This window comes from Peromyscus maniculatus, chromosome 5 (genome assembly GCF_049852395.1).
Source record: "Peromyscus maniculatus bairdii isolate BWxNUB_F1_BW_parent chromosome 5, HU_Pman_BW_mat_3.1, whole genome shotgun sequence".
Lineage (NCBI taxonomy): Eukaryota > Metazoa > Chordata > Mammalia > Rodentia > Cricetidae > Peromyscus > Peromyscus maniculatus.
Genome location: NC_134856.1, coordinates 49834681 through 50123038, shown reverse-complemented (window position 1 = coordinate 50123038; position 288358 = coordinate 49834681). Strand labels below are relative to the sequence as shown.

The window sequence follows — 288358 nt, the reverse complement described above, 5'->3', positions numbered from 1 at the left end:
TAAACTCATCTGGGGTCAGAGAACAGAACAGCCACAATATTAAACATAGAGGATAGGCAGTGGTAACACACGCCTTTAATCTTAGCATTCCAGAGGCAAAGATCTACCTGGATCTCTGTGTGTTCAAGGATACAGCCAAGCATGGTGACTCACGCCTTTAATCCCAGGAAGTGATGGCAGAAAGCAGAAAGGTATATGAGGCATGAGGACCAGAAACTAGAAGCTTTTAGCTGGTTAAACTTGCAGGCTTTCGAGAAGCAGTTCAGCTGAGACCCATTTGCATGAGGACACAGAGGCTTCCAGCCTGAGGAAACAGGATCAGCTGAGGAACTGACGAGGCGAGGTTAGCTGTGGCTTGTTCTGCTTCTCTGATCTTTCAGCATTCACCCCAATAACTGGCCTCATGTTTGTTTTTATTAATAAGACCTGTTAAGATTCCTGCTACAGGCTATATTGTGGGGAACTGTCTTGGTTGTTGATTGGTGTGGGAAGGCCCAGATCATGGTGAGCATGGTACCCCTGGGCAGGTGTCCTGGGTTGTGTATGCTACTCAAGCATGAATCTGTGAGCAAGCAACCTCCCTCCATGCTTCCTGCCTCTTGATCCTGTCTTGAGTTCCAGTGCCCACACTTCCCTCAGTGATGGACTGTTAGCTGGACGTGAAATAAACCCTTTCTCCCCAAAGTTACTTTTGCTCGTGGTGTTGATCCCGGCAACAGTAAGCAAACTAGAGCAGCTCTCTTCCTCAGATGACCACACCCACAGCATGATGCTACCATGGTAAAAATCCAGACAGCCATGGCTCAGACTCGGCCTCCTCCTACCCTCTTGGCCTCATCCATGTCCTTCATTCACAGTACACAACAAGAAGCAGGAGGGGTGGGGATGGGGAGATGTCTCAACAATTAAGAGCACTGGCTGTTCTTTCAGAAGAGGCAGGTTTGATTTCTAGCACCCACATGGCAGCTCACAACTGTCTGTAATTCCAGGTCTGTCCTCCATCGGACATCAGGCATACACATGAGATGTATACACGTGTAGGTAAAACACCCATACACGTAAAAATAATAAGTAAATATTTCAGAAGAAAGTGGGAGGGAGAGTCAAAGGATGGCACTCAGACACAGCAGCCTCCAGGACAGAGAACGCCATGGCAGGTGGCCCTCTGGGGACAAATGAAAGGTATGAGTGCAACGTGGAGCTGTAATGCTGCAGGCACGTTCCAGGGTTGGGGAAGGAGATGGAGAACAAGACTTGAAACCACCCTCAGTTTGTCCTGATTCTCGTTCTTTCCCCAGCTGTTTGCCCAGAGGCTGCATTTTGTGCCTGGCATACTTGCTGGCTCTCTGGAAGCCTCCATTCCCTTCTCAGGGCATCCCAGCAGCTCATGTTCCTAACTCAGCGTCAGGTCCATGCTGGCCCTCACTGTCAAGCTAGAACTTCCAAGTCAACCCAGGAAATTCCAGGCTTTCTTCAGGGAGTGAATCCTGACACAGGAAGTGGATTGTAAAGGAAGGGAGGCTTGTTAGGGGTCATCACGAGGAGCTGTTTGTGTTTGTTATCAGGAGAAGGCATGTCAGCTTTTACTGCAGTACTTTGCAGAAGTTCTTGGAAGAGAGAGGAGAAGAAGGACATCAAAAGGAAATGGAATCTTTGGGTTTCTTTTCTCTTTGGTCTTAAGTTGCCCTCTGGTTGAGGGAAGGAAATGTGCAAAACACACACAAAAAAAGTGTTGACCTGGGAGATGAGCAGCTAGACTCCAGGGTGTCCTTGATTGATAGTGGTAGGCTTTTCACTACAGGAATTTTCTCCTTCATCTTTGCAGACTAAAGATCCAGGTCTTCCTTTGTACCAGAGTAGATTCAAGATCTACAGACCTGCAAGAACAAGGGCTCTAAGAAACCAACACATAGGGCAGTTTATTAGTTTATAATAAGAAACGATGTTGAGAGACAGAAGCTGCTGAAGTCAGATTGGCATCTGCTTCTGGTGTGGGGGAAACTTCATGGGAAGCCAAATCACCGTATGAGGTGGCTGAGAATGGGAATGAAGTGTGTGGTTGGAAATTTATTGCCAGGGCCTGTTGTGTCTCCACCCACAGCATGGATGTGCCTGGAGTGAGATTTTGGCAGTGAAGAGGCAGGCTGCTCCTTGGATAGTGCTCAGGTGGAAGCCCTGGCATCTTCATCTCTGTTACTGAACAATCTTTCGTAGAGTGAGAACATTTAATCTATCTATCTATCTATCTATCTATCTATCTATCTATCTATCTATCTATCTATCATCTATCTACCTACTTTCATCTATGTACATGTGTAATGTGCAAATTTATGTATGTATCTATCTGCCCATCTGTGTATATATGTATCTGTTATCTATCAATCTGTCAATCATCTATGTGTATGAACATACATATATCTACTATCTATGTATGCATGTATGTATTTATCTGCTATCTATTATCTGATCTACATTTATGTATATATGCATGTGTGTATGTATGCATGTATGTATCTGTCTGTCTACTCATTTTATAGTGCTCTACACACACAGTCAAGATATATTCTAATATTAGTGCCTAAGAACCATGTTGGATCTTTAATATGTTTGCAGATCTTTGTCCCAATCCTTTATGTCTTGATGACAGTTGTTGTGAGGACATTTAGTTCCTCTGAGTAATTGTTCTTTTTGCTGAAAGGCCAGGCCACATCGACAACAGATGAAGAGGAGTGAACATAAACAGAGCACTTGATTTGCCAGTCACAAAGCGAGGATGCCAATACCTCTGAGATCCTACTACCTGCTGGTGAGGTGGTATACAACTTCTGTATGGTACAGTACCATGGCGGTAGCAATGGCACCCAGTCAGTCATACAATCATGGGGATTAACAGGTGACCCTCTGCAGCACACTGTGTTGCTGGATTGTGATGTACTGCAGGCTATATATTAAATTAATATTTACTTATATTTCCACCTTATGGGATGTTCACTGGGATATAACTCCAATATAAGTTGATGAACACTAGTGTGCTGTATCTTCATTGGAGACTTTTGAGCTTTGTGTATCTGGATGTGCATGTCTTTCATTAGATTCTGGAAAATTTCACCCGTTATTTTTAAAATGAGATGCACAGAATGAGAAGGTTCACTCTTGGTGTCCCAGAGTTATGATAATTCTTTCTCACCCTCTTTGTTCTTTTCTGACCACCTGCCTTCCCATGACTTGTGTTCAAGTTCTGCATAGTCAAGATTCATTAACACCCTCTATTGCATTTATTTCATTCCACGAATTGTGTTCTTTAGTCCCCAAACATGTGTTTCCATTTTAATAATTTTTATCTCTTTATTGAACTTCTTGCTTAATTCATGGGCTGCTTTTCTGATATTGTTTTCTGTCTGTGTTTCTGTGTGACTTGCTGAGTTTCTTGAAAGCTACTGTTCTCAGTTATTTCCCAGCAATCCATGAATCTCCTTGTCTTTGGAGTTGGTTCCAGGGATATTATTGTGTGGAGTTGGAGGACAAGCTGTGGGTATCAATTCTCTCTATGAGGTCATGGAAATGGAACCCATTTCTTCAGGCTTGGTGGCAGTGTCTTTGCATGCTGAATCATCTTGCCAACTCTTTACTGGCACTCTTGAACCAAGAGAGCTTTATGCTAAAAAATGATAAGATCCCAAGAATTCCAAGGATGATTAATATGGCATCATCTCACTTGTACATGGAATATGAAAGAGTTGAACTCAGAACTAGACGTAGAAGCATGCTTTCCAGGGCCTGAGGGTGGAAGGTGTTGGTAGCAAATGTTAAAATACCTTGCATTCTAAGTGATCAACTGCATCTTCCAGTACCGTTGGAGAATATGACATCACTGTGGTTATAAATCTTTGTCTGTCTAGTAAAATGATTAAGTAAGGACTTGGAAGAGCACAAGAGAGGAAGAGATAGAGCTTAGTTAGCACTTGGTTTTAGCCTGGGCTTTCATTGGAGGATAAATGGTTGAGAGTTCTCCACGGCTACAGAGGCAAAGGCATTTGCAGCCCCATGGGCCACCTGGATGTCCACTGAGAAGATGGTCCTGGCAGCCAAGTCTGTTCTTCATTCTACTCTATGTCCTGTGCTCCTTTTCTGCCACACCTATTTGTGTTTCCTTTTTTCCTGTCATTCCCTGCTCCCCAACTCTAAACCTCATGAAGGCAAGGATCATTGCTGGCTTTGTTCACTGCTGTGCCTTTGGTATTCAGCCTCCCACTAGCCATCAATCAGCTAACAGAATGCAAGATCAAATCATCCAGAGGTGAGCTCCTGACCATCCATCAGCTGGCACACACCAACTGGATTCTATTCTGTTAAGGAATGAGAGACTGGGTGCAGGAGGCAAGAACATAACGTACTTATTTACATTTGTGAATTTGACCCTGAAATAAGTCACCAAAGTTTTAAGACTTATTTACAGTGATGACTTGTAATTTCAGTAGGCTCGTAAATGACTGCACAAGTTAAGGCTGATGAGAGATAAAGTTGAAGACTCATTGTGTTTTAGAAACAGTACAATTCTTAACAAAGAGACAGGAAACCCAATGTCTGTAATTCCCTAAAATAGGCATCCCCCATTAAAGTGGGGACACCTTCTTACGTGTGTCTGCTTAACTAGTCCCTTCCTGAAAGTTCATGCTATATTGGGGTTGGAGTGAGTACTTTAAATGACACCACAAAAGAAGGAACTGGAGAGACGACTAATCAGTAGAGGGCCTGCTGTCCTTTCAGAGGACTCACATTCTATAACCAGCACCCATAAGGCGGTTCACAACAGCTTGTTGCTCCATCCAGCTCCGGAGAACCCAACACTCTCTTCTGGCCTTTTTGGGTAACTGAATTCGTATGCACATACTGTCCCATAATAGTTACACTAATTAAGACTAAAATGCTGATGGGTTCTGGGAGAGGAAAAGTCAGTTTTCTTTAAGGGCATGGCTCCCTTCTGGGAGTCAGTCAGAGTCCAGTGGATGACCCCCACACTGAGGAGGACAGCACAAACTGTATTTGATGGATTATTTAAAAAGAAGACACAAACTTGGGGAGTAAGGAAGTGGGGTTAATCTGGGAGGAGTTGCTAGGAGTTGATAGTGACTATGATAAAAAATACAGCACATGTAGTTCACAAATAATTGATAAAAATACTTAAAAAATAAAATAAATCTTTAAGAAATAATACCACAAGGAAAAAAAACCCAAAATTTAATCCTATTTGATCTCAAGCAAACCTCAATAGCTACAGAAAAAAGAAGCAGGGCTTCTGAAGGGAGCCTTTTCCAGGAGCCTAGATGGTATAAATGCATACCATGGCAATGTTGCGAGATATTAAAGTTCCCGTTTGAGGTTTTATATAAAGAGGTGACTAGCAAAGCATATGCCCAAGCAGGCAGCCTCTGATTCCAGGAGCTTTCCCTAACATAAATAAGCTGACAGCAGTATCCTGAGTTTTACTGGTTAGATTTTAAAACAGGAAGATCTTCAAAGTAGATGAACTTTTTTGTAAAGGGTGAAAACAAAGTATTTCTTTTAGCTCTTGGAATGGATGAGTCATGGACCTTTCCCCTAGTTCTCAAAGATTTCATGGTAACTGGGCTGTCACTTTATTTCTTTTTTCAGTTTAGTGTGTGTGTGTGTGTGTGTGTGTGTGTGTGTGTGTGTACACGTACACGCACATAGGTATACACATGTTACAGTGTGTGGAGGTCAGAGGACACCTCAGGTGTGCCCTCCATCCCTCTTGTTGGACCGGTCTCTTCTATTGTTGCTGTTGCTGTTTTCCCTTCCCACTGTATACACCAGGCTAGCTGGCCCACAAGCTCCCAGGGATTCTTCTGACTGCTGTCCATCTACCTCAGGAGTGCTGAGATTACAGATTCACCCTGTAAGACTGGCTTTTTAATACTGATCTGGGGATTCAAACTCAGGTCCTCACACTCACATCTAAGCATTTTTATCTATGAGCTGACTTCCTGGCCCAAATTTCACAACTTAAACATTTTATAGGCTTAAACAAAGTAGTGAGTGTGGAGCTAGGGTTAGAATTCCCAGATACTGGGACTGGGACCTGAGTTCCTCACTGTGATAATTGACTTCATCCTACTTAACTACCCTCAGGTCCCTGGAAGAAAGAGTATTTTCTGTTGCCCATAACACAATCCAGACTAAGTTTTTCAGAAAGGTTTATTGGGGCTTATATTTCTAGGGGTACAAGATTTAGCAGCCTCATCTGCTGATGGTCTTCTTCCAGGCTGAATCCAGAGGTGGCACAGAGGATTATACAGCAGGAGTAAAGATGGAGATACACATACCACACACATGGGCACACACATGGGCACACACACACACATACACACACACATGAGGACACACACGCAGACACACACCACACACATACCGCACACATACACATTTGGACACACACACTCGAGGACACATACACATTTGGACACACACGCAGACACACACCACACACATGCTACACACACAGACATGCACACACACTACACACAGTACATGTATTTGATCTTTCTCCCTTTTTTTTTATAAAGCCACTAGAATTCAATCACGGTGCCTACTCTAGTCACCTCATCTAATACTCATAGCTTCTTAAAGACTTTTCCATACACACTTCCCTCAAATGCCAGCCTGCAGGAGGCCGTCGTGTGACTGCCTGACCCCTGTGTATAAGGCATTCTAGTGACTCTCCTTTTATAACTTATAAACTAGACCATATACGCACATAAAACCATCTTGCTCCTGTAGAGAGCCCTAACTAATACGCATACAAACATGTTGAGCCAGAGGTTTTGATTTCAGTGAACAGGATGAAGCCAACCTCTAAAGTTGAGCCATTTGGGTCTTTTCAAGTAACCATGATGGTGTGCCAATCAACACTTTACAACTTTATTATTTGGGGTTCTCTAGAGGAACAGAACTGATAGGATGAATCTCTCTCTCTCTCTCTCTCTCTCTCTCTCTCTCTCTCTCTCTCTCTATCTCTCTCTCTCTCATACACACACACACACACACACACATACACACACACACACACACACCACACCACACCACAGATATACATGTACATTTGTAAAGGGGATTTAATTTATAGGATGTGGTCCAGCTAGTCCAACAATGCCTGTCTACCAATGGAGGTTACAAGAATATAGTAGTTGTTCAGTCCTCGAGGACAGGTGTGGTGGTTTGAAAGAAAATGGTCCCAAAAGGGAGTGGCACTATTAGGAAGTGTGGCCTTGCTGAGGTATGTGTGGCCTTGTTGGAGGAAGTGTGCCACTACGGTGGTGGGCTTTGAGATCTCTTTTGCTCAAACTTCACTCAGCGTGACACACAATCCACTTCCTGTTGCCTTCAAGATGTAGGACTCTCAGCTACTTCTCCAGCACCATGCATGCTGCTATATCCCACCATGATGATAATGGACTGAACCTCTGAACTGTAGGTGAGCCACCTCAATTAAAGGTTTTCCTTTATAAGAGCTGCTGTTGTCATGGTGTCTTTTCACAGCAATAGAAACCCCAACTAAGACTCTAGACATCTCACCTGGTCTTCAGTATATGCTGAAATTCTGAAGAAATAGGTCCTAATGCCAATCAGCAAGAGTGAAAGTAAGCAGGCAAAGAGAGCAAGCTTCCTTCTTCCCATTTTTTTTTCTAGGCTGCCAGCAGAAGGTGTGGTCCAGATTAAAGGTAGATCTTCTCACCTCAAAAGATCTAGATTAAAAGTGGGTCTTCCCACTTCAAATGATTTAATTAAGAAAAAAAAAAATCCCTCATAGGTACACCCAGCCATTTGGGTTAGTTAATTCCAGGTATAGTCAACTTGACAACTAAAAATAGCCATCACGTCCATATTCAAAAGGGGCAACCACATCCCATAGTCCCATTTGGAGCACTGAAGCTGTTGGGAGACAGGTTTCCATAGCATCTCAGAGTCAAGTGAGCCAAGTCATAGCTGCAAGTTCAGAAACTTGGTATTTGATAGCTGGGTGACAGTTTGCCTTTGTCAGGAAATGGCTTGGGTTGTTACAGCTCAAGAGGTCGCCTCTGGCATCTGGTGGGCCAGGGCTCTGGATGCTGCTTGTCATCTTACCATGCACAAGACAGCTCTAGCTAAAGCATTTTCTGGACGAAAATTCTCTTCTTCTGAGGTTCAGATATCCCTAAATAGAAAATGCTGCCCAAATCAGGTAAACTGAAAATCCATCAGTGGTAATATTGATGTGTATGGGGCTCAGAGTGGAGGCAACATCAAAATGTTGGAACACAGGTGCATTCTGGAGAACTGGCTGTGATGATCCATGGGAGGAGAAAACTGAGAGGTGCCAAAGCATTAATGTGACCAAGGCTTCAGTGGCCAAAGTTTCCTCTGTGTAGAGCAGGCTGACCTGACTTTTGGGCAATGGTTAGTGCTGCTGGAATCTGGATGGGGCCAGATGGATGCTAGCTCACTCAGAGATCTTGAAGGATTTATGCAGGACACGAAGATGTTCTACAGCTATTTATTTGTGACTCTCATCTATCCAAAGCATCTCAATGCCCTGATTTAATTTCCTGGTTTTTATTCTGTTTTCAGAAAAGCATCAAGTTAGTGTACTGTGGAGAAAAGTGAATCCATGGGTGGAGCTCTTCTTGATAGATATTGGTAAGATTGTGAAACAGGGTGGCAGGATGAAATAAATTGCTTTTTAGTAGAGAAAAGTGAGCATCAAGTTTCTGCCTTTTGGAAGAAGAACAATATGACTATGGAAGAGGTGGGTGTGAAGGTGGGCGTGGCTATTTGATGAGGAGCATTTGAAGACCAAAAGCTCAGGGGCTTCAAAGAAGGAGGTAAGAGTGAGTTTGAGTGGCCCAGCATATAATGACATGACCCCAGGGACCCAAGGTAGTAGACAGCCCCTTAGAGAGATGGAGGTGGAAAGGGGGGATTATGGGGCAGCACAAGAGACCCATGCTAGGAAGATATGGTTTAATGCCAACCATTTCTCTTAGCTGGAAACGTCCCAATAAAAGGTAACAGTACATGACAGCCTTCTCTCTCTCTCTCTCTCTCTCTCTCTCTCTCTCTCTCTCTCTCTCTCTCTCTCTCTCTGTGTGTGTGTGTGTGTGTGTGAGAGAGAGAGAGAGAGAGAGAGAGAGAGAGAATTTGGAGGGGTGGGGTGAGAAAGATAAGTGAGGTTCCGCAGCAAGGAAACACACAGCCAGCAGAAGTTCAAGCCTTACCACTCCCTTATCCTGCCTATTGCTGTTTTCAGAGAAAAGACCAGTCACAGAGCTCATGTTAATAAAAGAGTTGGCCACTTGAGCTGTGTTTTATTTGTATAATAAAAGAAAATGTGCCCTTAACAAGCTAGATAATGTTTGGGGACATCTGATTCACAGAACACAGTCAGTGAGAATTGTCAAACAATAGTGATACCTGGCAGTTACTCAGAACGGGCTCTGCCTTGTCATGAGTCTCTGTGGACAAATGTTCCCTACACAGATTGGAGATGCCCTTCAGGACTTTCTTGAGGTCTTTTGGTGACACATGCAGCCTGGAGGGGTCAAGGGTCTGGGTTCTAATTCCATTTTGGCCAACCTTGCTGTAGAAGAGAGGGCAAAGCAGATGTGGGAGGAGGCATGGGGTTGGTGGCCAAGCTTCTGATGGCATCACAAGCTTCCAGTGATGTCACAGGCTTCTGAAGATAGATGAGCTTCTTGTCCTCTTCCATATCTGCTCCCTGAGAGTGTTGGTTTGGCTGTACTGCAAATATCATGTCTGTGTTGTCTCCTGTAATTCTGGAAGGACTCAGATGCCCAACACAGCACAAACACTGTTGTGGAGAGGCTTCTTGCCAAAGGGGAAGAGTTGGAGACAGCAAGGCTTGGGCTGTGTCTTAGGTAGGGTTTCTATTGCTGCAAAGAGACTCATGACCACAGCAACTCTTATAAAGAAAAAATAATTTAATTGGGCGTGGCTTACATTTTCAGAGGTTCAGTCTATTATCATCATGCGGTGACATGGTAGTGTGCAGGCAGGTGTGTTGCTGGAACAGGAGCTGAGATTCCTACATCTTGATTGGAAGGCAACAGGAAGTGGTCTGAGATAGTGGGCATGGCTTGAGCACATATGAGGCCTCAAAGCCTGCCTCCACAATGACACACTTTCTCCACCATAGGCCACACCCACTCCCACAAAGGCCACACCTCCTGGTAGTGACATTCCCTTTGGGGGCCATTTTCTCTCAAGCCACCACAGGTTGAGTCTGTTATTCTTGTCTGACTTTATCATCCTCCACTCGTCAGTATTAATGAAATGTTCAGGGCATCCAGAATTCCCCTTTCCCAGCCCTACCAGGGATGTGTAGATGCAGCCGTAGAATCAGTAATATCTGCTGTGCTGAGTCTCTGATCTTCGCCCTGCCCCCCTATCTTGGCACTAGCAAATCAGCTCTAAGACTTTACTTTGGTCTCTTTCTCTTTGTGTCCCCTGGATCTTCCCCTCCATCTTCACTGGCTTGTCCCTCATTGACCACATGTTAGTTCAAATGTTATCTCCTTGAATAGTCTGGGTACTGCTCTCCTGATTCCTGTCAATGTGGAGTAGCTGTACTCTTCCAGCAGTACCCATGGCTGTCTGCACTGGCTTGTCTGGTTGCTTATTTGTGTATTGCCTTTCTCCTTCTACAAAACATAAGCTCAGTGAAGGCCAAGGTCACCACCTTATCCTTATCATGCACATCATTGGCTCTTTGTAACCTCAGCTGCTCTAGAGGCTGAGACAAGAGGATTGCAAGGTCAAGGCTAGCCTGGGCTGGACTGAATTCAAAGCTTACCTAGGTAACTTAATGGAACCCTGTTTGTATAAAAAGTAGTAAGGAAAAGAGAGGCTGAGGGATGGCTTTGGAGTTAAGAGCACATATCAGTGGACCGGGGGTTCAGTTTTTAGCACCCACATCAGGTCCCCCACAAGTTTCTGTAACTCCAGGTCCAAAGGATCTTCCACTCATTTCTGTCTTTCTACACAGGTGCACACACACATATATATTCAAATAAGAACATTGTAGGTCTGTGGTTGTAGCTCAGTGGAAGAACATTTACCTTGCTTGTGAAAGGCTCTGGATTTATTCTCCAGCAGTGCAAAATCAAAACACACAAAACCCCCAGCATCAAACAAAGGATAACAAAAATAAAGGAACTATAATTGCTTCTGGGTTCTCATCCAATGTAGTGTCCCATCTGGACTCCTGCCACAGACACTGTTGCTGTTAACCTTTCATACAGGTGAAACCTTACCTAGGAAGATGTGGGTCTGCCCCACTTTCTGCTTGCTTCCCATCTTTGCCTTGTTCCCAGCATACCTTCTCTCCTGGTCTCTGATAGGCTGAGCTTATCCTTCATGGTTAAGAGCTCAGGCTCTGGACTTCACTGAATCTTGATTCGAATCCCAAGTCATTGCTAGCTAAACAGTGTCAGGAAGATGCCTTGCTTATACACCCACATTTCTGTGATCTATAAAATGAGAGCAGTGTAATGCCTACCTCCAGGGAACAGGTTGCAGAGTGAGCTGCCTCCTGAAGGAACTAAGGAAGTATTGGTGACTGTTCGCATTCTGTGTTGTTTTGGTCAGGGATGCTGGCTTCAGTTGTCAAATCTTTCAGAAGGAAACAGTGGCTGAGTTCTCAAGGGAGCCTAGAAGGGAACAAGGTGGTTGAGGGCCACAGATTGAATTGTCAGCTGCAGCAAACCAAAGGTACAAGAAGATGGAAGCACTGCTGAGGGGAGGTATCCAGAGAGGGCAGGAGGCATCCAGAGAGGGCAGGAAGCCCAGCAGGGCGATGGTTTGAGAATGAAGTAGGAACAGTATGTAGTACAGCTGTGGAAGATGAGGTCAGAGACATGAGGTGGGCAGAGCCTGTAGGCCCTGGAGGTCACACTAGGTGTTCGGAGTTTTATCCTCTATATCACTCATTCTTAACTATTTAAAGTCATGGATCCTTGCGGTGGTTTGAACCTTAGACTGTGGCTTTATTTGGGATTAGAATCTTGGCAGATGTAATTAAGGTAAGGATGGTGTTGAGATCATGCTAGGTTAGGATAGTCCTTGAATCCAATGACATTAATAGATAGACCTTAAGTTTAATGTCTTCATTAAAGGCAGACAAAGGTGCATAGAAACACAAGGAGATGGGCACATGAAGATGGAGGCAGAGGTTGGAATGCCAGCTATAACCAGGAGCTGGAAGAGGCAAGAAAGATTCTCTTTTGGCGCTTCTGGAGCATATACGACCTTGCTGGCACCTTGATTTCACACTTTCGCAACTCCAGGAGAATACATCTCTGCTGTTTAAAGGCACCACCTTTATGGTGACTTGTTATGGCTACTTTAGGAAAATGATACATATAACCTTAGCCAACTTAATGTCATCTATGGGTCCTGTCTCCATATTAAGACATATATGCATATAATAATTTTGCTTTAAATTTAAAGGAGGACATGAAGTTTTTCCAAGGGTCCCAAGGTTAAGAATTCTTTCTGTAGATAATGGGATGTATTTAAGCAGTGCCAATCATTTAGCTGACCCAGTTGTGCCCACATTTCAGAACAGTGATTATGGAAGGAACGTAGAGATGAATAGGAATTGAGAGCATTTCTAAGCATTGAGAAAAGAATTAGCATGCAATCACCTGCCTTTCATACCTTCGTAAAATGCTGCATTATTTTCTTCTGGAAACATTTAAATACAAAAGAAAATTAATAAGGTTGCTTATCATGAGTCCCAGGCAGGAGTCTTAATAAGATAGAAAGGAATATTGATTTTAGTTCTCAAGGTGTACTCTCAAATGATGGCATTGATGGAAAGAAGGAAGGTACCTGAGTTGACACCGCCTTGTCTTGATTCACGGGAATCAGGCAGAGACTCGAGATGAGGATGTGGAGAATGGGGAGGTTGGGCTGTTGCTTCTCAGTTCCGAGGTCAGGATGCTGATGAACATTCAGGATGTGGTGCAGCAGGTGCCATAGCCTTCCCCACTGTACTGCTTGGTTTTATGTTTCAACTTGACACAAACTAGAGCCATCAGAGAGGAAGGACCTCGGTTGAGGAAGTGCCTCCATGTGATCCAGCTGTAAGGCATCTTTTCAATCAGTGATCAGTGGGGAAGTGACCAGCCTGTGGTGGGTAGTGCCTTCCCTGGGCTGGTGGTCCTGGCTTCTATAAGAATGCAGGCTGAGCAAACCAGGAGGAGCAAGCCAGTAAGCAGCTCCACTCCATGGCTTCTGCATCAGCTCCTGCCTCCAGGATCCTACCCTCTTTGAGTTCCTGTCCTGACTTCCTTCAGTGATAAACAGCAATGCTGAAGTGTAAGCCTAATAAACCCTTTCCTCACCAACTTGGCTTTTGGTCATGGTGTTTCATCACGGTAATAGAAACCCTCCCTAAGACACCCACTCATACTTCATGATAGAGCTGCTGGGTGTGGATTAGCAGCAGTTTGGAGGCAGGAAGAGCAGTGCTGGTTCCAGAACCATAGGAAGGGAGTGTATGATGCTGCTGTTGAATGCTTTTCCTTCAGGTCTCCTGTGTTGGAGACTATGATGGTTGGTCTTCATTGTCAATGTCACGTGATTTGGAATCCCCTGAGAGGCATACCTCTGAGCCTATCTGTGAGGAAGTTTCCAAAGAGATTTAACTACCCAGGGAAAATCCACTCTGAGTGTGGGGTGGGTACCATCTCACAGGCCGTGCTACCAGATGAATAAAAAGAGTAAAAAGAGGAAATGAGCTCAGCACCAGCATTCGTCTTTCTCTGCTTTCTGTCTATGGACACCTCATCCCCTGTTGCCATGTTTCCCCACTGTGATAGAGTGTATCCTCAAACTGCGAGTGAAAACGGGCTCTTCTTCTTTTGAGTTGCTTTGGTCAGGTATTTGGCCACAGAAATTGAGAAGAGTAGCTACCACAGAGACTTAGCTCCCAGCATCCTGTCAGTGGTCTTTAGGAGTGGAGCCTTTGGGAAGGTATCTTAGAGTTTCTATTACTGTGAAGAGACACCATGACCATGGTGATTCTTATGAAGAGAACATTTAATTGGGCTGATTCGTTTACAGGTTTAGTCCATTATCAGAGGTTTAGTCCATTATTATCATGGTGGGAAGCAGCATGCACAAGTCATAGTGATGGAGCTAAGAGTCCTTACACCTTGATCCAAAGGCAACAGGAGGTGGTCTGAGACAATGGGCATAGTTTGAGCATATATAAGACTTCAAAGTCCACCTCTACAGTGACACACTTCCTCCAGCAAGGCCATACCTACTGCAACAAGGCCACACCTCCCAATAGTGCCACTCCTTTTAGGGGCCATTTTCTTTCAAACCACCATAGAAGGTATTAGGTCATGTAGGCTCTGATGTCTTCAGAGGATTAACTTATCCATGTGCTTTGTTATAGAAGTGAGTGCTATGTGGCATGCTTGTTCTGTCTAACCATGTCACACCTTGTGTTACCTTGAGATTCTACACAGGGTCCTCATCCAGCCTGCATGGGGTCCGCATTCAGCAATAAAATGTTTGCAAGATGTGGACCCTTGGCCATGGATCACCTAGCTTCTAGAATCATGAACTGACTTAACATTTTTCATTATACATTTCCCAGTCTGTAGTGTTCAGTTATAACAAAAGTAAAACAGAACAAGACAGGCTCTTGGCTACTGTCAACACCTCTCGGAATGTTGTTTTCATTCCTGGTTCTGTGGTGATGGAGAGTCTGCCTTCATAATTTGGGGAAGATTGTCCCATGGAATACTCTCTATAGAATGGGAAGTAGCTTCCCTCCTCATGCTGGTATGTATTTTCTGAAGATCTGTGTTCTTTATATATCTGCAAATCTCAGAAAGATCCAGAGCAACAGATTCAAATCCACTTGGACGAGTGATATATCCAAGGCTTGGGTTTCCTATCAGAGCCAAAAAAGTCATCATTAGGATCAAACAAGGCAGTATCAGTGCTGCAGACATGGTCTACAGCTTAGTCAGTAGCCTTTCCCACTCATATTTCACTGTAGCCAGCAGCATCCCCATTTGTTCCTAGATGATAGAAGTTGGGGATAACCCTGGGGAACAATGACTTAGATGTGGATGATAGAGAGATGAAGAAAGAAGGTTATTAAATGGGACTGGTCTCAGATGTCACAAGGAGAAAGCCTTTACCATCTCTTCATTTTGCCTTGAACATTAGCTGTGATGCCTGAACTTCAGCAACCATTTTGTGATCACAAAGACACTGACAGTTTCCAAGTAATGATCATGCAGAGATCTATCTATCTATCTATCTATCTATCTATCTATCTATCTATCTATCTATCTATCTATCTATCTATCTATCGAGAGAGTAGGTCTCCAATAGTACTCTTGAGAAGCTAACTCACTAGCTTCTTTTGTTATATAAGATAAATAGGTTCCGGCTAGTTTTTATAGATGGAAGCCTTCACCACGGATTCTAAGTGTGAAACATCATGTTCTCATCATCCAAGTCCTCAGAAACAGTGAGAGTCAGCACCTTTCCCCTTCTCTTTCTGCTGGTTTGGTTTCAGTTTGCCTTTTCCAGTGTCATTTCCCGAAGACACCCCATTTCTTTCTGCTGCAAACACTTTTATTATGCAGTTTATTTTATTCACTGCCATTGTTTTTGACCAGCTATCACCCACCAGCCAAGCTTCCCTTTCTCAAACCCAGCCTGGAGTTCAGGAGAAAAAGTAACTAAGCAAAACCATTAGTGGCAATTGTGCAGAAAATGAGCTGTAAGTAACTCTATCAGCTCAAAGCACATGGATCTGGAAGTAGATGGACTCCGAGCAGAGAATGTGCCGTCTTAGCACCTTATGAATTCTTATTTTGGTCACATCAAAAAAAAAAAAAATCAAACCTTGGCTGAGCAGTTTCCCAGCCTACGGCGAATCTAGAGTGGATATGGTTGGCAGCTTGATCAAGGCAAGAACATGAGAACAACGTGGAAGGAGGCCAGACATGGTCTCAAAATCAAAGATAGGAACACCGGAGAAGCTGCAAGTCACTTAGTGTGGCTCCAGGCACCTGTACACATGGAACCCTTGAGGGCATCAAGTACTCTGTGGTACTTGACATTCAGGACCAGTAGGCCACATATAGAGAAGGCTCATCTATGTGTAGTTCTTGTGGTGTTTGCCTACATCAGCAGAGTGTTTTTGAAAAAGTTCCTTAAATTAATTTTTTAAAAAGTGTTTTCTTGCAAACTCTAAGCTTTTTACATTTGGACCATTTCCCTTTAAATATTTGCATAGACACATTCTATTGTTGCCTGGACACTTCATTCATTTAGGGATTGTCTCCCTAAACTCTTTCTTGATTCTCACTACGATGAATGTTTCCTGCTGAACAAAACGGTTATAGACCCAAGAGAAAGGTCTATCCAATCGACTTACCTTCACGTGTAAGAGCCATGGAATGTTATACTCCATTAATGTAGTCTTTAATCTCCTAGGATTTGGAGAATTTATGTTACTCTTAGAAGAACTCAGCTGGGGCCTGGGGGATGTAGCTCAGTGATAGAACACTTACTTAGCATGCATGCTCAAGGCCCTGGGCTTGGTCTCCAGCCCTGGAAAGAAGGAGAAAGAGGTGGGAAGAATTGATGGTGACTCCAAATGACAGAAGATGTTGGAGTGCTTGGCTATGAAGAAGTGAGAACCCTTCAGAGCTGTGCATTGCAGAGTGAGCTGGCTGGGTATTGATGCCCCAGGGTGGACTCTGCTGTAACCTGGTAGTCGTGGTTTGTCAGCATGGGGCTCCAGGATTAGTGTTCTTTCAGTGACAGGAGACATACAGACCCCCCCCCTCCTTATCTCTCCTTCACCTCTCCTCCTTCATAAATCTGAAAGGGAGTTGGGGGGGGGGTAGAAATGATGTAAACACAGTGCTTGTGTGTGTTCAATGGCCCTCTCCTCTGCATTGACCTTGAAGACTGATTTTAGAGGGCCTGAAGGAACTGCACTCACATGCCCTCTGAACACCTTTGCCCTTGTTTCCTCTTTTATTTTTTCTCTTTACTTTTAGTAGTATTTTGACTTGATCTTATTGTAAAATAAGCTTTACCATTTTTAATTCCCTTTATTATATTCAAACTTGTTTATACTTTTCCAGTTATTAGAGTCTTTCTCTTTTCTGTTTAGATCTCTTCCTCCTTCCCTTCCATGAGATTTTCCTCCACTTTTCTTTTTAGCCTGGCTTCTTGCTTCCCTTAGAGTTTTTCTTTCTCTCTCTCCTTCCTTTATCTCATTTATATACTATTCTACACTTACCATGAGTGATTTTTAACTTCAAAGTACACTTTACATTTTTTTTTTTGGCTAGTTTATGTTCTGTGGTTATTTCTGGCATTTAGTAATATTGAGATTTTCATTAAAAATAGAAATGTTGTAAACGAAAAAAAATCAAATAAAACACAGTGGTGTAACATGAATTGCTTAATAGTCTTATTAATAAAAAACCCAGAGCCAGATATTGGGGTGAAAGCTGAGAGATCAGAGGAATAGAACAAGCCATCCACAAGTTCTTACTGCTAGGAAATCCTCAGCCTAAGAGAGCTACTTCCTGTATACTCACGCCTTATACACCTATCTGTGTCCTGCCATCTTACTTCCTCTCTGTGCCCAGCTACATTACTTCCTCTTTCCACCCAGCTTTATCAATTCCTGTCTGTCTTTATAGATCTCAAGACCTCTATGGTTAACTAGTGCTGGCATCAAAGGTGTGTGCCACCACTGCCTGGCTCTGTTCCCAGTGTGGCCTTGAACTCACAGAGATCTGGATGAATCTCTGCCTCCCGAATGCTAGGGTTAAAGGCGTGTGCTACTACTGTCTGACTTGTATGTTTTTTTTTTTTAAGATTTATTTATTTATTATGTATACAAAAGAGGGCGCCAGATCTCATTACAGATGGTTGTGAGCCACCATGTGGGTGCTGGGAATTGAACTCAGGACCTTTGGAAGAGCAGTTGGTGCTCTTAACCTCTGAGCCATCTCTCCAGCCCATGACTTCTATGTTTATATAGTGGCTGGCTCTTTCCTTTGATCCACAGGCAAGCCTTTATTTGTTAGAGCACAAATAAAATATCACCACACAGTGGAAAACACCAGCGATAGACTTGCCATGGAATGGAATAGAATAGAGTAGAACAGAATATCAGGGATGGAAGACAAGGTCAAGGATTTACTATATCCAGTTACCAATAAAGAACACAGAAACAAAAAAGTGAGCAAGACTACAATGTTTATGGGATGAAACCTAAGAATCAAAGAGCAGAAGGAACTGAATTTAAAAAACAAATGAATATAAAAATCTATTCAGTGGCCAGGTGGTGGTGGTGCACACCTTTAATTCCAGCACTCGGAGGCAGAGTCAGGTGGATCTCCATGAATTCGAGGCCAGCCTGGGCTACAGAGTGAGTTCCAGGAAAGGTGCAAAGCTACACAGAGAAACCCTGTCTCGAAAAACAAACAAACAAACAAATCGATTCAATGAAACAATAGTAGAAAAATTTGAAATCAAGAGAAAGAAATAGATGCTCAAGTCCAAAGGACATGCAGAACACCAAATATCATGAACAGAGGAGAACCTCTCCTGGACACATCACAGTCAAGATGCCAAAAGATAAATCAAAGAAGATATATTAAAAGCATCATAGAAAAGGCTGGAGACATGGCTCAGGGGTTAAGAACATTTGCTGCGGGCCTGGAGAAATGGCTTAGAGGTTAAGAACACTGGCTGTTCTTCCAAAGGTCCTGAGTTCAATCCCAGTACCCACATGGTGGCTCACAACCATCTGTAATGAGATCTGGTTCCCTCTTCTGGCCTACAGGGATACGTGCAGACAGAACACTGTATACATAATAAATAAATAAATAAATAAATAAATAAATAAATAAATAAATAATTTTTTTTAAAAGAACACTTGCTGCTCTTGCAGAGGGCCTGAGTCCAGTTCCCAGCACCATTATGGCTACCCACAGCTATTTATAACTCCAATTCCAGGGAGTCTGATGCCATTTCTGGCCTCCATAGGTGCTGTATTCACATGGTATGCATACATACATATATACATACACCCAGACAAAACAATCAAACACATAAAATAAAAATAAATACATCTTCAAAGCATCAGAGGGAAATGCCAACCCAGTTACAAAGGAAAACACATAAAAATGCATCTTTCCTCTTACCAGAAACCCCACAATACATAAAAGTATGGGCTAATATATTTTAAGTCTTGAAAGTAAATAATTTCTAATTAAAATTGCTGTGTCCAGCAGAGTTATCTTTTTAAAATTTAGAGAGACATAAGGACATTTCAAGACAAGCAGAATCCCATGCAATCCATGCTCATCAAGCCAACACTGCAGAAGATAGTTCAAAGAATCTTAACTACAGAGGAGGAAGAAAGACAATCCCAACAAAGAGAGCATAGGAAAGAATACAGTTCATGAGACAAACATATGAACAAAGGAGAACTAAGAAATAATTCAACAAGTCTGACAAAGGAATACCAGAAAATCACTAATATGAATAAGGGAATCATGAGTAAACAACAATGCATCTAACCTGTGGTAGTTTGAATGTAATTGGCCCCCATAAGCTCATAGGGTGTGGCACTATCAGGAGGTGTGATTTTGTTGGAGTGGGTGTGGCCTTGTTAGAGGAAGTGTGTCACTGTGGGGGTACAATTTGAGGTTTCTTATGCTCAGGATACTGCCCAGTGTCTCAGTCAACTTCCTGTCGTCTGCAAGATGTTGGACTCTCGGCTACTCCTTCAGCACCACATCTGCCTGCATGCCACCATGCTCCCTGCCACGACGAGGACTGAACCTTTGAACTGTAAGCAAGCCACCCCAATTAAATGTTTTCCTTTATAGGAGATGCCATGGTCATAGTGTCTCTTCACAGTAATAGAAAGTCTATCAAAGACAGCAGTTTCCACCCCAAATGTCCTACCACCAACTACAAAGTTACAAGGATTAAAAAAACATTCTCAGTAAACATAAATGTTCTAAACATAAATGTAAATGGTCTTTACTTTCCAAAATAAAAGACACAAATTTACTAATTAGTAAATCTAAGTGGTTTTGTTTTGTGTCTAAGAAATATGCCTCACTGACAAAGGCATTCATAAACAGAGAGTGACAGGATAGAAGTCAGTCAATTTATGAAGCAAATAGAAGCCAAATATTAGTTAGTGGAGATAACCTGATAAAGTGACTTCAAACCAAAATTAGAAGAGATAAAGAATGCTGCTACATATTAATGGATTACTACAACCCATCAAGAAGATGTAACATGTATATGCATGCACTGAACACTGAGACTCCCAACTTCATGAAACTAATTGAAAAAAAGGACAACTATGTCATGAAATAATAATAACAAGTGGCTTTAATACCTCAATCTTCTAGGCCATTCAGACTAAAAAATCAATAAAGAAAATTCTAAATAAAATCTTCTCCACAGATCAAGTGAAGTTTTTACATAAATCTATAGAATTATGTATTATTTTGTTCAATAGTTGCAGATTACACATTCTTCTCAACAGCCTATGAAATCTTTTGCTGAAATAAGTCCCATTTTGGGCATGAAATAAATCTTAAAAACAAAAGAAGTGAAATAATTTCTTGTACCTTATAAGCTTGCAGTGGAGTAAAACCAGAACAACATAGACTCCAAACCACAGAAATGATACAAGTGCTTGGAGATTGGACAGTGTACTCTTGAATGACTTTCAGATATTGAATGAATCAGGAAGGAACTTTGAAAACTTATAGATACAAATGAAAATGAACATGCAACTTTTCAGATCCTTTGGGATACACTAGAGACCATGAGATTGAAGTAGTAATTGAATCTTAAAAAAGTAAAGCCAGCCGGGCAGTGGTGGTGCACACCTTTAGTCCCAGCACTTGGGAGGCAGAGCGAGGTAGATCTCTGTGAGTTCGAGGCCAGCCTGGGCTACCAAGTGAGTTCCAGGAAAGGCGAAAAGCTACACAGAGAAACCCTGTCTCAAAAAACCAAAAAAAAAAAAAAAAAAAAAAAAGTAAAGCCAAGAGTAACTGCTGAATTCTACCAAACCTTTAAAGATGAGTTGACATCAATATTCTTCCAACTTTTCCACAAACTAGGAAGAGGAGGACCACTACCAAACTCATTCTAAGAAACCGGTATCACCTGAGACCTAACCCTGATAAGAACACAACAAAAGCAAGCCATGCATCACTTTCCTTGCATGAGCATACACAAACATTTTCAGTAAAATATACTTGCAAATAAGATACAAAAGCACATGAAGATCATATACCATGATAAAGTTTGCTTTCTGCCAGGGATGTAACGATGGTTTAACATATACGAATCAATACATGCAATACAGCAAAATAAATTGATTTGAGTAGAGAAATTATATGATAAAGTTCAACATCACTTCATGATGAAAGCTCTGAAGAAACTAAGAGAAGAAAGAACTTATCCCAATATAATGGCAATATACGTCATGCATATAGCCAATATTATACCATGAAAACACTTTCTCTAAATTAGTAATGAGACAGATGTGCCTGTTCAATAGATGCAGACTGTACTCTCTGTTCAATATAATGGCTTGAAATAATAACTACAGCAAAAAACAACACAAAAAACAAGAGAAAGAAATAAAAAAGATACAATCAGAAACTCAAATTATCCATATTTACAGACATCATGATCCTATGTTGAGAGGAAGTTGGGGGGAGTTAGAAATGATGTAAATGCAGTACTCCTGTGTGTTCAATGGCCCTCTCCTCTGCATTGACCTTGAAGACTGATTTTAGAGGGAGGGGTCCAAAGGGAGGAACAAGAGAGAGTACTAATGCATAGGAGAAAAAAATGTCATGTTTATGTGAACTGTAGTTTTAAGCACCCACATCCACATTCATACATTATCTATGGTATTTATGTATTATATGTGATATGAAAGAAAAGGGGACTATTTGGGAGAGAAAGAGCATCAGGGAGATATGGGAGGGGGTGGGGAAAAGTAATGAGGGAGAGGATGTGAGCAAAGAACAATGCTATATCTATCTATCTATCTATCTATCTATCTATCTATCTATCTATCTATCTATCTATTAATCATCTATCATCTATCTTTCAGCCATCTATCTATCTATCTATCTATCTATCTATCTATCTATCTATCTATCTATCTATCTATCTATCTATCTATTAATCATCTATCATCTATCTTTCATCTATCTATCGATCTATCTATCTATCTATCTATCTATCTATCTATCTATCTATCTATCTATCTATCTATGCATTCATTTATCCACACACATGAAAATGCCATAATGAAGCCCGTTGTTTAACATGCCAACTAACATCAATTAAAAAAACCTGGTTTTTGACAAAGGAGCCAAAACTATACAATGGAAAAAAAAAGTATCTTCAACAAATGGTGCTGGCATAACTGGATCTCAATATGTAAACGATTACAAATAGATCCATATCTGTCACCATGCACAAAACTCAAGTCCAAGTGGATCAAAGACCTGAACATAAACCCAGTTACACTAAACTTAATAGAAAACAAAGTAGGAAGCACTCTTGAACGCATTGGCACCGGAGACCATTTCCTAAATAAAACACCAACAGCACAGACCCTGAGCACAACAATTAATAAATGGAACCTCTCAAAATTGAGAAGCTTTTGCAGGGCAAAAGACACAGTCAATAAGACAAAAAGACAGCCAACAGAATGGGAAAAGATCTTCACCAACCCCACATCTGACAGAGGATTGATCTCCACAGTATATAAAGAACTCAAGAAACTAGACATCAAAATACTGAACAGTCCAATTAAAAAATGGGCTAAAGAGCTAAACAGAGAATCCACAAAACAAGAATCACAAATGGCTGAAAGACATTTAAAGAAATGCTCAACATCCTTAATCATCAGAGAAATGCAAATCAAAACGACTCTGAGATACCACCTTACACCTGTCAGAATGGCTACGATCAAAAACACCAATGACAGTCAATGTTGGAGAGGATGTGGAGCAAAGGGAACACTCCTCCACTGTTGGTGGGAATGTAAACTTGTGCAACCACTGTGGAAATCAGTATGGCGGTTTCTCAGAAAATTAGGAATCGAACTACCTCAAGACCCAGCCATCCCACTCTTGGGCACATACCCAAGGAATGCTGATTCATACCATAAAGATACATGCTCAGCTATGTTCATAGCAGCACTATTTGTAATAGCCAGAACCTGGAAACAACCTAGATGCCCGTCAATGGAAGAATGGATGAAAAAAATTGTGGTACATATACACAATGGAGTACTACTCAGCAGAGAAAAACAATGAAAGCATGAAATTTGCAGGCAAATGAATGGAACTAGAAAAAAATCATCCTGAGTGAGGTAACCCAAACCCAGAAAGACAGTCATGGTATGTACTCACTCATAAGTGGATTCTAGATATAAAATAAAGAACAATCAGACCACAACCCATAGAACCATGGAGGCTATATATATATATATACAGCATGGAGGTCCCTAGGACGACTGTGGCTTATAATAAATTTCGGTTTCACTCAATTATTGAAAAAAAATAGCCAAATGAATGGAAACACATGAACTATGAACCAAAGGCTGAGGGGCCCCCAGCTGGATCAGGCCCTCTGAATAGGTGAGACAGTTGATTGGCTTGATCAGTTTGGGAGGCAGCTAGGCAGTGGTACCGGGTCTTGTGCTCATTGCATGAGTTGGCTGTTTGAAACCTGGAGCTTATGCAGGGATGCTTGGCTCAGTCTGGGAGGAGAGGACTGGACCTGCCTGGACTGAGTCTACCAGGTTGATCACAGTCCTCGGGGGAGACCTTGATCTGGAGGAGGTGGGAATGGGGGGTGAGCTGGGGGGTAAGGGGAGGGTGTGGGAGGGGGAAGAACCGGGGAACCCATGGCTGATATGTAGAACTGAATGGTATTGTAAAATAAAATAAAAGGAAAAAAAAGATTCTAAAAAAAAGTCATGTCTGTTCTCATAGATAAATATGGTTGTATAGTCATCCTTAATGTCTGGGTAGCACTCAACAATATAACTATCTTTGGATATTTTGTTCAACTTGCTTTGATGAAGCATTAAAGTGAATATATTTCACACATATGTACAATGCATTTTGATTACATTCATCTCACATTTAAACATGACAAAGGCCTGAGGATGGTAGCATTTGCCTGTGATCCCAGCACAGAGGAATCAGAGGCAAGGGTACTGCAAGTTCAAGGCCAGCCTGAGCTAATCAACAAACCAAACCAACTTCCTGCAACAAAGATAGGCACTTTCGAAGTTGGCTTGAAAACTTGTACTGATTCTCCAAAGGGAACTCTGCTGAGATGTGCATTCTGATTACACCACACTCACCTGCTCATTCAGAGGAGAACTGATTTGTCTTCATCCATGAACATAGTATGTCATGCCACTTGCTTGGGAATATTTAATTTTCTGTTTAGTTTTTCAAAATTTGAAACATGTAGTTCTGAAACTTGTTTCAGAGACTATAGTTTTATGATACTTTTGTGTAATTATTTCTTCCTAAGACACATATATATTTAATTTTTTAAATTATTATTACCATGTGTGCATATGGTGTGTGTGTGTGTGTGTGTGTGTGTGTGTGTGTGTGTGTGTGTGCATTTACACATGTCACAGGACTTGTGTGGAGCTCAGAGGACTACTTCAAAGTATTGGATTTCTTTTTCAGCTTTTATGTGGGGTTTGGAGATTGAACTCAGGTCTCGAGGCTTGCCTGGCAAGCACTGTTACCTACTGAGCCATCTCGTTGAGCTTCCTAAGATATTTTATAACTGGTTGTTCATTGTTTGCTGGCTACATTTCTGAGCTAGCTTACCTGTGTTAAGTTTGGTTGATTCTGCTTTGTTGATGAAACCAGGGAGTTACACAAGTCATTTGACTTTGCTGATGACTTATTTTCCCAATGTATTGTATTGACCACAAATCCCGACTGTGGTGATATTGTGTTCCCCAAAATATTGTGCACCCTAATAAACTTATATGGGGTCAGAGAACAGAACAGCTACTAGATATAGAGGCCAGAAAATGGTGGCACACATGCCTTTAACCCTAGCATTCCAGAGGCAGAAATCCGTCTGAGTCTCTGTGAGTTTAAAGCCACACTGGAAACAGCCAGGCATGGTGACTCACGCCTTTAATCCCAGGAAGTGAGCCTTTAATCCCAGGAAGTGAGGGCAGAAAGCAGAAAGGTACATAAAGCATGAAAACCATGAACTAGGTCAATTAAGCTTTTAGGCTTTTGAGCACCAGTTCAGCTGAGATTCATTTGGATGAGGACTCAGAAGCTTCCAGTCTGAGGAAACAGGATCAGCTGAGGAATTGGCAAGGTAAGGTGGTTGTGGCTTGTTCTGCTTCTCTGATCTTCCAGCTTTCACTCCAATAACTGGCTCAGGTTTGATCTTATTAATAAGACCGGTTAAGATTCACGCTACACAAGACAAAACTGAAAAAAAAAATTGGTGATCTTATGTGTCCTTTCTCCTGATTTTAGAAGAAGAGGGAGCCTCATTGGTGCCCATGAACTTCCTTCCAAGTACAGTGGGATTGTGCAATCAGGAATGCTTTTGAGTCTCCTTTCTGTTCTTCAGGAGAGTGTCCCGTTCCCCCCCCCCCCCCCCGCCTTGCTCATTGACCTATCACTTGATTATATGAATGACTTTATAGCATTAAATGACCTTTTCACGTCTGAAAGTAGCTCAGATGCCCAGTGTGATGTTTTTATGCAAGTGACTCTTGATATCCATATTTAATTGCATTTTGTATTGAAGTTAGAATTCTAGAAATATCTTTGTCAAATCAAATTTCTTTGGTATGTGTAGTTTACATGTCTGCATGTATTTGTGTGTGTGTGTGTGTGTGTGTGTGTAGGGTAGAGAGCCTTCCTCTATCAGTTTCCACTTTATTATTATTTTTTAAAATTTTGTTTAGTTTTTGTTTTTTTCTAAACAGGTTTTTTTCTGTGTAGCCTTGGCTGTTCTGGAACTCGCTCCATAGACCTGGCTGGCCTTGAACTCAGAGATCTGCCTGCCCCTGCCTCTTGAGTGCTGGGATTAAGGGCCTTCATCACCAGACCCAGCTTCTACCTTATTTTTTTGAAATAGGGTCTCTCACTGAACCAGTTTGACGAGACTAGCTGGCTATGGACCTCCAAATCTTTCCCTCTCCAGCAGTGGGATTGCAGGTGTGCACCATTGTGCCCTTTTCTTCTCGGGTCTGGGGTAACAACTCAGGCCTTCAAGGTGTGCTTGGCAATCACCTCTTCCCCTGGGGCCTCTTCTTAGCCCATGCCAGTCTGTAAATGTTAGCATTTGTACCAATGTTATGAAATTAATTTTGAGAATCTCTCTTTCTACCTTCTGGAGAAGGATTAAGATACATTTAAAAAATTTCACTCTGAGTCCTATCTGCCCCCCCCCCCCAAATTGAGCAACTTAAAACAAACAACAAACAATAAAACACTTCTTGTCGCCTCCTTGTGTTTCTGTCTTTTCTACCTCTTCTTGAGTCAGTTCTATTTTAAATTTTCAGCATAGTTTAAAATATTTCAGAAGCTGTAAAGTTTAAAACAACCATGAAGTTTCAGTTTGTAAATGTTTAATCTGAAAAAAGCCCGAGTAAAGATGTCAACTCAGCCTGTGGCCAACAGGTGGCGATAGCGGTCACCTTATGCTATTTTACCATTTTTCCCCCTATGCTCAATTGTTTTGCTTTTTTCTTTTTCCCTTTATCAAAAATCTATTTTTTCCTCACATAAAACATCCTGATTATGGTTTTCCCCTTTCTCTACTACTTCCAACTCCTCCCCACCGGCCCTCCCAGCCGAATCCACACCCTTTCTGTCTCTCATCAGAAAACAAATAAACTTGTATGGGATGATAATAAAATAAAATGAAATAAAACAAAAACTAACACACAGGAATTGGACAAAACAAAGAAACAGAAGGAAAAGAGCCCAAGATAAGGCACAGGATACAGAGACTCACTCGTTCGAAGACAAATGGTCATGGATTGGGGATGCTGCTCAGGGCTAAAGCTCCTGAGGGAGCTTGGATGTGGTTCCCAGTGCTTCAAATAAGTAAATAGGTAAGTAAAGGAAGGGCGGGAACAGATGGAGAGATCCAGATCTCTTCAGAACAAAACCTTTCATCTTTCCTAATGTTATCCTTCCTTCTTCCTTCCTCCTCTCTATGGATTTTCTTTCCCTTGTTTTTCCTCTCCTCCCTTGTCTTTTCCCTCCCTCCTTTCCTCCCTTCCTTCCTCCCTCCCTCCCTCCCTCTCTTTTTTTTCCTTTCCTTTTTTTTTTTTTTATCTTCCCTAACTTGGAATGTGTTGGGACGTTTTCAAAGAATCGGAGCTTGAATTTATTTTCTTGACTGATATTTTTATCTTTATTAATTCTTACCTAAAATTTTCCTGTCCTTTTCCAGCTTTCTGATGAAAGTGAAGAGATTCTTTCAACATCAAGGCTGAGACCATTTCATCCCATAAGCTCACCATTCATTAGCATCTTGACTGCACTCCATGAATTTTCATTGTGATTAACCTCCAGATGATCTGTCATTGCCGTTTCCACGTCTCCTCATGTGTGCTCATGTAGGACAGATTTGTTTTTCCATCTCTCAGAGGGGCACTCTCCAGTGTCTGACTCTCAAGAGCAAGTGAAGTTTGGAGTGTGGTGGAGTTGTTCTGAAAGTACAAAATGTTCCCTGATATAACCATTTATGAAGTGCCTCTTTTTTAAAATGTAGTGTCTTTAGTCAGTCTTGGAGAATTCCACACAGTGTATTTTGATCATATTCACTCCCAGTCCTCTCCCAAACTCCTCCAGGATCAATTCCTACCTCCCCACCCCAATTTCATGTGTGATTGAGTCTACTTAGTGCTGGTCATGTACTCCCGCGTGTGTGGCCATCCACCGGAGTGCTGTTGACCTCCTAGCAGCTACACCCTTAAAGAAAACTGGTTCTCTTTTCCCGAAGCCATAAACTGTCAATAGCTGGGGGCAAGGAGGGAGCTCATGAGCCACCCTCTCCCCCCATGCTAGACTACTGACTGGCTTGATCTTGTGCATGTCTTGTGTGGGTTACCATGCTCTCTGTGAGTTCATGAGAGTAGTGGTCCTATCACATCCAGAAGACATGTTCTGTGGTGGTCCTCCCAAACCTCTGACTCTTAAAATCCTTCTTTTTGCTTTTCCTTGATGGTCTATGAGCCCCCCCCCCCCTCTTTCTGTGTGTGTTATAGATGTCCCATTTGTGGCCGAGCACTCCTCAGTCTCTTATTTTCTACATTTTTGACCATTTCTGAGTTTCTGCATTAGCTACCACCCACTGCACAAAGAAACTTCTCTGATAAGGTCTGAGAGCTGAATTAATCTACAGGTAGAGAGATGGGAATTTAGAGTACAGTTTGATAGTCTGTCCATTGAGCAGAATAATGATAGTAGGTTATGGCACTTGAGAGATGTCTCAGCGGTTAAGAACATTTGTTTTTGCAGAGGATCCAGGTTCAGTTTCCAGCACCTATATGGTGACTCATAAATATAACTCAAGTTCTAGGACCTCCACCACTTTCACCTCTGGGGGCACCAAGTCTGCATAGACATATATGCAGGCAAAAACCACTCATACATATAAAATAAATTAAAAATTAAAAAGTAGTAGATTATGAAATGGGTTTTATCTTAAAGATCCTACCTCCTTCTGTTTCTCCAAGATCTCTTGATACAGCCTTGGCTGTCCTGGACCTTGCTGTGTAGACCAAGGTGTCCTGGAACTCAGAGAGATCCTTCACTTGTCTCTGCCTCCTGAGTGCTGGGATTAAAGGAATGAGTCACAACACCCACCCAGCAAGATCTTTTTATTGACAAAACCAGGGTCCATTCCGGTCTCTCAGGTCAAAGTCTTTGCCTAGTAACTTCTAGCTGATAATCATGTATTTCTCTGGAACCACATTAGGTTTGGTTAAAAAGAAATCCTATGGGAGTCTATGAAGTTGATGAGTCAGAAGTACTTGGTATTTTTTTTGGATTATTTTGACAAATGAAAACCTGGAGGAATGCACCTAACCTGCAAAGATCTATAGGAAGATACAGGAGAGCTGCTAAGAACTATGTCAAGAGAAAGCCCTGGAAGGAACTTCTGGGATATGACAAAGGCTTAGATTAAAAATAGAAAGATGCTTTTATTCAAACATGAAGGGGGCTGTATTGTGTAACCCCAAATTTTGTCAGAACAAGGTTGCCGGAAATTAATAGTCTTTTAATTTAATTAAACATGCAATAAACAGACTTCCTTTGATAATTTTTCACTCTTTGAGATGAAGTTGTATTCCAACAAGGGGACTGAGCTTAAGTGGCTTATTTCGGGATCCATCTTCCTCAGGAAAAGGCTCTTACTAATTTATACCATTGCATTTGCTGATGTGTTTTGTGCTCACACGTTTTCCATAATCACCAGGGGGGAAAATGTTCAGTCTACTCCTCCATTTCAAAAACTAAAATTTAAAAGGTTTATGGTCCATATCCCTTATAGCTTTATTTTTTTTGTCTAATCGATCTGTTCTGAACAATAATGGTTTGCTTATATTTCTCAAATTTATAGCAGTTATGGCAACTGTTTGTATTGCTAGCATTTAAAACTTTTAGATCTCTCTGTGTATAACGTATGTTTGAGTATGCATTCATGCATGTGATTGTGGGCATACAGGTGCCATGACATGTGCAGAGGTCAGAGGATGACCTTGGGTGTCATTCCACACTTCTACCTTGCTTGAGACCCAGGGTCTCCTGTTGTTCACTGCTGCATTTGCAGACTGTCCGGCCCACAAGCTTCTGGGGAATTTTCCATCTTTCTATCCCATCTCTCCAAAGATTACAGATAGTTGCCATTGCTCTCCCAGCTTTAAGTAGGTTCTGGGGATCCAAACTCAGGCCCTACACTTTCACAGGTTCAGCAGATACTTTATCTACTCAACCATCTCCCCATTCCAAGCCTTTAAAATATGTGTTTAAATATGGCGAGGAACAGAACAACTCAAAAAAGTTATACACCCTACTCCTGGGTGGTGTTGGTGGTGGCGGCGGCGGCGGCGGCGGCGCACGCCTTTAATCCCAGCACTCAGGAGGCAGAGGCAGGCAGATCTCTGTGAGTTCAAGGCCAGCCTGATCTACAGAGCGAGATCCAGGACAGGCACCAAAACTACACAGAGAAACCCTGTCTCAAAAAACCAAAACAAACAAACAAAAAAGTTATACACCCTACTTTAAATTTTAGTAATAGTTATGATGTATAGTTATAATATCCTAATGATTTCCCCTCTAAACCATAAGCACTAATCGATGTTTGCTGGATAATGTGGGGCATTATTTTGTTGTATGTTCTTTATTACTGCAGAAGCTTCTATTTCTCCCATTCTTGTTTTTTGTTAAGATTTCCTCTTTATCTGATACTCATTTGTCCAGCTCTCTTAGATCCTTTGGTTGTTAGTTTGGTTTGGTTTGGTTTTGGTTTTTCAAGACAGAGTCTCATGTAGCCTAGGTTGGCTTTGGCCTGACTCTGTAGCAGAGGACACCCTTGGACTTCCAATCCTCCTGCCTCCACATCTTCCAACGACCAGATTACAGGTGTACACCAGTTTACCTAGCTTTTCACGCACACCTCTTTTTAAACACGCTTCTGTTGCTTTGGGACCTGGCATAGTTTGAGAGCCATTTAAGAGTCTTTGCCTTTCTGTGGTCACTTAGTCCCCATGATAGGTCTTCCTGTCATGGCAGCCCAGGTTTCTCTTTACACTCCATTTCCTGACTGATGCCATATTGTGTTCATGTGTAAAAGGCTCATATAACACTAATAAAGATTCTGTAACGAGGATCATTGGTGTTTTACGTCCGTTCCCTAGTTTTCTTCTTTCTCTAACTGTAGAGCTAGCAGAAAAGCAGTTTGGGGGAGTGCCTCATCTGTCCTCCGTCTGAGGAAAAGTCTCAGCATGATTTGCTTCCCTCTTGCTACAAGTTTTGGTAGCAGCTTGTTTCTATGGTGACTGCTACTTTTACTGTCCCTTTCAGCAAAACTAGATTTCAAACAGTATTTTAGACTTCAGTGTTTTGACCACTTTTAGGGTTTATTGCTGTCTCATTCCTGATTTAAATTTTGATTGGAGTATATAATTGAGTTTTTTTTTTTCCAAGAAAGGCACATGAGAAGTCCATTTCTGAGTTGTTGTTGTTGTTATTAGGAGAATTTGCTTGAAACAGTGTTTGGTTCATCACTGTTTTCTTCCACTATATCTTTCTGTTTTACTTCTGTTCCTGTTGGCGGTTCTTCCTTTGAGCTACTTAAACCACGTCTTCATTGTCCACGCTCCCTCTTCTGTGGTTACCACAACCTCTTTCCTCATGGAATTGTCTTTGTACTTCCATTCTAAATTGCAGAGGATATTTTTGGTTTTTTTTTTGTCCATATTACACACTGCAGTTTCTGTCTACCGTGTGCATTTTAATTTTGCCACATTTTCTGATTAAGAAGAAATCTTTGTGTCACTCATCAGTCTTTCCTTATTTCCCTCTGTTTTTTTATTTTAAAAGCCTATGAACTTTTTTTGAGAACCCTAACTTGGTTTTGTTTTAAGCTTCTTAAATATCACACATATTTATTTGTGTGTGTGTGTGTGTGTGTGTGTGTGTGTGTGTGTTTGCACATGCATGCACGTACCTATGCACTTGCCACAATGTATGTGGAGGTCAGAGGACATTTGTGTAAGTCATTTCTGTCCCTCCACCATGTGGGGTTCAGGAATTGAACACAGGCCCTTAGGCTTGGAGGTGGGTTTCTTTATCCATGGAGCCATCTCACTAGTACCCACAAGTAGATTTAAAATGTTTCTTGTAGATTTTGGATTGGTTTATCTTAATCCAAGCTCTTTATTTTTCCTCTTCCTGGGTCTCATGTTCTTTAGTCTGTGTATCTTTTCTTAGATAAATTCATATCTCCCCACTTGTGAAAAAGAATACTGAAATCAAACCCTTGTAAATATCTATACACTCAGAAAAACCTAGCAGTTGACTCATAAAGAAGAAAGAGTACTCTTTCTCAGTGTGTATTCTTCCTCCAGGAATCACTCTGCATTTAATGGCCTCTTCCCTGTCTTGGAGGGAAAAAAATCATGAAAATGCTTTTGCTGCATTTTGATATACAATCTTGCTTTCAAAGGAAATGAACTATGTTTCTGAGAATGCTTTAAAATTTGATGATAGACTCAGCAGGGCTCGGTGGTGCATGGCTTTAATCCCAGCACTTAGGAGACAAAGGCAGGTAGATCTCTATGAGTTTGAGGCCAACCTGGTCCACACAGCAAATTCCAGTACAGACAGGGCTACACAGTGATGTCTGTCTCAAAATTTACTGACAAATTTCAAAAACAACATAGAGGTATCCCATGGACTCCCCTCCCCTTAGTGTTAGCTCACATTAGTGTGGCACACTTGCTACAATTTGTGATCAGTTTGATGCTCTGTCATTGACTAATGCCCAGACTTCATGCATGCCATCTTACCTATGCCCCTATCACTTTCCTCCCTCCAGGATCCCATCCAGGACTCCACATTCCACCCATTCACCAAGTCTCACAATGCTCCCTTAGTGGTGACCATTTCTCAGGCTTTATTTTATTTTGATGGTATCGATGGTTTGAAGAGTACTGGTTGGGTTTTTTTTGTTGTTGTTGCTGTTGTTGAGACTTTGCCAATGGAGTCTCACATAGCCCAGGCAGGCCTCCAACCTGTTAAGTATTATCTTTGAAATCCTGGTCCTTAGGCCTCCTCCTTTCAAGTTCTGGGATTGCCGACGTGCACTATCATCTTGGCTCCTGATTGGATGCTTTGTAGAATGTAGAGTGCTGCTTCCCTTATGATTTTATTTGGGTTGTGGGTTTTGTGGAGGAAGACCACCATTTTAATCCTGTCATGCCAAGGGCACATACTGTTATCAAGACTTGTCATCAAGACTTGTCACTGTCATCAATGCTGACCACCCAGATGTGGTTATGAGGGTCAGGTTTCTCTTGTGTGAAGTTCCTCTTCACCTGCCTTTACTCATTGTACCCTTGAGAAAGAAGTACCCATTGGCAGAATTATGCTGTATCTTTGAGGTTTGATTATTTATTCTAATTATTTGGAATTCTTCTGCATAATATAATATTGTCTTTTTACCTGTTTATTCACTCAGCCATTCTTTGATATAGCATTAGTAACTCATGAATATTTATTTTGTGCTTTGAATATATCCCATACCACTTGATTTGTTTTGGTTTTGGCCAATGAGAACTTTTTAAGTTGGCTGTGCTGACATACTCCATCCCTGTGGATTGAGTTTTGAGTATGTTCTTATTTTCTGGTACCATGAGATATTCCAGAATCATCTTGCTGATTTCCTAGCCTAGTCCTAGACTTAGCCATTGTTCTAATGATCCTTGGTTCTGTTTATTGGAGAATGGTGTTAGAAGTCAAGGTCTAGGTACTCAGTGTGTTACTGGAGTGTTTATTGTTGTTATTATTAAAACTCTTAGCTGGCAGAACAAGGAAACACATGAGCATGGGTTCATGTGTGAGTTCACATATCTATGACCATTACTGACACATAATCATCTGTATCCATTTTTAACTAGCTATGGTCATTCTAATGTTTTCTGCTCTAACGCACAGACATGCACGTCATTGCAGTTCTCTCCCCTTGCCTCTCTGTAGATTCCTACTTTAGAACTTTTCTTCTGAAAAACATTTTCTTGAAAATAAATACTTCTAGATCAGGGTGGTGGTATAACCTGTAAATCCAGCACTTTGGAGAAAAAGGCAGAAGGATCAGGAGTTCAAGGTCATCTTTCACTACATAGAAAGTTTAAGGCCAGACTGGGCTGTATGAGACCCTTTCTCAAAGAAATAGACAAAGGAACAAATGAATACTTTCTAACATTTCCTAATTCTGCAGATGTGTCCATGATTATTCATTCTATGTTTGTGGCAAAACATCTGGAAAATCCGATGATGTCTATGGAATAAACCAACACATTCTAGATTCAATAATGTTTTTTTGAGATGGGACTTCAGTATGTAGCTCAGGTTGACCTTGAACTTCCTGTTTTACCTTGAACTGTCAGTCTTCTTGCCTTAGCCTTTGTGGTGCTGGGTTACAAGCATGTGCCTGATTTTAATAACTTCACACACACACATACACACACACATACACACACACACACACTTTTACAAATAAAACTGTGACCCCATTACACAAACTATTTGTAGTTTGCATTTCCTTCTCAGTGATCTATAACAAGCTGTCTCCACATTATTAACTATTCTTTTTAAAGGTCATGATTTTAATTTCCTGAAGAATGTTAATCTCTAATTATGGAAATTAAATATTAGTAATTTTTGGTTTTATAAATAACTATAGCACATACTTCTAAGCATAAGACATCATGGATACACGTGATCCTTTTATTTAGACTATTTTGAGGAAGCTAAATTGCCAGGCCCTAAATCACAAATATTTTGAGTCATATGACAAGCAATGTCAAACTTCTAGAAAAGATAGGAACTAAATTTCTACCCAAATTATCTATGAGCTAATTTCTGTATGTTATCAGGAATACTGAGTATTAGAATACATTTTTTAAACAATCCATTGGTTTATTAAAATGACATCTCCCAGTTGTCTCATTGTATTTATTTTTATTATAAGAGCATTTGCATAGCTTATTTTCTAAGTTAATTGTCTGTTTCTATTTCATTATTTCCATATTGCCTGGTAGTGCCTTTCCTATTTTTTTCTGAGTTGAATAGTTTTTATTTTTTCTAAATAATAGTCTCATTTCAAAATAAATACATACTCAATATAGAAAACTAAGAAATACAGAAAATGCAAATAATTACTCATGACCTTATCACCTATTCTTTGACTGTTGTTCTCATTTTTTGTCATGATAGATGCTGTGATCTGAATGTTTGCTCCCCCTAAAATGAATGTATTGGAATAGGAAAGTGGTTTCCTCATGAGGGTGAGACCCTTGCGAATGGATTAGTGGCCTCCTACCACACAGGGACACAGTGACAAGGCACCATGCATGGACCAGGAAGCCAACAGTTCCCTCCCACTCAATGTGCATCTCCCAGAACTGGGAGAAATAAAATGTTTCTTGTCTATCGTTGACCTAGACTATGCTGTTTTGTCATATGAGCCCACAGGAACAAAGACAGTGAGTCTTTTTACACAGTAAATATTATTTCATACATGGTTAATTAGAAAAATGGCCCATTGTATTGCTTGTTTTAGAGCTTGCTTATGACTTGTTTAGTGTTACATGGGCACTATCTCCTAAGCATCTATATAATGGGCTCATCTGGGTTTAAAGGAAAGGCCTCTTGGGAAGGTGTCTAGGTGTCTTTGGGGAGGTTTCCGCTCATTAGGAAGTCTGACTCCACTCTATCAGACCCCAGTCTGATGACCTGTAGCTCCATAACACCGTTCTCCATGCCTCAGCATCCCTACCTCCTGGAAGTGTAGTTGGTTATGACCACTCTCTTAGCAAGGGGTCATGGGTAGAAGGCATGGGTACTCAGCTTTATTTCTACATCCTGTCTGCATACACAGCCTGTCTTTAAATTTTCAACAGTATAACGGAGACAATGCTGGAGCCTGTATAAAGATCATGAGCTAGACCCAGAGAAACTGGTTGCAGAGAAAGTGCATTCACTTGCCCAGTGACTGGGTTAATCTCTAGGTCCATAGATCCAGGTTCTTGTACTCAGGTCTCTCTAGCTGTAACTGGAGGTTGGAGCTATTTCCTGGACAGGGTGGCTCCTGGAGAGGTCCATGCCAATGGCTTTTTACCCTTTTTTCCCCCGGTTTTCTTTTTCTTGCTGTGATAAAACACTCCCAGCACCTAGGAAATAGAGGCAGAAGTATTAGGAGTTCAGGGCTACCCTCTGCTACACTGTGAGTTTGGGTCTAGCTTGTACTACATGACACCCTTAAAAACAACCAAGAGAAATTGGTGTTAAATAGGTGTGGTGGAGGAGTTATTGCTACATTTAAGAAAATGATTCTGGCATACACTCATGAGATGATGTGATGTCTTGGGCTTGCTTCAAAAGAGCCTAGGGATGGTATGGGACAATAGAGATGAAATCAGTGTCGATGACCTGGGATTTCTTTCCTGTGTAGTGGTTACAGAAGGAGTCGCCGTGGTGTCCTATTTACTTTTGCATGGCTTTAGAATTTTTCACTGTTAAAAAGGCAGACAAGAAAGAAAAAAGAAAGAAGAAGAAAAAGAAGAGATTGGGAACAAGAAAGAAAAAAAGAATAGGAAGGAAAAGCCCTTTGTAGTGCTTCTCCAATGCTTGCTGCTCAGGGTTCAGCCAACAGCTCACGGTGAATGCTGCTTTCATGTCCCTCCTGAGCAGAGGCTCCCAGGGCCGAGAATAGGAATGCTCACCTTCTACGACTTGGAACAAAGCGGCCTGAATCTGCTAAGAAAATAAATATTTTCCTATCCTCTCCAAAGATGCAACCACACCCCCACATAGACAGCCTTCAAGATTCTGTTGACTGTAGTTCATTGAGAGTGATCCAGGCATCCTTGGGGCCCTGGAATTCTCCCAAGAATCCCTGTACGTTCCTAACAGTTCTGCTGTGCTCTGGTGTTTCACTCCTGAGACCCCGGCAATGAACAGAGGGGTTTTCTAAAAGCATGTGGCTCTAGATAACATTATTGCTCTGATAATTAATGGTGTGTGTTCCTCTCCCCCATCTTTCTCTTCAATTCAGATTCCAATACATTAAAAATCAATGTACACAACCTGCCATAACAATAGCTCTTTGGAGTTCACAATCGTCAGTGGAACTTTTGAGGAACCCAGATGCAGGTGGCATTCATTCTAGCCACTTAGGGAACAATTCAGTTTCACAATGATGCAGCTGATCCAATGTGTACCCACAGAAATTACATTTTGATCTTTCTAGACACAGGGACATTGAGTTTGCACACTTAAACCCAGGTTCCTTCTAACGACACACACACACAACTAAGAAGTTGATATTTTTTGCTTCACCATCCACCTACCTCCCATTCTAAGGTTTCAAGGCCACAGGGCCAATTCTTGGTCAAGGAGCCAAACATTGGGTTTTCTTTCTCTCCAGCTGCCTTTGCCAGGGGGATGTTTTCCATAAGAATAGAGCAATAGAGAGTCTGGGCTGTGTGTGTGTGTGTGTGTGTGTGTGTGTGTGTGTGTGTGTGTGTGTGTGTGTGCTGGTATCTCTGTGTGTGGCGATGGTGGTGGTGGTAGTGGTGGTGTGATGTGTAGTGTGGTGTACATGTGTGAGTGCAAATGCACTCATTTGTGCATATGTGTGTGGACACCAGAGGTTCACATAGTGTGTCTTCCTTTAGAGCTCTCTACCTTATTTTTTAAAGATTGTCTATCACCAGAACTAGAGCTTACCATTTCATTCAGACTAATTGGTCTACAGTCATGAGATCAATTGTCTCTTCCTATTTCAGCCCTGGAGTGTTAGGACTATGCTACCACGCCTGGCATTTACATTGGTTTAGAGATCCAAACTCAGGTTCTCGGGATTGTGCAGCAAGCACTTTACCAAGGAGCTGCCTCCCTGTCCTACTTGGACCTTCTTAAGGCACTCGAAGTCCACCTGTCTCTTCCACAGCATGTCCTAGCTTTCCTTCTTGCATTTGTAACACAGGACCCACAGGAAATGGTGCAGCAATGCAACATGCCTAAACCATTGAGTCCCGCCTAAGATGCTCGTAAGAGATGACCAGTTCACCTCATGACCGGAAATCTCTGGCATCCAGAATTAAGGTGCAAGACTGTCTTGATTGATTTTCTGAGTCCCGCCTAAGATGCTTGTAAGGGATGACCAGTTTACCTCATAACCGGAAATCTCTGGCGTCCAGAGTTAAAGTGGAAGACTGTCTTGACTGATTTTCTGTCAGACCCGGACTTTTGGTTATTCTTCCTTTCATTCTCAGCCCATCTGCTACTCCCAAAGTCCATGATGGTTTCTACCTCCATTTTAAACCCAATGCCATCTTCTATCTTCAAGGTCTTTAAGGCCCTAAAGGTTAACCTTGTGTTGGGCAGCAGGGGTCGTTCCAGTGAGAACACGAGGGAGAGAAGCAGAAACGGTGAGGGAAGCAGAAGAGTGTCACACATAGATGACATGCAGCTCCTGATGAGTGGCAGGCGTCGTGACAGATGGAAGGGGAGAACCGTTTCAGGCATCCCACTCCAACCATCTTTTCTTGCTTCTTCTACCTCTAGCATGACGCCCCCCAACCACATTTCTTGTTATCTAACTTAGCTTCTCTCATTTATCATCACTTCATACCTATGCTCAACTCTCCCATGATCCTCTCCTTGTATGAAACCCCTACTGCAAATCCTAGCCTTGGTTGAACCCAACATCACCACCTTGTCCAGGCTGCCCCTGAGCCACAGAATCTGGCTGGGAAAGTTACAAGCATGATTGCTGCTTGAAATGCTCAGACTTTGGACTTACAATTACAAGTATCCAGTGGGCCCTCAGCTCCTCCCAGCCATGCTCTTATGCTTTCCTAGCCAACCTGCTCTTCTCTTAGAGCTGACTTTCCATGTCCTTTAGTTTGTCCTCAGATAGACAGCACTGGAAAAGCCACTTATTTATAAGTTGTCTAAATCTGGACGCCTTTGGGAATGAAGAGCATCACTATTGAAGTTTTATGGGGGAGCACAGCAGACTAAGTCAGTGTCGTTCCAGGCAAATTGCGTCTCCTGCCTGCTTCCTCTTCTTTCTCCCTTCCATCAGATGATTTCATGCCTTATTTCATGGAGAATATCGAAATGATAAAAGACAGTGCTAACCTATCAACTGACTTTCTCTGCAGCCTGCCACAGACCTCCTTTGCCCCCTCCACCCCCCAGGAGATGGTGTGCTAGTTGCCTGTGGCAGCAATAATAAATGGCCACAAATGTGATGGCTGAAGCCAATACATGCTTATTCTTTGAGTTCTGGAGACTAGGAGGCTGAAATCAAGGTGGTGGGCCATACTCCATCCCAAAGCTTTGGGGAAGAGCTCTTCTTTGCCTCTGCCAAGCATCTGGTAGCTGCTGACATTCCTTTCTTGCAGATGTATCACTTCAATCTCTGCCTCTGTTGCCACATATCTTCTGTTTATGTATCTCTATATAATACATAAGACACCTGTGTTTTCTTATCAGAAGGCTATTACTAAGGGTAGCAAGACAGCTCAGTGGACAAAGGCATTTGTTTCCAAACCTGACAACCTGAGTTCAATACCCAAGATCCATATGATGTAAGGAAAAAAAACGACAACAGACCAACTTCTAGAAGCTGTCCTCTGACATCCACACATACTCTATGGCACAGGTACATCCTGTCCCCAACAAATATAATAATAATAATAATACAGTAATTATTGTGTTAGTTACCATCCTAAGCCTTATGACCCATCTGTCTTAGTCACTGATCATTGCTGTGAAAAGACACCATGACCAAGTCAACTCTTATGAAAGAAAACATTTAATTGGGGCCTGCTTATAGTTTCAGAGGTTTAGTCCATTATCATTATAGCAAGGAGCATGGCAGCATGCAGGTAGGTGCTGGACCACTAGCTGAGAGCTACATTCTGATCCATAGGTAGAGAGAGGAGGTGTGGGAGGGAGCACCTAGGCCTGACATTAGAGTTTGAAACATTAAAGCCCACCCCCAGTGACATGCTTCCTCCAATAAGGTCATACCTCCTAATCCTTCTAATCCTTTCAAAGAGTTCTACTCCCTGGTGACTAAGCTTTCAAATATATGAGCCTGTGGGAGCCATACTTATTCAAACCACCACACTCTACTCCCTGGCCCCATAGGTTTATAGCCATATCATGATGTAAAGATGCATTTAATCCAACTTCAGAAGTTTCCATAGTTTCCAGTCTCACCACTGTTTAAAAGTCCAAAGTCCAAAGTCTCTTCTGAGACTCTTGGAATTCTCTTAACTATAACCCCCTGTAAAATCAAAATCAGAAGGCAGATTACATACTTCTGGTACACAATGGCACAGGTTATACATTACTACTCCAAAAAGGAGGAAAGGGACATAGTGAAGAAACACTAGACTAAAGCCAGACTGAAAACCATCAGAGCAAACTCCAAATTGTGTATCTCCATGTCTGAGGTTGAAGTACGCTTCAGCTCTCCAACTCCTTTTAGTTTTGTTGACTGAAACACACTTCTCTCTTTTGGACTGGTTCCACTCCCTGTTAGCAGCTTTCCTCGGCAGGCATCTCACAACTCCGGCATCTCCAACATCTTGGGATCTCCAACCTTCACCTCCATAGCTTCACATAATGGCCTCTCCAGGCCTCCATGCAGGAACATCCATGACATATACTTGACCTTGATGACTTTCCTTAGGTGTGGAGGGATATTCCACACCCTCTTCTTATATTCTCGATTCTAAAGCCACAACCATGTGATCAAAGCTGCCAAGCTTGGCTGCTTGCTGAGACTGGAACATGGACCCCTTATTCAATTACGTTCACCTCAGGTTTGTGTTGTTGGTGGTTTCCTTCAATGCTTAAGCTGTTCTTTAATTCTGTTTCACAAGTTGGAAGCTTAGCCGGGTGGAGTATTGCCCTAAGGTCACCACTCTCTTTATTCCATTTAACATCAGGCTTTTCTTTAAACTTTTATTTTAATCTCCTTGAGCACTGAACTTAGCTTCATTCCACTTCTTAGTGCTCATTTTCTCCTCAAACTGTACATTTTGTATTTTTCCTTGCTCAGCTTACTATTCTTCATTATAGATCTGCACAAGACTGGCCACTAATAACCACAAGACACAGCCAATACTATGCTATCTTGAAATCTCTACTAACATCATTAGTCTAAAACTCTTTTTTTTTTTTCTGGAGCTGAGGACCGAACCCAGGGCCTTGCACTTGCTAGGCAAGCACTCTACCGCTGAGCTAAATCCCCAACACCAGTCTAAAACTCTTTAATTTAGCCTTCAGGTAGATTTTTAGGACAAATGCAAAAAGCAGCTATATTTTTTTTTATCATAAGAATGGTCTCTAGGCCACTTACTAATATTCTTGAGCTAGGCTGTCATAATTTACATTACTCTCAGAACCATTGTCTTCTGTGTTCCTACTGGTATGACCCATAAAGCCCCATTTAAAGCCTTAACTGCTTTCCTAATCCAAAGTCCCTAAGTCCACATTCTACCAACAAACAGCATGGCCAGGCTTGTCACAACAATACCCTGCTCCCTGGTGCCAATTTCCGTCTTAGTCACTGTTCTATTGCTGTGAAGAGACACCATCCCCAAGGCAACTATTATGAAGAAAACATTTAATTGGGGCTGGCTTACAGTTTCAGAGGTTTAATACATTATCATCATGGCAGGGAGCACAGTAGCATACAGGCAGGTGGGTGCTGGAGCAGTAGCTGAGAGCTACACTCTGATTCCTAGGTGGAGAGAGACAGATAGGGGAGGGAGATGGAGAGAGAGAGAGAGAGAGAGAGAGAGAGAGAGAGAGAGAGAGAGAGAGACAGACTAGATCTGGCATGGGCTTTTGAAACCTCAAAACCCACCCCCAGTGATGCACTTCCTTCAATAAGGCCCTCCTTCCTCATCCTTACAATCCTTTCAGAGTTTCACTTCCTGGTGACCAAGCATTCAAATATAGAGCCTGTGGGAGCCGTCCTTTTCCAAATCACCACACTATCTTAACTGATTTTATCTGACAACAAGGTTGTGCTCTGAGGTTCTAGGTGGATGTGAATTCTTATAGGACATAGTTCAACACCATGCAGATGGACTGTGGGTTCTCAGTCTGCACATATCGGCTTTCTGAGCCTGATCTTGATTGAAAGATTCAAAAACCTTGTTCCTGTAATTCTCCCTTCTATTGTGTGATCATTTCCTCACACTTGTTACATCATTTGCACTGTTGTACAAATAGTCTGTGATAACTTCTGTATTAAGAACCTTCCCCACATTCAATACATCTACCACCAGCTGACCCACTTCCCTGCCTGTTGTCACTAAAGGACTTGAATGACTCACCTGTGCTTGCCACCTGCATGTCCTCATTGCCTCTTTCTCAACCCACTTCACTCTAGCTTCCAACTTACCCATGCTGTGTTGTCAGGTCCCACAGACTTCTTACACAACCTCTCACCAACATGTAGCCATTAGCCCTACTGTCTCTGTCTCTCTCTCTGTCTGTTTCTCTCTTTCTCTATCTCTCTGTTTCTGTCTCTGTCTCTCTCTGTCTCTGTCTGTCTCTCTCTCTCACTTGGATCAGAGATAAGCAGTCCACTGGTGAGCTCCTCCCTCTCTCATTCCTTCTTAGGTCCTGTTATTGCCTCCAATCTTTCTTCTTGACATCTAATGCTCAAGAGATTGGGGATTCATCCCAAGCCCCGTTCTCCTCCAGACCCATGCTCAATTTCTCAGTGATGGAGCTGTCTGCTCTCCTCTCACCCTTACCACTCCCACGGACCTTCCCACACATATCAGATGCTTTCTCCTCCTCCCTGCTCAGAAGTCTGCTGCTCCTCTCCACACTGCTGAGGCAGAGGTGTTGCTTCCTTCCCACCTGGTCCAATCGCCACCTACAAACGATGTCCCAGGTTTCCTCATCTCAGTAAATGCCACTTCTATTTACCCAGGAGCTCAGATCAAAGTTTTAGGACTTTCCCTCCTTTCTTCAGACACGGTGTCAACCATATTTCTTCATTGTTGACGGCGCCTTCCACGGCTCCCATCTGTAGGACCTCATGCATGTCCAGTGTCTTCTTATTTGGAGCCAACAGACCAGGTCATGCGACTTTCTTTGCTCACCTCCCGCCATCACTCTCCTCTCCTCCCATGACATTCCTTGTCCTTCTACTTGATCTGTTTCCTCTCTCCACATGGTTTGGCTTTCTGCTCACATGCCACCATCTTAGTGAGGACTTATCCGTCCGTGCACCTTATGAAAAGTGGTGACATCTTCTCCCTGCACACCCATCCTGGCTCCTCTCTTCCTCTGTACCCGGTTTCATTGGTCTCCTAGTTCTCATCCCTACTTGAAGCAAGAGCGCATTAGCCGCATTTTCTGGCTTATTGTATTTTAATTGGTTTGTTATTGTCTGTTGTTTTCATTGTTTGCTAAGTACCACAAGGGCAGGGCATTTTGTTTAGCATTAATAATGCCTAGCGCAGTGTAGCTATGGAATAAGACTGAATTCACTTCAACTATCATTATCATTGTGGAGATAAAACCTTTTAAAGTTAATACTGAAAATCAAGTTTAATTAGTAGTAAGGGCTTCTTCATGTCTTGAAAACAATATTCATTTTGAAGGTCTTATTGGATTTACTACCCCATTTTTAGAAATCTTGAACCTTTAAGGACATTACTTAGATGTATCTCAAGCTTGAAATTAGTTAATAGCTGTTGTCACAGTAATATAACAGGCACAGTTAGCCAGCCCTTATTAGTGGCAGGTACTTTGTGAGTACTAGCACATTTAATTCACAAAACTGGGCCATCAGCTTCAGATGGGTGTGACAATTTTTAAATCTGGAAGTTTTTTTGATAGCTCCCCTTTAAAAGAACTATAGCCTACTCTCGTTCTCTTGTGTTTGGCTTGACTTGGGGACTATGCTCCAAAGAGCATGATACAATGGAAGCTGATGTGTTTGGTGATCATGGTGAGGTCTTCAGTGCTTTGGATCACCCTCCCTGTACTCCGGCATTGGCCAGCAGGACTCTTAGTTTCCTCATCTTTGAGGTAGAAACTGGCCATGTCTCTGACGATGTGTCCAGTTGCAAAGTCGGCCCATGCCTGTCATGTCAGTGGCAACATCAGGAAGGCTTCCTAGCGCTGAGTGGCAGGGATGTTGGATGGGTCACTGTCCCATTCTCTGGATGTTGTGCGGAATTTGGGACTGTCTTTGTTTCTTTTCTGGTTGCTGTGATAAAATAGTCTAGCTACATCAGGTTAAGGGGAGGAAAGGTTTCTTTCATCTCCTAGTTCAAGGAACCGTCCATCATGGAAGGGAAGCTAAGGCAACAGGAGCTTGAAGCAGATGGTTATTATATTCCTAGTCAGAAGAGACAAATGGATGCGTGAATGTTAGTGCTTAGCTCACTCTCAGCATTATATATATTCCAGGATCTCTTGCCCAGGGAATGGGCCTGTCCACAATTAAAATGGGTCTTTCCACATTAATGAACATAATCAAGATTATTCCTATAGACATACCCAGGGGCCCATCCTTCAGATGGTTCTAGATTGTGTCAAGTTGACAACTGACACTAATTCTCACAGGGATAAAGATGAGAATGATGTTAGGTCAGTCAAACAGGGAGGGACTCCTGATCCAAAAGCCTTAGCTTCCAGCCAGCAGCCATGTGGGAGAGCATCTTGGAGGCAGGTGCTCCAGCCCCATTCAAGCTTTCATGATGCAGAACTACTAAACGTTTTGACTGGCATCTCCTAGATCTGAGCAAGAACCACCAAGCAAGCTGCTGCAATTCATGCCACAAAACTATGAATTCACAAATGCATCTTGTGTTGAGCCATTAGAGTTGGGGGTTATTTAATACATTGGAATACATTTACATACAGGGTATGTCTAGATATGGAAGGACCCAGAGATGATAAGCTTGCATCAGAAACCTAGTAGATAGTGATGATATAAGAGTCAGAAAGCTAGTGTGCAGAAGAGTCCCCATGCTCAATCCATATACAGCATCAGAAGGCAACAGGATATCTCATACTAGAAAGACAGTGTTGCCTCTGTCAGGGCAGTGGGGCTAATCTGTCCTTGACTTGTAAACTGGCTGATTTTGCTTTATTGTAAGGTCATGCTGGGCAGCTACCTCCTTCACTTTCAACTTCCCATTTTGTCCCAGATTTGTTCCAGCATACACTGAGCATCGCTCTCTACATCCATCTTCCCATTGTATCTCTGCCATTTCTTTGCACTCATCCCCACTTTCACTCATGTAATTTTGATTAAACTGCCAATCATCATATCCCTCTACCTCCCAGACGGTCTTGTGACTTATGTCTGGCCAATCATAGTGTGCTGTCAGTGACTGACCACAGTGACTGGGCCAAACAAACTGTGAATGGAGTTACGGGCCAATCAGAGACATTCCTTGGGATTTATAAATATACCCTGTGAGGTGAGGGGAGCTGCCAGGCGGCAAGCAGAAAGCTTATTTTCAACAGGTAAAACAGCAGCCTGCAGAAAGTAGCAGAGAGTGGTAGAAGCCACCTTCTATCCCTTGAGATCTTAATACCAGCCAGTCTTGAAAGTGATTCCATCCTTTCTGAATCTGCATGGGTCAAGTCAAGAGGCTCTTCCCGTAGGCGGGTTTCACTGAGTTTTCTGTCACTTGTCCCTGAGCAGTGTACGGTTAGTTGGAAGGGTCTACCCTAGTTTATGTGAGATGGTGGCACCCTCTCCCTTTCCATGTTGTCATCTGAAGAATTTGGAACTGCATTGTCCAAAGGGTGAAGACCCTTCCCTCTTTCAGCCTCAGGAAGCATCTGTCTTTCCTGGCAGCCAGCGTGGTCTGGGGAAATAAACTTGAAATAAAATAGTATAGTGATAGGTGGGTGGTTCACCCACAGTTCCAAACCTTAGTCATCTGTGTATCCTTTCTTTTCCTAGTTGCTCACCCCTCCCCCAGTCCTTGACTTGCACACATCCTGTTAGTCACCAGGTCCTGTTGATTTGGATCGAATGCTTGGTGGAAGTAGGTGGAGCAGCCGTAATGTAAGTTAGATGACTTCTTTCTTGGGGTCATCTGGCAATTCCAGTTTTACATCTTTATTTTATTGCTACCAGGGAGGACCACCACAGCTGGTCTCCCTGTCTCTCAGCTCAATCACTTGGTGGATCTTTCATATTTCTTGTAGACTTTCCTCTCCGTGCCACATGCTTTGACTGATGCAACTTTCTTTTGGCTCACCATCCTGTTACATGGCAGACTTCTTGACTTAGGGTTCAAGACTCTCCATGAGCTAACTGGCATTCACCATCCAAGGTCACTTTGGAATCTTGCATTTCTCCTATTGCAGAACTGCCTGCCATCTCCTTCCCTCCTTCCCAAGCAGAAGCCCAGTCCTTCCTCTGTGAGTTCTCAAGATTCTTGTCCTTATCTTAATGAAATATCCTGAGCATGCTGCTCCTCAGTGAGAACTCACTTCCTGAAACCCTGAAAACCAGTCTAAACTAGTGATTTTCAAATCTCGTTCCCAGGGAGAATTTGAGCATAATAGTTAAGTTTTGGGTATGTGTTCCCCACACCCCAAAGTACTGATTATGTTTTTGAATCTGACTTAGTATATTATGTCTAATTCAGTTTCTTTCTTGCTAACATCCCTTTCCAAATTACATTCTCAGATGATATTGGCATACCAATTTTTACCCAACAGTTGAGACTCATTCAGGTTTCTTTTGCTACCTATTGACTGAGAGGTAGTTATTATTAATTATATTATTTAAAACAGTGACCCCTGGGGAGATACCATTTAAGAAGAGGGAATGAACCTAAGGTGCCGCCAATTCCTGCAGTTTCTGACCAAATGTACATTTGTATTTATTCCCCCACCTTCACCATTTCCTCCTCTTTATTTCAATACTGAGTTTTCACTTGAAATTGGAACACATTTTGCTATTTTGACATACTCTGACAAGCATTGGTTCTGGATCACTCTCCACCAGCAATTGTGATCAAAGTTTGTGATACTCGACAAGCTCTTGTCCTGCCCCTCTTCAGGAGGAGAGGCTAGGGTTCAGATTAAAATATGAGTCAGCTTTCCTGAGTTCCCTGGGGATGGACAGGCCATAACACCACAGGTACATGGATCATCCATGGTGCTTGTCCCCCGGCACCCATTTAGAAAGGGCAACAGGTGATTTCACCACTGTGCTGCAAACAGCAAATGACTGAAGGAGCATATAGCTTATATCCATCATATATTTGGTTCAGAAAAACACAAGGTGGACATTGGAGCTTATGTGAAGACCTTGTGTCCCCTCCCAACTTCAGAACACTCTGTCCAGGTTCTGAGATAGCCATGTTAGCACACAAGGAGAAGCCTTTCAGCACAAGGGTGATCATGTGTAAAGGATGTGTTTTAGAAAGAGATAACTTCCCGTATCCCTCCCTCTGCCTCTCTTTGCAGGCTAGCAGTAGTTGCAGCTCCCGTTGAGACAGACACACAAGGAGCCCTTCTTTCCTTCCCTGAGCTGCCTGCCTCTTCTCTTCTTCCCTCTGGCATTCAAAGTCCATTGTGGGCAGGGTCTCACTGGTGGCCGTAGACACTTGCAGTCGGGTGGACTTTGGGAAATGTTTGCTGATTAACTGATGAGTGACTGGATGGTGGGGCGGGAGGGCTGCCGAGGGAAGGCCACGCCTGGCCCTAAACTCTTCGCAGGGTTTAGTGGGAATGGCCACTATGTCCTGGCTCTCCATGGAGCCTGTGGATGGACCTCTTCATCTTTTTCTCTTCTTGAAAACCCATCCTGGAAGCAAGGGCCCCTTTAGCTCCCAGGAGCCAGGTCTCCTAAGACTGTGCCCAGTCCCCTCCCCGGGAAGGAGAAGAGTGGTGTACCCCTGAAGCAAGAAGCAGGACTGAAGAGGGGCTCCCTTCCATGTGAACTGCAGGTAGAGACCTGCCTCCAAGCTTCCCTTTCGCAGCCCAAGCAGGTCATGCGGGGTGGGCACCTGGCCGGGCACTTTGGGGGCCCTCGCGGCTGCGCGCGCGCGGTCGGGCTCGGGAACGGTCCCCGGGCTCGGCCCGCGGTGGCCGCCGCCCCCTCCGCCCCGGGGGCCGGGCTGGGCTCCCGGGAGGCGGGGACTCGCCCAGTGGTAGCAGCGTCCGGGCGGGCGGCGGGCGCGGGGCGGCTTCCTGCAGGCGGCGCCGGGGCGAGTCGAGCGCTGCAGTCACCGGCCTTGGGACGCGGGGGGCCCGGGCGCTCGGGGGGCCGCGTCCGAGGCTTGGGGCGCGCTGCGCAGCCGTCGGTCGCCGCTGCCCGCGCTCGTGTGTCGCTGCATTCGCCGCGGCCGCCGCCGGTTACGCCAGCCCCGCCGCCGCCCGCTCCGATTCTGCGCACAGGCGGCCCCCAAGCCTGTCATTCTGCAAAAACACAGTTTACTCAACACGCCGCACACACTCGCGCGCGCTCACACACACACATACACACACACACACACACATACACACACACTCGCGCGCGCGCGCACACACACATACACACACGCACGCATACACGCGCTCGCGCGCGCGCGCAGCCCGGGCCCCCCGCGCGCACACGCACGAGAGCGCGCGAGCGAGCAAGACGCGCACACCCGGCGAGCCAAGTTCCGCAGCCTGGCATGGCTTCTGGGGACCTTTACGAGGTACGGGGACGCCGGGGCGCGGGCGGCGCCGGGGAACCGGGCCGGGCCGAACTGGGTGCGAGCGGAGTCCTGAGCCCTCGGGTGGCGGCGCCGGGGATCAGAGGGCGGCGGGGGGACCCGAGGGTGTCGGCGGACCCGAGGGTGGCGGCGGGGACCGGAGGGTGGCGGGGGCCCGGCGCGCCTCCCGCCGCCGCCTCCCGCGGCGCCCGCTCCCTCTTTCTCTTTCTCTCGCGCACACACTCTCTTACTCCATCTACTTTGCGGCCTTGGAGAGGGGAAGGAGGAAGCCGGGCGGAGCCGGGGCGGAGGGAGGGAAGGTAGCGGTCCCGGGGAGGTGCTTGCTCAGCCTCGACGAGCCGCCCCAAGTGTGCAGAAAAGTACAGGTAAAAAAAAAAAAAAAAAAAAAAAAAAGTCGCCGCCGGACGTGCGAGGGAATGCGGGGGGCCACGCTGCGGACCGTCCAATTTAGGGGTGCCGAGCCCCCGGGGGTGCTCGAGTCTGGACTGGGAGGTGAGGTGAAGGTGGGTGATTGCCCTGGAGCCAGGCTCCTGGGGAGGGGGAATGCAAAGGAGACGAGTGCTGGGGCGGAGGTGGGTGCTCAGAGGGCACCTCCCTTGCCGTTCCACAGGGGCCACTGAGTGCCTGCCCCCTCCCCCCACCTGCTGCCTAGTTCCCCCCTTCTCTGGGCTCTGAAGCTCTCCTTGCAGGGTCTTGGGGGCGGTCTCTGCTGGTGTCATGCCTCTCAGGGTGAAAGGGGAGCTGCAGAGGGACCCCCTAGGTGGACCGTGGAAGTTGTATGTGGGTGGTCAGACTTGTCGGGAGACATGGGTGTGAATCCTGTTCCCAGAACTCTCTAGCACATTCAGGGGCTAATACTTGTCTCCAAGGCCACACAGGTAGTCGTGGGCACTGGATATTTTGAAATCGGTTCAAAATGTTGAAAGAAGACATCCATCTGTCATCTTTTGAACAATAGAGAAATACCCATGGTCTCTGGGGAGAAAGGGCTTAGCCACAACTGTTCTTGCGTGGGATTTGGACCATTGGACAAACAAGAAGCCACCACCAACCCCAGGGGAGGATGCCCTTAGAGGTGTTCCTTCTCAAGAGAAGGTTCTGAGTAAAGAAGCCAAAGGGACTGGCCACCCTCTGCCAGCAGGCCTGCAGATGCTGAAAGAAACCAGTGTCAAGGGTCACTTTGGGCTTCCTACCCCCACCCTTCAGTTTCAATCAGTCACAATAGCTGTCATTCTTAAGGTGTGTCTCAATTTCCATGCAGTCCTAGAACAGGTTGAGTTAACCTTTTGGGTAAGAGACTGCAGTGGCAATCCACTGTGAGCTTGTTCCCTGGGCCCTCCTGGAACCCCAAGCTTCCCAGATGGTGGATTTGTTGACTGGTGTGAGAGGAAAAGGGAAGACAGACCAGTAGGTATCCTGGCTTCCTGTGTATCCAGAACCTTTGGGATGATTCTGGGCTCGGTGAAGTCCAGCGATGGGTTACTAGCCATTAGGCTCAGGTGGGACCCATGTAGTAAAAGTAAAGTTGGCCTCTCGTCTACCCCATGGCCTTCCCCTTGTGCTTGTGCTGATAGAGAAGCCAAGGTTGGATAGAAACCTGATGAGAAACTGACAGCTGTGGCCAGTGAGCCGCCCAAATCCATCGATCCTTTTCAAGATGGTAGGGCAGTTCCTGAAACCAAAAGTCAAACCCACCGAAATGAAAGTATTTGACCAAGCTCCCCGAAGTGTCACCAGTCCTACCAGAACACGGGCAGAAAGCAGATGCCATTTAGGGACAAAACTGACCTTGTGGGGGTCATGGAATTTTCTCATGGATGGTGAGTTGTCTCAGAGGTGCTGACTTTGCCTGGGTGACAGGTGGCCTTGTGAAGACAGGAAGTGGACGTCGTAGGAGACATCAGTGCTTCCCATTTAAAGTCTGAAGCTTACGAACCTTCTGGGGATAATTTCTTGCTTAATGTTCATCTGAAACTGCCATTCTTAACCTTGCTAATTATAGTCATCACATGAGTCTGTGAAGATGGGAGTTTCCACAATGGCCTTGAACTATCTCAGCAACTCAAGGGTGCTTATTGTAGTTCAATAAGCAGGACAATAATAACAATTACTTCTGTGGTGGTAGGTAATTGTATGAGATATAAAATGGTTTTCCTGTGGCCGATTATTTGCATAGCCATTACTAGAAGGGCTAAATTGCATTATGAGACGATAACCAATGTCAACGTTTTTATAGCCTGTGCCTCCATTACATAATATAGACTGAGGGATTTAATTGGTTGTTCAAATTTAACTTAAAAATAAGAAGTGCCACGTATACTTCAGTACGTGTATTTCTAGCTGTAAAACTGTTGTGAGCCTTAAAAATAGTCTGTTGAATAAGAAAAATAATCTGGGCATATTCATTGCAGTTACTGACCTTAACAGAAATAAAAAAGACATCTCACTCTATATGATGATATTTCTTAATTAAATATTATACTTGAGTGTATGCAAAATGGCTTATCATAACCTTTAACCAATAAACCATATTTTGAATGGTCTAGGAGTGATGAACTTTGTAACATATATTCCACCTGTGTGTATGCTGATGTTACCTTTGACCCTTTATGGTGAGGATGATGTTCAGATTGCAGAGATTCACCTTCTCTTTGGTGATTTTAGACACCTTGGTTATAAAGAGCAAGCCTTCCCCAGAGAGCTCTGTTAGGGACTTGGGTGCTGATTTTAAAGACACCAGAAAAATGAGTTTTGTTTATATGATGATTCTCTTCAGTCTTGGTAAGGAAACCTGGAGCAGAAGAAGGTTCTGAAATTTGGATTTTTGATGGATTGCTCTGTTTTATTTCTCTGATACCAGAGCCCTTACCCTCTTCTGGTACATTCTAGCTATCATGTATAGGAAGGTTATTTCAAATATTGATTGATGTCTTGGAGTAGTGGTTCTCAACCTTCCTAATGCTGCGACCCTTTAATACAGTTCCTTATGTTGTGGTGATCCCCCAACCATAAAATTATTTTCATTGCTGCTTCATAACTGTAATTTTGCTATTATTATAAATCATAATGTAAATATCTGTGTTTTCTGATGGTCTTAAGTGACCCCTGGGAAAGGATTGTTTGACTCCCAAAGGGGTTGTGACCCACAGGTTGAAAACTACTGTCTTAGAGCCAGATACAGCTGGATATAAAATGTAATTCCCCCGCCCCCAGATGTGCTAGTAAACATATGAGACATCAGAAATAGTCTGTGAGACAGTTCTAGGCTGTGTGTGTGTGTGTGTGTGTGTGTGTGTGTGTGTGTGTGTGCGCCCTGGCTCATTGCTAGATATGAAAAGTATCATTGAATACCTTCAGATGGAGCAGAAGATTTCTAGTTTGTCATTTTCCACAATGCCTCTTATACAAAAGCACTCATTTCCCCCCATGTTTATTCTATAAATCTGGATCTAGAAGACATTAGAGTTTTCCATCCCTGGAGTAGTCAATCCTTTGCACAAGGAAACCAATTATCTTGTCTTTTTTCTTGTTCCCTAACTCTTCACACATTCACATACTCATACTCATGACTCTTATCAGTGAACAGAAAACTGGGCTCAGTAGCCAGAGAGCACATTGAGTGACCTTTGATGTTCTTAGGTTGAGAGTTACCTATTTTTCTTCCCCAGCTCATGATCTCTCGGTGGTGGTGATACCATGTCCTAGTTATGTTTCTGTGCTGAGATAAATCCACTGACCAAATCAACTTGAGTGAGGAAAGATATACTTTCATATTACACAGTCCATCATTGTGAGAAAAGTCAGTGTAGTATCTCAAAGCAGGAACCACAAGGCAGGAACTGAAGCAGAGACATGGAGGAATGCTGCTTACTGGCTTGCTCCCTATGGCTTGATCAGCATTAGCTTTCTTTATTATTTAGTACAGTTACTGACTGTAAAAGAAATGAAAAAGACATCTCTTCCTACATGATAGTGTTTCCTTAATTAAATATTATAATCAAGTATACATAAAATGGCTTATCATAACCTTTAACCAATAAACCCTATTTCGTGTGGGCTAGGAGTGATGACCTGCTTTCTTATACAACCCAAGACTATTATCTGTCCAGGGGTGGAACAACCCACACTGGGCTGGGCCCTCCCACATCAAGAAAATGCCTCACAGGCATGCCCACAAGCCAGGCTAAGGTAGGCAATCCCTCAGTTGAGGTTCCCTTTTCCCAGGTGACTTTATTTTGTGTTGAGGCTGACGAAATCTACGAAGCACACAGCATGAATAGGGTGGCTCAGTTCTTTCTCTAGAAATGTGCCTTCTTTTAGAGAAGCCAGCTTTCTTCCCTTGGAAGGGGGGATTGCATTTAAACCTCCACCACGTGGCTTTCCTTGCTGTTCAGTGGTGTCTCACATCCTTTGCCCTTGATTAGTTGACATGAAGGACAAGGTACTTGCCTTTCTGGCAAAAATGTTCAAAGGGGATGCTTTCTGTGTGTGTAGAGTGGCTGACGCTTACTGAGTTGGACCTGACGGCATCTCTGTGCCAGCCTCTGTTTGTTGATGCTTCTTGAATCTCTATCTCCAAAAAAAAAAAAAATGGCTGTATCTTTTTTTGGGGTGTGTGTCACATACATCTCTCCCTCCTTATGTTCAGAGCTATATATGTGCAATTTTCTGTGTGTTTGCACAGTTATATAATGTCCTTTATTACAAATAAAAATAACAGAATACTTTCCCTTTGTTAAAAGACATTGACTTTAGTTGCAAATGAACCCTACAGTAATGAACACAGGTCTCTACCTGTGGCAGGGCATTGTGCAGCCTGTGTTCTACAGAGTTGCCCATTAGAAGTAGCAGAGCTTGCGGAGGGAGACAGCTCTGAAGCAGGTCGTGGAAAATGTATGCAACCTCGTGCCCACAACATTGACTAAGCTCCAAACAAATCTAGTAGAAGTACATCGGCTGGTGGGTCCCTCATTAAGTCCAGTGGTCCTTTACAGTGTTCTGGTAGAGCTGACAATTCCTTGTTTCTCTGTAGATTGCCCAGAGCATTCACTTCTAATAAACAAGTTTTCTGACAAAGTTAAGTCTGGTCCATTGCTTTATTCATTCACTCACATGGAGAGCAATGTTGTCGGACTCTTTCGTGTATTCTTCTGGCTTCACTCTGCAGCTCAACACGGTGGTGGTGCCACTGTATTAGCTACCACTCGTTTTCAAGATGGTGACTGAGCACATTTCCAGCTTTGTTTGTGCTAATGTTTCTATTCATTGTTGAGAGTCTTTCCTCGTGAGAGTGCTTGTCTATGACTGCTGTAAGCATTAATATGAACAAGTTGAAGAAATGGCATCTCAACCTACGTGACTTTCTTGTGATGCTGATGTCATTTGCCTAATTAATCAACCACATCTAAGGACCTTTCTGTCAAAGATATGGCTTATTAAATCTCTGCACACATGTCTTTCAAGGACAATATACCAGTTGAGTTGGAATCTTGGGATCATAGTACTATCTAATGAATAGGACTAGGTATTTGATTTTCCAGTGAGGATCCATTGGCTTATTTTTAAGCCAATTTTTATGCTGTTCTTTATTGTATAAGGTGATTTCTTCAAGGCCTAAAGCTATCCTTGAAGGGAGATAAAAAGGACTGTTGTAGCCTGACCAATTTTTAAGAACAGTTCAGGCTGGGTGATTATAGACAGTCTTAATATCAGAGACATGCAATTATATTTAACACCTCTATTGGACAGTGAAAGGTGGTCTAGGTTGCCTGAGTTTGTAGCACCATCATTCATTTATTTTTTCGTATTTATAGACCAATAAATACATGCCTACAACCAGAGAAATGACGGTGGTGTTCCCTAAAAGCCTGTGGTCTACTGGGAGATAATGTAAGAGAACTGAAGTTCATAGTCAGTGGGGAAAGTATTTGATGGAGAAGATGAGGCATCCAGTTGGATGTTGAGGGAGGGATACATGCTATCCAGGCTGGGGAAATGAGAGAGGGCTTCCGAGAGGAGACTCAGCTAGGAAATGGACGTGGCCAGATCTGCAGGACCTAGGCTATTACTCTGTCAGGACTTTTAATGAAAGGTCAATTTTCTCCTGAATGTATTACTTTTTTGATAACCAGTCCCTGTTATTGAGCATCTAGATTTGTAAGCCATTATGTACTGGTGTTATGATCATCCAAAAACATCATTATTGATGACATATTGAACTGTTTTCCCAGATTAGATTCTAAGAAGTAATAGTTTGAAGAATGTGGATATTTTTACTACTCTTGATTCATGTGTTGGTTTGAAAGAAAATGGCCCCTAAAGGGAGTGGCACTATTAGGAGGTGTGGCCTTGTGGAATAGGTGCAGTCTTGTTGCAGGAAGTGTGCCACTGTGGAGGCAGGCTTTGAGGTCTCTTATATGCTCAAGATAACACCCAGTGAGACAGTTCACTTCCTGTTACCTGCAAGATGTAGAACTCTCAGCTACCACTCCAGCACTATGTCTGCTTGCAAGCTGACATGACCCACCATGATAATAATGGACTGAACCTCTGAACTGTAAGCCGCCCCAACTAAATGTTTTCCTTTATAAGAATTGCTATGGTCATGGTGTCTCTTTATAGCAATAGAAAAACTAAGACAGAAGTTGGTACCAGGGACTGGGATATTGCTGTGATAGGCTTGACCATGTTTTTGTTTGGAGGAATTTGGACTTTGATACTTTGGGTTAGGAAAGCAGTTGGATGTTTTAAATACTGCTTAATTGGCCATACTGGTAGGAACATGGAAAAATGGTGCTGAGTGTGAATTGAACTCTGGGGGCCTGGCTTAAGAGGTTTCACAGAAGAATGTGTGGCCTAGAGATGGGTCTTGCAATATTTTGGTGAAGAATGTGCTGCTTTTTGCCCTTATCTGAAGAGTCCACCCGAGGCTAAAGTGAAGAGTTTTGGATTAATTCCATGGCAGAAGAAATCTCAAAACAGCCTAGTATAGACTCTGTCACATGATTACTAGTGGTAACTCTAATGAAGATTTATAATGAAAAGGAGCAAGAAAATGTAAAATTTGATGAGAAGAGGAATGGATTTAAGTGGAATGGAATTAAGTCCTGTGCTCAAGGAGATAAACATATTAAGAGATGGAATAAAGGGAGTAGTGATCTCATGGCAAGATCCCACCCAGCTAAGTTTCCAACTTGTGAAAAGGAATTAAAGAAAAGCTTAGAGCCAAGTGTGGTGGTGCACACCTTTAATCACAGCATTGAGAAGGCAGAGGCTGGCAGATCTCTGAGTTTGAGGCAGCCTGGTCTAAAAAACAAGTTCCAGAATGGCCAAGCTTAGGCACTGAAGGTAACCATCAAATACAAAAAAAATGGTAATGATGTAATTGAACAAGGGGGCCATGTTCCAGCCCCAGCAAGCAGCCAAACTTGGCAGCTTTGGCCAGATGGTTCTGGTTTTAGAGTCAAAGATAGAAGAAAAGCATTATGGAACCTTCCTTCATGACTAAGGAAAGCCACTGAGGCCAGGCATGTGTCAGGGGTGTCCCTGAATGGAGGTCCAAAGAGGCCATTATGTGAAACTGTGAGGGAGAAGCCTGGATTGCCTTGGAGACGCAAAGATGTTAGAGATGCCAGAGTCATGAGATATATGCCTGGGAGTGCTGCTAACCGAATGGAACCAGCCCAAGAAAAAGTGTTTTGCAGTCAACAAAGCTGAAAGGAGTTGGAGATTTGATGAGCACTTTGACGTCAGATATGGAGATGCAGAGTTTGGAGTTTGCTCAGCTGATTTTCAGTCTTGCTTTGGTCCAGTATTTCCTCACTATGCTCCATTCCCTACATTTTGGAATGGTAATGGTAATGTATATCCTGTGCCATTGTGTGTTGGAAGTATGTGATCTTTTTTTTTTATTTTGATTTTACGGGTGATTACCGTTAAGAAATTGCATGAATCTCAAAAGAGACTTTAAACTTTAGACTTTTAAATAAGTTTGGGACTGTCATAGACTATGGGGACTTTTGAAGTTGGTCTGAATGCATTTTTCGTTATGATATGATTATAAGCCCCTGGGGGCCAGGTAGTGGAATGTAGTAGTTTGAAAGAAAATGGGCCCCAAAGGGAGTGGAACTATTAGGAAGTGTGGCCTTGTGAAATAGGTGTGATCTGAGGAAGTGGGCTTTGAGGTCTCACATATGCTCAAGATACTGCCCAGTGAGATAGTTCACTTTATGTTGCCTGCAAGATAGAATTCTCAGCTGCCTCTCCAGCACCATGTCTGCTTGCAAGTTGCCATGTCCCAGCATGATGATAATGGACTGAACCTCTGAAATATAAGCAAGCCACCCCAATGAAATGTTTTCCTTTATAAGAGTTGCTGTGGTCATGGTGTCTCTTCACAGCAATAGAAACCTTAAGTAAGACAATTCATAACATGAGATTTCACTTCCAAAATGGACAGTTGGTTAAATTAGAGGAAGAATGGGAGCAGGTTGACCTTACAACAGTGCTGCATGCTCTTTTAGTAACTGGAAGGAGAGACAATGGTAGCTGAATGGGAGTGGTGTTGGGGATGGAGAGAAATGGGCAAGATTGGAAGATTTAAAAGAGATCAGCACAGTTTGGTTTATCAGGATTATATGTAGCAGGTGCAATATACAATATACAATAACAACCTACCTTTTATGTGAAGAAAAGCTTGGATTGGAATTCAGGTTTGGTATGCCACTCAGCGAAGTGCTCAAGGTGTCAGGTTCTTTTTACTCTACCCCATTATCCTCAGTTGTGGCTTCTGTCCTCAAGGTCATTTTCATGTTCCAACTTAGCCTTAGAACTCTAACCATCTTTTTCAGAAGAGAAAAAAAAAAGATGGAAGGCTGAATGGAATTGCCTCTCCATAACCAATTGTGATTCTGCTGTCATCTTCATTGGCTTGAATACCTAGCTGCAAAGGAAGCTGTGTAGGAAGCATGGTTTTCAGTGGTAGTCTCCCTTGACCTGCCAAAATAAAACTGCTTACCAGTACATAGGGATAAAGGAAAGCAGGAGTTGGGGGGTAATCCCTACATTTCTGTTAGCCCATTGGGCTCATGTTGGAATCTGGGGAGAAGTTTTGTTTGAAGGAGGTATGGAGGCAGTGGAAAGGGCAGTGAGTCAGGGACCATGAAACACCCAAGTATAGGTTCCCATAGCAACAGGTACCCAAACTCAGAGCTCAGGAGCAGTATCTAGTATGGAGACAGGTTGAGTATTAGTGTATGTACACAGATTGAGTACTATTAGCACACAGATTATAGTTAAAAACCAAAGAACAGTATGTAAGCCTGAGTAGTAGCTCCTTGATGGGGAAAGCGGACATTTTTTTTTTTTTTTTTTTTTTTTGGTTTTTCGAGACAGGGTTTCTCTGTGCAGCTTTGCTCCTTTCCTGGAACTCACTTGGTAGCCCAGGCTGGCCTCGAACTCACAGAGATCCGCCTGGCTCTGCCTCCCGAGTGCTGGGATTAAAGGCGTGCGCCACCACCGCCCGGCGAAAGCGGACATTTTAAAGAGATGAAAAGGTGTGTGGCTTTACAAGCAAGAGAAGTAAGTGAAGGGAAAACAAGGGGCTTTGCTGTGGTGGAAGTCAATGGAAAATTGAATTTTGAGAGAGAGAGAGAGAGAGAGAGAGAGAGAGAGACAGAGAGACAGAGAGAGAGACAGAGAGACAGAGAGACAGAGAGACAGAGAGAAAGAGAGAGAGACTGGCTAGTAGTGTCCATGGATTGAGCAATCAATAGGTTATTGGCAACTGTGGGATGTAGCTGTCCCATTGAGTGTGCTGGGGGCTGAGAAGGGCTTGATTGCAGCTTGATGCTGTTGTGGGGAATGTCGATGTAGAGATATCTTTCATAGGCAGTTCTTTAGAGAATCTGGTGCGATGTGGAGGGCAGAGTGATACCTGCGTGAAATGGGAGGAAGGACCAGCCATCTCCATCTCTCTAGTTCTACATCTGCTTGAATGATTTGCTTACCAAATGGTTATGTTGTTAACTTCTTTGATCCCTTACATTCTTAGACATGACTTTCCATAAGTCTTATGAGCCCATTGATATTGTATCTGATGTCTTCAGTAATTAAAAATTATGTATGTGTGTATGTGTGTGCACAAGTGTGCATGTGCATGCCATTGCACACCTGAATACAGGTGCCCACAGAGAGCAGAAGAGTGCATTAGAATCCCTGGAGTTGGAATTACAGGCAGTTGTGAGCTTTCTGATGTAGGTGCTGGGAACCAAACTCAGGTCCCCCGAAAGAAAAGCAAGTGCTCCTAACCACTGAGAAATCTCTCCAGTCTCATCTTCAGTAATTTTAACAGGAGAAAAAAGTAGAATATGCATAATATTGTCACAAAGAACCTTTCCAATAAGTAAAATTGGCTCAAGGAAAAGGTCTAAGTCGAGGACTTGCAGATGAAACTCTTCAGTGAGGGTTTTACTGCAACAGCATTTGTCTGAGAAGTAAGGGACAGAACAGCCCATACTGCTGACAGATCGGCCTGATGCTCTGTTGTGGGATAATCTTTTTGTTCACTGTGAAGATGTGTCTTTGCCCAGGCGCCTTCTGATTGGTTTAATAAAGAGCTGGATAGCCATTAGCTAGGCAGGAAGAGGTTAGGTGGGACTTCTGGGCAGAGAGAGAAGGAGAGGAGATGAATCTTGGTGTGGAAGAGACGCCAGAGGACAGAGAGGAAACAGAAGGTGTAAGAGGGAAGAGAGGTAAAAAGCTACGAGGCAAAATGTGTATTAATATAGATGGTTTAATTTAAGTTATAATAACTAGTGGGACAAGCCTAAGCTATAGGCCAGGCTTTCATAACTAATAATCAGTCACTGTGTCGTTTTTTTGTGAGCTGGTGGCCCAAAGAAAAATCCATCTACAGTGCTCGGTTTTGGTTGCTAGCTTGCTTGGCTTGAGTTCCCAGTTTTGGGGTCAAATACCAATCTAGGTTTTGCAGTGAAGGTCTTTTGTGGATATGGTTAAAAGTTCCTAATCAGTTGACTTTAAGGGAGGTTCTTGCAGCCAAAGCTGATAGGCTTGAATCAACCAGCTGACATGCCTTAAGACTAAAACAGGCTTCTTGAAGAAGTGGAAAGTCTACCTGTGGCCATCAGTTTAGCCTGTGTCCTAGAATTCCAGTTGCCCTTCCTGATGACCTCCTGCCCCATGGATTGCTTTGTAATTGTCTCACCAGCTCCACACTGGGCAAGCCAGTTCTTTCCAATAACCAACCCTCTTTGTGTGTGCCCAAGTAGCTCCGCTTCCTCTCACTCTGCCCCGACAATGGTAGGCAACCTCCCTTTGCACCTCTGATCCTTGGTGACCACCATTATAAATGGAGATAGGTCACTTATATTTTTGATAATACTCCTTCTGTTTGAGTTGATTGTTCCTCAGATGCCTTGTTCAGTGTGTGTGTGTGTGTGTGTGTGTGTGTGTGTGTGTGTGTGTGTGTGTGTGTAAGAGCAAGCCATGAGCCTAGGAGCTCAGGGTTGAGTGGACTTGGTAACTCTGAGAACCCCCCAGGAAGGCACTCCACACCACCGCCATGGCTTGTGGTGTGTTCCATGACAGCCAGGGGAGGTACTACACTTCAGCACAGGAAGGTCTTGGGTCTGAGGATCAGAGATGCCTCAGCCAGTCCTTGTCCTGAGAAGCTGTTGAAGGTGGAGATTGTCCAGTAGTTCTTCTCACGCTTATCCACCAGTTCTTGTTTCTTAAGCTTACTGTCAGCCTCCTACATTGTCCCACTATCCTTAGCCAGTGAGTGGATGCCTGTATCTCCAGTGGTCACCACTCCAGTAAAAGGCCCATCTGTTGACTATGCCTGTGGAAAGCAACGGGTCCCTGAGAAGGATTGTCATTTTATGCACAGTGTCTTTTCTAAATGGGTCCTGCTTGACTCCAGTTACCACACCTTTAGCCCAGTGCTTTAAAAACTGTCTCAAACCATAGAGATTATGCAAATGCTAGAGTTGGGTTTAGTTTTAAAAATAGTCATTGAGGGCTGGAGAGATGGCTCAGTGGTTAAGGGTTCTGGACGAGAACTCAGGTAGGATTCCCAGCACCCCCATGGTGCCTCACAACCAGATAGAACTCCAGTTTCAGGGGATCTGATGGCCGCTTCTGACCTTCACGGCACCAGGTATGCATGTGGCACGTAGACATGCAGGCAAAATACCCATATGCATAAAAATATGGTTACTTGTTGAATAATCAATAATAAATAGTATGTTAGTTATGTATGTGCCTATAACTATGCTGGGTACAGATTCTGTGGCCATGAGTGTATTTTAAATTCTTTTTCGGAATGTAGTAATTAAAATCCCAATGTTCAAATTAATCATTATGCATTTTTTGAGAGCTTGTATTTATTTGCATTATTTTAATATTTTAAAGATGAGAAGCAACAGGTCATCACTATACAAGTCATGCTTACACCGTTGGTCAAATCATTAAGAAATAGCTGTTAGCAGTTAGGAATGTTAGGAAACACACAGACAACCCAACACCCGTATATGGTTGTGATCTGCCCTTACCCAGGAGTTTTCTATGTTGAAAGATGGTGTTGATCAATTTCCTCTCCCTCCCTCCCTCCCTCCCTCCCTCCCTCCCTCCCTCCCTCCCTCCCTCCCTCCCTCCCTCCCTCCCTTCCTCTCTCCCTCCCTTCCTCTCTCCCTCCCTCCTTCATTTCCTTCCTATTTTTTTCGTTTGTGAGCAGACCTCAGAATACTGTGTTTATTTTTGCTGTCTTTGGGAATATATTCAAATTTTTGGTAAATGTATATCTTAGTTTGGGTTTTTAGTGCTGTGAGGAGACAGCATGACCAGAAAGCGCTTTTAAAGAAAACATTTAATTGAGGGGCTCACTTACAGTTTCAGAAGTTCAGTCAATTATCATCATGGCAGATAACATGGTGGCATGCAGGTAGAGGTGGTGCTGGAGCTGAGCCTGTTACATCTTGCAGGCAACAGGAAATCAACTGACACACTGGGTGGTATCCCGAGTATGTGAAACATCAAAGCCCGCCCCCACAGTGACACACTTCCTCCAACAGGGCCATACCCCCTCCAACAAGGCCATACCCACTCCAACAAAGCCACACCTCCTAATAGTGTCATTCCCTTTGAGATTATGGGATTAAGGGGGCCAATTACATTCAAACTAACACAATGTGCTTTCTTTTAAAAGCAACATTATAGATATGCATTGTTCTCAAAACAGTTCCTATCCATGTCTTCTCATGTAAAGTAGTACAGGGAAATACACTCTTTGTAGCACACATCTACCACTCAAATGCCACTCAAGGCTGAGGTGGTAGTGGTTGATGTATGTTCTAGTATGTAATAAGTGTGTGATAACAGGATATATTAAACTTTTGTTCTGTATTGTTGGGGCTTATTGATACATCTAGGTCCTCTGCCTTGATTATTTGAGAGAAGGAAGGGATGAGAACCATGGTTAGGTGTTAGAAGTACATCCTTGAAACAGACAGACATACAAACAAATTTCCATTCTCAAAGATTTGGGGTTCAATGAAAATGAACCATACCTTGAGATTGCAAGACCACACGGTCAAAGCAACCCAAAGTAAACCTAGCCTGATACTGCTCACAGGTACTTTTAATAGAAAGTTCAAGGTCATTTTCTTATGCACCAGCAAATCAAACACAGGAACAAGTTGATGCGTCACAGACTGCTTGCAGGAAGGCAGGTAATATTTTGAGGTTTCATTGAAAGCATTTGCTATTAACCTAGAATTTGCTGCTTGCCTCAGTTAACCTAGTCAGTGGTAAGAAAACTAACTAGTCAGTTAAATTAGGAAAAGACATCTATGCCAAAACTGTCCACGTGTTCATTTTGACTGGGCAAAATGCTCTATGGTTGAGTTCCACTTTTTCCTGCTGGACACTAGGCTCACTGACAGAGAGACTGTGTCTGGAGATCATTTGTGCTTGTACTCCCAGGTTGTGGGACTTTGCTGGTGACACAGTAGCCTTAAGTCACCCCTCAGTGAATGGAATGATTGAAAATATTGAAAGCCTATGCTTCCAGACCACCTTATGCCAGACTTCCTTTACCTGTGTGTGGTGTAGTTATCCCTCAGTCCTTTAGATGTTCCTGGAAATTGAAGTTATCATTTTGCCTGCCACTGGATCCTGAATAGACTTAGGTAGCAAAAGTCCCTCAAGGCAAATCAAACCCTTCAAACCACCATTCATCAGTGTGGATGACAACTGGATAGAGTGTAACCAGTCTCTATCTTCTGCATGTGACAGAGCTGCTTCATATTGAGCACACACAAAGGTCACCCAGTGGCTTGCTGCCTCTGCCCTTGGTATCTCTGCCTCTATACCCTAGCCTCAGTGGTTTGGTCCAATTTGATATACACCATCCATTCAAGATTGGGTTGCCTGGAGAGAAACTAACTAACATAGAAACTTGTGTCTAAAGGGAATCTAGAAGGCTGTTCTCAGGAGATAGGCCTGGAAGGATGTTAAGGAGGCAAGACTAGACAGATGGTGATGTACAGAAAGATGGCAGTTGAGTTCCCACTGATCTTATAAAAGTTATGGTGGCCCCTCAGAAACATCCCCAACTGAGGCAAGGGGATGGTGCTCTTGAACCCCTGTGTCAGCCATTCAGCACTGAAGGTTGCTCTGTGGGATGGGGCAGGGTAGCTCCCCTGAGTGACATCTGTGAGGTTTTAATAGCAGAGAGTTTCCTTGCATCCGTTGGATGTGTTTACTCATCCCCAAAGATGACCTGGACTGAGTGTCACATCTTTGTATTGACATCATCTCTTGCCATTTACTGGTGGGCAAGTCTTTCTTCTCTGGATCTCTTTGGATTCACATCTGCCACACTGATGCCTCTCTTGAAGATATCATTTGCTACCTTCTTGGGATTCATACCTGGTTTGGAGTACTGACATGTTGGCCACATGTCAAGTTTGCTCATGTGACATGAACCACATACAGGGAGACATGTCACAGGGCATCACTTCTCTTGAGCATCCCACCCCATTCTTGGATCATCTTCAACTGCCTGGTCGCCTCTGTGTCCTCATTTTCTTCTGCCTGTGCCTTAAACCTGGCAGCTTACAAAATGGTAGTCTATCCCAGATTTCTTCTGACATCTTGTACCAAACAGTATGGATTGCTGATTTTAGTGTTTCTGACACTTGCTTGGATTCTTCTTCTGAGCTCAACAATCCATCTAATTCTACTTGGGCCCTTTAAACTCAATATACAAAAAGTCAAAATTAGAATCTTCCTTCTCTCCCTCATCTGTCCATTCTCAAGCCAGAAAGCGGTCTTTTTGTTTTGCTCAGACATGGTGTCTGCTCTGTTGAATCAGCAGCCTGTATATCTCTGGCATCCATCTTTTGTCTTTTTCGTTCTCATCACTGTAGCTCATGGGATACCTTTCATCATTTGAGTCATTCTAATACGTCTCAGGTGTCCATGCCAGCTTTTCTCTGGGGTGTCCTCACCAGGATCTGAAAAAACTCATGTTGTGCCATCTTCTGGTAGAGTATCTTTGGGAGGTGTGTCAGCTCTGTGTGGCTTGTCCTCCTTACTCCCTGCTGTTCTCCTGTGTGCAGGGTGTGTTCTACTCAGAGAGCTGCTTGCCACTGTTGAGTGTCCCATGACCCATGATTGATCTCCTCTAACATACTTCTAGATGATGGACTAGCCTCGACTGTCAACTATGCTCCATCTTTGGGAGCATAGTTTCAACTCCTCCTGGTTTCTGCTTAGATGCCACACTTAGTATAGCCTTGTTGCCTCAAGATTTAACAAAGGGTGCCAGAGGGGCTGAGTACTGCCTTGGCCTTGGTGAATTCTCTTAGTGATGATGAATAAGGCTAGACCTGTACTTTTGGTGATATTACTGCCCTGGACATTATGTAGAACCCTGACATCCAAGGTCTTCCTGGAATTTAAACACATGTTGAAAGTCAAATCTATGTAATGGAACTTAAAGCTTTATGCCTCTTCTTTGACATCTTACAGAATCCCATTCTTTGCATTCTAAAACTTGCTTGGATATACTATCAATGTTTCAACTTATTTTCAAAACCTCTCTTTAGATTGTGAGCTTTGAATCAGTCTAAAGTCTTCCATCTTTAACACTTGGAAAAGGACAGGACTAAAAATATCAGTTCAATGGAAGAATTAATATGCACATGTCTTTCATGTGTGAGAGTTGAAGTTGTCTCAAATGTCTCTATAGCTTTGTTGGCATGAGGCTGAAGAGGAACGTCCAACCTTTTGTGCTCCTTAATTCTAAGACTTCTCTTCTGCATCTTTGCTGGTTAGTTAGTGGACAATCATTTTCCTGTAAGTCAAACTCAGTGGGAACATTGCATTTTCAATAAGACAGCACGGTCCTTTTTTCAGAGGATCACTAAGTCTTGGAGTTGGACAAGAGTTTCAAAGTCATGCTGACTATTTTATGGACTTCTTTAGCAGGCAATAAAAAGTGAGAGCCCCTTTGACTATTGAAGGAGACAAATGTCTGAGACGCAACAACTGGCTGCTTATGTTGTTGATTTCTGTGTGTGTTGCCCATGAGATAGAAGCAGTGTCTTCCTGTGTTCCTCTGGGGAGTTGCCTTGAAAATATAGATGACATTTCTGTGTTCTTGTGCAAGACTTAATGAAGGAGTCCAGGGCAGCTTAGCATGCATGGGCTTGGGTCCTGGTAAAGTCTCTTAGTGATGATGAATGGGTCTGAGACCTTTCCCCCTGACTGACATCACAGGCCTTGACATTATGGGGAACCCTGATAGCTGAATTTTCCTGGAAATACCAATTCACATGTCAACTGTTGGAAGTCAGACCAAGGAATAGAGTCCAAAGCCCATGCTGTTATAAAGAAAAAAGGGGAGAAGGAATTGATTGTCCTGATATTTATATCACTCTATTTATTTCTGTGTGTGTTGAAACCTAAAACCTTATCTGCTTTGAAGAACAAGATACACATGGAGACTGCGAAGCAGCCTGTGGTTAATAGACAGCAGAAGGGAGCCATAGAGTTGTCTTTTGAGTGTGCATGGCTTTCTTTAAACAGCAGACCCAGCTTTCTGAGCAGATGCATGCTTTGCTGCTGTGTGGCTCATCAGGTCATGTTCTCATCTTCCATATCAAACATGGCAGAGATGGAAAAGTCTGGCACCTTGAGGCGTTTTTTTTTTTTTTTTCATTCTGTTGCCTCCCCTTTTTGTATGACTTCAGTACTGACTTTTTGGGGGAGCTAGTGCAAGTCCCCTTTTAATTACTGACTGCAGACTCATGATACCTCCTTTGAAGAAATATCATCTTGAATCCTATTGACAATTGAATTTGTTGAGAGGACACTTCCTTGTGTATGAAATAGTGCAAACAGTAACAGGCGTCTTCAATGAGTGTTTAATGTGTAGACACTGCAGGAAATTATTTTTTAATTAATTAATTTTAACATAATTTCTTTATTGATTCTTTGGGAATTTCACATCATGCACTCCAATTCTGCTTGTTTCCCAGTCCCCCCATATCTACCTTTCACCCTTGCAGCATCCCCAACAAAGAAAATTAAAAAAATTAAAACCAAACCAACTAACCAATGAAACAAACAAAGAAACAAACAAACCTCTTTGCTCCTCTGTCTTTCTCACTTCTCCAACACCCCTTCATTCTTCTCAGTGTCATTGGAGCCATGGTAAGTCACACAGTGTACCCTTTGGTTCAATCTGCTTTACTTGCAAATGTTCATTGCAGTGACTCATTGGTCTGGTTCAAGGCCTCTGGTTTCTGGTACACCATCATCACTGGACCTTCACTGAACTCCTCTTGGATATCCCACAGCTGCCCTGAGTCATGGAGATTCTGCAGGTATAGGTCCATAGGACCTGTCCCTTCACATGCTCCAGCATGTCATAGATGGGGTAGATGTTAGGGTAGTCCAACCCAAGGCCTGACTGTGGGCCTGGTTAGTAGCTGATCTGGTCAGTCTGGGCCACTGGGACTGGCCCCTCAGGCGAGGGGCAGAGCCAGATCTCCCATGGTGAGGGGTGGTACCGTCTTTCCTGAGTGCAGGGTGGGGAGTGATGGTGTGGGGTGCAGCCCTCCATGAGGGTCAGGGCCAGCTCTCCCAGGGCCAGTGAAGGGTGGGGTGGGCTCAGCATGGCCCTCTGATTTCATCATGCATGGTTCCTATGGCTCCTTGTGGTAACAGGAGCCACAGACACCAGCTGCAGCAGGACCATGGACCCAGACATGGCCCTTGGCAGCAGCTTGGGCCCAGATGACACCATGGCTCCGGGTGGCAGCACAGGCCACTTAGATCAGCATAACTCTTGTGACAGTACAGCCCTTGGACACCAACAAGGCTGGAAATTCTTTTTCTAATACTACTTTTTATTCTTTGAAAGTTTCATACATGTATACATTGAATATTGATCATAGCCATTCACCATTGCCTCCTCCCAATCCCTCTAGTGACCTACTCCATATCCCTCCCAACTTCATGTCTTCTTTTCTTAAAAAATTGTTATTAATACCCTATGAGTTCAGTGAGTGCTTCTTATATGCACACGGATGTGTGGCCATCTGCTGGGGCATGGGCAACCTACCATCAGCCATGACCCCAAAGAAAAGTCTCTCTCTCTCTTCCTCTCTCTCTGCCAGCAGTCATAAACTGTCAATAGCTCCTGGGGGGAGGTAGACCCTCATGAACCCCTTCCCCACCCATACTGGAAGCATAACTGACTTGATCTTGTATAGGTCTTGGGCAGGTAACACTATCTTTTGTGAGTTTATGTGTACCTTGTCATGTCCAGAAGTCAGCATTTCACAGCTCCACAATGTTTCCCAAGCCTTTGAAGAGGGGCATTGATGTAGGTGACCCATTTATACCTGAACACTCACAGTCACTTAGTCTCAGCACTTTTAACAGATTTGAGTCATTAACCTCAACCTACTGTAAAAAGAAGCCTCTTTGGCCAAGATTGAGAACATCACAAATCACTTAATGCCCCACTTAAAATATATTACCTAGAATAGGGGTAGGTTTTATCAGCGAATGCCACATTTTATTATTTGGACACCAGATTCTGTCTGAATTGGTCTTAGGAGAAGCCAGAACCTGATTTTTCAGAATAAAAAAAGCATAAACATAAACAAAAACAAAAAAATTGAATGAACAGAAAGCAATGTGTGGGTCAAGTAGGACTCTGAGGAACATTCGTAACCTTAAATGTAAGTATTGCAAACAAAAATAGTACACTGAGCATCCATCTCAAAACAAAAAGATAAAAAAATAAAAGGAAACCATTAAAGCAAATGCAACTATAAAGGGATGTGTACCACTGCAGCGGGTTCATGTGGGGATCTGAACTCAGGTCCTTGGATGTGTGCAGCAAGCGCTTTATCCACCAAGCCACCTCTTGAGCTCCACTTGGCTCACTTTCTGAATTGAATATTTTGCTTTTAGTTGTTGAGTAGTAGGAGTTCCTTTAAAAATACATTCTGTATATTAAACCCTTATTTTGATTTGAGAACGTTTTCTCCTATTTTATGTTATATTTTAAATCTCCTGAAAGTATCTTTTGATGCACAAAAATAATAATTTTAATGAAGCTCAATATGTTTATTTTTCCTTTCTCTACCTAGGGGTTTGGTGTCACATATAAGGCCAGAACTCCTAATACTGTATAAGATAGAAGCAGAGGACATTGTTTTCTTTTCTTTTCTTTTTTTATCATTTTTCTTTATTAAGGAATTTTCTACTCACTCTACATACCACCCACAGATCCCATCTCCTCCCTCCTCCCACCCCCAGCCCTCTCTCCCAAGTTACCCCACATCCCACAATCAAGGTCTCCCATGGGGAGTCAGCAGAACCCAGCACACATTGTTTTCTTATAACTGATCATTAGAGAAAAGTTATCAATCTTTTAGCATCAAATATGTTAGCTGTGTGTTTTTCAGCTTTTACCATGTTGAGGGAGTTTCATTTTTTTTTTTAGTTTTAATATATATATATATATATATATATATATATATATATATATATATATATATATATTGTGAAAGGGAATTGGGTTTGTCAAAAGCCCCTTTTTGTGTGTGTTAGTGCTGCTTTCATTTTTAATGTGGTATGATTCATCTATTGATTTTTATTAATGTTCTACCATCCTTGGGATACATCCCTCACAGTCATGGTGTATACTGTTTGTGATATGCTGCTGAATTCAGTTTGCTAGAATTTCCTTGGGGATTTTTCTCTTTGTCATCTTTGGGATATTGTCCTCTAGTTTTTTTTTTTCCCTCCATCTTTGGTTTCAGGCCAGTGCTAGTCTCACCAAGTGAAATTATAAATATAATGCCTTTTAATTTTTGGGTAGAGTTTAAGAGCACTGGTGTTATTCTTTGGTGGACTTTACCAGTGAAGCCACCTGGCCCTGACCTTTTCTTTGTAGGGAGGTTTTGATGACTAATTCACCTCCTTTACATGTTTCAAGTTGTGCTGGATAGTTTTATGTCAACTCAATGCAAGCTAGAGTCATCCAATAGAGGAACGAGCCTCAGTTGAAGAGATGCTTCCATAAGATCAGGCTGTCCTCAGTTGAAAAGATATCAGGCTGTATGAAAGCCTATAGGGCAGTTTCACAGTTGGTGATTGATGGGGGAGGAGGGTCCAGCCTGTTGAAAGTGGGGCCATCCCTGAGCTGGTGTGCTATAAGAAAGCAGGTTGAACAAGCCATGGGGAGCAAGCAGCACTGTTTTTTGGTTGTTTTTACTCTTCGACTCTTTTGGGGGCCCGCCAACCAGCTCCCAAATAAATACACATGGAGGCTTATTCTTTCTTACGTATGTCCAGCCTTAGCTTTGCTTGTTTCTAGCCAGCTTATCTTATCTTAAATTTTCCCATCTACTTTTTTTCCTCTGGGCTTTTACCTGTCATCTTTTCTTTCCTTCTTATTCTGTGTCTGGCTGTGTAGCTGGGTGACTGGCCCCTGCTGTCCTCCTCTTTCTTTTCTCGTTCCTGAATCTTTTCCTCCTAGATTTCTCCTCCTCTTCATTCTCTCTGCCTGCCAGCCCCACCTATCCTTGCTCCTGCCTCACTGTTTGCCATTCAGCTCTTTACTAGAGCAATCAGATGTTTTGGACAGGCAAAATAACACAGCTTCACAGAGTTGAACAAATGGAACCTATCTTTGCATCATCAAGCAAATGTTCTACAGCATAAACAAATGTAACACATCTTAAAATAATATTCTACAGCATTCTCCTCATTTTTCTAAATAAAATGAAAGGTTTTAACTTTCCCATAGTAAAATTATATACAACAGAAACAGTTATCAAGTAAGAATTACATTTTCAGTATTCAGTCCATTTGTATTTAGCAAATTCAGAGAAAACAATTCACCATTCATCCCATCTTAGTGACTTCAAAGTTTTATACCTAATTTACTTTTTATCATAACTAAGCAAAACTAAAACTCTAATTATTTAGTCTTTAACTCCATCAAAGACCCCAGAAGGATATAATATTATCTGAGTAAACAGGAAGTGCATTGTAAACAACTTTCAAAACTCTATAAATGACAGAGACATCTGACTGTCTGGACAGTCACCCAAAGTTCCTCTGCAATGTTGGGACATCATCATTGGCCTACAGGCCTAGAATATCTGGCAGACTTTTCAGTGAAGCAGGAAATTTGAAGGACTATCCTCCCTTGTCTTGGCAAAGTTTGTCAGTCACTTTCTTCTGTGTCCTGCAGAATGTCTGGCAGACTCTTCTGTGAAGCAGGAACCCTGAAGGACCAACCTCCTTGTTTTGGCAAAATTCAGAAGTCTTTTTCTGTGCATTCTGCATGTCCAGTTTATACAGCATACTGTCAAGCAGTCAAGGCAAAAGCAGTTTCTTTCCCAAATGGCTAACTTTGCCAGATTGAAAGCAAACTCCATATGGAGTTTCTTCAATGCCCATCATCCTTTTGTGTAGTAAATTGGTGCTGCCAGGAGCAGATATGTCTCATTGTCATGAAAACATTAACAAAACATTTAAATGCCATATTCTATAGGTCTGTGAAGTGTTTGGAGACCATTTATCTATGTAAAATATATCTCTGTATGATCTTGAAAACATGCCTAACATATTTGCAAATTTGATTGTTATAAATGACTAACTACTAACATGTTTCTTAATCATCCTAAATAGTTTATAATAACAGCTTTCAAAAACTAGAACTTTACCTTATATTTTTAAATGAACTGCATAGGTACAATGCCTTAAACAAGAGTAGAAACAGATCAACAGTGTAACAAAAATAACCTTAAATTTGTATTTGTATCAATATACTATACTCCCCTAAATGATAAAAAACACTAATAACCCACTAAATAACCAATAGCCATACACCATTTATTGAGAATGTGGGAGTAGTGTTCTTTAGACTGCTTCCTGTTATCTGTGCGTGAAGCATCTTTAGGGGTCCCTGAGAAAATTGAGATAATGGCCAAGTCCTGGGAAGACCATCTATAACCTTTGTTGATAGATATCACCTGTCAAGATTCAGGAGGGTTTCCCCTGTCAAACCAGTCTGTACCAACCTGGAATTAATCTACAGCCTATTGTTTCCTGTGGAAACATAAGCAAAACCTCTTCCCCAAAGTAATATATTTTTTGGCTTTAAAATTAAGGCATTCCTAAAATATATAGGCTGGTTTAATTTAGCAGTCTAGTTCACAATCCCATATCTGTCAGCAGCTGTTTTTTGCTCATCAACGTTAAAAAAATTCAAAATCACCATAATACTATACAGGATCTGGACTCCCTATGTATTTCCCATTGTTATGTGGCTTTTTCTTTTATATTACTTTTAGTCTCTATTTATGGACTCTATTATTTTTAAACTATTTCTTTCTTTCTATGAGTGTCCATATCCTTTTCCTTTCTTTCTTAAGCCTATGCACATTGTAAAACACACTGGAACTTGTTTAACTTTTTTTTTTCCATTTGGACCTCTTTTACTGTGTATCTTTTAGCCTTTTTTGACCCTGTGAGCAAACTTTAAACTGCTAAGTTACACTGGGTCCTATGTGTGGCTCTCTCTCTTTGGGCTTTCTCCACTTGTAGGTTTGTGAGCCAAGCCTAAAGCTTGAGGCCCCGACAGAGGTTTATTTTGACCAGGAACTGCAACGCCTCCCCGCCCCCACAGAGCTCCAGAATGCCAGTGCCCTGCACTGTGGCAGGTGTTTTTTGTTTCTATTTAATATGAAAAAGGCTGTTTAAGTGCTCTGCTGTTGGCTGAGTTTCTTAAAAGAGCTGTATCCTTTTTTTCCCCCCAGCTTTCTCAGAAAGCTTCTGCAAACAGGAAAGGACAAACAGACCGACACACACACACACAGACACACAGAAAGAGACAGAAAGACAGTGAGAGAGAACAGAGAAGGAGATGGAGGAAGTTACCCTACATAGAAATACGAGCCCACATAGGAATGCCAAAATGTTCTTGGTTGTTTTCACTCTGGTTCTTTTGGGGGCCTATTACCAGCTCCTAAATAAATCACACATGGAGGCTTATTCTTTCTTATGAATTACCGGCCTTAGCTTGGCTCGTTTCTAGCCAGCTTTGCTTATCTTAAATTATCCCATCTACCTTTTGCCTCTGGGCTTTTAACTTTCTCTATTTCTGTATGTCTTTTCTTTCCTTCTTATTCTGTGTCTGGCTGTGTAGCAGAGTGGCTGGCCCCTGATGTCCTCCTCCTTCTTTTCTCATTTCTAGATCTTTTCTTTCCTGATTTCTCATCCTATTTATTCTGTCTGTCAACCCCACCTATCCTTTCTCCTGCCTTGCTATTGGCCATTCAGCTCTTTATTAGAGCAATCAGGTGTTTTAGGTAGGCACAGTAACACAGCTTCACAGAGTGAAACAAATGCAACATGAAAGATTGCAACACATCTTTGCATCATTAAACAAATATTCCACAGCATAAACAAATGCAACACATCTTAAAATAATATTCTACAATGCATCAACCCTCCATGACCTCTCCATCCAGGTTCCTTCCCCATTTGAGTTCCTGCCCTGACTTCCTTCAGTGATGAACAGTGATGTGGAGAGGTATAAGCCAAAATTAACCCTTTCCCCTTCAAGTTGCTTTGGTCGTGGTGTGTCATCACAACAATACTAACTCTAACTAGGCCAGAAATTGGTACCAGGAGTGGGGTATTGCTGTGACAGACCTGAGCATGTTTTTTGGAGGACTGTGGAAGGACTTTGGACCTTTGAGCAAGAAACGCCATTTAGTATTCAATGCTTGGTGAGCAGTTCTGTGGGATCTTGGAAGAAGAGAATGTTGAGAGGAATGCAGATGATGGAGATCTGGTTTGAGAAGTTTCAGAAGAAAGTTTGAGAGGCCCTTAATGACTCTATCATGACTATTTGCTATTTTGGGGTAAGACTATGTGGTTTGGTTAGCTGAGGCAAAAGAATCAGCGGTGATTAACAAGATGCCAGAACTACTGAAGAAATGTTTTTGCTTTACTGAACAATTGATGCTGGTTTAATGAGAAACCAGTGGTGATTAAGAAGAGATCAGCATCATTGAGGTGAAATCTTCTAGGAAGTTCCTTAGAGTCAGTACATGCAAGCTGTGTTCAGAGGTGACCAAGGTTGTATCTTTTGCCAGTAGTTGAACTTGGTAGTCTAAGAGTCACCCAGGTAGTACTGGTTTTGAAGGTATGAAGGAGCCATGGAGAGAAGCTGAGACTTGGTGCTGTGTGGCAGGGCTGGAGTCCCCAAAGAGAGTCTAGGATAGGCTATTGGTGAAAGTGAAGACCAGTTGCAGTGAGAGACCCCAATGTTTTGGAGATGCCAGTACGATAGGGTGGCCACCAAGAATAACAGCAGGTGTGTAGTGGGGGCCAGCGTGAGCCTAGAAGAAAATTTGTGTGTGCCGCAGAGGGAAGAGCTAGAGAAGTGACTCAAGCCCCTTGGAGGAGCCCAGAAGATCATGAGTGGATCCCAGACACTGGACATTGAGCTAGTTATACTGTTGGAGTTTGTTTTTCTTTGTTGAGATTGAGACTGTGTCCTGGCTCTCCCCTTTTGAAATAAGAAAATATTTATTTTGGATTTTATAGGAACCCACAGTTGAGAGACTGAATTTTTTTTTTTTTTTTTTTTTTTTTTTTGGTTTTTCGAGACAGGGTTTCTCTGTGTAGCTTTGCGCCTTTCCTGGAGCTCACTTGGTAGCCCAGGCTGGCCTCGAACTCACAGAGATCCGCCTGGCTCTGCCTCCCGAGTGCTGGGATTAAAGGCGTGCGCCACCACCGCCCGGCCGAGAGACTGAATTTTTAAAGATATTTTATATTTAAAAAGAGGTTTTGAATTTTTTTTTTTTTTATTTTTTATTTATTATTTTTTTATTTTTTTGGTTTTTTTATTATTATTATTATTATTATTTTACAACACCATTCAGTTCAACATAATAGCCACAGAATCCCCTGTTCTCCCCCTCTCGCCCACCCCTCCCCCCAGCCCACCCCCCATTCCCACCTCCTCCAGATCAAGGTCTCCCCCGAGGACCGGGGTTGACCTGGTAGACTCAGTCCAGGCAGGTCCATTCCCCCCTCCCAGACCGAGCCAAGTGTCCCTGCATAAGTCCCAGGATTCAAACAGCCAACTCATGCAACGAGCCCAGGACCTGGCACCAATGCACAGCTGCCTCCCAAACAGATCAAGCCAACTGACTGTCTCACCCGTTCAGGTGGCCTGATCCAGTTGGGGGCCCCTCAGCCTTTGGTTCATAGATCCTGTGCTTCCATTCATTTGGTTATTTATCCCGGTGCTTTATCCAACCTTGGCTTCAACAATTCTCGCTCATATAAATCCTCTTCATACTCACTAATTAGACTCCCAGTGCTCCACCAGGGGCCCAGCCGTGGATGTCTGCCTTCAGATTCCTCAGTCCTTGGATGGGGTTTATGGCATCACTATTTGGGTGTCTGGCCATTCCATCACCAGAGTAGGTCAGTTCCTGCCGTCTCGCGACCATTGCCAGCAGTCTTTTGAGGGGGTATCTTTGTGGATCTCCGTGGGCCTCCCTAGCTCTCTGCTTCCTCCCCTTCTCACCTTCCCATGTGGTCTTCATTTACCATGGTCTCCTATTCCTTGTTCTCCCTCTCTTTTCTTGATCCAGCTAGGATCTCCCACTCTTTCCCTCGACTGTCGCCCTTCATTGTTCCCACTCATGACCAGGCTATTCATGTAGATCTTGTCCATTTCTCCGTGTCTTTTTTGGGGTCCCGTTTTCCAGGTAGCCTCACTGGTGATGTGAGTAGCAGTCTAGTCATCCTTGTTCCACATCTAGCATCTTCCTATGAGTGAGTACATACCATATTTGTCTTTCTGAGTCTGGGTTACCTCACTCAGGATGATTTTTTCTAGATCCATCCATTTGCCTGCAAACCGTGTGATGTCGTTGTTTTTCTCTGCTGAGTAGTATTCCATTGTGTATATGTGCCACAATTTATTTATCCATTCTTCAGTTGAAGGGCATCTAGGTTGTTTCCAGGTTTTGGCTATTACAAACAATGCTGATATGAACATAGCTGAGCAAGTGCTCTTGTGGTATGATTGAGCATTTCTTGGGTATATGCCCAGGAGTGGTATAGCTGGATCTTGGGGGAGATTGATTCCCAATTTTCTAAGAAAGCGCCATATTGATTTCCAAAGTGGTTGTACAAGCTTGCATTCCCACCAGCAGTGGAGGAGAGTTCCCCTAGTTCCACATCCTCTCCAGCATAAAGTGTCTTCAGTGTTTTTGATCTTAGCCACTCTGACAGGCGTAAGGTGGTATCTCAGAGTTGTCTTGATTTGCATTTCCCTGATGATTAGGGAAGTTGAGCAATTCCTTAAATGTCTTTCAGCCATTTGGGATTCCTCTGTTGAGAATTCTCTGTTTAGTTCTAAAGCCCATTTCTCAATTGGACTGTTGGTCCTTTTGATGTCTAATTTCTTGAGTTCCTTATATATTCTGGATATCAGTCCTCTGTCAGATGTGGGGTTGGTGAAGATCTTTTCCCATTCTGTAGGCTGTCGCTTTGCCTTGTTGACCGTATCCTTTGCTCTACAAAAGCTTCTCAGTTTCAAGAGGTCCCATTGATTGATTGTTTGTCTCAGTGTCTGCGCTACTGGTGTTATATTTAGGAAGTGATCTCCTATGCCAAGGCGTTCAAGACTATTTCCTACTTTTTCTTCTAGCAGGTTCAGAGTAGCTGGATTTATGTTGAGGTCTTTGATCCACTTGGACTTAAGTTTTGTGCACGGTGACAGATATGGATCTATTTGCAGCCTTCTACACGCTGATATCCAGTTATGCCAGCACCATTTGTTGAAGATGCTTTCTTTTTTCCATTGTACACTTTTGGCTTCTTTGTCAAAAATTATATGTCCATAGGTGTGTGGGTTAATGTCAGGGTCTTCAATTCGATTCCATTGGTCCACATGTCGGTTTTTATGCCAATACCAGGCTGTTTTTATTACTGTAGCTCTATAGTAGAGCTTGAAGTCGGGGATTGTGATGCCTCCAGAAGTTGTTTTATTGTACAGGTTTCTTTTAGCTATCCTGGGTTTTTTGTTTTTCCATATGAAGTTGAGTATTGTTCTTTCCAGATCTGTGAAGAATTGTGTTGGTATTTTGATGGGGATTGCATTGAATCTGTAAATTGCTTTTGGTAAGATTGCCATTTTTACTATGTTAACCCTGCCTATCCATGAGCATGGAAGATCTTTCCATTTTCTGAGATCTTCTTCAATTTCTTTTTTCAGGGACTTAAAGTTCTTGTCATATAGGTCCTTCACTTGCTTGGTTAGTGTTACCCCAAGGTATTTTATGTCATTTTTGGCTATTGTGAAGGGTGATGTATCTCTAATTGCCTTCTCAGCTTCTTTGTCCATTGTATATAGGAGGGCTACTGATTTTTTTGAGTTGATTTTGTATCCTGCTATGTTGCTGAAGGTGTTTATAAGCTTTATCAATTCCTGGGTGGAATCTTTGGGGTCACTCAAGTATACTATCATGTCGTCTGCAAATAGGGAAAGCTTGACTTCTTCCTTTCCAATTTGAACCCCCTTAATCTCCTTATGTTGTCTTATTGCTCTGGCTAGAACTTCAAGTACTATATTGAATAAGTATGGGGAGAGTGGACAGCCTTGTCTCGTTCCTGATTTTAGTGGAATTGCTTTGAGTTTCTCTCCATTTAATTTGATGTTGGCTGTTGGTTTGCTATATATTGCCTTTATTATGTTTAGGTATGTTCCCTGTATTCCTGATCGCTCCAAGACTTTTATCATGAAGGGGTGTTGGATTTTGTCAAATGCCTTTTCTGCATCTAGTGAGATGATCATGTGGTTTTTTTCTTTGAGTTTGTTTATATGGTGTATTACATTAATGGACTTTCGTATGTTGAACCACCCTTGCATCCCTGGGATGAAGCCTACTTGATCATGGTGGATAATTGTTCTGATGTGTTCTTGGAGTCTGTTTGCCAGTATTTTATTGAGTATTTTTGCATCAATGTTCATGAGGGAGATCGGTCTGTAGTTCTCTTTCTTTGTTGCATCCTTGTTTGGTTTAGGAATCAGGGTAATTGTAGCCTCATAGAAGGAGTTTGGTAATGTTCCTTCTGTTTCTATTATGTGGAACAATTTAGAGAGTATTGGTATTAACTCTTCTTTGAAGATCTGGTAGAATTCTGCGCTGAAACCATCTGGTCCTGGGCTTTTTTTGGTTGGGAGACCTTTAATGACTGTTTCTATTTCCTTAGGGGTTATTGGACTATTTAAATAGTTTATCTGGTCTTGATTAAACTTAGGTATGTGGTATCTATCCAGAAAAATGTCCATTTCTTTTAGGTTTTCCAGTTTTGTGGAGTAGAGGTTTTTGAAATATGACCTTATAATTCTCTGGATTTCCTCAATGTCTGTTGTTATGTCCCCCTTTTCATTTCTGATTTTGTTGATTTGGATTCTCTCTCTCTGTCTTTTGGTTAGTTTGGATAAGGGCTTGTCTATCTTGTTGATTTTCTCAAAGAACCAACTCTTTGTTTCATTAATTTTTTGTATTATTCTCTTAGTTTCTAATTTATTAATTTCACCTCTCACTTTGATAATTTCCTGGCGTCTATTCTTCCTGGGAGACTTTGCTTCTTCTTGTTCTAGAGCTTTCAGATGTGCTGTTAATTCACTAGTGTGCGATTTCTCCAACTTCTTTATGTGGGCATTTAGTGCTATGAATTTCCCTCTTAGCACTGCTTTCATAGTGTCCCATAAGTTTGGGTATGTGGTGTCTTCATTTTCATTGATCTCTAGGAAGTCTTTAATTTCTTTCTTTATTTCTTCCTTAACCCATTGGTGATTCAGTTGAGCATTATTCAGTTTCCATGAGGTTGTAGGTTTTCTGTAGTTTTTGTTGTTGTTGAAATCTAGCTTTAAACCATGGTGATCTGATAGAACACAGGAGGTTATTCTGATTGTTTTGTATCTGTTGAGATTTGCTTTGTGGCCAAGTATGTGGTCGATTTTAGAGAAAGTTCCATGGGGTGCTGAGAAGAAAGTATATTCTTTCTTGTTAGGATGGAATGTTCTGTAGATATCTATTAGGTCCAATTGGGTCATGACATCAGTTAAGTCCTTTATTTCTCTGTTAAGTTTCGATTTGGGAGATCTGTCCAGTGGTGAAAGTGGGGTGTTGAGATCTCCCACTATTAATGTGTGGGGTTTTATATGTGGTTTAAGCTTTAGTAATGTTTCTTTTACATATGTGGGTGCTCTTATGTTTGGGGCATATATGTTCAGAATTGAAACTTCATCTTGGTCGATCTTTCCTGTGACGAGGATGTAATGTCCTTCTTGATCTCTTTTGATTGATTTTAGTTTGAAGTCTATTTTGTTGGATATCAGGATGGCTACCCCTGCTTGTTTCTTAAGACCATTTGATTGAAAAGCCTTTTCCCAGCCTTTTATTCTTAGGTAGTGTCTATCTTTGAATTTGAGATGTGTTTCTTGTATGCAGCAGAAGGATGGGTCCTGCTTTCGTATCCATTCTGTAAGTCTATGTCTTTTTATAGGTGAATTAAGTCCGTTGATATTAAGGGATATTAATGACCAGTGATTCTTCATCTCTGTTATTTTTGGTGGTAGTGTGTGTGTACTTCTCTTCTTTGGGGTTTACTGTTGTGGCTTTATCTATTGCCTGTGTTTTCAAGTGTGTATCTGACTTCCCTCGGTTGGAATTTTCCTTCTAGTGCTTTCTGTAGGGCTGGGTTTGTGGATAGGTATTGTTTAAATCTGGTTTTGTCTTCGAATGTCTTGTTCCTTCCGTCTATGATGATTGAAAGTTTTGCTGGGTATATTAGTCTGGGCTGACATCCATGGTCTCTTAGTGTCTGGATTACATCTGTCCAGGTCCTTCTGGCTTTCAAAGTCTCCATTGAGAAATCGGGTGTTATTCTGATGGGTTTACCTTTATAGGTCACTTGGCCTTTTTCCTTGGCTGCTCTTAATATTCTTTCTTTATTCTGTACATTTAGTTGTTTAATTATTATGTGTCGAGGGGACTTTTTTTGGGGGTCTAGTCTGTTTGGTGTTCTATAGGCTTCTTGTATCTTCATAGGCATTTCCTTCTTTAAGTTGGGAAAGTTTTCTTCTATAATTTTGTTGAATATATTTTCTGTGCCTTTGAGTTGGTATTCTTCACCTTCTTCTATCCCTATAATTCGTAAGTTTGGTCTTTTTATGGTGTCCCAGATTTCTTGGACATTTTGGTTCATGACTTTGTTGGCTTTAGTGTTTCCTTCGACTGATGGAACTATTTCTTCTACTGTATCTTCAATGCCAGAAATCCTCTCTTCCATCTCTTGCATTCTGTTGGTTATACTTGCATCCGAAGTTCCTGATCTTTTACTCAGGTTTTCTATTTCCAGCATTCCCTCTGTTTGTGTCTTTTTCATTTTTTCAATTTCCCTTTTCAGATCTTGGACTGTTTCCTTTGTTTGTTTCATTGCTTTTTCATGATTTTCTTTCAGTGCTTTATTGTTTTCTTCCAGGATTTTAATGTTTTCTTCCAGGACTTTATTGTTTTCTTGGAGGGCTTTATTGTTTTCTTCTAATTTGTTTGCCCTTTCCTCTAGTTGTTTACAGCGTTCTTCCAATTTTCTTGTCTTTTCCTCTACACACGCCTCTACCTTCTTCATGAAGTTACTCATAAGGCTACTTTCTTCTGCTTCTTCCAATTTTTGGTGTTCAGGTCTAGATGTTGGAGGCGAGCTAGGTTCTGGTGATGCTGTATTGCTCTTCATTTTGCTGTATGTACTTCTGCTTTGACGTCTGCCCATCTCCTTGTGATTCCTTCTTGGTCTTATCAGTGGACTTGTTTCACAAAGATCTGACAGACTCAGGAGGACTCTCTCTCTTGTCCAAAAGGGAGTTCTCTTGTCCAACTCTTTGGTCCAGAAGGGAAGTCAGGGGCAAGCTCTGGTCCAGAATGGCAGTCGGGGACAGGCTGGGAGCTGGGGGCCGGTCTCTAAGTCTCAGGAAGTGGGTGGGGTCTTGGGCAGATGGGCGTGGGGGCAGGGCGCGGAGACTGCAGGGGCTGCCGGGGGCTTGGAAATGGGGATCCCTCCCGGTGGGGCTAGAAGGGGAGCTGCCCGGTGGCCAGAACCCGGCGCTAAGCTGGGCAGGTCCTCCCGGGGTGGCTGGTGGCCAGGGATGGGGTCCGGGCTGGACCCAGGCACTCACCTCTGGTCCAGAAGGGAAGTTGTCGGGGGCAGGCTGGGAGCTGGGAGCCGGTCTCTAAGTCTCAGGAAGTGGGTGGGGTCTTGGGCAGATGGGCGTGGGGGCAGGGCGCGGAGACTGCAGGGGCTGCCGGGGGCTTGGAAATGGGGATCCCTCCCGGTGGGGCTAGAAGGGGAGCTGCCCGGTGGCCAGAACCCGGCGCCAAGCTGGGCAGGTCCTCCCGGGGTGGCTGGTGGCCAGGGATGCGGTCCGGGTTGGACCCGGGTACTCACCTCTGGTCCAGAAGGGAAGTCTTCGGGGGCAGGCTGGGAGCTGGGGGCCGGTCTCTAAGTCTCAGGAAGTGGGTGGGGTCTTGGGCAGATGGGCGTGGGGGCAGGGCGCGGAGACTGCAGGGGCTGCCGGGGGCTTGGAAATGGGGATCCCTCCCGGTGGGGCTAGAAGGGGAGCTGCCCGGTGGCCAGAACCCAGCGCCAAGCTGGGGAGGTCCTCCCGGGGTGGCTGGTGGCCAGGGATGTGGTCCGGGTTGGACCCGGGTACTCACCTCTGGTCCAGAAGGGAAGTCTTCAGGGGCAGGCTGGGAGCTGGGGGCCGGTCTCTAAGTCTCAGGAAGTGGGTGGGGTCTTGGGCAGATGGGCGTGGGGGCAGGGCGCGGAGACTGCAGGGGCTGCCGGGGGCTTGGAAATGGGGATCCCTCCCGGTGGGGCTAGAAGGGGAGCTGCCCGGTGGCCAGAACCCGGCGCCAAGCTGGGCAGGTCCTCCCGGGGTGGCTGGTGGCCAGGGATGGGGTCCGGGCTGGACCCAGGCACTCACCTCTGGTCCAGAAGGGAAGTTGTCGGGGGCAGGCTGGGCGAGGTTTTGAATTTTTAAATAAACTGAATTTTAAGCTGTTTGAATTTGTAAAGACCGTGGGACCTTTTAAGTTTATAAAATGTTTTGTGTTGTGATATTTTTATATGATGTGTGATCTTGGGGATGAATAAGAAAGGAAAGGTTGTGGTTTAACAGTGATATATTGGTGTGTCAAGTTGACAAGGGGTCAGATGTGCTGCCTAGTTTTATGTCAATTTAGCACAAGCTGGAGTCATCAGAGAGGAGGGAGCCTCAATTGAGAATGATTCCATAAGATAGGGCTGCAGACAAGCCTGTAGGGCATTTTAATTAGTGATTGATGAGGGAGGGCCCAGTCCTGTGGTTGGCACCACTTCTGGGATGGTGGTCCTGGGTTCAATAAGGAAATGGGTTGAGCAAACCATGGGGAGCAAGCCAGTAAGTAACACCCCTCCATGGCCTCTGCATCAGCTCCTGCTTCCAGGTTCCTGCCCTATTTGAGTTCCTGTCCTGACTTCCTTCAGTGATGAACTATGATGTCAAAGTATAAGCCAAATAAACCCTTTACTCTTCAAGTTGCTTTGGTCATGTTGTTTCATCACAACAATAGTAACCTTATCTAGGGCAGAAGTTTAGTACACATTTTCTATTCTTATTCTTTTTAAAATTAGTTTTGATCATTTGTGTATTTCTAGAAATACTTTAGTTCCTGCAGGTTGTTGGTATACAGTTGTTGATAGTGTTTTCATTTAAGAAGATTTATTTCATTTATTATTATCCCTTTTATTTTTGAGATTATAATATAATTACATCATTTCCCTGTCCCTTTAGTCCTTCCAAATCCTTCCATATGCACCTCCTTGCTCCCTCAAGTTCTTTGCCTCTTTTTTTCACTAATTATTGTTACATGCATATATGTATATGTATATACATATGTCTTCTTAAATATAGCCTGCTCAGTCTGTATAATGTTACCGGTATGTAAGTTTTCAGGGCTAGCCATTTGGAATTGGGTAAGAACTGGTGTGTTCTTACTTGGAGAAGACCATTTCTCCCATTCCCAGCATTCCTTAGTTACCCATAGTTCTTTGTGTAGGACCAGTGGTCTTTCCATTGTCTGCTTTGGCATTTCTATTGTTGTTGTAGTGAGTTCATGTTTAGACAGTAATGTCAGTGAGACTTTACAGGTGCAGTTTCTGATGCTATGAGAAGAAACGGTCTCACAGCAGACTCCCTGATCCTCAGGCTCTTACAGTCTTTCCTCCTTCTCTTCTGCACTGTTTCCTGAGCCTTAGTGCATGAGTTGTAGATGTATGCATTGGGACTGGGCTCCAGAGCTCTGAATCTTCATTGGTTGTGGTTTTCTTTAATGGTCTCTATTTGTTGCAAAGAGAAGTTTCCTTGATGAGGGGCGAGGATTACACTTATCTGTAGGCATAAGGACTGTCTTAGTCAGTCTTCTATTGCTGTGAAGAGACACCCTGACCATGACAACTCTTATAAAAGAAAGCATTTAATTTGGGCTCTCTTACAGTTTCAGAGGTTTAGTTCATTATCATCATGGTGGGAAGCATGGCAGCACACAGGTAGACATGGTGATGGAGAAGTAGCTTAGAATCCTACATCTGGATCCACAGGCTGCAAGAGGAGACAGAGACACTGAGTATGGCTTGGGCTTTTGAAACATCAAAGCTAACCCTCAGTGACATACTTTTTCCAACAAGGCTGTACCTACTCCAAGAAGTCCATACCCCCTAGTCCTTCTCAAGTAGTTCTACTCCTTGATGACTAAGCATTCAAACCACCACAAGTACAAATGTTTAGAATCTAGTTAGGGATTATGCTGGTTTAGTAAAGTGGTAGTTGTAGGTCCTTCTCCAAGATCTGTGACATCACTAGTCCTGGGTAATTGGCTAACTTTCCAGTACCAGGCATGATTTCCCTCTTTCTTGAGTAGGTCTTAAGTCCAATTAGAAATCTATTGGTTACCAACAAGGTATAAATGTCTTTACTTCCACGTAAGGGTTATTGTGCCATGCTGGTCATTGTTATGGTTCATAGGTATTATATCTAGGCAGTACTGTTGGTTGCTTCCCTCTTATAGAAGCTTTCATGGTGCTTTTGGTATCATGGAAGCTAGTCCTCTGGAAGGATATGTTCAGGTGTCCCAGCTCAGGGGCCTCTGGGCCCTCTGTCTGAAGTGCATGGTGTTTTCAGCAATAGGGAGTTACTATCTACCTCTGGGGCCAACCATGGGCATATCAATAGTCTGCAATGTTTTGGGAGTCTATTGGACAACCCTGACTTACAACTCAGAAGAGGGATCCTTATGTATGGTCTTGGCATTTTTGTTAGATTGATTGTCTTTGGGTCTTGGAAAGAGCATTGCCAACCCAGATGAGAAAATTTCATTTAAACTATGTGTTTATTTATACACAGACTTACATGTTTTACAGTTTTTTTTAGTTAGGTAATGGTATGATTTCTTATGACTTTTTCAGACACCTTTCCTGTTATTTTACCCTGTATTTATCTCTCTCCCCATCCCTAATTAGAACCTCATTTCCCCAACCAGTTCACTTTTACCCAGCTGTTTCTCTCTCTGTTGTTCTCCCTTCTGCTTGTGCCAGCAATAGTCCATTTTCACTCTCCTGATATCTAGTTACTCCAGCATATGTACTCACATCTGAAGATTTGAAGATAAGCTCTTCCATTGAAAGAGAATATACAATGTTTGTCTTTCTGGGTATGGGTTACTTCACTCAGTACGACCTTTTCTAGTTCCATTCATTTACCTGCAAAGTTCATGATTTCATTTTTTACCTTACATTTGAATAGTACTCCATATACATGTAGTACACACGTATACAAGTTTATTATCCATTTGTCAGTTTTTTTGTTGTTGTTGTTTGAGACAGGGTTTCTCTGTGTAGTTTTGGTGTCTGTCCTGGATCTCGCTTTGTAGACCAGGCTGGCCTCGAACTCACAGAGGATCCGCCTGGCTCTGCCTCCTGAGTGCTGGGATTAAAGGGGTGCACCACCACCACTCGGCTCTGTTTGTCAGTTTTAAGGATATTTAGGTTGCTTCCATTTCCTGGCTGTTGTAAATAGAGGAGCAATAAACATGGCTGAGCAAGATGTTGAGCCCTTTGGGTGTATGCCAGAGAGTGGTATAGTTGGGTCAGATGGTGGTTTTGTTTTAGTTTTTCTCCACACTGATTTCTGCAAGGACAGTACCAGCTACTGTGCCACCAGCAGTGAATGAGAATTCCCCTCCCCACCCTTCTCCAGTGTTCGTCATTGGTTGCTTTGTTGATCCCTGGTCTTCTGACTGGGGTGAGATGAAATCTCAAAGTTGTTTTTATTTGCATTTTTCTAATTTCTAGGGAAGATTTGGATTTTTTGGGGGGGAGATATTTCTTACTATTTTTTCTTTGTCTTGAGAATTCTTTGTTCAGGTTCTAGGCCCGTTTTTTTGAATGGGTCTCTGTTTTGTTTTTTGATTCTGTACTTTTTGAGTTCTTTATATATACTGGATATTAATCCTCCATCAGATGCATAGCTGGCAAAGATTCTTTCCTGTTATGTGGGCTTCCTCTTCATTTGGTATTTTGTTTTTAGCTGTGCAGTTTTAGTTCTATGAAGTCTCTCTTGTCAATTTTTGGCATTAATTTTGGGGAAAATGGAGTCCTGTTTAGGAAGTCCTTTCCTACACCTCTGTCATGTAGGGTACTGACTGTGCTTTTTTTCTAGCAGTTTCAGTGTTTCAGGTTTTATGGTTTAATGGCCTTTGATACATTTAGAGTTAGTTTTTTTCTTGTGCGAAGCAATAGGGGGTAGTTTCACTCTTCTGCATGTGAACATCCAGTTTTCCCTACACCATTTGCTGAAGACGCTTTATCTTATTTTGCTTATGTTTTTGGCATTTTTGCCAAATATTAAGTGACTGAAGCTATGTGTACTCATGCTTGGGTCTTTGATTTTTTTCCCATTGATCTACATGTCTGTCTTGTGCCCATACCACATTATTTTTATTATTACAGCTCTGGAATATAGTTTAAGATATGGAATTGTGATCCCTCCAGCATTGTTCTTGGTCAGGATTGTTTTGGCCATCCAGGGTCATTAGTGGTTTCAAATGAATTATAGTATAGCTTTTTTTCTATTTCTGCAAAAAAAAAAAATGAGATGGGGATTTTGATTTGGATTGCCTTGAATCTATAGGTAGCTTTTGGTAAAGTGTTCATTTTCATATTAATTTTACCAATCCATGAAATTGGGATGCTTTTGCATTTTCTATTGTCCTTCTCTATGTTTTTCTTCAGAGGTTTAAATTTTTCATTGTAGAGGCCCTTCACCTCCTTGGTTAGGCTTATTCCTAGATATTTTTATTTCTTTGAGGCTATTAAGAATTGGAGAATGTCCATGATCTGTTTCTCTGTATGTTTATTGTTGGTGTGTAGAAAAAATATTGACTTGTACAAGTTGATTCTGTAACCTGCCACACTGCTGAATTTAGCATTTCTAGAAGTTTTCTCATAGAATTTATGGGACCTCTAATGCCATCTGCAAATGAATTATTGTTCCCTCTTCTATTTGGAGCACAACTTTGAAAATAAGTAGGCATAGTGGACATCCCTGTCTTATTCTTTACTTTAGTGGTATTGTTTCAAGCTTTTCTTCATTTCGGATAATGTTGGCTGTGGGTTTTTCATATATAGATTTTATTGTGTCGAGGTATGTTCTCTCTACTCCTGCATTCTCTATAAGCTTTATCACAAAGGCATGTTGGATTTTGTAAAAGACTTTTTCTCTGTCTATTGAGATGATTGTGTGCTTTTTGCTTTTCATGTTGTTTCTTACATTTATTGATTTGAGTAGGTTAAATCATCCTTGCATTTTAGGGATAAATCCAGCTTGGTCATGGTGGGTAATCTTTTCAAAATATGTATTTTGTTTGCAAGTATTTTACTGTATATTTTTGGCTATTTTCATTAGTGATATTGGCCTATTGTTTTCTTTTTTTGTTGTGTCTTTGCCTAGTTTTGATATAAGAGTGATACCGGGCTTTGTAGAAGAGCTTGGGAGAGCTCCTTCTGTTTCTAATTTTTTTTTTTTTTGGATAATTTAAGAAGGATTGAATGTAGGTCTTCTTTGAAAGTCTGGGAGAATTCTGTTGTTTACCATATGGCCTTGGAATGTTTTTTCTTAAGCTGGAAGGCTTTTTATTACTGTTTCAATTTTCTCACTTGTTATGGGTCTGTTTAGTTTTTTGACTTCTTGGTTTAATTTTGGTAATTTGGCTGAACCTAGATATTCACCTTTTACTTTAGGTTTTCTATCTTAACATTGTATAGTTTTTTAAAAATTACCTTGTAATATTCTAAATCTCTTTGGTGTCTGTTGCAATATTTCCCTGTCCATTTGTGATTCTGTTAATTCAGGTTTTGTCTTTTTTTGGTTCATTGGGCCAAGGGTCTGTCAATCTTGCCTTCTTGAAGAATCAGCTTTTCGATTCATTGATTCTTTGTATTGTTTTCTTTGTTTCTATTACATTGATTTCCATCTAATTTTATTATTTTTGTCATTGACTGAGTTTGTATTCGGTTTGGTCTTGTTTTTCCAACTTTTTGCATTGCATCACTAGGCAATTTATTTGTGCTTTTTCTGTTTAAAAAATGTAGGCACTTAGAGCTATAAATTTCCCTCTTAGCACTACTTTCAATCTTTCCCAGAGGTTTTGTTGTATTGTATTTTCATTTTCATTTAGTTCTTGGAAACATTTAAACTTACTTTCTTGATTTCTTCTTTGACCCATTCATCATTCAGTAATGGGTTGTTTAATCTCCATGATCTTATATATTTGCTAGTTGTTTTTTTGCTGTCAATTTTTTAGTTGTATTTAATCTTTTAGAATTTGTAAAGATTTGTTTTGAGTCCCAAGATGTGTCCTATTTAGAAAAGCTTCTGTATGCTGTTGAATAGAATGTGAATTTATTGTATTTGAGTGAAATATTTTATAGATATCTGTTAAGTCCATTTGATATATGATGTCAATTTATTCTGATATTTCTGTTTATTTTTGTTCAGATGACATGTTGATTGGAAAAAGTGGGGTATTGAAATCATTTACTATTAATGGGTTGATGTTAATCCGTGTCTTTACATCCAGTAGTGCATTTTTTGTGAAATTGGGTACACCAGAGTTTGTTGCATGTATGTTTAGAGTAGTAATGTCTTCTTGGTTAACTGTTCCCTTGATTAGAATGAAGTGTCCCTCTTTATCTCTTCTGATTAGTTTTAGTTAGACTTCTATTTTGTCAAATATTAGGATAGTGACTCCTGCCTGCTTCCTGGTCCCATTTTATTGGAGTACTTTTGGCTATTTTTTTCACTCTACAGCAGTGCCTATCTTTAAATCTAAGAAGTGTTTCTTTTAGACAGCACAAAGATGGATTTTATTTCTTGACCCATTCACTCAACCCATATCTTTTGAATGGAGAAGTGAGGCCATTGATATTTAAAGTTAATACTGAAATGTGTGTGTTAATTGAAGTCCTTGTGTTGTTGATTTTTGGTATTGTGTTCTCAGTGATACTTTGTTGTAATAATTATGGCTTTGTATTTCTTTCCACAGTCTCTCTGATATGCTCATTCTTCTCTTCAGTTAAAAAATATTGGTTACTATGTTTCCTTTAGGTTTGATTGGTTGGGTATAAAATGTTTTAGGCTGATTGTGGTTGATGCATTGTCCTTTGTATGTGACTTGAATTTTTTTCCCTTGTAGTTCTTAATATACTTTCTTTGTTATGTATACTTAATGTTTTAGCTATAATATGCTGTGGATATTTTCTTTTCTGGTCTTGTCTATTTCCTGTTCTTTGTGTTTATTGTACACGTATTGGTGAGTCTTTCCTTAGTTTGGGGATAAAACATGGAATATTTTATGAGTTTGCATTATTTCATTTTAAAAGTAATATTGTATATATGTGTCTATGTATAGATACACACCTGTGTGAGTACAGAGTTCATAAGAGAGTGTAAGATACCTTGGAGCTAGAAGTACACGCCATGATGGGCTTCCTGACATGGCTGCTAGGGCCTAAAATTGAGTCCTCTGCAAGAGTAGTATGTGCTCTTAAGAACTGAGCCATCTCTCCAGTCCCCATGGCATTTTTTAAAGATTACTTTTATTCTTGTTCAGTCTCTAGTAATTTCCCCTTTCAGCAATTTGAATCCTTTAATATCCTCAGGTGGTTTAGCTGAAAGTCTGTTAATTTTGTTCATTTTTTCAAAGAACCAACTTTTATATTTTTCTCTAATTTTCCCATTCTCTCCTTTATCTCTAGTCCTTATAATTTCCATGCTTCTGCAAGTTTTAGGTTTACTTTTTTTCTGGTTATTAACAGTTTATAATTAGTGACTGGTTTGTGACCTTTGTTCTTTCTCAGTGTTTGTATTTATAGCTGTGACCTTTCTTTTTCAACTTGCTGTTACTAATCCCATCTAGTGCTGTAGTGTAGGTAGAAGTTCCTGTCCTGCCAGCAGCTTCCAAATAAACACACAGAGACATATATTAATTACAAATGCTTGGCCAATAGCTCAGGCTTGTTACTAGCTAACTCTTTCCTTTTCAATTAACCCATATTTTGATCTAAGCTTTGCTATGTGGCTTGGTACCTTTTTTCAGTACAGCATGTCCATCTTGTTTTTCTCTGCATCTACTGGTGACTCCAGACTCTGCCCATCTTCCTCCCAACATTCTTAGTTTGGCTTGCCTGCATAACCTTATCTTGTTTAGCTATTGGCCAGTCAGCTTCTTTATTAAACCAACCAGAGTAAAACATATTCACAGTGTACAGAAGGCTTACTCCACAGCATTTTGCCACTTTTTGTCTAATTGAAAAGGAAGGTTTTAACCTTTGCATAGTAAATCTATACATAACAAAACAGTTATTAAATAAGAATTACAGTTATAATATCCAGTCCATTTGTATTTGGCAAAATTAGAGAAAATACTCTATTATTTATCTTATCTTTGTGAGTATAAAGTTTTATACATAATTTACCTTTTACCATAACTAAGGAAAACTTTAACTATGACTGTCTAGTCTTCAATACCATCAAAGATACGAGAAGGGTGAAATGTCTCCTAACAACAGGGACATCTTGCTGCCTAGACAGTCACCCAAATTTTTTTTTTAATGTTGGGGCATCCAATTTTGACCTATAAGCCTAGTATATTTGACTGACTTTTCTGTGAAGCTTGGCAGGCTTTGACAGTCACTTTCTTTTGTGTCCTGTTGGTCCAGTTTGAACAGTATACTGTCAGCAATTGAGGCAGGGGCAGTTTCTTTGTCCAAATGGCTAGCTTTTTCCATAAAGAAAGCAAACTCCATATGGAGGTTCTCGATGCCCATCATCTTCTTTGAAGTGGATTGGTGCTGCCAGGAGCAGACATGTCTCACTGCCATGAAAAGCCTTAGATTATTAAACATATTAAATGATATGTTCTGTAAGTCTTTGAAGATCATCTATCTAAATATATGTGTATGACCTTGAGACCATACCTAACATGACTATAAGTTTGACTATTGTAGATGACTATTAATTTGTATTTCTTAATTATGTATTACATTTTAAATGAGCTACATTAACATAATACCCTAAATAAGAGTAGAAACATACATACAGTATAACAAAATTAATTTTAAATTTGTATAAACCAAAATCCATACCAATGTAAAATATTTTGAAATTAATGGTTGTTATTTTGGATTAAAGTAGATTCAATAATCTACCCTTTTATCTCATCATTTCTATATTATATCCCCCTTTTTCTTTTCAGAAAGAGAGCCTTGAATCTAATCTTCTTTGTTCAGCTTTTTTCCTGATCATTAGTAAACAACCCCCCTTAAATGATAATAAATATCCATAATCCATCTTTTGGGAATGTGGATGTCATTCTTCTGACTACTTCCTGTTGTTTGGGGGTGCTGGTAATCTTTGAGGGAACTTTGAGAAAAATCATGGTAATTGTTAGGTCTTGGCTGGAATAGTTTGTGAGGTTGGACCTCTTGGCCAGTGGCCTTGAAACTGTTCCAGATACTGGATCACTTGGGCCATCTGTTTTCATTGGTATCTGGTCCCTTTGTTCTGAGGCTATATAAACTTTTAAAGGTAACATACATATCTGCATTAATACAAGTATAGATGGTGCATTGTACACAAGTCAGCCAAAGATGATTTTTCTTTATGTGTTTGAGCAATTAAAATACACAACATATGTCTTGTAGTTCTTTTAGATTTATTTCTTTATGTCTATAGTCAGGATTTCAAGGGGTCTTCCTCAATCAAACTTGATCATTTTTAACTTTGAACGAATCCATAGCTTTTTATTTTCCGTGGAATTAAAAATTGAATCTTTTTCCCAAAGTAACATATCTTTTGACTTCCATTTTAAAGTCAAGACATTTTAAAAATAGCTAGGTTGGTTTAATCTAGCAACATTTACAATCAAATATCTCTTAGCAACTATTGCTCATTCCTCAGCAGTCAAAAAATTCAAAGACAACACAATAACATACAGTATCCTGACTTTTTGTGTACTTTCCATCTTTCTGTGGCCTTTTTATTTTATATTACTTTATTTCCTTTTAAGGACTTTATTTTATTATTTTAAAACTATATTTTTTAATCTAAGGCTGTGTATACTCTTTCTCTTCTCTCACTGAAGCCTCTGTATATTTTTAAATATGCTGTAACCTGTTTAGAGGTTTTATATAGCATTTTTTTCTGAATCTGTCTTCATTGAATATCTGTAATCTTTTTCTGATCCTATGAGCCTTTAAACTGGTAAGTGGTGTGGCTAGGACCTCTGTTTTGGTGGCTGGCTCCACCCCTCTTGGTTCCTTGAAACCTGAGCTTAATGTACCATGGAGAGCCTCATTTACCGCCCCAACTCTGGGGAGTTTTTGGGTTCATGTTGCCACTGAGTAGTGCACCACCCGCTGCTCATAAACTCCATTTAACTGCTAGAGAAAAGACAGTTACCAAGAAGCTGTGCTTGCCTCCATTTTTGTGTGTTTAGAAGCCCCTTTTAAGCTTTGTTAGGTCTTATGTAGAAATTCCAGCCCCACATTGGACCGCCATTGTTGGCAGAAGTTTACTTGTCCTGATTGCCTGCAAGTAACCACTCAGAGGCTTATATTAATTACAAATGCTTAGCTAATAGCTCAGGCTTGTTACTAGCTAACTCTTACATTTTCAATTAACCCATATTTTGATCTAAGCTTTGCTACTTGGCTTGGTACCTTTTTTCAGTACAGCATGTCCATCTTGTTTCTGTCTGCATCTTCTGGCATGCCAGACTCTTCCTTTCTTTCTCCCAGCATTCTCAGTTTGGCTTGTCTGCTTAACCTTATCTTGTTCAGCTATTGGCCATTCAACTTCTTTATTAAGCCAATCAGAGTAAAACATATTCACAGTGTACAGAAGGATTATTTCACAGCACTGTAGTTTTGGTATTTTATGTTTTTACTTTCATTCATATCAAAATACTTTTGAATTTCCTTCTTTAACTCCTTGGTTATTTAAGAGAAGGCTGTTTAATTTCTCTATATTTTTGATCTATAAGGCTCAAATTTTTTCTATCAATAACATCTAGCTTATTTCATTGTGGCCATAAAACATACTTTGTGTGATTTTAATTCTTTAGTTTTAAAATATGAGTAATTTAATTTACTGTTTGAAAATATCAGATATATCTACATTTTTTTTGGTCTTTTCCACCCCTAACTACTCTCTAGTTCCTCCAAGGACATAACAATATGTCTCCCTTTTGACGTCATATCCTTTTAAAAATTATCATTGTTATTAATAGCTCTCTGAGTATAATTAATGCTGACTATGGAAGGGTGTAGTGCCATCAGTTGGGGTATGTGCAACCTATCAACAGGTGCATCCCCAAAGAAAAGTATCTCTTTCTCTATCACTAGGCACCAACTGTCAATAGTTCTTCTGCAAGTGTGGTGCCTTATGAGTTCTTCTTCATCTATGCTGTCATTTTGATTGGCTTGATATTATTCAGTTCTTGTACAGGTAGCCAGAGCTATTGTGAATTTATGTTTGTGTCCGCATGTCATGTCTGGAAGTCAGCATTTCATAGCTTGTGTCTCTATCCCCTCTTTTGAATACTTTCTGTTACAATATTTCCTAAGCTTTAGAAGAGGGGATGTTGATATAGATGATTTACCTATTGCTGACCATCCATGGTTACTTATTCTCAGCACTTTAAACAGTTTCAAGTCATTAGCCACCATTCACGGCAAAAAAGAAGCCAAGATCCGGAGCACCACAAGTCTATAGGCATAAGTATTTATTTGTTTTTCAGTTTAAAAAAAAATTAGTGGTTTAGTTTGTGGCCCAGCATGTGGTTCATCTATCTTGGAGAACATTCCATGTACACTTAAGAAGAACATACATTCTGCATTACTGGGCAGGAGAGTATAAATTTTTTTTTTTTTTTCGAGACAGGGTTTCTCTGTGTAGCTTTGCGCCTCTTTTGGAACTCACTCTGTAGCCCAGGCTGGCCTCGAACTCACAGAGATCCGCCTGCCTCTGCCTCCCAAGTTCAAGGAATAAAGGTGTACACCACCACTGCCCGGTGAGAGTATAGATTTATGGCATATATTTATGACATCTGTTGGTTTCTAATTGTTCACATCATTTTAATATGCATATCTGTTCTGTTCATTATTGGTTATGGGATGGTCAAGTCTTTACTGTAGAACCATTTCTCCTTTATATTTTGTCAGTTTGCCTTGTGTATTTTGTAGGTTCTGTTGTTCGGTATCCATATATTTATGACTACTGTGTATTCTTGAAGGTTCAAACACAGTCAGCATTTTCACCCTCTGATCATGTGAATCTGGATGTCCATGAAAGCTTCCCTGATGATCTGCAAACAGTTCCAGTAATGGGTCTTGGGCCTGCTGTGGAACAGCCCTTCCTTTTTGTTTTCTAACCCAGATGTGTGCTGTACAATGATTCCTGTTGGGCTTCACCTTGCTACTTTTTCTAACTGTATGCTTTGCATATGATATGCTGGTATCTGATTTCTGTGGTTTGACCTAGGTAGCATGGAGGAGGATATCAGACAAGTGAGTGTCAATCATGAAATAGCAAGTCAAAACAGCTCATGTTCCTAGTGCAGTTTGGCCATATTTTTAAAATTAGATAAATATATCCAAATTGCTAGCTGAGAGCCTTTGGTTAATTTGTAGGGACTCAGAAAGATTAATGCTAATGCATTTTCAGTATTCACATTGCTTCTATGGAGGAGAGACTGTGTAGAAGTCTTCAGTTTGCCATTCCTTCTGAGGTTACTCTTGTGTTAGTGATTCTTCACAGTCTTATTCTAAGCAGTATGGAAGCGTTTGTCAAGTCTTTCCCTATTATTTTCCTTATGTTCAACCCCTTAGACCAGTTATTGGGGGGAAATACCATCACTGTGGATGACTTGCTTCTAGTTCCATATTTTAATGGATTCCTTATTCCATACTTCCATAGAAACTGAAAATGATCTTAAAATTCATTTTAGATTAGTTTACATCCGCACCAGTAGTACCTAATATGTCTTTGTGGGTGGGGGGGGGGGTTGCTTTGCCCAGACCCTAGTCAGAATTGCTTCCTTGATAGCTGCCTTTCTGAGAGGTAAGATGGGATTACAACAGTTTCAATTTGATCTCTCTGATGACTGGTGAGATTGGACTTTTTCCATGTTTATTGGCCATTTGTATTTAATCTTTTCAGAAATGCCTGTTCATCTAATTAGCCTATTTATTGATTCGGTTGTTTGATTTCTTGCTTATTTTTTTTTTAGTTTTTTTGTATATTCTGTATTTCTAGATATTTATCCTCCACCAGATGGATACTTTTCAAAGATTTTCTCTGTTCTGTAAGCTGCCTCTTCATTCAGTTGACTTTTTTCTTTTTCTTTTTTTTTGCTGTGCAGAAGACTTTCATTTGTCAGTTGTTAGCATGATTTTTTGAGCAACTGGAGTTCTGCTCAGTCCTGCTTATAGCCCTTGCCTGTGCCTGTTTCTTGACGTGTTTCTTTTACTTTTTTCCTTTTACAGTTTCAGAGTTTTAGGTCTCATATGAAAGTCTTTGACCCCATTGGAGTTGACTTTTGTATAGGGTGAGATACAGGGATCTAGTTTCATTCTTCCTCATATGGATGTTTAGTTTTCCCAGCACCATTTGTTGAAGAAGCTGTCTTTTCTCCAATGTATGTTTCTGTAAAAAGATTGGTTGGTTGTAGCTCCACGGGTTTATATCTGGATCTTCTATTCTGGTCCACTAATCCAGGTGCCTGTTTTTGTGCCAGCACCATGTTTTCATAGCTATGGCTCTATAGTATAACTTGAAATCAGGTATAGTGATACCTCCGACATAGTTCTTTCTGCTCAGGGTTATTTCAGCTATTCAGAATCATTGTGTTTCCATATGAATTTAGAGACCTTTTATTTTTGCCTTTCAGCAAAGAATTAGAATTCTGGTGGAAATTGAATCGACTCTGTAGATTCCTTTTGGTGGTATAGACATTTCCACAATATTAATTCTCTCAGTACCTAAGTGTGGGAAGCCTTTTTGGTATCCTCTTCAGTTTCTTTCTTCCACCCACTGTAGACATACATGTGGAAATTTCTTAAAATAAAACAAAGCAAACAAACCAACACAAACAGAAACAATAAAAAGCCAAACCCAACATTTACCATATGACCCAGCTGTACCACTCCTGGGTGTTTTACTAAAGTCCTCCAAGTCAGTACATCACCAGAGTCACTCATGAGCATCAAATTGCAGCCCTCTTCACAAAGGCTGTGGTATGGAACCCACCTAAGCATCCAAACATAGATGAGTAGATAAGGAATAGATAGTCTATATTTACATGAACTTTTTTCCCAGCCATAAATAAGAATAGAGTTAGATCATTTTCAGGAAAATGGATGCTACTAGAAATATTCACATTAAGCAAATTAATCTAATTTCAGAAATACAAATATTAGAAATTTTCTCTCATTTTTGGCTCCTAGATCATATGAAGATCCTTGAAATCATTTATGTTTATGCAATGTGAACTTAGAAATAAACACTAGGGGAACAAGGAATACTAAGGGGGACAGGGACTATGTTTAACATAAAGCATAGATTGTATGAAAATGTCCTTGTGCAACAAGGGCCACATGTAGTCCGTATACACCAAAAATTAAAAACAAAACAAAAACTATTTTAAGACTTTTGTCCAGCATTCACAGAAAACTCTTGATTTGTAGAAATGAGAAGATAATGCCATGTCTGTCATCTTTCCCCCAGCCCCACTGCATGCAGTTCTTATTTTCTCAAGGTTAAGAAAATTGCTGTCATAACCAAATGAATGGAAACACATGAACTATAAACCAAAGGCTGAGGGGCCCCCCAACTGGATCGGGCCCTCTGAATAGGTGAGACAGTTGATTGACTTGATCTGCTTGGGAGGCATCTAGGCAATGGTGCCAGGTCCTGGGCTCGTTGCATGAGTTAGCTGTTTGAAACCTGGGACTTATGCAGGGACGCTTGGCTCAATCTGGGAGGAGGGGACTGGACCTGCCTGGGTTGAGTCTGTCGGGTCGATCCCAGCCCTTGGGGGTGGCCTTGATCTGGAGGAGGTGGGGATGGGGGGTGTGCTGGAGGGAAGGGAAGGGGAGCCGGGGGGAGAGAGCAAGGGAATCTGTGGCTATTATGTGGAACTGAATAGTATTGTAAAATAAATAATAATAATAATTAAAAAAAAAGAAAATTGCTGTCACAACCCTGCCTCTTTCCTCATACGCTTGCCTTCAAACATTCATAGGTAGTGCTAGGTATGGCTCTGTAGTTTTGAAATCAGCCATGTTCATGGGAGCTCATATCTTATCTTCTCAACTATTTTAACCAGTTCCTTCTCTTGGCTCCATGTTTTAAAAGTGAATGAAGAATTTTAGTGATTTAGATTAGAAAGCAAATATATGCTCAATGTAAAAAAAAAAAAAGGGTCTGGAGAGAGGGCCAAGTGATTAATGCTCTTGGTATGGAAGCATGAGGACCCAAGTTCAGATCTCCAGAGACCTACATAAATTCTGTATGGGCAGGACAGCCCACTCGTAACTCCAGCCACGGGCACCTATATGTGTCTGTGTGTGGTATGTGCATATGTGTACAAGGCCAGAAGAGGGAGTCTGATCCCCTGAAGCTGGATTTACAGGTGGTTGTGGGCCACCCAATGTTGTTGGTGCTGGTAATTGAACTCAGATCCTCTGCAAGCCAAGTGTGTGCTCTTAACCACTGAGCCATCTCTCCAGTCCTAACAGACCTCTTAGGGGTGACCTTCCATATTTAGAAATAATCATATTTGATGATAATGCTTTTTCATTTTATTATTATGCTAAAACTAGCCAGTTGCTCTGGTAGAATTTGGGTTTTGGCATTTTAAAATGTGATTGACCTCTGTTTTTATTTTTTTCTTCCTGTGTGTGTGCCAACTTATTCAAGGTTTTAATGTCAGTCATGCTGGTTTCTTGAAATTAATTGATTAGCCTTTCATTATCTCTCTGTTTTCAAAGGTGGTTTAATATGACATGTCAGTTAGACTTTCTTAAAAGCCTGCTACAGAAAAATTGTTTACATTTTCTGCATCTGAGATTTTTTTCTTTTGAGATAGCTTTGGAAATATTTGGAAATGAGTTGATTTTCCATATTTTTATTCATTTATAACTTTTGGTGCTTTACATCAGTGAGAACACCATGTATAGTGTTTTCCTTTTAACAAATATCCAAAGGCACAAGGGTTCTCTTCCAACATTTTTGAAGTATCTTTCTTACATTTGTTTGCTCTTCCTGCCCTTCCTAAGATGGTAGGTTTTCTCTTTTCTTCTTAATTTTTATCATCACAGTTTGTCTCTTAGACTATTTTTTTTAAAATAAAGTAAGTTCTCTGCTTTATTTTCCTATTTTACACACTATATAGTTTGCAGACTTACCATCATCCACTTAATTTATTTATTTGTTTGTATTTTAATTGTGAAGTGTAATATAGAAATAAAAGTGATAGTTGTATTCAATTTAATAATAAAGATGGGTGTACTAAGCACATAATTTAAGAACTCCTTCTAGCCTTTTGTATGACCTGTGGCAATGTGTGTCCTGTCCTTGTTCAAGGAGATAATTATTCTTCTAAATTTCTGGCTAAGTGTCTCCTTGAGTTCTTTTGTGTTTTTACTCCAAATACTTAGGGATTCCTTAAAATAAAAGTTGCTTGGCTTTTTCTCCCCACCTCGCCGGGTTCTGTACTTCACAGAATTGGAGTCAAACCATATGAATTCTGTGTTTTGTTTTCTTCTCAGCACTATGTTCTTGAGATTCACTCCTACTGATGTAGCTAATTTTTAAAGTAGTAGCTTTCTTGTGAGACTACGTGAGTGCATATTCACATATGCAATATGTAAAACTATTATGATACATAATATATAACATTAAAAAAGAACATGATGGTTAGTTTTGTCAACATGTCATAATCTAGAATCACTTGGGAAGAGTCTCAGTGAGGGGTCCTCTAGATCTAGTTGGCCACATGTGGAGAGTTATCTCCATGGATGATGTTAAATGAACTTGGAAGGCCTGCCCACTGTGGGTGGTGCCATTCCCTAGGTAGGAGGTTTGGAACTGCATAAGAGTGAGCAGAGCATGCATTCATTAATTCATTGCTGTTTGTTCTTGACTGTGAATGTCATGTGACTAGCTGATTTAACTTCCTGCTGCCTTGATTTTCTCAGTCCATTGGACTGTGAGCGGAATTAGCCCTTTCTCTCTTAGGTCAATTTTGTCAGGGTATTTTTTTATCATAGCAACAGAGATGAAACTAAGATAATACTATATACTGTTACTAAAACAAAATATAGAACTGTATGGGATCTATATATTCCACTGTCAGTAGGTATTTTAGATTATTTTGGTTTCTTGTTTTATTTTTATGCTTTGCTGTGATAAACAGCAACATTGTAAATATATTTCTGTTTACAATATTCTTCTGGCGTAATCATGCCAAACTCTTCAGTTCCTCGGTCTTAGTGTCTATTCAACTTACCAGATTGTTATGTATTTCCCTAATAATTTACAGAGAATTGGTTTTCATTCATCTTGATTTGTTTCTAATCAGATTGCCTAGCAGGTGATCTGAGTTGAATGTTTAACTTATTTATTTTCACATTTGATGCTTAAAAATAATAAAGAAAACACTCAGAGTCATCGATTCTTTTCAAAGTATGGCTTTAATGATAGGGTTTTACTATATAGTCTTAAAGTATTTGCCTGAATGTATTGTGTATGTGCCACATGCATGTAGTTCCCGTGGATGCCAGAAGAAGGCATCAGATCCCTTGGAGCTAGAGGTGGTTGTGAGCTGCCATGTGGTTACTGGGATCCAAACCATGGGGTTTATAAGAACTGCCAGTGCTGGTAGCTGGTGAGCCATTTTCCAGCCCCTGTATAGTCTTCTAATTGTCATGAAAAAAATAGAATGTATTTTCACTTGCTCTTTGTCCTGTTACTGAATGATTATTTGGAAGGATGTTTATAAATTTTGATATAATCAGATTAATACTACTTTTGTTTCCCTTTTTATTATTTATATTTTCAATTTTTTCCACAGGACTAGATTTATGAATAAGAAATTTAATTCCTTTTTGCAATGTCATTAAATTTCTTTTGAGTTAATGTGAGCTGAATATTTTATTGATACTTGAGCAAAATACATACCCTCTTGAAAGCCAAAATTCTATACTGGTTTTATGTAAATTATGCACATTGATAACTGAGCTATTAAATAAAGCTTATTATTTGAATCAGACAAACTGTTTCGATCTTGGTAAGTTAGCCTATAATAAAACTTATTTGTAATCCCAAGTTCTTATAAGAACCTGGTAAGCTTCCATGTTAATGCATAAAGAAAATTATTATAAATACTAATCTATTTGAAATTTTTATAGTAGTTTATAGTTTTGGTTAATCATGATTCCTTTTTCTTTTTTTCTTTCCTTGGGTCTGACGTTTTTACAATTTCTTATTTCTGCTGGTGTTCTGAAGTCAGTAGCTTTTTTTTTTTGGCTGCTAGTGTTGTAAAAGTTTTCTGGCTTAGAACTTACTTTCATTTCATTTCTTTATGCTTTGGGCATACATTTGCTGTCACTATATGATTTGTATGACCTTGAGGCCAGAATTCTGAGTTTTATATCGATCGTGTTTTCATGTTTTTAGCCTTGCTGAGAATCAGGCATTAAGTTTCTGTTCCGAATTGTGTTTTTCCTTATAATTTTGCCAGCTTTTATATTGTTTATTTTACTATAGTTTTGCCAATGTTTACACTATGAAATTTGAGTGTGTGATATTAGGCACATACAAATTTGTAACTTGTCTTTACCACTTAGTATACTGGTACATTTGGCATTATAAAAGGTATTCTATTTAATAATGATTTTACCTCTCTCTCTCTCTCTCTCTCTCTCTCTCTCTCTCTCTCTCTCTCTCTCTCTCTCTTTCTCCCACATATAAATGGAGTTTTTTCTGTCCCACTCTGTTCTGCAATTGCTTCCTAAATTATCACTCAGAGGCTTATATTAATTATAAATGCTTGGCCAATGGTCAGGCTTCTTACTAGCTAGCTCTTATATTTAAATTAACCCATATTTCTCATCTATGCTTTGCCATGTGGTTCATGGCTTGTTACTTCATTTTCTACATGTCTTACTTCCTTGGAGGCTGTCTGGTGTCTGCTGACTCCGCCCTTCCTTTTCCCAGCATTCTTAGTTTGGTTGCCCTGCCTATACTTCCTGCCTGGCTACAGGCCAATCAGTGTTTTATTAAACCAATTTGAGTGACAAATCTTTGCAGTGTACAAGAGGATTATTCCACAGCATTTCCCCCTTTTGTCTAATTAAAAGGAAGGAAGGAAGGAAGGAAAGAAGGAAGGAAGGAAGGAAGGAAGGAAGGAAGGAAGGAAGGAAGGAAAGGTATGCAGTACAATGGTTGTTTTAAATCCAAATATATACACAATTATATTAAGCATAAATGACCAAAATATTCCAATTAAAATAAAAAGGCTCTCAGGGCCGGGCGGTGGTGGCACACGCCTTTAATCCTAGCACTTGGGAGGCAGAGCCAGGCGGATCTCTGTGAGTTCGAGGCCAGCCTGGGCTACCAAGTGAGTTCCAGGAAAGGCACAAATCTACACAGAGAAACCCTGTCTCAAAAAACCAAAAAAAAAAAAAAAAAAAAAAAAAAAAGGCTCTCAGGAATGTAACAAAACAGTTATTAATTAAGAATTACATTAACACTAATCCATTTGCATTTGGAAAAATTAGAGAAAATAATTATCTTGGTGAGTCTTAAGTTTAGTATCTAATTAACTTTTTATTATAACTAAGGAAAACTATAATTATAACTATTTAGTCTTCAACTCTATCAAAGACCCCAGAAGGGTGAAATGTTACCCAATAACAGGGACCTCAAGCTGCTTGGACAGTCACCCAAGGTTCCTCTGCAACATTGGGACATCTGTCTTTGTCCTAAAGCCTAGCATATTTAACAGACTCATCTGTGAAGCAGTATTTTTGAAGGACTGTCCCACCTTGTCTTGGCAAAGTTCTGCAGTCACTTACTTTTGTGTCCTGCTTGTCCAATTTGGACAGCATACTGTCATCAGTCAAGGCAAGGGCACTTTCTTTGTCCACATGGCTAGCTTTTGCCATAAAGAAAACAAACTCCATATGGAGTTTTTTAAATGCCCATCATCCTCTTTGAAGTGGTTGGTGCTGTCAGGAGCAGATGTGTCTCACTGTTAAGAAAAAATCGAAGTTCTTAAACATGTTACATATCATATTCTGTAGATTTTTGAAGTGTTTGAAGATTGCCTATCTATCTAAAATGTATCTCTGTATGATCCTGAAAACATACCTAACATGACTGTAAGTTTGCTATTATAGATGACTATTAATCTGTATTTCTTAACTATATATTACAATTTTAAATGAGCTGCATAAACATAATACTCTAAACACGAGTAAAATACACACACAGTATAATAAAATTAACTTTAAGTCTGTATCAATAAACCAAAATCCATACTACTGTATGATTAAGGTAGATTCAGTAATCTACCATTTTTTCCTATCACCCACCCTCCCTCCCTCCCTTTCTTCCTCTCTCTCTCATTTGAGACAGGGTCTTACTATGCAGTCCTGACTTGGACCTGGGAAGATAACCTAGAATGGCCTTGAACTCACAAAAATCCTCCTGCCTCTGCCTCCTGAGTACTGAGATTAAAGGTGTACACCACCACACTGGGCAAAATCATGTCTCTCTTTTCTGATTAGTCAAACCATATCATACTTGATGTGCATTCCTCTCATTTTACGCCTACCTTTTCTGTATCCAGATTTTTAGCTGTATTTTTGTAAAATGGGTGTAATTAGACTTTTTACATTCCTGAGAGCCTTTTTATTTTAATTGGAATATTTTGGTCATTTATGCTTAATATAATTGTGTATATATTTGGATTTAAAACAACCATTGTACTGCATACCTTTCCTTCCTTCCTTCCTTCCTTCCTTCCTTCCTTCCTTCCTTCCTTCCTTCCTTTCTTCCCTCCCACCCTTCCTCCCTCCCTCCCTTCCTTCCTCCCTTCCTCCCTTCTTTTCTTCCTTTAACTCTTTCATCATTAAAAAATACACATTTTATTAATATAGTATCATAACATGAATAATATGCAAGTATTCTTGGCAGTGTATGCTCAAGTCATGTACTGTTTACATGCTCTTTCAGTTGAGTTTCTTGTGTGGCAAGTGTAGACCAGTGAATGGAAGCACGATTAATGTGAACCGGTTGAGTGTCTTTGCCACTGAGAAACTTGCATTAATGCAGTAGTCTGGAACATTCTTCTGTCTCAGATCTATGCTTCTTCATAGTTTTGCTTTACATAATCTTTCCCATTTCTTATAGCATGTATCCTTTTGCATAACAACCTAGTGATTCTGTCCTGGGTACCTGGGGTATTATATAAAAAGGAATCTTATTCCCTCTTCTCTTCCTTTTTTGAGTTACTTTATCATGCCATTCTTTCTCGACCTTGAAACATCCCATTCGCTCTATTAATCTTCCTTTCTTACATTTATGTCAGAAAACTACACTTATTCTTGCTGACATTTTACCCTCTTCTAGTCAATGGAGAGACCTCAGAACTCTTCTGTTCCTGCAGCACCTTATGTTTCTTTGATTCCCTTCTGTTTCTCATTTTGTGTGTGACTTTTTTTTTTGTTAATTCTCCATCTCCATCCTTGCACCTGAAATTTTCTGAATATCTTTTGATTTCTTTCAGTGAATTTCCCTTCATCTTGTTTATCTTAAGCGGACTTTCATTATTACAGTTCATTTATTTATTGTGTGTAAATGTGTGCATGTGTGTGATGGCCCAGGTGTGGAAGTCAGTGGACCACTTGGCAGGAATTGGTTCTCCCCTTTTACCATGTGGATTCCAGACATCAAACTCAAGATTGAAAGGCTAGGTAGCAAACACCCTTATCCACCAAACCATCTCTCCAGCCCCCAACTCATTCTTTTTAAATTTAAATTTATACTTTTTGAGATAGAGTCTCACGATGTAGCTGACCTGGAACTTACTGTGTAGACTCAGCTAGCCTGGAACTCACACAGGTTTTCTTGCCTCTGCCTCCTGAGTGCTAGAATTAAAGGCATGTGCAACCATGCCTGGCACCCACATTTGTTCTTAAAGGGTATTTTTCCCCATTGAGTAGAGAGTTATCAGATTGCAAGTATTTCCTTCAATAAACTGAAGATACCGCTCCAGTTTCTCCAGACCTCCATGGCATCTGCTGGTGTTTGCTGGAGTGATTGATTGATGGGGCTAGAGTTTTTACGTTAACTCAGGGAGTCCTTTCTTCTTCCTTCCTTCCTTCCTTCCTTCCTTCCTTCCTTCCTTCCTTCCTTCCTTCCTTCCTTCCTTCCTTCCTTCCTTCCTTCCTCCCTCCCTCCCTCCCTCCCTCCCTCCCTTCCTTCCTTCCTTCCTTTTTCTTTTTTTACTGCATTTTCAAATCCAATTCTTTATACTTTGTTTATTAATTTTTCTATTTCATTCTTTTTCTATTTCACCCACCTTTCAGTTTCCAAATTCTTCAAATATTTGTGTTAATCTTAAAATTTTTCCTCTGTGCAGTGTTTTTTAGTGTCTATTTTTTGTTAAATGTCCATGTTGTCTTTTAGCTCCTTGAACATGTAAAACATTGAACATTTCCCCACCAGGAGCCCCTGAGGGTCTGTCCTGTCAAGTATTTCTCCTGGCTTTTATTAACACTGTCTTCTTTCATCATGTGTCTGTGTATCTTTGATTGAGTTCTTGATATTTTGATTTGGAAAATAATTTTTGTAGACCTAAACTGAGGGCTGGAATAAGTTTATTTTTTCTAGATGGATTTTTCATTCTCTTTTATAAGACTCCCTTGAAATATAGGGTTATCTCAAGTCTCTTATAGGGATGAGTGACAAGGGAGATTTTCTGGACCTTTCTGATGAATCTGAGGAAGCAGTGGTCTTTGGGAGGTTAGCTTCCTCACCGCTTATCCTTACATGCAGCGTTGTCCTTCAGTGCCTGGGGCAGACTCCCATTAGGTTGGCTTTGTCATTGTCTTAGTTGACTCTTCTGGTCTATGAAATATACAATTCTGTATTTACCTCCTGGCTTTCCATTTTCTGCCAAATCTTTTTTTTTTTTTTTTTTTTTTTGGTTTTTTTCGAGACAGGGTTTCTCTGTGTAGCTTTGCGCCTTTCCTGGAACTCACTTGGTAGCCCAGGCTGGCCTCGAACTCACAGAGATCCGCCTGGCTCTGCCTCCCGAGTGCTGGGATTAAAGGCGTGCACCACCACCGCCCGGCCTCTGCCAAATCTTTATTGCATAAGTGTACAATTGCTTCCCACCATGTTTTCATGTGTGTGTGTGTGTGTGTGTGTGTGGTGTGTAAGTGTCGTCTGAAATTGAGTGTGGGTGCATGTGCACACATGGAGGCCTAAGGTTAATATTGGGAATCATTCTCCAGTGATCTTCCTTCCACCTTATCCATTGAAGCAAGGCCCCTCAATCAAACCCAGAGCTTGCCAATATGGCTAGTCTCACTAGCCAGCTTGTTCTGGGGAATTCCCTACCTCTATCCTCTTCCAAGGCTAGAATCGTAGACAGGTGTGATTCCATGCCCACTCAGCATTTACTTGGGTTCTAGGGGGTCTGAATGTCCAGTCTTCATGCTTGGGCAGCAAGTACTCTAATCACTGACCCATCTCCACACAGCTCTGCAATTGCCTTATGATCATCCTGTTTCTCTGTTTTATCTTGTCAGGACTCATTGAGTTTTTTGTTTGTTTGTTTGTTTTTTCAAGACAGGGTTTCTCTGTGTAGCTTTGCGCCTTTACTGGAATTCACGCTGTAGCCCAAACTGGCCTCAAACTCACAGAGATCTGCCTGCCTCTGTCTCCCCAGTGCTGGGATTAAAGGTGTATGCCACCACCACCTGGCTAAGATTCATTGAGTTTTCAGACTGGATTGTTATATATGACTTTTGCTCTGATTTTTGTTAACACTCGTAGACTTTCTATTTTGTTGCAGATTTTTCAAATACTCTCTCTTATTTAAAAATATATTAAAATTATCTTTCATATAACCACACTGAGAAGGATTAGATATCAGATCTAAATTTTACTCCTTATCTTTGCTCATCATGAGTTATTTTATGGCATATGTGCCCCATTTCTGAATTTGTAATTTGATTCACTTTGCAGTGGGTGTTAGGAAATTTTATTTTTATTTTTATTTTTTTGTCCAAGAAGAATATATGGGTAATACAGTTTCTGAGCTCTTGAAAATCTGATATAGAAAAAGAAATTGTGTTTTTGCATCAATTCCCGATCTGGTTGTGATATGTGTTTTTTTTGTTTGAAAAGCACAGTGCGTTGGGGCTGGAGAAATGGCTCAGCTGTTAAGGGTCCTTGCTGCTCTTGCAGAGGACCTGGATTTGGCTCCCAGCATTGACATGGCAGCTCACAAATCTGAAACCCCAGCTCCAGGGGATTTAATGCCCTGTAGACGAATTGCTGTGACTTTTCCTATTCTCTGATCTCTCTCAGGCTTTAACCCCAATTTCTGGCTCCATGTTTGTTTTTTTTTTTTTTTTTTTTATTTAAGAAGACGGTTTTGCAACAACTTCACTCATAAGCAACAGGGAACCACTGAGAACTTTAAAGTACTAGCTAGTGTCCAGAGCTATATATGTGCTAGATTTTGTAATTGATAGGCCATCATTCCTAACAAAAGCTAGCATTTATGAATACTTATCTTGTGCCTCTTCTGCTTTTTAAGATCTTTGCATGGATCATCTTTTTAAGAACTTAAGCCTCTTTTATAGATTTGAAAACAGACCTGAGGAGTTAAAAACCCAATGAACAGTGCTGGAGAGATGGCTGAGTGGTGAAGAGCATTGGTTGCTCTTCCAGGGGACCTGGGTTCAAGTCCCATTCCACATGGTAGCTCACAACTCTCTGTAACTTCAGTTCCAGGGGCTTTGACTCCCTCACTGGCCTCTGATAACACCAGGCATGGACACACATGATGTACAGACCATATGTAGGCCAAACAACAACAACAACAACAACAACAACAACAACAACCCAACTGTATACATATAAAATGAAATAAAAAAAAGAAACTAATATACAGAGCCAGCAGGCAGAGGGAGGATATGAGCTCAGGTGGTCTGATGTCATGCTGTGATGCTGTCTCTCTGGAAGGAAGCCTTAGAAGATCATGCCACATGTGTGTGTTTGCCTCTCCAAAGCATAACACCAAAGTCTTACTGTGAAGGTGATGGTACTGGGGCAGGGTATGGGCGGTGACTGAGACATAAGGTGGAACTCTCAAAAATGGAATTTTTTGCCCTTCCCAAGAAGCCGGGGAGAGCTTGGGTGTTGCCTCTTCTGTCACTTGAGGACTCAACAGGAAGGCACCATATATGAACCAGAGGGTGGGCTCTCACTAGATGTGGAAGTATGCCAGTGTCGATTTTAAATATTTATTTTATAATTAATTTAACTTTACATATCAGCCATGGAGTCCCCTGTCCTCCCTCCTCCCAACCCTGCCCCCCTCCCCCCGCATCCACTCCCCTTCCCAAATTCCCACCTTCTCCAATGCAAAGTCTCCCCTGGGGATTCAGCCCAGTCTGGTACATTCAGCTGAGGTGGGTCTAGTCCCCTCCTCCCTACACCAAGGCTGAGCAAAGTGTCCCAGCATAGGCCCCATGTTCCAAACAGCTGGCTCATGCACTAAAGACAGGTCCTGGTCCCAGTGCCTGGGGGCCTCCTAAACAGTTCAAGCTAATCAACTGTCTCACTTATCTAGAGGGCCTGGTCCAGTTCCATGGGGGCTCCTCAGCTATTGGTTCACAGTTCATGTGTTTCCACTAGTTTGGCTGTTTGTCCCTGTGCTTTTTCCAATCATGGTCTCAACAATTCTCGCTCATTCAATCCCTCCTCTCTCTTGCCGATTGGACTCCCGGAGCTCCACCTGGGGTCTGGCTGTGGATCTCTGCATCCTTTCCATAAGTCACTGGATGAGAGTTCTATCATGACAGTTAGGGTGTTCAGCCATCTGATCACCAGAGTAGGTCAGCTTGGGCTTTCTCTCGACCATTGCCAGTAGTCTATTGTGGAGGTATCTGTGAATTTCTGGGGACCTCTCTAGCACTCTGCTTCTTCCTATTCCCATGGGGTTCTCACCTATCATGGAAAGCAAAGGATAACCAGACTACAACTCACAACTCCAGGGAGGCTATCTAGTAAAGAGGACCCTAAGAAAGACACAGGGATTGCCCAATGACAGAGAAATGGATGAAATCTACATGAGCAAACTGGATGTGAAGGGGGTTAATAGAGGGCAAGGGTCAGGGGAAAGAGAGCTTAGGGGAGCAGGAGGTCCCAGCTGGATCAGGAACAGAGTGGGAGAGCCAGTGTCTTTTTTTTAATTAACATTTTTTGTCGATTCTTTGGGACTTTCCTATCATGTGTCCCAATTCCACTCATTTCCCAGTCCCTCCATATCTCCCCTGCACCTTTGTAGTGCCCCCCACAAAGGAAAACTAAAAAAGAAATAACAAAAATAAGATAAAAATAAAAAACAAAATAAAAAAATGTAACTAAAAATGTTAATTAAAAAAACAAAAACTCAAGATAAAACAAAAACAAACAAAAAGCAAGCAAACAAACAAACAAAAAACCCCACTTCATTCCTCTGTCTTTCCTGCCTCCCCATCAACCTCTTCACTCATCTTGGCGGCACTGGGAGCTACTCTGTATCCTGAAGTATATCATTTGGTCCACACAGCTCTACTAGTTGTACCAGCGTCTTGATCCTGGACTTCCCATCTCTTACACCTGTTGTCCTTAACTCACGCAGTCTGACTTATATTGTTCTAACAATCAAAACTGACTGAGACACATGGGTACCAATTTGTTCAGTAAGAAATACTTGAGGCATTCACATTGGGAGTAGTCACAAATGGGCCAAGTTCAAGGCCTTATTAGGGGGTGGAGGGGGGGTGGAGGTGAAGTGGAAATTCCAGTGATACTGTCCAAGTATCTAGCATATTTTCTATCTCTCCTTGTGGCTGTTTGAATTGGTGTAAGTTCTGAGTTGTGGAATTCAGTCTAGGCAAGACTCAGCTCCTAAGCTCAGGAATCTATGTGGAAGAGGAAGAGCAGAGATCAGAAGAGCCAGAGGTGATGCATGGCTCCAAGAAAACAGTGTCTTCCAGACATAGCTGCAGTGACATGCATATGAACTTACAGACTGTGGCAGCATGCACCAAGTCTACACAGGTTCATGCCAGACTGGGTCCTGGCATCGAGAGGGGAAGTGGACACGGATCAACACCCCTAACCAAGACGCTGTCTGCTATTGATACCCACTGACAAAGGAAAAATTAGTTTTCTCCAATGAAATCTCACTGGGCACATTAATCACACTTCAGGCTAGGCCCCATGCCCAGGAATGGTTGGCCAACACTAAACAAATTTCATTTTTTGTGTGTGTGTGGATGTTTTGTTTCATTTTGTTATTTTTTTATCTTACTGGAATTTTTTCTTGTTTGATTTTTGTTTTTATCAATTTTATTTTTTTGTTTATGGTTTTGTTTTTGTTTTTTTTTTTTTGTTTTTGAAAAGACATAAAGTTGGGAGGTGGGGAGGATATGGAGGAATTAGAGAAGGGGAAAACATGATAAAAATATATTGTATAGAATGTGTATTTAATAATGATAGTAGTAATAGTAGTAATAATAATTTTAAAAAGCCCAGCCTGGTTTACATAGTGAGTTTCAGGCTAGCCAGATCTGCACAGTGAGACTTTTTCTCAAAAAAAAAAAAATAAATAAAAATAAAAAAAAAACTTAAAAAATTCTTTCGAAGTTTTTTGGTTCATGACGGGGCGAATGGTTTTAGTGCTCTGAGTCCTGGGGTCATGTGTATTTGTTACTTTCTATTTGTTGTGGCCAAATTCCTGACAAGAAAAACTTCAAGGCAGAAGAATTTATTTTCTCTCTGTCTGTGGTATCTTTGGGCATCATTTGCTGTGTTTCCTTGGCTTAGCAAGCAGAGTTGGGACAAGAATGAGGGATGGACTATGAACTTCCAGGCCTGCCCTGAGCCATGTATGTTCTCCAGTTAGACTCCGTCTCCCAAAGATTCCATGGTCTGCCAAACAGCAGCACTGTCTTCAGACCAGGGGTTAAATGGTCCCCAACACATGACCCTGTGTAGAACATGTTGCATTCCAACTCCAATACCATAGGAAGAACAGACATGATCTAACAGGATAGATAGGAAGACTAACTGGGTAATTTTGTGAAGTGCTTGGTACTCACAAAACCCTGAGTACCCAGAGGACTCCAGAGAAGAGAGTCCTTTAATAATTGCAGTGTGAACAGAAGCCATTGACACTCCATAGTAAACATGGGGCCAATTGTTGGTGACCTTCGTAGCAGCTCCTTTTCCTAACCATTTTTAGTTATTGTTAATAGAATATATTTTATTTGTTTTTTGATAATTTCATATATGTAAACATCAATCTTCATCATATATACCCCCAGTTCCCGTGCCTACTCCACCAGCCAACCCCAACATGTCTCTCTCCATGCTTTCATGTCCTCTGAGTCCAGTTAGTGCTAGCTGTTGGGAGTGTTGACTGGTTTGGTTGGCGTGATCTTGTTCGGGTCTTGTGCAGGTAACCATAGCTTTCGTGGTGAGTTCCTGAGTGCACTGATGGTGCTATCTCCATAATAGAGCATTCAACTGCGCTCTTCTCAACCTTAGATCTTCCATTCTTCCCACCTTGTCTTCTATATGTCCCCTGAGACTTGGAGTGTGGAGCATTGACATAATTACCCCATGTAAAGCTGGGCACTCAATGGGCACTTCGTCTCAGCCTTTTGGCCAGTGATGATGTTCTGTCCTAATGGTTGATCATAACAAAGAGAAGCTTCCCTGGCCAGGGTTAAGGGCAGCTCTAATCTGTGGGTATAAATATAAGTATTTAGAAGGCAGATTGACAACATGTCCATTTAGCAAGACAACAGTAGTATGCCCCCCACCCCAGGTTCTGTGACTTCTGAAGTTACGGACTTTTGACCAGGGTTACAGTATGAGACATGAATTAGCTCCCATGGAGCAGGCCTCAGATCCAATCCAAAAGCAGATGTTTGCCTATATTTCTGAAAAAGGCTAAAGTTGCTTGGGACCTGTCGTGTGGGAGGTACTCTATGAATACCGGTGGCATGAATTCTCTGGAGCCAGCCGGCATTTCTGGCAGGTGGATTCTCTGGCATCCTGGGACTGCACAGACACAGGCTGGTGGTGCTGTGGAGGAATAGTGGGTTCTTCCACTGCCCGCGCCTTCTCTATCATGACCATTGCTTTAAAGTGTTTGAGGATGCCTTGGGCACAAAAGGAAAACTAATTACGCACCAAATTATTTTCCATTAGGCGTTCATGTTTTATGGCCACCTGGTGGCCCTTCATTTAGCCAGTTCTGTTTTTCTGTTAATGAAGCTGAATGGAGAGTTGGTATGCAGTGAGAACCCCGTCCTGGGATAAATGGCTGCAGGTATTCTCAGCACTGCATTAAACACCTGTTAAAAGTCATAAATAAAATTAAGCTTTCCTTCCCTGGGACATGTGGCTTAATATAGTTAGTGTCTTCAAAGTAATGTATGCTCAGAGAATTTTTTTTTTTTGAGAGTGATGTGCAAAATGTAGCAGACTGCTCTGTGGTGTGGTTTGATAATTAGGGAAACAGGAAAAGATTCATCAATGTATTGCTGTGTACTTGGGTGTAAGTTCTACTGTCTAGGAACTTGATTCTTTTGCTGTGTTTCTGAGGGAGAAACCTCTCTCTCTCTCTCTCTCTCTCTCTCTCTCTCTCTCTCTCCTCTCTCTCTCTCTCTCTCTCTCTCTCTCTCTCTCTCTCTCTCTCTCTCTCGTGTGTGTGTGTGTGTGTGTGTGTGTGTGTGTGTGTGTGTGTGTGTTATGTAATGTTCATTTCCTGGGGCTGCATCAGGGAGCTCCCTAGACCACCTCTCTCATGAAGTAGCTGAGCAATGGGTGGAAAATTTTTCCTTTTACTCTTCTGAGACAGGGTCTTACTATGTAGTTCTGGCCAGCCTGGAACTCACTATATAGATCAGGATGGTCTTGGACACATAGAGCTCTGAACAGTTTTTGTTTTAAAGCTTATTAGCAATCACCATGTGAATCAATAGAACATTTTCAACTTCGTCTTCATTCTCCAGAATCTATGTACTCACTAGCTGTTGTTCTGTATTCCATCATCCATCATACATTCCATTGCCCTCCCTAGCCCCTAGCAACCACAATTTGCTTTCTGTCCCTGTGAATTTGCCTATTTTGGACACTTCTTATGAATGCATTATTCATACAATATATTATCATCTATGATTAGCTCCTGCTTTAAGATTTATTTTTATTACTTTTAATCTGTGTGTGTGTCTGTGTGTGTGTGTGTGTGTGTGTGTGTGTGTGTGTGGTGGTACATGCATGTGAGTATGGGTGCCTGCTGAATCCAGAATGGGATGTCAGATCCCACAGAACTGAGATTATAAGTGGCTGTGAGCTGCTGGATGTAGATGCTGCGAGACTAGCCTAGATCTTCTGTAGCAATATGCACTCATAACCACTGAGCCATCTCTCCAGTCCAGCTGCTTCTTAACAATTTTTCCAAAGCAAGGCCATGCTGTACACACCCATCCTCTTGTTGATGGGTATTGCACCTTATGGATAGACTACATTTTGCTAATCATTGATCAGCTAACAGACATTTGGATTGCTCTCAACTTTTGGCTTCTGTGAATAATGCTGCCACTAACAGGTGTGTGCAGACTTTTGTGTGGGTGGATATTTTCTGTTCCCCTTGATATATACCTAGAAATGGCTGAGCTATACAGTAACTCTGTGTTCTACTCTCCAAGGAACACCTAGACTCTTCCCACACGGTGGCAATTGCTTCATAACTGAAGTGTTTTTCTTATGGTCCCACTGGCTTTTTATTGTGGTGGTTTGGGATCTTGTCAGGTTTGTTGAAGACATTCAGTGTCTGCTTTCTATCACTGTTTCATGGTTTTTATGGAGTAGTGTCTGCTGCCTTTGCCTTTTGTCATTCTTCCCATTACTTGTTAGCTTCCAAGTCTTCTGCCACCCAGAGACTGGTTAAATACTTGTTGTCAGATCTGGGCTAGCTCAGGTTTGAAGGAGTGTTGATTGCAGACTGGGGTATAGATGAGCTTATTCAGGGACAGCTGGTCTACCTCATGGAGAGTTTCTGTACCAGGGTGGGGTTCTTAACCTCAGTCCTCTGACAAGGCTTAAGTGCCACCTTATAGAAATCTATAAAAATGATGTACTAGATAGAGGGATGCAGCTGCCCACTCCCTGGCCTCCCAGTCCTCTCATCTGGGCCAGGAACTCTCTCAGGATGGACCTGGATATTTTTGCCTTGTTCCTCTTTTTGGTTGCTTGGTGTGTGTGTGTGTGTGTGTGTGTGTGTGTGTGTGTGTGTGTGTGTGTGTGTGTGTATACATGTGCACCACCACATGCCTATGGAGGTCAGAAGACAGCTTTTGAGAAGTAGTCTTCTTCCTCCATGTGGGTCCCCAAGAGTGAACTCAGGTTCCCAGTCTTGGTGGCAAGGGCCTTCCTTATCTGCTGAGCTATCTTGCTGGCCTCTAATCCACCCTAACTTTAAAGGCTGCTCTTTCTTCTTTACAGTTAGTCAAGAGGACTCAGCTCAGGTGCTTTATAGTACAGGAGGGTGACTGTAGCTACCAAGACTATTTTTATTGGCCTTTCTGGTATTTATAATCCTTGTTTCCTTTCTTCCCACAGTGCTTTCCCTGGGCGCCCTTTCATTTCCAGCACCAACCTCTCTCCTTTTGCTGTCTACTCGATAGGTGTTCACCTCAGTTCTTTTATGTGCTGTATGTTAACTTGATACATATCTGTGCTCTCCCAGTGGAATAGACTCTCTGGGGAGGGATTGTCATCTATCTTCGCCATCAGATCTGTGGAAACAGCACCTGGTGCTGGTCAGTCAGCAGTCTGGGGTCCTTGTGTTCTATCAAGATAAACATCATGGGTTGGTGAGGAACAGCTCTTCCAGTGCTGACAGTCCTGGGCTCTGGAGTGTCCAGCGGCCTTTGCTGACAGACCCAGAGTCAAAGGTTCAGTGCTTTAGAAGGCAGAGACCTGTGTCTTTGAACTACCAGTGACTCTGGCACTTGGCGGTGATTAGACACCGAAACTTCCTGGATCAGTGGGAGTGTCAGCGACAGCAGCAGGTGGTGCCTTCTAGTTGTATAGGCTTTAGGGGCTGGGGCCCTCAGCCTATAGCAGCAAGTGTTCTAGATCTTGGGTATAGAGTATATTTCAACCCAGAAGTACAGATAGTAACTAACCAAGGCCCCCTCTCCATTTCTTCCGTTTCTGTTTATGTCATCATGTACCTGATTCTACATTGATTTTTTATAGGAATATATATATATATATATATATATATATATATATATATATATATATGTATATATATATATATGTGTGTGTGTGTGTGTGTGTGTGTGTGTGTGTGTGTGTGTGTGTTTTGCTTGCATTTGTGTACATGTACCACATGTATGCCTCATGCCCACAGAGTCTAGAAGAGGGTGTTGGAACCTCTAAAACCGAGTTATGGATGGTTGTGAGCCACCATGTAGGTGCTGGGAATCAAACCTGGATCCTCTACCCAAGCAACCAGTGTGCTTAACCACTGAGCCCCTTCTTCATTGATTTTGAAGGCCTCATGTGCTTTTCATTGTGCTGTGACTAAGTATGAATTTGCATTCAGTCACATCCATATTCTTTGTGGCCTCCATTCTGTCCTGCACAGTTGACTTCCAGTATGAGAGAATCGTCCTTCTTCCCAAAGCATTCTCTCTAGTTCTGCTGGTGGCACATGTATGCCATGGCCAGCCTCTCTCTGAACTCTTCACCTGGTGATGTTATGTCAGTCACTTAAAAGCAGCCAGGATGAGGGTATTTATACACAGAGATCATCAGATCCATTTAAACATCAAGGGTTGTTCTCTTCAGTTAAACACTGACCAGTACACCCCTGGTCATTGCCTGTCCTTGTACTGTGCACCTCAAACTATCTTTATTGTAGTCCATTTCAGAATATTTCCATAAGGACTCCTTAGTGCCTTTTATTTTCTTTAAGGAATTCTGCTGTATTTCCTGGGATCTGAGCTGTTACCTCATTGCTACTCCACTCTCCCTTGGAAGACAATGCAACTTCCTCTCTCCCCCTAATCTGGCTACTTTTGAGAATTCACTTTTATTTAATCTGCTGGAGATCTTTGTGACTTCATAGTCTATATTTTAGAAGTCCTTGCTAATTATCACTTCATATAATGCTTCTTCATTGTTCTTTCTTTCTTCCTCTTCTGGGGCTCCATATTAGGTTATGTTTTTTAAAAATCATGTTCCTTGTACCCCTTTCATTCTGGCCACCTGTGATTTTTTTTTTAACCAAGGGTGCTATGATCTGCTGTTACACACTTTTCATCCTGTTAGACTGGATTCAGAATTACCTGGGAAGCATATCTCTCAGTGTGCCTGTGAGGGTGTTTCCTGATGAAGGAAAACTCAGCCTGAACATGAGCATCACCACCCCATGGGCTGGTGGCCCAGACTTCATAAAAAGGGCAAAAGAAGAAAACACAATAAACACCAATGCCCCCCCCAACCCCCACCTGTTCTTCCTAATCCATCCAGATGTGAGTAAGCCACTCGCTGCCATTCCTTGCCAGCCAGGATAGACTGTAGTCCCTTCCACCATGAGTCAAAAGTAATCTTTCTTTATTGAAGTTGCTTGGGTTACAGAAATGAGGAGTGGAGTCGATAAATTAGTTACTTTCTTTAATTGCTTTACACACGGAAAGTAGCTGGGTGGTTTCTGGGGTTGGGTATTTACTCTTTTTTCATGGAGGAGGGCTGCGCACAGTTATATAAATATTCCAGTGCCATTTTAAAGGCTGTGTTTTGTGTTCATTATTGTACAAAGTTGACTGGTACAGACAAATTGCCAGCCCTTTCCCTCATTTCTAATTATTTATATATGTGTTAACAGTTTTAAAAATCATCACCTGTCCTAGCTAAAATACCACTTGGCATTCAGTAGAGTTTGCTTATTTTTTATTCATAAGGTAGGATTTCTAGAGAAAAGATTGAGAATGAAAGTAGAAGTGATAACAAACACAGAACCACCCATCGTTAGTTCCTACTCTGAACGATTTCCACGGTTGTGTTGTCTGTATGTCACTTAGGCACAGTGAGAGCCTTGCTCTACATAAGGATTTACATCTACTTTACATCTTAAGTGTCAGTGCCGGACTTGGACTGTATTCGTCTATTTTAAGTGTTCTTTACAGCAATATTGTACTGCACACAGAGAGAATATACAATTAGCCCCTTGCATGGCATCCCCCTCTTTGATGGATGTGTTTATAACAAGGTGAGCTAACTTGGAGCCCTCCGTCAATCTCTTAGTTAGATACTTTTATCACAGAGTTGAAAGTTAGGGGGCTAGGCTCCAGGGTCACTTCAAGGTCAAAGACCAAAAGCTGATATGGAGTTGGCATTCTAGCTCAATGGTAGAGTGCTAGCCTGTTCAAGTTCCTGAGCTTTATGTTCAAGGCCCAACATTGCAAAGGAAAAAAAAAATTGGAGATGAAGATTGGGACAGGTAGGAGTGCTGATAATATGTACTGAGTGATTTTCCTAATGTTATGTTCTTCACAGACCCCTCTCTTTGTACTTTATAACGCTATGTGTGATTTGCATAAACCAAGGCTTTGGAAGTTACATGCACCCAGCTCGGTGTATCTACCTGAGTGTTAAATGGTAGAACCTCTGGTACTATGTCCTACTGACTTTCCTTTATACCTGATCAGCATGCTGGAATATCCAGCTAGCATGAAGGGGCTCCTGGTGGTTGAACTTGACTTCTCTGTGTGCTACCTTCTACATGCTGTGCTGAGGGCAGGGGTCCTGTGGCTCCCTGGGACCTCCTTTCAAAGGGCTCCTGCTGCAGTAGAGGTGAGTAAACACAGTGTTTGGGTTTGGGCATATTGCCTAAAGACCCAGGAAAGGCTTGTGGTTCCCCTGGCTGATCAAAGCCTCCAGGTGTAAATTAGGGCTTCCAGATGGGCCAGAGTAGGAAGGTTCCAGTAGCAGGGAGCCAGGGAGGCTGGATACCCAGGTGTGTGTTCAGGAGGGGACATGACCTAGTAGGAGTGTGTAAGGCTTCATGTCTGAGAGATGAAGCCTCCTGATTATACATTCTGGAAGAGTCTGTGGCAATGGTACTTAGTGTTCTAACTCCTTGCTGTAGTGTGCACTTCTCTGACTTCAGATATTGGGAGGAGAACAGGAATCAATCCTGATGCTGGAAGGAATATTCTAGAAGACAAATGACCAAACACCACAGCCAATGCAACTTCTGATGCTGCCAGTAACAATGGCTGCAAGCACCCAGTGAGTGCTTAGTAGGCTCCAGCCGAGTGCCTAGTCTTTTCATGAGGCATGTTTTAAAATCCTTTCCCAGACTTCATGAAGTCCAGGTGTTGTTATTCTCTTCTCTGAGATACAGAGAGAGTTAATTCTATATCCGAGGCTGCAAAACTGAGCTGTGAAGCCTAGATCTGAACCCACATCCCTCTAACAGCGAATGTCTCTTTAACAAGGGGTCTGGGGGGTCAGGGATAGGATGCAGATAAGGATGATTGTGGAACTCCCCCTAATTTTCTTGACCTTTTTTTGACTACTTTGCTTTTGGGCACAGAGAAATTCTTCTGTGCTTAGGATGGTTTAAATAAGAATGGCTCCCATATGCTCATATTTGAATGCTATGGAGTGGCATTAGGAGGTGTGACCTTGTGGGAGTAGGTGCCGTCTTATTAGAGGAAGTGTGTTACTGGGGATGGGCTTTGAGGTTTTTTGCCTAAGCCTGGCCTGGTGGTTCTCTCTCTTCCTTCTGCCTGTGGATCCAGATGTATAACTCTTGGCTGTTTCTCTAGCACCATGTCTGCCTGTGTGTTGCTGTGTCCCATCCTGATGATAATGGATTAAACCTCTCAACTTGTAAGCCAGCCCCAATTAAATGTTTTCCTTTATAAGAGTTGCCATGGTCACAGTGTCTCTTCATAGCAATAGAAACCCTAAGACAATGCTATATGAAAATTGATAGCATGCATGGGACAGGAAGTTGCCCACAGTTGCAGATTGTATTGGAGGCATAATGTCCTGCCAGGATACTTGTTGACACTGCCCCATGTGGTGTACTTCTTCCCTTGTGTGTCTGGAGGTGTCTCCTGCCTGGACTGCCTGGCCATATGTTGTTCTGTCTTGGTTAGCTTCCTGCCTTACATTCTTGGGGTTCATGTTGATCATCTTTGGTGCTTAGAACAGTTGGAGCATTCTAGAGCTCCTGAGAGTATGGGGTGAAAACTGCGTAGACTCCATGCTTCTAGTCTAGCTGTGAAGGAGACCAAGAGCCACTCGTGGCCCTGGTGCCACATCGAGAGACCATGGTGACAGAAGCTGTGTTCATCCCACAAGGCCAATCTCTGTCAAGCCCAAGTGCTTGGGATTATTCAAACGTGATTTCTCCCCAGGGCAATAGGATTGAATAATTCTGTGTCTGTTTATTGTGCTCCTGGCTCATGCTTCCACTCAGATGGTACAATGGTGTGATGACTCTTCTTGGCTGTCAACTACATCTAGAATTCACTGAAACCCAAATGACTGGCACACCTGTGAGGGTTGTTTTTTCTTAATTAAATAATTTGAAGTGGGAAGACCTACTTCTAATCCAGATCTTTGAGGTGGGAATATGCACCTTTAATCTGGACCACACCTTCCACTGGCAGCCTATATAAAGGACATGGGAGAAGGAAGCTTGCTGTTTTTGCCTGCTTGCTCTTGCTTTTGCTTTCAAGCCATTCCTTCAGGCACTAGAGCCTACTTCTTTGGGATTCCAATGTATACTGAAGACTAGCTGAGATATCTAGCCTTCTGGACTGAATGACTACTGGATTCTTTGACCTGTTGGTAGACAGCCATGGTCAGACTAGCTGAACTACAGTCTGTAAATCATTCTAATAAGTCATCTGTCTATCTATCTGTCTGTCTGTCTGTCCGTCCGTCCGTCCATCCCTCCATCCATCCATCCATCTATCATCCATCTATCTATCTATCTATCTATCTATCTATCTATCTATCTATCTATCCATCCTTCCATCTATTCATTCAATAAGTTCTGTTCTTCTAGAGAACCTGACTGATACAAATTGGATTCTAGGCTTCATCGTTTGCAGGTGACAATGAAAATCAGTACTGTTTTTGTTACATCGTGCATTGGGCACTGTGGGCTTGCAGCTGTCGGGAAGATGTTTCACCAGGGAGCTAAGGGAAGATGGAAAGTCTTGGAAACAGATCTAGTCTTGTGAGGCTTATGCGTTCTGCATTCTTCAACTGCTTACAGCAGGCTTGCCCATCCTTGAACACTACTAGGTGTGCATCAGCAGGTGGTAGTTGCATGGAACTTGTTTTGCACAGGCAAGTGGGGTCCTATTGAGACTCCCTGCCCATCCCTTGCTTCTGGGTCAGAGGGACAGTGTGAAGTTACTACTCTGGTGTGAAATTCTGATCAAGGGTAAGATTGATTCAGTTTCTGCTCACAGGGCGATGGCTGCTTCAGCCATGTGTTTTGTTCTGGAAAGCTAAATCTGAGGCCAAGCTTTTAGGTTGTTTGTGGTCCTATCTCCGTTTTCCTGAATTTTAGATAGAGGTGGTTGTAGTAACAGTGGCAGCTGACATTTGCTGAGTAACTCTATCCAGACACCATTTGGGGCATTTTATAGCTCTTATCTCATCTAACTCTTATGTCAAATCTATGAAGGGGCTTCTGTTCACATCCTTCCTTTATAAATTAGGAACTCAAGCGTAGAAAGGTGAGGTAGCTTTCCCTAAGCCACACAGCTGGCTAGCAGGCAGACTGGGTTTCTGTCTCCCCATTTTTTGTTGGGTTTCATTTGACTTCTAGTCATGGGGTCACTGGTTGCCAAAGGAAGTGGGCATGGGGTTTCCAGGTTCTTTCTCAACATAGAAGCCCTGTCTGGTATTGCAGAGGGACCATGGAGAGAGTGTTGCCTAAAACCTCCCAGATCCCCACATGCTACCCATGGGAATCCCCAAAAGGGTGCCGTGGGCATTTCATGTGGGTTACTCTGCTTAACAGACAGGGTGTGATCTATCGGTGGGTGCCTCCTGGGGGCAGCCACACAGTGCCACACTGTGAGGATGCTTGTTAGCTGGGAATTTGCATTTTGATACAGGGGTTTTAAATCTTGCATCAGTTTCTTCCCCGAAGTCAAGGGTTTTGTACGTTTGTGGTACAAGAGAGACAATTGGGTGCCTCTTTGCGAAGGGCTTCTGATTGGGTGGTGTGGTGGCCAGTGTCATTAATTCAGGCTACTGGGATTGTGGTTCACAGCAAGAGGGCTGAGCAGGGTGGGGCAGCCCAGTTCCTCTCCCAAGCAGGAAGAAGCATGCTGCTGTCACAAAGATAAAGCTATTATTCCCTTGGTATCTTGTCAACCCGGTAATGGGGAAGACAGTCTGCCAGAACTTGTAGAGCCAGCTAGCCAGTCCTTTGCTGTGTTGACCCACAGATGTAATATACCTGATAATGGTGTGTGCCTTCTGAGGTCAGAATTTGGAAGTAGGATTTTTGAAGGAAGAGTTCATGTTAGTGAGTATGGTCAAGGACTCAGAATATGATCGGGAAAAAGAGTAACCAACAACTTTGTAGATCCCAGTTGAGGTGGAAAAGTAAAGGCCAGAAAGAGAGGAAGAAACACAGGTTCCATCCCATCCCTGTTCCTGTCGTCTGCCCAGCAGGTGCTGCTCAAGTTTAGGGTGGGTTTTCAAACTTCAAATAACCTGATCAAGAGAATGCCTCAAAGGTGTGCCTGACAGTTTATCTCTTAGTTGACTCCAGACCCAGGCAAGTTGACAACTAAGATTAGCCATCACACTTTACAAATGGGTCAGATGATGCCTAACTCCCAGGGTTTGAAAGTGTAAAATGAGTGAATGAGTCAGGGGATGTCGGGGCACTCAACTGGACTGCTCAGTTTTCCCTTTGGAGTTTCAGCAGAGGCAGAGAGGATAGTATCTCATTGCCACGGCAACTGCTAACTGCAATCACTTAACCTCTGACCAGGCACGGAGCCTGTGCTCAGAAGCACTGTGTCTTCTGGTCACCAGGATGTGGCCTTCACTCTTAATCAGACTTTCAAAGTTAAAAACAGCATGGTGGTGTATTCCTGTAATCCTAGTACTTGGGAGGATTATAGTTTTAAGACCATCCTGGGATACACGATGAGATTCTGTCTCAAAAATAACTATTTCAAACTAATGTATTATAGAAAATGGTTTTACTTGGTTTAATATGATGTCAGATAACATAGAGCTCACAATGTCAGACAATTTTGGGGTTTGGGGAATGTATGAGACCTGGGCTAAGGGAAGTTTAGGGAACACATTTCCTGACTCATTCTGAATGCTCCATGCATGAACCCTCCAGTCCATAGAGGGGTACAACCTTCTATTTCAGTGAGTGCCTCATTTCTATAGTTGGCGGCCTTTTGGTATGTGGTTTTTTAATGCAGGACATACTTTGTGACTTCTTCTGGGTTCTATTTTATGAAGCAAAGAGGTCTTAAGGACCTGAGAAGGACCAGTTCATTCCTGGTTCAAGGAATGAACTCACAGTGCCTCTGCTTCCCACTTACGGTCCTACTTTGGGGAGGTGAATTGGGCTTTGCAGCTTGTTTCCTTCCTATTTCTGTGAGGACTTAAAATAATGCCTAGAACGTGGCCCACTATAAAGTTAATATCTAGAATATGTGTATGGAAACCAAAATAGAGGCATAATTCAAATGAATGCTTATAATTTGGGTCATTCATCCACCCATCCATTCACTCACCCGTCTATATTTCAATCCAGTTACTCATCCATCCATCTATTCATCTACGTGTTCAATCATTTGCCCACTCACCCATCCATCCACCAACCCACCCATCCACTTACCCACCCACCCACCCACCCACTCACCCACCCATCATCCATCCATCCATCCATCCATCCATCCATCCATCCATCCATCCATCCATCCATCCATATGTCCATTCATCCTTTCACTCATCCATTTGTTCATCCATCCACCTACTAATTCTCCCATCATCCAGGCATCCATCCATCTAATAATCATCCATCTGTCCACCTGCTTACTCACCTATCTATCTACCCATATATCCATCTATCCAGATTATCTGTCCATCCATTCATGCATCCATATATCTGTCCATCTGCACACTCATCCATCCAATCATCTACTTGTCCTCTATTTACTTTATCATGTGCTAGGCCAAAGCTTTTGCTATTGGGATTGGTACTTCCTTAGTGGCATCTTAAAATTTAATAGTCTAACTTGACAGACATACTTCTTGTGTTTAGATACTGTCTCTATCCCATAAATAAATATGTGACTTTGGATGATTTTCTTGACCTCTCCACACCTCACTTTCCTTATCTGCAAAAAATCAAGATATCAGAATCTGTTTTAAAGAGCCGAGTGATAATCCATTTGAGGCACAGAACTGGGCCAGTTGTGAGTATGCATAATGTGGTGGTTTGGAGCATTTATGTATAGGCTGTCTTCTGGAAGTGCAATTACCAACCAAAAGATGCCACCCCTTCAAAGGTTTTGTCCTGGGCTTTGCCAAAGTGTCCTTCATAAATGTTGTAAATGAGCCAGGAGTTGCTATCTTCTTAGCATAGATAGAAGGCCAAGCACCTGTCACTGCCACCCACTTATCTTAATTCTTTCAGATTTGGGGAGTAGTGCTGATTCATTGTTTTAGTTTTCCATACTTTTAATACTGGTGAACTGAAATGGCTTTTGTTTGTTTATTGGTCATTTCATGTTTTGTTTTTTTCTTCCTATGCTTAATACTCCCAAAGGTTTCTCTTAGTGTCTTTCTGTTTCTAATTCAAGTATAAATTCATTTAAATATTTAAAATTACTTTATATATTATTTAGGTTGCAAGGATTTTTCTCATTTTCTTCTAAATCTAGTTTATGATACTTTTGATATCTAGAGATTTGAAATTGGATTTCATAAAAACTTTTGAACTTTTCTGTAAGTCTAAAAACATAATTTTCTGTTGTGTAGTTTATTTGGTATGTGCATTTATTTATCTTTACTTTTAATTCTTGGGTTAAACTGGGCTCATATTTGTAGATGATCCCAGATCAGAGTCCCATAATTTCTTTTATTTAACTAATTGTCCACATGCTTTATTGAATATAGAATCTAAAAATGCTATCTTACCATATGTAAAAATCTATTATATATACATATGCCTACTGCATAGAATAACGATGTATCCCTAGGGATGTCCTTATGCTTTGTATGCGACTCCACTTTCTACCTGTGCTTATGGTAAAGCTACTTTATGGCAGCTCTCTGTTGAAATAAATATTACTATAAGTACTAAATTGAAGTTTTTTTTTGTTGTTTAAAATTTTTCTGGGCTATTTCTGCTTCTTATTTACTTAAAATATATTTGTCAAGTTTAAAAAATTCCAGATGGGATTTTGATTAAAATTGCTTGAAGTTTGAAGTTGAATTTGAGAAAATTAACGTGTTTACAGTAATGAACTTCCTACCCACAAATATAGTAGTGTCTCCATTTAGCATAAATGCTTTTTAAAAACTTGTGTCGCTGGTTTTGATCAGATTTCTTCATTGGATCCTGCACCTTTTTTTTTTTTGTTGTTGTTGTTAAATTTTATTTCCAGGCATTTTATATTTTTGCTGCTTCTCTAAATAGGATAGTTTTTCCTACTATATTTCTAACCAGTTGTTGCTGGGTGTTGATTAGATCTTTATTTAGTAACCAGACATATTTCTGAAGTTGCTTTTTTAATTTCTATCCTTTCACTTTATTCTCCTGGGCTATGAAGACATATGATTGTATAGGTAAATCTTACCTTTTTGATTCTTTCATAGACATTTGTTGTTGTTCCTATTTTTTTAATCTATTGCATTGCTTAGAAGTTCTAAGACAGTATTAAAATTGATGCCCTGCAGTTATTATGATGGAACTTCATGCACTGTAGGACCATGTGGGGAAGTGGACCTTGTCCTTATGTATGACACTTTCAAATGCTTCTCCATTGCCTCTCTCTGTCTGGTTGGCTGTTGCTGTGTCTGCTCCTTACTCTCTACCCCTGCAGAAGGGAAAGATACGGAATGGGGAAGGACCTCTGTGGGGTCATGGGCCATGAGATGGGGTTGTGCAACCCCCTGGCTTTGCTACATCTTCTGGGTAGGGTCCATCTGTGGATCATAAATAATTAGGATGTCAGCCGGGAATACTTTGCTGAGCAACTTAGCCTTATGAACTCAGGTGCTGCCTAGTTTAGTCTGTCTTGCCTTTTCTTCCTTCCTTCCTTCCTTCCTTCCTTCCTTCCTTCCTTCCTTCCTTCCTTCCTTCCTTCCTTCCTTCCTTCCTGCCTTCCTTTTTTCCTCCTTCCCTCCCTCCTTTCTTTTCTCCCTCCCTCCTTTCCTTCCTCCCTCCCTTCTTTCATCCTCACTTTCTCTTCTTCTTCTTCTTCTTCTTCTTCTTCTTCTTCTTCTTCTTCTTCTTCTTCTTCTTCTTCTTCTTCTTCTTCTTCTTCTTCTTTTCTCTCTCTCTCTCTCTCTCTCTCTCTCTCTCTCTCTCTCTCTCTCTCTCTCTCTCTCTCTCCAGTGTTTCATATATCCCAGACTGACCTTGAACTTTGAACTCATTATGTAGCCAAGGGTAAACCATGAACATCTGATCCTCCTGCTTCCACTTCCCCACGGCTGGGATTATGGGTGTGCACCCTCATGTCTGGTTTAGGGGGTACTGGGAATGGAATCTGGGGTTTCTCAGATGCTGGGTGAGCACTCTACCAACCGAGTAACATCCTTGGCCCTAGCTTGTATTTTTTTTTCTAGTTTTTCTGAGCACTTCCTGGGCCCCCTCCTCACATGTCTTCCCTACCTCCTACACTCACCACTCTACAAAGCCACTCACAGGACAACTGACAAACAAAGGGAATCGTGTCTTTGGATCCTGAGGGTCACCTTGTCTCCATGAGGTCCTTGGCTGTCTGTGCTGCCTTGCTGGTGAGCCCAAACCTGCATTTTTGGTAACTGTGTAGACAGAGGTCGCAGGTGTGGGGCAGGGATGAGGCAGGGCCTGTTCTCTGTCACACACAGAGCTGTGTGACTCAGTGACTCACTCTGCTCCCACCCCCTGAGTTCTGAGCTAGTACTGTTTGTTTCAGGGCTGGTGTGGGTGGCGCTGTGGCTGGCAGGGTGTGGGTGAGGCCAGCACACTCCAGAAGGCAGTGATGTGCTGGGTGCTGCCATGAGCCTGCTGGGGCCAAGCTAATCCATGGACCTGTCCTGCAAGGATTTTGGCTCTTGTTCTTTTTTCCTATGAATTATTTTCCAGGTTTCCCTCCCCTTTCCACTTGGTTTCTTTCTTCAGCTCCTGGATCCTTCCAGTCTCTCTATTTTAACTGTGATAAAGTTCACATGCAATTTGTCATCTTAAGCATTTTAAGAGCATAACTAGAGGTATGAAGAGCATTCACAGTGGTGTGCAGTTCTCACCATGGCCCATCCACATAGCTCTTTTTATGCAAAGTTAAGACTGTGTATTAAGCACATGCCCCATTCTCCTCCTTCAGCCCCTGGAATCTATTGTTTTAGTCTCTGTCTAAGAAGTTCACTACTCCAGACACTTCATGTCAGTAGAATCAGGTAGGAAAGCCAGGTTTGGAAACTGGCTTTCTTCCCTCAGTATACTGTCCCCAAGGTTCATTCATGTCACAGCAAGTGTAAGTGTTTCCTTTCTTTGAAGGCTGAGCAATCTTCCAGTGTATGCATGTTCAAATTTCATTCTGTTGCTGTGAGGAAAATGCTCTGACCGTCTGGGGAGGAAAGGGTTTATTTGGCTACTCTTCTGAGTAACAGTCCACCATTGAGGAAAGTCAGGGCAGGAACTCAAGCAGAAACTAAAGCACAAACCGTGGAAAAATGGTCCTCAACCTTCCTAATGCTGTGACCTCATGTCATGATGACCCCAGCCATAAAGTTATTTCATTGCTACTTCATAACTGTCATTTTGCTACTGTTATGAATTGTAAGGTAAAAATATGATATGCAACACCCAAAGAGATTGTGACCCACAGGTTGAGGACCACTGCCACAGAGGAATGAACACTACTTGTTAGGTTGTTCTTGGGTTTATGGTTACTTAGGTTTCTTAAATAGCCCAGGACCACCTGCCCAGGGAATGGTGCTGCCCACAGTAGGCTGGGCCCTCCTGTGTGAGTTAATGATCAGCACAACTCTGGACATGCCCACAGGCCAGTCTGATCGAGGCAATCCCTCAGCTGAGTCTTTCCCCTTGAATGACTCGAGGTTGTGTCAAGTTGGTATTGCCAATACTACATTTTGTTTCTGTATTCACCCACTGATAGGAAATGGGGTAGATTTTGTGTTTTGGCTATTGTGAACATTTGGCTAATCTTTTATAACTGATACTGATAATAGTCAAAAATATCTGGTAATTTTTATGAGTTATCCCTCTAGATTTTCACAATAATTTAAAACCTTATATTGTTAATCATTTTCATTTTATAGACGAGGAAACAGCTTTAGAATAAATTGAGTAATTTATCCTAGCTTGCTCTGTGTGTGTGTGTGTGTGTGTGTGTGTACATTTGTGTGTGTATGTGTGTGAGGGAGTGTGGAAGCATATACATTTGTGGGGGCTGTTGTTTCCCAGGATGCTGTCTCTCTCGCTTTTTGAAGCAGGATCTCTCAATTGCACTTCTGGACTGGCGGGCTCTGCAGCCTACCAGTGCTGAGCTTGCAAATGCCACAAGCTTTATTTTAAATAGTATTTTTTTTTTTTTAGAATTTAAAATGTTATTTTAAATAATAAACTCAGCTTTATTTGTTTTAAGTATGTTCTTGGGATTGAACTCAGGATCTCATGCTTATATGAAACCCACTTTTTTTTTTTTTTTAAAAACAAAGCTACTTCCCCAGCCTGCCAAATTTGCCTTTTGAATCAACATTATTATTATTCATAAACTTACAATCATGCATTTAAAGTATACAAGCCAACATCGTTTTTCTTTTTTAAAGCATTTATTTGTTTTGTGTTTATTTATGTGTTCTGGGAAGTGGGACATAAGCCAATGTGGACGTCTGATCACAGTGCATGAGAATCTGTTATCTCCTCCTACTGTGTGTGTCCTGGGGGTTGAACTCAGTACCTAGTTCTCCACTGAGTCCATTTACTGACCAATCACTTTTAAAAAAACTTAGGCTTAAATATGTGCAGCCGTAGCCATGGTCAATTTTAGGACATTTTCCTCCATCAAAAAGAGCCCTCTGAACTCTTCAGCAGTCACCAGCCTCTTCCTGCATTGCCCCACCTGGTCCCCAAGCTCTAGACAGCCACTGATATATGTATTTTTTCTTAGATTTTTCTCTTCTGGCCTTTTCATTTTATATACAAGGAAACAGTTTTGGAGAAGTTGAATAATTTATCCAAGATTGCTTGCTCTCTCTCTCTCTCTCTCTCTCTCTCTCTCTCTCTCTCTCTCTCTCTCTCTCTCTCTCTCCTCTCTCTCTCTCCTCTCTCTCTCTCTTCTCTCTCTGTGTGTAAGAGTGAGTGCTGCATGTGCATGCACACACAGAAGCATATGCATGTGTGTGGAGTGTTGGTCTTGTACTGCATGTGGTCATTTGTGACTGGCTGTTGCCACCTAGTCTCATGTTTTTAAGCTGCCAAGACTGTAGCACAGTTCAGGTCTCATTTTCTTTTCTCACTCAAAGTTGATTTCTTATCCCATGATGTCTGAATCCAGGGTTCCAGTGTTCAGTCACAAGGCCCTTTTGCCTTCCATGTCACGTGCTGTATAGATGAGCTTGCTTGCTTTATCTTCTGGCCTCCTCCTCACTTCATGGAGAGTTGGAGATTAGCAGAGTGAGCATGAGTGATTTGAGGAGGTTGAAGAGATTTCCCAGTGGTTAAGAGGTAGTGATGCTCATCCAGAGGGCCTGACTTTGATTCCCGGCACCCACGTCAGGTATTTTCCATAGCTCACTGCCTCTGGCCTCTGCAGGCACCTGTTCGCATGTGCACACAACCATTCATATATACACATAATTAAAAACAAATCTTTTTAAAACTTAGTAGCAATAAGTTGTAGAGGATCAGGGAGAAAGCACAATTGATGAAATGCTTGCCCTGCAACCGGGAGAACATGAGTGGTATGAAAAAAGCCTGATGTAATGGCTTGTACTTGTAATCTTTGTGTTGGTGAGGTGGAGAGAGGAGGATTCCTGAGGCTTGCTGGCCTGATAGCTTAGCTTAATCAGCAAGCCCCAGGTCCAGTGAGAGACACTGTTTCAAAAAACAAGGTGGAAAAGCAGGAGAGTTGACTCAGCAGTTAAGAGTACTCACTCTTCTTAGAGAGGATCTGGGTCCCATTCCCAGCACCCACATAGTAGCTCACAACCATCTGTAACTCCAGTTCCAGGGGATCCAATGCCCTTTTCTGGCCTCTGAGAGCTCCAGGCATATACTTAGTGTACATACATGCATACAGACAAAATACTTATACACATACCTAAAATACTACACTTGATCTTAGCCAAAAGGCCGAGAAGCAATAACACATACCAAAATAAATAAACCTTAAATATCCCAGAGTGGATGGCTCCTGAGGGACAACACCTGAGGCTGACCTTTGGCCTCTGCACATGTGTGTGTGCACCTGCACACCCACTTACACCCACACCTGTACCCCCCACAATTGTGGAACAGAATGTTGCTTTGAATGAGGTTTCAAACCACACTCGTGTGAGTGGTTATTTATGTCACTACTCTGTAGGTGATGGCTCTGTCATGTTTTGTCTAGAAGTGAGAATAGACAGATGAGACAGTCTTGGTGAAGGGCCTTTGAAGTGCTGTGAGTGATAAGTGCATTGAGGTGGGGGCTTGGGGGTGTACTGCCTTTTGCGGTTGGACTCAGGAGCTGACAAATGGATGCTCGTACGATGGAGGGCTGTACACATGCACACCTGGGACCAGGACCAGCAGTGCCGTCTTGTGTTGCAGTCTCAAGGTCATTCCCCATGAATGTAAGGGGCAGGTCACTCAGGCAGGACGGGCAGATGTGGTGTGTGGACTGTCCATTGACCCATGACCTAGGAAATACAGGCCCTGGTCACCATGATTCCAAGGCTCTCTTTTTCCCACTTGGCATGGAGAGGCTGTCTGGCCTGGGATCTCCCAGTGACCTACTTCTTCTGGTGAAGCTCCACCTGTTTTAGATGGAAACCTTTAGGAGCTTCACCGGAGGAAATAGGTCCCTGGAAGCTGGCCTTAGAGTTTTATGGTCTCATCCCACTTCCTGTCTGTTCTCTGCTTCCTGTTACACCAAGATATGAGGATATGAGAAGTCCCAGCTGTGCTTTTCCCACTGTGGAGGTACTTGCCAACATGCATCACCCCCAAAACTGTGAGCCAAAGTAGAAAAACAACAACAACAACAAAATCCTTCCTTCCTTAAGTTGATTTTGTGATGATAACAAGAAAGTTAACCAATGCATTCTTTTTTTGAGTTGGGATTTGACTGTATAGCCCAGGTTGTATTGGAATTCACTGTGTAGCCCCTGCTGGTTTTAGGCTTGTAATCCTGGTTCAGCTTTCACACATGCTGGGATTACATGTGTGTGCCACACACCCAGTGTTTACTTCCTATTCTTCTGAAGAATTCTTGTCCTGGATGGTGGATACAGGTGAGTCTTAGAAAGGTCTTCTGCAGACTCTGTGGTAGACAGGGGAGTGGCCATCTTTGTGTGTGATCTGGTCTTGTCCTGGAGTGTCTAGGACTCTATATGCTTGGATCACTCGTTTGTGCTATCACACTCAGCTTTTATTTCTTTGTTCTTCTGAAGAGTTCTTGCCTGGGATGGTGGACAGAGATGAGCAGATGGCAGGGCTGGAAGAATCAATCAGGTGTCAAGGAAGAGGTCTGAGCTAGATGGCCAATGTCAGTTTTGTGGTGGCTGGAGGCAAAAACACCTTAGTGGACTGGTATGAGAAGCAGAGGAGGAAGTTTAGGGCCCAGGGGATCACTGTGGAAGCCTTTGCATGGAGGACCTCAATAATGTTGCAGTCCAGGAGGACTTCTGAAGTTGTCATTAGTTGGACCGGACTTGGTGGCAGGTCTCTCATAACCTTCCAGCTTTTTACTGAAGAAATAGTAACACCAAGTTACAAAATCGGAAACAAGCTCTCAGGGAAAGTGTGCATGGCACTGATCTCCTCAACACTCCTATTTCTTGAAATACATTCTTAAACTGCACGGAGTATATATGTACTCCAGAGCCCAGCTCAGTGCCTTGTAGATATGGGAGCTTATGCAATAAACTTTGTAGAATGGATACACTTAAGACCCCTTGTCATTAACTGCCAAGTGGTCTGACTCCCTAGGAGAAGGGATCCCTCTTTTCAGCCACACCAAACCTACTTCATTATTCTGTCTCTCTCTCCACTTGTTTTCTGCCTCGCTGTCCTCTGAATCTGAAGTCTGTTTATCTCCCTCAGTGTCTCCATCTCTGGCATTCTCTTGGCTTTGTGGGCCACATTATAACGGAAGTCATTAGAGTCAGAGCCTGGGTCCCGGCACCCCTCACAAATCAGGCCATGTCACTGGTACTCTGGAGGCCAATGAAAGAGACAAGTTAGCAAAAGCAGCAAGAAGAAATTAGTTCAGTTTGGTCACATTGGGAAGAGGATCAGAGAGATGCAGTTGCTCCCCAAGTCCATCATTGGGGCCCAGATGTTCAGTGTAGATAGAAGGCAAGGGGTATACATATCTAAGCAGTCCTGGGCAAGTGTGTTCCCATTAATCATTGTCCATGCTCCAGTCTGTCCTGCAAGATGGCCTGACAAATTGTCAGAACTGTGTGGAATCTCTTTCAGAGAAGCAAGCTCTCCTGGCTGGGACCAGAGCCCCAACCATTTTCTCCTCCCAGTATTCCACTCCTGGGGAAATTCCAAGTCCCTGGAAACCTTTTTATCTACAGTCTAGGGGGTACAGGTGTCTCTTTAGCATATCTTCTTTCTTGTCCAAAGGATTACATCCTAACTCTGCCAACCCTAGGCTCATGTAGCATGCACCTCAAAATCAGGGTGGGACAGGTAGATGTGCTCATGACCATAAGTCCTACTCCATGCTCCATGTAGCCTGGCTGTCACAGTTCTAAGTTGAGCACTTCTTACCCTATCTAGGCTCACGCATCGGCCAGATCAAGTCTTGAAGTCACACTGCTAAAATTCTGAGCACTGATTGATGGGATTTCCTAATACCATCTATTAGAAGGTTACCTGCTCTGAAGTGTCCTCCCAGGTATCTAAACAGAATGCAGGGCATTGGTGTCATTGAGTTCACTCGATAAGTTTTCCACTATCAATGGATTCATCTTTTACTTTTGCTCCTGGCAAGAATTAGTGAGTGTAGTCAGTCTTCCATTTGGAGTGATCCTGGGAAGCCTGTGTGTTTTGCCTTTAGGGATAGGCTTAAACCTCTAGGGAAGTCATTGCCGAGGATGGTAAATACAATCAGATTATGTCACAGAAATCTCAGCCTGGCTTCTGAGGGGAGACAAGCCTGGGCGAGGGGAATAAGCTGAAAGGTCCTTTGCCGTCACTGTGGCAGGCCTGGTGAAAGGCCATCTTTGTGTGCCATCTGATAGAAGTTTCTGAGACTCTTGGCAATTGGGGGATGCATTGGTTGTTCTTCAGAGCATTGAGAGCAGTTTCCTTTGTGGTGACAACCACTCTCTCTCCTTGAGTTGATTGGCAAAGCACTGGGGGGGGGGTGGGGATATGCAGCCTAGCCATTCTATTTCTTCTTGCATTGATGGACATTTCTCCATGTTGGTCCAGCAGCAATGTCCCCAGACAACAGGGGTTTACAAAATGTCATTTCCTACTGGATCTGAAGTGAGGACACACATGCCTTCAAGGAGGCTGCTGTAAACCTGTCCAGGGAGCCTTGGAGAATGTCCAGGCTTTTTAGCATCTATGGAATGTGGAAATAGGGCAGAGCTATTGCACAACCAGATGGCATTATGAAACTCCTTAGCATGCTGCTAGCAGAAATGGAGAATGATGCCCCCTCATTGTACTCCTTTCCATTCTCAGCCAGACCCAGGCCCATCTGAATTCAGGTCTCAGGATGCCTTTACACACACATGGGAGATGCTGGGCTCATGAGAAGAGCCTTTGTACTAGACAGCTGGTTACTTGGATCCTTCTTCTGCAGCCTCTTCCTAACCTGTTCTCTCAGGGTACCCATTTTAGAGCTCTTCCTCAAAGAGACACCAGGTAAAGAGGAATCTGGAGTCAAAATGATTTTGGGGAGGCTGTTACCAGCAGCACGGTGACAACCTCCACTCTTTCCTGTGGATGTCCCCCAAGTTTCCTTTGCCAATGGCTTTGTCATCCTTTGATATACTGAATAATAGATCATGAAACTTGGGCACAGGCAACACAGTTCAGAAGTGTGTGTATAATGTATGGTATATGTGTGATGTGTGAACATGTGTGTTTTTATGTCTGTCTGTGCTGTGTTTATTTCTAGTGTCTTCCTCATCACTGTGTAGATGACATTTTGAGGGAATGTCTCCCTGAACATGGAGCTCACTGGTTTGGCTGGACCCGCTGTCCAGAAAGCCCCTAGGAGCTGCCTGTCTTTGCCCTCTAGAGCTAGGATTACAGAAGTGCACCACTGCACACTTTTTTTTTTTTTTTTTTGGTTTTTTGAGACAGGGTTTCTCTGTGTAGCTTTGGTCCCTGTCCTGGAACTCACTCTGTAGACCAGGTTGGCCTCGAACTCACTAGAGATCTGCCTGCCTCTACCTCCCAAGTGCTGGGATTAAAGGCATGTGCTACCATGCCCGGCTGCACTCAGCTTTTTATGTGGGTTCTGGGGATCTGGGTTTAGTGTTTCCCTGACCCATGTCCCCAGTTCAATTTAGTTTTCTTTTAAGAACCTTTGGGATAAAAGGCGGTCTTTTGCTGACGCCTAGTCTTAGCTGTCAGTGTAAATGTTTCACTTTAGTTATTTGAAATACTTCAATTTGCGATTCATTTCTTGATAGTGAAAGCATGATCACAGTATGATACTCAGAAGGAGAAGAAGGGTAAATAAAGGGAGTCATTTCCCTCAATGCCATCAGTTTTGTGAGGTGACCCGTGCATACTCTGGCCTTGTGTTCATCCAGGATCCTTTTCTCTCTGGGGGTCTACAGCTTGTCTTTGCTTATCAACTCTGGACTGCATGAAGCTTCCACCATAGTGCTGATTCAAATGAGCTCCAAACTTGAGTGTAGCTTCTTGCACAAGGAACAAATATTTCACAGACACTAAGATACTGTCAATGACAGGCCACAATAGTGGAAGCCCATGAATTGTAGACTAGTGGCTGTGGAGCCCCCATGGGACTGGACTAGGCCCTCTGGATATGGAAGATGGTTGTTTGGCTTGAACTTTTTGGGGGGCACCCAGGCAGGGGGATCAGGATCCGTCCCTGGTGCATTGTCAGGCTTTTGGGAGCCCAGTGCCTGTGGTGTGATGCCTTGCTCAGCCTTGATGCAGTGGGGAGGGGCTTGGACCTGCCTCAGCTCAGTGTGCTGGGCTCTGCTGATTCCCCATGGGAGACCTTGATTTGGGGGATGTGGGGATGTGGGGTGGCTTGGGAGGGAGGGCTGGGGGGTGAGAAGATGGAGGAGGGGGGAATCTGTGGGTGGTATGTAGAGTGAGTAGAAAAATTGTTAATAAAGAAAAATGAAAAAAAGAAAAGTATAATTATGACACACATGTGCTATAGTTTTCAAAGTATTAGGAAACTTCTTTGTTTGGCTGTTTTACTTTATCATGAATAAATGTGTTTCCTTAAGTCTAAAAAAAAATGAAGATACTGTCAATGAAAAGTGGCTTTAGCTAGGCAGCGAAGGCTATGCTGTCAAAGAACGGTACTCCTCTGTTATAAAATACTTCCTGATTCCAGAGGTGTGAAAATGAGGAAAGCCTGGTGCTATCATCTGTGAAATTTGGCACGTTTGTGTTCTGATCACCCAGTTCATTCATACACTGTTGTTGCTATGGATGTCACAGTACAAGGGATGGGTCTGGTGATTTGCCATGTGCCTGTCTGTTTATCCTGGAGAATGGATATGAATGTGGAGTCTTGTATCATTCTTGGCCAAGAAAATGTCAAACCTGTGCCAATCCAGGCTGACTTTCTTCAAGGTCTAGGGCATATCTCTTTCTGCGGGATTCTCTGCCTCCTACAGCTGTGCCCTATCCAGAACACAAGGAAATGAATGCGTGCACACTGAGCACCCCACGAGATCTCTCTATTCTTATACAGTCCAAGACCAAACCAGGGAATGGTGTTGCCCACAGTGGTCTGGGTCTTCCTACTTTACTTAGCCCAAGTAAGAAAAATCCTCACTGTCCATGTTGATCTAGTCAGCTCCTCATTGAGGTTCTCTTCTCAGGTGAGTCTAAATTGCGGCAAATTGACTGTGAAAACTAACCATTATAGGCATGTAATGTGTGTGTGCTTGCGCGCGCACACACGCAAGAGAAAGAGAGAGAGAGAGAGAGAGAGAGAGAGAGAGAGAGAGAGAGAGAGAGAGAGAGAGAGAGAGAGAGAGAGCACATGTGGGCATGTGGGGAAGCTACAATTTGACATCAGTCATCCTGATGACTCTCCACCTTATTTTTGACACAGGCCTCCTCATTGAATCCAGAGCTCATAGGATTAGGCTAAACTTGATGGCTAATGAGTTCTGTAGATACATCAGTGCTGATGTTACGATGTGAACCCTCATGCCCAACTTTTTTTTTTATAAATATTTTTATTTTATAATTAATTTAATTTTACATATCAGCCATGGATTCCCCTGTCCTCCCTCCTCCCAACACCCAGCTTTCCCCCCAATTTGCCCCCCATTCCCATCTCCTCCAAGGCAAGGTCTCCCCTGGGGAGTCAGCCCAGCCTGGTAGATTCAGTTGAGGCAGGTCCAGTCCCCTCCTCCTTGCACAAAGGCTGAGCAAAGTGTCTCAGCATAGGCCCTGGGTTCCAAAAAGCCAGCTCATGCATCAAGGACTGGTCCTGGTCTCACTGCCTGGGGGCCTCCTAAACAGTTCAAGCTAATCAACTGTCTTACTTATTCAGAGGGCCTGGTCCAGTTCCATGGGGGCTCCTCAGCTATTGGTTCACAGTTCATGTGTTTCTTCTAGTTTGGTTATTTGTCCCTGTGCTTTTTCCAATCATGGTCTCAATATCTCTTGCTCATATAATCCTTCCTCTCTCTCGCCAACTGGACTCCTGGAGCTCCACCTGGGGCTTGGCCGTGGATCTCTGCATCTGCTTCCATTAGTCACTGGATGAGAGTTCTATCATGACTCTTCAGGTGTTTGGCCATCTTTTCACCAGAGTAGGCCAGCTCAGGCACTCTTTCGACCATTGCCAGTAGTCTATAGTGGAGGTATCTTTGTGGTTTTCTGGGGACCTCTCTAGCACTCTGCTTCTTCCTATTCCCATGGGGTCTTCATTTATCATGGTATCTCTTTCCTTGTTCTCCTGCTCTGTTCCTGATCCAGCTGAGACCTCTCACTCCCCTAAGCTCTCTTTCCCCTGACCCTTGCCCTCCATTACCCCCTGTCACATCCAGTTTGCTCATGTAGATCTCATCTAATTCTCTGTCGCTGGGCGATCCTTGTGTCTTTCTTAGGGTCCTCTTTACTAGGTAGCTTCCCTGGAGTTGTGAGTTGCAGTCTGGTTATACTTTGCTTTATATCCACTTATGAGTGAGTACATACCATGTTTGTTTTTCTGAGTCTGGATTACCTCACTCAGGATATTTTCTAGTTCCATCCATTTGCCTGCAAACCTCATGATGTCATTGTTTTTCTCTGCTGAGTAGTACTCCATTGTGTATATGTACCACATTTTCTTTATCCATTCTTCAGTTGAAGGGCATCTAGGTTGTTTCCAGGTTTTGGCTATTACAAATAATGCTGCTATGAACATAGTTGAGCATGTGTCCTTGTGGTATGACTGAGCATTCCTTGGGTATATACCCAAGAGTGATATAGCTGGGTCTTGAGGGAGGTTGATTCCCAATTTTCTAAGAAAGTGCCATATTGATTTCCAAAGTGGCTGTACAAATTTGCATTCCCACCAACAGTGTAGGAGTGTTCCTTTTGCTCTACATTCTCTCCAGCATAAGCTGTCTTCAGTATTTTTGATCTTAGCCCTTCTGACGGGTATAAGATGGTATCTCAGAGTCATTTTGATTTGCATTTCCGTGATGATTAAGGATGTTGAGCAATTCCTTAGATGTCTTTCAGCTATTTGAGCTTCTTCTGTTGAGAATTCTCTGTTTAGCTCTATAGCCCATTTCTTAATTGGACTGTTAGGTATTTTGATGTCTAGTTTCTTGAGTTCTTTATATATTCTGAAGATCAGCCCTCTGTCAGATGTGGGGTTGGTGAAGATCTTTTCCCATTCTGTAGGCTTTTGTTTTGTCTTGTCCGTGTCCTTTGCCCCACAAAAGCTTCTCAGTTTCAAGAGGTCCCATTTATTAATTGTTTCTCTCAGTATCTGTGCTACTGGTGTTATATTTAGGAAGTGATCTGTGCCAATACATTCAAGACTACTTCCTACTTTCTCTTCTGTCAGGTTTAGATTAACTGGATTTATGTTGAGGTCTTTGATCCACTTGGATTTAAGTTTTGTCCATGGTGACAGATATGGATCTATTTGCAATCTTCTACATGTTGACATCCAGTTATGCCAGCACCATTTGTTGAAGATGCTTTCTTTTTTCCATTGTGCAGTTTTGGCTTCTTTGTTGAAAATCGTATGTTCATAGGTGTGGATTAATGTCAGGGTCTTCATTTCGGTTCCATTGGTCCACATGTTGGTTTTTTATGCCAGTACCAAGCTGTTTTTATTACTGTAGCTCTATAGTAGAGCTTGAAGTCAGGGATCGTGATGCCCCCAGAGGTTGTTTTATTGTACAGGATTCTTTTTGCTATTGTGGGTTTTTTGTTTTTCCATATGAAGTTGAGTATTTTTCTTTCCAGGCCTGTGAAGAATTGTGTTGGGATTTTGATGGGGATTGCATTGAATTTGTAGATTGCTTTTGGTAAGATTGCCATTTTTACTGTTAATCCTACTTATCCATGAGCATGGGAGATCTTTTTCTTTTCTGACATCTTCTTCAATTTCTTTCTTCAGGGACTTAAAGTTCATGCCCAACTTTGACCAGGATGCTGGTGATCCTAACTCAGGTCCTCGTGTTTGTAAGGCAGGCACTTTAACAACTGAGCTGTCTCCCTACCCCCAGTACTTGAGTTTTTGTGGTAGAAAATTTCCAGGGTTATTTGACTGATTTCTTCTCATTTAGTTTCTGTATTTTCACTTTCTTGAACTTCTGTTTTTCATATGTTATATTTCTAAATCCTCAAAATTCCTCATGTTTTTGCACATATTCTTTCTAATTGTATTATGGTCTTATATTCTGGAAGTTCCACTTAATTAAGTTGTTTTGCTATTCTGTTTTTGCCCTACCATTTTTAATTCCTAAGAATGTTAAAAATTTGGATCTGGAACTGTTCCATTTTTTTTATTGCAGCCTATTCTTATGCTGCATGTGTGTTATTTTTATCTTCTCTTGTCTGTTGGGGAATACTTAACTGCTTTATTGAGGTAAAATTAACATAAATATAATTGTACATGAACTATAAAGTTTGAGAGATTTTAGCATATGTATAACTTGTAAGACGTAATTTTTCTCAGTCTCCACCTATTCCTTCCAAGTGTTTCCTTCTGCATCTTGTAATCAATCCATACTGCCTCTTCCCCATTAGCCACTGCCTTGTTTTCTATCCATCAGCTACTCATCTGTCTCCCTCCCCTGCTATGGATTGTTTTCATTTCCATAATTTTATATAAATGAAACAGTACAGTATTGTGAGGCCACACATGTTTTTGTATTAAAAGTTCATTCACTTTTATTTCTAGGTAATGTCTTATTGCATAGGCACCTCACAATTTAATCTATCAATTCACCTCATTGCTGTGAATTATTTTTATCTTGTTACTGCAAATGAAGCTACTTGGATGCACTCACACGTAAATCTTGATGGGATGGATATAATCATTTACTTGGGGCAAAAGTGTAAATGTGGAGAGGGGGGGATTCTGTAGTAGACATTTTTGTTGTTAAATGTTCCTACCATGACTATACCCTTTCACATTCTTACCAGTGAACAAGAACTCCAGTTTCTTTGCATCTAATATTCTGTATGGTGAAGTTACTAATTTTGACAATTTTATAGGTGCACGTGACATCTCATTTGGGTTTAATTGGCATATCCTTACTGGCTCATGATGCCAAGGATCATTTTTGTTCTCTCACTCATCATTTGTATATTTTGTTTGGTCAAGTGTCTTCTTGAATCTCTTGCCAATTCAAAAGTTGGGTTGTTTTTCTATTATTGACTTTCGTGAACACTCTATTCTAGGTAAAAGTCTTTTTATCAAATAAGTTTGACATTTTTCCTCAACCCATGGCTTATATTTTCTTCCTCTTAAACATTTCTTTCGGGTAGAAGTTTTAACTTATGTAATCTAATCTATCTTTTGTTTTATTTCTTTGAATGTGTGTGTTTTTTTTTTCCATAGAAAGCCTTTGTCCAACCCAAAGTCTGAAAGTTTTTTTTTTGTATCTTCTAGAAATTTTTAAAGTTTTAGGTTTCACATCTAAGTCAGTGATCATTTTGAGTAAATGTATGGATGTGGTGTGAGCTATGGCCTGGGGGGTCATTGTATGTTTCAGTACCTTTATTGAGAAGCACCATCCTCTGTACTCAACTGCTTTTGCTCTCCTTTGGGCCTCAGTTGTTGATAAATATGTGGGGCTGTTTCTGAATGCTTCATTCCAGTCTTTTTGTCTCTTTCTTGATTTATTATTATTTTGATTATTATACTTTATAACAAGTCTTAAATCAGGAAGGTTTATTAATATTGCTTTGCTCTGCTTTTTACCATTTCCAACAAGTCTTAACATGCACATGTCAGTTTTTATAGAAAAGTCTCCTAGGATTTTGGTTGGAATTGTATCAACCCTATGGCAGGGTTTGGAGAATTGACATAGTGATACTGAGTCTGTGACTGGTGAGGGCAGTTCTTGTTTATATAGATCTGAAACACTCTTTATCGATGCATTGTGGTTTTCAGTATATAAGCCTTGCATATTTTTTATTCACTTCCATGTATGTGATGTTTGTTGTGTATGTGTATGCATATGAATGTGTGTATGCATGTTTGCATGTGTATGCGCCCATGAGTGTCTGTGTGCACATACATACTGGGGTCACATGTACTTTTGTATATGTGCATTTGGAGGGCTGATGTTGATGTTGAGAATTTTTCTTTGTCGCTCTTCCACCGTATTCACTGAAGTCTCTAAGTCAAGCCCAGAGCTTGCTGACATGGCTAGTGTCATTAGCCAGCTTGCTGTGGGCAATCTCCTGTTTCTATGTTCCAAGGCTGGAATTAGAGGGAGGATGTCTTGTCTACCCTGCATTTATTTGAGTTCTGTGGATTCAAACTCTGATTCTCACACTTGTGAAACAAGTTTTAATGCTTGAACCATCTTTCCAGCCCCTCCATATATTTTATCAGGTTTATTCTTAAGAATTTTGTATGCTTTGGTGATATTATAGATGGAAATACTTGTCAAATTCATTTCAAGGGAGGGAAGAATTATTTTGGCGTGGAGTTTCAGTTCACCATGGCAGGGAGTGTGTGGTGGAACAGGGCATTTATATCATGACAGATAGGAGCAGAGTGGAGCAGAAAGGAAGGGCCCAGGGTGAGATAGTAGCTCCCAAAGACATACATACCTCTGTAGTTATTTTTCAGTCTTTACTCTTTTAACTCTTACTCTTTGGGGACCTGCCACCCAGCTCCTAAATAAATACACAGAGGCTTGTTCTTTCTTGTGAATGCCCAGCCTTATCTTGGCTTGTTTCTAGCCAGCTTTTCTTAACTAATTATCCCATCTACATTTTGACTTTTTTCTTTCTCTAGTCTATATACCTTTCTTAACTTCTTACTCAGTGGCTTGCTGTGTAGCTGGGTGGCTAGCCCCTGGTGTCTTTTCCTCTTCTTTTCTCTTCTATCTTCTCTCCCCAGATTTCTCCCCTTATTTATTTTCTCCACACGCCAGACCTGCCTATCCTTTCTCCTGCCTGGCTATTGGCTGTTGAGCTCTTTTTTAGACCAATCAGGTGTTTTAGACAGGCAAAGTAACAAAACTTCACAGAGTTAAACAAATGCAGCATAAAAGAGCGCAACACATCTTTGCATCACTAAACACATGTCCCACAGCATAAACAAATGTAACATATCTTCAACTAATATTCCACAACATACTTCCCGTGACTTACTTCCTCCAAGTAGGCTTCTCCTCCTACCCTTAGATGCTGCTCACTAACACTGTTATGGTATGAATCCATCAGAGGATTAATCCATTCATTAGGTTAGAGTCCTTGTTATTTAGCTGTCTCTGGAAATGCTATCATAGATACCCCAGAGGCACTCTTTTACTACTCTCTCAGGTATTTCTTAATCCAATTAAACTGACAATCAAGAACAAGAATCAGAAATCTAACATTTGTCAGCTTGACACTCAAACATATTTCCTAACCTACAACATTGCACTGTTGGTCTCCCAAAAGCTCAAGTCCATTTCATAATGAAAAACTCATTCCGTCTATTTCTGAGTCCCCATAGTCTTCAGGACTCCAACATTACTCCAAAGCCCAAGTTCAACGTCTCTTCTGAGACTCCAGGCAGTTCTTTACCATGAATGTTTGTGAAAATCAAACACAAACTCCAAACTTTCAGGACACCAAGGTGCTGAGTAAACATTCATATTCCCAGAGGGAGAATAGAAGAAGAGAAAGAAGGACTGGACCAAAGCAAGACTGAAACCACGTAGGGCAATCATTAAATCCTGTAGCTCCAGCTCGGTCATCTGGGGCACAAGGCCTCATCATGTGACTGCCAGTGAGTTTGGACAGCCCCACTTAGTAGCTGTGTTGTTTGCAGCCCACATGATCCTGGGATTGCTCCACTTTTAACTGTGTCTGTCCTTGGCAGATGTTCCATATTCCTGGTGTCTCCAATATTCATCATTAGCTTCACCTTCATAGCTGTAAGCATTCCTTTCTCAGGGGCTGCCCTTAGGGCTCCTTACTTTGCCACACATTGTCTCACTCCCTGCTTTTTTTCCAAATCTGAGTTGAAGTCTAGATGACTCTGCAACTGCCGTTAGCATGTCTGAAAAATCAACATCACACGGAAAACTCCAGTGTGTGCTGCAAGCTGAAGCAACAACTAGGTCTGTCTTGAACCATGGCTGTGGTGGCCTCTGAAGGCCTGGGCTGTTGAACCCAGGAAAACACTCTCAGGGGCACCCACAGTCTCTCTCTTCTCAAGGGAAAGTCTTTCAACTGAGTTTACAGTTTTGCACAACAACCAGTTTCTGAGAGGCCCTTGAGCCATCTCTCTTGTTGTTCCAGTACAAAGTGTGTAGCTTCTTTGATAAGTGGCACGAATCTGTTTGACAACCACACCTTTCTTGTTTGAAACTTTCAACTTGATCTTTTCTGCACACTCTTTTCCAATCCTTCTGCTATGCTTTTTGCTCTCAGTGGTCACCGTAAATCTGGATAACTGCAGCCGGGAATAACCATGCCACAGCTTAAATGTTATCCTGCCCTGAAGTCCCCTCTAAGCAACTAGTCATTCCCAAACTCAGCATTATTTAAAGCACCAGGACCAAGACAAAAATGTATAGATTATTTCTCAGAATATAGCATATTTGGTTTCTAGTCTAAATCCTGACAGAGTCCATGGTTCTACCTAAAACCCCATCCTGGACTTTTGAGGTCCCACCAGAATTACTGTGCTCATAGATTCATTGGAGCCTTTAGCCCACATCATCAAACATTTCCAAATTCCTCCCATAAACCATTTCAAAAGCATAAGAACCACATGATCAGATTCAGTCAGGGCCACAACCCCACTCAGTACTTCAGTATTAGTTTTGTGATCACTGTGACCAAAATACCTTCCAGAAACAACTTAAATTAGGTAGAATGTAGTTTGGTCAACAGCTGCAGAAGTTTCAACCCATTCTGGAGAGGGGGCTGTCCCAGAGTAGAACAGTTTATATTATGGAAAACAGGGAGCAGAGTAGAGCATACAGGAAGAGACCAAGGACAAAATAACAGTCTCCAGAACATGCTCCTGGAGTCCAACTTTTTTCAGTTAAGTCCTACCTTTTTCCCTGTCACAAAGGTCCCATAATGCCACCATGTTAAGAACCATCAAGGGATTATTAATTAATTCAGTAGGCCAGAGCCTTCATTATGTAATAATCTCTGCAAATGCCCTCACAGCCACACCCTGATCCATGCTTTACTAATCTCTTAAGTATTTCTCAATCTAATCGAGTTGACAATCCAGACCAATTACCACAGCATATTTTGAAGTTTCTGATTGTTTGTTATCATCACACGGGGATGTGATTGTTGTTTCTATAACCATAATTCTTGTAGTCTTGCTAAAGTTAATTAGCTTACAGACTTTGTAAGGGAATCAATCTGATCATCTACATTGATAAACATATCTTCTAGGAATAAAAGAATTTTGGATTGCTTGTTTGTAACTTGGATGCCAAGCTTTTTGCTGCTGCCTGATGTTTCACAGGAGCGGCAAGAGAAGGCACCCTGTATTGTTCCTAATGTAAGCAGGAAAGCATTCACATTTTCTAGAGTGAAGTGGTGATGCTAGCTATAGACTTGTTTTTTTGAAGATTCATTTTTGTCAAATTAAGGGAATGTCCTACTGATTCTAATTTACTAATATTTTAAAATAAAAATGGTTGTTAGATTTTATACACATTTGAAATGTTTGTATTTTTTTTTAAATTGCTTAAAGAGCAAATTTCATTCTTTTTCTTTTGAATGTTAGAGCAGCTTTGATTCCTGGAGTTAAATTCTACTTGGTCATGAAGTATAGATAATTTCATGTGCTATAGGATTGGGTCTGCTAATTGTAGAGATTTGTATTCATATGTATGATAAACATTGGTTTGCAATTAGTTTTCATTCCTGTTAATGTCTGTATAATTTTGGTGGTAGGATATTACCATTATAGAATAATTTGGGAAATTTTACCTTTGCCTCAGTTTGCTAGAATATGTTTTGTACTTTTTGATAAATATTTATCAATGAGATTTTCTTATGGAAATATTGAAACTGCATATACAACTTATTTAATAGTTACAGGCCATTCTTCTTATCTGCTCATTAAGGCTCTTAGGTGAATTATGTCTTTCCAGGAATGTATTAATTTCATATATGATGTAAAATTCATTGGCAAGTAAATGTGTGATATTCTCTGATTACCATCTTGCTGTCTGTAGGATCTGTAGTAATGTCACTTTTTTCATTCGTTGGTTTCAGTTTTTTAAAAAACTTCTTCAAGTTAGCCTTATTAAAAGCTTACTAATTTTGATTTTTGTCATTGAATCACCCTTTGGTTTAACTGATTGTTCCCTTTAAAATATTTTTCTTTTTATTAATTTTTCTTCTGATCTTTATTTATTTTCTTCTATGTCTTTGGGTTTAATTTTGTTATTAGTTATTTAAGATAGATTCTAAAGTAATTGAATTTTGCTCCTTTGCTACTAGGCAGGTTTTAGTACCATCTTATAGACTTGATACATTTTATTTAACTTCATTCAAGTTTGTAGGCAGCTTTTTCGATAGGACCACTGGCTCCCCAATAAACAACACAGATACTTATTATTAATTATAAATGTTTGGCTGATAGCTTAGGCTTGTTACTAACTAGCTCTTACAACTTAAATTAACCCATATTCTTATCTATGTACTACCATATGGCTTGGTTCCTGTTTTCAGCATAGCAAGTTCATCTCCTGCTTCCTTTGCATCTCCTGGTGACTCTGTCCTCCTTCTCCATGCTCTCTTTTCCCCTGTCTGCAAGTCTTGCCTAAACTCTTCCTGTTTAGCTATTGGCCATTAGCTCTTTATTAAACCAATGAGATCAACACATCTTCACAGTGTTCAAACACATTATTCCATAACATTTCCCCTTTTTTGTCCAATTAAAAAGGAAGGACTTAACTTTAACATAGTAAAACTCTATACAACAAGAACAATCATCAAGTAATTTTAACATTTACAGTTACAATATTCAGTCCATTTGTATTTGGCAAAATTAGAGAAAATATTCTATTATCCATCTTATCTTTGTGAGTTTGAAGTTTTATACCTAATTTACTTTTTATCATAACTTAGGAAAGCTATAAGTCTAACTATTTAGTCTTCAACACTATCAAAGATCCCAGAAGGATGTAATATTACCTAATGACAGGGACATCTGGCTGCCTAGACAGTTACCCAAAGTTCCTCTGCAGCATTGGGACATCCATTTTCAGCCTACAGGTCTAGTATATATTTGATGGACATTTCTGAGAAGCAGGGAATTTTGAAGAATTGTCTTACATTGTCTTGGCAAAGTTTGACAGTCAATTTATTTTATGTCTTACTGGCCCAGTTTGGACAGCATACTGTCAGCAGTTGAAGCAAGGGTAGTTTCTTACACAAATGGCTAGCTTTTGCCATAAAGAAAGCAAACTCCATATGGAGGTTCTTTGATACCCTTCATCTTGTTTTGAAGTAAATTGGTGCTGCCAGGAGTACACGTATCTAACTGTCATGAAAAGCCTCTGCTTATTAAATATCTTAAATGTGCTGTTCTGTTGGTCTTTGAAGTGTTTGAAGACCATTTATCTATCTAAATATACCTGTTTAACTTTAAAAATATATTTAATATGACTACAAGTTTATTATAGATGACTAATTACTAACTTGTATTTCTTGACTGTACATTACATTTTTAAATGAACTGCATAAGCACAATACCTCATACAAGAATAGAAACATAATATAGTATAACAAAAAAACTTTAAATTTTTATCAATAAACCGAAATCCATACCAATGTAAAATATTTTGAGATTAATAATTGCTTTTTGGATTAAAGTAGATTCAATAATCTATGCTTTTACCTCGTCATTTCTATATTATATTCCCTCTTTTTTTTTACTTTAGAAAGAGATTTTTGAATTTAACTCCTTTGTGTAGCTTTTACTCTGACCATGACCAATAACAACTTGTAACCAACTCCCCTTGAATGATGACAAACATCCATAACCCTCTCTTGGGAATGTGGGTGTTGTTTTCTCTAGACTGCTTCCTGTTGTCTGGGGGCACTGGTATCTTTGGTAGACCCTTAGAAAATCAGGATAATCATCAAGTTCTGGCTGGAGTAGTCTGTGAGGCTGGATCATCTCAGCCAGAAGCCTTGAAGTTGTTCTGGATACAGAACTCTGAGAAAACTGCAACAGAGAGGCACTCTGGAATGTTGGATCACCTGGGCCTTTTGTTTTTTATTGGTGTCTCATCCCCTTTTTTGAAAATACATCAACTTTTAAAGGTAACATGCACATCTGTATTAATACAAAGTATAGACTGCATTGTAAATAAGTCAGCCAAAGATGATTTTTTGTTTAATGTTTGAGAAGGTAAAATATATGTCACCTGTCCTGTAGCTTTTTTAGGTTTATTCTTTTTTTATGTCTGTAGCCAGGATTTTCAGGATGTCTTACTTATTCAAACCTGATCATTTTCAGTCCTGAACAAACCTACAGGCTTTTGTTTTTTTGTGGGAACAAAAGCATAATGTCTTCCCCAAAGCAACAAATCTTTTGACTTCCCCTTTGAAGTCAAAACATTTTTTAAAATATATAGGTTGATTTAATCCTGCAGCCTCCATAATCCAATGTCTCTCAGCAGCTATTCACTCATCAGGAATCAAAATATTTAAAGTCATGTGTGGTGATACATGAATCAGACTCCCCATGTATTTTCCATCTCTATGTGGCCTTTTATTTTTCTTTTTTTCTTCAAAGACTTTATTCTTTTTTTTTTTTTTGAGACAGGACTTCTCTGTGAAACAGTCTGGCTGTCCTGGAACTTATTCTGTAGACCAAGCTGGTCTTAAACTTACAGAGATCCACCTGCTTATGACTCCCAAGTGCTGGGATTAAAGATGTGCACCACCACCACTTGGCTACTTTATTATTTTTAAAATGTTTTTTCTATGACTCTCTATATCCTTTCTCTTTTTTCTCCCAAGCACATGTACATTTTTAAACACACTGAAACCTGTTTAGAGCATTCTTCTGACTGTATATGTCTTTACTGAGCACCTGAAGTGTTTTCTGTTCGCATGAGACAAATCTTAAAACTTATTTCAGCTGCTGGTGTGGCCCAGCTTAGCACATGGCACAGCTACATGGTTCTGGCAGCTGGCTTCAGCTCACAGGCATTCTCTGTATGCTGAGCCTACCCAAGAGACCTCGGTCACCAGGAAGCTGCATTTGACTCTGTTTCAAACTTGTTTTTAAAGCTTTCTCAGGCCTTCTGTGGATGTAGGTGCCAGAAGTTTTGGATGCCATTTGTAAGTGGTGTTTTTCATTGAGACAGCTGGCTCCCCTATAAATGACACACAGACTTATTATTAGTTATAAATGCTCAGCTGATAGCTTAGGCTTGTTACTAACTAGCTCTTACAACTTAAATTAACTCATGCTTCTTATGTATGTACTACCACGTGGCTCAGTATCTTTTTTTCAGCGGAGCAAGTTCTTCTTCTGCATCTCCTGGTGACTCTGCCCTCCTTCTTCCCTGTGCTCTCTTTTTCTTTGTCCACAAGTCCTGCCTAACTTCTTATTGGCTAGCTATTGACCATTAGCTCTTTATTAAACCAGTGAGAACAACACATCTTCATAGTGTACAAAAAACTATTCCATAACACAAGTTAAACAACTCTCTAATTTCTTTTTGATCCATCCGTGTCCTGTGAATTATTTAGAAGTACATGGTTTGATTTCCAAATGTCTATTGATTTACCAGAGACATTTCTGGTATTTAATATTTTGTTTTTGGTTTGAGAAATACTTTGTGTGACTTTGGTCCTCTTAAACTTGTTGAGACTGGTTTTACTGTCCTGTGTATAGGTTGTATTGACTGATGTTATCTATGCATTTGAGAGGGAAGTTTATTCTGTTGCTGTTGTGTGGAGTGTGTCAACTGGATTACTGTGATCAATAGTGGTTTTCAGATTTTCCTATATTCTAGATTTTCAGTACATAAAGATTTTTTTTTACCAATGTTTGTTCTCTCAAGTTTTCAGAATGGTATACTTAATATATTTGATAAAAATTATGGATTTTTTCTTCTTCCACTTCTTTGAGTTTTTACTCTCTGTGTTTTGCATCTGTGTTGTCAGGCGCACAATGCAATGTTTGTGACTTGCTCAGTTGCTTTTCTTTTTTCCATACTTGGAAACCAACCCAGGGCCTTCTGTGTTCTGCATAGGTGCTCATCACTGAGCCACATCCATGGCCACATTTGTCTTCAAAAAAATGGATCAATTTCTCATTATTGAAAAGACCTTTCTTTTCTCTAGGAATAAACTGTGATATGAAATCTACTTTTTCTGATATTAAAGTAACCACTCAGCTTTCTTTTAATTGGTGTTAGTGTGGCTTATCTTTTTCCATTTGAGTGATTTGTGTCTCTTAATTTAAGTGTCTAGCCATTTACTATCAATATTTTCAAACTGGGTGTTTAGACTATTTGAATTTGGTTTTATTATCTATCTGCCTGGGTTTAATTCTGTTTTATTTTCCTGTATATACTTTGTTTCTATGCCTCTTAATTTTCTGCTTTATTTCATATTAACTGAATGTTTAAAAAACTTAAATATGATTTGGAGTATTATCTCTGTATTTTCTTCTAATTTTAGTGATTGCTCTACAATACATATTTTCTTTTTTACATATCTGGCAATGTCTTTATTTTGCCTTCAATTTGAGAGGTTACCTTTTAAATATATTATGTTCTTGGTCTGTTGACTTGCTGACAAGTTAGTTCAGGTGTGTATCTTGCTTTCAGGTGCTTGCTTTTAGGATAAGTTGGATTTTTCTTGCTTCTTAAAGAATTTTGTCTTCATCTTTGGATTTCAGCATTTCACTGTGATATGTCTGGCTATGAATATTTTTGCATTTATTGTACTGGGAATTCTATGAGCTTTCTGGATGTGTAAATGAGGCCTTTCTTTCTTAAAATTTGACATGTTTTCAGCCATGATTTCTTTGAAAATTTCCTCTTTCTCCTTTCTCTCTCCTCTTCTTCTGGTGCTTCCATTATGTAATTGTTGATGTGCTCAACCCTAAAGTCTTGTGCTTCTCAGGTTGTGTAATCACTGTTGACTTACCTCAAAGGTCACCTTTTCCTTCTGACGCCTTTTCAAAGTTAAAACCTATGAATCTATTGTTTCATTCTGCTAGTGATTTTCTCATTTTGGTTATTGTACATCTCAGTTCCAAGACCAAGCTTAAGTCTTATATTACATTCCTCAGTCTTCTCTCCAGGGGAGGTGTCCTCTCTTATGGGACAAACTCTAACCTTTAGAGCTAGTCTCTTTCATGCAAGATGTGGGTCCAGATTCTTTACAGTGGTTCATAAAGTTCTGAAGTATTTTGTGTCCACCTCAGACACACACATGTGCGTGCACACATGCACATTCACATACACTAATTATACATGTGCTTTACCTACAGTGTAGGGACTGTTTCACAAGGCTTTTGTTGTTTGCATATACACACATTTTTGGACTAGACTTATGACACAAAATTTCTACTTTTCAGTAGGTCATCATCAAAGAAGCTGAGAGCCACAGCAATCTGTCTATGAACTAGATCTCAAATCTATCCACTTCTCTTTACAACCACATCACAAAACCTCTCCCACAGACCTCTGCTGCAGCCTCTCACATGCTCTTCCTGTTTTGTCCTGACCCCTGGCCAGTTTACTCTTCACACACTGACCAGGGGTATCTTTTAGCCTGGAGAAATGACTGAAAGGTCCTGTTCTCAAATCCTTTGGAGGATTCCCATTACACTAAGAAAAATCCAGGCTCTGTATCACAGGGTATCAGCATGATCTGACCTACCCATTTGCCAGCTCCTATACCTACTACAGCCTAACTGCTTTCTCTGATCCTAGGCCAATGTCAGCTTTTTCCTCGGTCCAAGCTTTGAAGGCATTGCCTCTTGGGTTGGAACATTCTCAACTGCCATATATACACCTATTCCCATATACATGCACATACAACACACCTTGCCTTACTAACTCCTTTAATGCTCTGTATCACAACACTATTTTCTCTTTACTATATGTATAATGAGTGGCCGGTGTGGTACATGGGAGCTGCCTGGTTTTGCTCTTGACCTCAGGGCATCCATATGCAGCATACAATAGACTACATGTCTATTTGTCTATGGTCCCAGGAGATGTTTAAAAATCCTTCAGTTGGGGCTGGAGATATGGCTCAGCTGTTAAGAGCCCTTACTGCTCTTAGAGAGGACCTGGGTTTGGAACTTAACATCCACATGGTGGTTCACAGCCATCTGTAACTCTAGTCCTAGGGGGAACTGATGCACTCTTCTGGCCTCCATAGGCACCACATGCAAGTAGTACACATACATATATGTAGACAAATACACATATACATAAAATAAATAAAATATATCTTAAAAAAGAATCCCCCATGAATATCTGGATCTTCAGTTCTCAGCTGATCACCTTTCACGCATTTCAAATGTACATTTTGCATCACCCCCAGTTGTGGTCTAACCCAGATCCAGAGGCCCAGAAGTCCACAGGAAATGTTGGCAGGAGGTGTATAGGACTGACTTGAGAACTTAGCCCGGTTGAAATGAAAAATATTTAGCATATTTTGCTCCTGAAATCCAGCCAAGCCTAGGGAAAGAAATGTGATTTAGTGACAAGGGCCTTGATCGTTAAGAAGAGTGGAATCCAAATTCCGTGACCCAGATGAGTGGATCCCTAGTTAAAAAAAAAAATCCTTCCTTTTTCCAAACACCCTTAGTGTCATTCGACCCAAAGCTTCTTGAACACAAGTACCATGTTCCTCTCATCTTGTCAAGTAGTTGACAATAGGTCATCTTCTCTTAAAGAGACAAATTGCTAAATGTTCTTTAGAATTTATTTGAACTTTATTCATTATGTATGTTTGAGTCACAAAAGATTAGTGACATCTACTTCAAATTCAAAACTGATTTGCTAATCTAGGGCTAAAACAACAAACAAACAAACAAACAAACAACAAAAAACAGACAGATGACCCAAAACTCTCCTGGGCTTAGATGAAAGAAGATCAGTCATGAAGATAAACTGCTGACTTTACGTAATAGGTTCACAGGAGTTAGATGTAAAAATGCTCTTTGTTGGGACTGCAGAGACGCCTCATTGCCTAAGCATATGTACTGCTCTTGCAGAGCCCTAACTTCAATGTCTAAAGCCCTTCCCTTATCAGGTAGCTCACAACGACCTGCAACTCAAGCTCAAGGCGGGATCTGATGCCTCCTTGGGCACCTGTACACACATGTACACACACATATATACATAACTAAAAATAACAAATAAATCATTGAGGGGAAAAAAGATGCTTTTTGTTTGATGTTTGTGTGAAATTTTCCTTACAAAAATTGAATATTTATTTGCTTAATATTTAGTGCCTCAAATCAACATTCATCAATAAATCTTCTCTCAACAATAAGAATTTGCTTCTAAGATTATCAACTGAAAGGGTTTGTAAAAGGATTTGAGTTTAATGAAACAACTGTCTGATCCTAAGCAGTAACTATAACTTTTTATTAAGATAACATTAAATTATGAATGGATTCCTAACTACTGTGAGTTTTAAAAACTGAAATTCTCTTTAGAGTAAATTTTTAATTAGCTCTTTGAGAATATCATACAATTTTGATCATATACATCTCTTCTCCCAATTCCTCCTAGATCTGCTCCCCAACTTTACCCACCTACCCAACTTTGTGTTCTCATTTTTTTCAAGCAAAATGAAATAACTAAAAACATGACCATACTCAAGTATGGAAGTTGGCATTCAATACTTAAGAAATACCAGCTAGCTATTCATTTTTCACAAGTATACTGCAAGTACTTCTTAGCTCAAGTAATATGTGTGTACATGATTTTGTGTGTTTATATGTATGTATGCATATACATAATCTGTATATCTCTGTGTATATAATATACATACACACATAGCTTGAGTTTACATCTTGGTTCTACTTTCATTCTGCCATTTAAAAAAATATTGGATTCTGAAAAGCATGGCCAATTCAACCAAGGAATCACTGAGTGCACAAAACAAGCCTAAAGCCTGTTATAATGCTAGAAACAAGGGAAGTTATCAGAAATACCCAGCAAGGTGGAGCTATGGCAAAGCACCACAGCCAACCTGAAAGAACTCCCAATGACCAAATCTGGAACAGCATGAGTAGCAAAACAAATGATGTACTGCTGGAGTAAAGTCCCAAATATAAAATGAATTTCCTCAAGTCTAATTATGCAAATGATCAATTAACTAATTAAATGAGTTAGGGAGGCTTAGTCTTCCATACTAAAGAATTCTAAGTACATTCTATAACTGTCCACTACCTCCATTCAGGAGAAGGTGGAGTGGGTCTTCCACTCAAGAGCGAAGGCTGAGGCTTGTGATCCACAGAAAAGGAACAAGGGGGAAGGTTACCATGGAGATGCAGGACAGGCACCATCTCAGCCAGGTGATCCAGGTCGACAACATCAGTGATGAGCCATGTCAGTAGTGCATACCCTTGATATGGTGTGATGAAGATGGATGTGACTCCTTGTTGTCTTCTTCTCCAAGCCCACAGCCAAATCCAACCATGAGCAGAACATCAGACATGCCCAAATTCTCCATAGCACCTGCCTACCCTTAACACCAGGAAACACCAGAAATGAAAAGTCTGAAAAACTGGCATGGTGACCCAGATAAGGCTAGAGGGTCATGACAATTGGCATGTAGCGTGCTACTCTATACACTATACGTAGTGGGTCTTGGGTTATATAAGTGAGGCAGCCATGGCCTCTGAGCCATGACTTCTTCACAGTGGACTGTGAAGTCCAACAGCACTAAACTCACAAGTTTCAACCAAAAGGTCTGTGGCTGTTAATAAGCCTGTTGCTTCACATGCTCAGTGATGCTTCACCTAACATCTGCAAGGCATAGATAAGATAAACCTTGTAATAATGAAGATCCCCTAAGTTGGAACCACCTTGCTCTTATGAGTTCCCTGACCCAAAGACTCATCCTGCCCCCACTCTGTCTGAGAGGACATGGAATACTTCAGAACTTTATGAACCATTGTAAGCAGTCTGCACCTGCATCTTGCATGTAGCAGAGTAGCTCTAAAATTTAGAGATTTGTTCCATGAGAGATAGAATAATGCTGACACAGAAAAAGGAAATACATAGAAAGACTAACATGAGATAATTACTCTGGATTTTTCTCTCCTCCTCCTCTCTTTTTTCCTTCTTTCTCTTCTATTCTCTTCATCAGTAGTTGACTAGCATTTTCTGACAAGGGCCAGAGAGTCTATCTTCTTCTGTGTATTTTTGGCTTCTTCAAGCCATTTAGTCTGTCCCTGGCATTCAGTTCTATGGTATAAAGCAGATGTGATATGCACTCTGTTAATAAAGACGTATGGCTGTGTTATCAATAAAACTTTATTCAAAGAAGCAGCTAGGGGCTGGAATTGGCTTGTAGGTTTGCTGTCCAGTTCTAAAGAGCTGAAGGGGCTAAGTGGTGGGAAAAGATTTCTGTGCTGGGCAGAGGATCATATCCCCAGATTGTGTTGACCCTTGGGGAAGCTTGCTACTCAGGGGGCTTGCATTTGGGGAGCATGGGATTCCACTGAGATAGACAGAGTAAAGGTCTTCAAGTGAAGTGTCCAATCTTGTAGCCTTAGATGCAACCACGGAATACAAACAGTAAATTGAGTGTTTGGCTCAGTTTTTCAGTGCTGCAAGGCCAGCGCTGGACTTGGTGCTTGGCCAGGGATTAATTAATACAACTCTTCTGGGCACAGCTCCTTGCTTGAGGGACCACACACACACACAGAGTGCAGCCTTTGTGCCCAAGAGGAGGAGGCACGGGCTGGCTGGAGATAGCTTCTTGTAGAGCGTTCGTCACTCGAGGAATTCCTGGGCCTAAATGCACCTGCAGACATTAGGTTGGCCTAAGCAGGTGGTTGGAATGAATATGTGATACCCAGGGGCTACAGAGGAGGGACAGCACACTGGGTGTGATGGTTATGCGGTCTTCATCTTGCAACAGGATAGGCTGGTGGATCCTTATTTCTCTGCCTGCTCTTATACACAGCCTTTGTTTCTCCTGTGTTGTATGTGGATAATCTTCCCTCCAAGGCTTCTCTTCTAGGGAGAGTGGATCCTCCAGTCTCTCTTGTATGTTCCTTCATCCATCTGGATGCTGGAAGCTTGTTGGGTGATAGGTATCACCATGTACTGGTGTGTCTCCTGGGTGCTTTAAATTTTTTTTTTATAGCATTAGAGTGCATGGTCTGTAGTTTATCCATTCTTGGAATCTGGCTCCTCATCCAAATGGAGGGTCAGCTTGCTGTTTGGGAGGGCATAGGTTTTAGATGTCCACTGATTATTTTTTCTGCAACCTTGAGCAAGTTTTAAACCTCAAACTCCCCCTTTGTATTAGGGGCTAACCAAACTCTCCAGGTGATGCTAATGTTGTACACATAGTTAAGATTCATGATAAAAGAAATAGGCCCTCTGCATAAGCGAGACAGTTGTGTAGCTTGGTCTGCTTAAGGGGCCCCTGGCAGTGGGATCAGGATCTAGCCATGGTGCATGAGCTGGCTTTCTGGAGCCCATTACCTATGGTGGGACACCTTGCACAGTCTTGATGCAGGGGGAAGGGCTTGGACTTGCCTTCATTGAATGTACCAGGCTCTGCTGACTTCCCATGGGAGGCCTTACCTTTTTGGAGGAAGTAATTAGGGGTGGATTGGGGGAGGAAGACTGTGGGAAGGGGGCAGGAGGAGGGAAGAGAGAGGGAATCTGTGGTTGGTATGTAAAATGAATAAAGAATTTCTTAATAAAAAAATTAAAAAAAAAGAATTTCCACCATGATGGCTCAATGCTTGCTTATGCCTGGGGACCTTTAGTTAAGTTGATTTCTAGAGACCTTTCTTCTTCTTCTTCTTCTTCTTCTTCTTCTTCTTCTTCTTCTTCTTCTTCTTCTTCTTCTTCTTCTTCTTCTTCTTCTCCTCCTCCTCCTCCTCCTCCTCCTCCTCCTCCTCCTCCTCCTCCTCCTCCTCCTCCTCCTCTTCTTTTGTTTTTTTTTTTTTTGAGACAGTGTAGTTTTGGTGCCTGTCCTGGATCTCTCTCTGTAGACCAGCCTGGCCTTGAATTCACAGAGATCTGCCTGCTCTGCCTCCTGAGTGCTGGGATTAAAGGCGTGCGCCGCTGCCGCCACCGCCCAGTGAGGCCTTTTATCTTCTTAATGGTCTCCTCACTCATTTCTTTACTGATGAGGCATTCACAGACTCCAGAATTGGGCAACACACAGGATTTCTCCCTTTTCCTGCCTGGGGTACCACCCCTGAGTTTACAGTACTGGTGCCTCTTGGACTCCTCGGATTCAGTGAGTAGGGGAGATGGACGGGGAAGAAGGACTGTGAGGCCTAGATGTCCCCAGCAGGAAGGAGATTTATCTATGGCCTCTGCTCAGCCGTGATCCTGCAGGGCCACAGGAAGCCTCCCTGAGTTCGTCTCTGATTGCGGAGGTGGCAGGGTGGAAACCGCAGGGAAAGAGTGGGTTATGTTGCATGACAACCTGCATGGAGCGCTGTGGTCAGCAGAGGCTTAGCTGAGCTAGATGTGCAAGAGCTTGTGGTTACTGTTGGGGGCAGGGAAGGAACCACATTTCGAGAAGCAGTCACAGCCAATGGGTCTTCAAATAGTCCTGAATTTAAGGTCATTCTCGTGGGTCACGGTAGGGGTGGTTGTCTGTGCCTCACCATTTCCCTGCCCAGCCTTACTTACTCAAACCCTGGCAAAAAGGTCACAGCCTTGAGAATTGCTTTGTGATTTTGAACCCAGACCCCAATGTGTGTTGGCTACATGGCATTGAGCCCAAAGTTAATATTTTGGAGTCTCAATGTTCTCCCCTGTCAGCTGGACATGATAAAAGTAGCCACCTCAGGACTCCTCTGAATCAAAGTAACGGCCTGAAGTGTACAGCTTGTTCCTGGTGCCCAGGCAGCAGGCAGCTGCTCCCAGTGTTACCTTCTGAGCGCCCCTTGTCTGCTCATGTTTATTGGAATCTGCTCCCTGATTCAGCCAGCATCCAGGGAGCCCAGGAAGGAAGCCCTCAGCCTCTTGGGAAAAGATGGCATTTTCTTGGGGTCTTAGTAGAAATGTGCTCACTCTGTTGAGGGTCCCTTCAGAGTGGCACTTAATTTTCTGCTGGGAGCCATTTCCCTGAAATGAATGGGCGTGGGCTCTCTCTGGTTATTTTAGTCTGCCCTCTTATTCAAGATGTTACCCCACTTGTGTCTCTAAAGAAAGCCTCTCAGCAGCCACACATGTTCTGTTTCTGAAACGGCCAGGCTCTCCACATTTATTTTTAAACCAGAACCATTACAAGTGGTAGCCGGGTCCCCAGACCAGGCCACTGAGGTCCCTGGTTGCTAATTCGATGGATAGATGGATTATACTGATGTGAGCAGCACAGAATGACTAGCTGCCTAGGAGGACCATCCATCCTCAGGCCCAGGAAGAAATGTCCAGGGACGTCATTTCCCAGCAGGAAAAGATCTTTCAAAAACCGTGTTGAAGGGTATGGGATAGATTCTCTTGGACCACACACCCTCATTTCTTTCTTTTTTTTAAAAATTTTACTCATTCATTATTTTTCAGTTTTATTTGTGTATGTATGGTGTCTGTGTGCTGGCTGGCATGTGCCACAGTGCCCGTGTAGAGGTCAGAGGACAACTTGGGATGTGGGTCTTTTTCTTCTACTTTTAGACACTCTCGTTGTTGCTCACCATTGGTTTGCTGGGTAACTGGCCCCAGGACTTCTGGAGATTCTCCTGTCTCTGCTTCATGTCTCACTGAGCCCTTGGGCTGTAGACATGTATGACCATATCTGGCTTTACTTGAGTTCTGGATACTGAACTCAGTTCTTCCCACAGCAACTGTTTACCACGGAGCTACCTCCCTATGCTTGTGAACTTACAACATCAAGGTGTATGTGAGGGGTCATTGCTGGAGAAGAACATAACTATAGGATTGTCATGATAGCCTTGAAACTCTTCTTGTGTGAGCAGGGCATGGGACTACCAGTGCCAGAGGAGGGAGAGAGTGTGGCAGACCTCACAAGTGTCTGTTTCCCCTGCTGCTGTCACCTCCACGCCAACAGATAAACTGTAAGCCAGATGCCCCCCACCCACAGCATGCATCAAGTTTGGTGGGCATGGCCTCCTTGTATCCTGTTGCTGTGTCAGGGTTCCCAGAAGAGACGGTAACACTCAGGGGTTCAGAATTGTGATCTGGGGTGACCTTGCTTCTCTCAGATACTCTAAGGTATGGATACATGCTTGTCTGGAGTTTAAGGTATAGGTTAGTCTCTATGTTGGAAAATAAGACCTACCCAAGAGCTAAACACAGTCTAGGGAAACTCAAGACCCAGGGTCTGAAAAGATGAAGTCTTGATTCAAATGAAGCCCTGTTCTCACATGACAATGCAGAATGTGAAATGAAGATCATGCACTTGTGTTTACGTCATCTTCTCTGATGATTTTATCTTTTCCATGTATGTGTTGTGTATACTTGTATTGTGGTGTGTGTGTGTGTGTGTGTGTGTGTGTGTGTGTGTGTGTGTGTATGCATGTGCATGTTCATGTGGGTGCACCTGTGTGTTATGACAGAACTTGGGGGCTCACAGCTTGTGGCCTAGTCAGATCTGGCTACTCATCCTTAATAAACCAATAAAAAGAGCCAAATTAAAAGTGGAAAACAGAAAAAGGAGATTTATTCAATATGGCCACATTTCAAAGAGGGACAAGGAGGTTTAGTGAAACCCTCAAGTCTGTCTTGGTATCCTGAAGTGAGATTGACGTATAAACAGAGGGTCAAGGATGTACACATCAAAGTGGTCCTGGTCAAGATGTGGTCCTGTCCATGGCTGACTCATCACTGGGCTCAGTCTCATCCTATAAGGTGGTTCGAAAAGTTGTTAGAACTCTGAAATCTCCGGAGACAAGTTTCCCATATGACTGGGGCCTTTTCCTTCGTTCAGCATGAGATTCCTGGGCAAATTCCCATTTCTTGGAGGTCCGTTGTTTTTATAGTCAGATTGAATGGTATAAGTGCCTCTAGAACATCTTCATTTCTGCCAGGCCTGTTACTTTCCGAGGACAGAGTGTGTTGCCAGGTATCTTTTCTATTGCTCCTTTACTGTATTTTTTGAGGCAGGGTCTCTCACTATACCTAGAACTCACAGATTCATCTAGACTGACTGTCTTTGCTTCCCCACTGCATGGTTTGCAGATGCACACTGCTGCACTCGGCTTTTTATGAGTGCTGTGGATTGGACTTAGGTCTCCCTTCAGCGCTTCACTGACTGAGTGATCTTTCCTTTAAGGTCCCCGTCCTGATCTTTGAGGACAGTGGCTGTGGTGCATTCCTGTTTCTATTCCCAATGATCAGTGGGGGAAACTGAGGCTCTGAGAAGTAGCAGGACTTCCCTAAGGTCCAGGCAGACTACTGTTCTCTCCTCCAGGGATTCCCAGTCTGCAGTGTGTGCTTTGCTGCAGAGGGTGGGGACAATGTCTCTCTTGCTCTGAGTGTTGTGTCTCCAAGGCCCAGTAAGAGTCAGGGTTGTTGCAGGTTCTTGGCGCACACTGACTGCATGAGCTCCATTCTCTGCATAGGGTTCCCTTGGGAACCTCAGCAGTCCTTGCCCAGTTCCCTGGGCACGTTAAAAGTATTCAGACTAGAACTCACTTTCCTTCTGACAGCTTTGGTCTTTTTGCCAGGAACAGCCCTGTCCAGCTTCTGGTTCTGCCTCAAGGATCTTTGCATTGTCTTCTGCCCTCAAGTCTCTGACTTTTTGGTGGCCTTGCTGTTTCTGTATACTCCAGGCCATCTCTTAACTTTGCTCAGCCTTCTTAGGGACTGGAGTTCTATCTCCAACAAAGGTGAGGTTGTTGGCTCCCTCTCATCTGGGCAGGCTTTTCCCATGCTGCCCTGTGGCCCATGGTTCTGGATTCTTCCTCACATGAACTGTGTGTCTTTTGGGACATCACCTATCAATGCTGCTGTAATTGTGGGTGTCTGGTCACACTAGCCAGATGGGACTTCAAACCTTCTACTACATTCTTTCCCTTGTGTGGCTAGTGCTGGCTCTTGATCCTGGCCTTCACAAGCCATGTGGGAAATCTGCCCTAAGTGCCATATTCTACAAGTCAGGGAATCTTTTGTTTGTAATGGGGATCTTCCCACCAGTACTCACCCACAGGTGCTGTTGTAGATGGAATTTTCTTTGGGTCACCAGCTTACAAATAATGACATGGAGACTTACTAATTATGAAAGCTCAGCCTATAGCTTAGGCTTGTTACTAACTAGCTCTATAAATGGGTTAATTTATTACTTAAATTAACCCATTTCTATTAATCTACATTTTACCATGTAGCTTTTTACCTTTCTTTCATTCTGTGTGTCTAACTCCCTCTGTGTCTTGTTGGTGTCTTCTGTGTGCTTCAATTATCTCCTACTTCCTCTTTCTGTCCAGAAGTCCTGCCTATACCCCCTGCTTAGCTATTGGCCATTCAGCTCTTTATTAAATCAATCACAGCAATATATCTTCACACAGTATACAAATATCCCATAACATTTCCCCTTTTGTCTAAATAAGAAAGATTTTAAGTCTGACATAGTAAAACTATATATAATAAGAACAATTATCAGGTAAAAATTACATTCACAATGTCTAGTCCATTTGTGTTTGGCAAATTCAGAGAAAGTACCTTATTATCTATTCTATCTTGATGAATCCAATGTTTTATACCTAAACCATTTTTTACTGTAACTTGTATTATTATCCTAAAAATATCCTTTTAGACCTTAAAACATTTCTTAGATAAGCAACTTAAGCTTTTATGTTTCTCAACTTTATAAACTTTACATCTCTTATGTAAATTTATTTTCTGAATTTGGTAACTAGGAAAACTGTAACTATAACTATCTTGTCTTCAACTACATCAAAGACTGGAGAAGGATATATTATTACCTGAGTAAATAGGAAGTGTAGAACAAACAACTTCCAAAATTATAGATATGACAGAAACAGCTGGCTGCTTGGACAATCACTCAAGTTTCTTCTGCAACATTGGGACATCCATCTTTGGCCTATAGGCCTAGAATATCTGGCAGACTTATCTGTGAAGCACTGTCCTACCTTGTCTTATCAAAACTTGGCAATCTCTTTCTTTTGTGTCTGCTTGTCAGTTGAGGCAAGGGAAGTTTCTTGCCCAAATGGCTAGTTTTGCCACATTGAAAGAAAACTCCATATGGAGTTCAATGATGCTCATCTACCTTTTTTGAAGTAAATTGGTACTGCCAGGAGCAGATGTGTCTCACTGTTATGAAAAGTCTTATATTACTAAAACATTTTACATGCCATATTTTATAGGTCTCTGAAATGTTTGAAGACCATTTGTCTATCTAAAATATATCTCTATTTGATTGTGAAAGCATACCTAACATGGTCACAAATTTGATTGTTAAATGACTAACTACTAACCTGTATTTCTTAATTATCCTAAATAGTTTTCAAGGACCAAAACTCTACATTACATTTTTGAATGAGCTGCATAGTTACAATACCTTAAACAAAAGTAGAAACATATATACAGTATAACAAAGATAATCTTAAATTTGTGTCTATATACAAAAATCCACACCAATGCAAAATACTTGAGACTAGTGGTTGTTCAAAAGTAGACTCAACAATCCACCCTTTATCTCATCATTTCTATACTATATCCCCCCTTTTCCCTCCAGAAAGAGATCTCTGAATCTAATCTCCTTTGTTTATCCATTTTTCTGACCATTACCATTAACTACTTGTAACCAACCCCCCTAAATGACAACATACATTCATAACCCACTGGATGACAAAAAACTACCCACCCACTTCTTTGGAATGTAGGTGTCATGTTCTCTTGACTGCTTCCAGTTGTCTGGGGGTGACAACATCTTTAGGGAACCCCCGAGAAAATTGGGATAATGGCCAAGTCCTGGGAGAACTAGCTGTATTATTTTTGTTTAGTCTCTGTGTAATGGGAAAGTGCAGGGTTTATCTGGAGTTCTGGATAGAGTAGTGTATGAGGCTGGAACATCTCAGCTAGCAGCTTTGAAGTTGTTCTGGATACAGAATTTTGAGGAAACTGCAACAGGGGCATTTTGAGACTGGATCACCTGGGCTATTTATTTTCATTGGTGACTGGTCCCTTTTTTTGTCAAAACACATAACTTTTGAAGGTAATATATATGTCTGCTTTAACAGTAGTAAGAAATGTGCAGTGTGTACATATCTTCTAAAGATGGTTTTTTTTTGTTCTATGTTTTGGAAGGTAAAAGGCATCTGTTAACTTTATAAGTCTGATTGGACTCTATAACCAAACCATATGAAAGGATGGCATGTAATAACAACTCCTGATGATTCTGTAGCCAACAAGATTTATCATGTCTCATCTGGTCTCTGGGCTGTTCCCATGTAGAGGGATCAGCATATACATTACCTGTCCTGTAGTCATTCTTGGTTCCTTTTTTCGTGTCTGAGGCCAAGATTTTCAGGAGGTCTTCCCCAATCAAATCTGAACTTAACTAATTTTAAAGAGAACCATAACTTTTTGTTTCTCGTGGAAACAAAGACATAACCTTTCCCCCAATGCAACACATTTTCTGACTTCCATTCTGAAGACAAGACTTCTCTAAAGTATATAGTCTGGTTTAATTTAGCAGTCCCTTTCATAATCCAATGTCTCTCAGCAGTTGCCTTTTGCTCATCGGCATTCAAAAAATTCAAAGTCAACAAAGCACCATACAGGATCCATATGCCCTGTGTATTTCCCATCCTTACACGGCTTTTTTTTTTTTAAAAATTACTTTACTTTTTCTCTAAAGACTTTATTATTACTTATTATATTTAAACTATTTTTTCCATGACTGTCTATACCTATTTTTTACTGTACCTGTTTAAAGGTTTTTTCAGTATGTACTGCTTTACTGCATGCCTGCAGCCTTCTCTGACTGTATGAGCCAAGCCTTAAACCTGCCACATGGCTCTGCACAAGGCACTAGCTGGCTCAAGTCTGTAGGCAGCAGCCAGGAGCTGTATCTCTGTATGCCACAGCCTGCCTAAGAGATTGCATGACTAGGACATTGTGTTTGGCTTTGTGTTAGTGTGTTTGAAACTTCTTTTTAAAAAGCTTTCTCAGGTTCTATGTGGAAATACATGCCCCATGTTGGGTGCCATATGGAGACAGAATTTTCTTTGGGTTGCCAGCTCACCAATAATGGCACAGAGACTTATTAATTATGAAAGCTCTGCCTATACTTTAGGCTTGTTCTTAACTAGCTTTTATAACTTAAATTAACCCATTTCTATTAATCTACATTTTACCAGGTGGCTTTTCACTTTTCTTTCATTCTAAATGTCTGACTCCCTCTGTGTTTTGTTGGCATCTCCTGCGAGCCTCAATTATCTCTTCCTACTTCCTCTCTCTGTCAGGAAGTCCCACCTATACCTCCTGTCTAGCTATTGGCCATTCAGCTCTTTATTAAAACAGTCACAGCAATATATCTTCATAAGGTGTGCAAATACCCCACAACATGTTGTGCTTTGCACACTTGTAATTAAATATCTGCCTGTTTCTGCCTTTGCCATATTCTAGCTAACAGTACTCATGAGTGTTTCTTGTCTCCTTGAGAGTGAAGACCCAAAAAGGCATTTGGTTTTATTTCCAGTTTGCTACTGGGAATTTTTTTTCTCTTCATGGCTCCCAAAGAGGTAAGGAGAAGCCATCCCTGGCAGGCCCTCAGACTTTCCTAATCTCTCTTCCCTGTGGCAGTGGCTGAGGTCAGGGGGTCATGTGGTGTATCTGGTTCCATGACCAAAAGAGAATCTGGTGCTTTCTAGCCTTGTTGATGTCTTTTTTGTAAGATGGTACTCACCAAAAGTAGTGAGGTGAGAAAGAGAACTCATGATACTCAGAGTTGGGCTCTGGGTAGCCCCTAAAGACAAAACTGGCATAAATTGGTCTAAGGTCAGATTGTTATAGAGTGGTCTAATACCTATAATATGTGACTGTTGGGCTGTCCACATCTATTGAACTATTTATTTGCCTATTTATCCTCCCATTTATATTTCCTTCCTTCCTTCCTTCCTTCCTTCCTTCCTTCCTTCCTTCCTTCCTTCCTTCCTTCCTTCCTTCCCCCTTCCTTCCTTCCTTCCCCCTTCCTTCCTCCCTTCCCTTTTTCTCTCCCTCTCTTTTTCCTTTCCTCCTTTTATTCATCATCTATCATCTACCCATCTATCCAGCATACTGTGTATCAGGATCCATGTGAGTAATGACGTAAAACCAGCCAAGAACCTTTCCCCTGTGACAAGTGGGTAAGTCATACACCATTCAACCGGTGATCTAGAATTATGGATCTAGAATTAGGAGGATGCAGTAAATGCTTTAAAAGACTTAAACTGTATTTATTATTACTGCATGTGTAGGGTAGATATGTGCATGCCTAGTACATGTGTAGAAGTCAGAGAAGGGCTTTGTGGAGTCATTTCTCTCTTTCCAACTTTACATGGGTTTCTGGGAATGAACTCATGTCATCTTGTCAGCTCCCTGTCAGGACAAATGTGGGAACATTTTGTGAGGGAATCTTAGTCTAAGAGGGCACAGAGGAGGCTCTCTGGTGAAGTGACATTTGATCTGAGATAGAGCTTAAGGAACTAACAGGTCTGAGTGTATTCTCTGTGTTAAACCTGACCTGATGACTTCACCTGATTTATGTATGTTAATTCTTCTTCTGTGGTGTGACATCATGAAAGGAGAAGTGATTATCATGCCCATTAGGAAGCAAGATGTGGAGCGATCAGACCACCCAGGGTCATAACTGCAAGTGAAGGGGAAAGCTAGAATTGGAGCTCACAAAGTCTCTGGGAATCCACTTATCCCCTGTAATGGTGGCACGAATTACTTACAGGAAGGAAGTGGAAGAGGAAGGAGATGTCAGGGTGGCAGCTTGGATACCCAAATTTTCTGGGGCCCTGCAGACCAAGTTAAGGATTTTTGCATTGACTTTGGGGCAGAGGTAATGGGGAGCCACTGAAAAAATTTAGGGAGATAGGGTAGGGACACAATCAGATTTTCAGTGACAGAGTGAGAATGGAGGAAGTGGGCCAGGGAGTGAAGAGCTGCTTTGATGAGGTGCTGGTGACCTTCACTGGATCTACACTGGAAGGACATTCAGGAGCTGAACTTGTAGGCCTTATATATGGGGAGGAAGGACAAAGACTGTCAAAATACCTTTTGCATATAGATGACTTAGCTGCAGGTACCAGGGATGTTGTGATCTTCCAGAACATGAAATAAAGTCTCTGTTGGTGATGGTGAGATCCTAACTTTGGGTCTTACCAGGTTCCACTGCCTTTTAGCCTATGGCAAGGACACAGAACCATGCTATGTACTCTAGGGTCCTTCTTTGTTCAGAGCCTGTGCTGGAAACATTTCTTTGCTCATGATTCTCTGATCCCCACACTCATAGTTCAGTCCTGGTTTTGTTAGTCCATCTTATTGCCATTACACTTAGTAGGCTTCATATCAGATGAAAATGATGTGCACACTCATTTTTTTGCATGAGCAAAACTGCACTTCCAGTACCTGTGGGTGCTTCTGGTGATCTGTCTCTGAGCCTGTGAAGTCAAGCATGCTTACCTCCCATTTGTGGGATAGGCTGCAACATTTTATTGATCCTGGCCCATCAAGTCTATCTTTCTGTCAAAGGACCTATGTCATGCTCATCTTCCACTGAATCTCTAAACATGGAGCTTTTGGTCACATGTGTTGATGGCTTACTTTGGATTACTTTGCTACATGGAGCAGCCCCAGGGGAGCCTTGGAATTAGGTGGCTTGGGGATTGGGCAGCTGGTTAGCTTTTGTTAACTTGACATACACTAGACACACCTGGGAAGAGGGACCCTCAACTGAGGAATTGCCTCCACCAGATTGGCCTGTGGGCATGTCGATGGGGGCATCTTCTTGATTGCTAATTGAGGCAAGAGGGCCCAGCACACTGTGGATGTGCTGTCCTCTGCAGGATGGTCGGAGGTTGTATAAGAAAGCAAACTGAGCAAACCACAAAGAATAAGTGAGTAGAAAGCAGTTTCCAGGGGCCTCTGTTTCAGTTCCTGCTTCTAGGTTCCTGCCTTGAGTTCCAGCCCTGACTTCTCTCAGTGATGGTCTGTGACCTGGGAGTTATAAGATGAAAAAAAAAAAAAAACTTTTCCTCCCCAAGTTGCTTTTGGGGTCATGCTGTTTATTACAGCAAGAGAAAGTAGGGCCGTGGGATACAGATAAGGCATTTTATCAGAATTTCCAGCTTGACCTCTCTGTGTAACACTGGCGTTTGATAGACCAGGCCTGTCAGGAAAGTAAAGAGATAGTGAGGGTTCTGAGCAGGGTGACTGATTCCACAGCTGTGGCTAGAACTTAGCATGAATCTGGAGAAGCAGATTAAATGTATGAGGCATAGGAACAAATGTATAAATGGTGGGTCCCAAGCCAGGTGTATGGCACCTTCTGGGTTTATTTTATTGCTGTTTAGTAGTATGACCTTATAAAGTCTTCAAGGATGCAGCACCTATGTGTGGTTTAGGGGATAACAAAATGGTTCAAGCTAAGTGGTCTGGATTCAGGCTAATGTTGCTCTGAAATAAACCACCCAACAATACCTTGCATTGATTTTTTTTCAATGTATATACTCAGATTTTCACAGGTCAGGAATTTGGAGAGGTAGAGTAGGAGTTCTTAGATTCATGTGTTTCTGTTTTGTGGTGTTTGGAGACTTTTGTGGAAAGACACAAAGGTTGGACTGATGTGAAGCTTGGCTGGTGGATGGGGCATGAGCAGTTCTGACAGCTGAAATAGTACACATGGTCTCCCTGTGTGGCTTTGTTTGGGCTCCCTCACAGCATGGCTTCTGGCTTCCCAGAATGAGCATCCTAGTGGAAATGAGTGCTTCCTTTTTTTAAAAAAAAATTATTTTACAATATAATTTATTTCTACATATCAGCCACCGATTCCCTTGTTCTCCCCCCCCTTCCCCTCAGCCCACTCCCCATTTCCATCTCCTCCAGGGCAAAGACTCCCCTGAGAATTGATATCAACCTGGTAGACTCAGTCCAGGCAGGTCCAGTCCCCTCCTCCCAGGCTGAGCCAAGTGTCCCTGCATAAGCCCCAGGTTTCAAACAGCCAACTCATGCACTGAGCCCAGGACCCAGTCCCACTGCCTGGATGCCTCCCAAACAGATCAAGCCAATCAACTGTCTCACCCATTCAGAGGGCCTGATCCAGTTGGGGGCCCCTCAGCCATTGGTTCATAGTTCATGTGTTTCCATTCGTTTGGCTATTTGTCCCTGTGCTTTATCCAACCTTGGTCTCAACAATTCTTGCTCATATAAACCCTCCTCTTTCTCACCAATTGTACTCCCAGAGCTCCACCCGGGGCCTAGCCATGGATCTCTGCATCCAGTTCCCTCAGTCATTGGATGGGGTTTCTAGAGTGCTTCCTTTTTATAATGCTGTGGAAGGCACAGAGGGTCACTTCACAAACTGCTGTTTAGTCTGTCTTAAAGGCCTATTTGGTTCAAGGAGAGGGGACATAGGCACTGCCTCTTGATGTTGTCATCTAGCTGTATAAGGTAGAGATGTTATTGTGAGCACCCTTGTAAAATGCCCATACTTAGTATGTTGGCTAGTTTTATGTCAACTTGACACAACCAAGACTCATCTGAGAGGAGGGAACCTCAACCGAGAAATTCCCTCCCTAAGATTGTGTAGTGAGGGGCTTTTCTGTGTCCTGCCCTGACCCACAACAGGCTTCCAATGAATAATCATTCAGAGGCTTATATTAATTATAAATGCTCGGCCATTAGCTTAGGCTTTTTACTAACTAGCTTTTATGCTTAAATTAACCCACAGTTTTTGTCTGTGTTTAGCCATGTGGCTTGGTACCTTTTCTCAGTCCAACATTCTCATCTTACTTCCTTTGCATCCAGCTGGTAACTCTGTCTCTGCCCTTCCTTTTCCCAGAATTCTCCTAGTTTAGTCACCCTGCCTATACTTCCTGCCTGGCTACTGGCCAATCAGTGTTTTATTAAACCAGTTTGAGTGACAAATCTTTACAGTGTACAAGAAGATTATTCCACAGCAAGATTGTGCTGTAAGCAAGCTGATAGGGCAGTGATTCTCAACCTGTGGGTTACAACCCCTTTGCCAAACTTTTATCTCCAAAAATATTTACATTATATGTAGCATGAGTCTTAAAGAGTCTTATTAATAAAAAACAAACCTGAAGCCAGTTATTGGGGTGAATGCTGGAAGATCAGAGAAGCAGAACAAGCCACAGATTCCTCACCTTGCCGATTCCTCAGCTGATCGTTTCCTCAGACTGGATGCCTCTCAGTTGAACTGTGCTGCTCAAAAGCCTAAAAGCTTAACCTGGCTCTAGTTCTTGGTCCTCATGCCTTATATACCTTTCTGCTTTCTTCCATCACTTCCTGGGATTAGAGGCATGAGTCACCATTCCTGGCTGTTTCCAGTGTGGCTTTAAACTCACAGAGATCCAGATGGATCTCTGCCTCCCAAGTGATAGGATTAAAGGCGTGTGTGCCACCATTTTCTGGCCTCTATATCTAGTGGCTGTTCTGTTCTCTGACCCCAGATAAGTTTATTAGGGTGCACAATATATCAACCACAATTATGATTCATAACAATAACAAAATTATAGTTATGAAGTAGCAACAAAAATAATTTTATGGTGTGTGTGGGTCATCACAACATGAAGAACTGTATTAAAGGGCCACAGCATTAGAAAGGTTGAGAACCACTGCTATAGGGCATTTTCTTAAGTAGTGATAAACACGGGAGGGCCCAGCCCATTGTGGGTGGTGTCATCCCTGGGCTGGTAGTCCTAGGTTCTATAAGAAAACAGGCTGAGCAAGCCATGAGGATCAAGCTAGTAAGCAGCACTCTTCCACGGCCTCTGCATCAGCTTCTACCTCTAGGTTCCTTGCCCGTTGGGGTTCCTACCCTGACTTCCCTTTTATGATGAACAGTGGTATGTAAGTAAGTGAAATAAACCCTTTATTCCTGAAGTTGCTTTTGGTCATGATGTTTCACCACAGCAACAGAATCCTTAACTAAGAGATTTAGCATACAATATTTAAGACTATGACAAGGTCAACTTAACATAGGATGGTAAAGACGGCCAAGGTCATGGTCTTTTCACTATGACCCAGACTCATCAAAGCTTCAGTGTCCAAATGGAACCTTCTGAATATCAGCCATGGCCATGGCTGCTGGTTAGGCTGAGTGATTGTCTGCTTCAGTACCATAAGATGATTTCAGCCTTCTGGAAGTTTGTCTACAGACTGCACATGGCACTCTCATTGAGCCACTGGATTCTGTTGTGCTCACAGCCCCTCTCAGAACTTTGTCCATGTATTTTTCTACCCACACATCTAGTGCCTATGCATGGTCTTCTGGGTGCCAGGCATTGCATGGAATGTTACAAGCATGCGCAGATGCAGGAGAAGCCATTGAGCTCAGTACATCACAGGCCATACCCACAAAGAACATGGCGTCTCAAGAGATATTTTTGTTCAGGCAGATAGGGGGCCAGAGGGTACCCTGAACCTACCACTAAACTCTTTTTTTTTTTTAAATGAAGTCATGGAGGCTGGGGACGTGCTGGGTTAGTAAAGACATAACAACTTGAGTTCAAGCCCCAGAGCCCATGCAGAAAACCCTGTTATCTCAGAGCTAAGGAGGAGGAGACAGGAGGATCCCTGAGGCTTGTTTTCCAGCCTTTCTAGCTGATTGGTGATCTCCAGGATCAGTGAAATATCCTGCCTAAAAGAATAAAGTGGGGAGCAATTGAGGAAGACACATGGCATCAACCTCTGTTTGGTGTCCACTGACACACACGTGTATGTGCACATGCATACACACTTGCACATGAAACACATAACACACACATACATACACAAACACACACATACACACACACACACACACACACACATACAAATACATACACATACACATCCTGAGTCTGGAATTCAAATGACTTTTGAGACTCACAGGGCTCTCCTGTTGCCCTTGTATTAGCAAAAATTGTTTATCTGCTAACCAGGAAGCCAGCCCTTTAGAATTGGATGCTCCTGTGTTTGTGACACCCAGTGTATAGAAAACTGAGACCTGTCTATACCTCTTACCTAATTTGGATGAAGGCAAACAGACATGTCAAGTCGGACGTGGTCCTTTCTGTTGACTATATTTCCCATCCACCCTTGGGCTGTGCATTGTGGTTTAAGGCTGCTGTTACTACATATACCTTTTACAGACACAGGGGGTTTTTCTTTCCTAGTTCCCTGCTCAGACCAGCAGAGTCCTTTTTCTTGCCTGCTTCCAGCCAGCCACCTCCTGTGTGGTAAAAGGAGATATGGCTGCCCAAGGCTGCTGCTTCAGGAGATGGGATCGTTTGTGCCTCTGGCACGACTACAAACATTCAGTGACAAGGCAGCAGAGAGCCAGCAGGGGCCAGCTGACATTGTGCAGGAACCAGGAACCAATGCTGTGAAGACACTGACGGATGAGCCAGAGGGACTTGGAAGGGCACAGAGAAGACACAAGGAAGTGATGGTTCACAGCAGGGGTCCAGGCAGTTTCCATGTGATCAAGTGATTGCTTTTGAGGATGTTTCTGGATGCTGTTTTGAAACATACATTTTATTGCATTTCATGGATCACAGTGAAAAGTGCTTTGGATATTTTTTGAAAGGTGGAGCTAATGATTCTTACAATTGTCCCCATTACCTCCTAATCTTACCATCCTTAACACTTACGAATTGGATGAAACTGGTTGTCCTTACTCACTTCTGGTTTCATCATGGCTAATTCAGGATGCTGTAGGAGTCTTCGTCCATCAGTGGAATATTGAATATGGTCAGCTAGGACATGTGTCTTTGGGGGACATTTGGCAAGGGGTCAAATTTGACAATATAGGTTGTGACACTTAGTTTTAACTATCAGCTTGGCACAACTTAGAACAACCCCGGGAAAGAAGTTAATGAGGAATTATGTAGATCAGGTTGGCCTGTGGGGGTTGTCTTTATTGTTCATTGAGGTAGGAAGACCCAGGCCTTTGTGGGTCACATGATTGCCTGCGCAGGAGGTCTGGGACTGTTTAAGAGTGGAGAAGGTTAGAGAAATGCAAGCAAGTAAATCCATGTGTTTGTTCTCTCTCTGCTCTTGACTGCAGACATGATGCTTTAAGTCCCTGCCATGATAATGGACTATGACCTGGAATTTAAGCCAAACCAACCCTTTCTCCCTAAGTTGCTTTCAGTCAGGTATTTATCACCGCAACAGAAGCGACACTGGAGCACAGGTCTGTAGTGGCTCGAGAGACTCTCTTATGTTTAATGAAGTTTAAGTAGTTGTTTTGCTTCCCCCCTTTGAAACATATTTAATTTTCAGAATAACAATCTGGGAGGTGCTACGGCCTGTACATTCCTGAAGAGGGACGGGAGGCCCAGAGAGGTACACAGATTTGCCAAGGCACACATAGCAAGTAGCTTTAATGAAATGGCAGGGCCGATAGGACCCAAAGCTCAAGCCTTCCCTCCCACTCCATCCCCAGTGCTCAGAGGAGAAGGTTTTCGCACGTGGGAAAACCCAGCGCTTTTATTAACTCGAAGTGTTAACAAAAACAGGACTTCCAGTTAAGCACTCGAGTGCCTTCCTTGCTGGCTCCCAGGTGTGTCTGCAGGCATGCCCGCCCACCCCCAGCCCCTGCATGGGCTGTCAATGTCTTCCTCCTCACAGGGGAGTGTAGGCAGAGTCGGGGATTCTGGCAGAATGGTTCAAGATCAGGATTTGCTGCTTCCCATGCAGATTTTTGGCTGGTTCCTTTGAGTTGGTGTGGAAATTCCCACTTCCGGTCGGCTATCTGGCTTATTCAAGAAGTTGTCCTTTGGGTAGCTGCCCTGCCTAACAACTCCGCTCCTACTAGCTTTGTGCCCATTACCACAGGTGGTGTCCAGCTTGCCAGTTGCTGAACAGAACCACGCCTTTCTGTGGCTGTGTTGTGGCCTTGTGTTTGCATCTTATAAAGGGATCATGGTTTCCACATTTACAGCAACGCCGTAGTATTACAAGTGAGCCTTAGTGACAGACTGAAGGTAACCTGCGTGTAGTCAGGCTTCACATTTGTACTGTGACAAAAACATGCATGCATGAAACTAAAATTTCAAATTGCTTTCCTTCATTTCTCAAAATAAAGATCATGCTGGGTATAGGATATGTAGTGAGAAATTATTTCTGATTTTTAGTGAAACTGGAAATTAGCATATTCAGAGTCCTCCCTGGTAACTTAGTGCTTTATAAGCTTTGAAACATCAAGGCTGGAGAGCTGACTCAGTGGTTAGAAGTGTGCATGGCTCTTGCAGAGGGTCTGAGTTAAGTTTCCAGCACCCCACAATAGGCCCTCAGGGTCTCTTTGTAGCATTGGATTACTTGATCCAAATGTACAGGTATAACTTGGCAGATGTTGCCACATGATAACCAGAGAGTCTATCCTGATTGATAATACTCTATATTCCCTTTATTAATCAAATAAACCACAAAGAATCCAGCAGCTACCTCTCTGTTATAATGTGACTTGGGTGCTCTGAAAAATGACCCAAGTGTCAGAATCATTGAACTAACAATTATAAGATTTAGGAGAAATGATAGGCAGGGCACAGAAAAGTTATTTTTTGCTAGTAACACCGGAAAAAAAAAAGGTGGCATACTTTTGCACATGGTAAACAGGTAAAATTTGAAAATGACTACATGCTGCCCTGTAGAAGCCAGAGACCATGGCTTCAGCTCACAGATTATTACAAGGTGGCAAAGATGAGAGGCCATGGCCAGATGTGGTAAGCTGAGGCAGCTTGTAGGTGTTATGAACATATATGTGTGTTTTGTGTGTTCCTACATGGCTTGGTTTGGCTGATTGGGACTTTCTACATTTACTTACTGTCTCCCAACAATCAAAGCATACACAAGCAAATGAAAAATTCACCAGAGCACAGATTGTTCCCTAATCTCTCAATCACATTGGAACAATTTTGTGTTTCAAAACAAGTTTACGTGGTCCTGGTGTACTTTTCTGGTTGGATTTCCTCTTGTTTGGTTGGTGCCTTGCATTTCCATTCAGTTTGCAAAAAGGAGCTGGGTTGCCAGAAGGTTCTTATTTTTATTTTAAAAGAGGATTGTAGATAGGTGATTGCCTTGTTTTGCTTTGTAGCCAGTGCGTTTTTGTTTGCTAGAATATTTTTATGATGATGGCATCCACTTTATTTTATACTAAAGATTCCATCATTACTAGATGCATGTCTACTCTCTCCTTGTACCATGAACCAAGAACAAATTGAACCACAAGATGAACCTCTCGTTCATTCCATACATTGAAAAAGTTCATGCTTTCTATTCAGTCACTCACTTTAAAGGGAAGTCTGGCCACTAGCTAAGAGACATTGATTGGCTGGTGAGTCCAGTGATGCATTTTGCAATCTGGAGAGTTAAACTGAGTGGGATGTCATTGGCCCTCTCCCAACACAGTAGTGGGACTGTACTAGGACAATAGTGGTGATAATCCTTTTTGTTATCATTGATGTGTGTTCATTGTGCACGGTACTGGGTTTTGTGGAAACATTTCCCATAAAGCTTATGATAGGGGTTGACCATGTTTTCCCCTCAGACTTTTCTTCCCTCTGCTCCCTGTCTTCTTCCTCCCATTACTCCACATTATTCCTCAAGTGTTTTGCTTCTGTGATATCATATATGTGTGCATTAGTTATTTGTCTTGTTTGTGTGATGAAATACGCTGGTAAAAGCAACTGAATGGAGAAGGCTGATATTTTGGCCCAAAATTCGAGGGCTGAGTCCACCTTGGCAGGGAAGTTCTGGAGCTTGAGGCAGCTGGTCACATTATATCATGGTCAGGAAGCAGAGAGAGAAATGAATGCTGGTGCTCAGCTCACTTCCTTCTTTTTATTCAATGGGAGACCTCAGCCCATGGGAAGGTGTCCCCCATAGTTAAAATAGGTCTTCTCTCATCAGTTATCCTAATATATGTTATCCCCCAGAGGCAGTGTGTGTGTGTGTGTGTGTGTGTGTGTGTGTGTGTGTGTGTGTGTGAACATTCATGTGTATGTACATGCACCTGTGTGGAGGGCAGAAGTTGACACTGGATGGCTTCCCCAGTCTTCTTGTATTTTGAGACAGGGTCTCTCGTTGAACATGGAGCTCACTGATTCAGTTAGTCTGGCAGCCAGTAAGCTCCAAGAATCCTTCCTGTCTTCCTTTCCCCAAAGCTGGACTTAGAAGCACATGCTTCAGGGTCTCCCCTTTTAAACATGGATTCTGGGGCATCAAACTCATGTTCTTATACTTGTACAGCAAACACTTTACAGACTGAACTCTCTCCCAAGCCCTCACCTGGTAAATATTCATCTGTGCCCTTGTGTGACAGTCCCCTGAAGTGTCATTCCTCAGCCTGTGTGAGGGGCCAGAAAAACTATTACCTGAGCTTGCTGGAGCTGCCTCTCTGCCAGCCGGATTTGGCTATTTGGTTACAAATAGGTACTTTTTTTGTGTACATACACAAATTCTGCTAAAAATTGGTAAGAGACTAGGATTTCAGCCTTGAGTCTGTGTACCTTGAATGACACTCTCATCATCCAGAGGTGAGTGAAAGCAACATAAACAAGCAACCTGTGCTGGGCTATTTGATGCTGCTGCCTTGCTCAGGGCATTTAAAATAATCAAACTGGAAGGAGACTTCTGGAAGGACTCATGAACAAGGGTCATCTTGTCTAAGATTTCCCACACTTATTCTTGTTGTCTAAAAGTGTTTTGTTCTAGCTCTGAGTGTTATTGTTAGGCAGAACCTCCAAGTTCCTACTTAATCTGTATCAGGTGGCTCCAGGCCATGGAGTTGGTCATGAGGAATTCATTGGCTCCTGTGTACCAAGGTGAGTTCCTGCCATATCTCCAACAATTCCTAGGTCTTCACAGGACACAGCTGAGACACCATGCTTGCATTCAGACCTCCCTTTCATGGCTAGGAGAGAAGTCTGGGACTGATTCATCTGAGCCCTTCGTCTGCTCCTGCTGCTTCACAGGAGGCCTCTCTTCTGCCTCGCTCCATGCAATGTCTTGATTAACTGTACTTGAAAGGAATGCAGCTCCTAACCCTTTTCTCCCCCACTCTGTTTTCTTGCTGTCTCTCTCATTCCAGGTGCTCCCTTGCCGCACCCCCATTCTTTATGTTTTCTGCACATGCTGTAGTGCTTACGAACACTTGCTTAGTACTCATCACACATGGGATGGTTTCCTCTAGAGCTGTCCATTATGTCTGGGTAGGTAGTGTAATTAAAGTTAAATGGTCCAGGCTCAGTTCTGAGTTCTTTCCAAGCACCATTTCATCTGATCCCTGAAATAAGCAGTGATATGGTCATTATTCCCAGGAGAATTGGGGCCCCAGGGAGGTGAAAATGAATGATCTTGATCTTTTATGTGTCACAGAGTAGTAGAGCCTGGATTCAGACCCAGGTTAATTTGTTCCAAGGCTAGAGCCGTTAACCACCTACTTTGAGAAGATAGATCCAACTTTGTCTCCTAGGTTCTGAGCTCATGACTTTGTGGTGTGCTTTTCACAGAACATTTGATGTTCTTGGGACAGTTTGTTGATATTCTGTCATGGAGCAGCTAGTGGGAATAATTGATTTGTATTTCTTAAAATAATTGTGTGTGTGTGTGTGTGTGTGTGTGTGTGTGTGTGTGTGTGTGGTCAGAACACAACTTTGTGGAGGCAGTTTCTCCTCCTTCTTTTCTTTTCTGTGGGTTCTGGTGTGGAACCCAGGTCACCAGGCTTGTACAGCAAACATCTTCACCTGCTGAGCCATTGTGCCAGCCCTAAATGCTCTTAGTAGTGTTCAGTCACTCAGTAGTTGGGGTTTATACCTATTCCTTAGGGAAAGATACACAGTAGACAAGAATGAGCACTTTCCCATTAGTCTCCCCACTGGACACTAAGTTCTGTAAGGCCAGAGACCATGCCTTGGATGTCCAGTTATCATCCCTCTGAAGTCTTAGCACACTGTCCATCATACAATAGACACTCCATACTTGCCTCACCCACAGCAAATAAATAAGATATATTGAAGGAAGATAGTTTGATGTTTATTGTTGAGAAAAAAGGTAGGTTATAACAGAGGTGGCCAAGTATGGCCATGGGCTGGGGTCACTGCCTGTTGTTAATGAACAAAGTTTTATTGGAACACTTCTATAGCCATTTATTTGTTACTTACTTCTGGTTGTCTCTTTGCTACAAGGCTATAGGCAAGTGGTTGCAACAGAGACTTGTGACCCACAAAGTCTGAAATATTGGCACCTGTGCTTTTCCAGAATAGGTTTTCTGAGCTTTGGACTGCTAGACTCAGTCTGGTTTAGTGGTTAATAGGGGAAACCTGGGCAGAGATATGGGGGTTGGCAATAGGGGTCCAGACCTGAGTCTGGGGAAGTAACAAGCTCATAGTTCTCTGTGTTCACTCATTCATTGTGTGTCTGTTGTTTCTGTCCTTTGTCGTACGCATTAGGGTTATCAACTGGAGTCTAGTGTCCTGCCACAGAGGCTCCACCATCTAGTTGGGGAGATAAAACTGTTTTTGATGTGCGAGGCTCTATTTGTGTGTCTCTGCGCAAAAGGACACTCTGTAAGTACAGGAGAGTAGAAAACAATTATTACTTATTCTACTATAGGAGATAACATTCCTGTAACACCCATGGCTTTCCGTTTTGCCCAGGGGTGTGTGTGTGTGTGTGTGTGTGTGTGTGTGATAATTTTATAAGTAAGTTTTTATATTCCAGTTAATCTTTCCTTTTTATCTTTTTTTCTGTAGAGGATGTGTGTTTTTATATTCAACATGACGGACATAATTCTGTATTTAATTTTTATGGCATAGTGTATGGGTGATAGGTTTACTGCCTGGAGACAGACAATGGCAGATGCTTGTCCCTCATGATTTGGTATGGGTTGACTGGTTTTTCTCTTGGCTTGATCTGGGCTCACTCAAGTGGGGATGGAAGGTCCAATAGCATGACATACTGGTTGCTGATTGGGACAGATGTGTCCTCTGGTGGGCTAGAATGGCATCCTCCAATGGTGGCCTTAGGTCAGCAAATGAGTTAAGAACAGAAGCTGCCACAGGGCTAGTTCTGTCCCAGCTTTTGACAGCGTGTGACAGTGCTCCCACAACATCCCGCTTGTGAAGGCAAGTCACAAGAGCAGTCTGTCTTCAAGGACTGGAAGATACAGTCCGTCCTCTGGTGGGAGCCGATGCAACGTGGAGTTACCAAGGGGTGGGGTATCCAAAGGTGTGATTCACCATGAAGAACACAGTGTTCCATTTGATAGGTTTGCATGTGTGGTGTGAAAGAGAGAGAGAGAGATGGAGACAGAGAGAGACAGAGATGTGTGTGTGTGTGTGTGTGTGTGTGTGTGTGTGTGTGTGTTTAGGTATTTTGATTCTTGAAATCAGCTGGAATTTAAGTTTTAAAGCCCACACTGCTTCCTCCTTTGTGAAATGAGGGTCTTTCCCCCTACTCCCATTTACTCATCCCAGTACCCCTTACCTTCCATCTGACGGGAGGCCAGACGTTCCTCTTCTATGGATTACATCCCCTAATATTCTCAGGGATGTTCCCAGGCTTGCTTGCTTTCTCAGTTGATTTATTTTTCCTGCCCTGGTGCTACCCTCATGATGCTGGTGGCTTTTTACATCGTGCTTAATTATGTAATTGGGGAGCTGCTTTGCCGCGATGCTTTTTCAAAGACCTCTTGTCTATTTTTGTTTAATTCTCCCAGTGGTCCCCAAGAATCGTTCTGAAGTGTTCTGGAAATGGACACATTGGGATTCTGACTGTAATTGCATTATATTTATTGATCAATTTGTTGCAAACTGGCAGCATTAATATATTAAGACTTTCTACCCAGAAGCACCATGGGATCACCCCCATTCACGTAAGCTTCGGAAAGATCACTGTGCAGAATTTTGTGGTTTACCGGCTTAGTTTCTGAATATTTCCTGTGGGAGAGGAGAATTATGCCCCTCTTCCTGGAGGATGGGGAACCAGCCCCTTCCTGGAAGAGATGCTCTAAGGGTCTGTGCGCATCCTGCTTCTTCAGGACCTTTCTCTGCTTCGGATAGCAGTGTTCTTTTGGTGACTTTGACTTTTCTCTTTTCGTCTTTTAAGAATATTTTAGAGTTATTACTGTGTTTGTGAGTGTGCATAATGTGTGAGTGCATGGTGTGTGTGAGAGAGTGTGTATGTGTGTAAGATTAGGAGGGTGTATATGTGTGAGTGCATAGTGTGTGAGTGTGTGGTGTGTGTTTGTATATGTGTGAGTGCATGGTATGTGTGTGAGAGTGTACATAAGGGTGTGAGTGTATGCAAGTGCATGGTATGTGTATGTAAGGGTGTGAGAGTGTGTATGTGTGTGAGTGCATGTGAGAGCATGGTGTGTGTGTGTGTGTGTGTGTGTGTGTGTGTGTGTGCGCGCGTGCGCGCGCAAGCTGGTGCACACATGGAGGGAGGGAACCAGTGTCTCCCTTTATGTGGGTGCTAGAAATCACACTCACATCTCCAGGCTGTGTGACACACTCTAACTGGCTGAACCATCTCTTTGATCCTCATTTTTTTTAAAGAAAAACTTTTATTATTTGGCATTATTTTAAACTTTTATTATTTTAAAAGGAATATTTTCCTTTTGTCACTTCGCTTGTTCATTCTAGGCTTTCTATAGTGGGATAGTGAACACTTTTGGCTCTTGATGCTGTTCAGTCTCTGTCATGGCAGCCCACTTCTCTGCTTGTCGTGTGGGCCACAGATATTACACATAGGAAGGGCATGGTGGGTGCCAGTGAACCCTTATTTCCCCAAACCAGCCTTGAGCCGTGTGCAGGCCGTACTCTGCCAGCGACAGGCTATGTATTTATTTGTGCTAGACTGCCTGGGGACATCTATTGTGTCTTGAGGTCGTAATGCATCATCACCTGTGGTCATTGTTCTTGAGAGTGCCCCAGCTCTGGTCATGGGCAGCTCCTTAGTTGACTCCTGTCTCATTCTCCCATCATTGTGGGCATAGCAAGGCCCTCCAGATTCATTTGGTGCAGATCCTGTCAGAGGGCTCTCTGGGGACCCTGGTTCCTTCTGGTGGAGGATCATGGATATGCTAAGTGTGTTTACGGCTGCTGGCTGTCTCTGCTTCTAGCCAGTCTCAGAGTGCAGGTGTAGGAGGTCCTATGTGCACACCAATCCATGATACATGTAAGCATATTTCTGTGTTTATAGGTGTGTGTGTGTGTGTGTGTGTGTGTGTGTGTGTGTGTGTGTGTGTGTGAAAATAAACAAGAGTTCACGCTAATGTCTTGGACTCTGCTATCAAAGGGTTATCCTAACTTATATGTGACTTCATTTCCTGTGGACAACTTGGTTCCCAAGCCTCCAGTTTATTCACTTATTTGTTCAAACTTAGTATGTGTGTACATATGTGCATGTGTACACACACACATACACACACACATATATTATCTCCTCATTTATTTTGTGTCTGTAGGAGAAGCAAATTTACCCACTAGTGTATCTGGTATTGATGTCAAATCCAATGTGTGGCCATTACCTGTCTTTTATTCAGTTAAAATGCTTTCTTTCCCTAAATTTACATGGGCAGCTCCTTTCCCCTATCCCCTTCATTCAGACTACATCACCTCTGTATGCCACCATGCAAGTCAGGTGTCACAGGCGTTGACCCATCCTAGGTCCCCCTAGCCTTAAGGCCGATGTGTGTGTGTGGAGGGCAGGGTTCAAGGCTAGGTCTTCTTCTCCTCAGTCATATCTCTCCCCCCTTTTTTTGAGACAAGCTCTCGCACTGTACCTAGAGCTGACTGACTTTTGGTTAGACCAGCAGGCCAGCAGGCCCCAGGGATCCCCCTGTCTCCACCTTCCCAGCTCACCTGTATATGGCTTTATGTGGATTCTAGGAATTCAGGGTCAGGTCCTTAAACTTCTGTGGCAAACATTTCAACTAACCTATCTTCACAGCCCACCCCCAGCTAATTTTTTTTTTTCAAAATTCACACCTTAAGGGTCACTTTGAGGTCTCTATCTGTAGTTCTGTCAGCTTTGACACCTGTGTAGTGGTCACATGATCACAGCCACCATCATGTAAGGCAGTTGCATGACATAAAAAATTCCCCTGGTGTTGCCCTGTGCAATCATCCCTCCGAAGTGGCTTCTGACACCCACGGATCTCCCCGTCTCCATCGTCTTAGTCTTTTCCAGGATGGAAACTATGTAATAGCCTTCTGAGTCTGTCTTCTGTCACTGTGCAGAAGGAATTTCAGATTCACTCTGGGTGCTGTGCCAATCAGTGGCTTGCTGCCTTTTGTTTCTGAGTGGTAGTCAGTTCTGTGGATTCTCTTCTGTTTGTTTATCTGCTTCCTTGCTGAAGGATTGCTGTCAATTCGTGATCGGGCAGTTACAAACAATGCTGCTGTAAGTATGCACACACAAGTTTGATTGGTTTTGGTGTGTATTATATTTAGTCTCATTTCTCCTTTCATCTCTTAGTATTTTTTATGGCTTCTATTTCTTTTTTTTTTTATTTAAAAAAAGTTTTTTTTTTTATTTTACATATCAATCCCAGTTCCCCCTCCCTTCCCTTCTCCCACCCCCTATCCACTCCTCAGAGAGGGTAAAGCCTCCCTTCGGGAGTCAACAAAGTCTGGCATACTAAGTTGAGTCAGGACCAAGCTTCCCCCCCCACCCCCATGTCAAGGCTGAGCAAGGTATCCCACCCTAGGGAACATTCCAAAAAGCCATTTTTGGGATCAGTCCTGGTCCCAGTGCCAGGGGCTCCTCAAACAAATCTAGCCACATAACTGTCACCCCCATTCAGAGGGCCTAGTTTGGTTCCATGCACGCTCCCCAGCTGACAGGCCAGAGTCCATGAGCTCCCCCCAGCTTGGGTCTGCATCACTGTGGGTTTCCCCATCTTGATCTTAATGTTACCTTGTTTTGAGGTGGCTTTTGTACCATGGAGCTTATTTCCATCTTCTGATTTGGTTTTAGATGCCCGTTTCCTCTTTCCACATCTGTGGGTCTTCACCTTCAGTAAACCTGCGCATCTGAAGAGTTAGAGTGACTGACAGATGTCCGTCTCACAACGGTGGTTAGGTTGGAGACTGTTTCTACATTTTAGAAAATTGTTTGGTGGCTCTTTTCACTGTCTCCAGCATGCTGCTCCACCTGCCCCACTCTGTCCTCAATGAGACTGCTCCTGGAGCTGAGTTTTGCCTGGTGTTGTCTCTCAGATGTGCCTCTTGGAATCAGCATGGTATCTGTACCCATGCTCCTAGAGGCTACACTTCTCAATTTCCTGTTCTTTGACTAGTGTCTCCCGCGTGCACATAATACAGTTTATTCACTTTTGAACATATTTCCTTGTTCGGTTTTCTGTCTGCTCCAAAGAAAAATGCTATTATTGTTCTTGTCATTTTGTGGATATATTTGCTTTTCCTGAAGGCAGAGGTCCCCCTTTTCAAAATATGTGCAAACATCTTTCTTAGATGGAAACCCAGGCCTTGCACAGTCTAGGTGAGCATTCATCCACTGAGATACATTCCCAGTGTGGGGCAGGCTTCACCAGTGAAAGGATACAGAAGGTAGACGCTGGCTCCTCACTCTTCACGGTGTAAAACCACGTTCTTTGTGTCTACGTACATTGTGTGCAAGTGTGTGTTTGAGTGTGCTTTCATGTGTGTACACATGAGCGTATGTGCATATGTGTGTATGGATGTGTGTATACATGTATGTGCACATGGGTGTGTGCATGTGTATGCATATGGCAGCTAGACATCACTGTCGGGTATGTCTTTCTCAGCCACTTCCCTACCCTATTTTTTTGAGACGGATGTCTCAGTGAACCTGGGACGTGATGTTTTGGCTAGGCTACCTGGCCTCTGAGTCCCAGGCATGCTCCTGTTTCCACCTCCCCAGGTGGATGAGAGCACAGGAGCATGCTGTGCCAGCCTTTTTAGTGGATGCTGGGGATTTGAACTCAGATCCTCATGCTTACATTTTATTGAGGGAGCTGTGTCCCCAGCTTCTTCTAGACCATTTCCTGTGTTTGTTGTCTGACTGTGGTTTTGAAATCACGTGCTGTTCTGGCGTTGTATCTGGGCACTGTTGTTGAAGCGGTCCTTTGAGAGTTGCTTTGCCTTTGCTTCTGCTCGTCTCATCCTCCAGACGTAGTAGACGGAACTCTGGGTCTCACTGCATCTTCTTTCTCACCACTCCACATATGTGTGTGCATATCTCCTGGGCTGTGTAGTTTATATCAGCTTGACACAAACTAGAGTCATCGGGGCAGAGGGAGCCTCAGTTGAGGAAATGCCTCCATCAGATTGCCTGTTGGCAAGTGCATGGGGGCATTTCTTTCTTTCTTTAATGATTGACCTGGATGGACCCAGCCCACTGTGGGAAATGTCATCATTGGGCAGGGGGTACTGTAAGCCATGGTGAGCAGCATTTCTCTATGACCTTCGGTTCCTGCCCTCAGGTTCCTGCCTTGAGTTCCTGCCTTGAAGTCCCTCATTGGACTGTGCCCTGGGAGTTGTAAGGTGAAATAAATCCTTTCTTCCTCTAACTTGATTTTGGTCATGGTGTTTATCACAGCAACAGAGAGCACAGGAGGGCATCTCCTTCCTGTGCCTTCTTGAGTTTAAATTTACATTTATTTATTTATTTATTTATTTATTTATTTATGTGTGTGTGTGTGTGTGTGTGTGTGTGTGTGTGTGTGTGTGTGTGTGTACATGGAGATCAGAGGACAACTTGCAGGAATCGGTTCTCTCCTTCTGCCATATGGGTTCCAGGGTGTGAACTCAAGTCATATGTCTTGGTCTTGCTGCCCCTCTCCACCCCCATGAAGTTGTAGGGTTTATGTTGTAAATCAGTTTTTGAAGTATAAATTTGAGCCATGTTTTTGAAAGTGAGTCATTTACATTTTGCTCCCTAAAACATGAGATAAGATCCTTATCCTTTGCCTCAGAAGACTACTTAACCAGTAGTTAAGAATATTATAGTTCACAGTGTTTGTCCCCGTGTGTGTGTGTGTGTGTGTGTGTGTGTGTGTGTGTGTGTAAGTATCAATGTTGGGTGTCTTTGTATATGACTCTTCATCTTATTTTTTGAGACATGGTCTCTCACTGAACCTGGAACTTGCCATTTTGGCTAGGCAGGTTGTGCAGCAAGCCCTGGGATTCCTCTGCCTCTCCCCCTTTACCTCATAGAACTGGGGTTACAGGTGTGTTCCAGCACACCTAGAAACTGGCTTTATAACAGTGCTGAAGATCCAAAGCCATATCCTTGAATTTGCACAACAAATGTTTTGTCTACCACGCCAGCTCCTGTAAACAGGCTTTTTTGGACCACCAGCCCCCAAATCATGACACAGAGACATTATTAATTATGGAAGTTCAGCCTATAGCTTAGGCTTGTTCCTGACTGTCTCTTATAACTTAAATTAACCCTTTTCTATTTATCTACATGCTGTCATATGGCTCGTGGCTTTTACCTCTCTTCCCACATATCTTGCTTCCTCTCAGTCTGGGTGGCAACTCCGCCTTTCTTCTTCCCTGAGACCTCTCTGTTCCCAGAAGTCCCTCGTAACTAACCTCTTCCTGCCTAGCTATTTGCCATTCAGCTCTTTATTAAACCAATCACAGTGACACATCTTCACACAGTGCAAAGGTATGTTCTGCAGCAATCTCTCCAGCTCAGTATTTGTTTCTTCATTGTATATTGTGTTTAGCATTCCCCCAAACTGCTCTTCCGGATGGAGGAGGGTTGTCATGTGACAGAACAGGGTTTAGCTTGTTGAAATGAAGATGCTTTGTAAGGTGAGAAACAGTCTTCACATTCCTCCTCCTCTCTCTCCCACCACCACCACTGAGCACACTTCTGGACTTGCAGACTCTGGACATAGAGATTTTTTCCCTCTTATGCCTTGATTAGCATTTCTGTCTCATTTTCCTCCACTAATGGTGGTTGGACCTCTGTAAGCTCTTCTGGATGCCTAGCCTCATTTTCATGGATATTTTCTTTAAAATGAGTGACTGTCCCCACTGTAATCCTGGGGAGCTGGGTGAGGCTGCAGTTGACGCCATCAGTTGGTTTACTGCCTGATTTTGGCACTTCCTGGTTCCTGTGGGATTATCTACCTTCTCAGGCTTTTCTTCTCTTGGTTACTTGACCCCTTTCTTCATGTAAGTGATTCTTCCTTCATATCTCTTTCCTTCTCAGTCTGTCAATTTTGTTTTTGTCATCTGTCCCCTTTGAGTATAGAGGTCTTATTTTTTTTTTTTTTACAGTAATGGAAAACACCATCCATGCCCACTGAGAGCATATAGTGGGATGCCTCATTAATGTGGCTTTCTGGAGAGTTTTGGGTTTTGGCCATGTTCATGTTTTAGACATTTCTATGAGTCTGTGTGTTCCTGATGAAAGCCAGGCTTCTGTAGGGTAGGGTTCCCATTAGAAGATTGTGGAGACCCCTCGATCACCTTTATCATTTGGCTGCCAGGGAACCTCCAGGTCAGACCTCACCTGGACTCAAGTTTGATTTACTTGGGTCTGGGTCAAGTGTCTTGGTCTAGCAGCCATCTTTCCAGGATGGTGTTGCTGGGTAGACCACGTTCTTCCTGACTTTTTCTCCAACTGGGATACTCTCTAACTGACACACCAAAGTGGGCAGTTGCTTCCAGAACTTTCCATGACCCTTTTTTCTTGAAGAGCTCATTTCATTGTGTTTGTACCCTAAGGGAGCTGTCCCAGGATATTGACAGGATTCAAAAAGAGAGGTCCATGTTGGAAACAAGGATCCCTTAAATCACTGCTGGCAGGATTGCAAATTATTACAACCATATGAAAATCAGTATGTAGATTTCTCAAAAAAAAATAGAGCAGACATATGACCCACCTATGCCATTCCTAAGCATATATATCCCTAAAGGACTCTACCTCCTACCACATGACACTCACACATCCATGTTTATTGCTGCTATGTTCATAAGAGATAGGAAATGGAACCAGCCTAGATGTGCATCAACAGATGAGTGAATAGAGAACATGTGGTACATATATGTAATGGAGTATTATGCAGCTGTAAAGAAAAGCACATAAAGAACTTTGCTGGAAAATGGATGGATCTAGAAAGAGTAATATTCAGCTGAGGTGACTGTAACTAAACCAGACAAAACCAGCAGATTTTTCACCATATGAAAACCCTCATTTATAACATATTCATGTTTATATGCGATCATGGGTAAGTGTGGGTAAAGCCTAAATGTCTAGAAATCAGACAGAGAGGGGATGATAAGGAAGTGTGGGAGTGGGCAAAGGAACACATGGGACACGAAAGAGGGAAAGAATCGGGGATGGGGCTCCAGCGGAGAAACGGGATGGTAAGGTGGGAGAGATGGGGAAGGAGACCCTCAAAAGCACTTTGTTTAAAAATAGTGAAGTGTTCTCTACCATGTGGATTAAAAATACAAAAATGTAAAAGAGAGAAAAATGTCCCTGTGGGATCAAGGGAATGAGTTATATTTCTATCCAGGGATGGCTACTCTGGTGGCCTGCCTAAGGGACATCACTCTTTATCTTTCGTCGACCCTGTTCTTTGCTCTCAGAGGCCAAGGCCAGTCCTGTGTGCTGGGAAGCAATGCCTTCAAGAGTCTGGAAAGTTTTTGGTAGGGGATCCTGGGTAATGGAGAGATTATAGTTTTCTCTTCTACTTTTCCGGGGGTGGGGGATGGGGGACAAGGGATCTAGGGTTGAAGGGAAAACCTGGGATGGGGAAAGTGATCGAGGATTAGGGAGAGGGGCCTACAGGGCATGTTGGAAATTCCCAGGAGTGTCAAGACTGGGAAGCTAATTTTTATGATATAAAGGTGCCACAGGTGTGTGGGTAACCTTGGCATGCACGGAGAGAAAAGCTCTATTGGCCTTCTCAGGTTGGGCCCACCGCACACAATGTGGGGTATGTGTAAGGCATCCATTGAAAAGGTGGGGCCTGAAGCCAAAGTACTGTGGACCGTTCTGAGCTCTGTGATGCTTATCAGAGGTAGAGCCTGTGCATGGTCTTTAACTTCCAGGAGCCTCATTTTGTCCTCTATAAAAGAGAAAATAAAATCATCTCACTGGGTTGTTTTGAAGATGAAATTAGTTAATACGTTGGGATCATGTATGTCAGCCATTGCTCTTATTGTGTTTGCCTGGTAGTAGGAGGCTGAGAAGCACAATGGGTGGCCCCTCGTGGGTGTCACCTGGATCTAAGTTTTCTCCTTTTTTTAGCTTCTTTTAGCCCCGTCTAGCTTCTTTCTTCCCAGAAATTCATCTGAGGAAAGTTCACCTCTCTGCCTCTGTCTGTGTCTACCCTCTTAACTTCCTCTTCTACCCTCTTTCCTCATTCCTTCTTACACATCTCCTGGCACTCTCCATGCTCTGTGGTTTTCTGCTGGACATATGTGTCTCTGTTCACAATGATCCATCCAGTGAGTCACATCTGTGAAGTGCTTGCCTTCTTCATGCCTCTCTCTGAATATCGATGGTCCACAGAGTTGATGTTTGTCCAGTAACTTCCTGCTGGTTATGGAGTCCAGTGACCTTGAGTTCAAATCTTGAGTAACCACCTATTGGATATGTGGCACAAAGAAGTCACCATCTTCCCTGAGCCTCAGTCTCCCCACTTGTCAAATGGCGAGAATGATACCACGCTGAAAGAGTGGGCACAGAGATGAGATAGACACATTATTAGTGATTAATGTAATTCCTGGGACTGCCATCATTATTATTCCTAATGGGACAGTCATCCTGGGGTCACTGGGACACAGGTAATGATTGCATCAGGACCTCCCTACCCCCCAGCTGCAGTAGCATCGTCTCAAGTTATCTGGGATCAGAGAGTGTAAATGTTAATTAACAATTTAGTTGAACCCTAAGGAATAGTTCAGCATCTCATGTTGCTCATCTCAGGAAAAAAGAAGCCTGTGGGGGTGTGAGCATGTCAACTCTTTTAATACCATTCACGTGTTTGTGAGTGCATATAAGCACGAGGAGATTGCATTGACAATTCTTCCGTTTGCAAGGAATGAGCTCTAGATGATGCTGATGACCTGTACAGGTAGGTGAAGTGTTAGGAGATGGAATTGCCCAGATAAGGGTCACACTTCTGTTGTCAGAAGGTGTGAGGAGTTGGGAGACAGGACAGAGGTGGGTGGGAGGGGTTCTAGAAAAGAAAGATGTCTCAGGTAGGAAATGTAATCACAGGCAAGGTCAAGTTCAGGTGACATGAGCCTCAGCAGCAGAGAAAGAAGCATCAAGGTTGGTCTGAGAGTCTTCCTGGAAGAGGAGCCAACACAGGCACATAGGGAAGGAGGGTGAGTCACCAGAGGTGACAGTGACCAAAATACAGTGAGATGCTTGGGATCATCTTTCCCCCCCGAGTTCCCTGGAGGCATTTTTGTCTTTCAGAAAGAGCAATTTTTCTTCAAAACCCGAAAAGTACCTTTCTTTTTTGTTCTAAACACCAGACGAAGCCATGGAAAGCAGTTCTGTCTACTGGCTTAATGCACAGGAGACCAGTCCCTTTCCATTTCCAGGTACTGTGGGCTTCTGAAGGTGTTTTTGTGTATTGGGGTCCTTCCACTCCTCCTCACAGTCCTGTCGGTACTGAGATTGTTAAGTCTGTTTCAGATGGAGAAACTGAGGTCTAGAGTGATTGGACAAGTTTCCAGTCATAGGGATAGAGGTTGGCAGTTTTTTTCCCCTTTAAACAACAAGCTACTAGGGATGATACCATTGATTCTCTTTGTAGCTGGCATTGAGGTAGTTTATGTATCCAGTGGCTTTGTGGGTGGGACAGTGGTGCAAGCAGTGGTCTGTTGAAACCCTCAGTAACTTGAAGAGAACAGAACTAGCTCCCCCTCCAGTGTGGCTTTCAGCCATCTAGACTCTGCACCCTTCCCGACAGCTCCTGGATTGTAGAGCAGCACTGCTGTGTGCAGCCACTGCCTGTACTTGAAAGGATTTATTCAAGTAGGTAGACACTCTCTTCTCTTTGGGAAGGAACTGATTGTCACTTGAGGTCATTTTGTGCAAGGTGGGGAAACATTCTGGTCATAGACACCAGCAAGTGTTGTGGTCATAGGAGGCTATACAAGATTAAGTAACTTCTATTGTGGAATGTGAAAACTTCTATTTGTATATTGTCCACAACCACCCAATGAAATGGGCCAGTTACTTCTTCCTTGCTCCTTGCTATATGAGTCACCGTAGGCCCAAAGACATTTATCAATGTGCTTAGGAATACATAATAGGGTTTAATAAGGGATTTAACCAAGAGGGTCTTGTTCTAAAGCCTTTGTTCTTAATATTATGCTAACTTCATTTTAATGTGACTGCCATCCATCCATCTGCTCATCATTTCATGAGCTCAACCTTCTGCCAATTCCTTCACTTGCCAGCTGTCTAGTCATCCTTCCATGGATTTATCCATCCATCCATCCATCCATCCATCCATCCATCCATCCATCATCAATCTACCCAACCAGCCATTGTTCAGCCAGCTACTCATCCATCCATCCATCCATCCATCCATCCATCCATCCATCCTCCATCCATCCATCTATCCATCATCCATCCATCCATCCATCCATCCATCCATCCATCCATCATCCATCCAGCCAGCCATCATCAATCTACCCAACCAGCTGTCGTTCAGCCAGCTACTCATCCATCCATGCATTCGTCCATCCATCCATCCACCTATTTGCCCATCTATCCATCATCTATCCATTTAATCATGCTTTCCATTTATCATCTACCCACCTGTACCCATCCATCCATGCATTCATCTTCCCTTTCATTTATCTGTCTATCCATCTATCTATCATCCATCATAATTCACTTATCATCCCTCTACCCACCCACCTGCACGTCTACCCACTGTGAAACGTTGTCTTCTGCCTTATCTGGGGGAGGAATCCCTTCACTGCAGGAGCCAAACCTATGCTTTCTAGAGCAGAGACCTCCATTCTATTAAGCACCCCTTAGCTCTCAAGAGCTGTGTATTTTCTGGTGACAGTCCAGGCTGGTGTCCTTGGGCATGTTGCCATTCCAGACACCGCGAGGCTGCTTGTTCCCTCTTCCTATTCTGTCAGTGGCACAGAGTCTCTCCCCATAATGTCCTCAAAGGAAGCAAGGCTTCAGGCTCTTTCAGAAACCCTCAGAGCTTTCTGAAGTGTCATTATAATTGACCAGCAGTACCTTTGACCCCACAGGTTGGGTACAGGATGAATTGATCTCAGTTTTATTTTTAAAAAACTGTTGAGTTTGTGTGATTTATGAAATGCATCCAAAACAGAGTCTCGTAAGGAGGGAAATTGTAATAGAAAATGGTGAATTTAAATAAAGGTGACTCAATTAAGTAATCAGTTAAAATTGTCCAAGAGGCAGTATTATAAGGAGGAGGTGTGACCTAGCTAGATCTATATTTATTAAGGCAGAGCAGTAAAAGCCACCTCGTTATTTTCAATTGTTTCTGTTACATGTTAATCACCAGGGAGATGATCCCAGTTCACAAAATTTCAATCTGTAAACACGCAGAGTCATTTAGGGGGCCGCTTATATCTATTACTTTACAACGGCAACAGCTAGAGCTCTCACTGCACCTGCCTGTCCCTCCTGTCTTCTCTTTTGTAAGTTTCAGGAGTACAGTCTTGTAGTTCAGTGCAAGTGAATCAGAATTACATCCTGTAAATGTATTGTGTAGACCCTGAAACGTATGGGTGAAGAGTAGGGGCGTTTTTGCATGAGAGAACACTTACTTAGCATTCACAAGGTCCTGGGTCCTGAGTCCAGTCTCCAGTAGCACCAAAAGAAACAACAACGACAAAAGAAATATGTTTGAATACAGTGTTTTTAAATTTTTTTCATGGGGGTTGTAAGATAGAGCTCTTTATATAGACTAAACGAGCCTCAAACTCACAGAGATCTGCCTATCTCAGCGTCCCCACTGCTGGGACTAACGGCATGCACCAACACATTTAAAACAGATATATACTTTTATTAATTCTTGAGAATTTCATACAATCATAAAATATATTTTGATCTCCCCCCTCCTTAAGTCCTCCAAGATCCTCCTTATCTTCCATCTTCCCAACTTAGTACTTTCTCACTCTCCGTTTCAGAACTACTGAGTCCAGTTCATGCCACCCATATGTAAATGGGTGTGGGCCTTCCATCAGAGCTTGGTCACCCTACCAGGAGTCACGCCCTTACAGAAAACCAACTCCCTTCCCCAGAATCCATCAACTGTCAGCAGCTCCTTAGCTGGGGAGTCTTGTGAACCCCGTCCCCCTCTCCCATGCTGGAACGTTGACTGGCTTGATTTTGTGTAGGCAGTCACAGCTATGTGAGTTTGTGAGCACAGTGGGTCTGTTGTGTCTAGAGGACACTGTTTCTCTCAACTTCCTCTCCAACCTCTATCTCTTAGCTTCTGCCCCCTTGTCTGTGGTGATTCTTGAGCCTTAGGGGGAGGAAGTGTGATGCAGATGTCTCCATTAGAGCTGAGCACTCTGCAGACACTCATTCTTTGCACGTTGACCAGCCACCACGGGCAAAGCCAAATTCAAGTGGATAATGAGGTTGAAAGGGTAGTAAATGAACTCTTAAAGTACCCTTGGCTTATGTTGCTCAAGATGACTCATCAGGTAAAGAAACTTGCCATCAAACCTAGTGACTCATGTTTGATCCCTGGACCCCACGTGGTGGAAGAAGAATTAATTCCTGCAAGCTGCCTTCTGACTTCCACATGTACACAGTGGCATATGCAACCTCCAATAATGAATAAATAAATGTTTAATTTTTTTTTAATAAAAATGACCCTTTACTTTGATACATCAGCTATTAGCACAGACCCAATATTACCCTGACTGTGTTTATCTGTGCAATATGAGGGGATGTGTTTCTAGATAGTAGCAGGTAGCTTAGACATGGACAGTATGTCCAAACCCACCTCTCCTATCGCCTGGCTTATGCTCCTGGGCAAGTTACCTCATGTACTGTGTCCTGGTTGGTTTTTGTCAACTTGACATATACCTAGACGTATATAGGAAGAAGGTATCTGAATTGAGGAAACGCCTCCTTAAGACTGGAATGTAGGTAAATCTGTAGGGCATGTGCTTGATTAACAATTGAGGTGGGAGGGCCCAGCCCACCATGGATGGTGCCAACTCTGGGCAGATGGGTTTGAGTTGTATAGGAAAACAGGCTGGGGGAGCCATAGAAAACGAAATTGCTGCCAGTCAGCAGCGTTCCTCCATGGCCTCTGCTTCAGCTCCTGCCTTGAGTTCCTGCCCTGATGTCCCTCGGTGATGGACTGTGACCTGAGTTGTAGCCTGAAAGAAACCGTTTCTTTCCCAAGTTGCTTTAGGTTGAGGTGCTTTATCACAGCAACAGGAGCCCTAACCAGTACACCCAGTCTCTTCCCCTGCCAGGCAAGAGGATAATAATGCTGCCCATGGCAGTATGCCTGGCACCCAGCGGTCTCTCAACACGTGCTGTACTCCTCTCTCTGCCTCCATGCTGCACTCCTGGGTAGCAGCTGGGGATGCTGCACCGGGGAGAACCCACCTTGGCTGATGCAAATCCATCTTGTCCATTGTGAAAAATTCTTGCCGCTGAGAAGGCTAGCCTGCTATAGGGATTGAGAGATAATGTTCAGGGTGAGAGTTGTTCCAACCCCAGATCTTTCCTGAGCAGCTCCAGGAGTTAAGTGACTTGTCTCTGTGCCCTAGTGTCCTCACCATAAAGTGGGGACAGAGAAGAGGCTTACCTTATTGGGATGTCAGGAGAAAACGTGATAGGCAGGTCCTCAGGCTGTCATTCCGTACAGTGTCCAGAAATGCGTAGTGTATGTTAATGAAAGATGTACATTAGGTTTATTTTACAGGGACCAAAGAGATGGCTCAGCATTTAAGAGCATGTACTGACTGCCTTTGCAGAGGACCTGGGTTTGGTTCTTAACACTCAGATCAGGTAGCTCACTACCACCTGTGACTTCAGCTCCAGCTAGACCCTCTGCTGGCCTCCATGTGTGCTCCACACATGCACTACCCCTACCTACACATACATACATATAAATACAAAAATCTTTTTAAAAAGATTTATTATATAAAATAGCAATGATATCACAAAGAGAAACTAGTGTGATGCCATATGTATAATTGCTCAATTAATATTACTTTTTTATTATTTTAAAAAATTTTATAATTTAATTTAATTTTATGTATCAGCCATGGATTCCCCTGTTCTCCTTCCTCCCCCACCTCCCAATCCACCCCCCATTCCTATCTCCTCCAGGGCAAGGACTCCCCGGGGGATTCAGCTCAGCCTGGTAGATTCAGTCGAGGCAGGTCCAGTCCCCTCCTCCCTTCACCCTAAGAGTAGAAGTCTTTGTCAGATGGGTCTTTCAAAGTCCACTTTGCAGCCCTTACAATAAGAATCTCTAGAGAAAGCCTGTACTGCAATTTCAACAAGAGTAAATGAGGGTGGGTATGTGGATGCTTTCAGTGGGGTATAGCCTGAAGAGGCACCATGGAACACGGTCATGATTGTGATGTTTTAGTTTTGAGTGGGAGTAACAGGACTGCAGAATCAAACCCAGGGCCTCCTAGTTGCAAGGCAGGTGTTCTTCAGCTAAATAAAACCCCGATCCTTCAGCTGTGTTCCGAAACAAGCCAGCTCTCTCCCTAGCACTCCTGGGAGTGTTACGTTGCTCCTCCTGCCTGGGGTGGACTGGAACAAAGACCCCCACTCAGAATAGCAAGCACTGCAGTCTCAGAGCAGCAGAGGCTTGGCGATTTATGACCTTGTGAAGTTGGCCGCCACCCAGGCCAAGTGCAAGAGTTCTGCGGGAGTGCATGGGACAGTCTTTTATAAGCCTGGACACAAACAAGGCTTTCGTTTAAAGCCAAGTCACCAGGGAGGTACAATCTTACACATCACCTGCCACCTAACGTTTGTCTGTTTCTCAACAAGAACTCCACATGGCTTCATCTCTACATTGCACATCCTTGTCTGTCTTAAAGCTTCTCAAATGCATGAACTTGACATGTCTGCAGGTCATCAGGCAAGCTTTACTGTTAGTAATTTTCCACTCTAAAATTTCTAGCTTGGGTCTTGGGGGCCCTTCTAGCTGATGTTAGCAGGGACTCGGTGTTTGCCTGTCCATCTGTACCTGGACCTAAGATGGCCTGAGGCATTTTGGAAAGTGGGTTGTTATGTCTTATTTCTCACTCTCCTGTTTTGCATTCCCAGGTTGAAAGGATTGTGGACAAGAGGAAGAACAAGAAGGGGAAATGGGAATATCTTATCCGATGGAAAGGCTATGGCAGCACCGAGGACACGTGGGAGCCGGAGCATCACCTCCTGCACTGTGAGGAGTTTATTGATGAGTTCAATGGCCTGCATGTGTCCAAGGACAAGAGGGTGAAGTCAGGGAAGCAGGCTGGAGCCTCTAAGCTCCTTCGTGACAACCGCAGCCCGCCAGTGGAGAGACTCCCCCACAGGCCTCTGGAGCCCGGGAAGAGCAAATCAACTTCCCACAAGCGGAAGCGCATCAACTCTCCCCTGTCCAGGCCCAAGAAGGGGTCTTCAGGAAAGGCCCCTGGGGCTGGAGACAGGGCTGCTAAGACTGTGTCTTATAGGACTACGCCCAGTGGCTTGCAAATCATGCCCCTGAAGAAGACTCAGAACGGCTTGGAGAACGGAGACGCTGGCTCCGAGAAGGACGAATCCCACTTCGGAAATGGGTCCCATCAACCAGATTTGGATTTGAATGACCAGGTTGGAGAGCAGGATGCCAGTGACTGTGATGGGACCCACTCTGCACTGGTGGAGAACGGAGTTGGTTTGTGGCTTTTCTTTCTCTCGGGGTTGGTTTTGGCTGTGGCCAGCAATTTTGTCATTGTTGCTTGAAATAGGATCCTAGGTTAGCCCAGGGTAGACTCAAACTCACTAAGTATTCTAGAATGGCCTTGACCTACCTATCTCCTGCCTCTACCTCCTGAGTGTTGGGATTATGGGCAGGCACTGTTATATCCTGGCTTAGGTAAAGGTGGAACACAGGGCATTATGCATGTTAGGCAAGCACTCTGCCAACCAATCTACTTGTCTAGTTCCTTGGTATGATTTTTCTTTCAACCTTGGGAGACCCATAATGCCTCCCACCTCCTTCCTGTCTTTGACTCTTAGCTGCTTGTTAACACTGCCTTTGTTTTTCATGTCAGGGCTATGTAAACTCGACCCCATGCCTATGTTGGTTATTATGTACCTTTGCATGTGGGAATGCCAGGCCACAGATGTGCAGGTGGGGCCTGTGATGGTTACAAAGCGACAGGCTTAACTACCTCCAGGCCTGCTGTCCTAGCTACCTGGGAGGCTGAGGCAGGAGGATTGTAAATTTAAGGTCACTCCAGGCTACAGGTTGAGTTCGTGGCCAGCCTGAGCCACTTAGTGAGATCCTGTAATGCCAAGATGGCTAGGGGGCATCCAATCCTCCATACTGTTAATTACAGAAAAGGAAAAAAGGAAAAGATTCCCTACTACGCTGCAGGACACCCACAGCCATGGTCACCACACCAGATCCACATCCCTGAAGGCAGCTTAAGAGTTCTTACACCTCAGGACAAAGGAGTGATCCCCAGAGGACCAGCACCTCCCCTGCATCTCACTCACAGCCTTTGCTTGTGGTCTTATAGTGCCCAGAGAGGGGGGCGCCTGGGGGCTTCCCTCCCTCCCACCCTATTTCCAGGTGGAGTTTGCCACACCAGCATATGATGGGAGATGCCTTCCCCTCTGGTGTCACAGCATAGGTGATGGGCTTCATGTCTGTATTATGGCCTGAGACTGGGTCACCATGGAAACTTAATTCTCACAGTTCTAGTAAATGGGAAGTCCAAGACAGAGGGGGCAACAGAGTCAGGGCTGATGAGGGATGTTCCTCATAGATGGAACATGATTTCTAGCTGTGTGCTTACTTGGTGGATAGGACAGCATAACTCCTTTCATGTTTCTTTATTTAATTTCTTTATAAAGTCTCTTAGACCAGGCTTGCCTTGAACTCACACTGTCACCCAGGCTGGCCTGAAGCCATTCAGGATGGTAGAGTTCTTATGACCTCATCACCTCCTGCAGGTTCTGCCTCTTGATACTGCTACATGAGGAATTAAGTTGCCAGCTATGACTTTCAGGAGAGGGGGGGGAACCCAACACCCAGACCATCGTGGGTCCTAAATGTAGTTACAACCCCATCCTGTGCCGGCTCTCTTGCCTGCTCTTTTCTTCTCTGGGAAGCAATGCAGACTGTGTACGACTCACATCAGATGGTGGGCTTCCTCCCTCCTACAGTCTCCGGAAGCAGAATTAAAGGAGGAGGCCGTGACCTGGGTGACTTCAGCTTCCCATGCTGAGACTTCCTCAGTGGCTAGATTGCTCCTCAGCAGAGACCTTAGTGGCCTGTGTCTTTGGACAAGCTGTGTGTTCCCGTTTCATGCCGCCTCCTTTCTCGAACACCTTTGTATATCCCCACAGGCAGCGTCTTCATCTTTGAGGATCAGAGCCCCAGGCCTCAGGGGCTTCAGAAAATACTTAATGGGCACACAAGAATCCGTGCCCAATGTGCAGGGTCCTCAGATGTCCCTGATGGAATGAGAGTATGTATGAACAGGGATGCTGGGACGCAGTTGGTGCAGCTGGCTGGGTCATGAGGCCAGTGCGTGTCAGTGATGATGCTGAGTGTGGGGTCTGGACCATTCTGAGAACGCTCCTTTCGGGGAGAGCTTGCCGTCTTTGGAGGGACCTGAGCCATCACTTAGAAGTTCCTCCTGCTCCAGAGAGGAATTTCATCCTAACACGATTTATTTAGGTGTCTGCCCCAGCCTGACTCATGCTTCTGTCTGGGGATCCCCAGTGCTGATGTACTGTGCCTCTAGCATATGGAAGTGCTGTTTGTTTTAAAGATTCATCTCTTGGGGGAGAAATAGCTTGTGTAAATGAGGCTTGGCATCAACATGCACGTTTGATGTTCCCGTGACAGCTGCCAGCAGTTGCAGGATCCCCTGTCGATGCAGGAAGGGTGGCAACGGGAAGAAGCCTCTTAGGCTCTCAGGGTACAGGCACAGGAGCCTGGGCAGGATCCCAGCAGCTGAGCCGCTGACACCCCCTGCCAGACCTGCAGCTTCCCCAAGAGTGAGGAGGAGCATCAGGGAAGATGGTTTGCTGCCCGACTGCCAGACAGCAGTGTGTGGCACAGAAGGAGGGTCTCTTCCCCAATGCTTCTTTCTACAGTGGAGTAGAACCACTAGCCGTTTGCTCTCTGTTGAGCTACCCTGAATGATGACCCGATGGTGCTGATGGGGGCCAGTACTCCATCATCTGAGAAACTGACCCATTGATGCTGATGGGGCTCAGTACTCCATCATCTGGGAAGCTAGCATGGCCCATCTTCTGAAGTCTCTGAGAGTTTGTAGCTATTCTGGACCATCCTCCTCCTTGGTCTCTTGTCTTCCCACCTTCCTCAGATAATATGTATTCACACATCCAAGGGCCCCAGCTGGGATGGAGAGGAAGAAGCCGCCCACCTCTATTGTGTTTGTGGCTGTTCCAAACTTTTTGCTTAATTACATCCTTTCGTGTTAGTGCCCACAAGCTCCCATGAGGATAAGGCTGTTGGTCTTATATTTCATGTGTGTAATATCCCCTGGGTACCTGTGACAAATGTAGGCAGATCCCACAGCATCTGATGTACTGAGTCTTGGATGGAGTCCAGAAGACTAGATCTTAACAGGTGCCTCAGTGACTTCTGTGTTTCAGTCTTTGTACCAGGATGAGAGGGTGATGTCGTTTCCCATCAGGCACTGGCACTCTTTAATTCAATTCTCATTCTTGGAGGGTCTCTCTTCAGGACCACTGCCCTGCTAGGTGCTAGAGTAGAGAGATGAAATGAGGAATAAGGCATTCATCCTTCATAACTTACAATCTACTGTCTGCTAAGCTAGTGGCCTCTGGCTGTTAGTTGAGTAAGGTACCCAAAGCTGACTCTGTAAACTAAGTCATGTGTAGGACATGGACTGGCTTTACCATATTTACATACAAGTCTTCTGTAGTCACTAGTGTGAAAAATGCCCCTAGACACAATCATCGCTTAACACTTTTGTTACAACTAGCTTATTATCCAGATCTGTCAAGAACTCAGGAAAGGGGAGGCAGAATTCTTGCCAAAGAGAGCAGTCTGAGATTCATAGACAAGACCCAATACAGGAAGTGTTGTAGTTCTGGGACTTTCCAGAGAAGAGTTAGAGGTGTGCTGAGACAAAACCTTTCTCTATTCATGTTTCTGGCCAGAGGGAAGCTTTGATGAGGGCTACAGTCACATGTAGGTTGGGCATTGGATATTTCTCTTCTATTCCTTCCCTGACCAAAACCCAAGGATCGAGTGCCCTATAGTCAGTGGGTTGCAGCACCAGGGGCTCCCCCTCTTTGCCCTGCAGAAGGGGTCAGAGGGCTCCTGGCTGTACCTCATGGCAGTGCTTTGGGATGGGGTGTTGCTTTTTATATGGCTCTTACTTCCTTTGGTGGCAAGTTCTGCTTAGAGAAAAGTAACTTATATAATCTGTTTCCCATTGACTGCTGACTTCCTTATGCTATAGGAACAAACCAAAAACCAGGGTTTCAGTGGGTGGCACATTTTGGTTTCACACCACGCCTCTCCCCACTGAAGCTTGTGATGTGTATGCCGTGGCTCGGTGCCCGTCTCTATTCTGATGCTTCTCTTGTAGTGACACATGACTCTGTGGTCCAGGGACCATCTGCCTCAGTATCCCTTCGGGAGCTTGTTAGAATGAGCTCCGCCCCATCGGATGAATGGGGACTGGGGGCAGGTGTGAGTCACTCCTGTCAAACGCTGAGTTTTAATAGCTGAGTGTGGAAGGCCGCCCCCGCGGACGTGTGTGGTTGTGAGCGATGGCTCATAGATCCCTCGCTGCTAGATCTGGAGCTGTTCTTCGCATTTTAAACTTGTAAGAGCGTGGTTTTATAAAGGTCTCTTCCTTGCCTGTGCACTTCCGACAAGGATTCTCTTCTCTCTCTCTCTCTCTCTCTCTCTCTCTCTCTCTCTCTCTCTCTCTCTCTCTCTCTCTCTCTCTCCTTTCTGTCTCTGTCTCTCCTCCTCCCTCCATCCCCTGCTCTGTTTCTTAAGAAAGACAGGCTTCAGTTGTGCCGAGAAGCTGTCCACCTAGAGAGCCTCGCTCTCCTGTTATGCCCAGGAGAACTCCTTTGTCTTGACTATCCACAGAGGCCACAGCCTGGTTCTTTTACAGACCCACCTGTGCTTTAACCTGTGGGAACATCCCCAGGCAGGTCTCCTCATTCCCCTTGAGCCCCAGAGCAAAGCATAGCTGCTCAGTGCTCTCCAAGTGCTCACGGACCCTCAATTCCCATGCCCATAGTTCTTTGATTTCCACGAATCATTTCCCCCATGTCTTGAGGACTGTCTATCACCCAAATCTTGCATGATTCACTATTCCCAACATCGTTTCTGCCCTGGCATGTCCTCCCCCACAGATGGGCATCATTTGCCATTTTTTTCTTCATTGATCTTTTGAAAGGATCCCAGCCTTCTCGTCTAGAATGTTCATTTCAACCTACACATTCTCCAGTGTGGTTATTGCTTTCCTTTTCTGTGGATCAGAACTGAGATGCACAAAAAAATTTTCCAAAGCAACTCATACTGAGTGTCAGGCGTGGGGAGAACTTGGGACATTTCAAAGGCAGAGCCAGACTTAGCACCCTGGAGGATGGGTCAGATCCTGGTGTGGGCTGGAGCCAGAATATAGACATTTCCAACAAGTTCCAGGTGGTAATGTTGGCCTGGGAACCCCACTTTGGGAACCACCACCATTGACTAATCAGCTATGGGTGGTCAGATGAAAATGTAGATGGTTGTGATGGCCAGGGGCCTCACTGGAGGCCATCCTTACACTCGGGACCTTCCCTCTTGCCTTTGTGAAACTTTGAAGTGTGAGCTGAGAACTTGGATGAGAGGTGTAGGATAAGGGGGCTGACGGTCTTAAGACTCAGTCTTGCAGTTTACAAAGGATGCTCTGTGATCCTCATGGCAGCCCTGAGAGGCAGCTGGTATACTCATATTATTGAAGTGCAGACGGAGGTTATAAGCGTACAAGGTTATTTGGGATCAGGAGACAGACCCAGGCAATGTGACCCCAGAGCTGACCTCTGAAGCACTCCCCACCTGACTTCGGGGCAGTGGAAAGCATTTTGTAAACCCTGGTTACCCACAAACATGCTCTGACCAGGGTCGGGGGTGGGATCTATTTCTCTGACTCACATTTGCAAACCTTGAAAAAGCGATCAATTTCATTAAAAGATACAACTTAATGACAGTTCTTAGAGTGCTTGCCTGGAATGCGTGAAGTCTGGAGTTAGAGCCTCAGCAAATGTGGTGGTGTGTGTCTGTAATTGTAACGCTTTGAAGGTGGAGGCAGGTGGGTCAGAAATTCAAGATCATCCTTGGCAACTTAACAAGCCAGAGATACATGAGTCTCTCTGTCCCTCCCTCCCTCCCTGCCTCCCTCTGTCCCCTCTTTCCTCCCTCCCTCCCTCCTTCTCTCTCTCTCTCTCTCTCTCTCTCTCTCTCTCTCTCTCTCTCTCTCTCTCTCACACACACACACACACACACACACACACACATACACACACACACACACAAACTAAAATAAATACAACATAACAAGACTGAACTCACTCTTAGAAAGCACTGAGAAGAATCCAGCAGGAGCACAAGGACACATAGTTGTATATTCTGTATTTCTAGAATGAATAATGTAAGTGAGGATTCTAGAGTGGGCTGCCCCTCACTCATGCAGACTTTGCAGAGAATTGGAAAAGAGAACACACTCCAGGCTTCTCTGATGAGTCTCGGACAGTGTGGATTTCCAAACCGAGAAGGGAAAATTATAAGTTGGTCTCACTTGGAGCACAGTAGTCAGCATCCTGAATAACCCTTTTGACTTCTCTCAGTCCCTTCAATACTTCCTCACTGCTCTAGACACTTCTCTTTGTTCTGATATTGAGCCCCAGTTCTCTCAGCCACTATTGCTTCCCAGAGCGTTGGGCTTGTCCTGAGAGAGGCACAAGGGCGTCTGATGCAGGATGGCTCTGAGCATCTTGAGTCCTCACCTTCCCTGTGAAACCTGGACCACAGCTGCTCTTTTTACATGTGTCCAGTACGAGCTACCTATGTGAGACCAGCCTTGAGCAATGTTTTTGGTGTTCAGAGGTGGGGAATTTTCAATCTTAGTACCACGAAAGCCTTAGGGGTTTATGCTTCATCCTTCACTGTGTGACAAGTAGCTGGTGCTAGTGGATGAATTTAAGCCCTTTATGTGGTGAAGCTAAATCCTGGTCCAAGTTGACCACTACACCCCACAGAGGGTGCCAGGCTGAGATGGAAAAATCTAAAGCTCCAACTAGGAGCAACTTAGCCACGGCAAGCCCAGGAGGGAACTTGACTTTCTTTAGTCAGGTCATGACCTAGATTTTTAAAGTTTATTTTAATTGCATGTCTATCTATCTATCTATCTATCTATCTATCTATCTATCTATCTATCTATCTATCTATCTATCTATCTATCTATCTATCGTGTGTGTGTGTGTGTGTGTGTGTGTGTGTGTGTGTGTGTGTGTGTACTTGGGTGTGCCATGACATACTTCTGGAGGTCAGAGGACGACTTCAGGAGGCCCTGGTTCTTTCCTTCCATAAGGTGAGTCCTGAGGATTGGACCCAGGTCATAGGCTTGGCAGAACAGTAAGCACCTTTACCTTCTGAGCCATCTCACTGGCCCTGTATTTCTGTTTTTTTTTTTAAATAATCTTTTACTGTACTTTTAGAGTAACTATAACTCCAAGCGAGGGAAGAAATGAATGTTCCAATGTGGCACAGTTAAGTCCTTGAAGTGTGTTTTTTTTCTTTCTTTCCTTTTTTCCCTCCTTTTTTTTAAAGTTACAAAAATAATGCATGTATGTTATAAAACATTCCAAGTCCACATCTCCCTCTTATCTCCCTCAAATTGTATTTAGAGGTAGTTGCTATTAATGTTCTTGTATGATTGTTTCTGTACTGTTCCCTAGGTTTATTTTTCATTATTTTATGTGGTTTATTACACACACATATATATATATGTAATAGTTATTAAATAGCTACTCAGATGTTGGTTGACTGAGTCATGAAAATAAATAATAACATTTTTTAGTTCTCACCTATTGATTGGTAGTCCATGAATTGTACCTGTCATCATCTGCCTACCATCCATCTACTTTCTATCTAGCTAGAATCTGTCAATCTATATTTCTCTCTTTCACTACTTTTCATCTACCTATCATCTATGTATCTGTCTATATACCATCTATCTATCTTCCCTCCCTCCCTCCCTTCTTTCCTTCATGGCTATTATCTGCTTACCATCTGTCATAATTACCTTCAGCTGCCAGCTAGACAGAAACCTGGAATCATCTGAGAAGAGGGAACCCAAACTGAAGTATTGCCTAGATCGGATTAGTTCCTAGCTGTGTCTGTGGGGCATTTTCTTAATTGCTAATTGATGGAGGCCCAGCCCACTGTGGGTAGTACCATTCCTTGGTAGGTGGGCCTGGACCATATAGGAAAGTTAGTTTAGGAACCAAGCCATTAAGCAGCAGTCCTCCATGGTTTCTGCTTCAGTTCCTGTCTCCAAGTTCCTCCTTGAATTCCTGTCCTGACTTCCTTTGATGATTGACTCTGACTTGCAAGCCAAATAAACCCTTTCTTCCCAAGTTGTTGTTGGTCAGCATTTTATCACAGCAACTAGGAAGCAAACCCTGACTCACTCTCTCCATCCATGCATCCATCCATGCATCCATGCATCCATGCATCCATCCCTCCCTTTCTCCCTCCCTCCTTGTCGTTGTCATCGTCGTCGTCCTCCTCCTCCTCCTCATCATCATCACCATCATCTTCAAGGCCTTCCTGAGGGGACATCTGAGTAGTGACTGGAGGTGGCATTTGTACCTTGTTCTATCACACACTGCCTCCTAACATTGAGCCAGTCCTGTCTGCCTTTATGGGGGAGGACATGTAGATCTACTCTCTTCCTTTTAGCCACAGAGGGTTTTTACAGTGTGCAGGGACTTAACTGTCCCTGTCTTCGATGACACTCGTGCTGCTGCAGAGGTACACACAATTGCCAACCCTGGCCACTGCCAGTCTCTATAATGCTCTTCCAATCTTGGTTGTTTAATTTTAGTTAGTTAGCCCGAGAGTGTGTTTTTCATGCTCCCATGTCTCTGGCCCCAGGAGCTGTCCAGGCACAGGCATACGCCAGCACACGGTATGCTGGGCAGTCAGCCATCCACTTGCAGCCTCAGATAGATTGCCTTGCTTCTCTGGGCCCACTGATGAAATGCAGTCATGCTTCATAAGTTGGGGCAAAAAATTAATTGGATTAATTTATAGAAAACTGTTAGAATATCACCTGCCATGTGATAGATGTTTGATGACGGCTTTTTTTCAATGTCCTATTTTTTTTCTAGTTTGATCTTTACATTTTCCTCTGTTTTAGAATTATTTTATATATTGTATATACTAACTCATTAGTGCATGTATTAAGCTAACAAATATATACTAAGTGCTTACTATCCAACAGGTTAGACACATAGTGGTGGTACCTTCCTCCTTAAAGGGAACATGTGGAGGAAACTGTAGGAGTTGTGAGAAGGAACATCCAACCCAGCTTAGTGGACGAAACTTCTTGGAGGGGATTATAGGAGATGGTTGAATGAGCAAGGGAGAAGGCCAGGGTGGCTGGAATCCTGACAGCGTGATGAGGGCTTAGACCGAGAGACAGACTGTGGTCGAATGAGGGAGTCTCTGCAGTCAGCGCTGGCTTAAGAGCCATATCTGTAGACCTACCCGTCTTCGTGCTTGGCATGTGTGGTCCGTCCATGCTTCCTCTGAGGCAGTCCTCTTTTATATAGCACCTGCCACTCATCCCGCGTGTCGCCCTCAGGGAGGGACTCCCGTGGGAACCTGCCCTGACGGCCAGTTCGTTTGATTCTCATTCGTCTGTGCACAGAAACCTCAGTTTCTTCATCGACAACATGTACCTCATTTTGTGATGCCCATAGCTTGATTTTTTTGTGTGTTAATTACTTTTATGCCAGTGAGCCCAGATGCATGAGAACAGCACATTAGTGCAGGCAGGATGTATTCTTGGCTCATGATTTCAGAGAGTTTGGTCTGTGGATGAGTGGCCCTAAGTGCTTAGGTGGAAACATCATCCTTGCCACAGGAGCATGGCGGCAGAGAGGGAGTCTTCGCCTCGTGATGGACCGGAAGCTGCAAACGTAAGGAAGGGACTGGGGGACCAGGTGTAACCTTGAAAGATAGGCCCTCAGTGACCCACTTCTTTCAATTAGTCTTCACCTCCTGAAGTTTCAGGAACTTCCCCGAATAGTGGCACCAGCTTGGCACTGCTCAACATAGGAGACTGTTGAGGAAATTTCATAGTCAAACCAAAACTGTTTGTGGGATTGTGTAATTCCACGCTCAGTAATAACCTCGATTAGGTCAGAGTAGGCTACCGTTTGGCTTATGGTTGGATCTCCAACACCTAGCAGTGCTCCTCACTTAGCAGGTGTTTAAGAAACACCACAGACACTGAATGGGACAGGGAAGGCGCCAGCGGATGAAAGAAACTCTGAAGTCCTTCTGCTCAACATGTGGGTCTGGGGGGTCCTGTCTCTCTACAGTAAGCCATGCTAGCATCTGTCAAAACTTTCCTGCCCTTGTCCCCACATCCTCCTCTCTCCTTGAGTGTCCTGCCTGCTCATGTGGTGCTTCCTGTCCATGGTATCATGCTACAGAGAGCTGATGTTTCGTGGTGGGTCTTATGGCAACTACAAGTTCCCTTTCCTTTGTCTACGGGTGTTTATGCCGTCTTCCACACCCACCTTCCTCCCCCATAGTCACACAGTCACAGCTGACTTTTCAGGAAGCATCAGGCTCCCTCCCCACAGAGGGGATGGTGTGAATTCCCAGCAGAGTGAATTTCTTTTGTGTTGTGATCTCTGGTGTTCTATAGCCCTTTGCTGTAGAAGAAATAAAAGCCTAAACCATAATTTATGACTTGTCTTAATGGTGATATATAATGGGAGATCTGTGGACTCCTAAATCAGAAGTCCCAGGTGCAGAAGAGTCTGCAACTTCTATAAAATGGCTAGAAACTTTGGAGACAGCATGAGTGAGAAGCTGGGAAAGGCAAGTGGGGAATTAGAACACAGGGACCGTAAGATGGGAAACAGGCTGTTTCCCTTAGTCAACCATTCTTCCTCATCATTGTCCTCCTCCTCCTCCTGCTCCTCCTCCTCCTTCCCCCTTCTCTTCTTCTCTTGAGACGTAGTCTAATGTATCCCAGCTGGGCCTCAGACTTACTGTGTAGTTGAAGATGACCTTGAATTCCTGATCCTCCTGCCTCCACTTCCCAAGTGGTGAAATGATAGATGTACTGTATCATACCTTGTTTATGTTGAGACAGGGAGTCAAGCCCAAGGCTTTGAGCATGCTAGATGAACACTCTACTCACTGGGCCATATTCCCAGCTTATAGGCAATGCTTCTGAGCTAAAAATCCTGCCTAGGAAAATGAAGAGGTGAGACCTGGCATCCCATCAGTACCTGCTGATGCTCAACTCCTTCCCATTTGTTAGAGGGACTGTCATGCTTCAGGGAAAGCTCTGCTTCTTGCCCCACCCTAAATGCCCTGTTAACATAGACTATTAACTTCACTCTGTTAATGTCACTGAGCACGGAGGAATCAAAAACCCTACGTGTGTGTAGTGGGCGTCTGTCACTTTTATGACTTCCCTATAGAAAATCAGTCTTGCACACACCCCCTCCTACCACCTTGGTGACAATGTCATTGCGCTTGGGGTCCTGTCTACAAGTTTGCTCTCTGTTCTTCTGTCCTATAGAGCACTGGTTGTTTGCTTCGCCATGAGCCTTGTTTATTCTTTCCTCCACTTCTCTGCACAGACAGGGAGAGGTCTGAGCTGAGCTTTTAGAGTCCAGGTAAATGTCCCTGCTGCTGGCCTAGCTTCCACCAGAGATGTCTTGTGTACCCTGGAGATGGTAGGAGAGAAACCGCTAGTCCTGTTGTTCATGGAGCACTGGTGTGCGATGTGTAGAGTGCACCCGTTCAGCTTGAGTTCACCCATGCAACTTGAGTGCACCCATGCAGCTGCAGTGCACCCATGCAGCTAGAGTGCACTTAGGTAACTGGAGTGTACCCATGCAACTGGAGTGTACCCATGCAGCTTCAGTGAACCCAAGCAGCTAGAGTGCACTTAGGCAACTGGAGTGTACCCATGCAGCTGGAGTACATCCCTGCAGCTGGAGTGCACCCATGCAGCTGGAGTCCACCTGTGCAGCTGGGGTCCTCCCATGCAGCTGGAAGCCTCTGGGTAGGGGGGTTGTAGGAATGACTTCTAAGTGAACATGGTGGCCCACCTGAGCTCTGAAGGTTTCCCAGAGCTCTGATAGGAAAGAGGAGAGGGAAGATGGCACTGGATGACAGAAATGGTATTTTATTAAGATTGGTAGAAAGTAACATGGACTTCAAACATCATCAATAAATTCCACTTAATCTTTCTTCCTTGGGAATTCTTTAAGTGACTGCTCTGGGCCAACCACTGTGTGGCTCCTGCTAAGACTATGGTGATGGATGAGGCAGGGGTTTCCAAGTTCAGGGATGAAAGCAAACAATAAAGAAACAGCAAGTGTGGGGCGTGGGTCAGTCTCCAGGTCCAGATAGCCACTACTACTGAACCCAGCCCGAGAACCATTCCCTGTTCTGATCCCAGCAGGTATACAGGCAGTACCCATCGTTCTCCCCGTTTACAACACAGGGAGACCGAGGCCAATGCACATGGACAGAGAAGGCCTTCCTGGCCAAGGGGACAACTGAAGCAATGTCTGAGGGTCAGGGAAATGCGTCTGGTCTGAGAACCTCTAATAGTCCTGGGAGTTAGGCCAGTTAAGGGGCAGGAGTGGAAGGCGAAGCTAGAGAGCAGCCTGTGAGTTGTTTTTGATAGAGCAGCAGGGCAGGGGAATCCAGTGGGGCTTCAAGGGGTCATCATAAACGTTGAACACTTTAGGGACCATTTTACCATGGGCCCAGCTTCTGGTACAGCGATGCTTGTGGGCTTTGATACGGGAGACATGATTTGACCTGGAGACGCAGCTCCTTTGCAGAGGGGAGGGGAGGAGCTGGAGCTGGAAAACCCCTCTCGTGGCTCCACCCACCACACTGCGCTATGGTATCAGGCTTTTTAATCATCGGGCTGTTTGCATTTTCAATTCATGCTTTGCTGCCTGGATAAGGTGTTTAGACATCTGACAGCAAACATTGCACAATGTGTACAATCATCACTCCTGGCAGCTCCAAATGATCTTGAGCCTCAACTTCCTCAAAATCCACTGCAGATTTCTTCAGGCCTCATTCCAGTGTGTCAGCTGATGGCTGGGGCAACGAGAGGTTTTTAATATACCTGTGGATTTGAGGTCTGTTGTTCTTCAGCCCCTGAGATCAGAGCGTCTGTACATGGGAACCGTTAGGAGTGGGTGAGCTGGAGCTGTGGTGAACAGCAGTGAGATTAGGGTACAAGTACAGGGCTGTGGGCGCACACAGAGCTCTCCAGCTCTACACCCAGAACTCCTGTGGTATGGTGGGTGGAGCCATCAGAGGTATTTTCTATCTCCATCTCCTCCCTTCTCCTCCCTTCCCCTCCTCTCCCCTACCTTCTGCAATGACCTGCTGGCCCCTACCCTACTGAAGAAACTGCTAAGCCTGCTTCGTGTCATGATGTGTTTTCAGAACAAGATCTGGACCCTCTGACTTCACTCCATTGTCCTCTTTCACAGCACCTCAGCACAGCCCACTGCACACAGCAGGTCTCCTGAGGGCCCACCAGAGACCTGGAAGTACTCTCCCCTGTAGCTGGCACTTGATTTTTACCAAGAACTAAAGCTGAAAAATCTCTGGCCACCCCCTTCTCCAAGGTGGTGGCCTTGGCTGGCTGTGGTCCCACGCGGGCCTCTTGCTTTTTCACCTGTCCCCACTCCATTCCACACTGCCCCAGTTCGTCATCAGAGATGCTCAGGTCGTAGCTCCCTTTGGTGTGGTGCTGTCTCCTCTCTCTGAACTGCTTCGGTTTCCTGAGGTGACGACGGAGGAGGAAGGATAGGAAGGAACAAGCCTGGTGCTGGCATCTTTATATGTGGCCACAGGAGACATATTACAAGTGGTTCCAGTCTCTCACTCATGCTCTTGTGGTCGCTGTTTCCTTCATATGGGTGTGCATGCCTGTAGGGAGCAGAGGTTGACACCAGGAATTTTCTCAGTCATTCTCTGTTTGTTTTTTTTTTTGAGACGAGGCCTCCCACTGAACCTGGAACTCACCAACTCAGCTAGACTCACTGGTCAACAGGCTCCAGGGACCCTCCTGTCTCTGCAGCCCCAGTGCTGGGAGAGCAGGCATGTACCACCATGCCCAACTTTTTAAGTGGGTGCTGCGGATCTGAACTCAGGTCCTCATGCATGCTAGGCCAGCCCCCCCTTTTTTTGAGACAGGGTGTCTCTATGTAGTTTTGTGCCTTTCCTAGAACTCACTCTGTAGTTCAGACTGGCTTTGAACTCACAGAGATCTGCCTGCCTCTGCTCCTGAGTGCTGGGATTAAAGGTGTGCGCCACCACTGCCCGGCGCTAGGCAAGCACTTTACCAGTTAGCCATCTCCTTGATATCTCTCTCTGTCTCTCTGTCTCTGTTTCTCTGTCTCTCTCTCTTAAGAGACAGGAGCTTCCGAGGCCCTCCATTGAACTTCAGCATTAGTTTATTTACCAGACAAATATCTTCTCTGCCCTTCTCTGTTCTTGGCTCTGCTGGTTCTGAAAACATGGGTCAACTATGATCGCTCTTGCCTTTAGGACATCACCTGGGGGACAAGTGGGCAGTCAGACCTTCAAAATAGCTATGGCAAGATATGGTCGGTGTGTATGACCATTATCCTGGGTGTTACTCTTGCTCTGTCCAGTCGAGTCTCTACCAGACACAGGTGTCTTCAATTTAGTTTCAATTAATTAGAATTAGAGAATTTAAGGTTTTTTTTTTTTTTCTTCAGTGAACTGCTGGCTAACAGCTGCCTATTACGATGATCAGCTTGGGTGGTTCCATCATTGCAGGGTGCCCTGTTGGACAGAGCTGAGTCGGACTGCAGGCTCCAGAGGGCAGTTTCTCATCTGCCCCTGTCTATCAGTGCACCCCAGCTGCTGAGCGTACTGTCGGTTCTTACTCTGTGTGCACTGAATAGACAGAGGACCATGTAGCACAAGCTGTCGAGCAGGGTGGATAAACTGCTGGGAGAAGGAGATGTCATGGGGGACCCCATAAAAACAAGAGCGCTAACAAGGGCAGGAGGGAGGCAGGCATTCCACCTGGGGGATTTCTGGCTTCATTTTTGTGGCAATGGCTGAAGCCCCACAATGTACTACTATCAACTTCACAAGGGAAGGAAGGTGTAGCATCCATACCACACCTTGCTGTCTCTTCAGATATCTAGGAGAGGTGAGATCTCACTTGGCTTGTGGGAGGCAGAGAGCCAGGTGTAGCTTAAGTAGAAGTGAGTGATCAGGGTGAGGAATCTACCTGATGGTGGAAAACACATTTCCACTTCGACATTTGGAAATGAGTCTCGTGTTTCATGAGACTGGGCTTTGTGATCAGCGAGGGAGGCAGATGTGGTATGTAGCCATCAGGAATAATGTTGCTTTATGAATTTGGCCCATGGTGGTATCTTGGGAATTGCTTAAGTTGGTTTTCTGGACTTGCTGGCTTGCTCAGTTGTGAATGTGGTGAACACTGCTGAACATGTGGTGTCTTCTGGGTCCTACACTCAGCGCTGCAGTCAAAGCTGAATAAATCTCTGGTTGTCCCCAAAGATCCCACAGTGGAGAGGAGTAACAGCATGATAGAACATATGGAACAAAGCCTGAGCAATTGGGCAGAAGAGTAGTATATCCCTTGGAGCCCACCCCAACAGGAGCATTCAGGACAGGTTTCAAAGCCTTGATACTTGAATCTGTCATCCATTCATCTTGGATCTTGATGCTTGACGCCTTGCCGTGGTCTAGCCTTGGTGTGATAGCTAGTTTTGCCAACTTGACACAACCTCTAATTACCTGTGAAGAGGGCTTCAGAGAGGGATTGTCTACACTGGCCAGTTGGTATGTCTGCTGGTGATTGTCTTAATTAACTTAATTAACTCTGATATGGAAAGACCCAGCCCACTGTGGGTAGCACCATTCCCTAGGCAGGAGGTTCTGAATGGTATAATGGTAGAGAAATCTAGTTCAGCACAGGAAGCAAGTGAGCACACATGCATTTACATCTCTCTGCTTGTGATTGTGAATGTGGTGTGACTGGCTCTTTGCATTTCCTGCCTTGACTTCCTTACAGTGATGGACTGTAACCTGGAATTGTAATATGGCATACACTTTCTCCATATAATTGCTTTTGGTCTAAGTATTTTATCACAGCAGCAGAAACGAAACTGGGATGCTTGGCTATTCCTTTCTCTTCTGTAAATCAAAGGTGAGAACAGTATCTTCCAGGGTTGCAGTGAGGTTTGGATGGGGCAAGTTATATAGATCACATGGTAAATACTCATAATCTCAGGAGTATTCCATTGTAGTAAAAAACTGAGCAAAGACACAAAATGACATGAGTCTCTGTTTTGGATTATCCTGGAGTGAGAATAAATTGCTCCTGGTCCAGCTACCATAACTATCAAAGTACTGTCCTAGAACTTAAGAGTGTCTGTGTTGGCAATGTGGCTGGCATTGCCCATTCATCCATTTCTTGGAAGCAGAACCTCTCAGTGATATTTAAACTTCTTCCTCCCTGTCCAGAGGGATGTCCTCCCTGTCCAGCGGGATGATGGTACTCCCCTGTACCTGGCAGGCTCTTGGTGGAGCACTTGAGCCCAGTTCCCAAGCCTTACCAGGGGTGGCCATATTCCTGAGAATTGATGTTTCATGTAAGAAGCTCTCTGTGGTTCATTCCTATCTTGTTATGTCCTCTTCCCCTGCCAATGCCCTCAACCCATTATCTTCTACCCTCCCTGACAGTTTGTCCCTAGACCTAGGGGAGATGTCCCATTGTCTCTCATATGGCAACTTTCCATCTGTTTTTGTGAGTGTTAGCTGCACACTGACAGCATGGCTTGGCTTCTTTTAGCATTCTCCATCCATTGAGCATCACAGCTTCCCTGTTAGGAGCTGAGCTGAGGTTCCTTATTGTGTCTTTCCAAGTTTTTCTTTGGATAATGGTCAATAGACAACTCTGTTGTTCTTTTGTCGTATCTGATGATCTTTGACTTAATATGAGTTAATCTATTCACAGATTTGTGTAATTATTTCTATATTGGGTTGTTTTTCTTATTTTATTTTGCACTTAATTTTGAAATAATTTTATATGCTCTCTCTCCCACTCTTATCCCCTGATGAATGATTTTTATTGCACAGATACATTTTCCACTATAATTCCTACTTTGGGGCTGATTTGGAAAGTAGCTGTGAATTGTATTTAGTGCATGTAGTTCACTACAACCTTTTCTCCACTGTGACTTAGTATAGCAAGGCACCTCTATTTATCTTTAAGTTGTCATTGAACTTACCCTTCCCATATTTTGTTATTGCTTTGTATACTCAATGTTGTTAAACACCAAGGTTTACTTTTATAGCCAATAATTACATTTAATGGAAACATTTTTATCTTGTTTTCTTTTATTTCCATGTCTTCTTCTCAACTGACCTTTTATTTTTCTGAAGCCTTCCTGAATATTTCTTACAGAGTCTGTGTTTGACAATGTCTCTTAGTGTGGGGGATATCTGAAAATGCTCATGTACTTGGTACTTTAAGTGCTATTTTAGCTGGGTATAAAATTCCAGTGTGGTGTTTAGTCCTAGCATTTTTATAATAGCAGATCATTTCCTTCAACCCTCTGTTATTGTTGCTATTAGTTAATTAGTCCACTTTGACAATGTTATTTTTAATAAGCTATATTTTAGGAACTTTTCTTTACCTATTACATTCTTCAGTTTCTCACTCTTGTTTATTTTTCTTGACACTCAGAGTGCTTTGTCAAAGTAAGGTATCTTTCTAGAAAATAGGACTCTTAGGACTATTCCTTTCTTAGAGTCATTCCTTGTATAAAGTTTTAATTTGTTCTTATATATATATAGGGTAGTTATGTTTTAAAAACACATATAACTTTATTTTGAGGTGATTTCAAACTTGAGAAAATATTAAGGACCCTTTTCAGATTCACCATTTCTGGTATTTTGACATGGTTACTTTCCTTCTGTGCATATGCGTACATTCATATGTATCTTCCATGTACCACCCTCTATCCGTCAGTCATCCCCATGTTCACTTACAGACTCTTATTATTTTGTGCCAAGGATTAGTTTGATGTTCACATTGTGCCAAATTTGAACTCCCTTCAAATATCCTCTTAGGACCTTTTGACATGTCTGGTTATTTAATTATTTAACTTTTTAGTGCTTTTTTCCTTGCCAGTATGGTAAGATATTCTAGCCTATTTATATTTATATATCTCATCTGACCAATCCTCCGAAACAGTCCTATATCCAGATACCCTGGACATATCTTAGTGGGAATTATTACTTAGGAATCATCATGTCAGACCTGGCTAGGCATGCTCGCTGATGTGTTTTGATTTCATTTGTTTTAAGCCCTTGCAGCTCCCAGAGTTAGGAAGAACATGTAATCTTTTTAAAGCGAACTTAAAAAATTATGTATTTATTTGTTTTATGTGTATGGGTGCTTTGACTGCATGTATGTGTGCACCACATGCCTGCCTGGTAACTCTCAGAGGTCAGAAGAGGACATCAGATTTCCTGAAACTGAAATTATGGACAGTTGTGCACTGTCATGTGGATGCTGGCAACCGAACCTGGTCCTTTGCAAATACAAGGGCTTTTAAGTGCCATCTTTCCGGCCCTCAAGCACATATCATTTTAAAAGTTGTTTTGTGCAGAGTCCTCCAGTTCCATGCTCACTTAGTCATGTTCTTCCTTGTCTTGCTCCCATTCTGTGGTGGTATTGTGTTCCCCAAAATATTGTGCACCCTAATAAACTTATCTGGGGTCAGAGAACGGAACAGCCACAATATTAAACATAGAGCATAGGCAGTGATAGCACACGCCTTTAATCCTAGCATTCCAGAGGCAGAAATCCCTCTGGATCTCTGTGAGTTTAAGGCCACATTGGAAACAACCAGGCATGGAGACTCACGCCTTTAATCCCAAAAGTGAGCCTTTAATCCCAGGGAGTGATGTCAGAAGGCAGAAAGCTATATAAGGCATGAGCACCGGAAACTAGAAGCATTTTGGCTGGTTAATCTTTCAGGCTTTCAAGTAGCACAGTTCAGCTGAGATTCATTTAGGATGAGGACTCAGAGGCTTCCAATCTGAGGAAACAGGGTCAGCTGAGGAATTGGCAAGGTGAGGTAGCTGTGGCTTGTTCTGCTTCTCTGATCTTCCAGCATTCACCCCAATAACTGTCCTCAGGTTTGATTTTATTGATAAAACCTTCTAAGATTCCAGCTACACCATTCCATAGCGGCCTGCCCCTGCTTCTGTTCCCATACAACATCATGCGTTGTCTTTTTCTCAGCCTGCCCTCTTCATTCATGTAAGGGGTGATCCATCCTGATCACTATGCAAAGGAAACCCACAAAGAATCCAAGATGTACTGAAGTGGGTGGAGTCAGTGTTGGGTCCAAACCCCATTTCTGTTTGTGCTCTCATTCCTCTTTCAAGGAGTGTGATTCATTTGAAATACCACACAGCTCACTTCCTTCTGTTTGTACTTAGTTTATTCGTCTTATTATTGGTGGATTTCATTTTGTATCCTAATGTGCTTTAGCATGCTTCCAAAAGTTAAACAGAAGGACTTGGAGCAGTACCACTTCTTACCATCCCTTTTTGCTGCCAACTGCACATGGGTCGCTGATTCTTTTGTTCTCTGGTTTATACTTCCTGTGTTTCCTTTTGCAGAAATGAGCAAATTTATTTATTTATTCATTCATTCATTTATTTATTTATAGTTATGATTTTATTTTTGAGATTTTCATACAGGTATATAATGAAATATGATTATATCTACCCCTCTATTTCTAACTCCCCTCATATTCCTCCCCACCATGTGCCTCTCCCAATTTCACATTTTCTTCTTTTCTTTTGATAACTCACCGAGTAAAGTTAGTGCTGCTCAGATGTACACGGGTGAGGGGCTATCTATTAGAGCGTGGAAAACCTACCAGTGGGAATGCCCTCGTAAAAGAATGACTCTCCCGCTCCGGCCACCATCAATTGCTGGTTGCTCCCCAGTAAGGGGTGTGATGAACTTACCTGTGTTTTTTCATCTTTCTCATACTAAAGGTGGCTTTTGAGACTTTTCTTTGTTCAGTTGACATGTTATTTTTTTAGTCACTCTCTGTGTTTCTACAGACTATACTCTTCTTTCTTAGAGCTGCTGTATGATATTTCACCATGTAGTTGTGCTTTAGCGTCTCCCACTGTGGATATCAGAGAGAAGAAGAGAGAGAGAGAGGGAGGGAGAGACAGAGACAGAGAGACAGAGAGAGAGCTTCTCTTTTACAGCTGTATGATGTTGTGATATTCCATCATGTGAATGCCCTTCTCTTTATTCCACTCACTCATGTGTCGCTTAGGTAGTTTTTATAATGTCCAAGGATAGATATTGTGTAAAGAGCACCCTTACACGTGTATATTTTGTACTGTTGAAGGTACAGTTCCAAGTCAAATTTCTAGAAGTAGAACTGAGAGTGGGAACAGAACCAGCTTTGTCAGAGAGCACAAAATTCCCTTTCGTGATGACGCGTCCTCTTTTACCTCCCCTCCCGCTACAGTGAAGAGAAATCCCCACTCCCATCATTCTCTGAGGCAGAGTATACCATCTGTATGGTGAGCTTTCACCAAGCTAAGGGGGGCAAAGTGAATGATATTTGAGTGCAGTTTTAATTTTCACATCTCATTTTATGAATTTCAATTTGTGTTATTCTTCGGGGTGAAGTTGAAGTCTTCTTACTTAAAAGCTGCTCTGGTATAATATTTGTAAATTGTGTGTGTTTTGTTCATTTTGTTCCAGAGGCTGTTTTATTTTCTTTATCCTCGGTGTTTCAAAGCTCTTTACAACTTGGAGGTATTAATCCTTTATCTGGGATACACAAATATTTGACACTTTCTTTTTAATTAGCTTGTTATTCTGCTTATTGCACTTGTCCTTTTTTCTTCTGCTTTTGTCTGAAGTTTTCTAAATTATCTCAAATGTGTATTTTTCTTGTATATCTCACCCGGAGCCTTTGAAATATTACTCTCTTAAAGTCCTTGTCAGATTGTCTCATGATAATGATTTTATATTTGCCGTAACTCATGTTTCCAGCCTGCACTCTTTGGAATTTTGGAGTGCTGGCTCATTTGGACAGGGAAGGTTGTATTTGATTTTTCTTTGCTTTTTCTCCGATTCACCCACCTCTCCATATCATTTTGTGTTTGCCCCCAACTCGCCCAGTGTTCTCAAGCACTGCCTGTCTTTTTGTTACTATCCTTTGGCCTGCGTGAAGTGGGGAGGGAGCCTCACTTCATCCCTGTCTGGTGACCCTGACACTGAGGTCTCTTCTCCCATCTTGCAGAGAAGACTTTGAGCCCAGGGACCTGAAAGAGGCCCCTTCCCGAGGCTCCCTCCTCTTCGACCTGCTTGCTGCTCTTGCTTCTCTTACGCAGAGAAGATCACCATGTGTGTGAGCCCAGCTTCATCTTACTGAATTCTCCTTTTGTGGTTTTTCTGTCACTTCTCTGTGTTTGGTGCAAAGATACTGTCTCAGTTTACCTAGCCATCTATTCCTTTGTGCTTCAAAAGAAGGCTTGGTGGGACCAGACAGAAGCTAGAGCGATGGTGGTTCCCTCCATTCAATACATGGAGTGGGCATGATTTCCTTATTCATAGTCCTATGAGGCAGGGAGAGTGTTACCCATTTCCTGTGTGTGACAGTGAAGGCACAAAGCAGCTGAGCAAGGTCTCCAGCCTTGCAATCAGGAGAGGTAGGGTGGAGTTTAAAAGCCAGTGGTAGCCATCTTTGAGCCATGAGATGTGGGGTGGGGCTTAAAAGCAAGTGATGACTTCCCTTGATTGCTGGGCTCAGCAGGATGGTTCCTCCCTTCTGGACCTGGAATGCCCCCAGCTTTGGCCTGGGTGTGGAGTGGAGGGTGGAGGGGGACTTAGCTTCTCCTTCCTTTGAGCAGCTTGGTGTATCTGAAGGTTAATTTCGATGATCAGTTTGGTTGGATTAAGCGTCTGAATCATCACTGAGGCTCACCTAAGGGTGTCTCTGTGAGAATATGTCCAGAGAGGTCTCACTGGGGAGGATACCTACATCACTTGAGCTGGTGGCCTAGAATGGATAAAAAGGGGTAAAGGAGGAAGCCAGCTGAGTACTGCCATGTTCCTTCCCCCATTTCCCGATCTACCAAGATGAGAGCAGACTGGAGCTGGCTCCACTGTAGGAGACCTACTACAATAGACTATATACTTTGTATCATGGACCACAATAACAATTTCTTCCTTTAAGTTGCTTTTGTACATAGGGATTGGGGTGCACATGCATGCTTGCTCATGTCCCTATGGAGAACAGAGGGCACCCTTAGGTGTCATCTTCAGGAACTATTTACCTTGTTTCATGAGACAAGGTCTCTTACTGGGGACCTGGAGCTTGCTGAGTAGGCTAATGTGCCCTCCTGGGATTGAACTCAGATTCTTGTGCTCACAGGAGAAGCAGGCATTTTGGGCATAGGAAAGAGAAAGATAATGAGTATGGTGTCCTATGGTTCGTGTGAGGGAAGAGCTTAGATGGAGCTGGGCACTTTGGTGTATGCTCCTTAATGCGTAGTTGAGAACAACCTTAGAAAATATGTCCTGTTACATTCATCTGAGGAGCAGGAGCCAGATGCTCCTGTAGGATTCCTCCCAATTAGCAGACTGAGGGTTGACAATTCCCTGCCATCTAACATCATAGCCCTGTGCTTTTCCTGTATCCCAAGGCTCTTTCTCTGCCAGATTGTTGCCATCTCTCTGGAGGGTGTTGAGATGCTCAGAGGAAGAGAGCCTTGAAAACAGTTCCTTGAGATGCAAAGCGCAAGGCTGGCGTGAGGAAGCAGCTTCTGACAGATTCTCCTGAGGTGGGGGAGACTTGGAAAGAATGATGCAGGCACAGTGATTATATACTAGCTCTCACAGAGGCTCCTGTAATTTCTTGGTTCAACAGCGCCGTGTCTTCCCAAGTCAGCATCAGCCACGTGCACCCAGCATCAGGCTAGACTGGTCAGAGCTGTCTCTCTCTGGGCTCCAATAGGGAGGCATGGTCTTGGAGCCCAGAGATGTCTGCCTTGTCCCTTCATCACACTTTATGTTACCTTCTGATCTACAGTCACGTCGGGTGTTCGTTAGCTTTTCATTGCCGCCATCGTAGCACAAAAGCAGGAACTCTATTCCTTTATTTTGGAACCCTGTCACCTCCTTGAACAGTTTGCCCATCGTTAGATTCAGAATGTAATAGAATAGATGAAATAAGATGAGAGACAGCTGGATCCAGTCCTGCTTCCATTATGTAAAATACACATGGCATCTGACAAGTTACACACTTAACCTTATCTGGAAGGTGGACCCTCCAGTCCCGCTCTACAGAACTGTTAGAGCTGCTCAGAACAGGGCCACTGGTTTCTGGGAAATGGGAGTGTGCCATAGCACCCTTGCTGTCTTGAAAGTGTAGAAATACTCCCACTCCCAATGTCTACTTTATCTCCGGGTGGGAGCTAGAGCCCACTGGATGCAGCACCCATACCCGAACCCTTTGTTACTAGCCTGGTGCATGATAAATGGATATATTCTGCAGAAAGTGTCACCATCGCAGTTGTCAAGTGTTCAGGGTTCACCCTGTAGAAACAGCTCTGTCAATACCAGCCTTTTAATTAAATACTTGTGTATACTTTCTGAAGTTCATTAAGTGATCCTGCTGGGTGACAGGAGCTGCATCTTGATATCAGACAAAGCTAGGTTGCTTTTGATAATAGATAATTATCAAATGAGGTGGCATTACAGAAGCTGTGGGATGATATGGGCACTGCGCCTGGCAGAGCTGATCCCCACAGCATCCCATGTGCCCATGGCCCACCTCCTGGGCCCCCAGAAGAGCACTTCCTGGTCCCTGCCTTGGCTTCCAGCTTGAGATTCCTAAAGTTATGGTTTTGATGAAGGGTCTGAGCCATGTTGCTTCTCAGTCTTTTGGCTGGGGTCTAGTGGAAGTCTGATATCATCCAGACATGGACTTGGAGTTCTGGGTGCTGATGAACAGGTCCTGGATGCTTTGGGGCATGGCCTGTATTACATTAGATTAGGCAGGATTCCGAGCCTGCCTTGCTGTCCTCAGAGAGTCAAGATTCAGTGCCAATATTGCCTGAAAATTTTAGTTTGCTGAGCTGGGCTGTGATGATTTATTATTTTGAATTGCATGTATATGTGTATGTCTGTATGTGAGTATGTGCATGTTGAGTGCAGGTGCTCATGGAGCCCAAAAGAGGGCACCAGATCCCCTGCAGCTAGAGTTACAGGCAGCTGTGAGCGGCCTGACACAGGAGGTGACAGCTGACTCTGGGTCTTCTACAAGAACAGTTTATGTTCTTAACTGTTGAGCCATCTCTCCAGACTAACATAGACTCTTTAAAATAAGCCCCACTTTTAATAATAGTTTTAGAGTTATAAGAAAATTGGAACACTAACTCAGACAGTCCTTACATACCCACGTAGTTTCACCAATTCACATCTTGCTTCCTTAGTATGGTAGAACTAAAGCCCATACTTGACTCAGGTTTCCTTCATTTTTACTGAGTGGCATTCCAGAGTCTCATCAACGATTCTCTGTTTAGTCATCATGTGTCTCTTGGCTGTGGCAGTCTCACAGACTTTCTTTTTAGTGACCTTCTGAGGTGAGAGGGGGCAAGATGCTCTCCACTGAGATTTGTCTAATGTTTTTTTTCATGGAAAACCATTACACTGGGGTTGTAAGTTTTTGGAGGTAGACCCCAGAGGACAGGTACCCATCTCATCATACCATAGCAAAGGGCCATACTGAGGGTTTGATATACCCTGCTGATGGTGACTATCTAAGGCTTATTGTTGGGATTATCCATTATATGGTTACAACTCCCTTCTCTTAGCCACACTGCCTCTGCCTCACAAAAGAAGTCACCGTGCATATCTCACATCTAAGAAATAAAGTTATATTCCATGTCCTTGAGGTTGGAGTATTTTTAAATGTTGTTTTCTGAAATAAAATGAGATAATTTCCTCCCTTCCTTTTCTACCTCCAGCCCCTTCTAGCTACCCTCTCTCAAACCCTTCCCATGCTCCCCCCACTCTCAAGTTGATAGCCTATTTTTCTTTGATTATATTTATTACACACACACACACACGTGACTTGCAGAGTCTGTTTTTGTTTGTGTGTATGTGGTTTCAAGGATGACCACTCTGCATTGGACAGCCAGTAAGAGGGCTCATCCCTGGGAAAGGCTAATTCTTCTGCCAGCAGTCAATAGTTGCCTGTAGTTCTTTGTCTAGAGATGGAAACTCTATGAACATTTCCCCTTTCATGCTAACATGTCTATTGATATTGCCATTGTTCCTGTCTTGTTTATGAAGCTATTTCTAGGAGACGCTGTTTTACAGAGGCTTCCTTATACTCCAGCTCCTTCTTACAATCTTTCTTTCCCCTCTTCTGAGATGTTCCTTGAACCATAGATGCAAGAGCTATGATGTAGGTGTAATCATTGGAATAGGGTTCCCCATAATCCATTGATATCTCCTTTGTATCCTCTTTGTTTTTCTGTGATGGTCTCAATTTTCTATAAAGAGGGGCTTCTTTGATGAGGGTGGTAGCTTCACTTACCTGTGGGTATAAGGACATGGAGGTGTGAATGAAAGTGGTGCCCATGGACTCATAGGGAGTGGCATTATTGGAGGTGTGACCTTGTTGAGGAATTGTGACACAGGGAATGGGCTGTGAGGTTTCAGAAGCTGAAGCCAGGCACAGGGTCATTCTCTCTTCCTGCTGTCTGGTGATCTGGATGCAGAACTGTCAGGTACCTCTCTAGCACCATGTCTACCTGCATGCTGCCATACTTCCCACCATGCTGATAATGAATTAAACCTCTGAAGTATAAGCCAGCCTCAATGAAATGTTTCCTTATAAGAGTTGCTGTGGTCATGGTTTCTTCTACAGCAATAGAAACCATAACTAAGACAAAGGATAAGATGTAGAATGTAGTAAGAAATTATGGTGGTTTTGCAAAGTGATGATAGTAGAATCTTTTATAAGGCCCATGGCAGACTATTTTTATAGGCTTTATTTTTTAATTGTGTGTGTATGTGTGTGTAGGTATGTGCACATGAATGCAATGCTCATGAATGCCAGCAGAGGGTGTTAGATCCCATGGAAAGGGAGTTACAGGTAGTGGAGAGCCACCCTGTGGGTGCTGGGAACTTGGTCCTCTGCAAGAGCAACTATTGCTCTTAACCACTGAGCCACCTCTGCAGCCCTGGTAGGTTGGAGCATTTGCACTAAATATTTGGAATTATACATGGGAGGTATTTCTGTTCTAATTTTATCTATTCCTTCTGTCATTTATCTACACCCATATCTACTCATAGACAGTTTTTTTTTTATTGTTACAACCCAAAACTATTTGTTGCTCATTTTGTTGCAGCTTTGGTCATGGGAGATTTCTATTTGGTTCATGTATCCTCTAGACAAGTCCTGTCATGGTTGGGGTCCTGTTTTATGTGATCACTTCATCCTATTCTGGCCCTGTAAGCTTACCTGGGTGATTCTGGCTGCAGTGCTGGAGTCAGCCCCAGGGTTCTTAGAAATCAAGATTTGGGCTTCAGGGGTGCTCCCTGCAGTTAGGACGCCATTAATTCCTGCTTTCCTCAGTCCCAGTGAAAGAAACACAGCTTACACACATTTACACTTACCTATGTGTGCAGCCTAGGCGCAGACTCTTCTGTAGTCAGTATCAGTGTTTGCTGGTGATGTCTTCAAATCTGAGCTGTCACCCTTGGGGCATGCTAGTCTGTAAATTCCCTCTCTTACCCCTCCCACCTGCCACCTCATTGCCAAGTCACTCAGTTCTGGTTGTGTGTGTACAGCAGCTGCAGAATTTCCGGGACTTCCCTGGGTAGGAACCAGCTGTTTCTGAGGGTATGTGTAGCCCGTGTGCTCTTCCTTCCTTCAGTTTTCAGGTTCCTCACATTTCCGAGGTTGCTGGGATCTCTTCCACCTTCAGGGAGGCGATTTCTTCCATATTTAACACCTTTAGGTCCCCTCTGACATTCTGCATTTCATCCTGAGATCCCAGGACCTCTTAATGAGGCTCCTAAATTGCATATTTAAGCGCCTCTGTGCTGTGAAGTTCTTTTGGTTTGCACAAGTGCTTAATGTCTTCTTTCCTCCTGCACTGTAGTGCCGCACAGAGTTACTTGAAAGCTAGTCTCGGCTTCTTCACCTTTGCCACCTTCCCCCTCTTCGGGTTCCCTGGCAACCGCTGATCTTTTTACTGCTGTTATCACTTCCTCTTCTCTAGAATGTCACTTAATTGGAATCATATAATACACCAGTCTCCCACAGTTGCTTCTTCCACTAAGTGACATGCCTTTAAACTCCCCTCGTGTGGCTCAGTAGCTGGTTAGTTTCACTTATAAACGTGACTCAGCCTAGAATTACCCATAAAGAAATCTTCAGTCAGGGTATTGTCCAGCTCAGGTTGCTCCATGTCTGTTGGGGATTCTCTTGATTGTTAATGGACGGAGGGAGACCCAGTCCACTGTGGGCAGCACCATTCCCTGGGTTGGGACCCCAAACTGTGTAAGAGTAGAAAGACAAGCCAACAAGGACCCCTGCATTTATTGTCTTGCTGCTCTTGACTGTGGACATGATAAGTTCCTGCCCTGACTTCCCCATAATAATGGACTACATCCTGGAACTGTAAGCCAACTAAACCCTTTCTCCTCTAAGTTGCTTTTGGTCAGGGTTATTTGTCATAGCAACAGAAGTCAAATGAGAGCAGCAGCTAATTTATCTTTATCACTGGATAATATTCCATCCTGTGGATGTGTCACTTTGTTGATCCATTCGCCCATGAAAGGACATAGTGGTTGCTTCTGGGGGCGTTTGAGAAAAAAGCCACAGTGTTTTGTTCTTTTTGTATTATTTGCAGCTGTAAGATTTCCAGATAGACTTGGTTTATAAATACTTAGAGATGGAGAATCTTTATATGCTATGTTTAGCTTTTTAAGAAAAGACAATAGATGAGCGAGATGCTCTCTAGGGCCCTCTCCTTATTGAGGAGCTATTGATGGATGCTAAGGAGCTATTGGCAGGTGCTAACTGCCAGGAGAGGGAGAATATGCTCCTCCTCTCCTCTCCTCTCCTCTCCTCTCCTCTCCTCTCCTCTCCTCTCCTCTCCTCTCCTCTCCTCTCCTCTCCTCTCCCCTCCCCTCCCTTCCCCTCCCCTCCCTTCCCCTCCTATCTTCTCTTTCTCCTCCTCTTCCTCCCTCCCCCAACTCTCTCTTTTGTATCACAGTGAGATTTTAATAGAAACTTGAGGAAGAGAGCATAGATGGGAGCTCTTTTTGAATTACCACACTGAAGCTGCTCATCAAATCTATGTAAACAAATGGTAACAAAACAATTCCATTACAGCAAAATCATCCCCTAGATAGCTAAATATTTAACAAGTCCAACTCAAGATGTCAGTAGACACTAAAGACAGTTAGGATTCAGGATGCTCTTAGTAGATGTCTGTAGAGGCTCCATCCCGTGTTTGTCCTGGTAGAGGCAGGAGTAAGGACTTCTGGAGATTGATGTGTCTAGGTTTTTCTTTTTTTAAGCCATTAAAGAAATGTAGAAAATTTCTCTTTGCTTCTTCTCAATTCAGATCAGGATAAAACCTTGGCATTGTCTCAGGGGGCATATGGTGGGTAACTTCTGTAGTGTTTTTCCTGTGACAGTTAATTCTTTCATGATCTTATTATTCCTTTGAACACATCAGGACATAGCATACTATCTTCTATTCCTGGGCATGATGGGGAAATATAGGGTTGTAACAGATAGAGTGAAACCATCCTCTAGGGAAAGTCTAGGACCCAGGTCTAATCCCTGTGAAACTTCAGGTGAACCAAGCCTGTCATGTCTGCAGAGGTCAGTCTGCTACCACCTGATACCAGAGACCTGTAACAAAAAGCGCTCCCCTGAAATAGGAAGGGGACAGCAGTTCACAGCCCCAGGCTAAAGGACTCTTGCAGTAATTCTTCCCCAGGATGCCTGAGCTGAAGTTACAACTTCAATATTAGTTTCCTCTCTCATACACCTGTTGTTGCTCTCTTTAGACCTTGGTCCCTTGTTCATTGCCTTGCATTGCCTGGAACCCGGCTTGACCTCATGTGATGTGTTATGAATAGCATATTTGTCAAGGGCACACATGTCTCTTGAGGCTCAAATACACCTCTGTTTTCTTGTTGTCCACACAGCATCCCCACAGAGTGTTCCAGGACACATTATTAATAGGAGGCAGGCTGGCCAGCAGGGGAGGGGCTGTTCCCTTATGACTAGGTTTTTGAGGGTTTGCTTAGCTCGCAGTTGGCATAAAGAGGACTGGATATTTATTGTATCCCGTTGAAGAAATGTTTGAATTTGTTAGATGTCCTGTGACAGGCTCCTTTATAGTTGGGACCAGTGTTAAAATCGCATTTCCCTCATCATATTCCCTGTTAAGGTAATTCCTAGTGTAGTGTGTGCAGCCTGCCATTTTTTCAGCCTCACCAGTGAGAACACAAAGGCAGCAGAGATGAGGGTGTCTTCAGGTCACCATGGAATCCTTTTCTTTTGAGGGTGTGGCTGTTGGTAGGTGTCCTGTGCTCTAGTGGGTGGATGTATACTCTGGCAGTACTGAGTGGACTCAGTGGGCATTTAAAAACCACAGGGAAGGAGAAAGTGGTAGGGAATATAAGTGAGCAATTAGAGGGGAGGGGAGGGGAGTGGGAGCCTATCAAAACACATTGTGTGCAGGCACAAGACTCTCAAACAATAAGAAAGCAAAAATAAACTTAAACGTGAGAAAAGTTGGGAGGGGGAGTGTGGCAGGGTCGTGGGAGGAGATGGAGGGGTATAATGGGTGATGGATATGACTATATTTCATTGCATCTCTGTATGGCATTCTCAAGCATAAAGATGTTTGAGTAAAATGAAGAGATTTGTTTAGAGGAGAAAGAAGGGGCAAGCCCAAACCTTTTACAGTGGTTTTACAAAGCTGTGTGTGGCCATCAACAGTGAGCGTGGCCGTGTACACTGTCTTCACCAGCCATCCCCCAGTCTCGTCACTGCCTTGTGCGTTAATGGATCCATCCCGTATGCCTGGCATCTCCAGGACTTTCCCTCTGCAGTGAAAAGGCATGCTTTGGCTCTTTAGATCTCCTGCCCACTTTTAAGTCGGGTTGTTTGTTTTCTTACTGCAGCTCTGTGTATTTTGAATACAAAAAGAATCTTTCAGATAAATAGTTGGCAAACTGTTTTCATGCAGAGTGTAGCTTGTCTCCCAATTCTCTCAAGGATGCCCTCCAGGGAACACAAATTTCTAATTTTTATAATGTTCAGCTTGCTCATTTTTTTTTTATACCATGGAACTTGATTTTTTTTTGATGCTGAATATAGAAATTTATTGTCAATCCCAGGGTCCCTAGAGCTTTATCTGGTTGCCTTTTAGACATATTGCCATTTAGTATTTAGGTCTGTCATCAATTCTGAGAGAAATTGCATGTGCCTCTGTGTGTGTGTGTGTGTGTGTGTGTGTGTGTGTGTGTGTGTGTGTGTGTGTGTGAAAGATGTCTTAGTTTGGTCTCTTGCTGTAATAAACACCATGACTGGAACTCTGAGAAAAGGGTTTATATTTCTTACTGGTTACAGCCTGCTGTTGAGGGATATCAGGGCAGGAAAATGAAGCACAAACTCTTGAGGACTACCACTTACTGGCTTACCTAGCTAGCTTTTTTATACAGCCAAGTTCCATAGTTCCATCTGCCTAAGGATGGTACTGCCCACAGTGGACTGGGACTCCCACATCAGTTATCAACCAGGAAAATGTCTTACAGACTTGGCCACAGTCTGTCCTGGGCAATTCTTGAGTTGAGGTTCCCTCTTCTTAGGTAACTATAGCTGTACATCAAGTTGACAGCTAGTCATGACAGACGTGATTGATATGTCCAGGCTCACTTTTTTTTCCTTCTGCCAATGGACTCCTGTTTGTTTCAGTAGCACTTTTTGGGAAAGGATGTCCTTTTCCCCACTGAACTGTCCTGACACTGTGTATATGAGCCTCTATTTATGTGTTCTCTGTTGTGACTCATTGGTCTATGTCTGCACATTGGATCACTGTAGCTTTTTATTAAGGTTTGAGTCTGGGAGAGAACCAACTCTTCTCATCTTGAAGTGTTGTTTTTGTATGTTATATATCTTTTCCTTCCAAAACACAAGTGCAGAATTAGTTTGACACTGGGCACAAAATGCTTGCTGGGATTTTGCCTGGGATTACATTGAACTCATAGATCAATTGGCAAGAGTTGACATCTTACTTATGTTAAGTGGTCTGATACATGAACACAGCATACTTCTTGTATTAGTTACTTTTTGTCCCTGAGACGAAACTCCATGACCAAAGCCTACTTACAGAGAGAAGAGTTTATCTGGGCTTAGGGCTCCAGAGAGAGAGGAGTTAGTAAGGAAGGCGTGGCAACAGGCACTGGAGCAGGCAGCTGCCTGATCACATGTCATCATTACAAGAGGCTGGGATAGTCAACTCAAAGTGGTATGAGGTTATACACCCTCCAAGCCCACCCTGAGTGGTCCTCCAGCAAGGTCCCATCTCCTAACAGTTCCACCTGCCCTAACAGCGCCACCAACTGGGGACCAAGTGTTCAAACACATGAGTCTATGGAGGATGTGTCTCACTGAAGCCACAATACTTCTCCATTTCAGTTAGAAATGCTTCAACATCTTTCATCAGTGTTTCGCAGTTTTCTATATATAGATCCCATAACATATTTTATTAGAACTATATATAGTTCATATTTTGGGTACTGGTTTTTAAATGTCAAATTCCATTTGTTCATTATTGGTACCTTGGACAGTAACTAACAGGTGTATTAATCTTGTATCTTGCAACCTTGCTGAATTTGCTCATTAATTCCAGGAATGGTTGATTTTTTTTTTTTGGCCTTAAGTTCTTTGGTGACTTCTATGTAAATAACCCTGCCATCTGTAAATAGTAATTTTTTCCTCTTCCCTCTCTCTTTTTCATGATTTATTTTTTTTTATTTTATGTACATTGGCATTTTACCTGCTTGTATGTCTGTGTGAGGGTGTCAGATCCCTTGGAACTGGAGATACAGACAGTTGTGAACTACTGTGTGGTTGCTGGGAATTGAACCTGGGTCCTCTGGACGAGCAGTCAGTAACTCTTAACCGCTGAGCCATCTCTCCAGCTCTTCTGTTCCCTCTCAATGTCTATAATTTGTATTGCCTTTTCTTGTCTTCATACACTAGCTAGGTCTTCTAGGATCAAGTTGAGCAGGAAAAAGAGTACCCTTTAGTGACTTTGGGTGTTATGAGGGAGAAGTCCAGTTAGGACTTCCAAATTAGGGATGATGTAAGTGGTAGATGTTTTGTTGCTGTTCCCCTTCAAAGGGAACATGCAGCCCTCTGTGAGATTTTGTGAGACTGTTCTTATGTGTTGATGGGTGTGATTTTTCATCTTTACATTCCATGTGTGGTTGACTACATCAGTTGATTTTCAGATATTGAACCAACTCCCCACACCTGTTCAGAGCATAGAATTCTCTCTGTATTGTAGGAAGTGATTAGCTAGTATTTCATCAAAGCCTTTATTTGTATACTTTTTTTTGACAGGGTCTCACTATGAAGTCCTGGCTGGTCTAGAACTCACAGATACTGCTCTGCCTCCCAAGTGCTGGGATTAAAGGCATGTGCCACCATGCCTGCCCATTGTTAAAGACTTTTGTATCCACATTAATGCAGTGTGACCAGAGCTGTAAACTGAAGTAAATACTTCCCTCCACAAATTGCTTTGGTCATGGTATCCTTATTAAAGCAATAGAAAGAAAATTTTTTAAAAAAATGTCTCTTTAGTGAAGGTACTCTATGGTGCCTTTTGTGAATAGTAATATATAAGATACAAAAATGAATCATTTGGGAGAGGGAATGTGGGAACATGAGGTCCCTGCTTGTTTGGGCCTCACCATCAGAAGTTAAGCTTTGGGCACTCAAAGCCCTACTTCTGGCTTTCACACTGAGTGGGATAATGCACCTATAGTTTTGGAGCATTATGCTTATTAGCACATGGTGCAGGTTGGTACTGGTTGGATCCAGGCCAGCCAGTGGCTAGCAGTGCTCTTAGTAAGGATTCTCTGTCAGTCACGTATGTTCACCAATGGTCAGGACTGCCTCCCCAGGGGTCAGTGGGTTCTTGGTTGTTAAGGATCCTAATATAAGCAGACTGCTCACTGACAGACGTGTTCCACAATGGGATCAGTCTCTCACAGCAGTTCTTTGCTAAAAGCCCCCAGATTATTTTCTGCATTTGAAGATGTCATTTATGTCCCGGATTCTTTACTCTCCCAGGGCAGAGCACAAGGGACCCCGGGCACTCTGGGCTTTTCCACTGCAAATCCAGGCTTTCTCTAGGTGAGTCATGTGGTAGTACAATGGAAGCCAGTTTCTCACTTAGCTTTTCTGGTTTTGGAAGGCCCTGCTCTGACCAATGGAGGCCTGAACCTGCACAGTCCCGTGAAGAGGAAGCTGGAGACAGAGAAGGACTACGTCTTTGACAAGAGGCTCAGGTACAGCGTCCGCCAGAATGAAAGCAACTGTCGGTTTCGTGACATCGTGGTGCGGAAGGAAGAGGGCTTCACACATATTCTTCTCTCCAGCCAGACTTCAGATAACAATGCGCTGACGCCCGAGGTAAAGAGCTTCTGGGCCTCCTTCGCCTGGCCTTGGAACACCCTCTTCTCATTTGTCCATAATATCTATGGGAGCATGGGGAGTTGACAACACATCTGGGGTTGGGCACTCTCTTGAGCAGTGGTTCTCAGCCTTCTTATGCTGCGACCCTTTAATACAGTTCCTCGTGCTATGGTGACCCCCAACCGTAAGATTATTTCCATTGCTATTTCATAATTTGGCTACTGTTATGAATCATAATGTAAATATGTGTTTTCAGGTGGGCTTAGGCAACCCCTGTGAAAGGGTCATTCAGCCCCCAAAGGGGTCTCAACCCATGGGTCAAGAACTGCTGCTCTAGAGGAACTGCTCATCCAGGCTGGCCTTGGTGGGATTGTCTGGTATTCCCTGGTGCATCTGACAACCTCAGGAATGCCCATGAAGTGGTGGTGGTGGTGGTGGTGGGGGAGTGTCATGTCCTTGAACTTGTGACCACGTGGCTTATAGGATTTATGTAGATAATGGCTTTTATTGGGATGTGGGTGTGACAGCCCAGAATGACTGACAGATTGTGAGAGTAGAGCTGGCAGGTGCCTTTGGGGTTTATGAGGCAGGTGGTTGCTGTTGCCCTTCCTCTAAGCGTGGAATTTTGGGAGACTGTCCTCACCTACCTTTAGCAGGAGCACCCAAGGGTTCTCTGTAGGATTTAGAGTGTGGGCTCCTCCATGGGCAACTCCTCATATGCACATACACCTGGAACCCATGTTATTTTAAGCTCATTATGACACATCCACATGAGACCAATTCTTCCTACATTTTTTCTACTTCACTACCTTTTAAAAGCTTTTAAAAAGGCACATCATTTCCTTTCCATAAATTGAATCAATGACACCTCTTAGTTCATTCTGCCTCTAAGGAACAACTTTGTGGTAAATGGGTACCCACTCATCCTGGATGCCACACTGTGCTCCACCGATTTGAGTTACCCGGGGGCTCTACCTCATGAGCCGTGGGCCTGCATTCCTGATCCACCTCCGTCAGTTCTAAGAATGAGTTATGGATCCACTGATTTCAGTGGCTTGACGAGTCAGGTGAGCTGGCGCCCTGGGTACGGTAGTCCCTAAAGAAAGATCCCACTGAATCCAAGAGGAGGGGTTGGAGGAGGAATGTATATTTGGGAGTCTAGCAACCTGGGTTCTAATCCCACCCCCATTTCTGTTGCCGTCTCTGTTACCAGGGAAAATGACCCTGCCTGTGCACCACCTGTTTACAGAAAAGGCACTGAGTCTTGCTTGTGAGATTAGAGACAGCACATGCAGGTGCTCAGGAGAGCCTGGTGCCCAGGGCTGGCCTAGACAGGCTCTTGCTGTTACCAAGATGACACCGAGGCTGCTCAGAGTCCCCAGCAGGCCCACCTTACTTGTCAGTGAACAACAGACTGGGAGGGACGCTTTCATGGTGACAATTGAATTTCTTCTCATAGCTGTCCATGTGTCATTGGCTGGGTTGACAATACAAGTGAAAAGTCCATTCATGGCTAGATGCGCTGACTCAATGCTGAGATCAGAAGGTGTGTTGTGATGTTTTTCTTGTCAGCACAGGAGTGGGAACCAGGCCCTCTGGACGAGCCAGCAAACAAGGCTTCACAATTCAAAGCTTGTCCACTTTCCTGCTTGGAGAGGGGTCCAGTGCTTGCCCCCAGCCTCTCATTCTTACACTGCTCATGGTCTCAGCCAGCACCACCACCGGCATCCACAGTGTTTGAGGCCCCCTTTCTGTTGCCGTGACAAAATACTTAAACTCAAAACAATGTAGTCGAAGAAAAGGGTTTATTTCATTTTACACTTCTGGATCCGTCATTGAGAAAAATCAGGGCTGGAACTCAAGGCAGGAGCCTGAAAGCAGAAACCATGGGATAATGCTGCTTTCTGACTTGCTTTCTGGCTCATGTTTGGCTAGCTTTCTTACACAACCCAGAACCACTTACCTTAGGAATGGTGCCACCCACAAGTGGGCTAAGCCCTCCTACATCATGATGATTCCCCCACCAGACATGCCCACAGCTGATTTAGACAATTCATCAATTGAGCCTTCTCCTCTCAGATGACTCTGTGCTGGGTCAGGTTGACAGCTAAAGCTAACAGGGACACACAGGAACAGGCTAGCCATGCAGGTGTGTCTACCACGCCCTGTTTGTCACACCTGGCCATGCAGACTATCCTCAAAGCCTGTCTCCGTTAGTTTTTTCTGCTGGGCATCTGTCTCTCTCACATTGAGTTTCTTCTAGTTAATCTATAAGTTTTTCTTTCTGAATAACACTTTTCTTCTGCTTGAAGTCCATGCCATTATATTTATATTCTTTGAGAGTCTTAGAGGGATAAGCTCTCCTGGGCTGAAAATACCCAATTTTTACCGTTGCCTTTGAGTGGCCAGTCAGATTGGTGAAGGATTTGTCCTATAGATGTTTCTCTCCGCACACTGAACACTATATTCCATTACTTCCCTCTAGTGATTGCTAGTCTTCTTTAGAACTATCCTCTGGCCAAAGGTTCACCTTTGAGTTAAGCTTTCTTTTACCTCTGGATACTTAAAGATTTATCTTTGCTCTATATTGGCTTTCGTGATGTTCAAAATTCAGGCATGTATTAAGCAGACTTAAACCATTTCCCCAAGATGCTCCTGTCCTCATCCCAGAACCTAAGACGATGTTAAGTTGCATGCCTGGGCATTAAGGTTTCCGAAGGAATGAAGGTTGATCCTCGGCTGACTTTGAGATGAAGAGATTATTTTGGAAGGGAAGGTCTCCGTGGTCTCAGTGTCAATCACAGGGTTCTTAGTGCAGAAGAGGAAGACAGAAGAATTGGTGTCAGAGAGAGACAGGGTGAGCATCAAGTAGAGTTGGCTGGCCATTGCTGGCTTGGAAGATGGAGAGTGAGGCCAGGAGCTAGGGAGCATGCTGGAAATGTGTTCTCCCTTGTGGTGTCCAGGTTGGAATGCAGTCCACCTACATACATTCTCAGCCTCAGACATGGCTCTGCCTGTTTTTCTTGACAGCTGAAGGCATATACTTGTTACCTTCTTATTTGTGTTTTTTTTTTTTGCCTGTTTCTCTGATCTGGGCTCAGGGAGACTTCTTCAGATCTTCCAGTTTGCTTATTCTCTCTCCAGCTCTGTTTAGTCTGATGTTAATCTTGGCAGTGATTCATGACTTTGCTGTCCATATGATATGTTTCCTTCCCTTAAATGCTTTCATTTAATTCTCTGTTAGTCGTTATTGTTTACCCCCCCCACACACACACAATTTGGCTGTTTTAAACTGTTAGAGTCTCTTAGATCAACATTACTTAAAGTTGTTGTGTCCTTCCCATTTATGTGTCAGTTCATATTTCTCAAATGCTTTGTCATTTTCTTGTGAGCTCATTTGCAGTGGGAATTATTGCCTGTGAAGTTCTCATGTGGCTTAGGCTTCAGTCTCTCTCAAAAGCACTTTTGTGTTCATTTTTATGAAATGACTCAGGGATATCAGTAGCTTGTTTCCAATTTCCATATCAATCAATTCATTAATTTTTAAAAGATATTGCTTTTTCACACACACACACACACACACACACACACACACACACACACACACACACATGTCTAGGTGTGGTTTTGTACACATGAGTGCAATATTCTCAGAAGCCGTACTCCTGGAGCTGGATTTTAAGCAGTTGTGAGCCACCTGACATGGCCCCAGGAACCCAACTTGGGTCCTTTGCAAGAACAGTATGTGCTCTTAACCACTGAGCTACTCTACAGCTCACTCCCTGCCTTTAATTTGAAGATTTCTCTTTCATGTGGTATTCTACCTCAGAACTTTGTGTTGGGGTTTTAAGTTTTCTCATGGGAGATTTTACCTACAGAAAAAGTTCAAGCAGCTTGCTCTGACTGTGATGTGGAGGACAGAGGCTGAAGAAAGGGCTAGACTAGTTAGTTTTAGATGACAAGTTTCAAGCCTACATTTTGCATCCTGGCCACACTGCTGTGGGTCATCCTGAATGCCCAGACTCACAAGAGAAATTGTGTAGGCAGCATGGTCAGTACTCTCAACAGGGCTGTGACCGGAATGAGTCAGAGTGTGGAGTCCACACGTGTCGTGTGGTTTCATCCAGCGCCAGCCTTTGAGGTCCTGTATGCTGCTTCTGCTTCTGTGCCCAGAGTGTGTGGCAGGCCAGCAGCTGTAGCCCCTGGTTCTTTAATGACCTCAGTAGCCTGGGAAAGGAGAGGGGCTGTCTTCTCCTCTGCACTGAGCAGCTCCCTCACCACCCCTCAGCCAAACAACTGTTTCACAGGAGGTTTAGATATCAGAGCCACCATGCTTCGAGAGGCAGCCTCACCTTCAGTGAAGCTTCTAAGCATGGAAACACAGTAGTTTTCTTTTAAGGTCGGAGGTGAAAGCTGTGAGAGTTACCAACTTGCAGTGGGCTACTTCTGAATGTCTATACCAGGCACTGTGGTAGTCTCAAGAATACAGCAGGGGCTAAGAAAGACAACATTCTGATCATTATTCAAACGATGGTCTCGCTGGGGAAAGCAAGGGAAATTTCCCCTGTGGTGGTATGAAGGGGATAACAGATGTTCTTAATCCAGAATTTACTATCCCTCTGGGCTGTGAACTTCCAGGCGACCTGTCATTTATTCCTTACCTGGAAAGAATTCTAGATGTTAAGACCCGCAAATCCCCAGTCTCGTGGATAGTGCATGGCAGACCATGAGCTTGGTCATGTTGCAGTACTAAAGCTTGCTAAGCATGGTTCCCTATGACCCCTGCAAGGGTCTAGGGAGAAAATTTTAACTGAACCATCTAGAGGCTTAGGTAGCTCACCAAAGCTGTACACAGGACAAGTTCCCCACACTCTGTAAGGACTTCAACCAGCAAATCCCAGAAGTGGGTCTGTAGAGGTTCATAGAGACTGACCGAATCCATGCCAGGCTCCCAGGTCTGGACTAGTGACCTATGACCTCCAAGTTCATCCTTCTGCTTGCACTGGGGGTGGTGCTGGAAGGCTTTGGCTCGGTAGTATTTCCTTCCAGGGTCTGGCCTGTGCTTTCGTTCAGTGGAGGCTCTCAGATAGTCCGAGCTCTGCAAACCTCCCTCTCCCCGCAGATCATGAAGGAAGTCCGAAGAGCGCTGTGCAACGCGGCCACGGATGACAGCAAGCTGCTGCTGCTCAGTGCGGTGGGCAGCGTGTTCTGCAGTGGCCTGGACTATTCCTACCTGATCGGCCGGCTCTCCAGTGACCGGAGAAAGGAAAGCACACGGATCGCAGAAGCCATCAGGTGAGTCCAGCTTCTCTTTGAATGAGCGCTTTGGGTGCCTGCCAGTGAGGACCAGATTTAGCAAAGGCAAGAACAGGCTGCTCAGTTAAACTTAAATTTCAAACAATGTGGGATTTTATTTTTAGGATAAGTACATCCTTGGCAACGTTTAGGACACCAGGACATACCTATGTTTTAAAGTTATTTTTGATTTATCTGAAATTTGATTCTTTTTCAATGTCAGGGATCAAACTCAGGGCCTTGTACATGCTAGACAAATGCTCTATCGTCCAGCTCTGTTTCCATCTTTGAACTGTGGATCTGAGCTGGGCAGCCCACATTTTGTCCATGGCCCCAATGGCACGCTTTGCTCTCTGGGCTGCACTGCACTCCCCCCCTCACCCCCCCCTTTTTATTAAAAAAAAAGACACACCTATTTTTTTTTTCTCATTAAGGCCTGCATTGGCGATGCCCGTAATGTGTTCTGCTCCTGCCTTCTGTCTGATGGTGGGGGTCTTGGGTTGTGTAGACATTTCTGTGTCCTGGACCTGATGTGACTCAAGTACTAGGAAGAGGGTGGAGAACTTGGGGCTATTGTGCATTGGTAGACATTGTGGGTAGAAGTATTACCCCCCCTTAAAGTCTAGGGGGGGATTCTTCATGCTGACACACAGGGACAACTATTAGTAACCCTTTCAGGACACAGGATAATTATCTCCCCATTTATTTATATGTTGTTGTGCATGTGAATGCATGTGTAGGTGTATGTGTGTATGTGTGGGTACATGGTCGTGCATGTGGAGGCCGGAGGTTAATCTTAGCTGTTATTTCTCAGGCCATGTCCACCTTGTTGTTTAAGACAGGGTCTCTCACTGGCCTGGTACTTGCCAAGTAGGCTAAGCTGGCTAACCAGTGAGCCCTGGGCTACTTGTCACCAGCGCTCCAGCTCTTGGGTTACAAGTGCATGCCATCAAGCTCTACTTTGACACATGGGTTCTGAGGCACAAGCTCAGGTCCCCATTGCTTGCAAAGCTGGCACTTTACCCACTGAGATCCTTGCCTAGCCCCTCCCCCCAATTATTTATAACAAAAGCAAATGAACGAACTCTCCGACCAGGTCACTCAACTACTTGACAGCTGTCAGTCAGTGAACCACTCCAGGAAAGACTTACTTGCTTTTGTGCCTTGCTCAAGGAATCAGAGAAGAGCCACAGCCCCTTGGTCTCAAGACCATGGACATTTATGTCATGTGGGGCCTTAGAACTCAGGATGCACACTGGAGATTCTTCGGGGTCTCCAGTCTCACTGTCCTGTGGTTGAATCACACCAGAGGATTCCCATGTTATCACCAGGGACTTGGGAGGATACAGGGAATAACATGAAGGTACTCCTTTGTGTGAATTCCGGGTCCAACTTTGAGTGAAGTGTTGCTCAGGAATGCCTGTGTGCTTCCGCATGCAGAATTCTCCCCAGGAAGGGACTAGGAAGCGTGGACCCAGTTCCTGAGAAGGAATCGGGGTGTTGATGTCACTCCCCATTTCCAGGGTGTAGCTGAGCCCTGGCAGTTTGTGTTCTACTTGACCTTGGCTGCATCTTCTCAATGCTGGCTTTGCATGAGTTGAGGGATCAGCAAAGCCACTAGAGTGATTCCCTCTACATGAATGGGGCCACCAGAGCACACCCCGAGACCAAAGAGCCTGTCTGTGAGTGTAGAAAGCCTGGTTTACTAATCTCAGTGGAGGTGCTTCTGGGATTTCCAGCCCAGGAAACCCTTTAAGATATGGCATAGGATTCTCCTTCATGAAGACATAGCAACTTAGCACTTAGACCTCTTGTCTCTCCCCCCTACCCGCCCCCAAATACAGGCACTTCCTAATCTATTCACTCTAATAATTTGGGAAAAGAATTTTAATGTAGTGGAGTTCACAGTCCTGAGATCCTAGATTAGAATGGACTTTAAATGTCATGAGAGCTGCCCTTGAGATTGAGAAAGGTGATGGCATGGGCTTAGGCATGACAACAGAAAAAAGAGATGTGACATAAAGATCAGAGGCTGGAGTGAGGCAGAGCACCCAAGAAGGCTGACATAATTAGCAGGGGAAAGGAGGCCTGAGAAGCTCCTGCCTCAGTGCCCCACAGGGGAACTGCACCTGGACTTTGGATTTCTTGTCTCCAGGACACTACAGATAAATTTCTGTTGTATTGATCCAATACAACAATGGTTCAATACAGTCTTAGTCTTAGTGGAGTAGAGTCAGTACCCGGTCACTAGAATAAAGGACTTGTAGCCAAGTCACCATGAGTGTGTGGGGGGACCTGAACAGGGAACCCCTGCCTCATAGTACATTCTACTTTTCACAAGTGACCTCCCAAATGAGAGAAGCATCTCACTGGCCAGCCCTCTCTTTGTGGCTCAGATCTATTAAAGCTGCTCATCCTCTGCCTATCCCCCCTGGCCTATTGGGGTCATAAGAGTGACAGCCCATGCTCTCTAGAGTCTTGAAGACCAAGTCAGGAGAAAGATTTTAGGGTCAGATGGGGATGAAGACATTGACCATAACGAAGCTGGAGCTGGAATCAGGGGCCTTTCATTTCTCATTTTCCTGGCCAAGTAAAACTAAAGAAACCAAAGTACGGTTGAGGGGATGAGAGATGATGAAGAGTCAGGGCCACTTCTGGAGAAATGAAAAATGAGACCTGTGCCTTGTCAGTGGGCTGGGGTGCTCAAGCAGAACAGACAGACTTCCCTAAGGTGCCATGGAGGGAAGAGAATTGGCTAGTTTGTGGGCTGGGAGAGGCAGACCTAGGGGTGGGGAAAGAGGTATCCTTTGCACCACTGATTCTCAGATCAGACAGCATGGAGAGTCCGGAGGAAGGGAGCGTGTCCCAAGCTCAGATGCCCCAGGAAGTCCTGAGAACTCGCTGTAGTGGGGCAGCATCTCCCAAGGCACGAAGTCACTCATGGTTCCTTCATGTAGCCAGAGAACACCTAACTTGGGTCAAGCAGGAAGTTTCTCTGTGGTGTGGACTGAGAAAGCCAGAGAAACTCTTAGTATTACCCACGAGGGAAGAGAGTGGGGGAAGGATCAAGATGTCAGAAGGCTGAGAGCTCAAAGGAGGGTGGAGAGTGGCACAGATGGCATGCTGCACAGAGATGAGTGCCCTTGGGTCAGAGAGAGACCCAGGCTCAAGATGGCATTCTGCACAGAGATGAGTGCCCTTGGGTCAGGGAGAGACCCAGGCTCAATCATCACACCTTGAGGACCCTCCTGCTCCCTCAACTTTGGACTGCTTCCTTGGAAGCCACTGTTCAGATGCATGACCAGCCAGCAATGCATTGTTCGGGAGAGTCTTCTGTGGTCCTCCAGAGAGGAATCTGAGCAAACTGCACTGTTGGGTGTTGTGTTCATGCAGGAGCCCCATCTCTACTCCTGTGGACTCCTCAGGTACATTAATAAATTCACGAGCACAACGGTCTCTTATGAAAGTGCCTTACTCATAATCCACCAGGGATGAGCTATCCTTTGGACCCAGAACCATCCCTGATCTCCATGTCCTTACAGACATCCCTTGCTGTGGTTTCCTAGGTGACCACCTAGTCTGCGCAGTCCTCCCCTACACCCCTCTACTTTTGTAAAGAACACACACATAGGAATGGTGCTCATTTCCTTCATGCAGATGTTGGGTGAGGGGGATAGCAGATGTGGGGAGAACTCAGGGTGCTCATCCGCCTGTATTTGGACCACCCTGAGAGATGGGCAACCTCACCTGTGCTGTATACAGGTGACACAATGCCATATGCAGCACAGTATCCAGGAAGAGTCACACCTGCCTCTGCATTGGCTAGTGGTGCAGCCTTAGATGCACAGTTCTTCTCACCAAGCCTATAGATGCATCTAGAAAATGGGAGTTATCTGCACTCTAGTTCTAGCCTTTCTGACCAGTTGTTAGGATGGAAGGTGCTCATATACAGCCTGTGCAGGCTGCTCATGGGACACATTAAATACTTAGATTGGATGTAAAAAAAATGCTACTTTTGTGGGCTAGAGATATAGCTCAGCTGGTAAAGTGCTTGCCATGCACTAAGAACCCATATTTAAAAAAAAAAGGGTGTGATGATGTTTGTGTACTTGCGGTAGGGGTGGGCAGAGACTGATAGGTCTCTAGAGCTTGCTGGCCAGCTAGCCTAGCCTACTTAGTTGATTCCAGACCATTGTGACTGTAGGGTAGACTTCTGGAGATCCCTGTGGGGCCTTAGATGACAGTTGTCATGTGTGCTTGGTGCTCACAGACCCTGGAATGCCCGACATGGCTCTGGCTGTCCTGACTCTGGTTAAAGGGAATGGGCACCTGGGTCTCAGGGAAATGGCAGTTGCTCCAGGTGAAACAGAGATGTCCCCAGGGGCAGCATTTTCTTGAGTTTCCTCTGGGCTAGGAGAATGGACCACAAACCACCATGAATCAGATGAGAGCTATGTACAGAAACATAGGTCTGATTACAGCAGTCTGATTTATTATTCCTCGTGTGTTGGGCATGTTCTACTCTTGTTAATTCTCATTTAGCTCTATGGGTATCTGGCATTGGCCTTCCCATTTTATAGAGGGGAAAGTCTGATCGTTAGTGAGGGACAGAGTTGAGACTTCACCCCGAAACTGTCTCCTTTGATGTTCCATGCCACGTCAGACATCCCATCTCCTTGGTCAGGCTCTAGACACAGGGCTTGGGCTGAGCACAGGAATCTGCAAAAGGTAAGAGTCACTCTCAGGGTCTTGGACACTGAAGAAAATAGAGAACAGTCCTCTGAGCCCAGCTCTGCCACTGAAGTGGGATCAGATATCTGAGCATCAGGTCTGTAATGCAATATCCTGTGTGCTGTTCAGCTTCTGCGTCCTTGGGGCCCCTTCAATAGTGATCTTATGCCAGAGGTGAGAGAAGAAGGATGGAAGAGTCCCATAAAGCACATTTCTATCAGGGAAATGAAATGGGAGCAGCTGGTGGTAAAAGGCCAGGGCTGTATGTGTTTCAAACCCATCACTTTCTCCAGGGTCCCTACTAGTATTGCACAGAGCAAAAGTCTCTGGGTCCTGAGATGGAAACCTCTGGAGCATCAGCAAGGCCTACCTAAGGCCCACAGCACAGAGGCTAATTTATTAGTCATGGACTTTGTATAGCTGAGAGCATCTACAGATGCATGGTAGTGTATAGAAGGGCTGTGCTGATGTCTTCAGTAATTCTCAGAGGGAGTCTGTACTGAGAGGAAGGTGTGGCTCGAGGAATCTGAAAGTCTTCCCATGTCTCAGATCCTAGATTTTGGAATTGTACAGAAGTTCTTAGAAATGGGATATTTGATTTAAAAGAAATTACCCAACCCTTGGCTTCCTTAGACTGTCCATCAAAGTCTCATACCCTTAATAGACTCAGGTTGCATTGATAGAAATAAGCCAGTGATCTAACCTAAAACCCAACCATGAGGGTAGGATGGGAACCCAGGAGGATGGCTACTGTAAACCCAGTCATCAGAGGGTGGTAGTACTGGGATTTTTCTCTTTGAAGTGGGACTAATAGTGACCATGGTGAGTCTCTCATGTCAGACAATGTGATGTGTAATCTTGGGTCAAAGCTGAGTATTCCCTAATGGTTTACATAGACATTAAGGTCTCCCCACCTTAGCAGAATATGAAACAATCTTTCTTATAGAAGAATCAGATTCCAACTTATTGCTGTTGTACTTGCATCTTTTGATAAGTGTTAGGGAAGGGAAATATTGTCAACAGAAGATATTGACTCAGCTCCATGGGTGTATTAGTTAAGTATTAGCTGATATAACAAATAAACTCCCATTGTATAATGGCTCAGCAGAAGCAGAAATTTACTTCTTGTTCACAGAAAAGTAAGTAACTGTGCCATCCATTTAAAGGCTGTTCTCCAAGTGTGAATCCAGACCCTTCCATCTGGTGTTATCCCTGCCTGTCATGTCCACCTAGATGGCCGGGCTTGGAGATACTCATGGTGGGAGGCTTTGTTCACTTGGAAAAGGTATATGTGGTCTACACTCATGGCCACAGCCAGCTACAAAGAAGACTGAGAAATGCAGTCTATTAGTAGATCAGGAAGAAAAGGGAACAGAGGCAGTCTTTGTGCCCCTTCTGGGAGACAGTATATTTCTTCAGTGGCTATTCATGGGTTCTAATTCCAACATTGATGGAAACCAGACAGTATCCAAAGCAGGTCTGTGAGTGTCCTTGGGGGCTAAAGGGGAAGAAGGATTCAAAAAAGCAAGCCGACTCTATCAGTAGGGTAATTGCAAATTACAATGTGGCCTGTTGACATGCACAGTAGGCAGGGTCCAGAGTGGCAAGAGAGAAGCCCAGAGAGGTAAGCCAGGGCAGACCAAGGTCGTGGGTGTTCAGATTCTGTTCTTGTAACTCTTTGGTCGTCCCCAGTCTTCCATCTAAGAATGATGAATGCTAGCTTAACTAGACATCTCGTAACTTCCCTCCATGCACAGATGAACTTTAACATTTTATAGATCTTTCACACCAATTAGAGGAAAGGCAAAAAACATTCCCAGGCAAAATAAGTCATTTCTAGGGCCTGAGAGATGATTTAGCAATAAGGAGTACTTTCAGCTCCTCTAGAAAATCTGAGTTCCATTCCCAACTGCCATGTGAGGCAACTCATGACCATTGTAACTACAGTCCCATGGGATCTGATGCCCTTTTATGGCCTCCATAGGTACCTGCACCCACATCTCACACATACACACATACACACACACACGAACTAATTTCTGGTGGCCCTGTTTGATAGGTAAAGGCACAGACTATAACCTTGATCAATGCAGAATGATGTCAGGTAGCATAAACATAACCCTATTTTCTAGCTTTGAGTCTAGAAGCTTCCTGATGGAAGCCTAGCATTCTACCCCAGTTTCAGTTAAGACCATCTTAACACTAGACTCTCATAAGTACTGTAGAACCAACCTTGATGACTCTGGCATCCCTGCAGGTAATTCAGAACTAGAACATCCCAGGATTAGAAGAAATCTTTGGTGTCCCTAGGCCCTGCCCATGTCTACCATCTTAAGCTTGAATTCTATCTTCAGCATCACTCAAAGTGATCGTCAAGCTAAAAAGAGAATTCTTCTAGTGAAGTTATTCCCCACAAGCCATCACATCTTGGTCAGTGATGTTAGAGCATTTACTCTCCCTTTGAGATGGAATTGTCCTTGAGGGATACTCCTGAAGGACACATCCCTTTTGGTTCTTTTGTGACATTCTGATTATCTTCCTTTAAATATACAATCTTGTCAATATTTAGGGTGCCCATAGAAGTACTGCCCAGGTCATGGTTTTTGAGAGTAGAGGGGTGGTGAAGAGAAATGAGAGCATACCAGGCATAGACTAGGCCACCAGCGTGCTTAGCCACACCATTTATCTGTTCTGAGAATCTGTCAGCCCTGTGGTTCTACATGTATGCTGTGTGGCCTCTGGCTGGGCTCCACTTGGTTCTGATGACCAGGATTTGTGCCATAGCACCTGAATTGGGCATATCCAGAGGCCAGCCAATGGAAGCCATTAGTTAAAGAGGCTGTTCTCTTTCTCCAGAGACTTCGTGAAGGCCTTTATCCAGTTTAAGAAGCCCATCGTGGTAGCCATCAATGGGCCAGCATTGGGCCTGGGAGCATCCATTCTACCCCTCTGTGACATCGTGTGGGCCAGTGAGAAGGCCTGGTTTCAGACACCATATGCTACTATTCGCCTCACACCTGCTGGCTGTTCCTCCTACACCTTCCCCCAGATCCTGGGTGTGGCACTGGTAAGCCTCCTATTTCCTACATAAATCTTCCATCTGAGATGCATGTGCCTGGGTCTCACCAGGACCCTTTTCCTGGCATTAGAATATGGCAATGTCCTATGAGTGAAACCCAGGTATTCATTAGGCCTGAGGAATCTTCTCTGGCATCCTCTGCTTTCCCAGAATTGCTATGACTGAAGCCAGGCTGGTCTCAAGGCAGACCAATAGGTCTTCATGCTGTTGGTGTCTGAGGGAGTAGCTGAGCTGAGACGACAATGATAATGTCTATTGTTTACCTACTGTGTGCCAGGCACCATGCCCACAGTGTCCCCTTTCTTCCTCACCACACTCTGGTAATGCTGTGTCTTTGGGAGAGCTGAGTGCTATAGACAACAGCCAGAATTATCAGAGTGTAAGCAACAGCTGCCCTCTGACTCTAGAACAGTCCAGCAAATGTGCAAGAACTGTCCACATTGACCAAACAGCTCTTGTCCAGTAGATCTATCTCCTTTCTAGTGATGTAGGGTCATCACCTCAGAGGGTCTTCTAGGCCAGGCTCACTAGAGTATCCTCTGTTCATTCACACATCATGTGGCCACACCCTCATGCAAGGGAAGCAGGAAGTACAGTTCAGCTATGCATCCATGCAAGAAGAGTGAAAGACTGAGTGATAGCAAAGCTGTCTTCACCCCTGTGAAAATGTGGAGATTTCCATGATGTAGATGGAGCAGTGAGATCAGAGAAGCAAAGGGATGGTCACATGACTAGGTTGGGCAGCTAGCAGCACTGGTCCAGGGAAGCCATGGAGTCCACCATAGGTGGTAGCAGGACAAGTCTAGACTGGACACACAGTCGTGGCAACAAGACATAGAAAGCATTCCCTGTTGGGGCCATACACAGGGCCATGAGGAAGACAGTTTGTTGTTACCAGTGAACATGTGTGGCAGACCAAGGCACTGATGGGAGCTATCTAAAGCTGTGCAATGGGCTGTGGGATTTGCTCTCTTGGTCTAGGACTTGCCACACAAACCTGAGGACCTGAGTTCAGTTCCCAGAACCCACATAAAAAAAAAAAATCTGGGCACGGTGGCAGGTGCTTGTCATCTCAGCACAGGGAAGGACGGACATAGGTGGATCCCTGTGGTTTGCTGGTCAAGCTAGCCTAGACTGCCTGGTGTGTTCTCAGCCAGTGTGAGACACCCATCTCAGAAAGCAAGGTGGATGGCACCTGAGGACTGATACCGGAGCTTATTCTTTGACCTGCAGACACACACACACACACACACACACACACCGCACACACCACACACACACACTAAAATAAATAAACCGTGTGGTACAATGGTGGTCCTAGGGTTTGGATCCCCAGGATTCGCTGTACGCTTTGTTCTTTCAGCCCAGCCTGTTGTAAAGCAGAACTACACATGAGTGAGTCTCAGGTGAGCACTCAGGACCAGGGCTGCGGGTTCCGAGAGTGCAGCTGGCCCAGACAGGTTGTTGGAGGAGACCTCCACATGCAAGGTGGTGGGAAGAAGGTGGCATAGGTGGGCAGGCTGACCAGGACCGTGCGCTGCGCCCATCATGGACGATGCCGGGACCTCAGCTGTTATGTAGGTTTCAAAAAGGCCTGCTTAATGACTACAGGGGGTTCCCCACTAGCAGGTGGTGTAGGCCATGGGAGAGCCCATGGCCTGAGTGACAAGGACAGCCCTATAGCTCCACAGCTGAGAGTACACTGTCCAGGGCTCTATCACTTGGGTCTCTTGCTAACCGTTTTAGTTTGGAAACAGATTGCAGGGAACTTCTTGAATACCTTTATTAAATAGTCACCTTGAAGCAAGCCCTGGTTTTCCCAAGGCAGCCTGCACACTAGAGAACTCCCATGGCTCCCAACCATCCAGGTGCTCTGGAATCCCTGGGAAGAGGGCAAAGCAAAGAACTTTACAATTTCCTAACTTCTTCCATTTTTCTCATTTTGTACCCTGTCTCCTGTCAATTCCACAGTGTGGAGGTGTCCCGGCCTGCTTCTGTCTCCTTGAAAGGCTGCCTTGGTCACCACAGTGAGATCCTGACTAATGGGATCTCTTCGGCATCCTTTGTGTTCTTCCTTGCTCCTTTCAAAATCGATCGCACCAGCAGTAATGAAAATAGTGTCTCTTCATCACCTCTGCACCATAGGCCAGGTGTCGTTGCAGCCCTGTCTCCATTAATCCAGCCATAGCTGGCAGCCCAGAGCCATAGAGGAGAGCCTGTGAGGTTGAGTGACTTGCCCAGAGTCTGAGTAGGGACCAAACATTATGTGGATATTTTCAAAGGTCTAGTGTCTGTCCTTACTGGTCTTTATCAGTGGCTCCCTGGCCTTGCCAGCTGCCTTGGGCTTCTAGATAACACCTGTGTTTCTTTTCAAAGAGAGCACTGGGAGAAAGCTGTTGGAGGTGACTGAGAGACTCCCATGCATTCAGAAGCCCACATGCCTTACATCTACCATGGGTTAGGTGCAGGCAAGTGTGCATCCATGTTCACAGCTAGATGCCACTTTTCCCAGCTTCCTTCGAGGACATGGCCATTCTGTTCCCAGTGACCTCCTATTTCTCAGCCTGGCCCAATTGAGGCATCACTTCTTGTGTGGAGTAGGCCAACAGGTTGGGACTTGGAAGCCATGTGGACTCGAACACTAGGATGTCTCAGGTGGCTCTCAGCCTCACTGGCTGTGGCACGGAGCTGGGAGGTCACTTTACCACTGGCATCAGCCACATGCTCCCACTCATGTCAGTTTCTGTCCAGTCGGTTTCTTCTCGATTTTATGGCCATCAACATGAAGCCATGTTGGCCTCATCTCTTCCTTCCCACCTCCAGTCTTTTCTGTGACTCTAAACATGGGCTGAAGGCCATGTGTTCTTAGCCGAGTTCTGTGTGGTTCCTTTTGTTCTTTCCTGGTGAAGGAGAGGGTCCTGTAGACCCCTTTAAGGGTACACTTTGCCTCCAGTGGCCGAATCCATCTGCTAAGCACTCCATTTCTTAAAGGTTCACCACTTCCCCCAAAGAATCAAGCCAAGGACCAGTCCTTACACTCTGGGGAACACTTAAGCCCCTATAGCTCTGTGCATGGTAGCCACCAATTTCAAATCAGAGGAAAATCTTTTGAGAGGTGGGATACAGAGGTAGCCCAGCCAAGGAGGGTGTGTTCCACTCCTCATAACTACATAGTGTCTGTGCCCCCAAGCCACTGGGTGATGTTTCTCCACCTTGGTGTTCCCATCTTTGGGTTCCTAATGCTGCTGATACTTTTAATCGACTTATTATTTTTAGAGCTTAGTGGTTCTTCTAAGATTTTTACTCTCCCTCATTCCATCTCTTTCCCCTCCTGCTCTGTCTCCATCCCTTCCTTCTTCCCTCATAAACTAATTTCTCTCCTGAGGAGAAGAACTTGTCTTGCTGTCTTAGCTGGAAAGTGTTAACATGTAGGTAGATCATCCCCTCCTTCCTAGACCATGGCAGGGCCAGGCTGTTAGCACTGAAATGAACCTCAAAGGCTGTGCATACCCACCCAAGGGTCAGCTACTGCAGGGGAGTACTGCTGGGTTCATGGAGCTTCAGTAAATCCATTGGCTTCTTTTGACACTTTAATGAAAGCCGTGACAGATGTTTGTATGCATTTCACACAGTGTATCTGACCCTGGGTTGTGAATCCTGCCTCAGAGAGCAGAGGCACTCGTGCTCAGCTGTTCCAGGGCTCCCGAAGGGGACATAGGCAGAGCTCGGTGCCCTCAGCTTTCTCCCGCCTTTGTTCTTTCAGGCCAATGAAATGCTGTTCTGTGGGCGGAAACTCACTGCCCAGGAGGCATGCAGCCGGGGTCTTGTGTCCCAGGTCTTCTGGCCCACGACATTCAGTCAGGAGGTCATGCTGCGGGTGAAGGAGATGGCATCCTGCAGTGCTGTGGTGAGTCCCTGTTGTTTATGTATTGTCCTTATAAATAGATGTGTGTGTGTGTGTGTGTGTGTGTGTGTGTGTGTGTGTGTGTGTGTGTGTGTGTGAATGCAGGTGGAGCCCTGAGGCCAACTTGGAGTCCTTTCAGAAGTCATCTCTTCCTTACTTTTGGCTAGACTGTCTGGCCAGTGAGCCCCAGGCAATCCTCCTGTCTCCACATCCCCCCTGCTGGGATTATAAGTGTGCACCACTAGACCCAGCATTTTCCGTGAGTTCTGGGGAATCAAACTCGGGTCCTCACGCTATGTGACGACTTGAGCCATCCTTGAAGTCCCCCAGAGGACCTGCAGAGTCAGCGAGAGGTTTTCTGCAGTGTGGCATCTACTGCTTCTTGGTACCAGAAGGCCAACTTATTAGAGGAAGATGCCAAGGGTATTGTATATTCTTATCCATGCCCAGTTGGAAGAGGCTCCTGGGAGAGATCTATTATTGAGAAGCAAGCACTGTGTTAAGAGAAAGCCCTGAGCACTCTTAGAAGCACCAAGCTAAAGCCTCTGAAGGAAGGGAAAGCCCAGGGCAGTACAGGCCAAGGGTTGGACCCAGCCCAGGGTGAGAGAGCAGAGCACACTGCCACTGTGTTTCATGTCTTCTGTCTGCCTAGTGCTTGACACATCTAAATGTCACTTTTTGACTACAGAGATGTGCTAAAGAAGGGATGGACCACACCTCCACGGAGGTGCCAGGTTTTAATTAAATGTGGATGTTGATTTCATGACAGAGACTCTGAGCATAAGAGGGGACCCGAGCCTCAGGGCCAGTTCCCGAATGAGACGTGACACTGAAGGCTGAGGTTCTGCACACTGTCCACACCCCTGCATCACATGCCTTATGCCTCCCCAAATATCCCACCTAGATGTCCAGATTCTGTTGACATGGGCATCTACTCAGCCTCTTCTCCTCAGCCATTTATTTATTGAACACCTACTGTGTGTGTGTGTGTGTGTGTGTGTGTGTGTGTGTGTGTGTGTGTGTGCGCGCGCGCGCGCGCACCCTAACAGTAGTGCAGCTCATGACAGTAACGGTGATCACCATTGGAATATGGACCACGTGACTTATCGATTTGAACTAATGACTGGGTTATTTACTTATCCCTTTCCCTGAGATTCTCCCTCTTTCAGCTCTGAAAATCTTGCCAGGAAACCATATACTTCCAAGTAAACAGACATGCTTAACCACATGAGGGCCAGCTTCACAGAGAGGCAGAGGGAGAGCTCCAACAGAGGAAACAGCAAGGGTATGGGAGGCAGGAGGCAGGAAGTCCAGAAGTCCACATGCACCTAAGCATTGACTGTGGCCAGTTTGCCCAGGGGATGCAGGAAGCCTGAGCTGCATTGGGGTATGATCTGCACTCTGGGCAAGATGAAGCAGATGTTGAAAGGACACCTGAGGGGACCAGTGGGAGAGACCCACACAGGAGAAAACCCTGCAGCCGCACTATAGACCCAGGAAATTTATGTGCTTTCCTGAGAAAGGACTCTGCAGCAAAGTGAAGCCTGCAGCCTCTTAGGAGAAAAAGATTCTAGGAGGAGAGGTGCTCAGGGGTCTCCACTCTATTCCTACCTCCATGCTGGAGTGTAAGGTCCTTCCAGACAGCTGGCACCTGGGAGTCTGCCCCTTGCTTTGTCTGTTTCAAAGTGCTTAGAACAATGAGAATCTCAACCTTAACCCTTGTGAAGACAATATCATTGTCTGTTGATTGAGATTCCTTGTGTACCACTGTTGAATGATCCAGGACATGTTACCTTCTCAAGGTCCTTCATCTACAATGGGGGTAAAGGTGTGAACTACCTTCAATTAAGAGATGCGGGGAATATTTCATGAAGCCTGGTCATCATGGTTTGGTTGTTAATAATATTATTATTATTGCTTATTACTGTGATTACTACCCCTCATTACTCTAGTATCAGTGTGCTTCTTGGCATTACTCCTTATTCCCATCTTATTATATCATTGCTGGTTGGTAGTATAGGTATTATTTTGGTTGTTATGATTATTATTGCTCATTACCACAACTAATACAGTGCTTGCAGAAAATCATTTCTACAATGTATGCAGTTGTTATTCACTGCCATGATTATTACAGATTGCAGCCATTGTTATGGAGATGACTGCTGTAGTTCTTGTTACCCAATACTACAATGTTACCCAATACTACTGTTGTTACTGCTAAGCCTCACGGAGGTGTGACTGTACTTGCATCCTGTGGATACTCTGATAACCATTAGCTCAGCTCATCCCCTCATTCTCTGTTCACAGTGACCATTGGGTTGGGTGTTCTTTTTCCTGACAGGTCATTACAAATGACTCCATTCATGTTATGGGGTGGGGTCAAAACAATGTTTTGCAAACTTTGTCATGAAAAATAGCATGAAGAGATTGTGGGCACAGCTCCATGAGTAAAGTACTTGTGCAAGCTTGGAGATCTATGATTGATACTCCAGAAACTATATGTATATGTACTGTATGTATATGTAGTATATGTAAGTATCTACAGATGCACCAGTGCTGAGGAGGCAAAGACAGGCAGATTCATGAGCTCACCAGCCATCCAGTCTACCTAGTCTGCAAGTGCTAGATCCAGTGAGAGACCCTGTCTCATAAAACAAATGAAGAACAGTTGAGGAAGATGTTGTTGATCTTAGCCTTTTACACATATGCATACCATACCCCCCCCCCACACACACACACATGGAAATGGTACTGATTATATGTCACCTTTGGATAAAAAGCAAGGCTCCTGTGGCCTGATTACCATGCCTCTCTCCCCAAGTCATCCTGTGGGTAGAAGGCTCAACACCTTGACCACTGGAGGCCATTCAGAACAGTGTTAGTAAACAGACCCGATGACCCAGGCTTAAGATGAATCCCCTCCCTGGCTGTTGACACCACAAGGCTGTAGACACAGACCTCAGCCCTAGGCTGGATGACCCAACATATGTGTTTCTTTGTAGGTTTTAGAGGAGTCCAAATGCCTGGTCCGAAGCTTCCTGAAGTCAGTACTGGAAGACGTTAATGAGAAGGAATGCCTCATGCTGAAGCAGCTCTGGAGCTCATCCAAAGGCCTGGACTCCCTCTTCAGCTACCTGCAGGACAAAATCTATGAAGTCTGAAGGCCCCCAGCCTGGGAGCCCCATTGCTCCAGGGTACCCGACTTCCAGCTGGGCCCTGTGTTTCTGCCATCGGAGCCCAGGGTCCACCCTAGCCAAGAGTTTGTCAGGGTGTGTCTTTACACCTAGGGTTGTGTCCATTCCTCGTGTCCTTTGGTTGTTTCTCATTGGTTTGATTTTGTGTAACGGTGGGAAATGCAGTACCCTTGGCCTCCCCATGTCCCTATCCCGGCCGGCCCTAGAGCTTTCCAGGGTTACAGCTTCCCAGGGCTCTGCCGGGCACTGCTGACCTTCCCCACCAGCTGAAACGCTCCACCACCATGGTCCAGAAGGGGAAGACCAACCTCCCCCATCCTCCTGACTCAGGCTGTGTCTACACAGTGCCTCCAACTTGAGATGAGGCCATCACGGTTCTCTGATGAAATGATCTGGGACCAGGGGACAATCATCTTAGGGAATCACAGACCAACAAGCACGCGACTAACACGTGTCTATGTAGGCCCCCTAGGCCCGGCTTCAGTCTCCTCTCTGATGCAACGCAATGCGGTGTGACTCTTAGGGCTTGGTCTTAAAACCCAGCTGAGTGATTTACAAACCCAGATATTGTACATTTAGAAATGTTTTGTTAAATATATATTTTTAAAACAATGTAAGTGGAAATTCTGATAATTTATGTGTATTATATGTAAAGCTAGTTTTGCAAAAACATGGATTACTAGGAAATTTTTTTCTGTATTGGGATTTATTTTATTTATTTATTTTTGTTTATATATTATGAAGTCTATTGTTCACACAGATCTTATTTTCATACTACCCTGGACCAAATACTATTCAAGGTTCACGCCGTTTGGTGCACTCCCCCAATGAGCCATGTGGAAAGTTCAGAGATGAGAATGGAAGACGTTTTGTGGTTTTAAAAGGAACAATGCTGTGTCAGATCTTCTCTGTGCCACTCTTAGAATGTGATACCAGTTCTCCAGTCTTGTTTTTAGGACAAGTCATGGTGGCTTTTTCTCTGTCACCCACTGTCATTAAGGAGAATTGAGCACTCTTGTCACCCCAAATGGTCTCAAAGCAGGACCCCGTCCTTAAATGTGTGATATTCAGAAAGGATAGGGGTGCATTCCTATTTCAGGATGAAATATTGCCTAGGGTGAGACATTCTTTTGCTCTGGGATAGAGGAATGGGCTTGGATTTCCGAGATCTTTCTTCAATATGGATGTTAATGTCTTGGTTAGCCTTCTGGGAGTATTGAGAAAGAAAACTTGGTCTCAGGAGTTTCTGTAGGGTCCAAACCATTTTACTTCCAGAAGCCTGAACAATGACTCTTTTTTTTTTCTAGCTGGGAGAATACAAGGGAGCAGTATCCAGCATGGAGGTCTCCTTGCCTCAGTGGCCCTGGGCTACTGGAGGCCTCCAATAGCTGTTTTTGTGTGATCCAGCTCAGGTCTCTGGGTCTGCGTGGGTGGAGTTTGGGTTTGAGTTGATGAAAAGTCAGGAAATGGAAGGGACCCGTTGTGCCTGGCGCCTCAAACCTATTTGAGATCATGTGCCCAGAGAAAATTAGACCATCAGGGTGCCTGGATATTTCTAGATGTGTTCCAACCTTGACCTCTGTTCTTTCTCTTCATCTCCCTCTGAGTTCCCAGTCTTTCTTGAAAAGCCCTTCCTTGGAGACGATGGGAGGCAGCACTGAGTTGGCACAGCTTGTGGATGGGGGTGGGGGTGGGCTGCAAAGAGGAGAAGCTGGTTCTCTGGCTGCACTTGGTGGGAATGGCTACCCCAGTCACAAGTGGAAGGAGTGTGTGGCCTTGAGCTTTGAATGACACAGGTAGCTGAATATTTGTGTGAGAACTGGTGAAGCGGCCCTCTAAACAGTGGCTCCCACATGGACTTGGCCTTGTGAGCCTTAGTATGACCTTTCACACTACAGAAAGCGTTGGAGGTCAGAAGGGTTCAGGAAGAAAGGAATTTCGCTTCTGCATTCTCTCTCAGCCTGTGCCACCTTGGCCATGAGGAGCCTGGAGGTACAGCCACCTTGGCTTTGTTCAGTCATGCGAAAATGGAACTGAAGCCTGTGGCTCCCTGGTGTCCCAGTAGAGCCACTGTAGGAGCCGTAGACTTGGGTGTAGAGAGTTCATAGAGGAGAACACCTGATTCTACCCGGTGCCTGTTGTTGAGACATCCCCATTAGATGAGTTCCATGTGCACTTCCTCCAAACCCCTAAGATAGCCCTTGTTCTTGTACGTGTCTCCAAGACTCTTCACCATTGCTGCGTCCTCTATAGGACCCGCCCCCTGTGCTTTCTCATCAAGCCGGCTTTGTCCGTAGGGAGGCAACGGGTCAGGATTCTTCCTGGAAATGGAAGAGGATGTTTAGAAATTCCTGTTATCAGCATCCATCTCTGATCCCTGTTGATACAATCAGAATTGCTTCAGCTTTGGATCTTTGAGGAGCACGAAACCTCTGAATGTGTCAAGAGCCTGTGGTGACTGAGGTAGACATGGGACTATTTCCAAGGTGGAATTCACACTGCTAGTTTTAAAAGACTGTTTTGTCTGTTTGCAAAAAGTCCTTTCAATAAGGTAGTTCTGCTACCTGGGCACACATCATTTAGTCAGTCTGCTGCAGGGCTGGCTGAACCACTGGAATGGCTGTTTTCAAGGTAGCTGTTGGGGTAGTGTATAGTTGAAATGCAGCTGACCTTCAGCATATGGAGCTGGGGTGGAAGGGACCAGCCCCGTGGTTATGTTCCGATTACCCTAAAAGCTTCCTAGAGGGAGGGTGCTGGCTTCCATCTTCTGTCTTGTGCCCCAGTGTCCTCTGTCTGCCCTTGAGGTCCTCCTGCTTGTCCCTTTACCTCCCTTGTTCTTTTCCCATGCCGTCCTTTCCTAGGGCCTGAGTAAGTCTTTAAGGAATTGTAAATGGTCTCAGAAGGCCCAACTTAGAGTTTCTTTCAATTTGGAATGACAGCTGTGGGTGAGAAGTAGAGAGTGCTGCTTCTGAGTCAAAGTCCCCTCTAGCAAGCCACTCGGGACTCCCCGTGTCTGCCATAATGTTGGTGATGGCAACTTCCGGAACAATGATATGATACTGCTGGAGTTAGATGCCTTCTGAAGAATTGTGGTTGAGATGGCCAGACCACGAGAACATGTGGAAGCCACCTTGTAATGTGGATACTCTTCTATTTAGGTGACCCTTTCCTGGTTAGAAATAAAGTCTGAGGGGAAACACATGTATGCTGAAAATGAAGTAACTACGTGAAGGAAGCTTAGAAATGACTTAAAATATTATTCTTGGGCATAGATCAAACTCAGAATTGTCCTCTCAGAAGCGTGAAAAGATGAGTTGCCCATGTGTTGTTCGATATGAGGATGGGAAAATAATCACAGTAGACTATGAACAATGCAGTTTTATCTCTGAATCCCTCTTTTACAAATAGCCTCACTGAATGCTGAATTGTATCCCCCCACTACTAACTGCTGATTTCAAAAATCTCTTTAGAAGTTTGTAATTTCTTTTAAATTTGGAATTTAGTCCCATTCACACACTTTTTCAATCTAGTTTCTATAGAAGTTGTTTTTTTTTTTAAAAAAAAATAGAAACATCCTCAAATCTTCCTATGGAACATTTAGAAGGAAGGCTTGCTTCTCTCCTGTGTTTCTGTATTAAGATACTTAGATTTGTTGTATATATGAGTCAAAATGCCCTCACTAATATACACAGTATTTAAGACTCCAAATGAGATTTCTTAAGTATATTATTTTATTCTCTGTAAATGGTTTTGTAAACTCTTGGAAATCTACACTTTTGCCTTTGCAGATACATCTTTGGGGGCTTGTCTTGCATGTGTGTTTTTTGTTGTTATTGTAGCTAAGTGCCGCTTAGTTCTTTCTGCGGGTTTTTGTTGAAATGCTTAGACTTTAATACAGTATATATATTTTCAGAATATAAACTTTTATATTTCTGTGGTAAATTAGGACATGCGTTTTAGGCAATCTTTTCCATTAATATCACTTCTTCCTTCAAAACAATATATCGCATACTGGTTTGGTGCCAATTTTTTTTTTTTATCAAATAGTCTTACATCATTAAGAAATCCAGTCAATTTTCTTTTTTCTAGAAGTCATCGCATTTGAAATCTAATTTGAAAATGTATTGAATTTGTGGAATAAGCCTTACCATTAGGTTCAGTAATCCTTCTGACCTTCAAAACTACGTGAGTAGTTCAAGCCCTTCCTCCCCCATAAATTCTCACTGTGTGGCAGTTGACGGAGTTGTGAACAGAGCCTTAAGGTTGTTGCAAAAAATAAATAAGTAAGTAAAAGGATAATACGGGTTGTTTCCTCCATGTAAGCCATGTTGGTGGGCTCAGTGCAGTCTGTCAGTAGCTCGTGGCTGATCTGTAGAGAGCGGTGGAGCTGACAGCGGCAGGGACCAGGTGGATTCCCTGGTGAATGTCTTTGGCTGATAAGACTGGACCCAGGACAGGTCCTCTGAACCACGTTCATTCTAGTCACATGGTTCAGAGATAGTGACAAGGAGGGCTGCTGATTCATCATTTGTTCTAAACAAATGACCTTTCCTGCTTCCGACCCTGGTGGGGAACCCAGGTTCCTTGTGGGTGACCTGAAAAATGTCCAGGGTAGCTGAAGTCAGCACTCTCTGAGAGTTGTTAACAAAGTTTACATAAGAGTCTTACTGTGTAGACAATCTGGAGTCGGTTTTTGTTCCATCATTGGCATTGCCGTGTGTCCTTGGTGTTTCTGTGAGGAACTGTGTGTCAAGCCATACTAGACTGGAGTTCAGCAGGAGGGACGTACTGAAGATGCAGAGCATGTGCAGCAGGCCAGCTGGTCTATCCAGGGCTGATTCAGTGGCACAGAAATGGCAACTTTTATCAGCAGTGGGCCCTGTCTATATTGGAATCTAATAGAGTTAATTCTCAAAAATTAAATTACATTTTTTTGGTAGGTGATACTCCGGCCATCACCAGCTGATTCTCCATATCAACCCTTGAAATAGGATCTTGAGTTCAGAGCTGTGTGGCTAAGCATGTGCTCCTTCTCTAGGAAGTGTCCAAAGTCACCTTCTCAGCCACTAGGGTTGAGATTGGCATGTGCACATGTGTCAGTCAGAAGACCTGACATCTAGGGTTAAGATTCAGCCTTGCATCTCTGGGTTGGCCTCACCTCTTTGTCCCAACATCTAGTCTGATGCTAGAGCTTGTTAAGTTGACTCTGGAAAGTTCAGAGGGTGTAGAGTTTTCCATCTAGTATTTAATTTGCCATTGTGCCATTAGTTCCAGCTTGAAGTTATTTTCTAATGTCTATATTAACAAGATTGTAAAAGTAATTGCCTTTCATAAAACCAAGGACCAAAGAATTCCATTATTTCAACCAAGCATGGGTTTCATATACTGTAGGCACATCTGAGTCCAGATGTGTGAGCTTCATGGCACAAAGGAACCCTTGGTTCCCCCAAACTCATGCTCCCCCTGACTGGCCATGCAGGGAAGTTGAATATCTTGTTGAAAAGGCTCTGAAGGAGAGTTTCTGAGATTGGAACTTAGTATCTCTGGTGGGTGTTTCTGCTGTATAGTCTCAAGTTTTTATTTATCCCATTATAAAGTGGAGCTCCGGGTTCCCACCAGGTGTCTGACCAGTGTAGACTCTTCCATTTGCTTGTGGGCCTCCAGCTGAAGTTTTGCAGCCAGGTCTCCAGGGATACAGCCTGTGACTGCCAGATGTCCATCTCTTTAGTTCCTCATCAAACCATTCCACTTTCTGCTTGGTAGAGCAGGAATTTTCCTCAGTGCCCCCACCAGGGGATGCCCCATTCTCATTCATGATGATGTCATTGACTTCTTAACTGATCCAGAGATGACTGATGTTGAAGAAGTGCTATTCTATTGGTAAGGCTTATTACCAAACTTCTGATAATGATAATGAAGCAGGCTACCAAAAACGTATCCAGCTCACCCTAGGAGTGTTTGGGTTTGATCATGGATGTAGCATACACACCAAAATCCATGGATACCTTTGCAGGCTAGGTTACTAGTTTTCTTTTGCCAGATTTTCACAGGAGAGTCTTTAGTTCTGGATACTTGTAAGTATGAGTCCTTCATAGAGTTATATGCAGGTATAGCTGGCCCATTCTCCATGTTGTAAATATTTTCCCCAAACTGGGTGCAGTACTGAGGGTAATAATCTTCTGATTTATCAAATGCTGACTGTCTGGAGCAAATCGTCCACTCTTTGTGAATGGTCCTGTAACGTATATGAACATATTTCTGGGTGCCTTAGAAGTTGTATTTTTCATGTGTGCTAATATGCAGTATTTATACATTGTGAGAAGCTGCTTTGAATAAAAAGATTGAAACTTCGTCTCCATTTGTTTGTGTCCCTCCCACCCACTCCTATCCCTTTGGTAATCCTTCTGTAAAAGTCACAAATAGGTTATGTGGTTTCCAAGTGGAGAAGTTTCTGGAGGCTTGGAGTTTGTTCCAGAGTGCCTGTGAGCCCTGCCTCCTCCATCCGGGTATGGCCTGAAGTTCCTAGTGTTTAGAGGCAGTGAGTTGGGTAGAGGGGCAACAGCTGTATGCCAGAGGACTTTAGAATGGAGGGAGCAGTTTTTCAAGGATCTGATGTGGCATTTATCCCTTCCTTGACATGCCCGTCATACTCTATAATATCATGGCCTCTATCCTTAGTAGACAAACCTCCACAGAGATCAATCTTGTACAGTTCTAGCTGCCTTGCATGGTCAGCAGTGATGTCTGTCACTATGGATAGTCTTTCCATACCCATAATATTGTTGCTTTGTCTATCACAGCATGAAGAGACAAATGGAGGAGGACCCTCCAAAACATGGCCTCACACAATGGAGAAGGGTGCAGAAAAGAGATAGTATCAGAAGTCTTCAAAAGTTTTGGGATAATGAATTCCTGGAAAGGGATTTATATAAGACCATGTACCTGTCCATTCATTCATGCACCCACTCTCCCAGCTGTTCACCCATTCATCCAACCACCTACTATTCCATTTGTACATCTACCTGTCAATCTATCCATCATACTTGCTCTGTAAGCAATGATGACCTTGTCCTACCTCCCTAGTGCTGACATTATAGGCCTGCACCACCAAGCCTGATTATGCAGTGCTGGGGATCGAACCCAGGGCTTCCTGCATACAAAGCAAACCGACTGAGCTATATCTTCTACCCCTATAAAAGAACTTTCATTGCCTCTTGGGGTTCCTTTAGGTCTGCTTAATGAGGGGGCAGTCCTCTGATCCTTGATGAAATCCTGATGGGTTTAGGCACTTTCGTGTCACATGGGTAACAGTTCTCATAGTCACAAACACAAACTCAGTTGTCACCAGAGATAACTATGATGCATTTCATGTGCTTTGTTCCCAACTCAATCAAGATTAAGAGTTTTCTCACCCTGATTTGTCTACTTGAGTGGGAAGAACAGGAAAGATCGTACATGCTAAAGTGGCAATGTGATTGGATAGGGGTTTTTATTCTCTGAGCCTTAGAGATGTTTATGTCTTATTCTCTCAGGGAATTTTATGGATTTTTATACTGGATAGTCCCCTGAAATTGCCAGATGAGTTGTTTTATCAACCCCTGCTCTTCATCACCCCTTGTTGGGAGGCTGTCCACTACAAATTTTTTTCAATTGGGTCATGTTCTAGAGGTGATGTTTAATCTCCTTCACAAGATGAGAGGGAAGGATTTTCATTTATTCTCTATTCTCTCCCTCCCTCCCTCCCTCCCTCCCTCCCTCCCTTCCTCCCTCCCTCCCTCCCTCCCTCTACTCTGTGTGTGTGTCCTGTCGTTCTTGTTAGAGAAATCCTCTTAATTCCTCTTCAAAAGATGCTGGTTACACAGATCACAGCTAGAACTCATCAGACTCTTGGAGCAGTGATTTCTATGTGTGGGCAGCTCTCCAATGAGAGGCACCTTGGAGGGCTTTGGAGATTAATGAGGACTTGAACTTTCCCTTCAAGAGTGAGTCAGAAGCCCAGGAGAGCTCAGGAAGGCTTGGCCTGGGCTGGCTTGTGGTTTCACAGATTTTCTCCTTGACAAAAGCAGAAATCCAGAAGGGCAGAAGCAAGGACAGCATCAGAAGGGTTGGGGTGGCCTTCCTGCACCCCTGAGAGAGTTTTGCCTCGGGGATTCATGGGCAGGTTGGTTGTGGAGTCAGAGAGAGAGAGGTCAAGGTCAGGGGTGTCAGGGGCTTTAGCTTGAGTAGTGACCAGCTATAACAGCCCCTGACGACATAGGGAAGGCTCCAGGACTTGTGGGGGGGCTGTAGATAGACCTGAGTGGGACTTGTGGTGGGGGAGGGCTGCAGGTAGACCTGAGTGGGATTGCCAGGAGCTCCTTGAAGCCTGGCTTCACAGGCACCAGGTAGGTGGTCCTGCTTAGCCCAAGGGTAGCAATGCTGCTACTGCTAGGAAGTTAAGGGACAGAAAGACAGGCAGATTGACACACACACACACACACACACACAGACATACACAGGTATGCCTATCTGTGTCTGTGGTATGTATGTATTTAAATATATGTGACATTAACATTTGAAACTGGATTATTTATAATATATGAAACAGCTGTTGGCATATAGTCATTTTAAATAATTAAATGCAATTTGAATAGGAGAGCCATATATAAATGTCTATAAATATATTCTGAACAGTTGCTAACATTTAGTTACTATTTAATGATTTAATGAGGTTTTTACATATATGTATTTATTTGAAAGCTTATCTATGTTCCACATGTAAATTTGGTTATATATGTCATTATATGTAGTTTTATAACAGTTATTAGTAGAGTCACTGTGTAATGACTTAATGAGACTTACATATATATGTATATATGTGAGGGCTTATGTATATGAAATTTTTACAAATTTATGCAAGATCTATTTAAATGAGCTACATGCATATAAACATGAGATTTCATCTATATATAAAACACATGTTGGCACATGGTCACTCTTTGGAGATTAAGTGAGCTTTACATATATGCATATATTAGATTATTTAAAACAAAATAGCAGTGGGTTAAACACACATACACACATGTGCACATACATACATTTGGACAGTTGGTACTGTGCTTACAATTAATTATCAATGATGGCAAGTGTCTGGGGCAGGGTTGGGGCTCATAGTTTGGAACTTTGCAAAAATATTTTGGTGGGCCATAGGTAGGTCTTCGGCACAGCTTGGAGAGCCCAGGAACAAGCCTGGACATTGGTAAAGTCTTTCTGACTTGCCAGAGAAGGCTCTGCTTGCATCCACTGAGCATGTGCCCCAGACAAGCTTCCTATCTATGCAGCTGGAACCATCTTGCCTCATTTTTTTGGGTCTCTAGGTCTCTCTCATCTGTATGCAGGACCCCCAGTCTCTTTCTCAGGAAGCCTTACTATTGGTGAGTGTGTATGTCCTGGTGTATCTTCACTAAGAGTTTCCAGAAAGTATCCTGGCTAGAATATTTCTAATGCTGAGGTTCCAAACAGATTTGATTTTTCTTCACTGTCCAAAACACTTCCTAGAAGTACTGGGCAAGGGATGGTCTAGGTATGCTCTTGAACTGGACCTGGAGCTGTGTCCAGAAGTGAGGATCAGATAGTCTGATCTGGAGCAGTTATCTAAGAAGCAGAATCCAGGAACCAAGTGGACAGGGAGCAAAGGCTACTTTGGGGTCAACAGCCCAGAGAATAGGAGGCTGAGTCCAAACACTAGAATGGGCCACTGCCATCGTGCCCAAGGCTGGGCATGGGAGACCCTTGGGACCAGGTTTGCAGAAGAACCTTTGTACACATAAATCAATGATGCTTTAGCCCACAGAGCTGTTGATTTGCAGCAACTGTGGGGAGATGTGGCTAGAGAGAGCAGAGCCCAGAGTGTTAGAGTCTTGGGTTTTACTGGAAAGGGCATCTCTTGGTATAAGACAACCTTGCATTTAAGATCTCTAATCTGGTTTTGTCCAATGTTGCTAGTGAGGCTGGAGAGATGACTCAGAGGTTAAGAACCTGTACTGCCCTTGCAGAGGATCTAAGTTTAGTTCCCAACACTGACATTGCATGGCTCACTTAAACTCCAGCTCTAGCCAATGGCCTCCAAGGGCACCCACACTCATGTATGCATACCTACACACAGGTACACATGCATGTGTATAATTAAAAATAAAAAAGCAACACCATCTAGAATATATCATTTAACTTTAGTAATCTGCATCATGGGCATAAGCTTTCTGGCAACACAGCTAAGACCAGACCTCTACTATATCTATCACAGGTAATTACGAAGCTCATTTGAACCAATGCAGAAAATGCTTAGAAGGTCTGACTCATAGGAAATGTCCCCTATGTCTTAACTCCCTGACATCCACCATTATTTCTTTTTCTTAAAAGCAATGGAAATGTGGCTGAGGAACAGGGACGTGAGAGCTGGGGGAGAGCTGAGAGCCAGTGAGTTTCTGCAGTTGTGTCTTCAGGGACTGACATCCAAGCTTGTGTAATTTCAGAGTGTCAGGAGACCCAAACCCCAGGGAAATCCCCCAGACAGATGGTGACTTGTGTGGGGTGTAACTTAATAGCCTCCCAGATTAAGGAGCAAATCATTAGAGCTGATTTGTGGTGGTAAAATAAATAGCTGGAGTCTGTATATACAGAGAAACACACATATATGTGCCACTAACAGAGCACTGACCACTGGGTGAGAGGAGGGCAGCCTGGTGCTTGCTTCTATGCTGCTGTTGTGGGACATAGAGCCTCAGGCTTTGCCTGGACAGATGGCAAGTACATTGTGTCAAGGTGACAGGGGGCCCGATGAGTTCTAGCTTCATGGCATGTGTGGTGTTCCAGGTGCCACCTGTGCAGACACACTTGTTTACACTCCCATTTGCAAAGACACAAGGGCTGGCTGCTCTCTGAGCTATTTTTGTGGTAACAAGCAATGCTTGCTAAGAGGTGAAGTTCAGACAGGATGCTTAGTTTATAATTCCTTCCTTCTTTTTCTTCCTCTTCCTCCTCTCTCTTCCTCCATCTCTCTGTCTCTGTCTCTGTCTCTGTCTCTGTCTCTCTATATGATTGTGGCTTCTAAACTTCTTTCTTTCCTCCTGGTCCCTCACATCCTTCATCATGTTATCACCATGGCAAAAATCCTAGTATATTCTGGGAAGAGCATGACATCTAGAATCAAATAGACCTGGGTTCAAATTCCATCTCCACTACTGTCAGCATATTGTGCTGACATGGTTCTTTTGGAATACATTGATTTCAGGCTAGCTCTTTAGTGAGAAGGTAAATTTGTGCCCAGTCTCTTTAAAAACATCTACTTTTATTTTTAATTATGAATTAATGCATGTTGGTATTTGCACATAAGTGCAGGTAACCTTGGCAAACAGCAGAGGGCATCACATCCCCTGGAGCTAAATAATAGGTGGTTGTAAGCCATCTAATGGCAGTGTTGGGAAGCACACTTGGATCCTCTGCAATAGAAATACACACTCTAAACCACAGAGCCATCTCTCCAGCCCCTACCCAGGCTCTTTTAATGACTTCATTTAATAGGGAAAAAAACAGGGTACAGAGAAAAGTCAATTGATTTACCCAAAGATATACAGAGATAAGCAATAGAGCAGGAATTCCAGTATTTATTTATTTGTGATTTTGAATGAAACAAAAGTTTTCATTTTAAGGGGCTGGAGAGATGGTTCAATGACTAAGACCACTTTGTTGCTCTTGCAGAAGACTGAGATTTGGCTCCCAGAACACCCAGTGCTCACAGTTCCACAGAATCTGATGCCTTATTCTGACTTCCATCATGCACAGTCATACACACAAGCAAAACCCTCATATACATAAAAGCAAAATCTTTAAAAAAAACCCATCACTTTTCATTTGGAAACAATTTCAAATACACACACACACACAGATACACATACACACACACACACACACACACACACACTCACTCTGGAAAATAGTGCTACATTCTCCTAATTCTACATACACTGTCTTAGTTAATGTTCTATTGCTGTGAAGAGACACTATGACCACAGCAACTCTTATAAAAGAAATCATTTAATTGGTGCTGGCTTACAGTTTCAGAGGTTTAGTGCATTATCGTCATGGCAGGGAGCATGGCAGCACACAGGCAGACATGGTGCTGGAGAGGTGCTGAGAGTTCTACATCCACATTTGTGAGCAACAGGAAGGGAGAGAGTCATTGGGCCCTGGCCTGGACTTTTGGAAACCTCAAAGCCCAACCCCCAGTGACATACTTCCTCTAACAAGCTCACAACTCATCCAACAAATAGTGCCACTCCCTTAGCATTCAAATATATGATCCTATGGGGGCCATCTTTATTCAAACCACCACATACACTTTACCCAAATCAATTTCGTAAGCATGATCCATGGCATGGGGGCTCAAGCTGTTTCACTTGGATACCCATTCAACACAACAAGGAAAGATGATTAAGTGGCAGAACCTTGGCCTACAGACTCAGCAGACCCTGGTAAAACCCAAGTTCTCCAGGGCTGGTGGTGAGTTCTCTTCTGAGTGAGCAAACCTCATCACCAGAGTTAGAAGGGGGAAGATGACAGACAACATGGCTGTTCTTCCTCTGCAGCAGCACACTAGAGCCCACTGAAAGAGCTTAGGAATGAGGGGTTCCATCTCATGGAAACTGTCTTAGTCAGGGTTTCTACTGCTGTGAAGAGGCACCATGACCATGGCAACTCTTATAAAGGAAAGCATTTAATTGGAGTGGCTTACAGTTCAGAGGTTTAGTCCATTGTCATCATGTCAGTAAGTATGGCAGCATGCAGGCAGACATGGTGCTGGAGAGGAAGCTGAGAGTTCCACAGCCAGATTGGCAGGCAGCAGGAAGAGAGAGTGCATCACTGCATTTGGCTGGAGCTTCTGAAACCTCACAGCTCAACCCTAGCAACACTTCTTCCAAAGAGGCCACACCTACTCCATCAAGGCCACACCTTACTGGTGAAATTATTAAGGTCACTCTACGTAGTCAAAAGGGAGATTTATTCTGTGGAGTAACTTACAAGTGAAGGGATAGTTTACAGGGTCTGGGAAAGGTGTGGCACAGCTCAGCGGTGTTCTCTAGAGAACTCTGCTTGGTCTACCTCCAGTGTCCAGGATCCAGGAACCAAGAGAGCCATCTGGATCTGGGGTCTTCAGGGTCCTCCCTTGGCCCTGCCTTGTAAGTGTGACAGTTACCGAAGCCTCAATGAGGGTTGGAACTTCCAGATCAAAGCTGGAATGGCCACCCACTACATCACCTCCTAATAGTGCCACTCCCTATGAGCCTATGCGGGTGTGTGTGTGTGTGTGTGTGTGTGTGTGTGTGTGTGTGTGTGTGTGATTTTTAGTCAGGCCACCATGAAAACTCTTCTTCCACAGCTTTTCAGGGACCAGGATTCTGAGCCTGGCTAGAGTTGTTGAGACTGAACTCTGGATTCATCTCTCTGGCCCAGAAAGCTTCAGGCCATAGACTCTGTTGTTATCTTAGAACATATCCAGTTATGGTCAAGGTAAGAGGACAGTACAAGATCCTTTGCCACCACCTTCTTCCCCTCTCTATAACACCATGCAGTAGTGTGGTTAACATTACTCACTAATGCCCATGGTTTTTTATAGGGTTCACTCTTGGTGTGTTTTATGTTCTATGGATTTTGGTGAACATGTGATGTCATGTACCCACTTTTATTATATCTCCTAGAAGGTGTTTTTCCAGACTCCCCCTGTGATTTCTCTGTTCTCCCTCTCCTCCTTGTGTGTGATCTATGGATGGTTTTTACTGTAACTCCATTTTTGATGTTTCCAGAATGAAACATCGTTGGATGAAACAGTATCAGGTATTTCAGTTGGGAGTTTTTCATTGAACAGTATGCCCCTGAGTTTCCTCTGAGAATCCTGTGTCTTTTTAGCTAATTTATTCCTACTGCTGAACAATAGTCACTGCATAGATATACTAGAGTTCATTTTAGGTCCAGGTCCTAGTGCAGAACATCCTGGTTGCTTTTGTCATCACCAGGTTTTGGTAGTTCTGAAAGGTGCTAGTAAAACACTCATGTGCAGCTTTTTGTGTAGTTGTAAGTGTTTAGCTCATTTGAGTGAAGCCCAGGACAGTGGCTGGCATAGCAGCAAGGTGCAGGATACACCAAAGCAGAAGGGTGCAGAGGATACTCTGGAATATTTATTATTGCAGGGGGTAACTTGTCTTCCCCACCATAGTCCTTCTTGGTTTATGCTGTGAGAAACCCATCAAAAGCTCAGAAGTGCTGAGGAGACTGTGCTTCTTTGATCTACTTCTTGGTCAAGTGTCTTTTGGGAGACAATAGTGCTCCTCTGGACTGTGAGAACCCAATATGTTCTGGGACGTTCTTGACCATTTCCCATAAGGGGAAACCCATGTAACACCCTGCCTGTGGGTTGAGTAGCTATTTTGGGGAAGGATGCCACACTTTTGTTTCTCTACCTGAATCAAGGCAGGAAGATAAGAGAAGGAAGACTTGTCCCTAGAAACATCAGCAAAGAGATGTTTTCTCACTGTGCTGTACTGGGGAGCTCAGCATGGAGAGCTGCAATCCTTTACATCTCAGATTTTATTTCATTCTTTGTGTTTCTCATCTGAGGATTGAAAAGAGGTTATTTTTTCTAAATCCTCAGAAGTAGCCATGCCACTCAGAGCAATCACAAGAGTGGTTGTTTGTCATGCCATTATATTAACGTTATGTAAACCATTGCCATTATTGCCTATAAATGTCGGAACTTCAGTCAGTGCACATCATGAATCTGCCCAATGACCTGAGAACTTTATAGTACTACTTGATTCTTGGCTTCAGGGGGTCACACAGCCAGATGATGATGGCATTCCTGCTTGGACCTCTGCTCTGAGTCCTAAGCTCACTCCCATTCTGTAGTTCCCATGTTTAGGTTGTGCTCACCATGAACTTCACTAAGAAGAAACACAATTGGAGGCAATGTGCTTTTGTTTTGGTAGAACACACCCCCATCTAGAAGATATCCTCAAAGGCTTCACCAACCTGAGATGGCCGTGCCTCTAAGTAGAGCTTCCAGTATCTAGGAAATAGAGAAGTATGTATGCTACACAGAACCTCCCCTGAAGAAATTCATCATGTCCATGATGTGAAAGCATTTCAACACTGTATTACTTTATAAAATGAATTTTAAAGAGAAAAACTAATGGGATGAGAGAACTAAGGAACATATCTGTCATTAGTTGTCATATGCAGTCTACTTCAAATCCTATTTCAAACAAATAATGTGTGTTAGGATGGTCTAAAATATTGGACCATTGATTGCTGCATGGTATTAATGAACTGGAAATTCTTAGGTAGAATGGTATTGTGGTTATACCTTCTAAAGTTATCAGGGTTTTGAATTATGCAATTAAATATTTATGAAAAGAATGGTTAATGATTCCAAAGAGATCATGCATATATGTATATGGTGCCCACTAACATTTAACACATTAGAAATTAAATTGGGATATTATGATAGTCAGTCATTTAAAATAAGAATAAGCCTATTATGCATTAATGTGAATAATGTTTTATGAACACTAATTTGGTTTACTAAGATAAAAAATAAGAGTGCCATCCTTTTCTATTTTATTTAAATCTCTCTAATGTCTAATCTATTTTTGTCTGTTCTATATTCAATGTAGTTGCTGGAATTTTCTATGAGATATACAGGCATATTAAAGTGAGAAAAGATAGTGCCTAAACTTTATTGATGCATCAATGGTTCTGAGTAGCAGGACCCCTGGGAGGGTCTTGGGACCCCTGGGGATACTTGGATTACAGTTTTGAACTGCTACTCCACATCACAGGTCATTTACACAAGGAAGGAGGGTGAGGGCAAACATACTTCTTGGGGGACTCTATTCTGGAGTCCTTTCTTTTGCTGTGATAAAACACTCAGAAAAAAATGAAAACTTAAGAGGAGGAAAGAAAGGGCTTTTGACATCTATTTCTAGATCACAATCTGTCATTGATAGACATCAGGACAGGAACTCAAGCAGGAGCTTGAAGCAGAAACCAAAGAGAACCCTGCTTCTGGCTCACTCTTTCAACTCATGCTTAGCCCAGGATCACCTGCCCAGGAAATGGTGTTGCCCACAGTGGGCTGGGCCCTCCTACACCAATTATCAAGGTAATCATTCACCCTTACAGACTAATTTGATATAGGCAATTCCTCTCTCAGATGACTCAAGGCTGTGCAAAGTTGACAATCAAAGCTAACTAGGACAGCAGTTTAATCCTGGGTTGGCAGGAAGGTAGAGTGGTATTGGGACCAGACATTTGAACTCAAAGGAAAGTAGTTCACTGATCTGGTTGGTCCTGGTATGAGATGCATTTATAAGGAGTAGGAACTGGAGAGGAGAGCCTATGATGAGAGTCAAAGCATGCCTGTCTCAGAATGATGCTCATGACCAAGACAAGCAGAAGTCACCAAGTCCTTCCTGATTGGTATCTCCTATGGTTGATGACAGAACTAGAGAACCCCAGAGAACTGATTTTCCCATTTCATCCCTGGTACACACACAGCAGGGCTGGGCATGGAAGAGAGGGAAACTTCTACCTGGCTACAGCTCAACTCCATGCTTGCCTTGCTCCTGGCCTGGTCTTTCTTTCTTTTGTTAGTTTTGCTTTTAGTTTTCATTTGACCCAGTCTTTCTTGGTGTGGGTATTCACCAAACCACAAGAGAAATGCGCAAGTTGTGAGATTTTTAAGCTGTGGTTTTAGCCTGATCCAGGGTGAGGACTTTTCAATGGCATTCCCTATAGACAGCTTAAATAAAAATTCAAGAAACAACTCTGTGCCAGGAAAGAAAATACTAGAGCCTGCCTGAATAAGACCGAAACTGCAGATGTCACCAAATTTCCAGACACGTGTTGTTTCCTGGTGAGTAACAGTGCTAGCCAGGGCTGCTGACTCACCCTGCTGGGAGCCAAGCAGCCTGAGTTATTTCTTACAAGACCGTCTCATCTGCCCACTGCCATCTTGGCACTGTTGGGTGGCCCTTTGCAAGGTCAGGCTGTCTTCACAGTTCGTCATGCTGGCCACAACTAAGAATATGCTGTTGCTCAAGTGTGTGCAGAGCTCAAGCACCTCTGGTTTTCATTTCCTGTTTGGGGTCTCAAAACCTTATCCTCAGGCTAGAAGTTAGACTGGCTGTCCAACCAAGTCGGGAGATCTTGTTGGTCTCTTTCTCCAAGTCCTGGGGTTATAGATGAACACCACTGGACTGGGCTTTTACATGAATACTCACAGAGGATACAAAGTCAGGTCCTTGTGCTTGCATGGCAGGGCCTTTATCAACTGAGCCATCTCCCTAGCCGAACACTATTCTGTTGTTTAAATATTTCTACGTCACTGAGGACGTAGGTCTCAGGCTTTTGAGGTATTCTGGTTATCTTTTTGCCAACTTGACAAAAGAGTCATCTGTAAAGTGGGAACCTCAGTTGAGGAACTACCTACATCAGATTGGTCAGTAAGCATGTCTATTGGGCATTTTTTTTTTTAAATTAACTGATGTGGAAAGGACCAGCCCACTGCGGGAAGTGACACTCTTAGACAGGTGGTTCTGGGTTGTGTAGTCTAAGGAGAAAAAGAGCACCAGGAGGTGTAATGGAGCTAAGTCCAGTACTCATGGATATTTTTAAAACGTTTAAAGAAAAGCTTGATGCTAAATGGATTAAAGCTTCCAACTTGTGAAAAGGAATTAAAGAGAAGCTTAAGCAGTGAAGGACACCATTGAAACCATAAAGTTGGTGAAAATGTATTTGAACAAGGGGTCAAGTTCCAGTCCCATAAAGCAGTAGAACTTGGCAGCTTCAGTCACATGGTCCTGGCTTTAGAGTCAAGGATGCAAGAAAGGAGTTGTATCCTTGTATTCCACAGCTAAGGAGAGCCACTGAGTCCAGGTGTGTGGCAGGGGAACCCTTGCATGGAGGCCTGGAGAGGCCATTATGTGAAGCTGTGAGGCTGAAGCCTGGATTGCCTTGGAGACCCCAAGAGGTTGGAGATGCCAGAATTGTGGAATACCTGTATAGGAAAACTGCCGACCAAGTGTGGAACCAGACTAAGAGACTGTGTTGTAGTCAACAAAGCTCAAAAGAGATGGAGAATTAGAGTACTTTGACATCAAACATGGAGATGCAGAATTGGGAATTTACCCTACTGGTTTTGGGTATTGCTTTAGTCCAGTATATCCTCACTATTTCCCCTTTTCTCCCTTTTGGAATGATAATATATGTTTTGTGCCATTGCATGTTGGAAGTGTGTGATCTTGATTTGATAGGGGCTTATAGTTATGAGAATGCCTTGAGTTTCAGGGTCTTCTGAGGCTTTGAACTTTGGACTTTAAAACAGTGTGGAGACTGTAATAGACTGTAGATAGAATAAAGAGATGAGTGAAGCTGGACTGAATGCATATTTTGCATTATGATATGGCTATAAGCCTATGGGGGCCAGGGATGGTGTGTAGTGGTTCAGATAAGAATGGGTTCATATATTTGAATGCTTAGTCACCAGGGAGTGGAACTGTTTGGAAGGATTAGGAGGTGTGGTCCTGTTAGAGGAAGTGTGTCACTGGAGATGGACTTTGGAATTTCAAAAGCTGATGGCAAATTTCAGTTATTCTCTCTCTCTCTCTTCATCTGTGGATCAGGATATAGCACTCAGCTACTGTTCTGCACCATGAATGCTGCCACCCTGCTCTCTGCAATGCTGATAATGGGCTAAGCATCTGAAACTGTATGCCAGCCCTCAATTAAATGCTTTCTTTTATGAGTTGCCATGGTCATGGTGTCTCTTCACAGCAATAGAACAGTGCCTAAGACACTCTGCTAGGTACTTTCGGTTGGGGTGTTCACCACAGAAGTAGAAGTAAACCAAGACACATGGCAAACACTTCACCAAATGAGCTACCTTCTCATCCCATTTTCTAAATTATATTCTTTGGATTTTCTCCCCATCTCTCTCCTGCCTTTACTACTCAGTTCTTTTTATACACTGGCTATTTATTATATAAAAATTTGTATTATGTAAAATGTATCTAAATATCTATGCAATATATACACATATAGTTTTAAAAACATAGCTATTATAATACACCTGTATTTGACATGAAATACTTTCAACAATCTCCATGGTGCATGTACCATGCATTGTGAAGCCACTCTTGTCTCTGCAGCAGGACTGGTCTTCAAAAATGTGTACTTGAACCTGGCTGTCCCTTCATATCTATTGCACTAGACCCAGCTCATGCCTGTTCTTGGGTCTGAGAACTGGCTTTGCTTTCTGACCAGGACATTCCTAAATAACATCGTGTGCTGTGGCTCTAGTTTCTAACCAGGCTGTTGCTGCCCAAGGCTGCTGAAAACCATGATTGCTGAGAGGCACACTCTGACAGCATTCCTCCTGCCTTGAGACTGTGTGGTCTGCCTTCTTCTGTCTGGTAGTTTCCTTTTGACTGTAGGTCCAAGGCACTGTGGTCCACCAGCTGCCTATGCTTGTTGGATGCCTTCAAGGCAGATAGCAGAAGCCAATACCCCATGGACTGAAAGTTGACCAGTGAGTGACACTAGTGTTTCAACAGAGGTTTCAGAAGTGTGACCCTGCACATTTCCTCTGCAGGGATGCCTGGAGGACACTGAGCAGAACACCTTGTCTCTAAGTGTACCAGTGGTGCAAGGACTTCTTCTCTGTGACCATCTTGCTTCTCCACACAAGACTGATCTTTCCTCTCTTTGTCCAGCTGTTCTAACAGAACACACTGAGTTCTCCTTTTGGTAAGTGTGAAGCCAATAAATCGTGTCAGAAGACAAAAGACTATAGAAAGACATGTTACTTGTATCAGGTAAAGACAGCACTGGAATTACCCAGAGCAGTGCCCTTGTTGAACACAGGAAGCAGGGATTTTCATTAATGGTCCACATACTCACCTAGGAAAGCACTTTGTGAGTCAGTAATTCCTGATCACATTCAGCTAAGATGCATGTAACTGAGTACTCCCAGTTTAAAGTCATAGTTGAGGAAGGAAAGATGATTGATATATCCCTGGCCATGCTCAGCTCAAAGTCATGGTGTGCCTTCTTGAAAAGCTAACACGGGAGTGAGAACATTCCTAGGCATACTAAGCCTCTGTATCTAGGTGGCAGGCAGGGGGACTTCTGAACATAGTGACCTGCTTTCCACTAAAAGGCTTTAGCTGAAACCAAGGAAGTGACACTATGAGAATCACATGCAGAGGGCCTAGTCCAGTCCCATGGAGGCTCCACAGCTGTTGGTCTAAATTTCATGAGTTCCCACTAGTTTGGTTTGGTTGTCTCTGTAGGTTTCCCCATCATGATCTTGATACCACTTGCTCATAGAATCCCTCTTCCCTCTCTCTGACTGGACTCCTGGAACTCAGCCTCGTGCTTGGCTGTGGATCTCTGCATCTGCTTCCATCAGTTACTAGATGAGGGCTCTTGGGTAGTCACCAATCTGATTACTGGGGTAGGTCAGTTCAGGTACCCTCTCTCCACTATTGCTGGTAGTCTAATCTGGGGTCAAACTTATGGATTCCTGGGAACTTCCCTAGTACCAGGTTTTCTCCCTATCTCCATGATGTCTCCCTCTATCAAGGTATCTCTTTCATTGCTCTTCTGGTTGTGTAGCTTGACCTGCTTAAAGGAGCCTCCTGACAGTAGGATCAGGATGCATCCCTGGTGCATGAGATGGCTTTTTGGAGCCCACTACCTATGGTGGGATGCCTTGCACAGCCTTGATGCAGTGGGAGGGGCTTGGACTTGCCTCAGCTGAATGTACCAGGCTCTGCTGACTCCCCATGGGAGCCTTACCTTTTTGGAGGAGGAAATGGGGGTTGGCTGGGGAGTGGGGTGGGAGGAAGGAAGAGAGGGGGATCTGTGGTTGGTACATAAAATGAATAAAAAAAATTTCTTAATAAAAAAAAGAAAATCACATGGAGAATATATGGTGGAGGGCATCTGCCTCATCTTTCCTTAAACATTGCCTCCTCTCACACTTTTTCAATAGCCCCATGCTAGACTGGCATGTGCCTTTACCATATTTCTCCTTCAGATGTAAGTTCTATGGGGAAGAGAGGTGTTTGGTCTATTCTCATGCCTGTTGTTTGGATGAATGGATCTCTGAGGCATTGTCTACCTATCCTGGGCTGTGTCTTGCTCTTCCTAATGCTCTACCCTACCCCCACCTCCAGAAGCCATCACAGAGCCATGCTGAAGGGAGTATGGAGCAGAAGCAGTGTGTGTGTGTGTGTGTGTGTGTGTGTGTGTGTGTGTGTGTGTGTGTGTATGTGCGCACGCGCAACCCCAAGTGCATGTTTGTGACAAACACATTGCTATGTGGATGAGATTTCATCTATACCTTTGAGCAAAAGATAGACAATCATCCCAAGGTGAGAGATGCTCCTAAGTTTCACAATGAGTGTCACTTCTCACGAGAACATCAAGAAAAAGCTGTGCAGGAGCCATAGGAGGTCCCCAGTCCTAAGAAGACAGCTGGGGACTGGAGTCTTGCCTGGCCAGTCAGCAGCTCCTTCCTGGCAGTGGAGGTGTGGCTGGGGGTGGCCACACACTGTGGAGTCATCTAGAGCCAGACATGACTGGGCAAGTCTAGAGGACAGCAAGGGCCCCGTGGAAGTTACTTCTAAAGGCCTCCTGAATGAAATAGAGGGGAGAGGGAAAGGAGAGAGAGAGAGAGAGAGAGAGAGAGAGAGAGAGAGAGAGAGAGAGAGAGAGAGAGCGAGAGCAGGCCAGGCCAGGAAGTTAGTCCAAAAAGAAAGGTCATCTCATCGACAGAAGACACTGAGTCCACTGGACTCCCTGGGGGCAAGGCAGCAAGAAACACACCTGAGCAAAAACATCAGCGCTTTGCATCCAGACTTGGTGAGGCAGCAAGAGCCCCATGTTCAGTAACCAGGGAAATGGGATGCAGTGAGTAGGGACTGGTTCTTCCTTAGCTAGCATGGTTCTTGAGTAGAGAATGGCACCAGTTTGAGGTCACAATACAGGTGATGGGATTTGGCACAACTGCGGACCCTCCCGTGGAAAGAAAGGATCAGGGCTCTCAGCCTGAGGGAAGGCTCCATCATCGAGCACCTAAGATGGCTGTGTCATAGTTTTTGTCAACTTGACAGAAACCTGGACATTCTTGAGGATAAGGAATCACTATTGAGGAATTGCCTCCATCAGGTTGACCTGTGTCTGTGGAGCATTTTCTTCATTGCCAATCAATGTGGGAGGGCCCAGCTCACTGTGGGTGGGCCATATCTGGGCAGGTAATTCTGAATTACCTAAGAAAGATAGCTGAGCCAGCCAGGGGAAGCAAGTCAATAAGTGGCATTCCTCCACAGTCTCTGCTTCAGTTCTGGCCTCCAGGTTCCTGCCTTGAGTTATTATCTCGGTTTTCTTCAATGTTACACTGTAAACTGTAAGCCAAATGAATCCTTTCCTCCTCCAGGTTTGTTTTTGATCCTAGAGCTTACAGCAGCAACAGAAAGATAGCTAGAACAGTGTGCATTCTTGAGTGTGTGCACAATACCTTCTGTAGCTTCAGCTAAAGAGATAAGACAACCTCTCTGGCTTGTCATATGCTGCAGCATTGGTATTGATACCCATTGCTTTATATTTTTTCTTAGGTCAGTTCTGATCATATCACTCAATAATCATGTTAAATTATGTAATTCATATAAATTCTTCAACCAAATGTCTACACACTAGTAAGTGCTCAACAGAGCTTAGCTAATATTATGGTTTCTGGGGTGGGGTAGACTATAGGGATGAGTGTTTATGTGTGTGGGGGTATGTATGTGGGGTATGTACATGTTCATGTGGACATGTGCATGTGAGTGTGTTCTAGTATGTACCAATAGTATGTACCAGTATACCTGAGGCCAGGAATCAATAACAGATGTCTTTCTGGACCACTCCCCACTTTATATTTTGAGGCAGAGTCTCTTGAAGATGGTTTAGTGATAATGGCAGAAGTTCAGGGGGCGACTCGCAACTTGGTTGTAGTGAGTATTTTAGTCTGCCTTATTATCATGATCAAATATCCTAAACTCAGTAATCTGCACATCACCAAGACTCTTTTCTCACAATTTTGGAGGCTGGAAAGTTAATAGTCATGGTAGACAGATTTGGTATTTATTGAGCAACTACCTTCCAGTAGGTGGTCCCTTCTCTCAGGATCTTTCCAGTAGAAGGGGTGACTTGAAGATTTGCCTCCATGACATCATCACCTCCCCCAAAACCTTACCTCCTAATAATGACTTGATTAGGTTTTCACACATGCTCTGGAGGGGAACAGAAATATTTAGACTACAGCAGCAGAATCAGAGCTAGAGAAATGTCTTTTGCTCATAATATCCTGGACCCTTTTTAATCCATAGGTTAATATCAGAGTAATCCACAGATTAATATAAGACCTGAGGACACAAAGCTAGCATTGAAATTAATATGCTAAACTTAGAAAAACAAAAGGAAAGACTCAGTGTTGATACTTTCAGGGTTTTGTTCATGAGTTGGGGATCATAGCAGAATCATATCTTGCTGGGTTTTTTTTTTCTTTTGGTTGTTGTTGTTGTTATTGTTGTTTTCTGAATTCCAATCTTCCCCTTCAAACACAGGGGAGCCGAGGCTCATAAACTGCTGTGGTCTTTTTAAGAGATGATGAGATGAAGTTTCTTCCATATTCTACTGATGAGTTGACCCAGATGTGGCAAGCTTAAGATAGTAGTGTGAGATCTTAGGTTGGTGAGAGCCCATGGGCAGTGTCAGCATTTGCACGGCGGACTTGCTCACACGTGCGTGCATACTGTCTCAGATGGGAGAGGGATCCCCAAGGATGGGATGGGAATGAAAACAGAGACAGAGCAGACTGGAGTCTGGGCTTCATTGTGTCCCTGGCTCTCAAGAAATGCCCCCAAGTCTAGCCAAGAGGAGAGATGCCTGCAGGGTGAGCCGGAGAACTGGTTTGACTGAATGCTCTAAATTTAGACAGCACTTGGACACACCCTGCCTGGGTTTTGACTCCAGCCCAAGGCTGAAGCATGTTGGTGTTTTTTTCTTGGCTTCCCTGCAGGGCAAGAAAGCTGCTGCCCTCTTGGGTTCCTGAGGGCCCCAGCATCAGCGCCAGGTTTATAAATACCCAATCCTGTCCCTGGCACCTCCCACACTAGCTGATCACCAGTTAATTCTGGATTTCCCATGGAGCTTTTCTCCCTGTCCTCACCTGGGTGATAATGAAGGGTGGTGTGTCCCTCTACCTGGGGAGAGTCTGCAGCAGAGTGTGGCATGACGCTGAAGACACAGCTCCCAGAGCTTCCTTTGACTTATAGGGACCCTCTTGAGCAGTCAAAAGCCACATAGGGAGATGATGTACTTCTCAGTCCTACTCAGGTAAAGAAATTAGAGGTTCGAGCTATATGTCATGGGGGGGGGGCATTGAGAGAAGAGAGAAACGGTCACATGTAAAGTGTTTTTTGAGTACTGGTTTACTAGACCTGTGCTGAATGACTGTGCATGCCAGCTGGTGACGTAAGCCAATAGTGAGAGTTCACGGTGAAACAGCATCCTGTCAGGATTCCCATGGAGGTGTGTTTCCTGACCCACAATATCTCATGTAATTGGTACAATGGTCTAGGGACAGACGTGCTCCTAATTTATGGAGAGGCGCCAGGGGCTCTGAACAGAGAAATGGCATGTCTGAATTGCGTGGCAGACCAAAATGTTCTCTTCTCACAATGCCATGTTGGAGCACTTGCCTCTGACTTGTGGCTGATGAGGCAAGGGAAGCAAGGGAAGAGATGTGAAGCTTTGACGACAGGGTTCAAGTCACAGCAGAACTGCCCCTTGCTTTGAGTTACCTCCTCAAGGCCAAACCTCAGGCTTGTTGTCTATCAAATAGGGATGAGAATAGTGTCAGTATGCAGAATAATCACAATCGGGTGTGAGACATGAACTTGGTAGGTGTGCCTAATTAAGTAGCAGAAAGGGTAAGAATGACAGTTAGAAAGCATTTATATAATCCTTTCTGCATGCTAGCTTATGTTATGCATATTGCATATTTTTGAACACTCCCAGCTGCCTTAAGAGACATGCTTCTGTTACTTAATTTTGAAAACAGAAGTCTGATGGTCCAAAAGGCTAAGTGACATGTCCATGGTCTCATTGACTATGGGGTGGGGTATGGGTCTGAATCTAGACGGAGTTCAAGACTATGGTATTATGTCATGTATACCACATTTGTCATCCCATCACCACCGTCATTACCATCACCATTATTCTGATCCCATTATTACAGTCATCGCTACAATCACAATCACCACCATCACCATTGCCATCACCATCATCACTATCACCATCACCATCATTTCTATCACCACTATCATATATCATCATCAACATTACCATCACCATCATATCACCATCATCACCATCACCACCACTGTCACCATAACTATCATATACCATCATCACCATCATTAACATCACCACCATCATTGCCATCACAACCATAATCACTATCATATCACCATCATCATTACCACCACACATATTATTTAAGTTTACCAGAGTTCACATGAAATTTGGACATCTGTAGAGCCTGCATGGGACTGGACGGGGCCCTCTGCATGGGCCAAACAGTTGTGTAGCTTGGTCTGTTTGAGAGACCTCTAACAGGGGGAATAGGATCGATCTGTCCCTGGTGCATGAACTGGCTTTTTGGAGCCCAGTGCCTATGGTGGGACACCTTGCACAGCCTTGATGCAGGGGGAGGGGCTTGGACCTGCCTCAGCTGAATGTGCCAGGCTTTGCTGACTCCCCATGGGAGGCCATACTTTTTGGAGGAGGGGATGGTGGGGGTGGGCTGGAGGAGAAGGCTGCTGGGGCGGGGGAGAGGGAGGAGGGATGAGGAGGAGATCTGTGGTTGGTATGTGGAATGAATAAAAAAATCCTTAATAAAAAAAGGTTTACCAGAATTCAGATCCTTAGCATCCACATAAAAAGCCTTATATGATGGCATGAATCTGTAACTAAGGCACTGGGGAGGAGGTGGCAGAGATAGGCCAGCCAGTCTAGCTAGTCAGTAAACTCCAGGTTCGTTCAGGGTTCTGTGAGAGACCCTGTCTCAAAATGTAAAGTGACTTAGGAAGCTACCAGACATCACTTTTTGGCCTCCGTGATCAAATGGAACATGTGAACAAGCACACGTAATACAGCTCAAGACAGAAGAATGAAGTAAAAAGTCAGTTCTGAAGTAGTCCTATCAGCTCCATTTCCAATACAATGCCACCTGTGGCTAGTGGCTGCCATATTGGAAAGCATAGACACAGAACATTTATTTCATCAGGGAGTTCTGTTGTTCTAGAATGCCCTAACTGTCAGTTTAATTGTGCACAATTGTGCTGTGGAATAGTCTTCTGGTACACTGTCAGTGTGTATCACTTTCATTGGTTAATAAAGAGCTGACTGGCCAATGGCTGGGCAGGAAAAGGTGAGGCAGGACTTGTGCACAACAAAAGAACATGGGGATGAAGAAGGGTGGAGTTGCCAGGAGACACATAAGCAACACGAACATACTGAGCTGAAAAAAGTTACCACTGTGTGGCAGAGCATAGATAAGAAATACAGGTTAAACTAAGATGTAAAAACTAGTTAACAATAAGGCTAAGCATTTATAATTAATAAATCTCTGTGTGGTTATTTGGGAGACTGGTGGTCCTGACAAAAAATTCTGCCTACATAACTGAGTACATTCTATATATACATTAGGACAGGATGTTAGTCTGGCCTTGGGACATATGATCATGGTGGCCAAAAGAAACAAACAAACAAACAAACAAACAAACAGATGGACAGACAAATAAACAAACAGAAAAACCACACCAAACCAAACAACAACAACGACAGAAACCTGGAGTAATGAAAGGGGACAGACATTCCCAGCTGTACATCACTTTCTTCCATCGGCCTGCTGGGTAGTAGTGTGGTAAAAGACTTCTGTAGTGGAGTCCAGGCTCAGCATTGCCATTTCTCAGATGCATATCTGTGGGCAAACTGGGCAAACAAAAGAAAACATCCCCAGGTCTCAGTTCTCCAAATATGAGAAGGATGCCCTATGACTTCAGGGAAAATTAGACAAACTGCATCAGAAGTGCCTGAATGTGGACAGGGAAGATGACTCAGGCAGTGAAGAGCTTGCCCTACATGCAGAAGGACCTGAATGTGACCTTCATCAGGACCCACAATAAAGAAAAAAAATGATGGGTGTGAGTCACTTTAAAAAGAAAAAGTATTGAGGGGGCAGAGAAAGATGGATTCCTGGGGCTCACTGGCCAGCCATTGTAGAATATTTAGAAAGTTCCAGGTCAGTGAGAGACCATATCTCAGAAAACAAGGTGGACAGGCTCCTACGGAATGATAATGCGGGTTTTCCTCTGGTGTACACATACACATGCTCATGTGCCCCCACACACTGTGTACACATTTGCAAACACACACAGACACACATGTGCACATGCACACATGCACAAATGCACCAACACACACCCCCATACTCACATGCAAACACACACACTTGCAAATACACACACACACACACACACACACACACACACACACACAGAGCAGGTGGTGAAGACACTTGAATTCTCTTCCCCCACAGTGGTACATATATATGTTGTGGGGAGGGTGACCCCAGCTTTTACTCACACCTCTAACAGGCTCACGACCAAAGAAACCATGAGCTCCTCACCCTTCCTCAGCCTACAGCTGCAGACACAGCTCAAACCTGTTTGGAAATTAATTTCTCTTTAAAATTGAAAATAGATTCTTCTCTCACACAATACACCCTGACCACAGTTTCCCCTCCTTCCATTTCCCTTCTGCCCCAGATCCACTCTCTCTCCATTTCCTTTCAGAAAAGAGCAGGCCTACGCAAAACAACAACCAAACACAACAGAACAAGGCACAAAATAAGACAAGGCAAAAGCCCTCATGTCAAGGCTGGACAAGGCAACCCAACAGGAGGAAAAGAGTCTCAAGAGCAGGCAGAAGAGTCCAAGACATATCTGCTCACACTTTTAGGAGTCCCACAAAAATACCAAGCTAACAGCTGTAACATATATGCAGAGGACCTAGTGCAGACCCCTGCAGGCTCTGTGCTTTCCATGTCTGTCTCTGTGAGCCCATATAAGCCGTGCTTAGTCGATTTGGTGGGCCATGTTTGCTTGGTATCCTCCATCACCTCTGACTCCTACAATATTTCCTTCCCCTCTTTGTTGGGGTTCTCTGATTTACAAGGGGAGGGACTGGATGGATGCCTTTACTTTAGACTCTCTCTCTGCATAATGTCTGGCTGTGGGTCTCAGCACCCATTCCCATCTGCTTCGGAAGAGAGCCTTTCTGATGATGACTTGACAAGGCACTGATTTATGAGTATAGCAGAATATCATTAGGAATCATTTCATTGATTATTTATTTATTTATTTATTTATTTATTTATTTATTTGCCAGTTGTGTTTGGTTCTACCCTAGGTCATTGGGCTATCCAATCTCTGGTTCCTGGTCATACAGGCATCGGCTACCTCTCCTGACCTGGCCTCATGTTAAACCAGACATTGGTTGGCCACTCCTAAAGCACTGCACCACCAAGGCCCCAGCACATCTTGCAGGCAGGACAGATTGTAGGCCGGGGGTTTTGTGGCTGGGTTGGTGTCCAGGTTTCTCTTTCGTAGCCTGCAGAGTACCTTTCCACACCAAAGAGACAAAACCTAGGGGTGAAGGCTCCCTGAAGGCACCAGCTAGACCTTTCCACATTCAGTGGGCAGTGAGGATTTTGTTCTTGGCAATGGGGCCCCATGGTCATTTAGTGGAGAGCGATCTGACCTAGCATCAGCTTGAGTTGTTTGTAGATTTGGTTGTTTGAGTCAGACAGAGGCGTGGGTTTTCCCCAGTAAACAAAGCACGCAAAGATTTCCCTAAACAAGAGAGAGGATTAAGTAGAGCTGAATGCAAAGGTCTGGCAGTCACAGGAATAAACGCCCCTGCCCCTCCCATTCACTTCCCTTTCTCTCCCTCCACCCTAGGTTCCTGGTTCCTCTCCTCTGCTTCTATACCATTCTGCTTCCCTGTTGAAATCAGCCCCTGAGTTTGGGACTCAGAAGTAGAGATCACAGTCATAGAGCCATGGTTCCTTGAGGCCCTGGATGTGCTGGTCTCCAGTTTAAGGAGTTTGTGTACAGCTTCACATCTATCCTCTGGTGGGCTACACTGGGAGCCCAGATGAAAAAAATCAAGGAGCCCTCACTAACATGCCCCAGGTTTTGTGGCAGGTAAAAATGGAAGAGCAGGTTATTGAATTCAGATCTACAGGAAGTCAAAGCCCGTGTTTTCCCCACCTTTCCACATTCCTATTGGGTCTGGAGATGTTCTATGTGGCTTTACCATGGTAGGTAAACAGCCCAGCTCTGGGTGATGACATTGTCATCAGTTCAGATTTGAAAGTGGCTCTCAGTCACACAGCAGCAGTGGGATCTTGGGCAAGTTGCTTAAAACTGTTTCAAAACTGTTCAAAAACTGACCCACAGTGAGGAGGTTCCAGGGACTCACAGAGAGGGCTCATGTTTGTCAGAGCATCAGGTCCATGGAGGGTCAGTAGGAGCTGGGATTTGTCCTTCCAGGTTGATCCTCAGAGGGCTCTGGGCTCTGGGAACCATGGCTCTGTCCATGCTTTGTGCTGGTCAGGTTCTCTGTTCTGGTTGTTGCAGAGGTTACCAGCATCCCTGGCTCCTTCCCACTAAATGCCAGCTAGAACGAGCAAAAATATCTATAGAATTGCCAAACACTCCACCCCTGTCCCTGCTGCCATCACAAGATGGGTTGAGTTGCCGTAGTCAAAAATTCACTCTTAGATGCACCAAAAATGGTACACAGGCCATTTGCCATCTCTGCTCCTTCCCCAAGCAGCAAAGCCAGGGAGGCCTTCAGGGTAGGTAGGGCTGCTGACTGACAGGGTGACTGGCTCCCTATGCAGATTGGCACCCAGCTCTCCACAGCTTCAGCTGGCAATTATCTGAACAGACGTGCTATAATTGCCCGAGGATCGGGTTTCCTCTAGGGGTCATTTTGTTCAAGGTTCCTGTTCCTGTTTATTTATATTCATCCCAATACAAAGCATGTGCTCAGCTGAGTGGCGAATTAATGAAGGTAGGGTTGCTCCAGACGGCATCCTGGGAGTTGCCTGTAAAGCCACCCTCTAGAACTCCCTCATGAGCTTAGCTGCCTGGCAGGGCTCGTGTGTGTGTGTGTGTGTGTGTGTGTGTGTGTGTGTGTGTGTGTGTGTGTGTGTGTCTGCACAGGGAAGGGGAAGTAGGCACTTGTTGCCTGTCTGGTTTGTGCTTGGAATAATCTACACAGATGAAGAGATATTTCGGTCCTGGTGTCTGGCCATAAGACCTGGCTCTGGCAACTCAGACTTCCTGTATACATCCCAGTGGCTTCCAGTGTGACATCTGGGGGGGGGGTGCTGAGCCCCAAAGGAATACGAGCTGACTCCATCACCCCTAGAGGGGAGCTAATGAAATTAATGAGGATGCTGTACACATGTGCAGAACTTTGCTTGTGGACTGTATGTTTTCTCATACAGAATGATGTGATGGGCCTGATAAGGGTAATATTAAATAAATAGCCATTATTGGCCACTGAGTGGGCTAGGCACAACATTGTCTGTCCATCTGTCCATCCATCCACCCACCCACCCACCCATCCATCCATCCATCCATCCATCCATCCATCCATCCATCCATCCATCCAAGTAAAAAAACATTTAAATACCAAGGGCTATTATAGCCCAGCCACCACTAGAGTCTGGCACAGAACAACAGTCAGCAGGTGCCGTGGAGCCCCACGGAGGGGAACCCACAAACACCCTCCCCATCAACCACCATCCGCACACTTGAAGGAAAACAAAACTATAAAGATCAACTCAGTTACTGATAATGGATCAGAATCAAACAGGGGACTGGGCAAGATCTGCCATGGAGAGGGGAACTTCTTTAACTTGAGGTGGGGGTGGGGATGGGGGCTCAGGCCAAGTCCTCAGTGGCCAATGACGGCAGAGTTCCAGAGAAACAAACAACAGGAAGGATGCCTAGAGGTGTCAGCATGTTCCTCAGGAACACAAAGACACCCATGGTGGCCACAGCCCTAGGAGAAGGGCCCAGAGGGGACATGTGCAGAGGGACCAGCAGCCTAGAACTGAGGGTCTTTTCAGATCACGTTGTTATTCCCAGGACAGTGGGTGTGGCTGGGAGGTTTTACATGCCAAAGCCATGTGATGTGATATGACACTTTATAAGGGTCATGCTGTCTGCTGGACCAAGAAAGGATCCTGGGACTAAGAGGCAACCTGGGGAGACCACAGCCTGTATGAGAGGCAAAGGCAGTGAGAGAGCTACAGAGTTTCTGTCACTACAGTCACAAGCTTATCTTACACATTCTGTGGCTCTAAAAACACACATATAGTTTAGCCTATGGCTTTGTAGGGTAGAAGTCTAATGAAGATCTTGGGGAGGCAGGGAGAAATCGAAGTATGGTAGTGTCCCTTCAGGAGGCTGGGGGATGTTCATTCCCTTTCTTTTTCAGGTTCTGGGGTCATGTGCATCTGTTGGCTTATGGTCCCCTGCTCATCTTGACAACACCCTCCCCCCCATCTCTCAGCCAAAGTCCTCTTGGTCCCATGGCATCATCTAGATGACTAGGATGATCCCCTGACCCAGGTTCCTCATCTTTATCACATCTGTAGTGCCCCTTTGCTTTACGAATGCACAATCCTGGGAGTTTCAACAGCTGGTGACTGGTGGCCATGGGTTACTACTTCTCCGTTCCTCTAACTACAGAAGATGCGGCTGGTGGGAGGCTCTGCTGTATTGGGCAATGGGGCCTTGCTGATGGAGGAGGCTGCGGGTTCAAGGGAAGAACCTTGAATCTAGAGGGGGCCCTCATTGAGATGAGGAATGTAGGCTTGTGGTGAGTGTCTGGGATGGAGTTGGGGTGGTTATGTTCACTTTAAAATGCCCCCTAGGTAGCCAAAGAGGTCCAGGGAGCAGGCAGGTGAGTGGACAATTCCAGAATTAGGGCAAAGACCAGGACTGGAGATACTAACTTGGAGTCAAAGGTCTAGGGAGAAAATTGAACCATGAAACCAAATAAAATCATTGTTGGAATGTCCAATAGAGGGGAAGACTTTTGAAGTCAGAGGACGGGGAGAAGAACTAGCAAACTGATTCTGCTACTGGAACTCAACTCTGACCAGGTGGCCCAGTCAAGATAGCTGCACATGGGAACACAGATGGTCCCTAAGGCCGCCCAGTGACCATTCATGTCAGATGAGTGCTGAGGGCCTTATGCACAGTACCCTGCTTCAGGCTCCTCCCTCTCTTCCTCTTTCCCTTCCTCCTCTTCCTACCTCGTTCTTTTCCTCCTTCCTTCTTGCTTTTCCTCTCTCCCTCTTCCCTCTTCTTTCCTCCCTCCCTCCATCTCTCCCTTTCTCCTTCAATCTTTTTCTCCTCCTCCCCTTCTTTCTTCCCATCCTCTCTCCCTTCCTTGGAAAATTCTAGAATCTGCAAACTCCCCGCCCCACCCCCACTCCCTACCCCCAGTAGCATGAATGCAGACCTGCAGCTAGAGCTGTGGAACATCAGCACACAGACTGAGACAACTGAACTGAGATTGAACTCACTGCTGTGTGATGCCAGACAAGTCGCTTTATCCTGGGCGTGGGGCCATCTTTCTTAACCACTAACACCAAGATCCCCATTCCTGACCTCCCTCTCAGACTTCCTGATCTCCTTCGCTAACCTGAACCCAGGAACCTCTGTACAGGCATTCCACCTGCAGCCTGTGGCATGCGTGGGAATGTAGGCCTGCCAGTTCTTGCTTAATGCACCTCTGTGCTTTCTCTTTGATCTCAGGATAAAGGTGGAGCTGCTCTTGCTGGCAAAGACAACAATCCTGAGTGCCCCTGCTCCTGCCCACCAGTCCTACCCTACCCCATTTACCCATTCTCCCTCACTGACCAGGTCTCTTGGCTCCACCCACCAGTTCCTTGTGAGAACCTGGTGCCTGTCTTCAACAAGCTTAGCCCTACCCTCAGTGAGGGAGAAAGAGAGGGATGGAGGGATAGAAAGATGAAGGGTAAAATAAAATTTTAGCTCACTGCATGAAGGTGAGGGGTGCTTATCTATGGATGAAGGCTTGAGGTTGTGGTATCACCTTCTGGGACTGCACGGTTGCTCTGAGGGGTTCTTGCTGTCCCCCTGTTTCCCTCTCATCCACTGATTCTGAGTCCTTTGTCGTGAGTCACTTCCCTCCATTCTGCTGTGCACCTCCCGGTTTCTGATAGCACAATGCTGCAGCTGGGGGAGGCTGGCAAAGGGGTCTGGCTGTGACCTCAGCAGCTCCGGTGAGGGTTTCAGGGGAGTGAGAAGGAAGTGTGAGTCCCTGTAAGCGCTGACTGCCTCAGGCCACTCCTGCAACATTCGGAGTACAATCCCAGCTTGGCCAGCCTCACTCCCATCCCTGACGGCAAGACAGAAGTGGAACCTCGGAGCAAAGGCTTTTAGTTACTTTATGCAAGCCCTTGCTACCACAGACAGTCAGTCACCAGCCAGGCTTTTCTTGGTCCCTGAGGAAGAACATACTCTGCTCTCTAGGGAAGAAACTAGACACCCTAAGAACAAACAGGGAGGGGCTGCTCAGTTGCCTCCATGACCCCTTCCTGGTCCCCTAGAATGTCATGGCCTGCCTCAATATCTGTCAGCTTTCTGTTGTTGTGTGACAAAACCACCAAGAAAATCAGCTTATAAGGAGAGAGGGCCTAGTTAACTCATGGTTTTGATGGTTTTCAGTCCTTGTGTTTTGACTTGTGGTGGGGCAGAAAATCATGGTGGAGAGCATGTGGGAAGCAAAGATGCCCACTTCATGGTGATCAGGGCAGAGGTGGGAAGCAAGAGGGAGGATGGAAGGGAGAGGGAGAATAAGTTAAATATTCCCCTCAAAGACACACCCCAATGATCTAACTTCCTCCCATTAGGACCCGCTTCCTAAAACTCCCAGGACCTTCTGATTGCACCACAGTCTTTCAACCTGTGGCCTTTGTATGACAGGTCTAAACACAGCATGGGAGAAACAGAAATGTGGACTTGGGCCAACTTTGCCCTCTGGAATTGGTATTGAGTCCACTGAAGTCTTGTTTTACCGTCCAAGTCAGCTTCTTCATTTTTATGCCCCTGTTGTATTTCTTTCTTTCTTTCTTTTTTATTGCTGTGATAAGATGCCAAAAAGAAGCCATGGAAGGATTTATTTGGATCATAGGTTGAGAAGATACGGTCCATCATGGCAGAGTTCATAGCTGCTCATGGGTGTGATGGTGCGAGCATATGGCTGCTTGCTTACATCTTATTGGATCAGTAAACAGATCAGGATAGAAGTGAGACTGTGATAGAATTCATAAGATCCACCCCCACCAGTAATCTACTTCCTCCAGCTAAGCCCCATCTACTAAATGTTCTATAACTTCCTGAAACAGCTCCCCCTACTGGGGAGCAAATGTTCCAACACAGGACTCTATGAGTGAGTGAGTGAGTGAGTGAGTGTGTGTGTGTGTGTGTGTGTGTGTGTGTGTGTGTGTGTGTGTGTGTGTGTGTATTTCACATTCAAAATCACAATATGGGGGCTGGAGAGATGCCTCAGTGGTTAAGAACACTGTGGTTGTTCTTCCAGAGGTCCTGAGTTCAATTTCCAGCAACCACATGGTGGCTCACAGCCATCTGTAATGAGATCTGGTACCCTCTTCTGGTGTGCAGGCATACATGCAGACAGAACACTGTATACATAATAAAATAAATCTTCAAAATCACAATACCCTACCACAGAGGTATTATTTGAGATGGGGTCTTATTATGTAGCTCAGTCTGGTTTTAAACTAAAAGTTATCCCCCTGTCGCAGCTTCCTGACCACAGGTGTGCGTCATTACACCCAACTTAAAAGTCACTTTTTTAAAAAGAATTATTTATTTTTAAAATTATGTGCATGTGTGTGTGTGTGTGTGTGTGTGTGTGTGTGTGTGTGTGTGTATGTATGTATGTATGAGTGAGAATAGAATCCAAGGAGGCCAGGGGCATTGGATCACCCTGGAGCTAGAGTTACATGTCTGGAAGTAAGAGGATAACTTGTGGGAGTTGGTTGTCTCCTTCCACGGAGTAGGTTCCAGGGATCAAATGTGGGCCGTGAAGCTTGTGGGCACATGCATTTACCTGCTAAGCCAGCACTTGGCCTACCCTTCCCCAGCTCTCTCTCTCTCTCTCTCTCTCTCTCTCTCTCTCTCTCTCTCTCTCTCTCTCTCTCTCTGTCTCTTTCTCTCTCTGTCTGTCTCTCTCTCTCTGTCTCTCCATCCATCCATCTGTGTGAGTGTGCATATGTGGGTGTTTGTGTGTGCACATGTGTGGTGTCCAGAGGAAGACATTGGGTATGCCTCTGTCCACTTTATTTTCAAGACAGGGTCTTTTTTATTTTCTTAATAAAGAAATTTTCTATTCATTTTACATACCAACCACAGAACCCCATCTCCTCCCTCCTCCCACCCCACTAGCCTTCCCCCCCAACCTACCCCCATTCCCACCTCCTCCAAGGCAAGATCTCCCTGGTACCTTCAGTTGAGGCAGGACCGAGCCCCTCCTCCCTGCACCAAGGCTCTGCAGGGTGTCTCACCATAGGCACTGGGCTCCAAAAAGCCCGTTCATGCACCAGGGATGGATCCTGATCCCACTGCCTGGGGGACCCCTAAACAGTTCAAGCTAAACAACTCTTTTGCCTATCCAGAGGGCCTAGGCCAGTACGGTGGGGGCTCCACAGCTATTGGTCCACAGTTCTTGCATTTCCACTAGTTTGGCTGGCCGTCTCAAGACAGGGTCTTTCATTGAGCCTGGAGCTTACTGATTTGACAAGACTTGCCGCCATTGAGCCCCATGCTTTTGTGCTCACCTTCCTAGCTCTGGGGTTACAGGTGTAGGCCACCACAGGTGGCTTTTTACAGGGGTGCTGGGGTCTGTACTCAGGTCCCAACAGGTCCCCGTGTTTGTACAGTAAGCATTTTTTAACTGAGCCATCATCTACTCAGCTCCCCCAGGAGGATTTTCAACCTCAATGTCACATTTAGAGCTGACCTCTGTTAGGACGTCCCCTCTCTATATCTGATCCCTGTGCTTTCATTCCTGGCAGCATGACTCCAGATAGAAAACTTACCTTCTTTAATCATCCTTTCAACTGCCTTCCACCAAAAAAAAGGCCATAATAATCTTACATACCCAAGGCCTTTGTACGGCAGTTGGCTCAATGCTTGAGAGGGCAATTTCCCAAAGTTAAAAATTAGAAATGAATTGCCCTTGTCCTTAAGAGTCACTTGTCACAATGAACCCATTATTTAATACAGTTAATATGTGCTAATCAAAAAGTCGCTTGGCCTCTTCTATAGTTACTCCCCTCCCTCCCGTGACCTGAGCTTTCCCTAATGCCGCCCACAACCATCTCAGCTACCCTAGGGATAACAAGCACAGAGGAGCATGGTGGTGAAGATCAGGGCTAGGAAGCTACCTTGCCTACATGCCAATCACAGTTCTTTCATGGATCACTTTTCCGATTTGTGGAAGGGAGCTGAATCAGATCCAGGGGGATCGAGGAGATAGATGGCTTATCTTAATAGGTAAGAGCACTTGCTGTACACGCTCAAGGAGCTCAGGTTGAATCCCCAGTACTCACATAAAAATCTGGGCATGGCAGAAATCCTAAGCACCATGGTGGAGGCCACAGAGACAGGAGGATTGATGGAACTTGGTGGCTGCCAGCCTAGCTCTAGGTTGTGAGAGACCCTGCCTCAAGAGAGAGAGTTATATATACATTGTTCTATCTGCATGCATGCTGGCATACCAGAAGAGGGGGCACCAGATCTCATTACAGGTGGTTGTGAGCCACCATGTGGTTGCTGGGAATTGAACTCAGGACCTCTGGAAGAACAGGCAGTGCTCTTAACCTCTGAGCCATCTCTCTAGCCCCCGAGGGAGAGTTATAGAGCAGGGCACTTGACATCTGTCTCTGGATCACTCCTACTTGTGTGCACAGGTATATGACCTGTACCCATGTGTATGTATGTGTGTAAACCGCACACATATAGCATATACATACCCCTCTCTTTCTCTGTTTCTGTCTCCCAGGTCCTTCTCCATCTCTCCCTCTCCAACCCCCCTACACTAACAATAAAAACAAAGAAAAACCAAACAAATACCAACAAACAGAAGCATGAGTGGGATGCACAGGGGCTGCTCTTTGTAGGATAATCCATGTTCTCGATTGCTCCCTGGCTCTGTGTTCCCTACCTGCACCTCCTGTCACCTGCAAAGAAGTTCAGTCTGTTTGAAAGTCTATAATTAGGTAGAAGACGACTAACTCTGTGGCTTCAACTACTCTTAACAGAAGTAGCAGGGACATTTATCCTCACTATGGCCCAATGAGCACAGAGATGGGGGAGTCTTAAAGCAAATGGGATGTTTGGGGGTCACTGGCAGGTGTGGTTCACTGGGTGCCATCTCCTCCACCCCAGCAACACATATTCATCAAATTGTGTTATGATTGAAAGGTAGTGGTGGGGTGTGTGTCCTGACCCTGTAGGCCATACCCCAGTGTCCATCTCACTACTTGATGACAAAAGACTCCCCCTCTTTCTCCTGCAGGCTTCAGAGGTGTGAATTTCCCTCTGGGATCTCTTACCATTTTTCTTTCTTATTGAAGCATAATTCTAACTTGACATCTAGAGTAACCTAAGAGATGAATCTCTAGGCATTTCTGGATTGAGTCAATCAAGAAGACCCATGATGAGTGCGGGTGACACCATCCCATGGTCCCAGGGTTCCAGATGAATAAGAAGGAGAAAGGGAGTTGAACACCAGCATTCATCTCTCCCTGTTTCTTGGACAGCAGACACAATGTGACCAGATGCCTCAAGCTCCTGTTGCCATGACTTCCCCACCATGAGTGAAATTAAACCCTTTCTTCCTTAAACATAAACTGAGATGTAATTAATGTATCATAAAATGCACTTTTTAAGGTACCACACAGTGCGTTTAGTATAGTCACAAAGCTATGTAACCATAACCACTAATTCCAAAAAAAAGTTCATCTCTTAAGAAAAATAAAAGCCCTGGACTGTGAGCTACAAATCCCTATTCTCTTATCTGCAGCCTGTGGTAACACCTAATTTGAATGTCTTTATAGCTCCTTGGGAAGTTCTAGAGTCAGTATCTCCAGTCTGAAAGTCACCATCTCTTTCTAAATTGTTTTGACCTTCTCACACACGTGAAGGTGCTTCTGTATCTTTCTTTTACTTCCTGGATGAACAGACTGGATCTCCCCTGAGAGGCCTTTTGCATTGTTTCTCCTACAGTTCAACTTCCTTTCTTAGTGTGTGGTTTCTGGTAGGAGGCAGTGGCCATCTCTCTCTCTATGACTGGACTAAGTTCAGTAAATGACTTTGAATCTGGAGTCTGTAGGCTGAAAGTCAGGGACTCAGCTAGAGTCACGGGTGACAGTCTTAGTCATGTCCAAGGCCTGTGGGTCAGCCATGGTGCAAGGACTAAGTCTACATGGGGCTTGTTCTGATAATCTGCCTGTCTATGGTCCTGTCCACTACACACACACCAGTCTGTTGTCTGCTGTTTCAGTCCACTCCAGCCTTCGTGGCTACTGAAAGAGATGGAGTCAGTATCAAAAAGAGATTCTGTTGCAACTAGAGTCACCTAGAGTCAGTTTCCATGCTTGTCACCAAGAGTTCTCCCTGGAAGAGTTGTAAAGAAGTTTTGTTTGTTTGTTTTTGTTTTTATAAGAACTAATCTTAATCATGGCAGGCTCGAAGGGGGTTTCCCCCAACGCACTGTGGGCATCCCCTCCTCTTGGTCTGCCTTTGTTCCTGTTATAGTGTGGTAGTGAGTTGGCATCTTCTTCTGGGACCAACCCTTAACAGCAGATGAACAAAGATGGAGATGCTGACAAGAATCAGAAACATCCCATCCTGGGATCCCTCTGTGGGAATGGAGAACATCCCTTCCTCATCTCTCTGAATGTCCTTGTTTAGGAACTACGATGCTTGTGTCTCCTAACTCATAGCCTCCAGTACCTGAGAATGTGACTTTATTTGGAAATAGGTTCACTGCAGATGTAAGATGATGTCATAGTGGCACAGGATGTCCATCCAGACTGACTGCTCTCCTTATGAGAAGAGTCGGGGGTGTTGTGAAGACACACACAGGGTAGAGGTGCTGTAAGGACAGAGAAGTCCACTGCAGGGATCAGCTGCTAGTCAAGGTGTCTCAGAAATGCAGAGACTAGGAAGATAAAGGCAGGGTTTTAGCCTCCAGTTGATAGTAATGATAGTTGTTGTCATTTTAAGCCACCCAGTTTATGGTTAAACTAGAGGAACCCGGCACATCCACTCTACCCAGAGTCCCAGCCACGGCTCTACTTAAGCAAACAACATTAGAAGCAGACAACCAGGCTTGAGTCTAGGCTCTGTTGCTACCGGCTGCTGGGGTGAGGGCAGCTCTTTCCTAGCCCCTTCAGTTTCTCAGATTTAAATGACAGGTGGACACACCCCGTTCAAGGCTGTTTTAATATTTAGGGCAGTGCCCGGCATGACAATAACTATTAACTTTAGATGTCTGATCCCAGCCTTTATCTGGATGTCAAAACAGGGACCAGGGTCCTTCCTGAGGGCACCCACTGGAATGTTCAGGTTCTTGTGACCTGGAACAAAGAACTGGACAGGGGACACATGGCTAGTGGTAGAGGACAGTTCAGTAAGAGAACACACCTAAGACTGAAGCAGCTTGGGAGAGGTTAGAAGCTCAATGGTCCCAAGGCCATGAGTTATGACCCTTCCTGGATCATTTATACAGCGCCTGCCTTCTTCCAGATTTAGGAGGCAGACCATTTCTGTGGGTCTGTCCATCATGTGTAGCTCTCGTGGGGACAGGTTTCCATCTTTCTTATTACTGTCTTCTTTTATGTGCTAATCTTGATGCCTATTTTTCCAGAATCCTATCCTTCTGCCTTAGGATCCAGTCTTGTTAATCTTTCTGTCAATCAAATAAATCTACAGTATTCTCTTAGAATCCCATCAACATCTTGATTATTCCAAAACAATAGATTGTGTAGTATTGTTTTCAGAAGGAAGGGTCTTTCCATGTCTGCTGCAGTATCCTATTTTAATATTTCTCTGCACATTCTGGTTTTTAGGCCTGTGAGACCAGCGGCTACCTCACTACATCACACAAGGCTGCCTACCACTGCCCAAGGACAGTGGCAGCCCTGGTGGGGGGATGGGGCATAGGAAGAGTAAGGTCAGACAGAGCCCTCTGAATCTGGCCTCTGGTCTGGAGAAACTCAGGGCTGCTGGTGCCTTTAATATCCGCTCTCTACAGGCTCATCTCTACTGGAGATGGCTGGGCTGATTGTAGCTCAATAAAGCTGGTGCTATAGGCATGGGTGGGGGGTTGGGGAGTCTGTAGCCCTGCTTATTTTGTTTAGGAGCCATGTGATGTTCTTCAGGGAGAGAGAGGAGCTAGCAGGTAATTCAGTATGCTAGGAGTCCAGGACATTTATGGTTTCTTCTGACCCTAGGGAGTTTATGATTTCAGGCATGTGACACTCAACAAGCCTGGCCAATTGTTCACATGGGAGAGAGACTTAATAGGTGTGAGCCTTGCCATACTCTTGCCTGGTGATTTATACACAACCATCCAGGCAAGCCTCACCACCACCTTTAGAGCAGACAAGGCAAGGCTCCCTAGAACTCCATTGCTGGGCATGTGATTTGTTAAGGAAGGGCCTGCAGGAAACAGGTGACAGAGAGGAGGAGGGAGAGGGCATAGAGAAGGGGAGATAGGTGGTCAGGATGAGTGTCATTTCAGGCCAAGGCCCTTGGAAGGCAGCTTTCATCTGTCCTTGCAGGGGAACATTGTAGGATATCTTTGACCCTACATGGCTGCAAGAACATTGGATTCTCACTCCTCTGTGTCTCCTCGATGAATAAACGTCCAATCCTACACTTCCCCAAGTGTGTTACAGGTTAGCTTAGGACATCCAAAGATGGGAGAGACAAAAACCCCCAAAGTCAGCCAAGCAGAGAGAAATGGGTTAAAGGATCCAAGGAGATTGAGATAGACCCTATCCATGTCTGCTTCAGGAAGTTAGGAAGATCTTCATTTTAAAGAGCGAGGCTCTCTGGCAGAAGACTCCTGCTTTACAAGAGGCCACACCAGTAATAGGACCCCTAACCCTCAATAGCATCCCCTGCCCAACTTCATATCCTAGCCCACAACTCTGACAGAAGATTCCTGCTCTACAAGAGGCAATGTCAGTACTAGGAACCCCAGACACCTGGAACCCCAGAGGCCACACTGGTATACAGAACCCCAGGGGCAACTGAGCACCCAAAAGCCCAGAGGTCATGCAGGCCCCCAAAACATCAGTGGAGACACACTACTGGACCTGAAGATTTGCTGGTCGCCAGAACCACTGAGGCCAGAAGACCAGAGAGGAAACAGAAAGAAAGAGAAAAGACATCCAAAAAAAATTCATCCAACAAAGAGAAACTCAGAAATTGGCACCTAAACCTCAAAGCAGGAGGCAGAGAAGCTGAAGGCAGAGAAGCTGAAGGCCGATCACACTCAGGGCAGCGGTGACTGCAGAGTCAGATTCCTGAGCAGGAGTCTACAGTTCTAGCACTGCTGGGTTGCTGCTGTCTGAGGACTAATAGCCAAAACCACTGATTTCTCTCAGTTCTTTTCTACCATTTACCATTAAGTTGTTTGTGTTTGTAATCCCAGCAATCTGTCTGCAAGACAATCAGGGACAATCCCAGGCCAGCCTGGATATTCTATATAGCAAGTTCCAGACCGATCAGAGTTAGCTATAGAGACCCTGCCTCAAAAAAATTGTATTCACATTGCTTTATAAAGTTACAAATGCCTTTAAGAATGAGCAATCTACTCTTTACATATGATATGGGTAGTCAAGGATGACTGAAAGAAGCTGGATTCCATTAATGCCAAGTGTGGGGTGTGGTGGTGTACGCCTGTAACTACGGAGGTGGAGGTATGAGGATCAGATACTCAAGGTCAGGGCTGGACAAGATGGCACAGTGGTTGAAAGCACTCTTACAGAGGACCAGGGTTCAGTTTCCTGTACTGGTACCAGACAGCTCACAACTGCCTGTAAATTCAAGTTCCAGGGGATCTGATGCTGTCTTTTGGCTTCCATGAGCAACAAGAAAATACCAGATCCACAAATGCATATGTAGGCAAAACACATTATATACATTAAATAACAAAACACATATACATTAAATCTTTTTTAAAGGGGAAAAAAGAAATTTAAGGTTATTCTTGACTATATAAACAGTTCAAGATCAGCCTAAAATCTTATGGGATTCTCTCTCTCTCTCTCTCTCTCTCTCTCTCTCTCTCTCTCTCTCACACACACACACACACACACACACACACACACACCAGAGTTATGCAAAACACACACAAAGGAAAAACAGTTCCTAATCTCTGATGATGTAATTCAGACACAGGCTCTTGTTGACTCTTGGGGTGGTCACTAGGGATCCTCAGAGCCCAAAGGCTA

The 288358-nt window shown here is 43.5% G+C and overlaps 1 protein-coding gene and 1 pseudogene across 1 annotated transcript; one reads left to right on the top strand and one right to left on the bottom strand.

The window, feature by feature from the left end:
* Nucleotides 1-48247: 48247 nt before the first annotated feature.
* On the top strand, nt 48248-251899 carry Cdyl2 (chromodomain Y like 2). Its single transcript, XM_076572188.1, has 7 exons — nt 48248-48664; nt 191307-191898; nt 225124-225341; nt 230467-230639; nt 238227-238437; nt 242213-242356; nt 245356-251899. Exons 1-7 carry the CDS (start codon nt 48641-48643, stop codon nt 245512-245514), a joined length of 1521 nt encoding a protein of 506 aa, XP_076428303.1. The 5' UTR covers nt 48248-48640; the 3' UTR covers nt 245515-251899.
* Nucleotides 127842-127929, bottom strand: LOC121829937 (U2 spliceosomal RNA; annotated as a pseudogene).
* Nucleotides 251900-288358: the final 36459 nt, after the last annotated feature.

Coding starts and splice junctions, on each gene's coding strand:
- Cdyl2 (XM_076572188.1), top strand. CDS start 48,641: ATGGCTTCTGGGGACCTTTACGAG. Junction 191,899..225,123: donor ACTGGTGGAGAACGGAGTTG/GTTTGTGGCTTT, acceptor TGGTTTTGGAAG/GCCCTGCTCTGACCAATGGA. Junction 225,342..230,466: donor ACAATGCGCTGACGCCCGAG/GTAAAGAGCTTC, acceptor CTCTCCCCGCAG/ATCATGAAGGAAGTCCGAAG.